At 39.9% G+C, this 284,560-nt stretch overlaps 7 protein-coding genes across 18 annotated transcripts; 6 read left to right on the top strand and 1 right to left on the bottom strand.

Annotated features, from left to right (window-relative positions):
- The first annotated feature begins 14,856 nt into the window (after positions 1–14,856).
- DEPDC5 (DEP domain containing 5, GATOR1 subcomplex subunit) lies at positions 14,857–60,327 on the top strand. 7 transcript variants are annotated; one of them, XM_074159820.1, is made up of 42 exons: positions 14,857–14,914; positions 15,688–15,775; positions 16,476–16,522; positions 17,002–17,087; positions 17,860–17,943; positions 18,609–18,658; positions 19,168–19,237; positions 19,584–19,662; positions 20,570–20,631; positions 21,775–21,844; positions 22,463–22,535; positions 23,254–23,357; positions 23,709–23,783; positions 24,111–24,245; positions 24,730–24,791; positions 24,892–24,965; positions 26,070–26,139; positions 26,671–26,707; positions 27,452–27,572; positions 28,648–28,868; positions 30,424–30,627; positions 31,139–31,274; positions 32,484–32,581; positions 35,944–36,009; positions 37,376–37,532; positions 38,711–38,871; positions 39,947–40,064; positions 40,231–40,398; positions 41,283–41,502; positions 42,318–42,451; positions 43,297–43,405; positions 46,209–46,271; positions 47,865–48,016; positions 48,799–48,876; positions 49,461–49,593; positions 50,435–50,543; positions 50,831–51,055; positions 54,973–55,142; positions 56,106–56,277; positions 57,371–57,431; positions 58,584–58,666; positions 59,530–60,327. In XM_074159820.1, exons 1-42 carry the CDS (start codon positions 14,857–14,859, stop codon positions 59,823–59,825), a joined length of 4,779 nt encoding a protein of 1,592 aa, XP_074015921.1. In that variant the 3' UTR covers positions 59,826–60,327. The 7 variants fall into 7 exon arrangements, with proteins under 7 accessions (XP_074015921.1, XP_074015920.1, XP_074015923.1 ...); XM_074159819.1 differs by having other exon boundaries at positions 37,349–37,532; XM_074159822.1 differs by lacking the exon at positions 17,860–17,943 and having other exon boundaries at positions 37,349–37,532.
- A 1,221-nt stretch (positions 60,328–61,548) lies between these two features.
- On the top strand, positions 61,549–73,939 carry ANHX (anomalous homeobox). Of its 2 annotated transcripts, XM_074159828.1 has the most exons (9): positions 61,549–61,600; positions 62,329–62,602; positions 63,233–63,357; positions 63,560–63,683; positions 64,936–65,122; positions 65,689–65,758; positions 66,032–66,333; positions 70,589–70,676; positions 72,592–73,939. In XM_074159828.1, exons 2-9 carry the CDS (start codon positions 62,354–62,356, stop codon positions 72,620–72,622), a joined length of 1,176 nt encoding a protein of 391 aa, XP_074015929.1. In that variant the 5' UTR covers positions 61,549–61,600; positions 62,329–62,353; the 3' UTR covers positions 72,623–73,939. The 2 variants fall into 2 exon arrangements, with proteins under 2 accessions (XP_074015929.1, XP_074015927.1); XM_074159826.1 differs by lacking the exon at positions 61,549–61,600 and having other exon boundaries at positions 62,354–62,602; positions 65,626–65,758.
- A 7,053-nt stretch (positions 73,940–80,992) lies between these two features.
- YWHAH (tyrosine 3-monooxygenase/tryptophan 5-monooxygenase activation protein eta) lies at positions 80,993–90,944 on the top strand. 2 transcript variants are annotated; one of them, XM_074159303.1, is made up of 2 exons: positions 80,993–81,412; positions 89,501–90,944. In XM_074159303.1, exons 1-2 carry the CDS (start codon positions 81,326–81,328, stop codon positions 90,155–90,157), a joined length of 744 nt encoding a protein of 247 aa, XP_074015404.1. In that variant the 5' UTR covers positions 80,993–81,325; the 3' UTR covers positions 90,158–90,944. The 2 variants fall into 2 exon arrangements, with proteins under 2 accessions (XP_074015404.1, XP_074015405.1); XM_074159304.1 differs by having other exon boundaries at positions 81,326–81,430; positions 89,519–90,938.
- A 35,750-nt stretch (positions 90,945–126,694) lies between these two features.
- Positions 126,695–153,830, top strand: SLC5A1 (solute carrier family 5 member 1). Of its 4 annotated transcripts, none has more exons than XM_074159812.1 (15): positions 126,695–126,784; positions 128,932–129,003; positions 136,565–136,669; positions 139,012–139,071; positions 139,401–139,505; positions 144,396–144,501; positions 144,726–144,806; positions 145,904–146,124; positions 147,107–147,242; positions 148,056–148,163; positions 149,216–149,366; positions 149,991–150,159; positions 152,145–152,360; positions 152,670–152,772; positions 153,607–153,830. In XM_074159812.1, the coding sequence occupies exons 1-15, from the start codon at positions 126,698–126,700 to the stop codon at positions 153,828–153,830; spliced, it is 1,944 nt and encodes a 647-aa protein (XP_074015913.1). In that variant the 5' UTR covers positions 126,695–126,697. The 4 variants fall into 4 exon arrangements, with proteins under 4 accessions (XP_074015913.1, XP_074015911.1, XP_074015912.1 ...); XM_074159810.1 differs by having other exon boundaries at positions 126,698–126,784; positions 152,670–152,778; XM_074159813.1 differs by having other exon boundaries at positions 126,707–126,784; positions 153,628–153,830.
- Positions 153,831–162,538: 8,708 nt separating this feature from the next.
- RSPH14 (radial spoke head 14 homolog) lies at positions 162,539–263,328 on the bottom strand. The gene is made up of 6 exons (XM_074159795.1): positions 263,130–263,328; positions 261,504–261,606; positions 261,188–261,306; positions 165,242–165,467; positions 163,748–163,881; positions 162,539–162,798 (listed from the first exon to the last, which is right to left on the bottom strand). Exons 1-6 carry the CDS (start codon positions 263,326–263,328, stop codon positions 162,539–162,541), a joined length of 1,041 nt encoding a protein of 346 aa, XP_074015896.1.
- On the top strand, positions 204,497–253,132 carry GNAZ (G protein subunit alpha z). Its single transcript, XM_074159878.1, has 2 exons — positions 204,497–205,779; positions 251,073–253,132. Exons 1-2 carry the CDS (start codon positions 205,057–205,059, stop codon positions 251,415–251,417), a joined length of 1,068 nt encoding a protein of 355 aa, XP_074015979.1. The 5' UTR covers positions 204,497–205,056; the 3' UTR covers positions 251,418–253,132.
- A 4,512-nt stretch (positions 263,329–267,840) lies between the features above and the next one.
- RAB36 (RAB36, member RAS oncogene family) lies at positions 267,841–279,166 on the top strand. The gene is made up of 10 exons (XM_074159625.1): positions 267,841–267,909; positions 269,076–269,164; positions 271,424–271,489; positions 272,475–272,576; positions 274,264–274,328; positions 274,961–275,012; positions 276,436–276,517; positions 278,090–278,180; positions 278,738–278,857; positions 279,102–279,166. Exons 1-10 carry the CDS (start codon positions 267,841–267,843, stop codon positions 279,164–279,166), a joined length of 801 nt encoding a protein of 266 aa, XP_074015726.1.
- The last annotated feature ends 5,394 nt before the right edge of the window (positions 279,167–284,560 follow it).

Below are 284,560 nucleotides of genomic sequence, written 5' to 3'. Positions count from 1 at the left end.
GTTAGGGAAATAGTCTTACTTTCACTTAAAAATGGTAGTGATGAGAAAAGCAAATAAAAGTAGAGAGAGGGAGAGAGTATTAGTCTGAAAGTTGTAATTATTCCTATGAAAGTCTATATTCCTCATTCAAAACCCCTACTTTTTAAAATTAAAGTAACCAAAAACCTTGAAGGATTTAGCTACTAAATAAAAAAAGTGCACAGTGACAACAGTAACAAGTGAAATGATGGATTTGCATAAGATTAACGCCCTTCTGTCTCTAACTCCCACAATCTTACTTGAATATTCTTAATTGATTGGAATAACCAAAGGCCTTTCCATAAGGGTTGGTAATTACCAAGTTCTATGGCATAAAAGTCAGCGCAGCAACTCGAAGTCCTTTAATATTAAGCTTTATTTTTGTGCCCACACTATTAATAGCAGGAAAAAAAAAATAATCAATTGGGGCGGCTTTTATTATATTAAATGGCAATTTTTTAATTTGCTATCCTCCCAAGCTAACAGCTAAATGTACTTCACTGTTCTAAAGCAAAGAATTTACAGCCAGACTGAAATACTACAAAATAAATGAAAACCAACCATTCTGGCAGCACAGATAAGTCCAAATATAAGAAGGTCAGAAAGACTCATTTCTTGTGTTTGTCATTTAATATCACAACTATAACATTTTGTTTCTCTCAATATTCCACTCACTATCCCAACTCTACTGCAACACGCATCAATAGTGCGTCAGAGTCCTCTGTGCCAGAGGCAGACCGTACTGCTTTATGCAATAATAATAATAATAAAAAATTACAGGGAAAGAAAAAAAAAAAAACCAAATCACTTTAGAAATTTTGAATCCCAATAAGCATTAATTAGAAAAAAGATTTCACTAAAAGCATGCTTTATTACTGGCAGTGGAAGTGACAGAAGATTTTTAGACAGAACTACTCTAGGTTCCTTGTTTTCCTGGTTACTAAAAACACAAACAATTAATGAAATTATTTAAGAGGAAAAATCTCTTTCAGAAGAAAATGGCCTGCAGAGAACTTGGAGCTGCTTTTTAATTTTTCTGATTTTTAACTGTCTTAATCAAAACAGGCAAAGACTTTTGTCACACTGGGAGGTGAAAATGCTTTCATACTGCACCAAACATACTTCTATTCTTGTATTTATATACCAAACATTTATTTCATAGGGGATTTTATTTTTGAGTACACAGAAATTTAAGAAAGATCTACTAAATTATCCTTTTGTCCCTGTTCCTGTTAATACCTTAAAAAAAGAATGATTAGTTGATGACAACAAGCTATCAATCTTCAGCAAAATAAAACCTAACATGGTGTTAAATATTTAAAATGTTAGGTTTTGTTCTTTACATTGTTTTATAGCCAAACATTTAATATTAATTTTTACTTAACTGTTTTAGGAATAGAATTTATTTGCTGCACTTTAAACTTCTGCAAACATTCTCTTTAACTCACTGCATGCTCCAATAACTTCACTTTAAAGAAAAGCTGAGTGGGGCAGAAGAATTAAGGCTACCCCATACACATATTTGTAAGATATTAAACTGAGTTTTACACTATTTTAACTTTGGGTTATTTTTCACTTGAAGTGATAAGGTTTGATGTGGCTTCTCTCCCCTTGGGAAAAAGATCATTCATAGCAAAACATTTGGTTTTCAAATTACCCTTTACATCAAGGAATTAAATCCTCTTATACTCTAGCTAATGGGATATGCTGTAACAAGCTGCCCAGGACTCTGTAGACTTATGTATGGGAGAAAACTCAAGAGCGCAAGTCAGCTCCGATCTCCCAGTCCCAGGATAACATGCCTCAACAACACAAAATAATAAATTCACCTCGTACACAGAACTAAGCTTCAAAAAGGTGCTTGTTTTGTTTTTAAAGAATGTAGTTTACTGCTATGATTATTTCCAGAGTACTCATTTGTACACTAGAAAATTCAGCCTGATATATTGATTCATACGGAACGAAAAAGAATGAACGTGCTGCAAAGTAGTCTCTATGCCGTTATTCAACTTCATTCTTTTAGTGCAGACAACTCCCAGAATGGAGTAGTACTTAAAAGCTCACTCACGCCTTTTGCAGACATTAGAATTTATAGTAACAAGTGATACGCTTAAACTTTTAGATATGTTATCCAATTATACAAAGCAAAATGCAGCATTAGGTATCTGGCAAGATTTTTGGTTATACATATGTCAAGCTATGGCTTAAGATAAGCCAAATTCAATAGTTCTTTACAGACTGCCACGTTAAACTAAAGAATTAATCAAATCTTTTCTACAGTGCTCATGACCCTATACACTTGTCCAGGAATCTCACAACTATAAAATCAGGGACTGAACTGCCCCATGTCACTGAGGCATAAAGGACAAAATATTTGCTCAAGAGCATGCAAAAATTCCATAACACAGCTAGGAACCTCTTCTCTTATTCTATTTCTTAGGGAAAAGATCTCAAATCCCTGTAGCAAAGTTAAATTAAATATGCAGAGTAGATTCCAGTCCTCTTCCCACTCATAATGAGAATGACACACAAAAAATCATTACCAACCTGAACTGGAGCTATCCTTGCTTGTGCCAACAATATATCGGGCACACACTATCAAAAGGCACAGCATACATAAAAAGGTTTCAATTAGCACAGAACAGTCATGGAATACAGTTAAAAATCTAAGCGAATGCCACCCTCCACCCCTTAGGATTCTATCTAACCTGATATTGAGCATTTTACAGTGGTTCCAAGTGGCACTTGTGGCTCAGACCTCTGAAAAAAACTTTCCTACCTCAGAAATCCAGTTGCTCTGCAGTCACTCTGAATAGACCTAATGAAGTAGCTCACCTTTCTGCATTATATATTCTGATGCATGGTGTGTATATTTTGCAAGGGAGAAGAAAATAGAGTTAGCCATTCTGCCAAAACAGGATAGTATTAAAGAAGTGAAGGCAAATATATATATAAATTCAGCTAACAGACTGTTCCGTAGGAAAGAATCTTCCACGTTGAGCCATTTTTGGAGCAGAATGTGTAGATTTGGAACAGGGGAAACTGACCCTCCAATGCAAGCTGCAATTACCCTCTCCCTCCCAAAAAGGAGCAAGTAAATACCCTATACATATTTAATCTCGGAAATAAGTTGATGGGTTTTACCTGTTCTCGATGCCCACACGTGGCTGCCACTTGCAGTGACTGGAATGGAGAGGAGGGATTTCAGAGGGACGGGCAGAAGGACCGTGCTGACTCCATACGGATAGGACCCTGCCCAGTGAGTATGGCAATGAAGAGATGAGGTCATCTGATACAGAAGTTGGGTACCTCGCCCCTTTCAAACCCTGTGCGAATTGTGATATAAATAGTCTCTGGATGGTAGGAATATGACTGGTTAAGTTTCTTCTTCTCGTCCAAATCCTGTAACATCCAGGGGAGGAAAGTGCTAACACTGTGTGAAGGCCAAGCATAGAGCAACGTCCTCTTCTTTCAACTACGGCACTTCTTCTACGGTCACGATGAAAGGTAACAGTCCTTGGGCTTGTTACAGAGAGAGAGGAACGCAGCTCGTTAGCTAGACTGGAATCTTCCTTGTAAACTGTTGTATCTGACCGGCTCTGAGACAGGAGAAAAGAGAAAGTCCACTCTGAAGGCGGCGCTTGCATTTCTCCCCAAACGAGTCCGTGATGTACAGAGTGCTGCGATGTAATCCCTGTGCTGTCTGTCACAGGACTGGAGTCCAATTTTATGTGAAAAGAAATTGGGAAACCCGGGGTATCCAAGAAAGAGGTCGGAGGCTTGTGGCTCAAGTCCGAAAAGAGTATTTTGGTAGATTCTACAGGATAAAGTGCCAAAGGCTGAAAGCTGAACATCTTGGTGCACCAACTGTCAGCCCAGCGTGAGTGTACGCTCCTGTTAATGCAGGAAAAGGCTTCCAATAGATTTTTAGATCTACGTTGGCTGTACCTCTCGGCCACTGGAAGAATTTCAGAAGAATATGGCTGAGGCCTTAAGTTCTGGATGCTTTTGGCAGGCGCCAGGAGTTTGCTGGCCATTGCAGACAGCTTGCCCAACAATGCTGGCTCTTTGGTACATTTCCTAAATTTCAAGCTGTTCAACAAACTGCACCTCTTGGCCCTCTGCCTTGGCATACGCATAAGTCGCACGGCTGTTTCCATTTCCATTGTTGGTGGTCTACATGGAAAGTACAAAGATTTGAGAAGTGTGTTTTCCTGCTTAGGGAATATTTCTGGGGGAATCTCAGACAAAGGTGAACTTTTAATTTTTTTGCTTTTTCTTATGCTTTTTAGCTGATACGATGTGGGAACTTTTTTGCATGTCCTTCCAGGCTGTCTTTTTAGTGGAAGAGGTCCTCTTAGTTTATTTGTAGTTCCAAAGGCACCAGGGATTCCATCATACCCTAAATTAAGGTTCAGGTTTTCCATTTCTGAATCCTGAGTCTTCAAAAACTGTGAACTAATAACATCTGTGGTAATCTTTGGCCTTTTGACTTCTTCTAAAGTGCTACATAGTTTATTTTCACTGCTTCTGACAGCAAAAATCTCCTCTGAGGGACCGTCAAACTGCGTATTTCTTGATGTCACCGACTCATTTGATGAGCTGCGTAAGAGTTCAGATCTGTGCGACATACTCGGTTGCAGTGTGATTTTTGCTTTCTCTTGATATTCTGACTTCTGTTCTTGTTGTGCCTTGTCTGACAGACGTACTCCCATCTTCTCATGCTTCTTTTGTTTAAGTACCTGACATTTCTCTATTTCATCAAGTCTCTCTGAACCCAAAGCCTCATTCTCCTTGCATGCTGAACGAGTTGGTACAGTGTCCTGGCCTTCTGTAACCTCCTTTACATTATCTTTGCTCTGTGCGTGTAATTTGTAAGGCACACAAGCTTCACTGCAAACCACACGGTTCGGGGACGATTCTTTGCAACTGTTTGAGAATATATTCATACATGGATAAATTGTGGGTGTTGTATTACACTGCAATTTTGGTGAAGTCTCTGCATCAGACACATCTTCAGCTTGACAATCATGCACAGCTTCTGAAAGCAGACTGGTACCTGCTAAGTTTGTGAGCTCTGTAGCATCTCCCCTTTCTTTTGAAAGATTATTTAGGTCAGCTCTTGGGATTTCTTCCAAAACCTCAGTACCGAGAGGGACTATTTTGCTACCAGTCTCTTTTGAATCTTCTAACAAGGCCCGTAGACAATCATCTTCTCCATCAAGAAAAGAATTTACGGGCAACTGTTTTCTAGAGGCTACTTCTCTTCCCATCTTCTCTTCTACAGACGTGTCCTTAAACTTCTCTCCACAGTGAGCGCTTTTTGGTGAGGTGACATCCATGTTTTTTACAGTTAGCATGCTGTGCCCCTCCTCTCTCAGACTTTCTCTGCTGCATGCACAAACTCTTGAGCTTTTTGCATCTTTCAGAAAGCTAGTTTTTGTTTCATTCTCTGAAGATGGAATCTCAATATTGCTGCCTTTTCTTTTAACAGACATTGTTACAGAAAGTTTTGTCAGTGAAGAATCTTTGCTAAAAACTTTGGCTGAAGACGAATCACAATTATCCATTTGTGTATTCTCAGATGACATCCACAGCTCTTCTTTCTCAGGCAGAGCAATTCCCAAGTTCAGAGCTGATGGTCTTTCTGAATCTGCCTGAGTCTCATTAAAAGATTCTTGGATGTCAAACTTACCGAAACAGGATGGACCTATACGCTTTTGAGCACCAGTTTCTTTACCAGGCTCAAATGTTAACTGCAGGCAATAGTTATTTAAGATAGATCTTGCTCTCAGACTTCTTTTGATTTCTGTCTCTGAAAGCACATTCGTATTTTCTGGCTTGTAGGACAGACTCCCATGGACTGATGGGAAAGGCAAAAATGGGGTACTAACTGTATTTTCCTGGTCCTCCACCAACCACTTGATCTTTGGCAAAGATGGCTGCATTCTGTTGCCTGCAAACAATAGCTCTGCATTCCCTTTTGCACATTTGATAAAGCAGGCGTGCTGTGAGCAATGTGATTTGCTATCAGAAAAGCTTTCTTCAAGAGTTCCTTTATCTTCTCTTTCACATCCATTCCTGTGTTCTTTTAGTTCAACTGTTTTCTCCTCGATTAGATCACTGATGAAGCCCATATATCCTGAACAGTCTTCATTTCTCACACCATTTAAAGAGTCCAAGTCCGCTACATTCTCTTTTAGAATTCCTTGAAAACTGTCTTTTGCATATTTATGAACTAACAGAGGCAGGTCATCACCTGTTTTTATCAGTATCTCTTCACTTTGACTAGAGCCAATTGATATTTTTGTTTCTTCCCCAGAAGTAGCCATAGATCGTAAGCCAGTGTCTGCTTGGTTGTTTAAACTTTCTAAATGTTGTTTGTTGCCTGTAACTGGGCCCTCAAACTCACTCTGACATGCAAGATGCTGATTTTCCATCGGATGAAGGGTCTTTTCTGTTTGGCCAGCACGTGTTTGAGTATTTGTGTTGTTGAGTAAGGGACACGTACCGCAGGCTGAAACACTGTACTCAGACGGATTAGCTGCGAGTGATGACACTTGTTTCTTCTTATATGTGCCTAGTTCTCTCTTGTTTGGGTGTAATGAGGAGTTGCAAAATCCAAAGTTATGAACACAGGTTTCTTTCTTCAAATATCTGACTAAGAGCTGTTCACTACTCTTATTCCTGTGATTGCCTTCAGGAGCCTTTGAGGAATCCACAGTTCTTATTCTATCAAATCCATCTGCCTGGAGAGCACACATGCCCGTTTGTTCTTTTGCCTCATCTCTGTCACAAACAATTTCACTGCCATCTGTAACTTTACAAAGATCAAATTGTTTCACAACCTCCATATTCTTATTTGAAATCTCATCTCTTACCAAGGTAGCAGTAGCTTTCTCTGCAGTATAAGCTGAACAAAACATACTTTTTGCTGTGAAAATGTCATTTATCCCATTCAAATCTGCACCTCTGTTGCTCCACTTGCCTTCACAAGGAAGAGATCCACATGCCAAAGGGAAACGTGCTTCTGGAAATATGATCACCTTTTTACTGTTATATCCAACTGAAGCTTCTCCTTCCAAATTATCATTTTCCTCAATGTTCTCATCAACCTCAACATTAAAAGAATGACTGTTCAGGAGAACATCATCTACGCATGTACTCCCCGATAAAATACAGGAAGCACTGGCAGCTGCACGCTCCTCTTTTATACTCTGATTGTTACAATTCCACGTGTCACCATGTTCATTTACTAAAGCAGTGACCACATTCTCTGTATTTCCCACTGAAGACTTCATGTTCTTTTGGGAAATTTTGCTTGTCGTCTTAGGGTTATCAAAAGTCCTTGAACATAGTGAAGACTTGAATCTGTCTTTATGAAGCCCAATTTCAGTGACTTGTTCCTGTGTTGTTCCAGAAGCACCAACTGATTCTTTTCCAGATAGATTATTCTGAGCCTTGTCCCTGCTTGAAAATTCATTAGCAGTACAAGGAGGACACTCACTATGATGAGGTTCTCTTGATTTTTGTGCAACAGGAGGTAGACGTACATTTAGTGTATTAATCAAACTAGTTTCTTTGCCACCGGACAAACTGTCATTACTGTTAAGTTGTGAAGCTTCAGCTAAACTGCCAGCCAACTTTTCTGATGTTGTTTTACTCTCAGATTCCTTTTCAAGCAGTTGTGCCTCAGGTGAATCTTTTTCTAGCTTGGTACTAAAATCCAGACAGCTGTAGCTACTGGGAGGAAAAATTTTGCTGGAGGTATTACAAAAGCATGTGTCTGTCTGTCCAATTTCATGGGAAGAGATGCTGCTCATTTCCATAAACAGACTATTTTCTTTTATATTGTCCTTACATGGATCACTGACAGGGAATTGCCACCGGTCCTTTTCCAATTTATCACCTTCTGACAGGACCATTTTTAATTTTTCTTTTGAGAACTCCTCAGGAGATGAAGCAACAGAACTAAAAACTGAAGAATGACAACGCTCAGAATTAGCACCCTCTTGAGCTTCAGGCCAGCTCCCAACTTCAACGTTATCTCCCACGGCAATTTTTCCCCGGACTTCAGCAGCCTCTTCAAATTCAGAGCTGTATGGTTTACCTATACTAGCACTTACTTCTCTGTGATCAACTTTAGCACTAGATAATCCTTCGCTCCTTACTACTGAGACCTGCTCTACTGCTACGGATGTGGAGGTTGGATTTTCTACAAACCCAGTTCCATGATCATAGTGAGTCTGACTTTCAGTGTTTTTGGGAAGATACTTTTTGGGGGTTTCATTGATAAATCCATGGACTGCAGTACTGTTGTTTTCTAGTGGCATATTTCTGAAGTCCAGGTAACAGATGCTTTTCAGAACCGAACATAAAGCTTCAGAACTTTTTGTGGAGAGTGTTCCACAGCTTTCTACTGATGACAACCTATGAGGTTCATTATGTTTAGGTACAGGACCAGTACAGAAGTCATAAGTATTGTTTTCTTCATCCTGCTGACAAGACTGGCAATCAGCAAGTGATGTTCTGAATTCATTAACAGGATTTCGTCTGGGTAACTTTTCTTCTCTAGTCTCCAAAATAGATACAATATTACCCCCTGTTCTCAATGGCATGGCAGTATGGGCTTTCAACCCATTATATTCATTTGTTTCTTGTGGATGTTCTGTGGCTGATTCAATGTCCATGACTTTCAAAGGCTCTAAAAAATCTAACGTGCTGGTTTCTGAAACGCCAGCTCTGGCCATGACTGTGTCTACATCTGGGCATTCATTGCTCTCAGGTGGAAGACCTTTACTCACTCTGTCACTCCTGTATCCTGCTTTACTAAATATCCTAGTCCCATCAGACTTCATACCTTGTACTTCTTCAGTGAGCTTTGGCAGAGTTTCAGCTGTCACCTGAACATGGTTTTCTTCTGCATAAGAAAAAACAAAGCAAGTCAGAACCATATATTAAATTTAGAAGGCATTCAGCTTACCAAGTTTCTTTTAGTATTGCACACAATATTGTGTACAGTGTTGGTTAACAAAATATTTTTAAGAGTGAGAACTGATGCTAGCAATTCCACTACAAGTCTTTAGAAGAAAAAAAACAAACTACCCCACCACAAACCTAATGAAACAAATGCAATCCTCTTCAATAGAGACATTCCCCACCAGCAGCAGGCACCCAAAGACCTGTATTTTTCAGATTGCTCTAATACTGAGCTAGGTGCGATGCAGGTCCCATAACTCAATACGTACGAAGTCACAGCCAATGTGATAATGCTTATTTGTAACATCAAAGCTTAGCACAGCTAGGTACTCTATCTGGTCCATCCTAGAAGTAAGGCTGTGCATTGAGCACCCGTTTCCATCACTTCTGCCTTGAAGGCATTTTAGTCAGTACATCACTCAGAGGAAGATAATGCGTATTTCATTCTGTCCACGCAATTATGATTATTAATAAACTTTTTTGTAAAATCATGAAGAAAATGTTAATTAAAAAAAAAATTAGTTACTGTTAGAATATCTTCATATTCAAAATGTTACAAGGAACACACTTGCGCAGACTTCTGCAGATCTTTTTGGTATTTTCTACTAAGGACCAAGACTAGACAGTGTTCCTCAACTACGTACAAGTTTTGGTTATGAGAGCATGGAGGGAGAAAGAACACAATTACTAGGCAAAGTGACCAAAATATTTGGAGCTAGAAGCTTACAGATCATAACAAAATTAAGAATTAATTTTGTTGTCCTCTGCCTTTGGATTCTGCACTTTTATTTTTATTTTTTTTAAAACATTAGCAAATGAATGAGTCATACTTTTCCACATCTTTGCTATTACTGCTCTTACGTAATCCAGCTTTGAAACGTAAGGAAATGCAAAATATCTGCTATTAACACCACCACCTGCTTTGAGGTAAATAAGTATTTGAATTAAATAAGTAAAACACGTCTTATACATAAAAGGTCTTCAGGAAAGCACACACACTGACAGAAGAAAGCAGAGGACTAAGTTTTCGTATTGCTCTAGCTATGCAGGGTAATAGTTTCTACCGTAAAGCAAAACAAATGAGCTATCCTACAATCGTTCATCGATTTTACGTCAACAGAAAGTAAGCTGGGAGAGAAGCAGTGGACAGACGGGGATGTACAACTGAAATATGCACCTGTGCTCTTCAGAGGTCCCACTATTTCAGTGCAACAGGTTCTCCGAGACTTCACCTCAGGCGGGTGTAAGTGAGGGTCCTCCTGAAACAAGACCGAAGTATCAATGGAGACTGATGGATTTTCTGACGCGTTTAGCACGTTTCAGGGACTGCACCTGCTCAGCCAGCTTAGTTCTGAGTAAGAAAACCACCAAGAAACCTCAGAACAACTCAGCCCTTGCGCAGAGGCAGCCTTGCATCGCAAGTGGCTCACACGAGCGCTTGTCATCCCTTTCTGATCCTAGCAATCGCTACCATCTCCCCAGGAAATAACGATGCATCCAGCAGATTTGTATTTAGCAGCAATGAAGTCTTGCCACGCAAGCAGCTGAAACTTAAGTGGCTTAAAATCCAAACAGTCACAAATTTGAATGAGAAGAGTAATCCAGTCTCCAAACCTATCTCACATCCCCAGACCATTACTGTACACCTCTGGTAAGATACATGCTTTTTCTCATCTTTATTAGAACCTGCCTTCTACTTCTCCTTCCCTTGACTCAAAAACAAACCCTGGAACCAATGGCCCAGGTCTACTTGCCAAAAAAAAAAACCCCAAACCAAACCCCCACAACTAAACTACCCGAATTTTGAAATGTGTGAAAATTCCTCTCGGACAATGAATGGCTATGGAAAATTTAAGTTTAGTGAATTTTATTTTCACAAACATTCAAATAAATCAAACAGATATCAAAATCCAGAAGGAAAACATCAAAGTATTTTAGTATTATGCAACATCCAGTCATTAATGTAAAACAGGCACCTATGCACCTTATCCAGATATTTCCTGGCTGATGTGTATTCCGTCACAATACTGGTTTTCTCCCCTGTGTTCTTTGGGTGTGTGAAAAGTATTTCCAAACTACAGAAAACTGATCAAGAAAGTCACTAAAAATCTTATTTTTTAAATAGAGAGTTTTGAGACCCTTCAGTTTTTAGTAGAGTATTTTTGGGGACATTTTTCAGCAAGCCTTTGCCTAGAAATAACATTTTTATAATCAATGTTTGCTAGAGGGGAGGAAAAAAACAAAGCCATGACCACGCGAGTCTCCTGTTTTGAAAGAGGAAACTAACAGCGATGTCCTCACTAGTTACAAACAATCATAAAAAGTAAGAATAATCTTTTGGTTTTAGATTAAAAACTGAAATACTAAATTGGAGCCCCCTGTAGCATTATAATACTATTACCAGACCGAAATAACTATTATTTAGTGGTGAGTACCTTGACTGGGGATGACGGTACCGGCAGAATATGCTGCCCCCCCAAAACACAGATACTGGGCAAGGAGCTTTTTAAGTTGTTTCTCTTCTTTTTTAGTCACCTGCCAGTTTTGTTCTTTGTTGTGTATCACGCCTGCCTCACACCATTCCAACAGTATTCAAGAAAGTGAAAAGCTTGATATTTTAAGATACTATTGGTCTACTGCAGTATAGTCCAATTTGTCACTGGACCCACGATAAGCCCAATAATGAGACACATGTCAGAAGACACGCATAAGAAATAGGAAACCACATGGACAAAGCCCTCTGCCTGGTCACTCTAACCCTAAACCCAAAATATCACCCAGGCATGAATTTTTGGATTTCCTTACTTGTTTTGACCAACTTTCCCCCGGAGCTAAAGCGCAGCATTCAGCACGATGCTCCTCAGCATCTTCTGCCTCCTCCTCCTCTTCTTTCTGGTATTCATCACTGCAACAGTCTAGTTTCCTAAAGTGGCTTTTTTTGTTTTGCTCATCCTCTTCAGGGCCTCCAGCCGCTACTAATTCTTCAGGAGGGGGTCCTGCTGGCCCGTGAGAAGCCACCGTGAGCACGTCACCCAAACCCTCTGTCTCCTGGCAGTTTTCCACTCCCGTGGCCCCCCGCAGCTGGGCTGGCAGCCGGTCGCTGTGTGCGAGCGCAGGCCTTGCTCCCTCGGACGCTGCATCCAATCCCCCCCTGGGCTCCGCTACAGCCATGAGTCCGGCGGAGCCGCTCCCCGGCAGGTACAGCCCCTCCAGCGCGGCGGGCACGGAGGAATGGAGGAGAGGTTCCACCCCAGATGACAGCATCGGGGCGGCTGAGCATCCGTCGTCCTGGGCTTTTCGCAGTTCACCTTAAAAATAAAAGCAACGTTAAATCAACGTAGGTAGGAGTGACCTCTAGATTAAAAGAGAAGCTTCGTTCTTCAAGATTCAAGCGTCTATGTTTAAGAAAGATACTTCCAAATAACTTTTTAAGAAAGGAGGTGGGAAAGGTTTGAGCGTCTACGCAAACGCTTCGTTAACAAGAGAAGCGAGTGGGGACAAACAGCCATTCCCCAGCCGCACGGCCGCGTCCACACGCCCTCAGCTTCTCCCAAACCTCCAGAGGCTGTAAAGCAAACCACTGGGCCTTGTACGAGACATCCTCCTCCTCCTTCCCTAAAACTGAGGCATCACTGGTTTTCCTGAGATTTTCTCACATTTCTAATCTTTGGGAAAAAAAAAACAACACCAAACCCCAAAAAATCGACCAACTTTCCTTCCCGTGTTTTCCGCCTGGAAGGAACGCTTTCCAAGACATCGTCCATCACACTCCCTGCCTCGCAGCTTCTCCCACGCAGGCCCTCGACCCGCTGTGCCAGCGCCGCTTCCCCGCTCATCCCAGCCACCGGGACCCTCCTCAGCCCCGGCCCGGAGGTGCCGTGCCCCGGCAGCCGGTTTTGGAGCAGGAGAGGAGCTCCCACCGACCCGGCACCGGCGCCGCCGGCGGAGCCAAACCCCTGACGCGCCCTTCTCCTTCGTCCCAGGCACAGATCCCCGACATGAGGCGAGACCCGCTACGCCCAAGGAGGCCGCCGCTCTCGGTAATTATGCAACTGCGCCGGTGCCTCCCCCGGTGACGGCTCGGCCGCGCCGCCCCCGCGGCCGCGCGGTCCCGTCCCCACGCCCGGCAGCAACTCGCCCCGGGGCGCCGCTGCCCGCTGCCCACTCCCCACCGGCGGCGGAAGAGGCGCACCCACACCGGAGACACCCCCTCCCCCTTCCCGTTACCTCAGCGGCGACGGCCGCCGGCCCCGCTCCTGCCCGCCCCGCCGCGCCGCCCGCCCTCTCCCCGCTCACATCACTTCCGCATCCGGTCCCGCTCGCGCCTGGCCCGGCCGGCTGTTACTGTGGCCCCGCCTCCACCAACGGCCGCCCCGCCCCGCCCCGTCTCAGTAGGGGGCGTCAGGTGACGCGCGCGTGCTGGCCCGGCGGCCCCGGATGCGGAAGTGGCGGGCGCTGCTCCAGCGGCCTCGTCGGGACGGTGTCGCCGCGGCCGGCTGCCGGCGGGGGACACGGGACCGCGAGGTCAGGGCCCCGCGCTCGTCCCTCGCCCCGCGGGATGGGCTGGGGCTGCGTCTGCGCTCAGGCCTGCCGAGGGAAGGCTGGCTGCTCCCGCCGCGGCCGGGGAGCGGCCCGGCTGCCCCCGCCCCCCGGGGCTCTGGTCCCTTGAGGGTAGCGGCCCCCGCCGGGCCCCGCCGCTCCCGGACCGCCCCTCGCAGCTGCTCCGGGGAGAAACTCGGGCGTCGTGTTTCACTTCTCTCACGCAGTCGTATAAGCCTGGGCTGAGGGGACGCCGGTGTCTCCACGGCCGGGGCGGGGGGGGGCTGGCTGTAATCGCGGCGGCCCCCGCGTCACCCGCGCGGGGCAGCGCGCTGCCGGCCCCGCTCCCCTCCCCCGGCACCGCGGGGTGTCCGGCCTCACACGCTGCGGGACTGCCGGACCCTCATCAGTGCCGAGTTCGGGGGTTCTGTAGAGGTTATTTGAAGGCACTCCGGGTGTGCGGGTTTCCCCACCGTGCCATTCCCGCTCCGTAATCGACGCGACTTTCTGAAAAGCACATCTGCAAGCTCCGTGCTTTAGTCTGTTTGAAAGGCGTACTTTCAGGTTCCTCTGCCTTCTGATGTGCTGCAAGAGTGCGGTTATAATAAGTGCGTTATTACTAGAGGAGCTTATATTTTAACTTCATAACGCGGCTATAGTTTTATGAGGAAAACCTTGTTACTACCGATGCTTTCCACTTTAAATGGACTTCTAAAAAGATTAAATTGTAAAAGTAAAGGTTCTCCTTTGAAATATGCTTGATTTTAAATGAAAGTGAGGGGAAGGAAAAATACGCTGGTTGATGCAGTTGAAACAAAGTAAGGCAAACCAGTGCCACAGACTTAAATGTTTGCATCTGTAGCGCTGCCCTCTGCTGGGTACAGCTCTGCAGCTGGTGTGAAATCATGTGGTTGGGGATTCCAGCATCTTTGAAAGATGCGGAAAAACAGAAGTTACAACTGGCAGTGGGCATAAGTCTGGATATTCATTTTCATGTATTTAACATAAGGTTCAGAATTTATCCTTGAAATATAAAAGAGATGGTTTTAGAGAGCGGTACTAGCTCTCTGACAGGAGTGCTGGTAGAAGAGGTCGTTACTAAACTTTTGGTCTGACGTTTATTAAACTTTTGTAATGTGCCAGCCTGTCCTGTGTGGCATTCTTAGCTACGTGGTGGCACAACATCCTTTGTTCACGCACAGAGTATAAATAACTGTTTTGTAATGACGAGATCTGTGTTTGCTTTCATCTCCGTATTAGATATGCACGATGTCTTCAACTGTTTTTACTCAAAGCACCTGAGAAGAACTGGAATTCAAGATGAGAACCAACAAGGTGTACAAGCTCGTCATACATAAGAAGGGCTTTGGAGGCAGTGGTCAGTATCTCCTGGTTCATAACAGTCCTGGTGCCCAAACCACAACAATAACAGTGAGGCCAGCACTTTCTTACTTAATTGGAAACAATTAACTGATTTATTGATCTCTTTAACAAAACAGTGAAAGTGGAAGCTTGATGTGACAAACAGTAATACCAGCCAGAGTTTGGAAAGCTCTTTTTTAATAGCAAGATACAGCAGAATAAAATTGCATTTGTTAGAACAGAATGAGATTGCACAAATAAAATAAAATAAAATTGCTTTATTCTCCCTCTTCCCCTTTTGTCTGTCACTTTTATTTTACCCCTGTATTCCACTCACTCTTAGTAAGTGGCAAACAAGTTAATGATTTATGACTGCGTGTAGATGTGTTTCAGTGTACTAAGAAAAACGTCATTTATTTGATCCCTACTTCTAGACTTAAAATAGTAGCATGTTAATAAAGCTCACTAAGATTGTATAGTTACCTACTTTCCTGCTGATGTTTGTTATAAGGAAAAATACAGAAGATCCCGGTTGCCTAACTAAAGCACACTCTTTCGCTGAACAAATCTTTTGTGAAAGTTCTGTGATTTGAAGGAAAGTTTTTTGCCCACAAGAGTGGCCAGACTGAAGAGGCTGGGTAGGAGCACTGTCACGTAGTGAATGTAACGCCTTGCTGACATGTTAATCCTGGGCGAGTGTACTGAGTAGGCTGTTGTGTACAAACGTGCAAGCATCTGTGTTTGGTATGTATCTGTTCATGGCAGTTCTCATTTATCTGTGTCTTGTAGATGATGAACTTGTGGTCAATCCTAAAGTATTTCTTCAAATCAAGCTGGGAGATGTTGTGGAGATTGCACATCCCAATGATGAATACAGGTGAACTCTCTTTTTGCTGATGCCAGCCAGGTGTGGTTAGAGCACTGAAAGCCTGTGTTTGTGTGCAGTAGCTTCTAGAGTGAGAGGCTCCGAGACCTGATATAACTTCGCTGCAGGATGCTGCTGTGGTGGGGTTTTTTTTCTGCCTGAAGAAACGTAAAGGATATAACTGTGGCAGGAGCTATTCCTTGAATTTTGTGGAATTTGTTGTGTTTGGTGTTAGTTTGCTGACCTTTCATTGGACTAGTAGCACCTGAATATAGAATCTACAATGTCTTTATTCTCTTCATAGAGCTGCTGTTACCAAATGATTATTCTTTCATCCTCTAGTACATCCTAGGCAAAATTAAAACTTCCTGGCCAGCTGTACAACCATAAACCTTCTTAAACGAAGCTGTTCATCCTGCAGCCTGTACCTGAAAAGTAGGAGTACATTTATATGAGGTTCTGAGAAGTTCCTGCATGACTTACTTTCCCATTTAGAATATCATCTTACCTAAAGAGTACTTTATAATTATAATAGGTATAAGGAGCACGACGGTGACAGGCAGAGAGGGTGATGTAGGGAGCTGTCTAGCTTTAATGTTTCTCCTTAGCTTATCCCATGCTCCATGTTACTAAAGAGTTCTGAGAGAGTGATTTGCCAGAGCAGACTGTTGGTATCTCAGCTTGTCTACCTTTCTTCTTTTTTGCATGCTAGTCCCCTGCTTCTACAAGTGAAGTCACTTAAGGAAGATTTGCAGAAAGGTAAAACCCTAGACTCATAGTAAAATCGTAGGCAAGAATTATGTGATTGGGCTGTACCTGTGATTGACTAATGCACATATTTTAACTTTGTAAGAAAATCAATGCTTAGTCTAGTTAGGAATGGAAGGGTTATAATTTTATCAAACAATGTATGGCCCATTTTAAATCTGCTTGTGCTTCAGTAATGTGGGGTATGTTTTAAACAAAATTAGCTTTTTAGCCTTAACTTTTTGTTTCTGCGTTCTCTGACTGGCTTTATATCTTTTCTTCACGCAGGAATTAATTCAGCCTGAACTGAGTTTATCTTGCCTGCTTTGATTTTAATGACTCTTAAATTGGGCCGTAGCTGACAGAAGCTGTTGTCTTTTGCTGACAAGTGTTTCATGGCCATCTCGCTCTACTGCTTTTGTACTTGTAAACTGCTGGAAGCCGTTGGGGGATGTTCACTTCTCTGTCGTCCTTTCTCTTTTTTGTGGCAGAAACTATAAGTGTGGATCAGACAGTTGCCCAGGTGTTTCGACTGCGGCCATACCAGGATGTCCATGTGAATGTTGTTGACCCAAAGGTGTGTGGCTTCACAACTTTTTTCCACCTGTCCCTTCACTTAGCTCGAATCAGAGCCCCATGAATTTCCATCTACAGTAGGATTGGAAAAAAAAGGTGTTTCTTTTTTATTGAGAGGTATTTAGCCTTCTTCCTAAGAAAGTGAGGCTTGGGCAATTGAACTGTTTGTTTGTTATGTGTCTTTTCTCTCCCCACCATCCCTGCGCTCTTTTTGAAATCTGTGGACCAGCTTGATAGAAATTTAGACATTTCAAATATCTTTAAATTCCAGAAATTCAGGATAACCAGACAGGGTAAAGAGAAACAGTAAGTGGCCTAGTCAAAAGAAGAGCCACGGCATGGATTTGTATTATTTGACACCAGAGAGCCTCGTAAGAGAGGCGTCTCCTGTAAACGTCCCAACTATCAAAAGAACTTCAGTCAGAGCTTACATTCAGCACAAGACAAAAATCTGCAGGAAACGACTTCCTTAATGTCATGAACAATGGAAGTAATTTCTTTTACTTGTGGTTCCAATTTGCACCCAGGTTCAGTCCCTGGGGTTTTTCTGGTCACATTGTGCAGTGTCGTGCAGCTCACAGTAGTTCCAGGTACATGCCCAACTTTAGCAGTTATTCTGATGGGACATCTCTTTCGTCTTGCATCTCTTAGGAGTATTGACTTGATTTAGAATGGCCCTCCCTGTGACATTTGGTTCTTAACAGAACAGATTGAAGGGTGCTACTTAGAAAAAACAAGTAAAACATAAGGACTGTTTTTCTTCTGTTTCTCAGGAGGTGACCTTGGACTTGGTGGAACTGACCTTTAAAGATCAGTACATTGGGCGCGGGGATATGTGGCGACTGAAGAAAAGTTTGGTAAGGCCTCTACTGTCCTTATGTGTAGGGTGGAGGGGATCACATACCTTTTTCCTTGCTTGCTGTAAAAGAAGTGAAGCGTTTTACAAAATACAGAAAACCAAGGTCCAGACCAGCATCAGCAGCTCCTGAGGAAGTTATGCTGTAAGTGGTACATCAGAGCTGGAGAAATGGATGTAAATGTGTTGCAGAAAAAAATAATCCCATCATTTCCTACTCCATTGCAGTAATGTTAATTACTGCCTTGGGCACTGAAAATGTTTTTTCTTATGTTCTGAATTTTCGTGATTTGGTATGTTTGGAAGGAATTGAATCCAAATGTTTTTCAACTAGAAGTATGCTAATGTATCCCCTCTCCAATAGTACCACTCAATAAGCAACTATTAGAAGAGTTTGTTTCTGCATCCCTGAAGTGCAGTCTTTGGCTCTTTTAAGCACAGTGAATTGGACAAATGAAGCCAATAAAAGCTCATATGTGTTAAATATTTTCTGTTGTCTGTTGCAGAGGTTCTCTAGGCTGAGATATTAGTAGTAAATATGCTCAGTGCTTTTTGTGATTTTATGGCAGAAGTCAGGTGCTTGAGCATGAATGTTTTTCTTTTTGTAAATTGGTCTGCTCGGTCTAAGCCTGCTGTTCTTTAACACCTGTAACTATTCTTTCGTAGGTCAGCACATGTGCATACGTCACCCAAAAAGTTGAATTTGCGGGTATCAGGTCAGTTCCTCCCCTGAGGGTTTACTGGTACTTATGACTTTAGCGAGTCCAGAGAATCTGATCTTATCTGAAAAATCCTTGACACTTGTAAAGATTCTGTCTGCACCACGGGGTAGAGGAAGGCTTATATCCAATTTGGAGTGGAAGGAACTAATAGTAGGACACCCAGCCACACTTGTTGCCTCAGATGAATGCCAAATAATTTTCTTCTTAGCTCCTATAATATTTTCCCCCCTTCACAAGATGCATTAACAGTTCAGATGAGGGTTACTTCAGTTGCTGCTGAGGTGACAAAGGGGAAAGGAAATGGGCAGATACAGAGGGAAACAGCTGTTTGATATCTTTTGGATTAAAATCAGTCTTCTGGTTTTAACTAAATAAACTTCTACTCTGTCTTCAAGTCATCCTTGAATGCAGATTTTAGGACATCCCTTGTTTGCTGAAATACTGCTTCTCTAATCTTCATATTCCCTCTGGTTAGCAAATATTCTGCACTCCTTTTCTTCCAGGGCGCAGGCAGGTGAACTGTGGGTAAAGAGCGAGAAAGTCACTTGTGGATACATCAGTGAGGACACCCGGGTAAGAATTCAGGGAGCAGGGAAGAGGAAGTTTCTCCCTTCCTGTACTTGCCAGGTTTCTTGCAGTTCTGTCTTGCTTGCAGATTTGTGTGGATCATTTGAATTGGCTGTATTGTAAGGTGAAGAATGGAAATAAATTCAGGAGGATGAATGATTAGTAAACTTCAACTCTTCTGTGCTGGCAGCACTAGGAATTACTCGGGCTGTGGAAAATCCGACTCGTTAGAGGGGAAATTCCCTATGATGCAGTGGGCACAGTCATATAAGTTGTTCTGTAGTCAACTTCTGCATTTGGCCCTTTTAGTGAATATATCTTGTTTTAAATAAGGTATTTCATTCCTTTGCAGGTGGTCTTCCGCTCTACTTCTGCCATGGTTTATATTTTTATCCAGATGAGCTGTGAAATGTGGGATTTTGATATTTACGGTATGTAGGTAACTGACCTGCCTGATTGTGAATGTGGATGGCAGCAGCTATCCTTTCTGCCACTCCTAGAAAAATAAAATATCCTGCCTTTGGCCTAGGCAGCGCTCTGAGGTGCACTGTGGTGCCTCCTTACTTGCCGTGTCATGCTTTTCTGTCTCCTGGGTATTCCATAATTTTACTTTCTCTGCTGTTGGGCCTGGGTGCCATTATCTCAATGATGAAATCAAGCAGCCCAACTGACTGTGAACCTTGGAAGGGTTTTCTGTGGATATAAAGGTGTTTGGTGATGAGGGTGGGCATAACCCTGTGTGAATCCTGAAACCAGAAATGGATGGAAGTCCTGTGCAAAGAGGACCTTGGTGTTTTAGATTTCTCTTGACTTCGGCTTAGCGAGGAAGCAATAACCCCGCCTTCGCCCAGGTAGAGTCAGCTGGAAGTGTTACAACTTTAGGCATTAAGAATGAGTCACTTATCTGTGACTCATTATCTGTGTCATTGTCCTGGTTTTTTGTGGCTTAATTTTTTAGCAAACCTCTTACCACTTCCTTTGACCATGTGTTTAGGCATATGTAACTGGGCAACTATTCAAAACTGAGCAGGGGATCAGTTGTGCATACTATGCCTAAAAGATAGTACAGATGCTTTCCCAGCATGCTGCGAATGTGTTGGAAAAATGAATTTAAAGGTCAGAATCCTTTTGACAGTAAGAGCCTTGTTTACATCCTCTGAAACATAGTCATGCTTTTCAGTCTTTTTATCATCTATGCTTTAGTGATATTAGCATTCATTATGCACACAGCTGCTCTGATTCTAATAAAAACAGTTGTCCTAGAATGTCAGGGTTAAATATACACCATAGTTGAAGTAACTGCTGTTATTTCATGCTTTGGAGATGTTTACTTTGCAGGGGACCTATACTTTGAGAAAGCTGTGAACGGTTTCCTTGCTGACCTCTTCACAAAATGGAAGGTAAGTAGCTCCTTGAGTTCATCTTGCTCTGAAAGAACAAGACAATGCCATCTTAATGATGCACAAGTCTGTTTTACACAATTTTATTTGTTCCAGAACTCAGTTCAGAATATTTCCCTGGCACAGCATGTTATCTGTTTACTGCTGCAGTCTTTTAGCATGAGGGGTTCCCGGTTGTGCTATGTGGGCTGCTGATGATGTGCAAACTTCTTCAAAGTAAGCTGCTTCAGAAACAAAGCCTCACCCTCTCTTAAGGCTGAGCAGCCCAGGGCTGTCTCCTCTCTCAGTGCGTGGTCTGGCTGAGACGCAGGTACAACTGCTGGTAGCAGTCCTGCAGCAGACTCCCACTGCCTTGAGAGAACCGTATCAGTACTCAAAAGAGGGCATATATAAAATCTGCAACTTAAATTGAAAGAATAAGTAGACAAGGCAAAAGAATCTGAATTCCTAAATGTATAATGTCTATGTATGTATGACAGCTCGTGATAATCCTGAATGTCAAGGAGAGCAGGAGCGTGCCCAACAGATTTGTCTCGTTTTCATTGTGCTTTTGTCCATTGGAGAGTTACTAAAAGCCTGTAAGATGCCTGTTTTGTTTAGTACTGTTATACCATCTTGGGCCTGAGCAATGCTGGGGCTCACAGGGCTTTTTTAAGCTTTTCCTTTCGAGGCAATGGCCAGTGTGTCCTTTACAGCTTAATTCCATGGCATGCATTAGCACCACTGTAACTGTTCAGTGAAGTTTTCATTTTTTATTTCTCTGGAATTGTTAGGGGTATCTCTCTAAACAGTAACAAATACGAATATGAAATTGCAGTGAGTATATATAAAGAAATTGAGTCAACCATCTTTGTTTTTTAAACAAAACTCTTGTATCTTGGCAAGTGTAGAGAGCAGTTTCTTTAGAGACGGGTGGAGAGTGCTCTTGTTAAATGTGATACAGCCTAGAGGCACAGAATCTACTGGACAGACCATTGTGTTAATTCATAGGGGCATATGCAGATATATTAATGCAGCAGTCTGCCTTTTTCCAGTTACCTTTGTCAGGGGAAAGAGGGTGTTGTGTTGCTATATGAGTATATACAGTTTTCTACTGAATGTGACCCCGAAGGTTTTCTTTTTTCATCTGTTCCTCCTGGACAGGAGAAGAATTGCAGCCATGAAGTGACAGTGGTTCTATTTTCTAGAACATTTTATGAAGCAAAATCTATAGGTATGTAAATTCTGTATTTTCATGTTTCTATTTTTAAACGTATCTCCTTCTCTCTTGAAAGTTGGTCACAGGCTGCCAATGACTTTTTCCCCTATTTTTTATGCCCGTGTCCAATGTATTCCCTGTCAAGCACAGCCGATACACAGCCATTCTTGTGAAAGTACTGCAGTGAAACCCTTACATAGAAGAATAAGTTTTCACTGAATTTCACTGAATTTTTGGAGTTGCAAGGGACCATAAAGATCATCTAGTCCAACTCCCCTGCTGAAGCAGGATTGCCCAGAGCATGTCAGAGCATGTTACTCAGGACTGCATCCAGGCGGGTCTTGAAAATCTCCAAAGAAGGGGACTCCACAGCCTCCCTGGGCAGCCTGTTCCAGTGCTCTGTCACCCTCACCGTAAAGAAGTTTTTTCTCATATTTGAGTGGAACCTCCTATTTTCCTCATCTTACTCAACCTGTCATATTGTTTTAAAAGCAATTTTAATATTGTGTAGGAGATCTGATATTTCTCAACGTTTAGGTTTTTTTCTAATGGAAGTAACAGCTCCTTACTAGAAAAGATGAGTCATTTCTATACCAAAGCATAGGATAATATCTGCTTTTGCTTCTCTTTCAGATGAGTTTCCTGAAACGCATCGTGCATCAATTCGGCAGGATCATGAGGGAAGATTTTATGAAGATTTTTACAAGTATGTCTTCCTCCCAGTTCTCTTACCTCTTGTCCCACAGTGTATGTGCAATTCGTGTGGAGAATATTGTGTTATTAACTGTAGGACCTTGCAAGGAATTAAGATAGTGAAAGACATCGATGTCTGAAACTGGCAGCAGATTGATGAGTAGTCCCCATTCCATCTGTGAGTGCACACCTGTATAAGGCAGTCTTCCATGTGCATGTAAATAATGTGTTGTCTGTGCTGTATTGGAATTGCCAATAAACTTCAAAGTTCTGTAGTGCTGGGAGTAGTTTTTGGGTAAGGCTTGGCTATTTTTCAGATCTTTACATTCTTGAGTAGTTGAAGAACAGATGGTGCCGTTGCTGAAACCACAGGTGTTCCCAGTTAGGTACTGGAGCTCTTTGGCTGGTGGTCACAACAGATGCGGCTGTCAAAGCTGTCCTTTGATTGTGAACTTGGACTTGTTAATAATCTTACTGCTTTGCAGAACAGTAATGCTATTTGACATGTAGTGTTGATCACCCATTTAGAAGTGAGAGGTTATTCTGGCTGGGGATGTGCCCGCTTTGTGTGTGCATCTACACCTTTGTGATTGCTGCACGTATGCAGTAGTTCTAACGTGCTGCCCAGCAGAAGGAAGAAAGACTCGCCTTTTTCTATAGTTTGTTCATCCCTTCTCACTTCCTCTTCAGAGCTTCCTTTCATGATCTTCATTAAGTTGTGCTCTTTCTAGGGTTGTAGTTCAGAATGAGAGACGAGAAGAGTGGACTTCGTTGCTTGTGACCATTAAAAAGCTTTTCATCCAGTATCCTGTGTTGGTACGACTAGAGCAAGCAGGTACGAGAATCCTCCTTTCCCATGCTTTTACCCTTTTCTTTCTCTCTTTTTTTTTTTTTTTTTTTTAATTTAAATTTTTTAAAGTTGTCTGTAAACTCTCTGCTTTCAGTTGGAGTCTGGCATTGTACTACTTAGTGCTCCCCTGGCTGGGTTATTTTGCTTGCATCTTTTTGTGATATATACCAGTGCCAATTCTGCCTGTAATTTCTTGGAGTGATGGGATTTAGTACAAATGCAGTTTTATGTTGTTGTCTGTTTTGTGGTTGTTTTTTGTTCTCTTTTTTTTGGTAAAAAGCTAGATTATACAGAGATGATATTTTCCTTCATTTTTTCATCTGAACACTTCTCCAGAGGGCTTTCCTCCAGGTTACAATTCTACCTCGGCACAAGGGAACTACCTGGAGGCCATAAATCTTTCATTCAATGGTAAGTTATCAACAATGGATAAAAATATACAGGGGAGGAATCACTAAAGCAAATGCCAATAAATGGGTGTGGGCTTCTGATGCCTGTTCCTTAAGGGTCCCATCTTTTCTTCTCTTCTGCCCTAACTCCTCTCTCTCCTGTAGTTTCATTAACATTTATTGGTTGGACAAGGCTGTATACAGACCTGCTCACGCTTGCATGTGCTTTGTGGAAACTTGTTCGATACCACTGTTAATAGAGAGTCACCTCTCTTGCTCTGAAAAAAACCCCACCCAAGACATCTAGCATCTTTTTTCCTTTAATATGTTCCCTAATTCTTTCTTCTAGTGTTCGACAAGCATTACATAAACCGGAACTTTGATCGGACTGGCCAGATGTCTGTGGTTATCACACCCGGTGTGGGTGTATTTGAAGTTGATCGACTCCTTATGATTCTAACCAAACAGCGGATGATAGACAATGGTAAATAACTAATGATACTGTGCAGTCTTTATGAAGGCAAACAGATATATTTGGGAAAGCTCTGGCCTTTTTTTGCGATGAAAAAGTATCTATAGTAACTTGTGTACTCTGGAAAGAGGAGTCACAGCTGGAAGACTTGTGTCTGCACTTTGTATTTGAAATGGGCAGATATTCGGAGAATTTACAGGCATTTATTTTCTTTTGTTTGTGATAGAGAACTTCATCTGTCCATACAGACCTTTCCTTTAAAGGATAATCTTCGATGACTTGCATTAGTTTAGAAGAAACGTTGCTTATATCCCCAGTGGCACTGTTGGTTTGTAACCATACCACAGGACTGTTAACTACCGTTTTCAGTGTAATTACATCTTAAAAACTGATATGAATAGAAATTGGGCCTTCAGCTCAAACTGATGATTTGTTTTGGCTTAGCGTATCAGTCCTGCTTGGTAGCTAGCTGAACTCTGATGTTCTTTGTTTACAGGGATAGGTGTGGACTTGGTGTGCATGGGAGAGCAGCCACTGCATGCTGTACCACTCTTTAAGGTAACGCATGCTGCTTCTCCGTTCTCTCTGCTCCTGCTAGCAATGTTACTCATTCTGTGAGTAGCTAGACGTGACTAGTTGCTGTGCTTCTGAATTACAGCTCCATAATCGCTGTGGACCTGGCGACTCCAGACTGGGTGATGACTACAATATTCCACACTGGATAAACCATAGGTAGGTGAATTCTGTCAGCCTTTGCTGAACACTTCTGTTTTGTTTTCCTCTTTATAACCCATTGAATTATATTTCTTCTTTCAATGAGATGAAGGAAGATGTCTGTTTATCAGAGATGATGGGCAATATGCAGAGGAAATGGTCTTGATCTTAAGCTCCTTCTAGCTAACTTAGTTGTAGCCTTTAGCTGTGCTTGAAGGAAGTCAGGAAGCTAAACAAAAAATGCAGTTGCTTCAACAAGATTGGTTAGTGAAAACAAATACATCCCAGATGAACAGTTACAAGTAGAGAAAATGTGGATAATATGGATAAATGTTGAAACAGTTGCAGGAACCACTGCTAACGTTGCTTGATTTCAAGACATAGTAGGTTTCCTTTCTGCTTTCTGTTAAACATTCTGTGCCATGATGCTCTCTTCTTTCCTTACACATAGAGATCAGGGCTCAGGATGAAAACTACCTCCTCGGTCCTTGTTCTGCTATAGGATTATTTTTTTCCCTCTCTTTTAATACCTCATTTTATCTGTATGCATTAATTGACCGTACTGAACATTTACCATTCATGAGTTGCTTATACCCAGTGTTTTTGAGTGGTTGGGAGGGATCTGATTTTTGCCATAAAATAAAAAGGTGTTTGAAGGCTTGTTATAAGCCTAAGGCAGGATTTAAAAGATTCAGATGACAATGAACAGATCTTAATGAATAAATAATTTTAAATGGGAGGAGGTCTGTAGTTTTCAAGCAGCTGATGTGAGTCATTACTATCATGTAAATTAGGGAGAGAGTCATGTAAATGGCACAGTACTGTATAGACAGTGAAAGTGGATAGTTTTCTGTAGAGAGAGGAAGTGAACTGGGGAGTGCAGCTGTAAGCATACTAAGAAGAGGTCTAGACTGAAGCGATATGGGAATCAAAGGCTGGTGTTTAAGGAAAGAGTAGCTTCTCTCAAGTTAACCATTTGTCAGTGTTATCCATGTGTTTTCTTATGCAAAGAAAGGTATCCCCTTTTCTCTCTCTAATAGCTCCCTCAAATTCACCGTCTGTTTGCTGTGTAGGTAACTAACCGTCTTCCATGGTAAACAGCCACTCTGTTTTTCCTTTCAGTTTCTACACATCCAAAAGCCAGCTCCTGTGTAACAGCTTCACTCCACGGATCAAGCTGGCAGGAAGGAAGGTAGGTATCTTTGTGATTTATCTTTTTTTCTTCCTGGCTTGTCAGGTACCTTTTCTCAGCCAAGCATGAGAATCTTTCTAGCAGGTATTCCAGCAGCTGTAACTAAGTTTCTGTGTTAAAAGACAGTGAAAGCAAAGCTGTAGTGATTGTTGTAGGGTTTGTGAAAGAGGGACTAGTTTATAGGTCTTTCCTTTCTAGGATGAAACTGAGTGAGAAATGTTTTAGCCACCATAAAAATTACAGTCTTGTTCTGTAATGAAGAACTTGGTGGAGAGGAAGAAAGGTGTTGACAAAGATGTGTTTTTTACACAGGTTTGTGACCAAGTATCAGTATTTAATACTTCTGAAGTGGTCTGGCTGCCTCACTGAGTCAGCAGGATAAACTTCAAGTGTGATGCTTGATCACATCGGGGGGTATTTTCTTAGAACATGCTGACTGTCTCCCTTCTCTCTGTCTTTTCTCTTGCGCTTTTTTTTTTCTTTTTTTTTTTTTTTAACGTCACATCACACTTCCTTTGTTGGACCCTCCAGCCACTGACTGAGAAAGCAAAAAATAACCGAGATGCCTGTGAGTAATTCTGTTCTGGAATGATCTATCCCGCTGACTCCCAAACTGAAAAACAGTGGTAGGAAGACAATGACGCTTCAGCAAAAACACTACTGATGAGATGTGGGAAGGGACAATTGTTGCAGAAAACTATCAAACCCACGTAGTCATTATCCAGGATTTTAATGTGCATATATCAATTGCCTTCTTGGCAAATAACTAATGTGAGGGGCGAGTTTCTGTCCTGGCTGCTTGTCAGCTGGTGAGAGGAATAGATTGTGTCAGGCTGCTGGGGTAGCAGTAACGTTTGTGGGAGAAGGACAAGAGGGCATTCACTGGCTTGGGATGTTGTCAGTGCTGTGGCCACAGAATTACAGCGGGAGAAGCCTGCATTCTTCTGATACCACCTTGTTTCAGGTAGCTGTACATCTTAAAGTGAGCCTGTCCATTCTTTCACACATGCTTTAAAATGTGCAATTCCCTTGCGAGGGAACTTGAGGCCTCTGTTCATACAAGGATTGATTTGTCGATTATTAATTTAATGACTTGGATATATGGGGGAAAGGTATTAGGGCATCAGCTACCTTGAGTCAGAGACACCAACTTTGATAATTGAGCTGCTCCAGCTGTTCTGCTGATGAGACTTCTGTATGTGATTTCTTTTGGAATAGATACTTTTCTTAGTGATGAGAGGTGGATACTTCTAACTTGCAGAGCTTGAACATTCTTGAACGAGATTCCAGTGCTCTCTGATTTTTATTTCAGCATTAGGGGCTCCAAAAGATGCTGAGAATGCCCTCCCTATCCAGGTGGATTATGATGGCTATGATGCCCAGGTGTTCAGACTGCCAGGCCCATCCAGAGCCCAGCGCTGTACCACTTTCAGGTAAGAGACTTGTGAGTGTATTAGTTCTAGAGGAGCCATGTTATGGTGTATTTCCTGATGCATAAAATGCTTTGAGAAATATAAAGAGAATTAAACTCCATGTGTTTACAGTTGAACAAAAAGCCTTATCTGTAGATAGTACTTATGGCGGGTTGTCTGGTATTTTACTTCTAAGATAGCATGTGGGATCTAGAAAAAGGCATAAGTAGGCTTTTTCCCCTACATCTTTAATTTTGTCTGAAGTAGAATGAAGCTAGTCTCCCTTGCTAAGTTCCCAGCAGGTTTTGCAAGCTGGGTGAGAAAGTACTTGCACAATAGACTTGCACAGAGTTGTAGAAATAGCATTAGTTTAATGTGATGCTTGGTAACTGGTACTGAACCAAAGTGGTGGGGAATCTTCCCTGAAAATGATGCCTTTCTGAATGAGAGAAGAAACAGAGAAGCTGAGTGCAGGTTCTCAAATATTCCATGGCCTTTCCTCAGAGAAGAAAGACTAATTATCCTCCAGTCCTGGCCAAATTCATTGAACAACCTATAACTTCTAGTACTTTTTCAGGGACAGGGGTTTGATGAACTTAAAGTATTTTTTTGCTTTCCTTCTTTCAGTAGCATTGCCTAAATCCAAGGAAGCTGTGCATGTGCACTCACTTGTCAATATGAGAAGCTTGGAGAAATCCATGCTGGAAGATGCCAGTCCAGTTTAATGTAGTTAATAATTCCAAGTAGTTTCCCTATACCTATGTGTTGCTGGCACTGTAGGCTCAGGTATCTTCTAGACCACATCTATATTACCAGCTTGGTGTGGTGTCTGTAGAACTGCATAAAGAGTCGAGCATGCTCTTTTCACAGCTATTGTAATAGAAGCATTTTAGTGTTCTGTTCTTCCATTGTATCATGCACAAAAATATATAGTACCCACATAGTCAAAAAAATAGTGATAGCTTCCTTGTAGTCATCTTCTTGAGTTCACCTATTGAGTATTGAGTCTCTTACATGACTTGGGCCTGTTCAAGCCCCTTGATAACTCAGGAATTAATCTCTTTTTCATATCACTGGACATATCTGTTTTCAGCAGGTCTGTGAGGGAGAGAGAAAGTCGTACCAGGAAGAGCTCTAGTTCCTATGACGTCTCGTGCAGCCCTTCTCTGCAGAGCCGCACGCTGCCCCCAGAGGAGGTGAGGAGCCAGGCTTCTGATGACAGCTCACTGGGCAAGATCTCCAACATCCTCATGATCCCACGGCCACACCTGCACCAGTGTGAAGTCAGCAGCTCTTTGGGCTATACCAGCACCAGAGGTCAGCCTGAGGCAGATGGGAAAGTACCTTGGGTGGGGAGAGGGGAGAAAGGAGATGGAAGTTTGTGTTGGCCACTGCCAGCCCAGCAGAGGGGAGATGGTACTTATATTAGCATTCATGGGACACCTTCTCTGCAGCTGCAGCTATGGCTGGCTGTGCGTTCTCCCTTTGTTCTCCGTGTCCAATTCCATTGCTTTTTTTACTGGCCTGTCCTAAATAGAAGTGTCCTGACACTAATTTGCTCTTTTCCCTTGTCTATTGCCTTCTTTAATATTTGACTATCCTCCTGCGCCTGCCTGCAAATGTGGACACATACAAGTAATGTTCTATTATCCAGGTCACCTATAATCTGCCAAATGAGAACTGGCCTTAGTAGTGAGCCCTGGGGGACCCTGCTTATAACTTCTCTCTGTGGGGATTTGTTGTCATTAAGAGTCACTTTCTGGATCTTTCCTTTTGACACCGTACTGCTGAGCTGTCTTGGTGTGTTAGCAGTGCTCATAGTCTCCTTTTTTCCCATCCAGTTTAATTTTGTTCTCAGACAGTATGCAGTATCTTCCCCAACCCCAGCTCATTTCTAGGTAAATTGCATTCCTTCTGCAGTTTATTGATCTTCTGTAAAAATCTATCCCTGAAGACTTTTTATGTGGTTTGGTTTTTTTTCATGTCATGCTGTATGACATCTGATACCATATCTATCCTGTTACAGGAACTGGATTTACTGATGTGAAATTGCTGTCACACATCACACTTACCTTTCACGTTTTCCCCTGTCATCAGTTAATACACACTTTTTTGTATTTCTGTAACTCCTTTAGTTTGAAGGGTAGTCTTGTGACCCAGCTGAAGGTGTGTGACTGGATGGGGATATGTGTGGAATAGGACTGGCGGGAGGGAAGAGTGAGAGTAATTGAGGTTTTTCACATGTTCTAGTTGGCAGTATAGAGTGGTAAAGGAGACCCTTCCTTCTCTTTGGGATTTCCATTTTTTTCAACAGAGTAATTGCTACTTAGTCATCTGATTTATTTCTCTCTTCTATTTCTAAATGACTGCACTTCTCTTCTACACTGAAGACTAATGACTAACTGCCAGCTGAGATCGTGTCCATGTCTTCTTGAAGTAATCCCTTATTTCAGTGGTCAAATCTGTTACAAAAAAAGGCATATGTTGCTCAGTTGTAGCTTCTGCTATGCCTTAGGTACTCATCGTGAAGCTTCTGGTGTGTCAGTCGTGATTTCTCAGGAATTCTCAAAGCTCTGAGTAATTCTTCATAGTTGACTAAGCAGGTGGTTTCTTTATGGCTTCATTAGTATAAAGTGACAGAGCATACAGCAATGCTGGAATGGCAGGTGAAATAATATTCTTTCTTGTCTGGATTCTTGTTTACGTTGTAACTTGCAGACTGTATTGAAATTCCTTTTGGCTTCTCTCCCTGCCTACTCCTCAGGTCTCCTTATTCCCACTTACCCTGGGAATCCTTATATCCCAAAGCAATTAATTCTCTTCTGCTTGGCTTCTGCGTGATCTCACACTGACCTTAAGTTGTGTTTTCTAGATGTCCTTGAGAACATGCTGGAGTCTCAGCAGCGTGACTCCAGTGCCCCTGGGAGGTTCCACGTTGGCAGTGCCGAGTCCATGCTGCACATTCGGCCCGGGGGATACACACCCCAGCGAGCACTGATAAACCCCTTTGCCCCGTCCCGCATGCCCATGAAACTCACATCTAATCGGAGGCGCTGGATGCACACTTTTCCCGTGGGTAAGTCTGTTTCATACCATATTAGATTGCTGTTGCTTTTTCTTTGTCCGAGCACTAACACAAGAGAACCAACCTGAGCTCTGGTGTCTTGAAGTCTCTGCGCTGTAGCAAAGGCTGAACTGTTCAGCCTTGATAAATCAGAGATCCTCTTTTTGACAATGTCACCATCTGTTGGCAAACTTGAAGCGTATCAAGTACTGTGGAACAATCTTACAGTAGGTGGAGGCCATTGAAGTGAATCATAACTAATTTTGGTTGACTTTCAGATGCTGAATTGTTCTCACGTTTGTTCAGCACCTTGTAAGTAGCCCCTCCAAAATGTTTAAAAGAATATTCTGCTTCGCTGACTTCAGAGAAGATGCCAGAGGTTCAAGTATTTGAAGATTTTGTAAACATGCTTTCTTAATTTCCACTAGTTAGCATTGCCTGTGGTGTTGACAAAAAGGAGGGTACAAGCAGCTGAGGAATCAATGCAGATGTGGTGATTAATGATCAAACTGTAACTGTGTAGGTCCATCAGGAGAAGCGATCCAGATCCATCATCAAACCCGTCAGAATATGGCAGAAATGCAGGGCAATGGGCAGCAGGATATGACACATTCCTCTGCTGAGCTGCTGGAGCTGGCTTACCACGAGGCAACTGGCAGGTGAGGTTCTTAGGATGAATCTGTGCAGACTTTGCATGAACATCCCTTTTCCTGAAGATTTGATATATGTTACAGTAAGACAGTTATTAAACTTCAAGATCACAACCTATACTATGTTGTGTCAGTGCCATGTATGCACTATATACTTTTATTAGGAGATATAAAGAACTTTTGGCAAGGCTGGAGATGGTTTACCTCCCCTAATTTGGGGGAGAGTTTGCGGTGCACGAGTGATACACTGCATCATTCACGGAGTTGTTCAAATTTGCCTTCTAAAAGCCCATGTCTTTAATTCTTGACTTCTTATCCCAGTAGCTGTGACCTTCATCCCAGAATAGGACACTTTTTAGCACAGAGTGTGGCTTTTCCTTACGGTAACTGTTGAGGTATTCAGTGCTATCCGTTCAGTACAGCCATCCTAAACATCAGGGACGGATTGCAAGTGAAAGTACCTGTGTTCATAAAGTAGTTTTCTTTTAAAAAAACCAAGCTTTGGTCAGTGTTGGAAGTTTATATAAATTGCTGGCTCTGAGAAGTGAAAAAGATCCCAGTGCTACTTGATGTGGCATAGTTGTGGGGAGGCTGTTTTTGCAGTAAGAGAAATGAGATTGTTCACCTCAACCAATCTCTTTCTGTGTTGCATAGTTTTCATATGACATCAACCTCACCAACTTTGTTCTCTAGTTCTACTTTTAAAAAAAATCACTGCCTTTTTATTACTTCATAAGTACATCCTAGTGTGTTAAAGTATCTTGTCATTAACGTCAATCTCTTGTGTCATATTCTTGATAATTCTCTCTCTTGATGTCTTTGTGGTCTCTGTGGATGACGTACTCATCCAAAGCAATGTATTTGGTCTGGAATATTGGTTTTATAGTCCATGAAATCAGATCTGTAAATAACTAGCTGAGTTTTATTTCTCTGCTGGGAGGTATATGGGTAGCTGGTTGTCTGCTGTCCTGCGAAGATAGCGCATCTGTTATTGCTAGGGGCAAAGAACAAACAGTATGGACAGATATGGAATATTGTTGCAGCCTTCTCTGTGCCGCTTTTGTGCCTGTTCCCATCGCATTAAGAGCACGGTTTCGCCGCTGGCTCAGCTGAGACGGCAGGCTGGTGACTTATTTGTTACATCAACTCTTGTTAAATGCAAGGAATGACATGAGTGAGGAAGACTTGTATAATAGAGGCTATTTTGTTTTTCTCCAGACATGTCAGCTCTCGGCACCCAGGTGACAGTGCCTCTTTCCTGAGCTTCAGCGGGACAGAAGAGTACTCTAATGGTCTGGCCGGCAGCAACGGTGCAGGTAACAAAGCTGTGGTGGAGCACGGAGTTGGGAGAGAAGGCCCTTCCTTATTAGCAGAGACAAAGTAATAGAGCCAGAAGTCCTGGAAGGTGGACGGACCGGGCATTACAAAAGAGAAAGAATCAATAATGGAAAAACAGTTTTCAGCTTTGAGTGATCTGTTAATGCTCTTAGTAGGACTTTTTGGTGTGTGGTAGTTTATTGGGTTGCTTTGTTGGGTTTTCTTTGGGTTTTTTTTTTTGTTTAACTTCTCTAGGTATGTCTTATAAACTTTAGCGTAGAAAGATGCTAGTTGTTTATGTATGATAAGCTCTCAGGCAGTTGCTCAGTGCCATAATAAGAAAGCACTGAAGTTCAGACACAAAAGGTAACTAAAAATGCACTGGTATTATTCAGAGCTCTTTTTTTTTCTGGGGGAGGTTGCCTTAGGGTGTCACCCTTTGGATTAAGAAACTTGTTTGAATGTATGTATTTTACACATACAAGCTGATAGAAAGAATGCAGTTTGGTCGTATCTAGGTTTCAAGAGAAGCTGTAAAAAAGCAGATTTATTCTGCATGCTAGGTTCTGGGATTCAGTGTTTTCTGGCATTTCTTGTCATTATCTACAAATGCACTTTCTCCAGATTTTAAGCACTTTGAACATGACACTGCTTATACTGAATGTTATTTCACACAGCCCAAAATATTTCATCACATTTTTGAGAGAAGACACAGGTCTGTATCTTCAGTTGAACATTAGTGCTGTCTTTCTTACCTTAATTAGTGGAAATTCTCAACATTTCTTTTGAATCCTCTACGTGGAACAACGCAGCACACTGAGCATTCATTTGCATTGTCTGTTTTTCTGCAGCCTGCCTTCTGATTTTATGGATGTGCTTTTAGATAGGCACATGGGAAAAAATGATCTTTTGGACTTATAGCATCCAAATTCTTTTTTCAAAACCAATTTAAAGATTATTTTTTTAACACAAATTCACCCTTCTGAATTACATTTGGATGAAAACAAATCTGTTTTCCCCTGGGCTTATACCTTGAAGAGCCGTAAAGAAGTTAGCAGACTTAATTTTCTTGTGTCTCTCTTGTTTTGTGGTCACGTTACAAGTGATTTTGTTCAGTTGTTTCCTTCTGTGGATTTCATCTGAATACATTTCATTTTCTTGGCTTTAGTTTTTTTTTTTTTTCTGCCTTCCAGATAGACTTTGTTTATTCTCGCAATTGCTAAACGGCATTTCAGCTGCTGGATACAATTTGCACAATATAGATGCAGAGCGTATCCTGGCAATAAACGTGCTTGCATTTTATAGAAGTCTTTTGTGTCTGTAGATTGGAGATAAATCATGGATGTGGTGGAAGTTAATCTATGTCTGTCTTTGTGACAGTGGTTATGAGCACCTTCCCTGACTAAACGCCCTCAGCCATCTGTAGCTGACACACTGTGACTCAGTGATTTGACTTACGTTTCTCCCTTATGGTTTGAGTCACCTGTGAAATGAAACAGTTCTTTTTTCTTTATTTCCAAAAATATGATTTCTCAGTGAGTCTGGTTCTCCCCTGCTGCCCACAGCGTGTTTCACTGCAACATGGGCTTCACAGTGAAAAATTACCCCATCTATTTACATTGACATTCAGTATGTTGTCTCTATTGTCCAGCAGATGGTAGGTGATCGTTCAGAGCAAATAAATCTTGTTGCAATTCCTGAACTAGATGGCAGATGGCATCAGCGGAGCTCCTGAAAGATGAATGTCAATTTGAGCCAGCTCCTCCACTGTTTTACTGGCATCATCGTGGAAGCGGATAACCATCCTTTCTGCTAGTAGATGCTATTTAGAGTAACAACTATGATGTTTACATCAATTTCCTGGATAAATCTACATAAGCTAGTTTTATAAAAATGGCTCCTTTTAAATATATAGAGCTTTCCTGAAATTCATATTTTGATAAATGCTTTTTAAGCCAGCAATTTTTCTTGTCGTCTAAGCTGCTCATTTCCTCTCATGTGCCACATCAGCTGTTTATACAGCTACGTGATGAACCAGCTCAGGGATATGATCCAAATGAAGAGAAACTGCAGTTGCTCTTTGCTATATGGATTGTTTCACTGTAACTACACAAACATTGGTGCAAATACAGCAGACGTGTGAAATGGGTACTAGGAAGAACTGGTCAAGGGATACCATGGCATCATGTTGGCTTAGCGTTCACTGAGCTGTAGTTTTAGTATCTGTTTTCCAGGTTAATAGGCTGATTAGAACGAATCCACTTGACAGTGAGAAAAATCATAGTGTCTTAAGTCCTAATCAAAGCTTAAATATAAATTTTCATTAGTCTTAAGTCCATTATTAGTCTTCATTTAGGTTAAGTGTAAACCAAATAGACTGAATTTTGCTCCAAAACTGAGCATCTCTTCAATAGCTATCATTTTATCTCCTTTGACGACGAGTAAAAGCTTCCTTACTCTTCTTTTTTAGTGAAGTATGGACCAAGGTATATCTTACAAGTTGAAACATAATGGAAGTTGCTGCCTTTTTAGAACGTGCTAGTTTTAATCAGTTGGTAATTAATATATTGGAACTAATTAGGGGCACTGAATTAATAGGGGCTTAATTAATACTTTTCAATTTTTTAGCCTGGCAAGGTATGAAAAGGTAGTTTGTATTTACTCAATCAAGAAGACCAACTGTTTGCTTTGTTTCCTCCCCGCCTGCCCCCTGGCAGGGAGGTGAAATGTGTACTAGTAGTTTAGCCTAAAAATGTTGAAATTGGACTAAATCTGTATCGTGACTTCCATAAATTACTTAGACTCTTCAGAGCCTTAGATAATTAGTATCTTATACATGGGTTCTCTTTGCCCACCAGGTGAAAGGCTGTTACGATTTCCTTTCTTGCTGCTCCTGTGTTTTATGAAATTCTTCCTCTTAACTTGTCCCTTGTTCATAAAATGAGAAAACCTATAAAAAAAGATTCTGCTTTTGGGTACTGAATGTATTTAAAAGTACTTAGGTGCTGAGACCTTGAGATTAGCAAGATAAGGGATTTCAGATGACTTCTTTTTTTTTTAATTGCTTTTTTTTATGGCATCTACTTCTCAAGATGTGTTTCACCATTTTGGGGAGGCTGGTTTTGCTTGTTTTTTAGCTACTGAACACTTCTAATGAGATGTTCAAATTTCATCCAAGATGTCTTTTTTTTTTTCCGTTACCTGGCTTTGTGTAGTTTTCTGCTGTGCAGAGCCCCGAGTTATTTCCAAGAAGAGAAATGCCATATTCTTAAAACATTTGCACGCTTTTGATTTATTTTTATTTGAAATGAAAGTGAAGTGCATAATTGCTTAAAATAAAATACATATTTCTTTCTTGTAGGGATGAACCTCAAAACTCAGAACAGGGATTCCTTGGAAGATGCTGTCTCTAACTCTCCGGATCCAAGTAAGCAGGAGAAAGGTTTGGAAAAGGGTTTGCACAGGTGGGAAGATTGGGAGGGAAAGGGCATGTACATGTATAGAGGCATCAGGAGGTGGTAGGCAAGAAACTGAGGAGCCTGCTTGGCTTTTGGCAGTAGTTTATTTTTCCCTGCAGTAATTTGCAGGATCTCCCTGTACTGTGTGTCCCACTGTGATGGCAGTTCTGTATCTCTTAAGAATATGTGAAACTGGTTGTCATATTACATTTGAAATTCTTCCCTTACCAGACACTATTATGTAAAAAGTTTAAGCTGCTGAACTCCTACCTGCCCCTCAATGTGAAATGTTTGCTTGGCACCAGCTAATTGAAGCAGAAGTAATACAGTCAGTTTCTGAATTTGATAGTGTTTACTGAGAAACACTTTGTCTTCATCTAATTCAGAAACAAATGTGGCACTGCTTAAGAAAACATTTTCTTTACAGTGGTCTGTCCTGTATTACTTTCTTGTGTGGTGTTCCTGCCGTCAGTGTTAACATTTTTATAGTAAAATAACTTTCTGTCTGTAAGATCTCTATGACAAGAAGTTAGGAGTTAGTAGTTGGCCAAATGGCTTGATACAGATCATTTGAAGCAAATTAGAATGTAGTGCAGTAGTGAACTAATGATTTGATATAATTTAGTTAGCTTTTGCTTTTCAACATCTAGTTTTAGATCTCTGTAATCTCAAAACTGCAACATAACTCTAGGAAAGGGTGTGGGGAAGGATTGCTTTCCAAGTTACTGTTTTTCTGGTCTTCCCACCCCTCTGGATCTGTCTTCTGTTTTTATAACTGTAGAAATGCTCTCTTTTCTGCCGTTGTACTATTCCAGAAAGAGGCTGGTCTGTCATTCCTTCTCTCCTCATCCCCAGCTCCTCCTTCAGTTGTCTGGGATGCAAAGCTGGTCTGATTTCCTTGTTCTGACTTGGAATGTTGATCTGATTTATTAATAATGAGTAACTGCACCTGACTTGCTGTAGTTTTGGAAGAGCGGTGGCTATGTCAGTTCTAGCTTTCAATCAACAGAAAATTAAATGTATTAACTTTGAATGCCATTTGCATGATGGGATTGAATTAGCATGTGCACTGCATTGTTTAACAAACTCTGTCTCTTTCTCTCCCTCCCTTCTTCCCACCCTACTTTCCTTTTCTCTTCCCATTCCACCCCCTTTTTGTCCCTGTTGACTTTACGCCAACTCTGTTTTTGTCCCTCGTTCTTACTTTCCTCTTCGCACATTTCTTTCATCTTCCTCTGCACCCTGTTTTTTCATGGGTGACCATATATTGCCCCCATTGTCTGCCCCCCCAATGATACAACGAGGCAGTTCTGACGCTGTCTGCTCCCCCCGTAGTGCCAGGCTTCTGTTGTACAGTTGGAGTGGACTGGAAATCTCTCACTACTCCGGCCTGTCTCCCTCTTACCACGGACTACTTCCCTGACCGACAGAGCCTGCAGAACGATTACACCGAGGGTTGCTATGATCTCCTTCCAGAAGCCGACATCGACAGGTTTGGCCAGCACCTTCTCTGTAAAGTCACTTGCGTTCAGTCAAAGCGCTTAAGGCACTGTTGGTGGAAGAGGAACGCTTTGGAGACTGCGCAAGAGAAAGATGAATTGCTAACACAGCAGCAGAATACTTAAGATTTGATTTTTCCCTTTTCAGTGGTAACTGCACCTTTTCTGATGTTACTATCTGACAGCATTGTGTTTAGAAGTTGTTTGCCTACAAAATTTTACATCTTTTTTCTTGTTCTGTTGTATTTCAGTCAAAAAAATCAGCCTCAAACTATCATCTTTGTTAATCTATTTTCTAGGAAGTATTTTGGAAATACTAAATAAGCAAATGCACGTGTATGCACAGTGCTTAAGCTGCTTATCCTCACTTTCAGGGATATTTAGTTTAAAGAATCTTGGTGGAAAAGTGTGTTGGTGGGATAAATAGAACTTCTCAGCTTGTCTTGGAGGTCTCTGGTAACTATTCTTTAACAGGGTTGGTTTGGGTTTTTCTGAAGCTGTCTCATCTTATTTTCAAACTTCAAATCTCGTTTTTCAAACTTTGCACAACTTGTAAGATGTCAGAAAGACCTGTTCCATGTTGCTGCTTTATGGGAACAAACAAAAAATATTAGTCAGGGTGATTAAAATACATAGGAAATAGCAGGATTAATGGTGAAACACCTAAAAGAAATGTCAAATGTCCCTTTGTAGCAGGAAGGTGACATTCAGAGCAGGAGTAGTTGTAACGAGATGCCATAGTGATGTGTGTTTTAATCTCTCTACTCTAGACTTCCCGCTGTGGGAGAGGGGGGAGCGTTGCCTGCACACTTGCAGTTCTGAGCTCTGCTGGACATTTACAAACTGCACTGAGACTCTCTGCAAAACGCTGTAAAAGTGTTCATCGGTGAATTTATCGGAAGTTTAACAACTGTTGTAAACAAATTTGTTAGTAGTTGCAAAAGTGCTTTCAAAGGCATTAATAAGTATTGCCAGACAGCCAGTCATCACCTATTTAAAACAGAAAGGTACCCATTTTTCTCTGCTGTTCCTGCAGGTTGGTTTTGGCAGGCAGAGGGCTCCACTTGCCCAGAGCCCAGCGCGGGCATAAATCCTCAATTAGGAAAGGCAGAGCTAAGAATAGGTGTGTGGTCAGCTTCCTTATTCTAGTCTCCTTAACCTTTGTGTTCAGGAGAGATGAGGAAGGAGTGCAGATGACAGCCCAACAGGTGTTTGAGGAGTTTATTTGTCAGCGTCTCATGCAAGGCTATCAAATTATTGTGCAATCCAAACCGCAGAAACCAGCCACAACTGTGCCACCCCCACTCAGCAGCAGTCCCCTTTACAGCCGAGGTGAGTGACTCCACATTGACAATTCAGTCTTTTGTCTTTCTCTCCTTCTGCCAACCCCCGTAACCTCTGTGAATTGGGCATAGATGCTCATTGAAGCCCTCTGTTCTTTTTTTTTTGTTGTTGTTGTTTTTGGGGTTTTTTTGTTTGTTATGTGAAAATCTTTGCTGGGGGAGAGCCTGACCTGGGGCAGCACAAACAACTCAGCTGCACCTTGAAGGGACAGGTGCAGGATTTTTGAACTGTAATAAGAAACTGGCCTCATATTCACGATGGTGAACCCAAATGAAATATGGCTTGAGTGCCGTTTGGGTGAATACATCTTAAACACAATTCACACAGTGACTGCAGGGCAGGCACATCTCTAGAAGACAGACCCAAAGCTCCCAAATCTAGAAGCAGTTTCCTAACTCTAAAATAGCTGTGAAGGTCCCAGATGGACAGGTAAAGCTTCATTGTCCTGAAACCATGAGTCAGCTACGCCTAGTTAAACCCCAGAGGACTGGAGAGGTTTATGAGGGTATCATATTCCCTTTAGAGAATCTGACTTACTGTTTGACTTCTGACTTTTTTTTCAGGATATTCTCTAGACAAGTCAGTACAATACAGTGCTCATAGAGCAGGGAATACACAGGAATAGGAGAAGGTGGTTGTTATTTACTGGTTTGGGAATGAGCAGCGAGGCTCCTTTGGTAAAATGCTGAGCTTAAGTGGTTAGTTCCAGGAATGAATCAGAGAGGAAACGAAAGTGGAGCCCAGCTTTGCCGTCATACCCGCCAGTTTCTCGACACTTCATATTGCGTGCTCTCTAGTCGTCCTGACTGGAGGAGGTCTATATTGGGGGTGTATGAATTGTGAGTGCCCTTCTTTGGTTGGGATAACTAGCAAATCTTAACTATAAAAACAAAAGGCTCATTGTTCATATGGTTCTTAAAAGGTGGCCTTGAAGGATGGTTTGTAGTTTGTATTGAGTTCAGATGCATGATTCGGGAGTCTCTTTCTATGGGTACAGTTTGTTGGCAAAATCCTGACTATTTGCATTAAGCTGAAAGGGGTGTGTTTTGCTTTTTACAATTAGGTCTTGTATCAAGAAATCGACCTGAGGAAGAAGATCAGTACTGGCTAAGTATGGGCCGTACTTTCCACAAAGTAACATTAAAAGACAAAATAATTACTGTGACTCGATACCTGCCAAAGTGAGTATCTCTCTGGGTGAGCAGTTTGCTATCAATGTTCAGATGAACATACTTTTCCAGCTGCCTGCACTTGCTGGAAAGAACATAGTGTAGAACCTTTTTTCTCTTTAGGAGAAATCTCTGCTATTGATGATGCTGAGATTAATGTTTGTACTTTCTCTTGTAGGTATCCCTACGAATCTGCTCAGATAAACTACACTTACAGCTTGTGCCCCTCACACTCTGACTCTGAATTTGTCTCTTGCTGGGTAGAATTTTCCCATGAGAGACTAGAAGAGTACAAGTGGAATTACTTGGATCAGTACATCTGCTCTGCTGGCTCTGAGGATTTCAGGTGAGTTCTCCTTTTCCACTTAGACCGTTCTGTGTCCTAATTGCCTCTTTTCCTTTTTGACCTAAAATTACTTCAACAAGTTTAACCTGCAAGTGCTCAGTACTCCTGGGAGAGCGACTGCCCTGCTTTCACTGTATGGTGCCAGCAGCTGTTGCCTGGTAGGGATCTCACTCTGCGTTGCTGTTGCAATACCTGATCTTTGATACGAAGTCTTGATCACAAAATTCAGCATGAACTATTTTTTTGTTTTTTCTCTGCTATAAATGCAAAGAAATATGATGGCATTTTGTACCACACAGATGCTTTTCTTGGCTTCTTACTCATTCTGGATCTGACTCAAAACTTCCATTTAGTTTGAATCTGTTGGAGGCTTGCTTGAGTCCTGGGCTTAGCTGGACTGTAGTCCTACTCCTAAGCTATGGAGAGCAGAGCTTCTTATTAGCAATGTGGAGTATCTCCACTAGTATCAATAGCATTTTTGATATCTTCTCTCAGCAAAACCAGTCTTTCTTTATCTTTGTTTCTTTTCAGGTCACAATCAAAATGCCTCTTAACTCTAATGTGTACCTTTAAAATTCCTTTTTCTTCACTCATTTTTACAGAAAAAGCCTCTGTAGCCCGTCTTTTACAGAAAAGAAAACACGTCTATGATACAATTACTCTGAAGATAGTCTTGTTTTCTCTTCTGTAGATCAGTGTTTTAATACTTCCCAGTGATATTCATATTGCTGACCATTCCCTTGTGTATCTGCTCTTTCTCACTCAGGGGCAGCAGCAGGAGATTGTCACTGAAATTCACAGCAGATAGATATATACTTTCTTTACTGTAAAATCTTTCATGGGAATCTGTGCTGAACTTTGTCCTGTCTTCCATGTTCCTTCAGCCTTATTGAGTCACTGAAGTTTTGGAGGACCCGCTTTCTGCTCCTGCCTGCCTGCATCAGCGCCACAAAGCGCATTATGGAAGGAGAAGTGCACTGTGATGTGTACGGGGACAAGCCCCGCTCTGATGAGGAGGAGTGGCAGCTCCTGGATGGATTCATTCGCTTTGTGGAGGGTTTGAACCGCATTCGTCGACGCCATCGATCCGATCGAATGATTCGAGTGAGTCAGCTTTTTTCCTCAGGGTGAGGAGCTGAGTTTGAGTTTTATCTCAACCATTAATGAAGTGTGAGCGGAGAGACCCTGAGACAACCCCACGCAAGTTGGGGGGGTATATGTTTGTGTATGTGTGGGTAAATACATAAAGTGCTGTGCTGACCGACGTACTACTTCAGATTTCAAACAGCATGGCTTGTTAACACCTTGCTATTCTTGAATGAATTAAATTTACCTGGAATGGGTGTCCCGTGCTGCTGTGGCTGCCACCAGGGTCAGAACAGTTTGCTCGCTCCATGAGAAGCCAAGCTCTTCTGCATCACGTAGCCGTGCCTCAGCCTCTTGGTGCTCTGTTTCTTCCTCAGCTGGTCTTCTCTTACCATAAGCCTGATACCACCTCTTTGCAGATGTGCGTTGCTTTGTGCTGTGGACATGGTTAACCTGGACGTGTTAGTGCACCTTGTGATGCAGATAATTGATAAAAAGAGATCTCTGAGGTAGTTAAACTGGTAACTTCTAGCTGGATTGGCAAACAGTAGTTTCAACAGTGTTATGAGAAACTGGTTATTGTGTATCAAATTGTCTTCCAGTTCCCACACGGAATGGGGTGACCAAACCCATCTGTTCCAAAATAACATCCATTTTATTTTGAGAATAGCATCCACACAGGACACCAGCGTGTTCCCTTTCATGTACAGCTATGGTTTAATTCCCTTTTGAAAGTGTGCCTGATAAAGCCCTGCGGACATGGGGTGGTCTGTTCTTGCTTACCGGTTAAGCTTAGCTTGACTAAGTCTGTGCTTTTGTTTCTCCTTTGTTAGAAAGGGTCTGCCATGAAAGGCTTGCAGATTGCTGGTCCGATTCCCACCCACTCCCTGGAGCAGCCTGGGCCTCCCATTGGGAAGAAAGGAACCTCAGCTCTCTCAGCTCTGCTGCAGATGGAAGCCAGTCAGAAGTGAGTCTCTGCAGCTTGGCTGCGTGAAGAGCACTAGAACGTCCTTCCTGCATATTCCACCTGGGCTGGCTAAAGCAGATTTGGGGAACTTTACTTCAAAAAAAAGGGATGTGGGATCCTGCTTCTTTAGTATCCTTGTGGCAGGGCTGTGGAAATACTAGGCTTTTCCAGTGACTTCCTTGTATTATGTTCTCATTAATAGAACGAATACCAAAGACTAGAAAGGAATATGGAGACTAGAGAAGCGCATGTCCAGTTATTTAGAAAGAGCATCTTTTCAAGTAGTATCTCAGTCCATTACACATCAGATTTGTCATCTACTTGTGATTTTCCAGTACAGTTGTGTCCACATAAGAAGAGCTTAACTGGGACATAAATGTACACAAGTACACCACACCAGTTGTGTGGTCTCAGTATAAACATTGGGTAACAAATACAGCCTAAAGAAAATAGGTTTTTTGCACTGATAACACCTATTAAAATATTTGTGAAACTTCTAGATGACTACTGAAAAAGAACCTCAGAATTGTTCAAAGAAATTCAGAGTATTAATACTTGATACGCTGTAAACAAAATTTAAAACGTTGTCATTAAATACATAGAGGTTTTAATATTTTTTTTTTTACGATAAGGTAGTATTACACACGCATAATGAAACTGAGTTAGTTCAAGGGTCTGTGTTGTTTTTGTGGGGTAAAAAGCACTTACAGAACATTGGATTGACTCTGCTTATGGTGTGAGAAAGCAAATGTCTGAAAATACAGCCCTCTGCAACAGCTGCCTCCAGGTGGAAGCTGACACGGAGTGCGTTTGAACAAACTCTGGATTCCTTCCTTTTGTTTTAGGACGCTGGGGGAGCAGCAAGCAGCCATGCTTTCTGGGAAGAGCTCCGGGCAGCCTTCGGAGAGTGGGAGCATTGCTATCACACCCACCTTTATGGACAGCCCTCGTAAGGTAAAGACTTTCTTGTCTTTTTTTAACTACTATTTTTTTATAAGAATTTATCAAAGATGATTTCTCTCAGCACGTGGCTACATTTTACCACGTCTTAGTCTTTGATCCAGCAAGGACTGGTCCTGTACTGGGGATGCCCTTTAGCCTTTGTGTGCAAAGGGCATGAGAAGAGGTTGGGGCACAACCAACCTTCAGTTCTTTAATACTGTGTCAGTGAGATGGAATCCCTGGGATGTTCTCCCAGTGTGTTTTGCTAATTTAAGTGATATTTTTTAATTAGTCCATTTCCTTTTCCAGTAGCGCATTTTGTTTCAGTCAGGTTTGGATTTTTAGATTTAGTATTACAGTGCTGTCTGCATCTATATGAAGGCTGTCTTTAAGAGCAAAATCAAGCTCTAGACCATGACTTTGTGAAGCTTCAGTGGAATTTTAACAGCAGGAACTCCAGTCACTTGCATCTGCGTAGAGTAGAGGATGTGTTCCCGGGTAGTGATTTAGGTGCCATTCCTTCACTGGCTGGGCTCCAGGCTGGAGAAAACTGTCCTCCTGAAGCTTCTTCAGACACTTAAAGAAAAGACTGTGCTATCCCTTGGCCTTCCTGTCAACTATCCTGGGAGTGCCAGGAGAGCAGAAACTCCACTTCCAAATCCAACCAGAAATATTTCATTATTTTTCTGTATTCTGGCATGAAGGTTTTTCGGGAGGGGTAACAAGGAACTGAGCGGAGATACAGCGCTGATGTGTGACCTGTCTTTGTGTTCAATGGTTGAAGTATTGCAAAAAAAAACTTTTCAGATTCCCCACTATCAACTTAACCATCTCTTCCAGTGTTTCTTTCTTAGCAGCTAGTGTTTTGACATCCACCCTTTTCTGCCACCAGCAGGGACAAGCGTTGTGTTATTCTGGAGACCTGGGTATTGCTGGTTTAAGCGATGGTGTAACTGTAGTCATCTTCATAGTAGACACCTACATGTAGAATGAGCGTGTCTCTAAACCACAGATGAGATTGTGGAGCAGGTCCTGGTAGGCTTGGAAAAAGTAGGTGCAGAAACTGACTTGAGGCACATTTGCAAACTACAGGCTTTGTATTCTCTTCTACCATTTTGGAAAATCAACTTCATCAAATTTTCCTCTTCAAATACAGAAATTGTAGATGTCTCTTTCTACTAGTGAAACTGGTGAAAATTCCACGTAGGATGCAGGAGAGGAGAATGTTGTGTGCAGTTGTTCAGCAGGGCAGAGGGGAAAAGCAGAATTGGCTTCCTGAGCGATAGCAGTGTGTGGGAAACTAAGTAGCAGCCCTTGTGCTACCAGCTAGGGCTCATACGCAAATGAGATCTTGTGTAATTTTAAAAGTAACTATATTCCGAAGCTGCTCTGGAGAGATGACTGGAGAATCTGGAAGAGTGCATTATCAGTTGGAAGCCTTTCACACTAGAGTAGAAAACACTCCAGTTAATATTTACGTCTGGGGTCTGGGAGAGGAGCAGCTGGGATCTCTAGGTGGATGGCTGACACTTGTTGGGAAGGTGCCGGTGGACAGGTAGCCTTCTCGGGCAACTTTGTGCTCACTTGGAATCATCAGGAAGTGTATGCCTTGTGTTTCCAGGACGACACAACCCCTTTAGGGCTCAGAAGCACGGGTATGTCTGTTGGCCGTCTGGAGACTTGCAGCCAGAGTACTGACAAGTCATCACAGCTGTGTGCTCTGTCAGCAGCCAAGGGAGCAAGTGCTTTTCTAGGATCCTATTTGATGCTGGAGTTATTCCAAAACAAAACTGAGCCACTGGCTCCACCTTTACTCTGTTTCAGAGTAGAACTGACAAGTCACTTCAGCCAGTTCCTGGGGAATACGGTATGATTTTAACACAGTGAGTTAGCTCAATTTGTAATCTGGGAAGTCATTGGTCCTCGTGGATACAGGGTGCTTGGCTCTGCTTCTGCACTGTGGAAGCAGCCAGCCATGTAACCCTGGCGTTGATTCTTTCCAGAAAATGCTTTATAAGTACATACCAAGGTAAGCGTCATCCTAACTGCAGGCTAGACAGAATATTTTGCCTAGGGAACAGAATAAAGAATTGCAAATAGGGAATGAAAACCGCTGCATTGTCTTATGTGATAAGAAAATCTTGACACATCTTTGAATGGCAGCTGGGGATAAATTCACCCAGGGTTTGCAAGCAGGTGGAGAACATGGCACAGGCAGTGTCTGTTTAATTTTGCATGAAGTATTAAACACAATGTTGGAAAGATCTTTGTGATGAATTTTTCTTCCCCTTCCTTTGCACCATACCAGACCTGCACTTGAGAGGAAGAGTGTGCTTCCTGAAAAGAGCTTCTGTGCCTCTCCCCCTTTATCGTTTGAAGGACTGACAGACTAGAAAAAAAAGCTGTTCTTTGGATGTTTGTCATTACACATGCGGTTCTACAGGCTTCTGTGTCACTGTTCACCTTTGCATTTGGAATTGAAACCAGCGTGCTCTAGCCTTTCTCCTGTGACGTGTCGGGGGAAGGCTGTGGTTTCAATTGGTTTCTGATCAATGTGGTTTTCAAAACTTTGGAGAAGCACCTGTGCTAAGGAAGAGCAATGTCTTGTTATAGAGAGAAAGTAAGGGTATGTGTGTGAGTAGATCCTGATGCTCTGCATTCTGCTGCACCTGACATTCTGGGTCTGTTTGAGATTTGCATTCTCCTCATACTTTCTCTCTGTGGTCATTTCATACTTGCACAACTTTGTATTTGCTTTTCTTCAACTCCTTGTTCCTGTTGCCATTAATGGGCCTACTTCCTCTGATGCCTTCAGGATGGGGCCTTCTTTATGGATTTTGTTCGCAGCCCACGCACAGCTTCAACCTTCTACTCACAGGTTAGTTTTGAATGGGGTCTTGTCATCTCTGGCTTTTGGACTGAGGTGAGGGAGAGCATTTGTTGTCCTGAGCTTGCCACGTGGGGAGCCTGTGTTAGTTCCCAGATCCCCTCATTGAGAGGGAGATGCCGGCATTGCCAGGAGGAAGTGGCTGGTGGTGGTGGATGCGACTGTTTCCTTCCACCGCCCAATATTTGTGATGTGCTTTGGCTGTTCGTGTGCCCTGCCTTACTGTCCTTTGCAGTATTGTCTTGTCAACTACTGAAGCGTCTCTCTTTGTGTTTCAGTAAGTACTCGTTTTCCATCTTCCCCTGCTAAACAAAATGGCAACAGCTTACTCATCTCGTTCTTGGCTAAATTTCTTCTGTGCTGTTTGACTGACAGGTGGCTCTGGTGAGATCCAAGTCATGTCCTTGGATTCTTAAATAACTGAGGGCTGAAAATATTGGTGTCATCTTGATTTAAAAGAATCATGGTGACAGAAGTTGTTTGTACGCTTAACACCAGTTAGGAGTTAGCAATAACGCAGTGTGTCCATAGGAAGTCCTGCTGGCTGAAGTGAGCTCAGAGGAGGGAGACTGGATTTAGTTGGCTGTGGGGACTGTAGATTCCGCGTTGGAGCATCTGCCATTTTTGGCTGCCCAAAAAAGGGGCATCTGTCATTGCAGAGTGAGAGATCTTTGGGATATAAGAAATGGTGTAAATAAAGGACTCTGGTCTGGCTATCAGACCTAAGTCAAACTCCCAGCTTTGGGATTTTTAGCTGTGCTTATGCTGTGTGTTCATCATGGCAGATCAGCCCTCTATTTACACCAGCCTGAGTCACTGAGTTATCTGCTGTTCGTGTTCTCTCCCCCACCTCTCCAGCTTTATATAATATGCCTTTCCTAAGCCATACGTGTTAATGACAGATGGCAATTACAGCCTGTACTTTGCTGAATCTTTCAGCATTCATGTTCTTTCTGAAATGATTTTATGCTAATTTTTGTGAACTATTCAGTCTACCGTTGGAGTAGTGCAAGTGTTCCTGCGGGAGGAAAGTGTTCTTGTTGTCTTGGCGATATAGGTGTGGGTGGGTGCCAACCAGCCTCCCGACAGTACCCTAAGAAAGGAAGGAAGATGAGCTGATTTTGTGCATTATGAAACTTGAAATCTGTGTGATACGTTTGCATATTTTTTGTCTGAGAGTTACAGTTGAAACTATTTTATCGAACTGCTTACTACTTTCCCATAGTGATTAAGCTTCCCCTTCTGTCCGTTGTGTGTTTATAATCACAGTTATTCACTCAAGTTGAAAATGTCAGGTTGAGACTGGTGTTGCTGGTTTGCCAGTAGTTCTCTCAGCGCAGTTGTTGCTGGGTTGGTGATCCTCATCTTTACTGGGGTCCGAGTTTCGTGTTTGTCAGTAGCTCTGTAATGGTGACAAAACTAAGACACTGTTTATCCTTCCTGCGTATGCTTGTGCTTGACTTATGGTATTGCTTGTTGTTAACTAACTTGAGCTGAGGTACAGATGATGCGGGGAGGGGAGAAAATGGGGAATGTATTACATCATACATCTCATAAAGATATTGCTGTGTTTGCTCCTTGCAGGTCTCTATAGATCAATCAGTTCCTGCAACCTCAGACGGCAACACGTTGATAAACACGGGGCAGGTACCGGACAGGGGCAGCACACAGCCCTTGGGAAGCTCCCAGAATGTTGCGGATCAGGGATATACCACAGCTGGTGCTGCAGAAGGCGGGTAAGAAAAGCAGAGCAGCGCTACACTGCAGTTCTCTTCAGTTACATCCCCCTTTCTGGTGTCAAGAAATGGGCACTTTAACAGGAGCCTGAGAGAACACGATGTGCTGTGTCTGTCAGCACTAGAAGGCACGTGTCACAAGACCTTAATGCAGCATTTCCACATGCAGAAAGAGTGGTAGTAAAATAAGCCTTGCAACCCAGTTTTCCAGAATTAAATGAACGTGAAGCCTGATTTCCCCACCCACAAAAAGAGGTTCATTCTTCAAGAAATGAAGAATGAAGAAATTCCGCTTCTGAAATCTGTTAGCAGAAAACCGGGCTTCGACTTGGCATCTGTCTTCTGTCTGTTTCAGCAAAGGGGGGCCCTGCAGGTCTAATTGGATCAAGTGGGCTGATGAATTCCACGTGGTTCTAACCTGGAGGAGAGGCACCAGGGAGGAAGCAACATTAAAAATAAACTGTATTAGCACCTGTTTCCTGCGGTTGTATATTACAGTTAAAAAAAACAACCCAACCTCAAAATGTTTGCTCTCGATTGCTCCTGAGTGCGGCTGTATGTAATACGGTGTGCACTGGGTCAATATAGCAATGACCTGACCACCTCAGGGGGAAAGTACAGGTCTGATGCTTGTAGTTGTCCTTCTTGAGATGAAAAAGGAAGTAAATGTGGCAAAGTCATTGTTGGGAAGAGAAAAGAGAGGATTTTTCTTAAATGTACGTATTTGAAGAAATCTGGCAGCATCCTTGGTTTTTTTGAACATGCTTCTGTTTACTTCCCAGCTCTCAGCAGAGTTCAGCAAGCACTCTGACTTCCTCCTCCACCTTGATAGAGATTCTTGAAGCCATGAAACACCCCACGTGAGTTTTTAATATAAATTTGCTTAATGTCTGTCTAGGGAAGTGGTTGAGGCACCATCCCTGGAGGTGTTTAAAAGACGGGTTGACATAGTGCTTAGAGACATGGTTTAGTGATGGTTTTTTATCTGTTAGGTTGATGGTTGGACTAGATGATCTTAAAGGTCCCTTCCAACCTAGACAATTCTATGATTCTATGTTTTGTAAGAAGACATGAGGCACGGAGTCACTCAAAGGAGAGCCCCTTGTCAGCTGTGGAGGAGTTTTAACTTTCCTTTCGTTACTCAGTTCCAATCTCCAACAAGGAATTTTATAGGATTTGAGGTACGAGTATTGCTGCAGAGACTTAATTACTAGAATCCCAGAATCTTGTCAAAGCAAGAATTCTCAGTAAGACACTAAAGTGCTGTCAATATCAGCTCTTCATCTTGTTATCAGAACCTAGTGATTTGTCACTCTGGGGGTATGTGTATTTCTTGTATCTTTATCTCCCTTTATTTTTTTTCCCCAGCAGTGATTTTTGTCTTTGTAACTTAAAAGAACTCCCAGTCAGTCCCTGTTAACATGTGTGACTTGCTGTGATTCAGCACAGGGATCCAGCTGCTCTCGGAACAGAAGGGCCTCTCTCCGTACTGTTTCATCAGTGCAGAAGTTGTGCACTGGCTGGTGAATAACGTGGAAGGGGTGCAAACCCAGGCCATGGCCATCGACATAATGCAGGTAAGAGAACTATCGAGGGCCAGAAATACCTCACTCTGTGAAGAAAGTAGAATTGTAGAGGAAAGCATAGCAATGATTTCTGTTTCTTATTAAAATCCGCATATTGATAGGTATTCAAAACAGTGTTCAACCGAATATAAGGTAATGAGGACATTTTTTGGATTTCCTAACACAAAATGGCAACATACTCTTCAGTAGTAATATATATTGTCTTTTCCACTTACGTATGATGACAGTTCCTTGTATAACCTCCAATTAGCTAGTAGTTACCAAGAACTCTCCATTATAAGGCACAACTGTGATTTGGTTTGATCTTAGTTTTGGTTTTTCTTCTGATAATTAGTTAATGAAGTTGTAATAAAACCAGCACATGACCTCTCTTTTATGGATGCTGAAGTATACACGCTTTAGGGAAGATACACTGCTTGTGTTCTTGAATTTTTTCCTTCCCTGGCAAACTGTGTCAGGGGCAGAAGGCTGGAAATGTTTTGGAGTTCATTCCTCTGCTGAGATCCCATATCAATTAACAGAGAAGCTAGACTGTTTTCAAATTCTTACCTTCCTATAAATCCATCTGTAGAATCAGAGCAGGGTAGGGGAGGAAGGGAGCATCTGCGGAAAGGTCAAACGCAATTTCTCAGGGAGATAAGGACTTGCTACATTCACTGAGTATCAAGAGGTAGCATTGCTGATATTCTCATTAGGCACGTATCTGGACAAAAAGATGTCAAGAAAAAGAAAATTATTTCCTAACGTTCTCTAGCAACCTTTTTATGTAACTGGAAGAGTGACTTCTCCTTTTTTATCGTGTTTGCTCTGTTCTCTTTTTTTTTTTGTTCAGAAAATGCTAGAAGAGCAGCTTATTGTCCATGCATCTGGAGAAGCTTTACGAACGTTTATTTATGGCTTTTATTTTTACAAGATTGTTGTGGACAAAGAAGCAGACCGAGGTCAGCATTGTGTTATTACAAGACTTTCCTCATTATCCCTTTGCATAATCACTTGATTCTTATGGGCGCTGCAGCAGCAATGCACTGTGGGAGCAACCAAAACCACTGCTCTAAAGAGAGTCAAAGAAACTCAGCCTTTTTGTTTTTAAAAAAGAAAAAAAGGAATTGCAGACAACATAACCTATTTTTCTTTTCCTTCCCCTTTTTCAGAAAGAACTACATCTCGTTCTTGGTCTTGAACACTTGTTTCTAACTGCGATCTTTCCTTCCCTTTGCTTTTTGCTCAGTGGGCATGCAGCAGCCTGCTATGTGGCACACAGCTGCTATGGATGACTTCTCCGCCTTCCAGAGGAAATGGTTTGAGGTGGCCTTTGTGGCAGAAGAGCTCCTGCACTCGGAAATCCCGGCGTTTTTCCTGCCCTGGCTGCCCAGCCGCCCAGCCTCCTATGCAAGTAGGCACAGTTCCTTTAGCCGCAGTTTCGGAGGACGGAGCCAGGCAGCTGCACTATTAGGTAGATGCACAGCACAGGTGACAGCTGGGGAAGTTCAAGGGGATGGTTTGAAAGGGGAAGAGCAGCCAGCCAAGGGCATGATCTCACGTGGACCAGCAGTAAAGCTGCAAATTTCATGCTGGCCTTACATGTGTCTTGCACGTGGAGTTGTTCACATCTGCCGGGGGTGTGTTTCACTGGCTGAGCAGGCAATTTTTGCTTCTGAGTACTGGCATACGGTAAAAACTATTTTTAAAATATTCCTTGTTCCTGAAAGTCCCACCCATGTCATCCTCTCGAATTTGGAGGGGAAAATATTGACTTTGTCTCTTTGCGCATCCAGAGAGACTCTTCACAACTTGTGATGAGCGTGGGGGGATAAGTTGTGAGAACAGCAGAGCCACCAAACCATACCTGAAGTCACGTGCCTTGTTGCTTCTCCATGGCAAAAGCCACAGTGAGATCCAGGTGTGTCAGAGAAGTGCTGGAGGCTTCCCAGCTAATGTGAATCGCGTATAGCTGGAATCCTTATACTGAAGTCTGGGAAGCCCAGCTACAAATGATCCCTGCGGTGTGGAAGCAGTAGGGCTTGCATACAGAAGATCTTGCTGCTGGGCAAGATACCGTTATGACGCCTAAAGTTCTGTAATGTGTGAAGTATAACACTGCCACTAACAGCCCGTGAAACACACTGGCTGCACGACTGACTGTGGTGCTTCGTCAGCTTTTTGTTGCATTTCCAGGCCAGCCTGAGTCACTTGCTTTTGTTCCTCTTTCCCCGTTTAAAATTACGAGAAAAATCATTGCTGTGGAACTGCAACTTCAGATTTATTTAGATGCATCTTTTAAAAGCCTATCAATTAAGGATAAAAAGAAAAATTCTGCTATTCTCCTGTTTTGTATATTTGACATTCTGAAGAGAAGTGACTTACTGCTGGTGTAGTATCTCTTAAATCTGAAGTTACAGTAGTCCTTGTATATCTCTGAGAACCTTGTTTGAAGAGGAACAGCATCAGAAATGGGAAAGCGTTAGGGATAGGAAGTCTGAACTAACAGTTAATTCCCTGAAGCCAACATATGCAGGATATTTTTCCCTGTCACACAATCAATCTGTTGCCTTGGCTCGTGTACAACCTCGTTAGCTCAACGACTGGCCAGAGCTGAAGCCTTGAACGTAGGCTGGCGTGAAAGTATTTGAAGGCTGGAGGCGCTTGGGCCAGATCCTCTTCCTGCTTTGATCCCTTACTCACTGTCTAGCCCAAGGAAACCACTTTTCTCTGTCTGTCCTCTTTTGTGAGATGAGAAGACTGAGACTCAGTCTTCTTGCACCTGGGGAAACGGGCAAAGAAAGAAGGGTGCTTTAGTGCCCCTCTCACCTTTTCTTTAACGCCGGCCAGGGAAGAGTGTATTCCCTCAGCATGTGATGTAGTTACACACCTGTGTAGCCCTCCCTTTTCATTTCAGTTGGAATTATGTCCGTTCTACTATTTAGCTAATTTGCAGTCCTTGGGTGAATGAAAAATGCCTCCAGATTACTCACATGCAGTCTGGTTATTCCAGGAATAATAGTTTCTTGGAGAAAAATCGAGCGTGGAACTTTTTCTTACAAAGGAACCGGTTTGATTGATGTTTCTGTGCTGTCCCTCTTCTAAACAATCTTCCAAAAAGAACTTTACCAGTTCATCTGAGGCAAGGAGCTTTACTAAACCCAGATGACCTCTGGTCCACGTGACTTCATTTGTTCCTCTCTTGGCTTTGATTTGGTTGTGGTTTTTATTTCTTCCCCTCCCCACCTTCCCTAAATGTCAGGCTGTGGCATAAAATTGCATGCAAGCATTGGGAGCTCTGGAACAAGCTCCATGTCCCTCTAAAATCTTTATCCCTCCCAATTCCCCTGTCACTTGCCCAATGATTGTCCCTCTTCCCTTCCCAGTGGAATTCTGACTGTGATATACCTAATCTTGTCCCTTTTGATTTATAGCAATGCATGCACTAGCAATTGTAGTCGTGTATGTAGTGTAGTCTGTGACTGGAGAATAACCTGCCTGCTCCTCTCCGATTCCCTCAATAAATCATTAGTTAAATACTCAATGGTACAAGACAATTGGGAAGCAGGTGAGTCCTCTGAAAATCAGATCTACAGAAGCCAGAGTTTATTCTATTAAAATTGAGGTGTTTCTAATCTGAAGCTTCAAAATTCAGACACATGGATATTTGTCACCAGTTTTTAAGGTCCTTTTGATTAGCTTCTCTGGCTGGACTGTGTTCCTGCTGCTTTGCCTGTGAGTTACAGCTGCAGGCAAGGTGGAGAGAGACCCTCCAGCCCCAGTGGGGAGTCTGCGTGATCTGGAAAAAGGAACAGTCAAAGGGAGCAGGGAGCTCATTCTTCACAGGGTGCTGGTTTGGGCACACACTGGGCTGGGGTGTTATCACTGACCTCTTGGCTAATGACCAACATCTACCTGACTGAGCTGCTTTCGTTTTACAGCTTTTGGGGTATTGTTTTCCAACATACTTTGTTACAAAACTGGCACCGTAACCTTCTAACCACAGGCGTTGCATTCACAGTGATATTCCACTGAAAAGGAGCAGGAAAAAGAAAATCACAAGATGGTGGTCTGTCTAATACCAGACCAACTCAGAAATTGCAGACGATACATTTTCCCAGAGATAAAAATGGATCTTATTTACAGAACAAAACTGGGTGATGTTCTTCCATTTTTATTGGATTTTTTTTTTTTTTTTTTGGTTCCTAGGCTGCAGTAATAGCAATGTAAAGGATTTTCTTATAACCTTGAAAACTGTCTCCAGCTAACTGGCTGTAGAAGTGAAGGTGGAAACTTTCCATCTACCTTGAGGAAGAACTTCAACCGTTGTTTTTTTTTTTAATGCCATTAAGCCATTAAATTATAAGGTCATTTAAAAGCCGACCATATAAAAGGATGTACATCTTCCTCTACTTAAGCAAGAAATACCAATATCCATCCCTTATGCGTGCAATAAAAATAAGGCAAAGGTTTTTCAATAAGTAGCATTGCAACCCTTTGGTTTGTGTCAATTTTTAACATTATAGAAATGTTAAATTATATATTTGCCTAAAGAAAAGTTGACAGTGACGACGTGGTTCATAGCAGGACTTTGGTCTCAAAGTCAGGAGACCTGGGTTCTGTCCCTGGCTTTGCTGTATGACACCAGCCAGGTCACCTCCCCTTTCTGTGCTTCTCTTCCTCTCTTGCCCCATATCTGAGATTTTCTTTCACGGGTGCCAGGGCACAGAGGGAGCTGGATCTTGGGCACTATCCCAGCACTTATTGCAAAGCGATGGAAGGTATTGCAGTGATCCTGAGGCTGCTGCAGGAGTCTTGGCTGACTTCTCATGCTTTTACAAAAAGTGTTGGATGTGCAGTTTTAGCAATGCGGTAACGTGGGATATTTACATGGGGTTAAAGAAACAAGAAGTTTAACTTCTGATCTCCTTTAGCTGTGGGAAGTCCTGGAATGGTGCTGCGCTGTGTAACAGCCCCCTGTTACGAGTTCTGGTAGGGCATGTAGAAATACTGAAACCAATTTGAAATGTCTTGGGTACGAAGGAGCTGGTGTTGTCTAGCCATATTTAATTATGGCACCAGTTGCTTATTGATTAGCTGCTTTACTCTTGGTTCTGTCTCATTATTGCAGCTGATAGGTCTTTTTGCTGCTCGGGGAGGTAATTCTGTGGCACAGACTCCTGATATGGGTAATACTTAAGTTTTTTGTCTTTTGTGACCTGGATGAGCAGCATTCTGGGACTATTCTGCTAGCCCAAAAATATTTGGGGAGGGGTGGGAGGACAAATTCATTTCAAATAGCTTGTCTTGTTTCTTCTGTTCTCTTCATTCTGTCTCCCACCCTCTCTTTAATGCATCTTTTAAATATACCCCTATTCCTTGGCGGCGTAGCTGCCACCGTGCCTGAGCAACGGACGGTGACGCTGGATGTGGATGTGAATAACCGCACTGACCGTTTGGAGTGGTGCAGTTGTTATTACCATGGCAATTTCTCCCTGAATGCTGCCTTTGAAATCAAGTTACACTGGATGGCAGTGACTGCAGCTGTTCTTTTTGAGATGGTAAGAGTCCTTGTCTTCTGGGTGGCCTCTCTGTCCCTTAGACCGTTGGGGACATTGTCATGTGAAGCTGATGAGGAGCATTAGGGGAGAGAGAGTGGGTTGGATCTGCCCTTATTTCCATAAGTAATTTTTACTGATGGTCGTTAGCATTGCTGCATCTGGCCATCCTTTATCATGCTATCTGTAGTCATTCTGTACGCAGGAGGGTGGTGTACTTCTGCTGGGTTTCGTGCAGAGTATGCAGAGATCAGCACAGGTCAAGGCGACATTAAGCACCCCCCCTTAGGCAAATCTTAAGCCCTGGGCTGGGTCTGTGGAAAGGAATCTATTTCACATTGCATTTCTTCTCTCCCCAAACCTGAAAACTTTAAATCTCAGTGGAATTGCTTTCATGACAAGGCTTTTCCAGGCAATGTGCACTTCCTGTTCAGCAGTGTGTTTGGTTTTTAAAAAAAAAAAACAACCCAAAACACCAAGACCTACTTGCTGAAAACATTTTTAATTGAAAATGCAAGCAGTTTCTGTCATTTTTGTTTCATTTTTAGGTTTTTTTTTTTGTTTTTTTTTCCCTTTTGTAGCTTCTGTAGGTTTTACCGCACCCAGCCAAGTAGCACTAGGTGATTGTTTCTTGCTTTGATATAAAATCTATTGCACTGTTCCAGTAAAGCAGCAGTGCTCAGCCACTGATGGATAAGTAGGCTGAATCAGTTCCTGAAAAATGTCCTATTTTAAAGTGTTTTCTGATTGATGTGGCACTTAAAAAAAGGGAAAGCCTGGTGTCTTGTGCTTGTACTGCTTTTGCTTACAAGGACGCTTATGTGCTTGCCGTGCAAAGCGAGCTGGGCCTGTGGAGAATTGAGCACGTCTGATCTATTCTCGGGGAATGAGTTGCTCCTCTGCACATAAGTGCCCTTCTTCAGTGTGACATATGCCGTATGATTCATTGTTTGAATCTTTTCTCAGGTTCAGGGTTGGCATCGGAAAGCCACGTCTTGCGGTTTCTTGTTAGTTCCAGTCTTGGAAGGCCCATTTGCGTTGCCCAGTTACTTATACGGAGACCCACTTCGAGCTCAGTTGTTCATCCCACTCAACGTTAGCTGCTTGTTGAAGGAGGGTAGCGAACATTTGTTTGACGGTAAGAAACGTTCTTTGTTTCACCCCTTGGTACGCGTTTCTGCAAGCAGGACCCTTCTGGCACGTAGCTGACCCGAAGAACCTCAGTTACCAGACGTGCATGAGCTGGATGAAGGGCCCGTTTTAGGTTTCAGCAGCCTCCCTCAGGGGGGTGGCGCTGGGAGGAAGCCGTGGTGGCAGGTTAATCAGCGGGCAACAGCGTGTGGAGTTGGCAGCAAGAAGTGCCAAGGCACAGGAAAGATTGTCTCCCAAGTGATCTTTTTTGCCATGACGTTGCTTACCATTATAGAGCCTGTATCAAGAGTTATTCTGTTTGACATGATGTTCTACTGGAAGAGTCTGTTTTGCTGGTGGACCCTGCCCACAGCTGCTCTGCATTTTTATCCTGCATTTGTTTATTCTCCTCCTTAGTGAGATTAGGCTTTCACGACTGCCATCCTCTTTTTCGTTGCCATGGTTACATTCACGGTAAGAGTGTTTGCACATGAGATTAAGAGCTAGAAACTGCAATCTCCTTTTCTGCAGCGTGACCTCGCCCTTTTGAGTGCCGCTGTGGTGGTAAGTCTCAGGTGGAAGCTCAAAGATCAGAGAGAACTCTGTCCCCGTGCAGAGAGGGGCAAAATTGCATTGTGAGAAGGGACCATTAGCAAATGCTCTGTTTTAAAACAGTAAAAATGATAGTTTTCTTTATTTTCATTAACCCTTGACCTGGTGTCCAGGTGTAAATGTAAAACAATTAGTGACAAATCCACTGTAGCCCCGCTGACTTTGAACTAAGTATTTTCAGAGCACTCTGGTGATACACAGTAGCCCACTCTCCTTCCTTGCCCCCTCCCACACACCCCATTATGTTCCTCTCCTTCATCTTGAGAGACACAAAAGCTAAATTTGGGGATGAATCTGCTACTGGAGTGTACAAGACACATCTCTAATAAGATGGCATTCAAGGGACAGCTGACAGAAAAAAGTGTGACTAAAAGAAATCACTAGAAAAACCAAAGTGCACAGAGGTCTTCTGAGGAAAACTGAAGTCTTGAAAAAGAAGGAAATAAAGTGGCTTCACTAGGTAATTGTTACCTTTTTGTTTGTTTCAGGCTTTGAACCAGAAACATACTGGGACCGTATGCATCTCCTCCAGGAAGCAATAGCGTACAGGTATGTGCAGAGCAGAATGACTGGAAGGTTCGTGTCTCCCTGGACGATGTAGGATGAAGACCTGTGCTGAGCAGTCGCCCCCGAGTCATGGGGGTTCTGTGCCGTCTGCCGCTCTGAGCTCTGATTGCAGATTATTAGACTAAAATATGACTAGAATGCCTGGGGGTGGTTCTGTGGGTGCGAGGGACAGGTAGATAGCCTCTCACTCCTTAGCAAACCATACTCTCCTCCTGCGGAGGGCATTGCCTTTGGAAGGTGCCCTGTTACTCGTAAGTCAGAAGCAGATAGACTGTAAATGGATTTCTGTCTGGGAAGAAACAGTTGTTTCCTTCACATGTACTTAACAGAGTCTTGAATTGGATGACGACCAATGATTGACAATAGGCAGGGGACTGGGCTGTGAGCTGTACGTAGGAGTTTGGGCCCAGTTTTAAGAAGGAATTGTTGGAAAGTTTGAATACTTCAATCTAGTTTTACCCGTTTATCTGCTTGAGCTGCCAGTTTGTTTCATGGTGGTGCTGCCACCAAAGTCTTTTTTCATGATAGAGAAACTGCTTTTTGTAATGGACTTAAGCTTGGAAATAAGCTTTCGTTAGTTTAGGAAGCAGAAGAGGCACAAGCGTTCTCCAAACAGCACAGAAGTGTCAGGTGAGCTGCTTGGAGTTCAGTGTGGGATATTGGCCAGCATGGGGAAAAAAAAAAAAAAGCAAGCAAGCTGTTATAGCTTGAAACACACCCCAAGGAGTGTCTGTCTTGACTATCACTCTTCCCTCGTGGTGTGCAGCTGCCCTGTTTGGTCAGAGGCTGCTCAGGGCCCTCCCAAACAGAGCTGCTGGTGCTCTTCTTTCCGGCAGGAGTTAGGACAGATCAGCGTGGAGTCACAAGGTTACAGGCTTTCACACTGGGCCCAGTGCGTTGATACCCTGTGCCCCAGCAGGGGCAGAGGATACTTGGACAAGCTCAGCTCTCTTCATCCCCTTTCCTCTTGCCTTCAGGCCATAAGAAAAGGGAGCCTTTGTGATAGTGCAAGGTTTTCCCTGGTGCTCCTGCCTTGGGCTGAAGGAATCCTGGCTGGAGTGGCTCTTACGGTTTTTAGTGTTGTTTTTTGTTTTTTGTTTTTTTTTTTAATTTCCCTGGTGTTTATTTCTTCAGATTTGGATTTGTGCAAGACAAATACTCGGCCTCTGCATTCAACTTCCCAGCTGAGAACAAGCCCCAGTATATCCATGTCACAGGTGAGCAACATTTGGCAGGCACTGGGGCAAGGAGGAGGCTACTATAAAGAAAAGAACCATTTTACATGCAATTTGTGTTTTGTGTCAGTGATGTTGGTCCTCGTTATGTCCTTTAGTCAGATGACAAGTAGCTGTATCAGCCAAGACAAACCAGAAAACTGGAGAGGCAGCAGGAAAAGCAGAAGGTGTTGCTGCTAATCAATGGCGTTGGTTTGAAACCTTGCTTTGTTGCGTCTCTGAAACTTTTCTTTCCAGGGGATGGAGAAATGACAGTAAAATAAGGCAGAGCTTATTCCAAGTGTAGTGTAAATAAATTTGTATCTAGAAACTAGAAGGAAGGAAAAGTGTTGAGACAAGTCAGTGCTCTGTTCTCATGCTTAAGGTCAGTTGTAGATGCATCTCTACCCGCACACACTGTGTGGGAGATAAAGCATTTAGGATCCACTTGCTCTCATTGTTATTTTCCATAAATGTTGGTGATCTCTCAGCACTTCTAACTAAGCTCCGTGCATGGCATATTACAGTTCAGAGGGATTGCTGAGGCATGAAGACAATGACAGGAAGAAAGCTTTTGGAAAATTGCAAAAGAGAATGGAAATTGATGTAAAGTTAGAAAGATGGCTCAGAGCCTACGTCTTTGCTTCATTCCCTTCTACCAAGAGAAAGGCGGGACTAAGTGTGCTCTCTCCCACTGTTGTTATTTGCATGTAGAAGCGAAGGAGGAAAAGCGTATCCCATTTTATCTTGCTAAAAGGCAATGAAATGAAACTCAGTCCAGTTTCCTTTTCAGAATTTAGTGAGTCAGCTACCAATCGTAGGGACTTAGCTCTGCCTAAGGCTAAAGTCCTGTCTGTTTCCTCCAGGGACGGTGTTTTTGCAGCTCCCATATTCCAAGCGGAAATTTTCTTGTGGGCAGCAGCGACGCCGGCGCAACTCCACCAGCTCCACCAACCAGAACATGTTTTGCGAAGAGCGCATTGGCTACAACTGGGCCTACAACACCATGCTGACGAAAACGTGGCGGTCCAGCGCCACTGGGGACGAGAAGTTTGCTGATCGGTTGCTGAAAGACTTTACAGACTTCTGCTGGAACAAAGACAGCCGGCTCGTCTTGTTCTGGAGTGACTGTCTAGATAAGATGCATGCCAGTGCTCCCTGAGGTAGGGTGGTATCTCCAAGGGAGACAGCTAGAAGCTTTACCTTGTGGCAAGGAAGTAGAGGTGAAGGATGAGTGGAAAAGAGCCTCCTTGTTGGATTCATCTCGAGGCTCCGAGAGGACCTGGTCGATATTGCTGTTGATATTCAACAGAATTTGATTAAGCCCTTGGAAGGAGAATCTGAGCTCTTGGCTTGCCAACATCTATCACCCGACCTCAGCGTGGTTTCAAGTAGCTGCAGTCCTTGATTGCCAAAACTTCAGTTAGAGCAGAGGTAGAGGAGGGAGCACGCACTTGGTTTTCAAGGGCGGTTAGATTCAGCACAGGGTGTGATGGTGGCAGCTTACCGTCACTGGAAATGATGGGTGCCGTTTGCATCTGATGTGCCCGAGGGCAGCCTGCCTCTTTCCTTTTGAGGTGTACCTGGTTGTGTGAATATGTAAGATAAAATGCGAGACACTTGTTAAATTTCATACCTGTAAATAAGTAAAAATGCAGCAAATCAAGAGGCCTGGTCTTTTGTTGTAACTCCAGACAGCAGTACAGAATTGGGGACTAAAGGAGAGTAATTGCCAAAAGGAAATAGTGGTTCTTATGTCCAGCATGATAATGAAATGCTTGAAGTTCAATGGTGGGGCTTTGTTCTTTAAGCATCCAGAACTTTGTGTCTCCAGCTCTGGGTCTAGAACAGTGTCATGCAACAGGAGCAAGAAGCCAGTGACTGTCCTGTGAGGCCAGCATCCAAGCGGAGGGAGAAATTGAGGGCAACTGAACACAAGGTGCTGCCGGTTGGAGGAACAAGGTGGGTTATGAGCAGAGTTTTAGGCTGTGTCTGCAGGCAGCAAAGCGGAGACGCCTGCGCTCGAGTATGTAGTCTTTGTCTTTGCAGAGAAAGCTCACGTAGGGTGTGTGGGCTTCGCGTGAGGTGGGTATCTCAGAGCGGGTTCAGGGTGGGTTCAGGTGCACCCGGTGGGGCTGTGTGTGTGCGGGCTGTTGACTCCTGCTGAGAGACCATTACTGTTGTTATCTGTCCTCCATAAATTGAAGTCAGCAGAGGGCCGACACCTTCTGTGTGGTGTTCAGACCCGATTCACGGAAAATCACAGCTGCTTGCTTGAGTTTGACACCCTAAACAGAGTCTGGATGACTCAAGCTGTTGTCAGCCAGGGCCCACCTAGAGAGGGGGGGTTTGAGCTGTGGTGCCTCTTCCCTCAGTTCATCTCAGTGTGTCAGAATTATCCACGTGTGTCTGATCCCCACTGACATCCTAAAAAATACTCTGCTGTGGAACCAACTCGCTGCTGTCTGTTTACAGGACTCAACCCCCGAAGTAGCGGTTGCTTTGTCCCGGCGGGGCGGGGGCGGAGAGCAGGGACAGCCCGGGACCTGCGGCCCCGCATCGCTTCCAGCGCCCCGAACCTCCTGTCCCTTCCCCCGCGGGAGGCTGCGGACGCGGGTGAGGTTTCGGCTGCCGCGGGACCGGGCTGGCGGCCGTGCGGGGCAGAGCCGCCTCCGCGCAGGGGCCCGCCGAGCGCGTAGCCCTACGCGGCCTTTCCCCGCGCTGCCCTGCGGCGGGGGGGAGGCCCTGCCGCCCTCCCCGGGGCGTACCGGGGACCTGCCGCCCTCCCCCGGGCCGGCGGGACAGGCAGCGGGGCCGGGGAGCCGCGGGGGTGGCCGGGGCCGGGGCGGGCTCAGGCGCCCCGGGCTGCGTTTCCCGCTGCCTCGGGAGGGGACGGGGCTGCCGGGGTGTCCCTGTCCCTGCTCCTCAGCCTCGCAGGTATTTAACAGCTTTTCCACCCTTTTGTCCCGGCCGAGGGTGGGGTGTCCCCGAGGGGACCCGACGGGCACGGGGTGGGGAGGGGGGGGGATCGCGGCGGACTCCTTTCCCCGGGAAAACGGGCAGAAAAGAGCCCCGAGGGTCATTTGAGTTACACTTTGCTGTGACCGCCGGCTGCCCCTGGCCTGTCCCACGCCATTTGGGAGAAAAAAAAACCTCATTAATTTCACCTGGATATCTTCATGTTTTGGTAGTTTTAACATATAAGCGGTGGATGTAAAGCTTCCTGTGCTGCGCTGGGTGCGGGGGTACCCGCTCTGAACGGGAGCAGAGGGCCTGGGGACACGTGTGTGTGCGGGGGGTGCTGCCTGGCTGCCAGCCCCCCGCAGCGTCCCCAGCTGTGGGGGCGATGGGGACCAGCCCGGTGTGCGGTTCCCCGGCAGCAGCCCTCCTGCTTTGGCCTCCGCCTTCACCCTCCCGCTTTTAGGGCAAGTTTTAATGAGTCTTTCTGAGCTCTGCTTTCTCAACTGCAAACCTGGTGTGGTTTTAGCCTTTCAGGGCTGCTTTAGGCCTAGTTTTATTTTAAGTGTTTTGAGGTCCTCGGGCTGCTTTTATCAGCACAGTGAATTTCTTTCCTTAAAAAAAAAAAAAAAAGAAAAGCATAACAGAGAAGCTAAAAATAGGAGGGAATAGTTTTTTATCTAACCACAACTTTGTGCATTGCATAGAAAAGGCTTCCAACAGGACGAAAGGATGAAGCGGTTCATGGCCATGTTAAACAGGAATAAAAACAAGGATCCCCCACCCGCCAGGCTGCTGGAGCTCGCAGGACAGCTTTGCCAGGACCTCCAGAGCTCGTCTCCAAGTCTGGAGAAGCTGGTTGGGGCCGTGATGGGATGCAAACACAAGATGTATTTTCTCACTAACATCCACGTTGTCCGAGCTTGCGTGTTCGTTCACATCCGTAACAGGCAGCACGACACAGCCTGCAGGCTCCTGGAGGTAGGGATGTGTCCTTTGTTTCTTCAGTAATAGGAAAAATAGTAGAGCCGTTAGTGCAGAGGTACCCAAACTGCAGCACGTGGAGCGCTTCCAGCTGGTGAGCGGCAGGGGAAGGCGATCCGTGTGCCATGGTTGACCCTGAAACACAGGACAAAGGCTTTGCTACAGGCAGTTACTGTTAATCAGCCAAGGGGAAGAAGGTAATTAGGTGATTATGGGGTTGGTTGTAGTTTGTGAAAGCAGGATTTTTGTTCTCTAGTGTGGTGGTTCTTGGAGTTTTTCACAAACTTAGGGCTCAGGACGTAAAAGACTTGGGAAGGCCGAGTATAGAGGGCTTGCCGGGATGGGAAGATTTGAGGAAGGCTGGATGGCACCACTCAGGGTGAGGGATTTTGGCCCCTAGATCTGATAATGTAGCCCTTTTCTCCAGGGGAAAAGGAGGAATTAGGCAGGTACCTCCCTGTGAGCATTAGGGAAGGTACAGCGGGCCATATGCTTGGATAATGCTACCAGCCGTGTCAAACCAGTAGGAATTTCTGAGTAAGTTTCTAGTCATTGAGGGTTTTTTCCCTTCTAGGAAGCCTGACTGACTACCTGGAAAGGGTTTGCTTACCTACTATTTTGTTTTAGCATTGCAAGGCAGAAGAGAAGGAGGAGCTGGTGCAACTTTGGCATGAGATTCACTACCGGAGGGTTATGGAGAAACACCACACGGATTTTCTGACGCCACTGCAGAAGTTCCGTTCCAGGAAGAGGTACCACGGCATGGGGGAACCAAAATTTTTTTCTTTACTGTAGTTAGCAGGTGCAGGGGTTGGTTTTGCATCTCAAGGTGGCTGCTTCTCGGAGCTAGGTTTTTCTTGGCGTTTTGACTACTTGTGGCAACGTGAGAAAACTCCCATGAACGTGAATGACTCTTTTTGGGTCCTTTTTAATCCTGTTTTCTCCTGTGTACAGGAATCCTCCACCTATTTCCCTTTGTCCCGAAGGTCTGAAGAATCGAAACTATCCAGATGAAGTACGCCGGCAACTGCAAAGGTTTGCTGCAGAGGTGACAACAAATCCAAACAAGGAGCAGCGGGTAGGGATACGCTACTTCCAGTCAGGGCTCCTTGTCACACAAAAGCAGAATTCCGCGAGCAGGGGTCTGTAACTGGCTTTATTCTAAATCCTTGTTTTCAGAAGCCCTGGGGCAGCTGGGATTCCCAATATTTGATCTTTCCCTAAAGGTTTCCTTAAAAAAATATCAAGTTCATGCTAAGTAATTTTACTTGCTTTGATTAAAAAGATCAGGGGAAATAAGTTCCTCACTGGGTTTTTAACAGTTCTAATTTTGTCGTGATTGAGCACAGGCAGCGAAACAACCACCGCTCAGAAGAGCTGTATTACAGTGATAAATAGTTGTGATTGACTGCATTATAGCCTGTATAAAATTGCAGTTTGCTCCCCAGAATATATTTTGTACTGATTTATCACATAAAATTCACAGAATTTAAAAACAGAATAGCCTGTCTTGATGTATGCATGCACCTGCCTTATTTGGACAGGGACAGATTTGTAATGAAAGTGACATGAATTAATTCAGTAATCCCTGTTGATTATCCAGTCTTTAAAGTCCGCCTCTCTGGTGCTCAATTTTTCCAACACCCTTCTCACGTGAGGCAGGATGCCCTGGTGAATAGTTCTGCAACGTAAAGATGGTTTATTTCTTACCCTTTTCACAAAGTGGCAACAAATTCCAAATTTTCATTTAAAAAAACCAATCTGAATTGGGAGCATAATGAAGTCGCACAATTAAGTCCTAAAAGGTCAGGATACAGTGATCACTTAGGCATGAATTTCCCAATACGTTCTCCACTTAGGTGATCTCATTATTTAACAGTTTAATACAGCAGAGTTTTTTCTGTGAACGCGATACAGATGTTTATACTGCTCACAGTTTGTGAAAATTATTTAATACGGTAAATGCATTAGTGTTTATCCTATTAGTGTCATGGTAGTGATGTGAAGCTGTCATTCTGTGGGAAGAGCATGCTTTGATGAGGTTTTATGTTTAAATATAGCAGTCTAAAATAGCAATATGTGGTTTCCTTTAGCAAAAAAATTGAGTAGGGGAGCAGGGTGGAATGTGTGTTTTCCCACAACTCTTCTGAGTTTATAAATCCGTCTCCTCAATGGAATTCACATAGACTTATTGGAGACCTAGCGAACAAATGTCTCTGGGTTTGAGAGCTCTTCTGCTGGGCTGCTTTTGGAACTGAAGGGAAAAGCTTGATTATTTGGATGTGGTTTGTTCTTTTTCCCTTGATCTCTCCCTACACGTGGGTTTGCAGGAGGGATTGGCTCGGGACATGAACCTGCAGCCAACTCAGGTCTATAATTGGTTTGCAAATTATCGACGACGTCAAAAATCCTGCCTCCCTCCGAAGGAAAAGCTCAACAACTCATGTCCTGAGAGGGCTGTGACTTACCACAGGAAGGAGCAGCAGGATAAAGGATCATACGCTCCACAAACTGCAGGTTCGTCTCTTCCTAATGGACTTAGGATGTGGTCCAGAAAGCTGAAAAACAATTTAAAATTCCTTTGGGAAGGGAAAGATATTCCTTCACCACAACACCATCTATTTGCTGATGGATCAAGTGGACATTGGAGGACTCTACTTCAGTGGAGGACCTCATTGTTTGGCTGGAGGCTCTCATTGTTTGGCTGGAGGCTGTCGCTCTGTAGAAAGAGCAAACATTGATAAGGCCTGTGCAAGGACAGGTGAAAAGAGATGCCCATCTGGGAAGGGGCACCAAATGAAAGCAAATACCTGGGAGGCAGCAGGTTTTAGCTCTCAGATTCTGGGATCAGGGCAGTACTCCAGTAAAACCAGTATTTCCATGCCCCTTCACAGAATCTTGACCAAACTTCAGTCACGGGGAATAAGAGGGTCTTGCTGCATTTGGCAAATTAGACTTGTTTCATTGCTTTTTGGAGTACCTGTTAGTGTTCCTTCACCTGCCCGGCCTGCACCTTTCAGATGGATCTTGTGTAGGCACCAGCTCTGAGCAAATGGAGATAACATTCATGCCCTGTGACCTAGGGTGGGAGCAGTCAGCTGCAGATCTGGACAAGCCTCCTGAAGGAACATATTTAAAGATGCTGGAATCCAGGTGATGTATGAAAAAGTCTTTACAGGGAGAGTTCAGAGGTAAAGCAGCCTTGAAACTTGTTCATGGAAGTGACTTTCACGTCAGTTCCCAAGGGACATGACTTAGGAGTCTTGAGTCCATAGATGGGAATGGTCCATGCCTAGCATCAGGCAGGCAGAGCACCCAGCAGTTAATCTCCCAGCTGTCAAGGGCAGGATTCAAAGGTTTAGCTGGGGGGGTGCCCCTCTTTGCAAAGCAATATGTCTGGCTGATGTATTTTCTCCATCGTTACAGCTGTATGCAGAGCAGCGAGCTGTATGAAGCAAGGACAAGCAAGGCTTGGTTGACCACTCACAACGTGGAACAACCTGTCCCTTTCTGCACTGAGGCTGTGCTGGAGCCAGGAACCTGCTTTAGCTCCACTGTCCTGCAGCCCAGAGAAGCTGGGAGCAGTACTGACACCAGCCCCCACCTGGATAACTTTGTCCTGTGCCCTTGCGGGTCCCTCGCCTTCCCAGGTGAACGGCTGCCCATGTGGCAGCCCCCTTGCAGCACTAGAGGAGTTTCTGGCTCCGTGTGGACCCCAAGTCTAGAAGGTTAGTAAAACTGCACCCGGATTGTTGACCTTCAGAGTTTTTAAGCTTTTTTTTTCTCTTTGCTGTGAACACTCCAGCTCACTGAAGTGGCTTTCCGTTGTCATGACAAATGGCAGCAGGGCTTATCTTGAGCTCTGGAATTCTGCTCCCATAGTAGCTCAGTGAGAAAACCCGTTGATTTAAAGGTGTTAAATTTACATTCTTACCTACTCCTTTGCTTAAACTGTAAATGCTTCCATAAGATAGCACATTTCCAGCAAATTGGATTCTTTTTGACATTTCCATTGGAAGAATCCCTTCAGGTTTGTCTGCTCACCTTGTCAGTTGGCAAGCTTCTGGGTTTTTTAATGCCTGTCATTCTTCTGAGCAGAGGCTGGGAACTTTTTAACTCTGACACAGTGCTCGTCTTCAGCAACACATTCTCACTTTCCTTTCTCCTTCCTGCTATTCTTTCTCTCTCCCTCTCTGTTTCCTTCCTGTCCAGTCTTGTTCAGCTTTCCTACCATCTCTTTTCTTCTCCCTGTTCTTCAGAATAGCCTTGATAGGATGTGTAAGTGATGTCCACCTGCTTTTGCTGGAGGTCCACAGAACAGGAAGTGCTGTGACTGCCACTCACCCAGCCTCTGCCGAATGTGGAGCAAGGAGTGGAGGAATAGCTGGGTCAGAGGTTGGGGTCACATTATCTGTAACTGTCTTTAATACAAGCATTTATTTCAGCAGGTGTCAGAGCTCCCTTGAGCAGAGTCCCTCAAGGTGGCTGTGTTGAGGCCAGTTCAGGAAGACTCATTCAGCAGTCAGATTTAGAGGTTGCAAGCTTCATCCTTAGAGAAGGACAGCTAGGGACCCTGGAATCTATTCTTCCCCACAGGTAAAGGGGGTGGAAAGCACAGGGCTTCTTTAAGGCAGGAGTAACAATGATGCTGTGGGTCTAGCCTTGTCCCAATCCCCCTGTTGAAGAGGGTTGCAAAAGAATGTGGTGATGCATCTCGTTCCAGGGGGCTGACTCTCTCCTTGTGTCCATGGTATTTTGCAGATATTTATATCTGTGCACTGGAAGTGGGAAATGCTGTGTAAGTGTCTATGTCTTTACAGTGTAGCACAAAGGAGGTTTGGGACCAGCCTAATCAGGAAAGATATGAACCTCTCTCTTTAAAGCAGGTTTAACTTCTAGGTTATTTGTCTGTTTTTCTTTTTGGCAGAATATTATGACCTACACTGATGCAGTCAGAGCTGATTCTGTGGGCTGGGTTGGTAAGGCCCGTACTTAATCCTAAAATAGTTTTTGTAGCTTCATAACCTCATGACAAGATTCTTCCGTAGTGGAGGCTTTCCAAATTGGAAGACAGAAAGACAGGCACTGTTCTCTCTTTCTGTTTTCCACCTGTAACAAACGTTTCAGACTGCAGGTTTTCTCTGGGACTTGAGATAAATTCACAGAATGCAAAACAACAAAAATCTGTGCCATCTTCCGTATGTTATAAAACTTCCATAATGTTACATAAAAATAAACGCTGCCAAACAGACATGATGAGGTTCCTTTGATTTACTGACCTGCAAGACAGAGCAGGAGCAGTAGCCCCATTTCATAACCCTTCTGCTTGACACTGTCCAGCATTTGTGCTAGCGTGACCCTGTCAGTAATGTGTCAAAGAGGCAGGTAGAAGCAGTTTTATTCCCACTTTAAAGAAGAGGAAGCAGAAGCACGGAGAGGCTTTGTGGCTTGTCAGGCAACAAGGGAAGGCAGTGATTCACTGGAGATAAAGGGTGGTTTTTTTGCCTCCCAGATCCATGCTAAAAACATTTCTGCCTTTTACCCCTGTTTCCCAGCTGGCTTGGTGCCTGCACTTGTTCACATCCATGCACTTGTTCAGACTCCTTGCTCTGAATTGCTGGGGGGAGCCTGGGTCTGGGCATTGTAAACCCACCTCAGTCTGTGTGTTGGGATTCGCAGTTTTAAACAGTGGCTGAAGATCGTGAAGGCTCAGTGAGGCTTGCTGGCAATATTTTGGCTGGATTTAAAATTGCGTGTTCTGACTCTAGAGTGAGCTCATGTTTATTTTTAAAATATGTTCCACCAGTACAAGAAATCTATGGTGAATGTCTCCTTGTTGGGTATGTCTATTGTGCCAGGAATCAACACACCCTTTATCGGATTCCTGGCAGGGACAGGACTTGTGACTGCGTTGACACCTTCTAGTGAGGATATGGTTATTTGAACCCTCTTTAGTGGCCTGGTCCAGCTCTCCCCAAAACCTTGTACTTCCCAAAGTGCCATGAATGCTGTGGAACAGCAATCTCTTTAGAAATGAGTGATGCTTAGGCTGCCATTTCATCTTGGCCTTTTTGCAGTTTCTCTCTAGAGAGCCAGGAGACCTCGCGTGGGTAAGATCACTGCTCAGCGAGTGGCAGTGCATGGGCATCACCTTTGTTATCAGGCAGAGCCCTCTAACAGAGTTAGTGGATTAGAGAGGGGTATTGTGTCACCAGAGTCATCTTTAGCAATAATGTTGCAATGAGCATCACTCATCTGAGGACTCACAAAGGAGTCAACAGCTTAAACTGTGAGGCATTTGAGTGTTGCTGTCCTGGAAAGACAGGGCAGTTATCCCTGCTTTACAGATAAGAGTAGAGCACAGAGAAGGAAATTATTTATCTGGGGTCACCCACCTGGAGTGGACTTAGAGGCTCTCACTGCTCCCTAAGTGCAGGGGTAGAGCTGCACGTCAGCCAAAGGACCCTTAATCTGCTTGTCTCATTTTTAAAGGTGCTCACCAAGAAAGGACTTGGCCTGAAAGCTTATTAGAACAATTCCTGTTGATTTCTTTCATGGGCTTTTTACAGTTGGTCCTACGCACTTGGGCTGTATCCAAACCTCTGATGATCTACAGGGCTGCGAGGTGGGAGTGTGAGGGGGAGCCGGGCTGGAATCTGACTGTCTCCATCTGCTCCTGCTGCCTGACAGGAGAGTTTGATCCAGCTCGCGAACTGGAAGTCCCTGTGGGACACCGAACAGATGCTCGTCTTTACAGATAGTGGTGTCATATCCTCTTCACTCCTCGAGCTGGGGCAGGTGGAAGGTAGCCCAGCTAATGGTTCATGCAGAATATAACTCTCTCGTGCTTCACATTTCAAACATAAAAGCACACTGAACTCTCTGGAGCAAGACAGCCTGCATTTATGAGCCAGCATATTGATTTAGAAAACATCGATGCTGAGATGTCCGCTGCAGCTTACCACTTCTGCCTGCATTTTTGGGATTCCAGCTCGGAGTGCTAGGAATCCTCCTGCTGCCAGGCTCTCCCCTCTGGATAACCCAGCACCCCGACACTGGCAGGCAGCAAGTTTCAAAACGCATAAAAGGAGGCTGCCATTTGGCATGCTGCCTAATTAAATCTCAGAATTTGTTGCTAAGGGCATTGTGCATGTCAGTGTAAGTGGGCTATTAAAAAGGATGAGACACATTCTTGGGGGGGGGAAGGGGGCCGAGTCCATTCGTCATTAGTGAATGTAATTGCCTGAATGCAGCCTCAAGCAGAGGAGCCCCAAGACTGATTGCTGGAACCTGGGGGCATTCCAAGGAAGGGCAACTTGACGCTTGCCCTGTTCTTTCTGCTTTTTTCCTACCCTGTATTAGTTGGCACCTTTGGTTCGGGCCTGTATGGCCACTCATACCCTGGGCTATTCCTGGGGGTGGTGTTGGAGTGCAGATACCTTTGAGTTGGTGATGAAGGGAGAAAACATCTCATCATCATGTAGCCAGTGTCTCCTCCTTGACCCAGTGCCTGCAGACTGTGACCTCTTTGAGAGGTTGGCGGAGCCCCCGAGGGAGGTGTGGACGGGGAAGCCGTGTCCCCAGGCTCTGACTGGCGGCCTTGAAAAGCTGTAGCAGAATCATAGCCAATGTTGTGGCTATGTCTAAAGCCACATGTGCGCGTGTTTTGACTCTTAAGATCCGTGTTTTTAAAATACGTTCCAGGAAAGACATTTTGGTAGACATCTTCTTTCTGGCCAGTGTTCTAGGGGCAAAAGGAAAGCTGCAAATCAAGATGTCATTCCCATATACTGCTTCTGGTCAGGCTAGTCCTCTCAGTGCAGAATCTGTATTTTCAGGCCATGACAATTTGGAGAAATGGGGCAGGTTTGTAGACAACAGAACTCTATTGAATTAATAGTCTTCACCCTCTTGTCCTGCTGTAAAACGTTACAGCAAGCGGTGAGTAGAGCATAAATACAAATGCAGTTGTGTTTTCTGCAGTTCCTGTCAGGCTGTGCTTGGCGAGCCTCAGTGTCCACCTGCTCCTGCACCCTGCATGGAAGAAAGCCAGGCCCTGGGACAAAGCCAGGTAAGAGAACCCACCTGATGTTCAGAGACAGGAGCTTAGCCCTGTGCACACTGTCCAGCTGTGGCTCTCACACAGGAGATGTGCCATTTCACATCACGTTTAGCATGGAACCTGTCTGATCTAAGCATACCTTTTGGAACCCAGTTCAGAGTGAGCTGGGTAGCACCGGGCAGATGCTAGGAGAGGTGGTTTTGTTGTTTTTTCCACTTGGATTGCTCATCAGACCCTGATTTTACTAAACATGTCATTGAAATGATGGCCACAGCAACCTGTGCAGATCCGAAGTGTCGTTTACACTTTGAGCAATGGAGGGTTCTCCTGGCAGTGTGGAAAGCAGCTGGCACAAGGTGGCTGCTCCAGGGTCCTCCCCTCTGAGGGCTTCTGCAGAATTTGACTCTGCTCTTGGACCTCTGAACATCTATCATTTGTTCTGTGTTACTGCTGAGGAAAAGGGATTTTGCACTGTTCGAGATGGCTGATAGCAGTGTATAGAGCAGTGTTATTATAGAAAATGATAAAAGAAGTTACTTCCATGATCTGGATGCAGTCTGTGTGCATTCTTACAGTGATTTTAAGGCAGCAGAGAATAGATGTTAGAAATCTGGTGGTTCAAGGGAGTGGGAACACATCTGTGAATCAAATGTTACTGAAAAAGAGGACCCAAGAAAGCCCTATCTAAACTGTACCTTGAGCTATTTTTTTGGCTTCACACGTATTGGTCTGCCTGACAGTTAGTATCCATTTCTGTTTCTCTTGCAGTGTAAGCTGCTGGAGAAAGCCTTTTTAAAAGGGATTTTGAAAAGCAGGAGACCATATCTGCTGGCCTCGTTATAGGAAGCAGCTGCAGCTCTGAGGGCAGTAACAGAACCTCTTTTGAGCCTTTGAAAGCATCAATATAAAGATCTGTATCTTGGAAAGTGGCCTTTTTACCAGCCATAATGTGAGCCAGACGAGTAGGAAAGCTTTCGGGCATTAATAATGAATGAACCTTTTCTAAGATTTCCAGAGGATGCAGTCTCCGTAGCTGGAGTTTTCATCCTGCTATTTTGCATTCTTGCACTGATTTTGCAATGGTGTAGAAACACGACACTCGGTGCAGTGTGGGCTGGGGAGCGGGGTACTGTGTGGTGCCTGCAGATGTCAAAAGGGGACATCTTCAGATCTGTGTAGCAATTGCTCAGTTCAGGAACTCAGAAAAAGCATATTTTTGCATATTTCAATGTGTTCTGTAGGAAAAGGAAGAGCTTGAATGGGTAAATCATTTTACAGCATTCTACAGACTTCCTGGGCACTCTGTTTCTTGCTGAATCAACTTGCCCTGGGCTTGTTGCAGGGATGTGCAGGTGTTTGGTTCCTGTGTCTGAACCACAGGGGTGCAGAGGTACACTTCCTTTAGTCCATACGTCACTTTCAGTTTGCTTTTCATAGGTTATACATCCTGTCAGAGCCAAAATGAGAGCAAAACAAAACAAGCAAGCAAGCAAACAAAGTTAATTCATTTTGGAGATATTTTTTTTCCCTTCCTGAACAGAGTTTCCTTGTTCAGGTGATCACTCCCTTCTTAATTATTTCCTCCTGGACTTACCCTCTGTCATTTACTTGCTTTTATAGGAGCCAGTGTCTTGGGCAAAGGGAAAGGAATTGCTCTTCCCTGAATTACTAAGCATTGAATTGTGCACTGATTGTGATTGTCACTTTTACACCCATGTGCTGTACAGATGGATTACCCTACCTGAGCTTAGAGAGGAACAAGGACTCTGTCCCTTCCTGCACCCAGCCCTCGCTGCTGGCGTTCCCTCCTGTCCCACGGCCTCGTGCTCCTCAATGTCTGCCCAAAGGAGCTGTTCCACCGCGAGCAGCTGCGTCAGTACGGATGGGATGTGGTGAACCTCTGATTCCTTCCTGTGTCTTTCAGGTCCTGGGGGATCCGGTCGGTGACCCATTAACCAACGACACGTTCTGGGCAGCGTGGCTGCTCTTCGAATTCTCAGCCGGGGGACGGATGTGACCTGCCTGCAGAGATGCTCCATGTGGCCTGCACTTCCCCAGGAAATACCCCATCCTTTCCTGTGTTTTTTTTCTATTTTATTTTTTTTTTTTGAGATGAGGGGTTTGACATGGAGATTAATGGAGAGAGTGAGGTAGAAGAATGAAGGCTTTTTCTAATAGTTACAAAGTTTGTTTTAGTTACAGTTTCATTAAGAATTTTGCAAAGGATAGAGGAAATCAAAGGTGCATTGTGAATTGTAGCTTTTTACTGGAGCTGTCTGAAGCTGCACTGTAGATGCTAAAAATATCAAGTCACTAGTTCTGTGGCAGTTATGTATTTCCACCCATAGCACCAGTCAGATCCGAGTCCTTCATTAGATCATGAAGGTAAATGAAGCTCCTGTACTCGAAAAGAGTAAAATTTAGTTACATTGCTGAGCAGTGGATGTTGGATAACTTTTTCTTGGGCCTGGAAAATAAGGTCTCAGCTAAGTGCTGGTAAAATACTGCTATTTCTCGTCCCTGTGTTTCTGTTGTACTGCTAGGTGTAACTTCCAGAGTGTTCCATGCTCCGTACTGCCACAGATGACACAAACTGGAGCATGGCAGAATTTTCAGTGCTCGAGTCTATGTTCTTGCAGGATTGGAGGAGGGAATACCAGTGTTGTGGGTATTTAACGCTACCCACCACTGAGGGAAAGAAGGATGAATGGAGGAGGTGTGAGCTGCGGAACCCCCTTGATCCATTTTCAGTCCCCAGATCTGGGTGGATGGAAACTGCCAGGGAGTCGTGTCACCCGTCAGGGGTCTGCGTCAGTCTGACAGCAGCCGGCGAGCACAGCCCATTCAGACGAGCGCCCGGCGAAGCAGCCCGAGCCGTGCAGGCTCCGTTTCCTACACAGGGCAGTAAGTGTGGGGCTAATGCTGTGTTTGGCTGGATGGAGGCCGCTCGCTCGGCAGCTCTCCTGGGGACCCTGCACAGCTCCCTTCCTTCTGCTCAGTCTTCTCCTCTCATGGGAGACTGAAGAGCAGAATTGTGTGTGGGAGTGTGTGGGCACAGGCGGCAAAGCAGAGCCTTGATGCAGGTTTAAAACTAACGCTGCAAGTCGTTGGGCAGTCTTTTGGGTATTTTCCCTAAATATTACTGCTATTTTTTAGATCTGTATTGCAAAAGGGGTAATCCTTGCTAAAAGTCCAGCCCCCAGATACACAAAGTAGATGCCTCCAGTATCTTTTGTAATAAAGTTAGCAAATAAAGGTTATGAATTACTTTCTCCAGGGTTCATTTTTCAAGGTAAGGGTGTGATTACTCACACACGGTATTTAATTATATATTAAAACCGTAGCACCAGCTGCCCTGGGTACACCAGTGTGTCAAGACCTGCATGGCCATGGCGGATCTCACTCTGAGGGCTATTTTCTTCTTGTGGGAGGTGGTGTGTTGAGAACAGTGGTGTTTGGGACGGGTTATGCCCCGCTCACGTTTATTGCCTCCGGCAATGGGGTCTTGGGTGAGTCCCAGACCCCCCCTGAGGGACGCGCTAGGCCGCTCCCGACTGCCCCGCTCCTGCCCGAGCGCCACGCTCCGCCGCCGCTTGTGACGGACCCGGCCGCGCGCCGCCTTCCCGCTTCCTCCCCATTGGTCCGCCGCGCCGGTAGCAACAGCGACAAATATATCCTGCCGCCTTCTCATTGGCTGCCGCCTTCCGCCGAGCCATAGCAACAGGGGAACGGGGCGCGCGGCGCCTGAGGGGGCGCGCGGCGGCCGTTGGCGGCTCGTGAGGGGGACAGCGAGCGGGGCCGCCTTGGCTGAGGGAGCCTCGGGGCTCCGCCGGAGAGGGGGGGGAAAATTACGCTTCAGGCGCAGGAGGCAGCTACACCCGGCGCTGCTGCCGTCGCTGCCGGTACGCGAAAGGTACCGCCATCCTCGCCAAGCCGCCTTAAATCCATTTACCTGGCGTTTGTGCTGCGGTGGGCAAGAGCCGCGTCTCCTCTGCGGCCTGTGGTGGAAAGAAAACACGACCCTGTCATGCGCCAGCTCGCCAAACGGCTTTCATACAGAAGCTGCAGCCCGGTAGCAAAATTCACACTGGATCGTGATAGATTTTTGTGTGAGATCCCAAATCAGGTACTTTATTTCTCACCCCTAATGATATGACATGTCACTACGATTACTATGATTTAGCTAGTCAATGGTATGTAATACATGTGGATGAAAGCCAGGGCGGTTACGTTTCCCTGCTGTTGAAGTATTGGAGTAAAGAGGAATGATGCCTCTCTTACAATGAGACATTTTCAGTTCCTTTCAAATATTTAGTGCTGTTCCCTGCACCAGGGAAGATGATAAAGAACACTACTCCACCTGTATAGAAATTTTAGGTACCTGCCATTCAAAATGAAATAGATTATTTTCTAAGAAAACAACCCACGCTAGGGAATGCAGGTATTTTGGTTTTGGAGGTAACTGACCTTTGCTCTACTGTGTTGGCAATACCGGTGTCTTAAGACCTTATAAGTTTTTTTTTAATAGTTCGAGAACACAGTTGTTTTGACTTTTTCATTAAAAAAAAAAAGAGGTTCAATCCACCAGAATTCCTAAGGAGTGCTAGAACAACAAGTCTCTCTTCCAAACTTAAATCTGAAAAAGGATTTGCAGCTAAAGCTTTTTCTCTTACACTTCATTTAATGAATTTCATTTCCAAATTTGGCACAGTTGTTCTCTGGAGGACAATTGAATTTTCTAGGTCATTTCCCAGATGAAATAACTTATTGCTTTTCTAGAAATTTATGTTAGATGATTCAAAGCTTGATCTGTGAAATCCAGCAAATTAAAAGTATTTCTCTTTAAGAGATGTAAAGTCAAGTGGCTGAAGTACAGTATATTCTGGCCCACACTAGCATCTTTGCCCTGTGCCACCTGGGTATCGAATCTGCACAAAACAGTTTTGAGGAGTTATTTGCATTTGGACAAGAATTTGCAAGCTGTGTCTATGGATGATCTCACAGGACTTGGCCACGCTGAGTTACAGGTCGCTGGGCAGTGTTCGGAGGTAGGCTGCTGCTTCCCCATCCGTGAGCTGAGCAGGTGGGATGCACAGCCATGCAGCAGAGCAAGAGATCAAGGGAATCTCTGCTGAGTGCCAGTGATCTTCGCATCTGGCCGCCTCTGCCTGTGCTGCAGGATGGAGTTAGTCTTTGAAATGCAGTGTAGTGGAGTTCTTTATTGTATTCACATTAGGCTAGGGTCTGAATTGTTCGGTTTGTGTCTTACCTCATTCTCATTTCCTAGGTGTGATTTGCATCCCTGTTATGTTCTGGTTTCCATATCCTACCATATGTAGGAAGCTCTGGATGTGTTTTTGTTGTTCTTCCTTGGAGCCGTAATTAGAAGCACTCCGAGCACGTGGCTGACCTGCTCTGGGCTGAATGTGCTGTACCTGCTGTTGTCATTCCTCCTCCTCAACATGGTATGGCCTATCAAAGGAAGGAGCTTGCCCTAGATAGGATAAACAAAGCCATTTTTATCTTAATATATATATAAGGGCCCAAAGAACAGTACTTATATGTGTTAATGGATCACAGAAAGGGAATAGGAATCTAGAAGCACTTTCACAAGTTCTGTTGCTTAGCTGTCCCTGAGGTGAGAAGGACGCTTTCCCAATAGGCAAGAATCCGTATTTTTCAGCACTGCTGCTAGAGTCTCTTGTTCTAGATGCCTGGATGCCTCTGTTCTGAAGCCTCAACTTGCTTGGGCCTCATTTTCAGAGGAAAAGAGCACTTACTTAGTGACACAAGTAGGGCACCCAGAATAGGAGACCACTTTTGAAAATGTTGGCAAAGGCATTTTGTTTTATCTCTGTGCTTCATTAGTCTTATCCCCAAAGTCTTTCATGTTATGTTCTACAGTGAAAGGTCATTGTTTCAGATCAATCATTTTCAGTTGGATTTAATCCATTTCTAAGTCAAACTAATCCACTTTGGTAAAGTTTGAAGAGCAATAAAAATGCATTTGTTAAAACAGATACGGGCTTATTTTTTTAATGTGGCTGCTGATGCTGAGTCCTTAATTGTGTATGCCCAGCATGAAGTGTCTTCGAGGTGGTTCCAGAAATCCCGGACATCTAAATTCTGATATTATCTGTAGGCTGCAAAGATTCAGCACCTCTGAAAAAAACCCTGGGATTTAGTAGGATTGGGGGTTTTATTTTGTTTGTTTTGGTTTGTTTTTTTACTTTCCGTACTTAACATAGGTTGGGATTTTTTGCTCTTGCATGTAGAGCCTCTTTTAAATATGGTGCTCTGGTGACAGCTTCTGATAAGCAGGCTTTTTCATGTTTTCCTGTTTATGCTTGTGAATTCTGGTTAGTTTCCTTTGATTACCTGAATAATCAAACCACATTCTTATATCTGGACAGGACTATTGAACACTGTGGTCTGAAGCAGCTCATGAAAGGGTTAAAGCTGCTTCCAATTAGCTACTGTGTTCTTGCCACTTAAAGGAACCCCCACAACTGAGCATGCTTCACAGCCTCCTGTGCATATCCCTGAATCATTCTGGCAAGTAAAAACACTGCCATAATCTTCTATTCAGACATAGCACTTATTCTTCACTGGACTCTGAAATGAGCAAGTGCTTGAAAATAGAACGTTTTGCCAGAGAGTTCTGAGGATTTATCAGCTCTTGTCTGCACAGGATTTTGAACGTGCAACTGTGTGTGAATGCTGAGTGGTATTAAATACGCAGCAGTGATCCCAAACAGGTTGCAGTGCACAGACCTAACCTTTCCCATGGGGGAGCAAGAGCTTCGCAGGTTTTGTACAAATCACTGCCCTTTGTTTTAAGGATCTTCCCATGTTGGTGAAGAGATCTGCAATGTACTTCAGCACAATTCATGGCATGAACCCTACTGCTGTGAGCAGCACTCGGGCAGTGTAATCTTTCTCCGTTCTAGGTTTTACCTTTGAGTTATGAGAATGTGATAATGATTCAATATTAATATGAAATTGAAATATGACAAATAGTAGAATATTTTCACACACACAGTGACAGCCTAGAGGGTTCTGTTGCTTGTTAAACTATGGTGTATCATTGAAATTATAGTCCCTTGTGGTTTGGGGAAGAATCATCACACTTCAGCTACACCCACTCCTATCTCGTGCTCTGATCTTATCATTGGTTACAACACCTTTCCTCCCTGATGCACACTGATCTCACTTTACTGGGGGGTGTGCTGCCAGGATCCTAGCAATACAATTATAGATAGTCCTAAGCCTGTGAAACAATCTGTCCTTACAGCACTATCTGAACATCATGCCCCATGTAAGTGCCAGTCACAGTGTTTCCAAGATGAGATGCCCACAAATTCTCTCTCTCTCTCTGTGTCTCTGCCATACGCATCTCTACTTCCTTTGCTGTGATGGGAGTTGACCTCCCCCATCAATTGCTAGTTGCTTCTGTTCTCTCTCTGTTTTTCAGTATCTTGTCCCCAAGACTTTTCTCATTTAACAGTTCCCTAAATAAAACATTTCCTTGCTGTAGAAAGGGAAGATCGTTTGCTCCAGGGATGAGGAGGATGTTAGTGGCAGGGACTTGGTAGTGCCACTGCTTTAGTTCCATGAGTCTGAGGAAGAGCGCTGCAAAAGGTGCCTGCTCCCTCACTGCTACCAGGACAACCAAAGGGGGAGGCTTTCCACCATGGGGAAAGGCTGGGAAAGGCATGGGGTAGTTTCGTTGTCATGTTTCCTCTTTACCTTGTAGCTCTCTTCCCTCAGCTAAACATCAGCACTGGGGAGACTCCCTCTGAGACTGCTTTGGTGTCCCCAGTGCCCCTGTGCGGAGCCGGGCAGTGAACTAGAACGGCATTTCAGCAGAGAGCTATTTGTGGAACATCGGTGCTGTCCAATAATCAGATACGCCTGTGGAGCAGAGCCATTGCCTTAGGTCATGGTGCAATTTTCAGTACCATAAGTTTCTCCATCTACAAATTCTTGCTGGGTGTGGTCACCATGCCAACAACTCTCAGTCCTGCCTCATGAGAGCAACATTTCTGAGCTCCTGCCCGGGCTTTGCTGGGAATTGCGGAGCTCCGTAGTGCCATGAGTGATGCCTGGCATCTGAGCTCCTCAGCAGAACCACGGAGTTAGGTCGTGTTTGCACCCCATTCAGCACTCTGGTGAAAGCTCTGCCGACATTTCCATTTCCTTTCCATCTTTATTTTTAAGACGTTGTAACTCAGCTTATAAATATTGTAGCAGATTAAAACTCATTGCCTGAGCTCTAATTTGTTTTTATTTGTACCTCTATAGATCCGTGGCGTCGCTGTTATGGCTGAAGATCCAGACACTGTACACGCAGGAGAATATAGGTACTCTCCCACAGACCTTCTGTGAGTGAAATGCAGCCTCTTCACTTTCTTTAGGTTACAGTCAGACCGTGGAAATGCTGCATACAAGGTTGCCTTATTTTAGTACCTTTCCTTGCAACTGTTGCATTTGTATCTGGTTTTAGAGCAATGAGGTTATCTATCACCCTATGGGTTCAAGGTTAAGAAATTTTGAGCTGCTTTAAGCTGAGAAATAGCCATTATATAGAAGCTTAAATTAAGAAAACCAGAAGCATTTAATGAGATTTGTGTGTGTAGATATATCCACACATATTTGGCAGATTAATGCAGATTGTCTGGTTCAGTGGGTGAATAACTGGTTTTAAAAATACTTCATAATCTGTTTCCCTTGGGAGTCTGAAACTGCCGTATGAGACTAGAGAGCTTTTGGTAGACCCTAGGGATTTTCAGAGCTGTTGGAGCCCTTTGCAGAATGAGTAATCTCGGCTGAGAAGTCACTGTAACTGCGGGGTTTCCAAACCGGTGAAGGGTATTGGGCATTTTGGGTTGGCCCATCTCTCACTGCTCTTGCATAAGTGTTACATACATCAAAATCTATATTTTTACATTGAATCATACCTTTTCAAGAACGTGTTCCTGCTGTCCGTAGACAAAACTTTATCCTTAGGTAAAATGTAACGCACTACTGACGACTGATACTTGGGGTCCATTCTGTTTGGGTTTTATCTGTCACTACCTTCTCTCAGAAGCAGTGAAAATAAAATGCCGTTAGGAGAGAGGCACGGAGCAGCTTGCCGGTCCGTACCTCCGACTGTGCGCTTCACAGTGCTGCAGAGCTGCTTCCTGAATGTTCTGGCAATCACTTTATAACTTGCTACATGTAATTCTTTATCTTTCATGCTGTATTACATATAATTACCGTTTATTCTCATTTGTCATAATATTTATTTATGTCCTGTTTAACAAAATCAGCAATATTCATCTAGTCCCTTTTAAAACTAACTGCACCGTTTATTTTAAATGACATTAGGGTTTAATGCACGGAAGCCAGCGACGGTAAGAGTTAAGGCTAAAATCTTTCGGCTGACACACTGGACTGGGTTTACTGGATTGCAGCAGTGCAGGAGTACTGGGGATGGTGGGAGAGCAGCACCGTGAGCGAGACGGGCCTGGGTGGTGTGTGCTAACCTGCTTTCTGCCCTCTTTTGGGTGGGGACAGAGGGGAGCTGCAGTCGGGACGGGTGCTGCGGTGAGGGGCTCTGAGGCTGAGCTGGAGGGGGGCTGAGGTGCGGCCGGGCCGTTCAGCGGCTCCCGGCGCACAGGGTGGCACAGCGATGTGTCTGAGCGCCGGCTGCGGGCTGGACAACCTAATCTGTGATTGACGGCAAGAGCTGGAGGCTGGCAGTCCTGCGGCCACCGCGGCGGTGTCGTTCCTGCGGTGCTTCTCCCCCGAGATGGTTTTTATGTGAGGCTGGTACTCTGTGCACGTGTGAAAAGAGGAGCTCGACTGTTACAAGTTAAAATATGTAGTAAAATTGGTAGTTGCATCTCCTCGGCAAGGTAGCCGTGCCTGCACCCCCCAACCGGGACAGAAAATGCTGCAGGGCCGGGGAGGCTGCGGTGGCACAAAGCGGCCATGGCGCAGCGGCAGCCTCGGACAGGCGGAGGCGGCGGCCCTGCTCCGCCGGTTTCCCCGGGCGAGGCGTCTCACGGGGACCGGCGGGGGCAGCTCCGCGCCGTGTCACGGAGGGGGGGGCCGGGCGGTGGCCGGGCCCGTCCCGTCGCGGCAGCGCCCACCTCCACCTTTGCAGCAGTAAAATGCAGCACTCGCAGCGCGCATGCGCACCGCCCCCCCAGCCGGCGCCCCGGGGTAGCTATTTATAGCAAGTGACGTCACCTAGAAATAGAACGCGGGGGAGCAGCGCCCCCTCCCCTCCCCTGCAGTCCCCGCGGCTCCGCCCCCTCGTTGCCTTCCCCGCGCGCAGGCGCAGGCGGCGGCAGCAGCGCGAGGCGCCGAGCCGGGCGGAGGGGCGCGAGCTGCAGGCGCGGCGGGGACGCAGCGAGCGCGCGGCTCTCCCGCCTTGCCGCTGTCCGTTGAGCGCGAGGCGCCAACCGTCGCCCGGCACGCGCGGCCGGCGGCTGAGGCGAGCCCGGCGGTCGCCCAGAGCGGGCGAGCGAGCGTGAGGCGGCGGAGGCTCCGTTCAGGTTCCCTACTCGCACCGCCGCGCGTTTCTAGGCGCAGCTCCCCGTCCTCCCCCTTCCTCTCTCTCTGAGGGGCGCAGAGTGCCCAGCCCGGCAGCCACCACGGACGCGGCGATGGGGGACCGAGAGCAGCTCCTGCAGCGAGCCCGCCTGGCCGAGCAGGCGGAGAGATACGACGACATGGCCTCGGCCATGAAGTCGGTGAGTGGGGATGGTAGCGTGGCGGCTGCGGGTCGTACCCGGGGAGGAGTGTACAGGGTGGGTAGTGGCGGGGGAGGGAGAAAAGGAGAGGAAGTCCGGGCTGGTCTGAGGCGGGGTTGGGTCCCGGGGAGGATGCGAGCCGCCAGGTCCCACCCGTCTCGGCGAAGAAAGAAGGGCGGGAGCGAGAGCCAGACCGTCCCGCCGGGACACCTCGCCGCCGTGCGGGGCGGCGCCCGTTACTACCTGCCGCGGGGAGAGACAAGACAAACAGTAGCCGCTCCAAACTGGACCTAGATACTCCTTTTCTTTAAAAATTTATTTTCTTCCTCTCTCGTTCCCTTCATTCCCTCGTAAGGACTGCCCCGCAGCCCTCCCGCTCCCTTGGCTGTGCCTGCCCCGGGGGGTGTGGCTGTCCCCGAGCCCTCCTCTCGCCGCTCTCCCCCACCCCCGCCAATCCGGCGCGCGGTCCAGCAGTTTGAACGCTGCCCGCCTCTCTCCCCGTCGCGGCGGGAGCGCAGTGGATTCTTTCTCTGACCCTTGCTCAAGACGGGGTCCGTTCTCGCACACCGCCCCTCCCCGGGGGGCTAGCGAAGGGGGAGGCGGGTTTGACCTTGGGGTGCGTCTCCCCCTCTATAGGAGGCTGGGAGTGCTGGTCGGGTGGGATGGCAGCTGAAGTGGGGGGTGTCTGGCGCGGCAAGAGCAGCCCCTTCCTTTTCTAGACGTTTCTTTTGCCTCGCGATAAAAGGCACGAACAGGGGCCTCAGCCACAAACACAAGCGCTCTGACTCAAAGATGGTATAGTATTTGCATCCGGGTATAGCAGTTACCCAGTGCACAGTTTCCCGTTTCCCAAGCTTTAACGTTGCCTTTTTGCCTCTTCTTTGTAGGGTAACACATTCTCAGTGCATTCCTTACCTAGTTGAATACTGGCATGTATTTAAACACTTAAGTTACGGTTGCAACTCAATTCATTTCAGAATCAAGCAATGAAAATCACTTGTACTAACCTGTCTGTACTGATACATAATAAAATTGCAGAATGATCAAACTTATTATGTCTAGTCCCTTTTTTAAACACAAAATATTCGTATATTCTGAACGTTAAGGGTAGTGTTAATGCTAGTAAATGATTAGCAGTCTTTGCTGTATCTGATTACAGCTGGTTTGTTCTTGCTGATCTGTCCTTTGTGAACACCAAAAGACCCCAAGAGGAATCGAGTTTCCCTTGAGAGTATCACTGTTAAAAGACATGAGAGTATTTTAGTTTGAAAGAGCATCTTCAAATGGAGTTAATATTTTTGTTGTAGAGTCAATCTGTTTAGTCTCATTCAGGGTCTGTGATGTATGCCCCCCTTAAACAGGGGCAGTAAGAACACATTTAATTTTGCTGTGCTTCTTCACTCTTGCTATTTTGTCATAATAAATACTACAACCAATCCAGTTCTAAAGCAGCAATACTTATGAGTATCTTTATATCAGGCCCTAGACATTAAAATAAACTGTTTTTTTACGATAGCACTAGAGTTCTTGATACATATAATGTAGTAGCAACAGTTCTGTTATCTCTCAAATCTTTCAATTGCTAATTCTAAAAGAGGAAACTGGAAAACCTCTAAAATCCGCTGCTGCTCTAGAAGACTTTTTCTAACTGTAGTTAATAGACAGCTTTTTATTTTTCCAAATATCGCTGAATATAGTGTATGTATGGCTCCCTGAACATATATGAAACAAACAGAATACAGTTGTTATGTTTCAGGAAATATGCAGATAAAGTGTGTATGTCCAGTTGTCTTTTTAAACTGTCCTAATTACTGTGCAATTTTCACTCATCTTGAGTCACGTTATTCTCACCTGTAATGCTACTTTTGCTCTCAAATAAGTTGTATAATGATGAGCTTCTGTAATTGGGAGCTTGAGAACACTTTGTGAGATGTGTCTTGAACATTTATGAAAGATTACATTATAGATGCTTTCAAAATACAAAAAGTTAAGCTGAATTTAAAAGGCAACAGTTTCCTTATTTTAGGCTGTTCCTATGCTGTTGCATGTCTATAATGTAGCATCTATTGGTTACTTCTCTCTCACAGGTGTTCACTCTAACATGGTAATTTCCAGAATGCTCTTCAGTGTTTGAAGTTGATTTTGTAGGTCTGAGCATAAACTGTTATGAAATGTTGTTATGTGGGCTGTTGGTTCTCTCATAGACATTCCTTCCAATATTTCCTTCAATTTCAGTGACTGTAAGTAACAGGTGTTAAGAGAACATTTTATCCATATAGAATAATATTCAAATAATCTTCTTGCACTCCAGAGACGTTAGACTTCCGTCAACAGGAAATCAGTGTTCTAACTCAGATATCTATTCTCAATGCAGGATATATTGATTTGAAAAGTTTATTAAAAAAAAATTTAATTCAGAATCTCTGAATATAGCATCTGATGGTTTTTAAAGGTGCTATATGAAAATAGTGTGCTTCCAGTGTAAATAGAAATCTGAATGATTAATTTCAGTTCTGCATATTTATCACCACACTCTACAATACACAGTGACATTGCCAACAGCCTGATAGTTGCTCCTAAAACTTAAAATAACAAATTAGTATTTTAGTGAAAGCATATTTGCATGATTTTTTGAGACTGAAAGAACACAGTAGGTAAAAAAAAATTACTTCCCAACACACTGGAAAAATTTCCTTTTAGTGTGAGTGTTAAAGGTTCACATTTGATGGAACAAATACTCTAGCATATTGAGAATACAGCATTAAGTACCTTTGATTTTGGATCATTCCAGAAATGATTTAACATTTTGGCTTTATAAATCTGTAGTATTTTGGACAGTGTTAATCCTAATATGTAGTGCTCAGGAACTGTATTATGTTGCTCTTCTAGTATAACTACATTGCAGGTAGAGAGTAATTTGCACTTTAAAATTTGTAAAATGGGTCTGAGTTACATTAAATGCATAATTTTAAAATTAATCATGTGTGAAATACTGCTACTCACCACAAAATAAATCTAAGTCTCGGAATGATCTAGAGTTTTTTAAGCAAAATAGCTTGAGTTTAATTTGTAACATTGTATCACTGAGTTCTCCTTCACATCAGTGTCTGGTTTTGGGGTAATGAAGTAGGTGTGTGTAGGAGGGGGGAATGAGATGCCTTTAACAAAAACAGGATCCTTCTCTGCTGTAAGATTACTTCCTCACTGTGGTTTTATACAGTAAATCCAGCTATAGAACTTCCAATGCTTGATATAAGGCGCTGGAGCCATGTGATGCACGAAACTGCTCTGGTTCCTATTTGTTCAAAAATTATGAACTGTGTAACTTTGTATCAGGAGTTTTAATGATTAAACGTGACTTTATACTGGCTCAGGTACAGTCATTTTTGCAGCATCTTGCTAAGAACTAGCTCTTGCTCTGACTTATGTGCTCTGGCTAACAAAACAGAAGTATAATCACATACATTCAGTTGGCCTGGGTCAAATTCTACTAGGTAATCTGACAGCACATCATAGATCTCCTGTCAGCTGGGGAACCTTCACTTTGGGGTGTTAACCATGTGAAAGTAACTCAGCTTGGTATGACCTGTGTGGGATCACACAGGTGTAAGTAATTTCTGAGCCAATACAGTACTGCCACGGTCATCAGCATGCTTAGTTAGGAATGCCAGGGCTATAGTCAAGATTCCTTTTATATATTCCCATTTTTTTTCCCAGTAACTGTGACAGAACTTTTTAGGCATAAAGCAGAGGAGGAGATACCTGTAACTATTATGGAAATAAAATGATTTAGACTGTATTCTTATGAAAAGCAGACTGGCAGTCTGAGTGAACACTGGTAGCAGATCATAGCCTGTGTTTTCAGTTGCATCATCTGGCTCAAGACTTGAAAATAACCCCAAACTTAGGTGTGAGAGGGAGAGGTGTGTTTGCATAGGGGAAGTATAGAGTAACACCTGAGTAAGGAAATACTACTTTGAAGTCATGCTACAAATGGCTTGTCATCATTTAAGTGATTCTGTTTCTCCTAACAGCTATTATAACAAAGTGTGTCTACATCTGAAATGTAAAACTAAATTGTTGCAGTCCCAAGATCTTTTCTGTTAAGGAAAGGCTATAGGTAGAATGGAAGGTAGGAAGAAGTAAATTTCCTTCAGCATTTCAAGTTTTCTTTTTGTCTACATCATCCCCACGTGTGAAGAGAAATGTCTCTTTTTAGCTACTTTGCTGTATGTGGAATAGATAAAGCAGTAGATAGCTCCATAAAGGTCACATGCTTTCCTTTGAGTCTAGTTTCTTGTAATACAGCTGTTACACCAGGGAGGTAGATGTGATTTTTTGATATATCTACATAGACTATCGGCATTTTTTAGCTAGGATGGGGGATAATTTTGCCATTTCCCTCTCAGAAATCACCAGCTTCAAAATGAGAAGGAGATAGTTCAGGACTAATGAAATAAAAATTAGGGGGAGGGAAATGACAGTGACGTCCTGAAGCATGTTGAAAGGTGACACTAGAAAGGAATGAGCTTCGCTCTGAGCATTGGAAACTTCTGCCACCAAAGAACAACTAGTGTGACACTAGCAGTTTGTTACACCGAGCTCCTGTGCTCCACATGAGATTCTGCTTCCTTTGAAAGTGGTTATGAGTTTCTAGATTGAGCTAACAGAATCTGCCAGGGGATATAAATTATGCCCAAGAATGGCGTGGCATTGATATCCTGACTGTACCTTATCTGAAAATAATTTCCTTTGTGGTTTGAAGCTTGTGGCAGTGCTGTGTGTAGTTTCTGGCTCTGGTATGTTGTATCCATTATGGCAGCTGCTCACAAATGACTTCATGCCTTTTTCAATGGCTTGAAAAAACCAAAAAGCTTTATTTTTGTATTGCAAGGTTTAATTCCTTTGATACAGTGCTAAAATCTCACTTTTGTTATTTTAAAACATGAAATATAAATGTCCCATTTTCTTCTAAATGGAAATCTAGAAAATTTGAAGAAACAAAAGAAAAATAAGCTGCTTTCAAACCTTTCTTGGTTTGACTTTTGGCGGTGGTCTTCAGGTCCTGACTTTTTTTGAAGCTAATGGTACTTTATGCCAGCTTGGTAGAGCTTTATTGTGGAATGGTAGTACTTTGCCATCTGACTGTTAGGGCTTGCGTTTGGAAAGGCAGTATGTTTGACCAAGGGATGTGTAACTAACAAACAGTATTTTTACTGTCTTTTCCAGAACTTTACAGTTCAGTAGTTTTTTTAATTTGTCATTAATTGTTTCTATTTTTATATAGTCTCAGTCTTACTAGATCAGGATAAGTTCTGTTACTTTGGTGGTCTTCAGAAATTTCTGGTTTAAATATGATTTAAATACATAAAAATTATTTAAATAGTAAATAAATAAAACTTAAATTTAATGTTTAAATATTTAAATATTAAACATATGCTGTTTATTGACACTTGCATTGAATTTTCATTGTGATTAGGGAAGGTCGGAAGGCTTTTCAGGTGTAGTTTAGCTGCAATTGCAACAGCTCCTGTGCAAGTGGGCTTTATAAATCAACTTTTTCAGGGTGGGTGTTATGATGCATTTTCTGTGATTAAAAATTAATAGCACCAGAAGACGGACAGTAAACTAGAGAAACACTTGGAATACTCTTTCAAGGTTCATGGTATTCCTGTAGGATTGTATTTTTGTCCCTTGTGACAAACTGGATGGAATTTGAAAACGGATTATCTCCTCTTAAAAATACACCAGCTGTATAGCATAGTAAAAATTTAGGGTTCAGTACTCAAAATTCTTTGATGGTTTCCAGGACATTTATGTACTGTAAAATTCCATTTTGGTCTTTTGAATACACAGAAGACATCTGTCTCTTAAAGTTTATATTAGGAAGTTTAAGAAACTACCTTGAGAAGGTACAAAAAATAATTATAAAGTTTAGGATGACTGCATTTTTTTTTTTTTTAATTTTTTTAGTTATTGAATACTTAACTACCATCATTTGGGAGGATATTTAGTTTGGAGTGGAGGGAAAGGGATGAATGTGAAGGTAGCAGTTAGCTGAGGGTAAAGAACAGAGGTGGTAAGTGGAGGATGATGAGGTGAAAAATAGAGCTGATGATGTACCAGGTGAAGAATTAGGATAGCTGGTTGCAGTCTTAGAGCTTTAATTTATTTCTTATGGAGTCTGGACTGCAAAGCCAAGGGATGGTATTTCTGTTACTATGGTCCTGTCCCACTAAGTGTCATCCTCATTTATATTTGTGTCTTGTATACTTTTCCATGCTTGGTTTTAATTTTTGTGGCTAGTATAGCTCAGTATTATATAAACAGATCAAATATATATTTTCTTTTAAATACTGTAAAGATAAGACAGGTGGTGGTGGGGAAAGATTAATTTGTGTGGTGAAATGATGTTTAAGCTCTAGCAAAACATTACTGACTCCTTTAAATCAACCACTGTGGGAACTTGCACTGAACTTTGAAGCAAAGTCTTCCAGCAGTGCAGGAATGACTATTATTATGATTATTAGTCTTTGGTGGATTATTTTGTTTTTGTAAAATCAAATGCTGTCCTAATAGACTGTATGGAACAAAAAATCTTAGCTGAGCCTTTATGTCTTGAGGGAGTTAATATCTTTACTAGAGAAGATGATACAGGTGGGTTGTAGTAGAGATTGTTGGGAGGATGATGAGTGGAAGCTGTGAAGAAGACTATGAAGATGTCATTAGAGTTGATTCTTGTGCATTTCACCCTCTGTAGGTTGTCTCTACTTGTATTAGGCCAGGCAGAGCAGTGTCTTTTGGGAGTTTGGGTTCCTGAGCTGTGGGGAAAAAGCCTTTTGGAGATAAAACTAATTCACTTAGAATTTTCTAAGAACAAAACCTAATTTTGAAAGTAAGCTCTCTCTTACTGTAATGGTTATAATTCACATAAGTTATTTTTTAGACTTGGAAAGGTGCACATTGGTTCACTGGCTACACCACCAGTCTCAGTGTAAATATTTGTGACTTAATTATTTGTAGTATGTAAAAATTTGTTACAAACATTCTGGTGCCTGTCAAGCAGTGTAAATAAGCACATTTTTAAAGAAATAGTTAATGGTTTTAGTAATGTCTGGGCAAGGACAAGTCTACTTTCACATCAAAGTACATATCCTTAGAATTCCAGTGACTTCTTTTAATGCAGTTAATGTAGTAAATGCTTAAAGTAGTGGAGTTGCACTTTTCACACTAATTCCTATGAGTTTAACTTCATGTTTGCAAATACGCAAAAATAGAACAACTTCAATTGATTTTAAGCCTGATAGATTTTATTCCCTAAATTAACGCACCAAGTGAAATAGGCCTAAATACAGCATTAGAAGCATTATCCTTCCTCTGGCTCAGCTTTTTGCCGAAGGAGCTGATTATGGCTTTTTTTCCTTGATTTCCTGTTCTATTTCTCTGCAGTTTCTTTTGTGTCCTATCCCTGAAATTTGTCTGCAGCCACCATTTAGCAGAAATCAGGGTAACTTTTGTATTAAATTGTATAATTGCTCACTAAGTGACTGAAAGATGCTATGAAACACTAATTCCATTTGTACTATGCAGAGCTTAATCATAATGACTGCAGCGCTTCCATCTCTGCTGTCGAATGAAAGCAAGCAGCAGGGGAAAGAAATGCAAGGACTGCACCAGTTTCCAGTGTCTGTGCTGTGTTCCAGATTCATAAAACTGGTATTTATTCTAGGTACATTTAAATTCATCGCTAAGTGTGTAGTCTGCATAATTATAGGAAAGACTTCCTAAAAAACCTGAACCTTCCTTCTGTGAGTGCTTCCTCATTACGCAAGCCTGACTCACTTTTATTCAGTGAAAGTGCTTTGCAATGGCTTCTAAATACCCATTCCATTACAACAGAACTGTGAGGTTTTCACTGCAGAAATGGTTTTAAACTTTCAACATTACAAATTGACTCCTGTCTAGAAGGAATTGGGGGATCTAGAAGGAATTTTGAATCTTGCACTTCATGATGGAAGTATTGAAGGAAGTTAGGGTGCTCTTCTCTAAGACAAACCCTTTAAATTTGATCTTTGTCTGTATTTTCAGGTAACTGAGCTGAATGAGCCTCTGTCAAATGAGGACAGAAACCTGCTGTCTGTAGCCTACAAGAATGTAGTTGGAGCTAGACGGTCTTCCTGGCGTGTCATCAGCAGCATAGAGCAGAAGACTATGGCAGATGGCAATGAGAAGAAGCTGGAGAAGGTTAAAGCCTATAGGGAGAAGATAGAAAAGGAGCTCGAGACAGTCTGCAATGATGTTTTGGCTCTCCTAGATAAATACTTGATCAAGAACTGCAATGACTTCCAGTATGAGAGCAAGGTATTTTATCTGAAAATGAAAGGGGATTACTACCGCTATTTGGCAGAAGTTGCTGCTGGAGAGAAGAAGAACAGTGTTGTGGAAGCCTCAGAAGCTGCCTATAAAGAGGCTTTTGAAATCAGCAAAGAGCACATGCAGCCCACTCACCCAATTAGGCTGGGGCTGGCACTCAATTTCTCGGTGTTCTACTACGAAATCCAGAATGCTCCTGAGCAGGCCTGCCTTTTAGCCAAACAAGCCTTTGATGATGCCATAGCAGAGCTGGACACACTAAATGAGGATTCCTACAAGGACTCCACTCTCATCATGCAGTTACTTCGAGATAACCTCACTCTGTGGACGAGTGACCAGCAAGATGAAGAAGCAGGAGAGGGCAATAATTAAAAGGCTTTCCTCCGATCCCTCTTTCATCCACTTCACCATCCCCATCGTCACCAATATTTCCTTGCCACAGTCACACTAAATATCTAGTGCTAAGCATATCTGTATTGTACAGCTGTTCAGATCTGCTGTCCACTTTATCAAGAAGCAGTTTCAGATGAGTCTTCATGGGCATTGATGGATTGATTGGTTTATTTGCCCTATTTATCTTAGTTGTACTTGAGCAGTGCAGAAAGATGCGTAGTAAATGAGGCAGTTTTAGTTTGCCTGTTGATTGAAAAATATGGGAAAGAGTAATGGAAAGGGATTGAAGATAATTAGATTCCCGTTAAATTTTTTTCCATTTGAAATGAGCTGACCGTTCTGTTAAGCAGTACATTTTGTGCATGCAAAGTAAATTAGCCACCCCCAATTTTTTTTTCAGTCAATGAAAAAAACACTTAAGCTGATGTGAAATGACAACCCTGTTCATCAGTTTACAATAAACTGTTTGAAATGTGAGGTTTCGGTAGCAATTTGGTTTTTTTGCCTCTAACTTATGTGCACAGTTTCTTTTAATTCAGTGCATCTACCTAAGAGTTTTGATACTTGTAACCTTTTGCAGTTGTTTTGAAGAATCATGAATTTATTTTTTGTAAACTCTTTGGCTGTTTAGTTGTCTGTGTATTCTGACAACACTATGTCAATATTAGCCCATGTTAAGATGGATGACTGAGATGCCAGACTTCTAAATTAAATGTTTTGGAATTAAATGAATAAAATAAAATGCTGCTTCGGGGATGTTATCTCTACATGAGCTGTCCTGTCTTTTGTTCAGAGCAGAGACTGAGTTACCTAACACATTGCTGATGGGTTAAAACATATTTAGTTGAAAGTTTAATGACAAGTTGCGTCATATGCTAAAAAAAAAAATTAAAAATATTGGTATGCTGAAAAGAAGAATAAAAAGCCACCAAACAACAAAAACGCACACCACCACCACCACCCCCTCCTGCCAAAACCCAAAACACACTGCCATCTAGAACATGGTACTGCTCATCTGTGTTAAAGTGGTTTCCAAAGATACATTTAGTTGTTTTCTTGGTAGAGCAGGTAAAGTGAAATTCCACTCAGGTGCTGAAAAGTTGTAAAGAACATTACTCATTACACCAATGTAGAGACTTGTATTTGCTTCTGTCCACTGAAACTTCTACACTTTTTTCCCGAAGCGCCAACCACCAAATCACATTTACACATGAAAACCCCAGTAACATAATGCACATTTACCTGCTTCAAACAGAAACAGTATTTGTTCTTACAGAATACCTCTCTGTTTTAGCTCACTTAAGCCTAGTCCCTAAGCTTATTTTGTTGTTTTTGGTTTTGTTTGGGGTTTTTTTTTTTGCTCCCAACAATTAGTGTATATTTATTGGTTCTGTATGATCTTCTGTAATGGTATGTTACAGAAGCAGGAAGAGTTAGCTGTTAAGCGTTGCTCTATCCAGACTGCTACTGGTGTCTGACGTGCTCAAAGGTCTTGTAAGTTCTCATTTATCTAAATCTATTTTTCTTTGATTTGTACAGTAAGTATTACTGGTCTGAATACCCACAACAACAACTCATACTTCTTAAAAGCAGTGCACTGGTTATTTTTAAGTATCTGGCGGATTAAAATTTTTAATGGTAGATTTGTGTGTATTTATATATTCTGTTGCCTAGGTAATTCTAGCTTTATTACATCGGTAAAATTGGTGACAACTGAAAGAATAATGCAACATCTGAAAAATATGAAAATGCAGATCCTTGATGTTGTGCTATTGTATAATCTTGAGGTGCTTGACCTCCTAAAGTAGTTTGAGGTGAGTACTTAATACAAATTACTACTGTCTGCCAGGGCCTATTCTGGAAGACACTTTTTCTTATTTGTTCTGTTCTGTCAAATAATATACAAGTCCCTTTTTTTCATTTTCTGTTTTTGCAAGTAAACCTGCAGGAGTTGTCTTTCCAGTAATATCCATTTGGGCTTTACCTCTCTTCTAGATTCCTACAGCTTCTATTCCTTCCCCTCAGATCTCCTTAACCTGCCCCTGAGGAACCAAGGTAAAACCTGGCAATAAGACTGCTCTTTTATGTTGAAACATGCTGGCTGGTTAATGATTAGTATTACTGGCAAGCACTAGGTTTATTTTCTTTCTGTTCGTAGAAGTACCACTGTCTTTTTTCTTAATTCAGAAGCTAAAGAGTCCTTTCTCTCTCTAGCTACTGTCTTGTGCAGATCCTTTGTCACAAAACTATGAGCATTATGTAGTCTGTGAGTGCGTCTGCAGGTCTGACATCTCTGGACTGGGCAGTTGCAGATTAGCTGTTGACCTGGTGCATGAGATCCAAAATGGAAACCAAAGGGATTCTGTAGAATGGTGCAGTTCCTGGGCGCTTTAATAATTTCTGGTAGGAAAAGGTATAAAGTATATACTAATTAGGTGGTTGTGGTTATCTCTATTGCCCTTAACCTAGGTAAATCTTTGCTGGGTGTTACAAGGTATGAAATTCTATTTTGAAATAGCTTACTGACTTGACTCTGCTGGAAGGGTGGGTTCCCTTCTCCCAAACAGTATAAATTCCAATGTATAAATCTCTTGTAGCCGTAAGTATCAACAGATTAGAAGAAAGTTGCATATTTGGAAGCTATATGAAAAGTTGCAGTTCTTCATCCTCTCTTGATGAATCACTGTCACATCACACATTCTCTCTAGGTGACTGAAGGCATTCTGGCAATTTGTTAACGTAGAGGCCCTGAGAATGATCCTGGAGGCGATGGAAAGTTAGGAATGCTAACTGTGCAGTTTTGCCTACTGGACTTGGTTCACTGGCTCTGGCTAAAGGTGACTGACTCTTCAAAACTAGGCTTTGTACCAGGTATCGGGGTCGAATAGCATAAGTAGACATGGTTGGAAAGTAGCAACTGTCTTCTAAGAATTCCACACCTCATGCTAGGGTCTTCAGAGGAACTATCCCAAAGAATTAGGAATAGCAAGAGCTTCCCAATTGAAAGTCCTGACATAAAACTCACCAAAATGACATGAATTTTGTCAGTGAACTGTCAAATGCAGGCAGGTTATTGTCAAGTACTCCTAGTGAAGTAGCATGTGGTGAAAGGGAGAAGATTCTCAAATTTACAGACTTGGCTCCCTCTGAAACATGGAGGAGTCAAAATTTGTCATGAGGAACAGCTGACAGGGCATGTTTTCCTGCAGGTGGTGGCATGTGTTTGTGCTGGGCCACCTGTGGATTTGAGATTATTCAAGGTACACTCTCAGTACACCTGAATGATGATAAAGTTCTTTTGAAGGTGATGAGCTTAAAGGCAGGTGAGCGAAATTATTGGGTGTATTCAAGTACCTCCGTGCACAAGGTCACAATCACAGAAGTGGTTCCAACTTCATTAAAACTGTGGAAACGCTGACTGAACTTGGGTGTGCCCTTATTCTGTGTGATCTGCCTTTTAGCTTTGTAGCAGTGGATGCTTCCTTGAGAACAAGGTGAATTACTTAGCTAAATCTTCAAATAACCTGTACTTCTTTTTTCAGGAAGTTCATTAAATATAATGGTCTTATTTCTGTCCTTGTTGGGGGTTCATAAAACAAGTGTTGACAGACACAGTTGTGCTGCGTGATGACCGCTCATCTAATGAGTCTTAGGAAGTCACACTCTTTGACCTGTTTCTGCCACTAGCAGTGCATTTGATTTTCAGTAGGAGAGGAGATACTTCTCCCATGTTCTCCAGTTGTCAGGGAATGATCCTTTGGCATGGAGAACATGTTTTTGTGATTGTTTTTTGATAGGAGTCAGAAGAGAGTAGGGAGCTTTCTACAGAGCAAGGAAAAGAAATGTTCCAATGTAATCCGTGTTCCTGCTGCCACTTCAGAAGCTTTTTCCTTTTCTGGGCCCTGGGATTGCTATATGCTTTTTTGTAATCCTTATGGTGGCAATGATCTGGAGGAAACCAAAGCAGATGAATAATAGCACATGCTGTTATTGCAATATTCTTCAGCAGACCATAGGATTAAAATATTTCGGAGCTGGTGTTTCTCTTAGGTGACCCTCAAGTCATGTCATCTGTCTCTCAGTCTCTATAATAAATAAAATCCTAGGCTACATCCAATTTATTGTTTGAAGATACCGGATGTATTCACCAAAAGTGCTTAGTTGAAGTTCACAACATTCTTTGAAGCAGAAGTAATTCCAGTGTGTGAGAAGCCGATGAAAAAACAGGAATGCTTTCTTTGCATTGCCTTATTTCAGGCATGATGGGGTGCTTGCTAATCTTGACATGGGTGAGGGTTACACTGCTACATAGGTCCACCTCAGCATTCCTCTCATCCAGAACCAATCTTTACCGTGCCTTTCACAGACAAACTTTGTTGAAAGGTTAAGTCACTCAGAGTGTTCATACGGTATTAGGAAGGTATATGGGTATCCTTGAAGTTTTAGCAGCCTGATAGCTGCTAACAGTAAAACAGTGTTTTATGTGATATTGTATGAGCTTGAAAGCTGAGTGATAGTCAGACCTTAAGTTAATATTGTATTCTTTATAGCGACAGAGATACTTTCAGTCTATGTCCTAATCTGCTCAAATATGTTCAGATTTTATATAAACAATTGCATTCCTCTCTTAGACTACACACACACCACCCCCCCTTTTAAACCCCACACTAGAACAAAACGTACCATTGCTATAGGAAGCTGAACTTCTTAGGCTGTATGCAATGAGAGGCTTTTTATACAATGTCAGCGATGGCACTGAGGAGCGGTGACTTTTTAGGCAAGCAGAAACCTTGAGAAGAGTAATGAGATTGAGATTTCTGTGGATAACACATCAAAGAACCACAGTCACTCTGGTAAGTAACCATTTTTTTCTAGTGACTACTTTGGTATAACCATAGTTTTGAAAATATTTTTTCCATATTGCCTTCTGTAACTTCTGTTTATGGTTTTCCATCCTTAATAATTGTGACCTAAATGTGTAAGTTGGATGGACTGACTTCTAGAGCCAAATGTATTTCCAAAGGAGCGTGAGGGTAGTTCCTGACCTGCTCCCTTGGCTTCTTTCAGCAGCTGCAATAGGCTGCTGTATGGTAGTCTAGAAAGGAAATTAAGGTAGTTCACCTAAGGTTGAGGGAAATGAAAATACCGGTTGTACTTTAAGCCTTACATGAAGATGATTTAATAATAATGAAAGTCAGAAGAGTGAAACCCAATGCTGCTGTACATTATCAAATATTCTCTGTCACCCTGGGACCAACCCGAAATACTTCAAGAAACCAGTTTGAGTTTAAGGACAGAGAAAACAGGAAAAATATTTCAGTGCTTTGGATTCTTATTTTTAATTCTACCCACACCATTTATTTGAACTAATTTAACACAGCTGCTCAAGAAAAAAATAACTAAAAAACAGTGTAACAACGTAAAAAAATTTGTTGGATACCTTTTAGGTTCATTGAAGCAGCTCATTGAAATCAGTGGCACTTTTTGAAGAGTGTGAAGTTAATTATACACATAATTGATAGAGGATGTTTAGATCTTGTTCTGAACAAACCCACAGTAATTGGAGTCGCACGTAAATGCAGATAGTTTAGTTTCTGAGTCTTAATGATTTCTGAGATAAATGAAGACAATTCCAAACACAGAAGTCAGGCCAGGTGGATGCTTAATTAGTGTCAGAAATCGAGCCATCTGTTAAAAATAAAGCCACGCTTCCAGCTGCCTTTACCTGCATGCCCCCAAGAAAGCAAGTACTTTATTGATACAAGTAGTTTCCCAAACTAGTCCCAGGTAACTGTTCTTCCATATAGTTGTTAACAGTCACTGTCATGTCTGTAAGAAAATAATCTATAAGTATGATTATTTGGGTTCCTCATTTGATTTTTGTGCTTATGTCTATGTAGTATGAAGATGGTAGATAAGTGTAAAATATTTCCGGAAATATTGCAGGAGGCAAGAGACCTTGGAAGTTAAAGAAGTTTGTCTTCTGTGTGTGAAAGAGCAAGATTAACCACTGGAATACTGTAAAATACCTTCAGAAAAGAGCTATTTCAGATAAGAATATTTTGGAAGCAGGTAAGACAAAAAAGGTTAAGGAGAGTATGATAAATTCGAAAAAAGGTTTCCATGAAAGCATACACTACCATGGAAAAATTTTGAAAGTCCTTTTGTAAGGCTAATTCTATATTTTGTTCTATTAAGTAATAAAATGTCAAATATGAATAACAAGGAATGTATCCTGTTTCAAGACTATAAAGTGATTTAGAATACGCAAGCTTCTGGATTATTATCCCTGTAATAGTCGTCTTCCACTAGTTAAGCATAAATGAAAAAATATTAGACTTTCACTATTATTGTTCCTGATGAAAAAAACCAAAACAAAACACCATCTGAGAAAAAATGTGAGTCAACAATTACATAGCACCAGGAGCAGCAAAAATGAGCTGTTTTCTCTTTTTTTCTCATCTTCGATCATCTTTTGATAATTTTACTTTCTACAGGTAGAGGCTTGAGTCAGCACGCTTAGTAGACTCTGGCCTTAAATCTGTAATGTTATTTGCAGAACTGATCTCTTTTGGACCATATAGCCATTCCTTTAGTCCCCTCAAAAAAATATTTTAAAACATTTTTATTTTTGCTTTCAGCAAAAATTGTTTCAAAGCTGAAATTAACAGCCTTTTGTTTCTTGTTTTAGATTAAATTTTTAGAATCTACATCTGTGTTTCAGGATATTATATTCCATACCACATGCTAATTTAATAGCCCATTGAAATTTATATTTGCAAATACTTGAATGTAGGCATATTTTAAAATACATACTTTATGCAAATTCTGCCCACTATTTACTCTGAGAGATTTAGCAGACGGAAAGCGAATGAGTTCTTGACTGAGAGAAAAGAGGTGGAATTTTCTTAGAAGTTGATCTTTTGCTATGCTTATGAAGACAGATTTAGTTGTGTTTGTTTGGGGTTTTAATATTTAAAAATAAACATATTGCAACATTGTTTCTTAATCGCAGGACTAATGTTCAGTGGTTATTAAGTCCTATCATATAATAAAGCACTCTCATTTTGTATCCCTGAGCCTATATTTGACATTGCTGTTCTTAATTCAAATTACACAGGGCAATTGGAGCACAATTTTATCTGTGTAATTTTTCAATGTCTGCTCAGGTTCAGAATTAGAGTATGGACCACATCAAATTTCTTCATATTCTGATAATACAGAATAGATTTCTATGTATTCTGAAAATAACAGCCTGGTTTTTTTAAATGGTAATACTCATGTGGTAGAAGGCTAATTTAAAAACTGTAGCAGGTTCAATTGTTCTGCAGAATATTGTTAACCCCTGTGCCAATTCTGCTTCCTGTTCTCCAAAGACATTAACTTTTTACTTGTGATCCAAATTATCTTATTGTGCGATTGTTTTCCATAATTTATCTTGAAAGATACATATTTAATGTTGAAACACGTATAAATTTGTATTTTAAAGAGAGGGAATTGCAAGAAAACTAATCTCTCACTCCATATAACAACTGAATTTTGTATTCAAAACAGATAACGTTTTGAAAACATTTTATTGAAAAACAAGCATTGCAACTGGGAAGTCAAAGACTAGAAGGCAAGACGACAAATTACAGGAGTTCTTGTAAAAACCTATTATTCTAACTGTGGTTTATGTTTGTGGAAAGTAATTTCCCTCCATAGTGATTTGATTTAGCTCTCCAGATATAATGAGTGTTAAAAGTGTGAAAACTTGTCTTTGAAAAATTAAAGGATTAACAATGAAGGTTTACAAATATAGTAGTCTATTAATCTGTTACTTATATACAACTATTAAATAATAGTAAGTACAAGTAGTAAATAAAGTGTATATATGCATCATAGTTCCTTGAGACCTTGAATGGTCCTTAAATTGATGGACATTGATGGAATTTGATGGAATTAGTGAACAGTCACTCGTGTAAATGAAGTCAGAATCAATTTATGCAGAACTGCAGTGCAATACAAGCTGTATTGTCTTCTCTTGCCATTCCACCATCATTTGGAGTAAAATTGGAATTGATTTCACCGAATTTCACTGAATTTTTTTAGAGTTGGAAGGGACCATATAGATCATCTAGTCCAACTCCCCTGCTGAAGCAGGATTGCTTAGAGAATGCTACTCAGGACTGCATCCAGGCGGGTCTTGAAAATCTCCAAAGAAGGGGACTCCACAACCTCCCTGGGCAGCCTGTTCCAGGGCTCTGGCACCCTCACCGTGAAGAAATTCTTTCTCATATTCGAGTGGAACCTCCTATGTTCCAACTTGTGCCCGTTGCCCCTTGTCCTGTCACTGGGAACCACTGAAAAGAGTCTGGCTCCCTCCTCCTTCAACCCACCCTTGAGATACTTATAGGCATTAATAAGGTCTCCCCTCAGCCTTCTCTTCTCCAGACTAAAGAGTCCCAGCTCTCTTAGCCTTTCTTCATAAGGGAGATGCTCCAGTCCCTTAATCATCTTTGTTGCCCTTCGCTGGACTCTTTCCAGTAGTTCCCTATCCCTCTTGAACTGGGGAGCCCAGAACTGGACGCAGTATTCCAGTTGTGGCCTCACCAGTGCAGAGTAGAGGGGGAGAATGACTTCCCTCGACCTACTAGCCACACTCTTCCCTATGCAGCCCAGGATTCCATTGGCCTTCCTGGCCACAAGAGCACATTGCTTGCTCATTGTCATTTTGCTGTCTACCAGGACTCCCAGATCTTCGGAGCTTGGCTCCAACAGGTCCACGCCTAATCTGTATTGGTGCATAACATTCTTCTTGCCCAGGTGTAGCACCTTACACTTTTCCCTGTTGAACCTCATGAGGTTCTTCCTTGCCCAGCTCTCCAGCCTGTCCAGGTCTCTCTGGATGGCAGCACAGCCCTCCGGGGTGTCAGCCACCCCACCCAACTTGGTATCATCAGCAAACTTGCTGAGGATACACTCTGTTCCCTCGTCCAGGTGACTGATGATTATGTTGAACAGTTTTCAGTTCTTGCGTTATAAACTCAAAGCACTTAGATGTATTTGTTGTGCCACTGTAGTATAATAAAGGCCACAAAGGAGGCAATTTGTTCTCTCTGGCTATTGAAAGGGATTGCCAATCATTAGTGTCACCCAATCGCTGCCATAGGTCACTGTATACTTGGGCAGAAGATGGCATACTTCTACTTTTCTAATATTTTGAAATAAAGTTCTGTTAGTCTGGATATATTTTGTCACTGTGGAGATCATTAAGAAATTTTTTGAAGGAAGCTGTCCTGTCAGATTCCACTCCTCAGTCCGTATAAACTTTTTTTCTTATAATTGTTGATACCTTAAAAACATCAGAGACTCCTGAGCCCCTAAAAACCTAAAGCTTACACAGTGCTACTGTTACAGTTTAATACTCTTTGTGAATTTACATTGGAAACTACTAGTCTATTTGCACCAAATTTTATAGACAAATATAAGACTGAAAGGGATTAAATTCCATCAAATGTCATGTATAAAGTGGCCGAGTAGAGCAGAGAGGTCCTACTAGTGCTCAATTGTGGGAAAGGCTGAAGTGTGTGCTTTCCTCTGCTGAACAATATGAAATCCACACAGGAGCCTTATTCCCAACATACGGATTCTTTGTTCTCCAGGTTTAAGTTAAATACCATTTGGAAAATCAGTACCATTCAGTAAGTAATACATTCTACATTTTGCTTACATCTATACCTCCTTTTTGATCTCCTTTTCATCTCTTTAAACTGTGTACTTTTCAGTGCAAAGACTGCCTCGTCTCCTTCTTATATATAGCGTGCGGGTCTCTTTGGAGAGTTTGGTGTTATTTGTGTGCTATTTCAATTACATAAATGATGATGGTTTAGGTAGGAGTGCCATCTAGTCATAAATACACTCAAAAATGATGTATATAAACTCAGTGTTTCCTCTTCATTACACAGCTGTCTTATCAGTTGTTTTTCTTACACTTCCTTCTGCTGTTACATTAACTGAAGTTTAGATCATAATCAGAAGTTCCTAATATATATGTAAAAAAAAATTGACTCAGTTACACATGTGAACAGTGGTTTAAAATCACAATACAAGTGTGTGCTTGCTATGTATTCTGAACTTCCACTAGACAGTTCCAATTTGTTTGTTGGTTTTTGGTGTTTGGATTTTTTTTTTGTTTTGTTTTGCTTTTTAATTGATTCAGTGAATTCTGTCAGTGTTAATGACCTGTTTTGTCTTTGTTTGAAACTGGCAGTAGGTAGTTCATCTGCCTTGTGTGAAGAATCTGCAAGTTTTAAGTCTTATGCGTAAGGCCTGATACGCAATGAGCTAATAATGATAATCAGCTAATTGTACTCACTGCGTACTTACAAAATGGAAGTAAAATACTGTTTGGCTACCATGAAAAACTATGAAGAAGATTTTGTACACAGGGATATTTATTGAATGTTTTGTACAAATAGGTTTTGTACAAATTGATTTCAAGGTAGCACAGTATAAATTAATTCCATCAGGCGATTATGCAGAATAAATTGTCATCTTTAGATTTTCATGAATATTTAAGATTTATTTTTAGGGTAGTCTAATTAGATGCTTAAGTATTTCCTAGAAATATGAAAGCTGCATACTGAAAGCAATACAATTAACATATGGCACAGTAATTATAACACATTTTTCAAGTTGGAGGAAACAATGTAGTACAGTATGTCTCTGCCTTGGTAAGTGCAATCAAGTGAGGAAACATTTAATATCAATGCTTTGCTGGGATTAAGGTACAGTTAGGTTGGGTACGTTGTTAAACTATAAATATACTGTAAAGCACTCTGCCCCGAAGAGTGTATAGCCTGGGGAAATGAAGATGGACTGTTAATATCTAAATACGTAATATATATATTGTATATGTAGTTTTTAATGATGTGTTCTGGTTCTTTTCCCCAATTACTTCCCAGTAGGGTTATATGCTATCAGATTTTTTTCTTATATCACAGTTAACTTTGAGCATTGAGGAGAATTTATGGGACAGTAGTTATATAGGTCAGTTGAGAAAAAGAGAGATGTGGAATGAAAGGAACTAAAGATTGTTTGAGAGAGGCAGGTAGAATTTGTGAGCGAGCTGTGTAACTTCCCCTGTATTGCAGTTATAAGTACTTTTTCCATTCTATCATTAAGCACAAGGTTAAATATGTTTATTATAACTCTTTCCTGTATGCCAATTGTGATCTAATTCTTACATAACTATACATATAGTATTATATTTATTATGTATTATATAATATAGATAATTCAAGTATACATTTCTTTTTTCTGAATCTTCAGTGTCACTTGCTGTCTTATATTTTAGTCAAAGTGATTTTAACTAATGATTACAGATCCATTTGGCCTGTTCTCACTCAAATGTTCTAACCAGATGGATTATTTTTATTTGGTTAGGTGTTTGTCTAAACCCCAGAGTGCATTAGGGCAGAGCACTCTGAGTGTTCCAGCAGTGAATACATTTTTATGGAGGTAATCGTTAAGAAATCACTTATGTACAATTATGTACTTAAATTAGTATAAGCTATTTTCACATAATTTGATAATGTGATTGATTCCACTTTAGGTTTTAATCTATTAGAAGCTGAACTCTTCCATCTCTGGAAAGAATTCTCTGGTTTAACAACTTGTTTAAGGGAAGAAACAGATCAAAACACACTGTCCACATGAGCTCCAGTGGCCTTGTGCTGGAAACCCACTTATATTTGCAGTAATTGTATATAAAGTATATGGCATTTAGAGAGCTTCATCCTTGTTTGAACATCTGAGGAATGACCTTTACTGAGAGTTTTCTCAAGCAGAGGCTACTGAATGAGACGGGATGGCAGTGAAGCGTTGGTTTCTTTCCCAAGCACGTAGGGCATACATTGGAAGGAAGCAGGAATCGTAGGGGGTTGGCAGAAAAGCATTTTGCTAACAGACTTTCTGGCTGTTGCTGTGTCCTCAGCATCACAAAAGAACATCTGACTCTTGCAGAGCGCAGAGACTAGTTGATGTGTGTAGTAACACAGTAATTGAGTAACTGGTTTCCCTGCTGTGTAAAATGGAGAATGTTTCTCTGCAATCAGAAACTTGTGCTTGTCCCATGTTTATTTTTTTTAAAATCATAGAAAAAACCCAAATCCAAGGTGGTTATTTTCTACTGAAGTACAATCTTCATTATTTCAATGAGAAACCTGCCCAGGAAAGTCTAGAATCGGGGGTGTTGGGGCTTTAAAACATTACTGAGAATAACTGAGGTTTTGGTGCATGTTGTGGAGGTGTGTGCACCATGTCGGGACAATCCAGCATGGCTGGGGACCATCTGTAGTGGCTTCCTGTCCCCATGGCAACCAGAGCTGTACTGGACTGATCTTCTCTGTGTGGTCTCTGCATCCCAAACCCAGAGAAGGGAGCAGAAGGCCTAAGGCAGTAGATGGCACTGCCCTCTCCAGGCATTTGTTGTTGGGTCAAGGCGTTTCTGTTGGGGTTCCGGCATCTACTTAAATGACTTAATGTTTGATATTGTTAAGAAAAAAGATGTAAGTTCCATGAACTGCTCATCTAAATTTCATCTTCAAGGTTCTGTTTGTTCTCCTTTGACAGGTGACCATCAGTTCAGAGAAAAGTTAAAATCTCAACAGTGGGACACTTCTTTCCATTAAATATTTTCTCATTCTTCCAGTCATCTGCTAGGTATCTTGCTTGTCCTGTCTAGACCTTCATCCATTTCAGTTTTCAATTTTAAACTGAATTTAAAACGTAACTGAAGATGCCACAAAAGTAAATTAAGAAATATTTATTTTAATTTTCTCTTAATTTGTACGAGCTTGCTTGCTTTTTTTTTTTCTCCGAACTAAATACTGCATTATTATGCTCAATCTGACAAGGTAAAGGAAAACTGACTATAAAACTGAGAGAAACTAAGTAGTCAGGAGGCTCTTCTCATACAAAGGGAGATTAAAAAAAAAGAAAGGTACATTATGAAGCTCTGTCATTAAATGATTTGTCTTACTAGCTTATTGCACTGTGTTGTCCTCAGAAGATATGTAGGAATTTAGGAATTTACAGTAAACAATCCATTGATATTTTGCTGGGAATGAAAAACTCAACAGTTGAGGGACCTGACACAATATTAATGCCATGATATGTCACTTTTGACTGGTCTAAGAGTTATTTTTAGCTTAGTAAAGCCCAGCTTTAGCTAAGCTTAGTAGCCCAGTGTTATTGGTATATAAATTAATTGCTTAAAGCTTTTACCAAATACATTATATGTTTATATATGCTGTTAATTCTGCCATAAAAGTTATGCTGAATCCTGGGGTTAGGAACTGATTAAGAACCACTAATATGCCAGATCTCTGGGTATTATGAATTATTCATTCTGTTATCCTAGTGCAATCACAATAATGTCTTGATGCTAATTAGCAGGTGGATGGGCTGCGCAAAGTCAAGAACACCCAGGAGATATTTTGTTCAACAGTTATTCTAATTCTCCTGATAAATATTGTTTCTGCTCTTAGGTTTTATTTCTTATTTAATAGAAACAAGTCTTATTTTGCATTCCTTTCTCTCTGTTATTTCAACATTTTTTTAACAAATCAATGACTTGTTTAGGGCTAAACTGGGCTGAGAGCTGAAGCATTTGACAGATTTTGGGAAAGCTGTCTGCAAGGTTTTGTTGTTATGTCTCGCTATATTACTTTGCCCGTATTGGTGAGCTGCATTTCCCCTGTCTTCTATTACCTCTGAGCTTTATTGTCTTGTCATAATCAGAGCAGGATTTGTCTTATTTTTAATGAATGCAGAACACCTGTATGTGCAATTGTAAAGCAAGCACTTACTTTGGTAATGAAGTAATTAGGCATTTGTACATATTATTCTTTATGACTTAAGGGAACACAGTTTAAAACAGCTAATAGATTTTTTTTTCTTTCTTTCCTTTTTGTACTTGGCCATTAGTCGTTACTCAATTTTTCCCCCTTTTCTCTCTTTAAGTCAAGTCCCAGCATTTCATTTTGTTTCACTCAGTGCTGGCATGCATCATTGCTCATTGAAGGGATTTATCAGAAGTCAAGCTAAAGTGTATTGTCAGTTCACCTAGTATTTTTACAAATGTTTCTTAAAAATTCCTTTTTCTTTTTAAATAAAACTACTGCACCCTGAAACATAGCGTCATTAATGCAGATGTTTCAGTCTCATCGCTTGGCCTGAAAAAAACCCCCAAACTAAAACAATCCTCCCCACCACCTATTTCCTACTTGTTTTCTTTTCTAGCAGCCTTTTTCCTTCGTTTTGTGCTGACCCTGCCAATATTTCCTGCCTCCCCCACTCTCTCCCTGAAGAAATACGTTTTGGTGACCGCCTGAGGGTGTAACTGGTGGGCAGGACCTCGTGACTGTACAAGAATGTCCAACTTTGCCTGATTTTTGTGTGCAATGTGCACAGTTAGCTCTTCTGTCAATGTCTTTTCATTTAGGGAGGGAGAGTGTGAGAACTGAAGAGTAACTTTGGGGACCTGATGCCGGCCTTCCTTATGTCTCTCCCTCTGGTGTTTCTGCTCATCAGCAGCGTGAGATATTTTCTCTCCCTTCCTCTCCTCCTCCCCTTTTCCTGTTGCTCTCCCTCGGCCACCACATCCTTCCTAGTGCTGCTTATCGTGGAGATTCGTCTCCTCTCAGTTCTCACTCTGCTGCCTGTGATTAACCACCTGGAACGTTTCCAGCCCGATGACTGCAGAGTTTTGCAATGAAGCTCCCTGGAGATTCGCTGCAGAAAGGCTGCCTCCTGAAATGCGCTGCTCTGAGGCAGCCAGACTTTACGTACCCAAATGCCTGTCGTTGTATAGATTTTGAAAGTGCCTGGCATATTAAATGCATTCTGGCTGCCTGAATAACAGCATGAGGTCTCCTAGTAGAAAAATATTTCATTGTTATGAACTGTATGAAATCCTTCATCTAAAAACCCTATTAATTTCCTTTCTGCTGAAATGCACAGACAGCTGAAGGGAGGGACGCTCTACTCCCATTGACTTCTGAGATTCTGCTTTTTCTGGGTTAACCTGAAAGAAAAGTTGTATCTACTGCTATGCTGAAGTTAGACGGGTTTCTAAACTTTATGTTATTTGACATTTGGGTCTGAACAGACCCGCTGATATTCATCTCAGCTTCAACTGTGAAAAACCAGTCACTTTTGGTAGATGTCACAGCTACAACATTACCTTGCTTAATTGCCATGTTACAATCACAATTGCTACATCTGATTCTACATTTACTCCTTCTGAAATGAATGGTGGAGGGCAATTACTGTGCTAATTAAACTAAATTAAGGTTTTGCTTAAGAGACAATATGTGAAGATGCCTTGCTGGATAGAAAAATACTGTGCGATAGAGTTGGAAGCTTCCTCAAGACCTAAGCTGTTAGACTGCAAGCTGCCCTCAAAAAGCACTTCTGTTTGTTTATCTTTCACTCAAGGCTGTGTACACTGATAAAACACTATGTATCAATAATGCCAGCCTTTCCTTGCCAAAAAGCTTTTTCCCAGGGGTTTTATAGCCATTTAACATAAAGCTGATAGTAACATTGTCCGCTGGCTGAGACTATCTGGAATTAAAAGACAATTGAATTCAGAAAGGATATTTATCTTCAGCAAATCCAAACATTTGAAAGTATAATAGAATTAGAATAAGATCTAGAAAATTAAAAAGGAGGAGACACTCTTCCATCTCAGCGAGGGTCTGACAATCCTTTCAGAAATCTCCAGAGACACCAAGTGAAATCACACTGTACAGAATATACTAGGTACTTGTTCTCATACGAGGTACATTTTCTAATATATTGTCAAAAGTCTCTCCACTAAATCAGCATTTGAGCCGTGCCTAAGCTTCAAGTGACCATGTGTGCTGTGGTTCAGCAACTCTAACCTAAATAATGTATCATAAAGTAGATAATGGAATTAAGATTTACTTGAAAAAAAAAATAGTAGTATAAATTTCTCAAAATTTCTTTTATCCCAGTCTCCTATCTGTGCCTTTGCCCTGCCCACCCACTCCTTTACCTTGTGTCTATCCTTATCATAAGGCTCATATTTTTACCTCCATTATCTTTTATCCTGCTCTTCCCCATGTCCTCTTTTGTCCTTCCTGACCTATCTTCCCACTTAAAATGCTTTCTTCCTGGCCTCATGGAGCATCGCCATGGTGACAACATGATGTCATTGCACTGGGAATGGTTGCCTAGGAAACTCTATGATGTCATTGCACTGGAGACAGTTGCCATGGTTACTGAGTTGGCTGAGGTAACTGGGAAAAAAGGGCTTGTCATCTGACCAGTGCCAGGAAATGTTCCCATTAATGGGAATAAAGAAGAGACTTTTATTTATATTTTTGTGTTCCAGGGAGGGCTGCCTGTGATTCCAAGACCCCATTTATTTTTCTGATGCAATGTGCACACTTTGGGCTGCTTTCCACTGCTCTGTGTGATCTTGCTCACCTGTTTCTGTTGTGAGTGCTATCGAAAACGTCAAGCCACAATAAAATGGGGAAAAGCTACATTGTCTTGTGGTTCTGGGTAAAATGGATTCCCACCCTCTATTGCTGTTTGATCTCTCCCGTTTGGTTCCTTTTGTTTCCATGATGAATAGCCCAGCCCAGTTATTACCCCAGGAGATGTCCAAGGTACGGTAACAGTGAACGTCACACGCCCCAGCTTGCTTCACCCGCACCAGGCTCCATGTGTGTCTGTAACTTGTTTTCCCCTTCTTCTCTGCCTTTCCCAATTTCTATTTCATCCTTGCTGAAATGTACCTGTCTTTTTTTAATAATTCCAGGAGTTCCAATGTGAAAGATGAAGCAGAGGTTAAATAAAAAGTAGGAGGTAGCTATTAAAGACAGGAAAGGTGTGCAGGAACAAATTTGTTAGTCTTTACTGGGTGCATAGAACAATGTGTGAGCATGTGTGTGAGGCTGATCGTGATCCCTGTAAGGATGGAGGAATGTAAATGGTGGTTAGACCTGTGTGTCTAGTAAATCTGTGTGTGGTGTGCAAATCGGTAGCTCTGGCAGAGTTTGTGTATGTGTATAAACATACGTATCATTGCTCAATGGATAAATAATGTTTTTTCCAGGCTTTCTGCTTTTTGAGGGAATTACATGTCTAAGGTGGGTTAGTCAAATTCTACACGTGTAAGCGTGACTATCCCCACGTATCAAATAAAGAGTCTCTGCTCTCTGTACACGTGCAGGTGCTCTAGAGTCATGAGAAACTGTAGTTACAAACTTCCCATTAGTTAACCATGAAATGAGCCTTGTCTGACCCCGCTGTGTGTGCTCATCCTCAAGTTGAAAATCATAATTTGGGTTAAAAATCTTACAATTACTGTGGAGCTGATTAAAAGAATGCTATCAAAGAAGGTATGGAGAGTGCTGGTGGCAGGCCAGGTCACTGAGTTTTGAAGTGCCTGAAGTATTGATTGAAATCCAGGGCTCCTGAAATGTTGGGAGGAGGCTGGAATTGGGGTAACATCTCAGTTTTGGAAGAACTAGGTGAAGAGTTGGGAAGAGGGAATGTAACTTCATTGGGTGGGGAATAGAATCTCCAGTCTTAGTTATGGGGGAAAACGAAGGGGCAAGGGTTGGATTTTTTTGATGTTTGGGGTGAAGTAGTAAAAATCTTTTATTAGAGGTTCAGACCTGTGTGTAAATTTTGAAATTCTAACTTGATAATAGTGTTTAGTTCATCAACATGTTGATGTGTTTGCAAATCAGGCTGCTTTCTTTGTTTTGAGCTAAGGGACTTGCATCACTGTGAAATATGTGTCAGTAATCCTGCAGCTTTCCTGGGCTCTAATGGACTGGAACAATCTTACAGTTACTAGTATATGGGATACTGTTGAATCTGTAATTGAAGGGATATTTGATCCTTCTTGTGTTACTTTTCCCATTAACTGAACTTCAGAATGACCCCTGAACTTGGGTTTGTTTTATTTCAGCACTATACCTGGCCACTGGAGTTTATTGTATTTAAGTACATTTTCAACATTTACATTTGGATCGCATTTATTGGTAAAATATGGAAAGAAATCAAGAAGCTGGACTGTGTTTGCTTAGCTGTGAGGGAGGTGTGGGAAAAGGTTAGTAGATCTTATGTGGGTTTTTGTAAATTTTACCTGGAATCTCCAGTCAGGTTCACGATCCATATTCCAGCTACCTGCCTCTGATCTTTCACCAACGTCAAGTTTTTGTAAATACTTAAATAATAATTGTATGTTGTGATATAGCAATACTGGAGCAATACACGATGAAGAGTTCTAGATCTGTTTTCCACCAGTGTCAACCACTTGGGGCATCTCCACTGTAAAATTCTGTGTGTAGCAGGGGAGGCAGCGTGCAGTGCTGCAGGAGAAACAACCCTATGAGCTACGTGAGCTCAGCTTTTGCTGACTAATGCTTCCATCTACTGGAGAACTTTGTTCTTACAGTATTCACTCTGTACTGTACTCAGAGATACAAAGTCTCGTTAATTAAACCCCCAAAGATTTATTAATTATGAATTAGTATAATTCTAAGTAGCTAACACCAAATGCTTTTACATGGTCTATAGCTTTACATTTGAAAGATGTGTAATTACCTGCCTGTCTTGAATCAATACCCTATGTTTTATTCTAAAATATAGTATCTAAGACAGTAGTTGTATAAATTAAGGTATAGAATCTACAAACATTTTCCTAGTGGGTGATATTGTGACTTGTGACACAAGACAATGTTTCTAGTAAGGGACTTCAGAGGCTGTAGGACTGTCCCTTTGCACATTATGACCAAAGAGGATGGGAGCAGGTATCCGGGTAGGATGTGTGCTGTTAGCACTGAGATGAGAGAGGTGCACTCAGTGTCACCCAGGCCACTGCCTCTGAGTCTTTGCCAGTGCTCCCTGACCCTCGCTGCTGGGCACAGGTAGTGGGCGCTGCTGTGTCCAGCACTGATTTGCTGGGCGGTGCAATGGAAGACTCCTCTGCTGGTGCCCAAGAAGGAACTGAACAAATAGAGGCTTCTGATTTTCTTGTTAGCCTCACCCTGATCTTTCAGCTCCTTGAAGTGTCTGATTAGAGAATTTTGGAATAAACTTGTTTCTAGTGACACATACCTGTAGCCCAGCTAATAGTACTTCCCAGCCTGCCATTCTTTAATGAGTGATTCTTCTTCTTCTTCCCTGTGAATCCATTGATTTGTTGAAAGGACAGCACAGAATCGCTGCTCTATCCTTTTGTTATTTGTTATTCTTGTTAGGTTTTGTGGGAAGAGTGTGTAAATAAAAAAACCCCACACCAAACCTTAAAATTTACAGAGAATAAATAGGTTTCGTTCTGTATCACTGCTATTTATGACAGTGTTGTTAAAAGTAATGATATCAGAGCACCTTTGGACTTGATGTAGTGGCATTACAAATAAATATAATATGCTTATATTAGATAAAAGTGGTAAATTTATATATAAAGAAAATGATAAATTATATATAAAGTTTATAAGCTTATATGTAAGCCAAATGTACTAGTTAAAGGAATAATTTTAGAGGAATTTATAAAAACTATATAAATTTTTGTATATAGTAGAATCCTATATGAAGATAATATACTTAGCTATATTTATTTTTAAATTTAAATATATTTATTAAATGTGGTTTTTATATTTGTGTAAATAAACAATACTTAATACAGTGCCTTTATAAAAAGGACATAATGTCAGAGCACCTTGCCCCTGCCTGCAATCTATGCAATTCTGTGCCCTTTGGGATCATTATTACACTGAGATAAGTATCATCAGTAGTTCACGTGAAAGCTTGACATGCTCTTCATTTGACCTTCAATAGCTAACTCCGTAGAATACATCAGCTTTTGAATTTTATGCTACTATTAAGCTTCTTGAAATACCTGTGCTTGATAAGGTGCTATGTTGTTTGGGTGTTCAATGTAATTATGCAGTAACCATGCCAAGTGCTCTTTGGTTTAAGGCAGGGAGTTGGAACGCTGTTCAGAAACCACAGGAATGGATTTTAGGAGTTTAACATTTCTAAAATGACGAGAATGGTAGGAAGTATAGGCTTTAGATTTGCATTGGTTGTTCTTCTACTGTTAAGAAAAAATAGTTCAAGATATCGTCCATTGATGATACTATGTGTTTTATAAGTAAATTGATCCTCTGTGTGGGTGTTTCTGTGCTTTTTTGGAAATATACAGCTCAGTGCTTCTGCGCAGCATGTATTCTGCTCCGAGTGTTGAGAACGTGAGGAAATGAATCTGTGAATGGTACAAACACTACAGCCTATGTCCAAAATTCATAAATTGTGTGGACAAGTAACTACTATTTACCTTAGCAACCATCAGAAGCTACCTTTGAGTAGGATTAACGGGACACACAGTTTAAGAAATTATGTGGAGCCCAGAGGCAAAAGCTTTTTCCTTGTGTTATTACTTCATTTGCAGGAGCAGCAATATCTGAAGCTGCCATTGGTGTTATTTAATAAAAAGGATTTACTTGGAGTTTAAAAAATAACAAAAACTCCTGTCAATCCATCATGTTATATATGCAAAGAGAGGTGGAAGAAGTGCTTTTCTCTGACCGACCATGCAGGAGCACATTCCACTGCTGATGTGCGTGCTTTCATCCTCAGAGTGTTTTGGCTGTCAGTATCTTTATGGCTCACATACCATCTAGAGCCTTAGCAGGCTGTAACTCGCACGTGCACGTCTGTCCACTGTGGGCTTTGATTTCTTTTTACTACCTTTAACTGGAGGTACTTATGGCCATTGTTAATGGATACATGTGCTCTTGCTGCTTCAAATAGTTTTCTCAGAAAGTTGTTAATAATTTAGAATTTAGCCAATTGACAACTTTTAATTTTCATTAGGAATCTAGTGAGAGTGGCCTCAATTGCCTCTTATGTGATGTCGCTGTAACTTTGGACAGCGGCGTATCCCAGGGAAATGATGCTTTTGTACGTCCTTCACCTTCTAGGACTGTACACATAGGGGTGTTGTGATGTTGTGTTGCTAGACTGATTCAAATTGTAAGTTGGCCAGTTTCCTAGCAGATGAAGAACGTAAGTGCAAAACTGTTGCACTACAGTTGTCTGTGATCAGATTCACAAAAAACGATGACAAATTTTTCATTGGATCAAATAACAGAGAAAATGGTAGAGGGTAGTTTTCCCCTGAAAAAATATATTTATACAATGTTAAGCACGGTATTATGCTCCTTAAATTTGGAGATAATATTGGTTATTTTAAAGGAAGTGTCTATGTGTGTAGAGGAGGAAGGGAGGGTAGGTATTGATTTGAGAGTTGAGTCATATGGAAATCAATTTACTTTTCAGTTCCTGGAGAATCAGCATTGCAGCTGGTTACTCATGACTGCCTCATACCTTCTACCTTTGTGTCATTGATAGAGCAGAGAGCTATTCTGTTCTGAAGCAGAAAGTTGTTACATGTTGGCTGCTCTGTTAAACTGGGAATAATGATTTTTTTCCAATGGTTGGATAATGCAATGACGTCAACGTTCACTGGTGAAGCAGAGACTGATGTACCAGTTTCCAAGCTTTATAGAAGTTGCCTTCTCCACACTTTTGTGATGCTGTTGTACAGTCTTGAAGTTGGGTTTGAATATCATCCTATTACATCTTGTGAAGCAGCAAGCAGAGGCAATTTCATTTTAATGTTCTTGATGTTCACTTATGCTCAGCTTGGTGCAATAGCAGCCGGGGAGTCCTGAATGCAGAGATCTAGCATGATGTGAAGTGACTGAACAGAGGAGAGAAATTAAACAGGGTTCTGTGTTTACACAAGCTTACCTGATATAACAGTTTTGCTATCTTCTCTTCTTCCCTATGCCACCTGTAGTGGTTCAGTGCACACCTTATTTACTCATTTCAATTCTGGTCAATATGATTTGTAGAGATGTCTCTCACACTAGTTGTTCCATTGTATATTTTGGTGCTACTTCCATCTTCTTTTTTCCTCTCTATCTGTTAGATCTTGTTTCCATGTGTTTAATAATCCTTTCATTGTGTTTCTTCATTCTGATGGAACAATGGAGCACTCTTTTTCTATGTTTGGAATAGTTTCTTTATGAAGTTTCCGATTGCTTTAGATAAACAAGCCAAACAGACAAATGCCAATTGTGACAATGGGAAGAAGTGAGTTTCTCTTTCTGGAACATAAATCAAAAAACAAGAGATAAGATGTGGAGGGGAAAGAAAGGGTCTGTGGTGTCCTCTCTGAGGATCACTCCAAGACTGTCAGTGAGATGTGTTCAGCATCACCCAGAGAACCTGTCTTACTCTCTGCAGTTTTATAGCACCAGACATAGCTTTCAAACCAGGAAAGGAAGTTTCTTTTTACTTTACTGAGTCTCTCTGTATTGTGTGAGTGGATGTCTTTAGAACTGCATCAGTGTTTCCCTCCTCATGTTGTAGATTTTGGAGCACCTCTTAGCACTGAAGATTTCACCTGGTCACTTCCCATAGAAGCTCTAGAGACAACACCTGTAGGATAAGCCCGGCTCACGTCACCATACAGAAGATCATTAGCACCCATCTGTTTCTCTCCTCTGTCCCTGACTCTACAAGTAGACTCAGCAGCACAGGATTCTGTATAAGTTGACTGTTAAATCATAGTTAACTTCACCTGGGTTAATAAGGTCTTGTTATTGTGTGCCTGAAGCTATCAGTGAAGACGTAGGATGTAGAAGCTTGCTCTAACTCTACAGAGCTCTCTCCTCTTATTTCTGGTAATGCTGCCAATGGAGGGTAAAATGGGATATAGTTCTCAGTAGCCTCCCTTAACTCTGAGCACTGGGTGGATTACTTGTCCAGAAATGCTTTAAGGTGCTTATGGATCACGTGATTGTACTCTTTAGTAGTTACGTCAGACACTGTGAATGACAGCCTAAGAATATAAACAAGTTAATTGTCTGGTACTTTGTGTTAGAGGTTCAGTGTTCCACCCCTTTTTGCCTCTTGCTGTTTCTGTAGTGTTATGAAGATTGGAGTCAGACAAGGTTTATATGGTGTTAATTATATTATTTATTCCCAGGGACATGAGGACATGACGAAAAAAAAGAAGTGACATTTTCAGCATCATTTCCCTCATTCAGTCTCTGCTGAATTGTATGTACAATTACAGCCTAAAAATAACATTATGGGATAATTCAAAATTTTACCAATAACCATAGTTTTCTGAAAAACTCCAAGTTATTTTTTTTTCTCTTCAGACTTGTACACAGAGCTTTTATATTTGTTGTGAAACAGAGTGTTAGGGGCATGTAAGAGTGGCACTTTAATGATCTCTGCTGACTTATGAGAGCTAGTTGTGCTTGTGCACATTCCTCAGAAGTCTGTTTTTTCATCAGTATGGTTTATGTAGTTTAACATCTGTTTTCTGTGGATGTGGGATACCCTCTTGCGATCTTTAAAAGATTTCACAAAGCATGTTGAAGTTCTGAAAAAGGCTGTAGCCTATTTCCTGTAACAAGTTGTAGAAAAACATGAAACAAAATAAGCAGCTTGTTTTTTCTCCAAGATTTCTTCAGGATAAACCAACGTGCAGCCTTACTGGCTAAATTTAATTGCTGGAATATCATCCTGTTTTTTTTCATTGTAGAATATTCAGGTGGATAACCAGGAAATTAATGAAACTATACTGATGTAAAATAAGTGAGGGTAGTTCCACAGCATTGGCTTTTGCTTGAGTAAGGGCTGATCACTGGCTTATATGCAGTATAAACCTTACAGATATGAGAAGCAGAAGACTGCAGTTTGAGCAATTTTATAAAGACTAGGCAGGGCTCTCCCTCTTCTGCCAAATCACCTGTGCGGGCCTTCCTTGGTCAAAGAGTGGATCCACTCTTCTGAATTCATAGTGTTTTAGAAACCTTTTCAACTGTGATCTCTGGCATGGTCCTGTACACAGCTCATGTGCAAACCTTATTAAAAAGCACATGATGTGTTTGTTGCCAAGGAAACATAAGCCATTAAGCCCTAGAAGCATAATTCATAAGAAACAAATATTAGCTAGTAACATCTACTTTCTCCATTAGTGCCATGAAACCTACATGAAATAGCCTTGCAGCCTCCTGGCTAATGGAAATGACATAACTGGAGAATGAAAAGATGAAAAAAAGGAATTACAATTCACTGAGCTCTTAGTACGGCCAGAGTAAGGAGATTGCAGGACTGGTTATGTTTTCTTCTCTTGTGTTGATATCCACTATGTTATTGTTGGTATGTTGTGGCCACTCTTGTTCAGCTTTGGGATCAAGAAGTCAAAGGGAAGCCAACGTCATTATGGCCCTTTATTTGTAGCTGTTCCACTGATCATTTTGGATGATCCTTGAGAGGAGAATTAATGTTGCCGTCTGAAAAAAAAAACAGTGCTGATTTTACTATAGTGAGCTGAGACTGATAAAGTACTGGGATCTGTAACCTCAGGCTCCAAGTCATCTTCCAACAGTTGAGTGTAATAACTCAATTGCAGCCAATTGGTGAAGTCCATTGCCAGCTTTGTTCAGAATTTATTCAGGCACCCACTCCAGAGAGAGGTCTATGTAAGAACTGAACAAATAGTGATTAGGAGCTTCCAGACTTTGCCCCCACAGTCCCAATGTAGTTTCAGTGAGCTCACATGCCGTTTCTGTTCAGATAAGTCACAATGAAGTAGTGGCACTGAAGTAGACTCTGCTTTCTCTAGGGTTTTATGGGACTTTTCCTGATAGCAATCTCAAGGATTTGGCAGTAAGTGAGCACTAAGAAATTAGGATATGACACTGCTGACCTTTTCAGTGGCATAACTGTGAGAATGTGCGTCAAAGCTCTGGTTTGTGACAGTATACCTGAATGCAAAGATGAACTTTGCAAACAGCCTTGTGCAGCAAGGTGGACTTCGAAGAACAGGAGACGTGCCAGATCTCCAGATAGCCCTGCCCTACATGGTCTCTGGAGGCCCATTTCAAACTAAATTATGCTAACTTCTAACTTGGATCACATTGCTCAAGGCCTTGTCCAATCAAGGTTTTGAAAACCTCCAAGAACAGAGCCATCTCAGTCTTTCTGGCCTTAACCACTTACAATGAATTTTTCCCCCCTGTATCCAGTCACAATTTCTCCTGCTGCAATTTCTGACCATTGCTTCTTGTCCTTTCACTGCGTGCCCCTGAGAAGAGTGGCTCTGTCTTTCATGTAACTGCTCTTTAGATATTTGACAATGACAACTGAGTTCCTCTCGCAAGCCTTCTCTGCTTGAGACTAAACAAACCCAGTCCCTCAGCCCCTCCTCATATGTTGTGTAAATCCCGGCACTTACTACTTTAGTGGCCTTTCACTGTGCTCTCTCCGGTTTATCAGTATCGCTTTGGTGCTGAAAGGCCCAAACTGGAAGGGGTGTTTGAGATGCTGCCTCACAAGTACAAAGCAGGGTTCCCTTCCATCAGCCTGTTGGCTGTGCTCTTGCTAATGCCACCCTGTACACACGTAGCCCTCACCATCCCAAGGAAACATTGCCATTGCAGATTCGTGTTGCGTTTGTTTTCCACCAGCACTCTCTAGCCTATTTCACAGACTTACTCTGTCCCAGGCACAAAACTTGCATTTGTCCATGCTGAATTTCACCAGGTTCTTGTTGGCCCATTCCTGTAGCTTTTTGAGGTCTCTCTGAAAGGCAGCCCTGACCTCTAGTGCGTGAATTGATCTCTTGTGTTTGATGTCATCTGTGAACTCAGTGAAGGTGCATTCTGTCCTATTGTCAAGGTCCTGGTCATTGATGAAGATATTTAACATTATTGAACCTGATATAACTTGTAACAAGCTTTCAGTCAGACTTTGAACCATTGACCTTTGAGCCTGATGGTGCAGCCACCTTTTAAACTCACTCATCCAGTCCTTGCCAGTTTGGGTGCGATGATACTGTTGGAAACCATGTCAAAAGCCTGCTACTCCATGCCCACAAACCAGTTATTTTATTGTAGAAGGCAGTCAGGTTTAGCAGGCAAAATCTTCCCATGGTAAATCTGCAACAGATCTTCACAGTTGCTTTTTTTGCCCCTTGTATGCCTGGAAATGACTTCTAGAAGGACTTGTTCCATTCAAATAAGGAAAATTCCTGTTTCAGTGTGCCCCTAGCCAATTTCAGTAGCAGAAATTAAAGATACAGCAGTAAGTTGGTCAAAGACTGAGAAAATTCTGCCTTGGTATCCGAAGAATTATGCCTCTTGTGAGTTTGATCCGTGGACAGGCTGGATCACCAGCAGCTCAGGTAGGATGTGGTTCAGGCATGTGGACACAATCTCCCAGCTGTACACATCTGAGAGAGCGCAGGTATAGTGTTTGTGCTGGCTGGTAGCACAGTACACAAAAGGATGTTCTCAAGTGTGCTGTGTCCTGATATCCATGTGTTTTCCTCTATAAAGTGAGAAACCAGGATGCTTTATATAATGTCGAAGTTTGTGGAGAAATTATTCTTTGAGATTAGCTTCTTCTAGGTTCAGTGTCAGGGAAAACACTGGGCAACTGTGAGGTCACTTGTGCTTTGTGAGTGCCTGGATACTGTGCCATTTTTGATCTAACATTTAAACACCATTTGCCAGGCTCTAGCAAAAAGCAGCTGGGAACTGCCTAGCAGCTGTCCTATGAGATGCTCTTTTCCTTTGAAAGCTGGCAACAGAGATGCAAACAGACTTCCTTTGCTGAGAATGCAAGTTCCTGCTCATCGCGGAATACATCTAATGAAAAAAAAAAGGCAGAAGGGGAGGTGCAACAGATGGAAAAGCTGGATCTTTTTTCAGATGCTGACAAGACATGTGACTCAAGCCTGAAGGGCTCCAATTTGTCAATGTAAAGAGTGGTCTGGAGCATCCAGAGTACAGGATTGTTCTGCAAGGGTACAGAAGCTACCAGTGAAAGCAGGATTTTGGAATGGGAGAGACAACATTTATGTTACAGGGTGGGGAGCCCAATGCTTATTTGGCAAAGAAGCAACCAGCGTGGAGCAGCACTGAGCAGTGAGGAGGGAAGATTTGAAACCTGGGGCTGCCATTGCTCTGTCTTCAGGCTATTTGGGGACTTAAATCCTGCCATCACAATTTGGGAGGTGACACCAGCCATGTGGAAATTTCTTGGCTCATTGTTATGGATGCAGAAGTATTAGCAGCAGGCTTCCTTGGTGTAGCTGGAGGGAGTTACTTTACTGTTGTCACCTCTGACAACGAAAATTGTCCCCTTCTATCCACAAAATGTTCAACGAGTATGTCTTAAGGGATTTTATTTAACAGTGATTTGCTCGGAAGGGTCACCTCAGTCCTGACATGGCCCGAGGCACCCTATGTTTAGATTCACTGAAGCATCTGATTATGATGAAGAGAGTCTTCCATGGCAAAATGAGTCTTCTTTCTTTTACTGCCAGTTGTTGGACTCTTAAGGAATCATTAACAAGTAGTAAAATAATAGCCACTCTTAATCAGTTTGGTGTCCTGTGATTGTATGAGAGCGATTAGTATTCTCTACCCGCTGTGATCTCTGAGAAGGGTACGTTTTAAGTACTATTGCAGTTAAATGAGGTAATTTCTAATGAATGAACTGTAAAAATAGCTTTTTATGTGTTTCCTAGTTTGGAGCCTCAGCTTTCTTGTAGAAACTCCTATTACTGATATGTAGAAAATCTCTTAGAATTTTTTTAAGTGGCAATATAGTGTAAAAATGAACATTTCTAGATGTGGAAAGAATTCCAAGAAGTTATAAATTTACTGTTTTCCAGCAACCATACATGTTTATTCACACACATGCTATTTTTCCTGGCACCCAAAACTAATGTGTGTAGTTTTCGAAATCCTTTTTTTTTTTTTTTCCCAATTCATGTGTGGTTTGCTAACTCTCTGAAGTATTCAGATCAAATTTTATCTGTGAGCACGAATGGAAACTCAAACTCTAATTGTCCCTCTGGGCTACACCCAGAGTGCCCTGGAATGTGAATCTCTTATTCTATCTGTGATCTTTGCATGATATTCCCAAAACATTTACACTTCTTTTGCATGCGCTTAAAGGAGTATCACTGACATTTGATGAGTTAGATGAGATTTTTGCTATTCTGGGTCTAATCTGTAAGAGTAGATTGTGAGCTTGTATTCCAGTGTTATGTAGTCCCTCTGGACGTGATCTGTTTGGATGGCAATGGAAGCTACATTCTTACCTGGGGTGACTTCAGTACTCAACCTGATCTACATAGGTAAGTCTTACAGTCCTCAATGGAGTTTCCAGTAAGCAATGTCCTGATGATATGATACTTCTTAACTGACACTGAAAAATATGTTCCAAATTTTACACACCCTTCTTAAACATAGTCTACTACACTTTGCAACTGCACCTGAATCACAAAAGTTCCACACCTGAAGTATTGTGAAAGTAAAGGGTAATTTAAAGCTAATGGCCTTCTCTTGCTGTAAGCATGTATAGAGAACTTGTCATCAATGCATAACTTCCTTGTCCAGTTACCACCCAGTTCACATTAACAATCTCTAGTATGTTCTAAGCTATCAAAAGCTTTATTCAATGGTCCTTATTTCTGATACATTACTACATCTGGATTTTATATACTGCATGAGCGTAGCAAGCCTGTGGAGAAAGAGCATAGAAATTATTAGTGCAAGTATAAGTAATAGAATAAGTAGAGCTGCTGAATAAGTTGGATTTAGCTATGACCTATTCTATGTATCCATCACAGATCATGCTAGGCTTCCCTGCAGTTAAATGGGCTGTCGAAAGCTATCAAAGCCCATAGGAGTTTTTTTCTTTCAGCAGTGTTACTTGGAACACAGGTGAAGTTGATAGGTCTTGCTGCTAAAAGCATTCTTTGTTAGGCTTTTATTGATTTCCCACTCCTAAATGCTAGTACTATCCTTCTCTGGCTTTATAGAAGAAAACTGGAGATGTTGAATTGCCATGGAACCTACATCACAACTTTTATGGGGATTTTTTTTGAGGGAGTGGGGGGAAAGGGAAAAACATTCCAGGAGTTTTTCTCCCCTCCTTTCAGTGTAGATGTCATTATTGTGTATATGGATGTGTTAGTGTTTCCACTTAACACTGTTGAACTGAATAATTTGGTATATGGTACTAAATGTGTATTCTAGATTTCAGCTATAGATTGTGCAGTGGATTGGATGAATGAAAAATATTATTCTAATGACTAGTTTGGGTAGAAACATTAATTTTTTATCAAATAATGGAGCAAGAGCCTGACACCATGGAAGAGAAAGAAAGAAGGGTACAATGCTGATTTTTTTAACTTACATTATGCTAATCCTGGGATGGCTGTTTCAGGAATGCACAGAACAGCTCTGGGAGGTTTTCTCCCTGAAGAACATTTCTTCTGATGGAGAACATCCGTAACTGAGTACCACTTTCATCCTCTGTATTCTCTACATTCTGTAGCGGTTTGGGGAATACCTGCTCATCCAGTCAGTCAGGCTTTCTGATGTTTTGAGTTGTCAGATAAGAGGAAAGATACGGCTTTTGAAGCCAGTGTATTCCTAAATATTTTCCTTCTTGTGCCTGAGTAGTGCATTCTTAGGTGGTAATTGGCTCCTCTGTCCCCTTTGACAAAGAAGATAACATTGGCAATGCTAATGCCTTCTTGCCTGTTGCCTCTGCTTTAAGCACTGTTGCAAATTAAAAGCGCTCTCAGCACAGTTTTAAACGTGATGTCTGAAGCATCGCAACCTGTCGACCTGAGGGATTTAACAGTGTCAAAATTAGAAGAGCTGATCTGTTTTAGAGAGAGCTATAAATGTTTTGAAGACACATTTACTGTAAAGAGACTATTAAGTTTAATTATCAGTTTGTCCTCACAATGTGAGGAAACAAATTTCACAGCACTTGTAAAGATCAAGCGGGGTTTTTTTATGTGCTGGTGTCATCAAACACTCATCTAAAAATGTGTGCGACCAGCTTATGCTTCAGTCAAAGTCCCGGAAATACCCACACCCATCTCTTCATCATGCACTGACATTCCGATATGCACGGGAAAATCCTGACATAAATACACACCTTACATGTACTGGTAAACATATATATCACAGACTGCAATAACATAGATCTAATGCATAAAACTATTCATCTGGGAAGTCCAGGAACTAAAATTCCTTCTACAAAAGAACAACTAAAATCTATTCAAAGACTGTATCACGCTGCTTATGGGGGAGACTTAAATGCTGAATGTCTATTATTAAATTCATTCTATAAATCTTCACATCTGTTTTGGCAGTGCAAATAAAATTATAAAATTCATGTATAATGAGGTTTTAGTTTTATCGGTTACAAAGTTTTGCTGTGGCTGACACAGCACAATCTCAGGCTTTGTGAAGTATTTTAAACAGGATGTATGTAGCTACTTGAATTTGATTGTTCACCAGAGTAGCTATAGAACTGGTGATCAGATGTAGCTTTGATCAGATATGTTCAGTCTTTAAAATTAAGATTGGAAAAAAACCAATCTGCTAGCAAACCCATGTATTGTGAAGCAATAATCTAAATCAAAGCTTTGAATAGGAATGAGTGACAACTTTGTTCAGCTACTGAGATATTTAACTTCTGCTGTGCTTAGCCATGAGCATCTCCTGCCGTTCTGGATTATAGTTTAACTAACGTTTTAAGTTCTGGTTTCCACGGAATTTAGAAATTGCAGGATGGGTCATTTAAAAGGAAGGGTGTAGTTGCTTTGGAATTGTCTTATTGCTTCACTCTAGCAGTCGATGCAACGTTCCTTCCACTCGCCTTGTCCTAAGAGTTCAACTCGAGGTACAAGAATCTTGAGATCTGATATACCGTTACGATGATTCCTGTGATCATCGCATTTTATGAAGTTTTAAATTTCTCTCCCTGTCTTGATTACTAAAGTAAGAAAATATGTCATTAGTTTGTATCCTGTGTTCTTTTAGTTCAGGTTACATAGCTCATGGCTAGACTACTTTGGATATCTGCTAGGAAAGTTTACAGACTTTTTTAGATACCAGACTAGTTGAGTGTTTCTCCTGGAAATAGGTGCAGGCTACTGCCATAATGTCAACAGTAGTAGTTTTGTAACAACTTCAATAGTTAGCGTTTACTTGATTAAAAAGATTGAAACTATAGAACAAGTATTTTTTGGTTTTGAGATTTTATAAGTTGGCAGAGCAGTAAGATTCAAGTTAGAAGGAAACTCCATTTCATGCCAAAATAATGCTTGTGTCCTTTGTTCTGTTCTAGATTCTGTCAGAACTCAAAGTCTGACCAAAAGACACCTCTGCACAAATGTATCTGGTAATTTATCAATATTTTTCATTTTCAGATAATATTAGTATATTTTTTACACTCTTCATGTTCATTATTTCCATTTCTTTTTTTCAACTGTAATCTGTGTATGATCTTTTTTGTTGTTAGTTGGGCTTTTTTTGATTGTTTGTTAGCTTTTCCTTCCGCCTAATAGAGAAGCGTTTCCAGGTAATTCTTTTCACTTTTATCCTGACCAGGGATTCCCATGCCTCACTGTTCCTTATCAATTTGTTGCTCCAATAGCTAAAAAGTGTTTGTACCAAATGCAAATATTATCTCTTTCAGCCTGGATTCCTTAAAGAATATTTCCCCTGGGTTCTCTCCAAAAATGTTTTCTGTTATTACTGGTCTTCCAGGAGCTTCATATTGTATTTTGTACAGTATTATTCAGATTTTTTCCTCATTTAATTTTCCAACAAAACACTGTGCAAACAAGAGCCTTCATTGAAGAGCCCTGAGACCCTGTAGAGGAAACTATACTCATTGGACATGAGTATTAGGCTATTACATTAGTAGATTATGATCATTTCCCTCCTCCACTTAGATATCTTCAATCAAATTAACTGTCAAATACTACCACTATTACTACTCCTACTGCTACAAATTTATTGCTGCTTGTTGCCGTATGGCAATCAAAATATATCCATGAGGGCTGAGGCTGTCCGTTGTTCAAGAGTGATTATATTTCTTCCGAGCAAAATAGGATTTTCATTAGGTCACCTGAAAAACTGGAGTCATTTCAGTGGAAGTGGCATCAGCAGCTTGTCTCCAGTTCATTTGTCTCCTGTATTTTATGCAGTGGAGATATTATTTTCCCCAAAGCATCTCTGAAACGTAAGTGGCAAAAATATGTATGAGAGTTGTGATCATTATTATGCAGCCATTCTGAATAATTCATTCTATTACTTAATTTTAGCTGGACTAGAAGTAGCAAATCAGCATGTATTGACATCTAAAAAATATTTTGCTGGAAACATTGTTTTAGGGGAAAGGTCGGAATCTCCCAAGAAGGATTAGCAAAATGGATTAGATCCTGAGGATAATAAAAGTTTTTTGTGTTATATAGTTTATGAGATAATAATCATACTTCTGTTTCAATGAGAATGCTATCCAATTAAGAAGTTGCTTGTGAGGAACAATCTAGCCCACTGTCAGGTGGCTGAATCTGGTGACAGTCTGCATTGGTTTTGGGGAGTATTGTTTAATCTGCTCTTCAACTTTATTAATTCCAATGGAAATGCCAAACCCATCTCTTGCCATTAATCCTCCCCTATTAATCTCTTGAATTATAAGAAGGAAGAAAACATTAATAAAACAAAAATAAATTCAAGTTATCTTATTTGGTGTCTTAGCCTGTCTTGTAGGAACAGTACTGTCCTTGGACTGTTGTTTTTATAACACTGACAATGCTTAGATACTGCAGGGCTGGGCACACTTAGTGATCACACAAAGATAATTGAATCAGTTGCTGAAGAACTGAACAGATTTACTTGCTTCAGTTCTGTTGGTCTATCTGCATATAAAACTATTTTTATGTCCCCTGATATTTCTCTTCCATAGAGATACTAATTAGAAAATTAGTCTAGAAATAGTGTTTAATTTTCTGATCCTCTAAGTAAATAAGAACAGAATGACCTTGCTTTCTTTCTGATAACCTTTCAGGAAGGCACCTGTTTTCCTACTGATTTTTTCTTCTATCTACATCCTATCTACTGGAGTTTGGATCTTTTTTACTTTTAGTAATTCCTCTTCTATGGATTCTACTTTTTAGTTTCCAATATTTTTGTTATCCCTCTGTGACTAATTCTTCTAATCAGATCCAAGTTTTGCTCACTTAAGCAAGATTCTACAAAGAGAAAAAGGATTCGTGTCATCAGAGGAAAGGTAATAAATAATCCTCCAGTCTCCTACTATAACTGCCATCCTCTATTATTAGGACCATCTTTCAAAAACTTTGCTGAGAGCCTTTGAATTTCTATTTTGTCCACTTGCAAATATGATCTCTTTTTTCACCGAGTTCTTACTATGTGGCTAGGAAACCAGCAAAGGAGGGGAGAGATTTTACTAACGTAGTATATAACCTTCTGCAAATAGAATAACTGCAAATTTTTGCCTGGTTTTGTCCTTTATTAATTGTACAAAGGATCCTGTGTATAAATTGGCATTTCTGAAGAGCATCCCAAAAAGAAATCTGCTGGCTTTATAAAGAAATTTGGAGGAATGTCAGAGAAAAGATTAGAGGAGTTCCTCTGTGGGAGGTGGTTTGCATACTAATGCGTCTTTCTCTTTTTTTGTAGTTTGTTTGTTTTGCTGTTTGTTTTATCATTTGCCATCTTCAGGAGGAAGACTTACACACAAGTTTTTAAGTTAGGCTAAGTGGCAGCAAGAGCTGTGATTCCCAGGTTTTTTATGCTACAGCTCCATTTTCTGATGGCAAGAGAGCACTTGCAGCTTCTACATAATGTACCTGCCCTGTGCCCCATACGACAGTGGTGCCTCTGTCAGCCCCTGCAGTTTTATAGTTGCATATGCAAATCTGTGACATAATTCTGTTTGGTCTCCATCAGTGAATCTGGTCTGTGATTTTGAACAAGTTACTGCACGGCTCTGTGGCTGTTTGTGCTGGCCATTGTCTGGTTTGTCTATTCAGGTGAGAACAGACATGCTCATGATAAGGTAAATGTCATCAGACTTGATCCAGAGGGGAGTCATCGTTATAGACATGGATCACAGTCACCGTGTTATGCTCATCACTTAGACTAATCCTTTTTCTCACTCCCATTAAAATCTCTTAAATGAATTGGCCTGCCTCACAGGAAAGAGCAGAGAAATTCCCTCAATATATCAAATTATTTGTCATTTTGTCTGGTGCTGGAGTCATGTACTTGATTGACCAGACGCTTGAGGATGATGAGAGCACATGCTGAAGTACATTGCTAGCTGGGCGTTATCATTGTCTCCTCATGCGAACTTCACTCTTCACATCAGGAGGTTTATTCATACTTATCTTCAAAAGCTTTAATCCAAAGGTAGGTTCAGCCTTTTTCAAATCTGGAAACTTGGCTGATCTTTCAGAGACAATTTATATGCATTCAATTAATGAAGTGATTCATTTAGTACACCAACAATCTGCTGAATGTAATGCTTCTAGGTTTCTCTTTGGACTACAGATATGAGGATGTGGAGAAGAGTTATTAAGATTAAGAGCCTCAACAAAGCTGCCTCCCCTTTTTCACAGTCTTGTAAAGAATGTTTGCTTTGGGTTTGTGGCTTTCAGAGAGAAAACAGAATTAAATTTGCTTCAACTGGATATAAAAATAGGAATTGCGTGATTATTATTTTTTAGACACTGATTCTCCATTACTGTTTCAAACCTCGGAGTCCTGTTGATGTGGCCACACTAGAAGGCTGTGGTGTTTCTTAGCCTCTGAGCTCTATTTTGCAGCAGTCTGGATGGGAACACAAGATATATTATAAGAGATAGGTTCCTGTCTAATGTTTTTTTTTTTTTCTCCTTTCCCTCTGTAGACAGACACAGAAATGGAGTTCATGAAAACCAAACTTTTTGTTAGTCGCAAGGACCCGTAGGAATCTACGTCAATCTTTGTAAAGAAGTGCCATCTACAGCCTATCTTAGGCAAACTGTTTCCTGATAATTAAGGTTAGTAAATAAGTCTTTTATTTTCCTCTGAAATACACAGCAGGGAAGGTTGCAGCTAATGGGAATTTTGGATGCTCAGCAACTTTCAGGGTTAATTTTTTCTTTGTTGGATTTAAAGCTAACATTTCACAGTCCTGTAGGACAAACTGAAGAATGTGTTTTGGGAGAGATGCCTAAACTATCAGAGGACAGGACTGTTTTATAGGACTATAGGTGCTCAAACAATTGTGAGGTTTTTCTTTTATTCTTGTAGGTAATCAGACTTTATTATAGCTTCTTAGACTTTGATGGTTTTTATTAGCCACAATTACCAAAGGGCAGTTTACCTAAGAAAAATCTGTTGCCAATGAACAGAGCGCCAGACCTCAATTTCAACTCCTGAGGAAATCACCGCAAGACCCGTCAAACTGCTGTGCTTTCTATGTACCGTTCTTGTTCTGCTCAGTGTAACTTCAGGGTGACATTTTGCTCCCAAAAGGCAGCCTAGTCAGCTGTAAATGAATAATGATTCCCTGGTATCAAGCAGAGAACAGGACCTTCAGATATGCTCAGAGCCCAGACATGTGCCTGGCACCTGTGTCTCTCATTCTAAATATCCTGGATTTTTCTGACCTCTTCTAGCTCAGAGGATTGCAAGCATCGTTTGGGAAAGCTTCCTTATTAAGACTTGTGAAGATCTGTCTATAACCAGTGTGTTCTGCATCTTTGTGACCAGTTGTTTTGCTTAGATTTTTCTGAAGTCAGAGGAACAAATAAAGGGAGAGCAGACCCAAGCTCTGATGAACTTTGAACTTATTTGAATGTGAAGCTGATTAGCTACAATAGAGAGAACCAACACTATGGTATAAACACCCTGAAATTCAGCACAGTGAGCTGCTGTGTCTGAGTCTTGCGGTTCACATGCATCTTTACCTGTATCCATGTGAGAGATGTAAGCATCTTCGGGCTGTCTCCTTCCCAAAAACACAGGGCTGTTTCTCCATTGAGTAATGCTGCTGAGTGGAGAGATGACACAGAGGGTGTCCCAGCTCCTGGACCCCTGGGTTTTCCCCAGGTGCCAGGTCACTCCTCACAGGTAATTGCTTACCATCATCGTCTAAAAGGACTACATCTTCCATGACTAGATTTACAGGTACAACCACTTAAAAAAAAAAAAAAGTATTCACACACAGTGAGGTAAATATGCGGGTTTATTGCAGCCAAGCCACTCCTTTCCGTGCTCATTCCTTCTCAGACATCTGCTCGGGGATGTTAAAACCCTGAGCACCTTTGGCAGGAGACTGAACTCTGAAATCTGTGGCACCTGTAGCAGAGGAGCAATATTTGGGAAGGATTTGTTGCCCGAGAAAAAGCAGCGGCTTCAACTTGTGTCCCACAGCAGACAAGTGAATCTGGAGTTATATATTATATAAGACGTAGGGGATGACAGCAGTTTATCATTAACCTGAACTCCGCAAGAAGCATATAAGGAGAGAAAGAAGAAGAAAGCCAGAGAGGCAGCCAGGATGGAATCCACCATAAGGATCAACAATCCTGCGGACATCTCTGTTATTGTCATCTATTTTTTGGTAGTCCTGGCAGTGGGACTATGGGTAGGTTGGGATTTTATTTTATTATTATTATTTTTTTTTTTACTTAATGATTAGCAGGTAGTTCATAGGGTCCTGGGAAGATGGCTCAGTACATGAAAATGTATAATTATATAAAGCTTTTGGTGCCTAATTGAGATTGTTAATAAGTGTATGGTGGGACAAATGTGGGTGTTTACTGGAGAGGGGATGGTGACTGGTGGAGGCATCCGTTTAGGTGGATGAGTGGAACGAAGCAGGGAAGGTGGAGTAATGAGGTCTGAGTGGGGAAGGAGCTGAGCGATCTGATCAGTAAAGATCAGGCCAGTAGAGTCCCCGTTTGAAAGCAGGTGGAGGTGAAGAGACAGGGTTTAGCGCGGCAGAGCCCGGGGACTGCAGTGGGAATGGGTGGTGTCAGGTGATGCCATAGCAGGAGTGAGAAGAAGGAGTTGCAGGGAGAAGAAGGGAGGTGAAGCCGATGTGTGGGGAGGGCAGTGCGGTGGTGTAACAGCAAAGCTGCAGCTGGGACTGTGTGACAGACCAGGGACTGCGGAGCACTCTCAGCAAAGGAGTGGGATGGGTCAAGATTGTAGGTGCCATTTGAGGACGGCATTATCATGGCTTTTTTTGCCTGCAGGACCTTCACTATAGGGTGCAGTGCCATTGAAACTATGAGGAAGGAACAGTTTCAGGGGTGACAAGTTGTGGCAGTGACTTTCTGTTTGTGATCTAAGCCCAGCGATGCCTCCTGCCCTCACCCTGTCAATGCTGAATGTTCTGAGGACTGCAAGGGAAAACTCAGTGCCTAATCCAAAAACAAAGCCCAGTGCTTTCACAGCTGATGGAGAAAGGCAGATACTATTCTATTGGTGGAACCTCCGTGCTAAAGTGTTTGAAGATAATAGGCCACTACTGTGAGCTACAAAGCTGCAGACAGTGGAATGTCACTAAATTTTGGTTTCCTTGGGGCAAGCTCTCTGGTCACCTGAACACTTGACCATTAGCAAGTGGAGAGGAGGCATTGTCCCTCAGCAATGCTGTGCTTGCCAGGAGCATCCCAGGGGCCAGATGCAAAACAAACCTCCCTTTCTAGCAGCCTGGCAATGTTTTGAAGAGCACCAAAAATTTGGGGTGTACACAGAATGGACACAACCTTTTCTTTACCTCTTCGTCATGGTTGTGGATGCCAAAAGCGTGGCAAAAAACCTGAATCTCCCTCCCAGTATTCCTGAACACCTTGCTGTCTCGCAGGCGGGAGCTGGGTCTTTGCCATGGAAGTCTGGCTGTTGCTGTAGTTGAACTTTGTATTAAAGGTCTGTGACAAAAAAGGGCTGATCTGTGGCTTGTCAGGCAATTGTGTACTGATTAATTCCTGGAACAGTTTCTTTCCAGCAACAATGTCCTCTTTATTGAACAAATATTATTCAGTTGCTGTGTGTAGTTAAATGTAAATCTATTGTATTTACTTGCTTTCTTCTGCATCAGAAGAAAAGATCTGGCTAATTTTCCCAAGTTGTCTTTCTTTATTTGCCTGTTCAAAGTCCATCAGAGGAGACAATGGGAATACCATATTTGGATCAGGGTCATTAACAAAAATTGGACGAAGCTTCCCTCTAAAGCCCATCCCTTGACAAACACAAAACAAGTGTGTGAAAAGGAAATTTTAGTTGGCTGCTTTTTTCAAAATTCTGAGAGAAGTGGGTATAGTGCTGATATCACAACAAGAAAATAGATTTTTGTAGATATCTGGTGGGGGTGGATAGTATTGAGTAAAAAGCCTGCAGAGTTTCTGTTAATGAACTTGTAACTCATAGTCTTTTTTGATGCCTGAAATCAAAGGCATTGCAACCCTGGTGAAGTGTTCACATGAGCTTTTATTTGAATGATCATTTTTTTGGTTAAATTTAATATTATTTTAATGTTCACACTGTAATGAAAGGTGATGCAATAAAGCTTGAATGGTTAATGTAGACCTAGATACAAGAATTGTTGCTCAGTTGTATTATTTTCTTCATCATAAGCTTGTTCTTTTTAGCCACGCTGTTTATTTCTTCCACTTTACTCCCCCCATATATTTTATCCCTCCATTCTAGCTATTTGTTCTTAGTCTGTATATAGCTTGGCTATTATACTTAAAATATGATTCAATCTTTCTTTCTGTTTTTCCCCAGGCTATGTACTCAACCAACCGAGGGACAGTAGGTGGATTCTTCCTGGCTGGGCGAAGCATGGTTTGGTGGCCGGTGAGTGCTATATATCGTGTGTTTATACAAAATATACGTGTGTGTATGTGCACCCATTTCCATATGACTGTTTCTAGTCCTTAAATATTAAGTATCTCTAGAATACTGTTGAGACGGTGATGGCTATGTCATGTAGATGTGCTTCAAACTCATTCTCTAGCCATGGTGATACCGGGCAAACTGCACAACAAAAAACACCTGATGGGCTGGGAAAAGTGTTGGGGAAGTTGTCCTTGTTGAGCTGTCTTGATTATGTGACCAACTTGTTTGCACCTAGGTACATTGGTAATGTCACTGTAGACAAATCCAGTGCTTTGCCTTTCAGCCCACTTTAAAACTTTTTATTATTTTTAATTTATTACTTTCACATTTCTCAAAGAAGCTGGCTCATTTTGAGGTTATCACAGAGAAGAATTAACTGAAATTTTACCTTGTATTGCTCTATTGTTTCCACTTTCGGTAACAAGTTCTGGTCTGTACAAGGAGAAAATCCTGGAAATGTTGTGATAAGTTATTGATAAAATACAGTTTAAATTTATTTCAAGATTATCTGTGACATATTGCTTGTCTTCTGTGGTACTGTATTCTCTTCCAAGGTGGAGAAAAGGAGTCACAGACACAAAATATGTTCATAGCCATCTAGCATGCCTCTGGGAGAAATGATAGTAGAAACAATTGTGTATTTCTTCTAGACCATACAGTCTGTTTAATGTGACCTCTTGGAAAAGCAGAAAACTTAGACAAACCTGCATTTTCTGTACGACTTGTGTTGTACATGCTTCCATGTGCTTGAATGGAAATCCTCAACATTCCTGACCTTGCATGCAGTCTCCAAAAATGTTTTTGCACTTCATTAAGACTTTTGATTCAAGACTTTGATTGAAGATTTCACCCACATGGATTCAGTTACAGGATCAGGGAGAGTGAGAGTAAATATTTGTTGTCTAAAAATTTAGGAATTTTCTTAAAGTTGGCTGCAGAAATACCTACACATCTCTCAGTTGTTTTGTGCTTCAGGGAGCTGCTGTCTGCCTTTAGAAGGGATTGGGACTGCCTCCTTAATGATATAAAAAGATTAAAGGCTAGTGACAGCAAAAGGTTTCCTCATTTTATGTAGTAGATCTAAGAAAATTCAAGTTCCACTAGAAGATTGAGGAAAGAGAAATTTTCCAAATTATTTTAAGATAAATCCCATAATTCTAGGCAGAGAGAAAAAACCCAGATTACTCTGCTTAACTGTCACTTTAATCAGTGGGCTGGTTTTAGGCTTGTGCTATTCTCTGTGCCTGTCGAGGGTCAATATGCCCTTTTGTGCGGATGTAAATGAAGCTGGAAGAAGCAAGGCAGGAAAGACTCACTCACCACATAAAACTGCTGTCTTGCTGCAGTGGCACTGGGAACTCCTAATGACTCCCCTAAGGCCCAGGGAAGATTATCTCACACTGAGTTCTCTGCCAACACAAACCCAACAGATTCAGCAGGCTCCCTTCCTCCAGTGGGAAGAGGGATGACCCCACGGTGCAGTGATTGGTGCTAAGATCACCTCTCTCTCCTTCCCAAACTCTGCAAGCTCAGCACTCAGCACGGATGAAGTCATCAGTGGGGTCCCACACAACCCCTTCAGTCCTTCCCTTTGGAATGCCAGGAGTGTCTTTCTGCACCATAAAAGTAAACCCTTCTTGCTATTCTTCCTGGTATCACTCAAAACAAACAAATGGCAAGCACTCAAACCACAAACTAAATACCATGTCAGCAGCACCACCTTGGAAAGTTTGCCTTGGATAAAAAGAGATTCCAAAACACCTATTCCCACTTCTTAGCAGGTAGATAGGATGTCCATCACCGAGTGCAAACTGGGCTGGAATGACTAGGAAACCAATGAAAGTATAGAAAGTTCAGTCAAAGATGTGATCTCAGTTCTGCAACAGCTAATGCCGTGTGTATTTTTTTTACTTCTTCTGTGCATTGACTTTTCTTTTGTGCCACGTCAGGACCATGTCATGGTTCTGGAATGCCCAGATACGTTTCCAAACGCGGTAGATGAGAGGCAGGGTGGGGGAAGTTGTTTTGTAAGTGGACTCTTATTTATCAGATTTCTTCCCTGCAATTTCAGGATAATGAACCTTGCCATGTAATTGCTTTCTGGAACAGAGAAAAATGAAAAAAGAATTAAAATCCTTCCACAAACTTGTTATAAAATTAATTCCCTTAATCTAATTGTGTTTTTCAGTGGATGTGCTATGTTCTATGCTCTACAGGGCAGCCATAAGTGGCTTTCCTGACCCCACAGGGAAAGAGGCTCATTAGCAGTGTATCAGGATCTCTTACTGACAAGCCTGGGAAAGGGATTCTGTTCACTTAAATGATATAATTGCTGTGGTTTCGTAGACTAGAGGAGACTCTGGCAATCAGGCTAGTCCACTTTTGATACGGATTTTGCATGTTCTTCAGTCACTTTGCCTGATTGTGATTCAGTTTCTCAATGGATAAAGTAGGATCAAGACAGTTATCCTGGGCCAAATCTGTCCCACTTTGGCTCTGACTGTTGGCTCCAGCAGAATCCATGAAGGTTGCTTAGTATTTTGCAGAACCAACTCAGTCTTTTCTGCTGTTCTGCAGAGGTAATACATCACTCCTGTGTTTGTTCACTGAAATCCTTGTCCTGGTGCAGTAGATGAGCCAATTCAGTAGTTCCAATAGTTAATTAGGGATCAAGGTATATAATTACATTCTCACTGATTGCCATAAATTGAAATCCATTGTGGGTTAATCATAATGGTATGAAATGCTTTTCCCTTTCCACAGTCTTTTTACAGAAACCAAGAGAAGAACCTTCAAGAAACTGGTTTTGGTCTCTTGGGCTTTGAGGGAAATGTCTTCAGGAAAGACACATACGGCTCTTTAAATACTCATAACCAGCTCTGTAGTTTTGCAGACAGAGCTGTCTGCACAAAATTATGGGTTACCTTACATACCTCAGTTCCTGAGGCACAAATGCTAATGGGACAAAGAGTATCTGCTGGGTATCTGAAGTCCAGCTGTGGTTAGAAAGATTTACTGAGGCAGGAAGTATGCAGAGTCAAGGACATACTATACTTGAAACAGAAATGGAACTCAGCTCGTTTGTTGTCACTTATGTGTTGATCTTTGTGAGACAGGTAAGAATTAAGGAAAAAAAACCACCCAGAATTTTGCTTGAGTTCTGCGTGGCTTATTTCCAAGGCCATCAGAACTGACCACTGGCACGATTTCTCTGATCTCTGCTTCCAGTTAAGTTTTACATATTCTCAGAATTCTCACTGCTTGCTGAATCTGACACTGCTGTAGGAGCCAGGAAAAACAACTCTGGTATGAATAAGATTTGTATTTCCTTTTCTTAAGTAAAGTGGAATAAGAAATTAACTTATTTTGTCAAGTTCCATGCAAAAAATAGTGTGAAATCAATAGTTTTCAGACTAAAAAGAATAATAAAATAATCTGGTAGAAAAGGAAAAGTTCGGTGAAACAGATTTCTACAGAATCTGTCAGAATTTTCCAGGAGGAAAACAACAACATCGGGGAGGTGTTGTTTCTGTCTCAGAGGACAAAGGTGGAAAGGTATCGGATCAGCCTGCTTGCGACTGTGCTGTTCCAACAGCCATCGGGCTTGTTGGAAGACAGAGACACGTTTGATGCATATTATATATCCATCTCTCTCGCTTAGTGAATTGGGAAGTGTATAAATGTGATTTAATTTGGCAGTAATGCAAGACGTAGAATTTTTAGAGTAACTGGGAAAGCAGAATAAAAACCTACACAAGAAGTGTCTCAGAGCCTTGAAAGGGTGGCAGTAATAGTTCATTGTAAGCAGGGTACTGATTTTTCCAAAGTGACTAAGGGTGATCCCAAAAAGCTCAGGTAGGAAAAATGATGTCCTTCCATCAGGGTAAATCACATGTTGCAGGGAAGAGCTGTGAGTTAAAGAAAAGCATGGATGGTGCCAAGGAGTAGTGCTCAAACAAGGGAATGAGAAATCTGTCCAGGGAAGAGGGGTTTGAGAAGCAGCTTCTGCAGGTGACCCACGGGAGGAGCAATGCCTCAGGGCAGGGCTCGTGGCCTCATGCTGGTCTGAGGGAGCCTCTGCTGCTCTCTGTAGAGGGGCTGAAGGCCACAGGCAAGGTGTGTTTGGGATTGGGGAACGGAGTTTGATACCGAGCCAACATTTTCGAACAGGAAAGCGGACATTAGGGGCATAGGATATGTGCTAGCAGGTCTGGGAGGGAGAAAAGGCACAAGCGGTAGAGTCTGCACGCTGCCGCTGCAGTGGTCACTGATTTGCAGAGTACATCGTATACGATTTGGAACCACAAGCGCCAGGATGTCAGTGCATCCTCAAGTTAATGAAAAGAGCAAGGTGAAACGGTTAATGAATAACATGGAAAAAACATAGTGATCATCATGTCTCTGCAATGTGGTGGTACTTTTCCTGAACAGAGTACTCTTGTTAAAACCTGACCTCTTAAAAGACTTTAAAAGAGTTAATGTTCCACGTTTGCCTCAGGTTAGTTTAGTTTTTTGTCCCCTCTTTCCCTCTTAACAGCTTTTGTTCCTTTCAATCAACTTTCTTCTTTACTTTTCCTCCTAGATCTCTTTTTAAAATCAATTCACTAACACGTTCACTGAGAACAGTTCTAGAAAATTGTTTCCCTCTGTCATCACCCAGTTTCAGCCCAGAATTCTTTAGGTAATGCATAGGTGTCCTGCAGCATCTACCAATGGTAAATCAAGCAATCCCAGTAACCAGCCTTTTCTGTGCAAAAATCCCACAGCAATAAGTTCTTCAGCTGGACAGCCTGGGCCCAGAGCCCATCTGCCTTCTTCCTTCATCCCTAAAGGCTGCCAAGCCAGACTGGAGGACTTCTCTTTCCCCTCTGGCATCAGCAGCTGACAGGACACAAGCGTATTTGATTAACACTCCTCTTGCTTTAACCATGCTGCAGTTTTAAGGATAATATGCATTTTCCCACTTCGGAAGCTATGTTCTACCTTTCCATGTATACATAACAATTAAAACCATTTTTTTTAATTGCATCCATTATTAGTATGTGTTGATCTCAGAGTTCTGCTGCACTGGGTGTTCCCTAATTCAGAGAAGAAAATTTAGAAAGTGAAGGTGGTGCCTGCATTCACATTGTTTTGTCCTTGCGCTGGCCCTAAATACGGTGGTAATTTAACATTGGATTTGTTTGTGCTAGTATTTTTCTTTCAATACAACAGTACTGTGAGTAAAGTCGGGAACCCAGCATTGTCAGTGAGTGCTAGGATATCTCCCGGGGCTTGGGGCACTGAGCCAAAGCTCACTACAGCCGTGTCAGTTCTTCAAGTTCTTCATTAGCTGCTCTCGTTACTTGGATCTGCTCGCAGTACATTTCAAGCCTTTGAAACAGGAGAGGGAACACATTAAATAAAATCAGAGATTAATGTGGTTAATCTTTTCTGCTGACTGCATTTCTAGTAACCTAGATTTAAGTTTAATTATTCATCTCCAGGGAAAGCACTGGACAACAGTGCTAATGCTTGGTATAAATGGTATTTGTTTCTTCACAATCATTGCTGGGAAACACTGTTGCTGGCACAAAGAGGTTAGAAGAAAAAGTTTTCTTTATTACCAGTGATCTCTCTGGCTTATTTGCTAATGCTTGTTGCAACACTTCCCATTCCTGTAGAAATATCTGTCGTCTGACAAACTGGTTACATTTCTGTAGGGCATAACTGACTTCTAGAAATAGGTAAAAAAAATAAACTAAAATCCACAAGTGAGTGAACTTAGAGAGATAATTTTCCTGACACAGCAAAAAGAGTAGAAGAAATCAGGGAGGATTCCCTCAGGAGCAATGAGGGAAAGAGAAAAAAGTAAGTTTGGAAAAGAAAGAGTGGAATCCTCTGATAAATTTTATTCGTATGTTGCCTATAAAAAATGGGGGAGGAAAATTATTTTGTGATTAGAGGTCAGGATTCTGAATTGAAGCGCATGTTTGCTATTCCTGGCTATGGCACAGCTCTATAGAATAAATCTGATCTTCAGAGGTGGATTTCTATGAGGAAATCCCTTTTATCCTCCCGAATCTCAGGCAATCATCCCTGTGCTCTCAGAATGATTGACTTAATTTTTAGTGCTACTCAAAGAACTCACTGCAGTGACTGGAGACCTGGAAATTTGTAACTATTCCCTTCATATACATTTTAGGACTCTATAAATCTCCCAGTAAGCTGCAGTGAGGAAATATTTCTCCGTTTTGAAAGGGACATATTCCAAACATCTGTACTTGGGAACTACATAAGGAGAATGTGCCGGATGCAGGTCCTGCGTTCATATGTCTAAAACACCATTTTAAAGCACCATTTTAAATGATCTTTCAGCGTGAGAGGTCTACCTTAAATGGGTGCATTAAAAGCTGGTCAGCAGAGGTTCTTTTGCCTACTTTCTATATACTTATCTTTTATTTTTAACCCCGTTTCCTTTTTTTTTTTCCTTTGTAGCTCTCAGAGAACATAAATTAAAAATAGAAATGTTCACTCGCCTTTTAATCTCGGAGCTACTCCAGCTCACATCTCTTCTGCCTGCAACCCCAATCCAACCTCTTCTTCATGCTCGAGTTCTCACCCTGCATCCTTCAATGTCTGACCTTGTAAATTATCGTTAGGCATTTCTGCTGCCTTTAATGGTTTCATTTTGAGGAAATTAAGTTCATAACTTTTCATCTTTTTCCATTGTCTGAGCTATTTGATAAAGAATTAGGTCTTTTGGCACAGTATCTCTTTTGTGAATGGCTCCTGCCTGTCTGTAATCCAACAAAAACCTTTTGGTATTTCAGTCTCTCCCTGTTCACCAATTCCTATGTTCTACCCACCATTTCGTTTGTACAATCAGTGAAATATTAGGGGTTCTTAGAGATCCAGCACTCCTTAAATATAGCTCCTTGATTTCCTGTTGTTTGCATCTTCCAGAAGCACTTTCTCAGCAGGTATTTCTGCCATGCAATTCAGTAACCGAGTATCTTTTAGTAATCGAGTATCTTTTAACTGAAAGTGAACCAAGTACAAAGTCTGCACAACTCTCACCGATGATAGATTTAGTTCCATAGACTATGGAATATGAAATAGGGAGTGCCAGCTTGACAAGTGGATATGCACTTATCGTTTCCTCCTTGAGCAAGGCAGATTGCAATCTTCTTCCCTTAGTGTTTGGATATCACCCAAATGTCAGTTAGGCAAGTTTTGCAAATATTTTAAAATCTGTATTAGTGTAATAAACTGTTTGACTGAGCTGGAAGAAGATCTTCTATGCAACATCTTGTTCTTTCTTGTTGTTGTAGATATGATGGCTGGAGTCTCCAGTATTCTCCAGGGGAGCAATAAGTGGGAGTCTTAAAAGTTGTTAAGGAAGTTGGCAGTCAATCACTCTCATCATCACCCTCTGATGATAGACAGGCATGAGTTCAAAATAGCAAATGAACATGACGTTTTTTCAAGTTACCGTGAACAGGACCTAAGAGACAAATATTGTTCTTTCTCTTTCCAGATCGGTGCTTCTCTGTTTGCCAGTAACATTGGCAGTGGGCATTTTGTGGGAATAGCAGGAACAGCAGCAGCCGGAGGAATTGCCATCGGAGGATATGAATGGAATGTAAGTGGCACACATTTAAGTGATCATATTTGTGACATCAGGGTTGTCTGCAGAGGTTAATCAAAATAACATTGGCTATTAATTTAGGACTGTCAAAGCTTGGCAACACTTATTTTCTGTACAGACCAGTAAGTGCCAATGTAATCCACTATTTAGCTCATCCTCCTTGGTCCTTGTCCAAGCTGCTGGGAGAAGATGACCCTTTTCTGTTGAATGAGGTTTTTAGAGAGCATTTGAAATTGGTGGATTCTGTTCTCTATACATATCTTTTGATGACTTTAAAAGTGTTTATAAAGAACACTTTCAGACTGCAGGATGTTGGGAAGAATTTATCAATTTTGTAATCCATAGTATTTTTTACAGCATTTTGCTATGCAGGAATTGTTGAAGGGGCTTTGATTTCTTTGCAGCCTATAAGAAATTTTGGACATTCTTCACAACTACCTGCATTCCAAAAATCTTTCCCTCTTCACTTTCTCCTTCTTCTAATTTTGCGTGTGATTTGCTTGTGGTTGCAGTACAGGGTAGAGGTATCCAAGCTGACTTTAAATGGACTCCTTGGGGTACCAGGAGTAGTGTTGACTGCAACAGCACAGAGATTCACATGAACTAATTCAGTCCATTTCCTTGTGTTCACAGTGGGTGTGGATAATAATGCCCTCGCTTGGCTTAATTCACCTTCATGGAAGGGATTATACCATGACACGAAGGACTCAATGAGTGTACATAGGTCGATACTTTCCTTGCATTTAATTCTGTACAGTGAAAGAGGGATACCACCCTGAGGGACTTAGATTTTTTCCTTAGCAAGTAGATGGTTGCTGCAAGTAGTCAAGTACTCATATGATATAAATATTTAAGAAGAAGGATAAAGGCTAAAATGAACTCTATGAGATGCGCACAGTTAATTTGTCATCTTTCTCTATTTGATTACACTAGTCCTGTAACTAACCTGATTCCCCTTCTCTTTGTAACAAAACTAAGCAAAACAAAACAGAACAAGCATTGCTTGAAATTTCATGGTATTCAAATCTCTAGAAACCATACCCTTCTTCAAACAGTTCATCTCCTGGGAGATTCTCTGTGAGCTAATATCAATACACGGTGTGCAACAACTGTTGTTTAGGAAGAAGCAAAGATGCACATGTGTATTTGAGCAGATACACTACATAGTTCATTGCTTAAGACATAGTGGCACTGGTGAACAGGTTAATAGACATGGTGGAAATATTGCTCTTAACTGTAAAATCTGATTCTCCTTTTGAAAGAAATATTAAGTTTGACTGTTATTGTGCTTGTGTATCTCTATTATTCCACTGAAATAGTTTCTAATTTGTATTAGTATGACAGGAGAAGCTGACCCAGGATTTCTTGTCCATTTCTATGGTTTTTATCTAAGCACTTAAAAGATACAAAAAACTGAAAGATACAGTTAAGAAACCCCTCTAAGCCCTGTGGACAGAATAAAAGCAGAGTGTGGCTCTGAGAGCAGGATTTTGTACTATATTTCTTGATTGAAATATGTATAACCCTGTATCAGACAGCATTTACTGGCCATTTAAGTCAGAAAACTGTGACACTGCAAAATAGTGAGATCTATAGTTCACAAAATGCACTTGGTAACACAAAATACATTATGAAATGGTAATGTGGAAATACAAAACATTTTGCTAAATGCATGTGGCACATCCTGTACAGTATGTGGAATTGCTGTAAAACATACGGACATCACACAGAGATCCAGTGCAGAACACAGTTAATGATCACAATAATAATTAAAAGAAGGCTCTATTCTTCCCAGTACCTCAATTTGCAGATGTCACAACATACCTGCTTCTGAGTGGGAAAGTATCCTGCATTAGTGGCTCTGGGATCAGGATGCTGGCAAATAGGTCTCAGGTAGCAGACTTCACCTTCTGTAATATTTCCCAGAAATGGTTGCATTTTAACCATTGTTAAACTGGGCTCCCTGGGCCGGCTCTGAAGAGGGCTAGGGTAGCCTGGTGTTGCTAGTGGATTGGTGCTTTGATATTAGAGGCCAATCCTGTAAGCAGAATTTGGCTGTTTTTCTAGAAAATGTATTATTATCATATGCACTTCTCTAGGACATCTAGCATGAAATCCAGGCTGCTTAATACCTGACAACTTTTTTGGCCAAAATTTCATTCCCAAATTTACAACTGTAAATCAAAGGACTGAGCAGTTCCTCCTCCTGCCCCCTCACAATACCCATGTTTATGTGGTTTCAATAGTCTCTAGCTGCTATTGGGTCTGATAAATGGTCTTTGGGAGTGCTATCTAGAGAGAGGGGGCTAATTCAGCTGATCTTGTCTTGGCTGCAGGCTCTGATATTTGTGGTTGTTCTAGGATGGCTGTTTGTACCCATCTACGTCAAAGCTGGGGTAAGTCAAAACAGTACATTGTGCTTTTCTTTGCTGCTTCTGTTGGTGGATCGTGTCTTGAATATTGCAAAGCCATTATGAATGGCACGAGATTTGAGCATGCTGGAGCTGTACTATATTAGGTTTCTTTTCTGAGACCTGAGCTGAGAAGTACTTGGTACTCTCTCCTTGTTCTCCTTTGATTCCTGGAGCTGCTCTTCCTTGCAACTGCATTTGCAGCTCCCATCCCCTTGCCCTGCACTCTTACAGTATCTGTGTAGCAAAAAGCTTCCTCTAATTTGCTTTGTATCTGTTCCCCATTATCTGAAACCTTATCTACCCCCCTACAGGTGGTGACAATGCCAGAGTATCTGAGGAAACGTTTTGGTGGTAAACGGATTCAGGTCTACCTGTCAGTCCTTTCTCTCATCCTGTATATTTTCACAAAGATCTCAGTAAGTAAAACTTCTGCATCATTTCTTCTATCCTACATTGATCTAAAGAAAAGAAACTCCCATTTACAATATTGCCCACACAATTGGTCAGTTGTTTCTAATTTGGACTCCTTGGTTGAATTAAGGATGGTAAAAATATGATTTTGTATTTTCTTTATTCTGTCTCGTGAGATTGTGTATTCTGATCTGTTCTGCAGTCTGAGTTTTTTTGCCTTCCTGTCAGTGTCTCTTGATACTTGTTGTGCTTTCTCTTTCTTTTTTAGGTTTTTAGGGTTTATTTCTACGTATGCTCTCCTCTAGAACAAGTCAGAGTCGAAGGAAACTTCTATCTATTGAATCTATTATCTTAGGGATGTGAAGGAAAAGGTCGCAACCTACCAGTTTGTACCCTTTTGCCTGCTTCAGTTCTCTGAGAAATAATAGCTGTTGCTTTTTTAACCATGTAGTTTTAGAAACTTTCTAGTATTGCTTTGGGCACACAAAACCCCACTCCAACCCCCTGTCTCTTCTGCTAAGGGGAATGAACGGTTCTTCTTGGTTCCAGAAGAAAAACTGTGCTCTGAAGGAGCAGGAATTTTTGTCCCCAGACTTCATATTTGTCTGTTTTAGCATCCTCTGGTGAACATGCCATCAGTAATATGAATGATGGAAAAGAGCAAGAGGGCTATGGACAAAAAGAGAATAATAGGAATTAGAAAATAAGGGAGTGGGGAAATGCAAAGGAGGGAAATGAAAACATCTGAGGTGAAAGGAGGGAAAAGGAGAGATTCTTTTAATGGGCAAGTGGTTGGTATAAAGTTTAAGGTGCTATGAAGTTAATGTTTATTAACTAAGTGGTTGTCTTGTTGTGAAGTAGCAAGGGAGCTGGTATTTTCCATATATCTTGAAACTATCAAGCCTCTGAAGAAGTCCACAGTTCAGGCATACCTCAATCTGTTGTTTTGCAGAAGTTGCCATGGCAGATTACTCTTTGCCCTCTGAATGGGAGCTGAGTGATAATAGTGCAATTTAAGCTAAAAGATTGGCCTTTTGCTCTCATTCTCACATCTTCATGATAACTAATCCTTAGAAAAGTTATAAATTAAACAGGCTGGTACTGTGGGGCTGCCCTTAGAGTTGAATCTCCATGTATTTCAAAAAGATTAGTTAATTTGCTGCAGTTGTGCCTAACTACCATAATCAGCAATCCCAGTTATGACACAGAGCTCTGGCAGCTGAGAAACTCTTCCAGTCAGATGACTCACAGTCCTATTCTGCAACATATGTTTGTACTGAGCCCATCAAGGTGTTACGCAGGTCCTGAAGTTACTGTCTTTTATTTCCAGCCTCTATAATGCTTGAGGATCTGTTCATGGGATTTCACACTGTTTCAGTTGGGGTGTCTTGCTTCCAGGCAAGACATGTTCTCCATTTAAGCTTCCAGTGTGGTTATGAGGCTGAAGCACCCACTCATGCTCTTGTGGTCCTGTTTTATTAGGCAGCAAAGCAGTAGTCAAGAGATCCTGACAGCAGCAGATTACCTGGACCCCACTCTACCAGTGGCCCATCCCAACTTTCCACCAACCCCATTGTTCCAGATGTGTGTGTGGAATTGCCATTTCTCTGCACCATGCAGGGGAAAAATCTGATGCACAAGTTCCCATAACCATTTCTCGTTGCCTCCATCCACCCTGAACAACTCTGACAGCGTCTGTCCCATGTACAAACGTGGCTCAGATTTCTGTAGTACACAAACACGTCTTCTGCATTGTTGTCTTACGTCACTGTATTTGGTAGGGCAGGATTTGCCCAGGTCTGATTTACTTGCCATATCTGCCTGTTCAGCATAGGCAGAACAGTCAAAGTCCTTGGAGGTTTCAGGTACTGTCAGAGGGTGTCAGAGGAGGTTTTACTATGCCATGCTATGCAACACTGTGCTTAGATTGTCTCCAGATGAACCAGCTCCAGAAGCAGAGAGGGAAGGGCTGTTCCATCCTGGACTGTGGCTAACTTCTTTGGCTGGGTAGAGATACGCATGCTACGTGAACGTAGCACAGATATCTCTTCCCAGAGGCACGTTGTGTATCCAAACATCCCCACGTGTTGACAATCCATGGCCATAGCCAGCTTGGAGATTTGCATTTTACTTCCTTGACTGCTGCCTTTGCGAACACTCCCTTGTGATCTTTGGGGCTTATTGAGATTTGAAACAGAAGGGTCGGTTTCTGCCCTGCCCTTAATGGGCAGTCACACCTATCAGTTTGGCTGGCAGCGATACCTAGTGATGCTTATCCTTGTAGAAGAGTGGCATCTTGTTTCTGGGGTAGTTATTTAGTGTACTTCTTCCTTGATGTGTTAAACTATTATCTAATGTTCTTAATAATATAGTTATTAATGGTGCTTTCCAATGAACAATATAATATGTCAGGTCGTGTAACTCCTGGCATGCTCCTTCTGGCACAGTGCCTGCTGCCATGTGATGATCAGATTCCCTTTGCACACCTCTGTACAAGGTCATTACCATTTCTCTTTTCCTGCACATTTTCCGTGTGTTTTTTGTTGATTTCCTACCTTGTTTTGTGGCTAATCAGCCACTTGCCAGACAAGGCCATGCTGCAAGGTGTTGATCTTTGGGATCAGGACACACGTGATCTGTGAGCCCAAAGGATTTCTTTAGCACGTGTACGTGCTTCCTAAGCATCCGGTACTTTGTGAGTAATGCCCATAGCAGCTTCCAGGGGCTTGCTACCCACTAGTGCTGCTGCTATCAGTCATTATGCCAAAGAAAATGGCCTAGTAAAAATCTTGACAGAGAGTAATTGACTAAATTATGACAAGACAAAAGGGACTTAAGACCTGAATGCTTTTGAAGAGATCAGAAATTGTAAACTGAAATTTCTAAATGTGTTACAGCACATTCTTTACGTTCATTGTGCTTGATTTCAGTAGAAAATGTATGGGTATAGACTTACCAAGGGAAAGAGGAAGTAGAAGGATAACCTCTAGGACTGCATGGTGTCGGGGGTAAAGAGTATGTGCCACCACCCTGACTCCCACATTAACATTGCAGCTGGATTCACTCAGCTGGCATGTGTTCTGCCAGTTGTGCCTGCATGATCTGTGGATGGCTTTGGAGAGATAGCTTATAATAGCTTATAATGTAAAATAAAGATTTAGTCTATTTAGAGATAAGATAAGGATTAAATAGTGTCCATAAAAGGGTATTAATGGAGAAACAGGAAATACTGGAAAGAAATAACCTAATTGGGAGAGAGGAGCAGTGAAGTTGGAAGGTAACGGTAACTCAGCAATTTGAAGAAGGTGATATATTGCTCAGGATGCTAAATAATTAACTATACATTTCTTTCTGGGCGTCATTTTAGGACCAATAATTAATGCTATGTAGGCGAAACTAAAGCCAAGAACAATAAAAGACAGATCAGGGACATAAGCTGGTCAGTGGTGTGAAAAGACAGGAAAAAAAAGTCCCATAGAGAGAAGGGAAAAAGGATATGGTCTAACAGCCACAGGTTAGGAGCTAAATGTCCTGGTTCCCAGTTCCGTACTAAAACCTATAAGAAATCAAATCATCTGGTGTGATTCACAGATGTTTTCTGAATGTCAGGGCAGTGGGGTTGGAGAACCTCTTGCTGCAGAGGTCCGAACATCTTCCTCATTCTCCAGAGTGCACCAAGGGTGAGGTCATACCCTGCAGTCTCAGTTTCAGTGTCTCTGGAATGAAGAGGGTTTCTTCATCCAGCATCTCCCAGCTAGGCAGACACCATAACTGCTTATTAGTGTATCTGCCCTGGCTTACCTCATCCTAGCTGTGGACAAAAGCGATGCAAGTGACTGTCTGTGCCACAGGCTCTGGTTATCCCGCAGCCTGTGGAACCTCTGGCTCTTACAGGCAGCAGCCTTGCAGTAATTGTGTGTGCAGACTTCACCCCCAGGGCACATGTCATGGTGTTTGTCTCTCAGACCCTGCATATGGGCAGTTCCTGCGGCATTTTGCAGCTCCCGAGCTTGCTGAACGCCACCAGGACTTGTACTGTTAAGTGAGGACAGGACACCCTGTATAGAGCTCTTGTAGGTGGTGTGGTCTACAGAAAGGGTGGGATTGGAGATAAGCCCATGAACTGGATGCTCAGGAGCAGGGGTAGGTACAGATACAAGCCTCTAATGAAAGCATAATTTACAGTAATGCATTACAAGTGCACTGGGGTAGATTATTCTGATTGCGAACTTGGATAAATAACATTGATGCAAATTATCTCTGTATCAGGAACTACTTAAAATCCCAGAATGTTACTCTGAAACCTGAACAATTCCTTTCTTACGCAAGAGTTAAAGGTCTCTTCTGTTAGCCAACTGATGTCATTTATTCTGACAGGAACTTAAAAATGGAGATAATATGTTTGCCTTTAATCATCTTTTCTCTTGAACCAGCAAGACTAGCTATACCACACGTATGCAAGCAGTAAAGAAGGAGTAAGACACTTATAAGGTAGCATAAGAGAACCGTGCCATGTCTGGAGGTGCAACAGAATCCATCCCCACACAGAGCAGCAAGTGTAGCTTGAGCTTTAAGTAATTTGCTACTAAGCTGCCTCTCAGTATGTAAGCATAGAGTAGCGAGATGACTGTGTCTCACTAAAAGGAGCCATTGAAAAAAACCTGGAAATTCTTTGAGAAGTACAACTCTTGTCCTGAAAGCAGCATGGCACTGAGGGGAGTCTGGCAGTTGTACTAAAAATGGTCTCTATTTTCATTTTGCACTTTTTTTTTTTTTGTGTGTGTGTGTGTACTGTAAGGGGGAAGTTGTGTATTTCAGTACCCTCATCATGAATGTGTAATGTTCCGTCATCATGATTTTAAACATTGCTTAGTCTATCATTTTTTCTTTCACAGGCAGACATATTCTCTGGAGCTGTATTTATACAGCTGGCCATTGGGCTGAATCTTTATTTGGCCATAATTATCCTGCTTGCTATTACTGCTCTTTACACCATCACAGGTGAGTTTGCAGAGCAGTCTGATAAACCAAAGAAGTTAGGGAAGCCAGGAAAAAGAGAAGAGGGGAGATGGGCGAGAGGGGAGAAATGAAAACCTGAAAGGGGAGTTACCTACAGTGGTCTTTGTTTGAAAGAGAGAGGTGGTGAGAAAAGGAAAAAAAGCAATTTCCACTGAGGCTTTTGCACAGGAGCTAACCTATTTGTCTTGACTTTTCTTTGCCATTAGGTGGCCTTGCAGCTGTGATTTACACAGACACCTTACAAACATTTATCATGGTAGTGGGATCCTTTATCCTCATGGGATTTGGTAAGTAGATCAGATTAATTAAACTGGAATGTTCAACCACAAATGCACACTGGCTATGGAAATGGATCCTGCAGCATGGAACTCTTATCTTAACCAGCAGATTTCGGTTCATATACCTATTTATCAGGGAAGAAAACAAACATGTTGCCAAAAAATAGGCATATTGCCGAGCCCTTTAGTCACTGAGACCACTCCATCTCCAAAGCAGAGGTGAATGTGTAAGGTCATGTATAGCATCCCGTGACAGAACAGGACTAGTGATGGCTAATGAGGTAAAAGCAGAGCTGTTTGCAGGTGATGATGATACTCTTGAGAAATTCAGAGAGTATCTTATTTTAAGAAGATTAGAATTTCATAGATATTTGGAAGCAAATGCATGAAAATTTCTGATTCAAAGTGAAGATCTGTGGGTCACGTTGCGTGTTTTTTCCTTGTTTCTAGCTGGTAGCTTGTGTTAAAACAACCCAAACATATTAACATTTTAAGTGAGCCTTGTAGTTGACCTGTGGATGTCATATTGTCAGCTGGACAAAAGGTACGAAGGGAATGTTTATGAATAGCACAGTGTGTGTGTCCAGAAGACCATATGCATTTTAAAACCGAAATCATGCTGTGAAACAGAATTAATAGGAAGGGATCATATGAAAGAAAGAAGTAGTAATAAGGTTCTGTGAATTTGTAGTGTCCTTCCCTTATCCTTCTCAGTGCTTGGTTTCCCTCAAGTGAGGTCTTCCACTGAAATGAGATCATTCCACCATTGTTACAACAGGAATAACTTTAGACTGAGGTGACCTGGTAAGGTGCATGGAAATAAAGTATCCACTTTTCGCTTCTTGGCAAGGTGTCTAGAAGCCACGTTGAGACAGTGGAGCCCAAGCCAATGTTTGTGAGCTATACAGAAACCTGAAAAGAAAGGTCACTTTGGAACTTAGATTGTGTGAATACTACAAAACACTGTATTCTGTTTTCTGAAAATGTCGATGTATACTGGCTAGGGGTTTTTTACACCTGTATTTAGGAGAGTTTCCTCCTCTCATTCTCTATTTCAGATTTCAGTATTAAATACTTTATTGCACCTTTTACTTTTTATTTTTCAGCATTCTCTGAAGTAGGAGGATATGACGCTTTCATGGAGAAGTACATGAATGCAATTCCATCCAACATCTCCTATGGGAATACTACGATTAGTCCCGAATGCTACACTCCTCGGGAGGATTCCTTTCACATCTTCCGAGATGCCGTCACTGGGGACCTGCCATGGCCAGGGCTCGTCTTTGGTTTGAGCATCATTGCTTTGTGGTACTGGTGCACAGATCAGGTAATGTGGGAGCCGTATGCCTTGGGAATACCAAACACAGAGCACTGCAGTCTGGTGTGACCTGGGGGTGTGACCTGGGGGTGCTCTTCCCCCACTGTAACTCAAAGCTGGCTCACAGAAATGGCAGTCATTTCAAGACTGGTCAGTGACTTTTCAGTTTCTGGTTTCTAAACCACTTGCACATGTGAGAAAATGGAACAGCTGCTCTTTCAGTTATTATTGTACACTGTGCCCAGCAGACACTGTGTATAATTCCTGTCTCATTTTTAATGTGTGACCATATGTAAAAACACAGAGAGGTTGTAATGTGAGTATTTACTTAGGAAACCATGCATCAAATGATCCTTGTGAGACTGGGTCTAGATACGGTTCCCCGTTCAGTAATACTAGTTTGTTTCCTGTTTGTGTGACTTTCACCTTTGCACGCACAGTCCTGGGAGGATGTTTTTTGTATGTCAGGTCGTTCAGTCTGGACACTCTTCCTCAATCCTCTTTCCTTCTCCCTAAGACCTGCTGTCCAGTTTCCCCAAGAGATTGCACTGACACGTGTAGAGCAAAATGTACTCCTGCAACTGCAACGTGTGGGTGTTGCAATCTCCAGCAAGTGATCTATCTGCACTCTGAATTGTGAGAAAGATAATCTTCACAACTTCTAAACAAATCAACAAAAACCCTGATGTAACTATCTGTTGCTCAGGTCAATATTTTATTCCTTTTTTGGCTTTTTAGTTTATCTGCTTTAAGAACATCTTGTGAGAAAGTCTTACCTCTTAAACTTACACTGGATAAATGATATTTTCCTTTTTTTTTTTCCAAATATATCATTTGATTTTTGTGTGTTTTTTATTTTCCCTAGTGACAGAAATGGTAAATAGGTTCTTTCACTATCACAGAGATTAAGTACCTTGTATTTGGAACTTGGCATGTGTGTTCATGGAGTGCTGTTCTTGGTTGAGCCATGTTTGCCATGTCTCATTGGCAGGTTATTGTCCAAAGATGTCTCTCTGGCAAGAACATGTCCCATGTGAAGGCTGGTTGTGTCATGTGTGGATACCTGAAACTCTTGCCCATGTTTATCATAGTGATGCCTGGGATGATCAGCCGAATTTTGTATACAGGTATGCATATGTACACAGAAATGCAAATTTCTTCTTGCTGCCTGTCTTTCACTGCCAGTCTCTCTCCATTTCCTATTCTCTGTCCCTTCCAAAATGCCTAAAAGGTTGTCATCTTGTCACCCAAATTGTCCAGACACACATATGCACAAAAACTAACTACACTGTAAGAAGCCACAGGGTTTCTTTTCCCTGGTCCCAGGTTTCTGCTAATGCTGCTGCTGTCCGTTTGAGGAGAGAGAAATTCCTCAGTGTCCCTCCCCAGCTGTGTGCTTGTTACAGCCCCACTCTGGCTAACGAGAGGAAGATGCTGTCCAGGACTGATACTCTGCTGGCAGAGGAGGAGTCATCAGCCACAGGCGGCAATATTTTGGGCCATGAACAGTCCTGAGTGCAGTGTGGGGGAAATGCCAGTCTCCCCTCTCTCCCCACCACCAGTGTTTAACAGCAGGCGGAGGAGAGATCCTCATGTTGGAGGGAGGAGTCTTTGTGTTCTGCTGCTTGTTTTTCTGCTTGCTCTCCTGGTGTTGTTAGTCCTGAACAACAAATTAAGCAGCAAATTAATGCTGATTTTTTTTAATTTTTTTTTATTTTTTTTTTTTTCCGGCCTGCAGCACCTTTCAGAGTTCTTTTAGAGAGGAAAGGAAGGATAAAGGCCTAGAATCACTTTCCTCTCTGCCAGCAGACCATGGATGATATCAAGCATCTCAATCCAGTGGTTAAACACAGAGATAAATTTTAGAAGCTTTATTAATTTGGGAGCAATTTGTTGTTTGTATGACCTTGTCTAACCCTCTCTCCTTACTCTCTCCTCAGATGTGGTGGCTTGTGTTGTGCCTGAAGTCTGCCAGAAGTACTGTGGCACCGCAGTTGGCTGTACAAATATCGCTTATCCCAAAATGGTAGTTGAGCTTATGCCAAATGGTAAGACACTGTATTTGTTTGTTTGTTTGTTTGTTTTAGGAAAGGTGAGGCTGCCTACCTGTAAAAAGGAAGGAGCCTAAGTCCCATATTTAGTTCAAAAATTCATGCTAGAACTATTAATCAAAGGGGTAGTCTGTATTAGTTGTAGCTGTAGGTGCAGAATTGGTACACACTGACAATGTCAGCTCTCAGCTGGCAAATCCTGAGTGATGAAATGGTAAATGAACTCCCTTTCTATGAAGGTAAAAGAATAACCTACTTCACCAATGATTTATAAAAGAATGATTCTGCCAGGATTTCTGAGTTGGAGACATACACCTGCAAACCCACTGAGGTGGGAGTGGAAAGTATTCTCTGTGCACATTGTCCCCTAGGACACCTGTTCAATGAGAGAATAAGTCCCCTGGAGAGGACAGGTGTACATTGAAGATAAATATCTGCAGAAAACCACAGAGCTGGTTCATAATGCTAGAAAGATGGATTATGATATTACACAGACCATGGTACTTCCCTGATATCTATAGTACTTCCCCATTGCATTATAACTGTTGTACATGGTATTATTAAAATCCTACAGTACATCCCCATACTGTGTTGACTAGATCATACCGTGTGGAAAAGTGGCTTACTCTGATTTTCAAACAGTAAAAGAAACTTTTTTTTGCCAAACAACTGGTTTACAAATAAACTGCAATTAAGTGAGCACTTGCCTGCAAATAAGAGAAATTATTTTTATAACTGTTGGGGAAAGTCTGCTTAGTATTTTTTGATTTTTATTTTATCATTTAATTAGACAGCATTCACAAAAGAAGTACTTATGTTCTAAAAGCTCAAGAGTTGCCCTGTCACTGCTGTAAATAGCTTTTCCAAAGCTCAGCAGACATTACTCTGCTTGCATGGCAGGAGAACCCAGGCCAGCACCAGCACATAAATACGCCAGCCACAGTCGTAGCTGGCTGACCCGAAAGGGTGAGACGAGAACTATGGATGGTGACACATACCAAGACTGGTCACACAATGCTCACCCCAGTTCACGTATCTTTGTATTTCAGGTCTGCGGGGTCTGATGCTATCAGTCATGTTGGCCTCCCTGATGAGCTCCCTGACTTCCATTTTTAACAGTGCCAGCACCTTGTTCACTATGGACATTTACACCAAATTCCGAACGCGGCCGTCTGAGAAAGAGCTGATGTTAGCTGGAAGGTACGTGCAGCTGGGTCTCCCCAAGCCGTACAATCATGGCCAGCACCAGGGGCTTCACGGGCTGCAGCCTCCCAAACATGCACCAAGTGGCTGGGTGAGACCTGCTTTGGCGGTGCGTGGGCAGCGCAGCAGTGGCCTTCTGGGGCCGGACAGGTTGTCCCACCCTCGCTTTCCTTCTGGAAAGAAACACCAATCTTGCTTCCAGTTTCACTGACAGTGGTGCATGAAATGGAAGCTGAATTAATTCCCAACATTTCCTACTGCAATTCAAAGGGAACTATTTTAAAGTCTCTTCACAGGCTTTATGCTACACCACACTACAGCAGCAGTGAACTAGCTCTTCTAGTTGATCTGCTATTGATTTGTCTCTAGACATAACAAACAAAGGAAAAAAGTAATTTCCTATGTTTTGATTGCATGTTCAGCTCTGTGCTGAGGATATTTGACAGACACAATATCCAGCTTGGATTTCTTTTGTTTGTTCAATGGTAATTGGCCATTATCATTGATTTTGCTGGCTGAAAAACAAAATGGACATTTAAATTATTGATTAATTGCTGTTTTTTTCTTTCTGATAGATGCTTCTAAGCAGGCGGCTAATTGAATATCTGGCTATGTTTACAGGGCATTTATGTTACTTTTAATTGGCATCAGCATTGCCTGGGTGCCTGTGGTGCAGTCGGCTCAAAGTGGGCAGCTCTTTGATTATATTCAGTCAGTTACCAGCTACCTGGGACCTCCCATCGCTGCTGTCTTCCTGCTTGGTGTCTTCTGCAAGCGGGTCAATGAACAGGTAAGTACAAATTAGGAAACAGGCATGCTCCATGTTCCTTTAGGCATTGGGAGAACCGCTTTTTTGTTTTAGTGTCTTTTATTAGCAACTTCTTCCTGTTTATTTTAATTCCCACTATTGCCCAGGGATTCTGTGTTTCCATACCCCAGGGCCCGAAGTTTCAGAGATTAGTTTGAAAAAGTTGTTTGGTAATCTGATAACTAGTCACCTAGGAATTCCTAGATAGCTCCGAAATTTAGGTTATCTATCACTTTGCCAAGAAGTGTGTCAAATGGATAATTTATGGAGACATATTTGAAAGTAATCTTATAGGATATCGGTCGCCAAACAGCTTTATCAAACATACCACCTTTCACCTTCCTCTTGACCACTATATACTTTGCTAATGATCTTTTAAACAAACAAGCTATTGTTTCCCGTTGCTTTTAGGACCTAGTCTGAGAACCACTGATTTTGATTCACAGAGCAGTGAACTGAGAAATATTGTACTTAAGCCTTTGTAAGTAACTCGGAAGATGTGAGGTCTGTCACATGCTTTGGTGGGACCATAGGCCAGTCACGGTGACTGGGTCTCAGACATCCTGAAAACTCAATACTCAGGAATTTGGTTTCTTTTCTATAATACTAGGAATAACAATACTTGCCTGTTGCTCAGGTTTGCTCCAAGGAGGATGAGTCCAATGAGAAAGCCTAGAGAGAGAAGGGTTTTTAATATGGCTCGAGCTTTTTTCTCACTGTTTTCTCTTGAGACCAGATCAGTGGTTATTTGCGTGTATATCCAAGAAAAGCCTGTTTTACACACAAGAGATGTTCCATTTCCTATCCCGATATGGCTAAACCCCACAAATGGATTAAATCTTTGTGCTCTTCATGGAAATCTGTCATTGTCTTTAGTTGGAATTTTACCTGAGTAAGAATTCAGTGTAAACCATGGGGGTTTGTGTACACTGCACAATTTAAATTTGGGTAAATAGGGGAGACAAGAATCAAAGTTTCTGAGAATTGGAGCCTTGCACAAGATAAACTCCAATACCGTAATGACTTATAAGATCTATCAACATTTCTTGCTCTGAATCATTTTTCTTTCTGCCAGAAATGGAATTAACTATCTTGTCCTACTCCAAAACCTTTTTGTAACTTTGACCACTGAGTAATTAAAACAGTTTTGTTCTTAAACCGAGCATTAAACCTACAGTGTTTTTTTAATGGAGATTTAGAAGTTTGCGTTACCATCATTTTTTGACTTGACAAAGTCAGAGAATGGCTGAGACTGGAAGGCACCTCTGGACTAGTGTAACCTCCCCTACTCAAGAGGGTCTAATGAGCAGGATGCTCAGGTCCATGAATATCTCCAGGGATGGAGACTCCACCACGTCTCTGGGCAACCTGTTGCAATGTTCAGTCACCCTTAGAGTAAAACAAAGTAAAATTTCCTATATTTCAATTTGCGCCCAGGCATACCTGTGTCTTTTATACTTTGGGCTAGAGTAATATATACCTAGCAGAAAAACATCCCCCCAAAGTATTGAGAATTAACTTTTAACTAATTACTAACAAGGTCATTAGAAAATAAACCACACACACATTTCAGGAGTAATGACACACACTTGCTAGCTAGAACTGTCAGGGATTTAGCACTCAAAGATAAAGAGATGTGAGAACAACCCTTGGGATGTGCAGTCTGTGGCTGGAGCCTGTCCTGTACAAGGAGAGCGTTGTGTGCAGACAGACAAACTTTGAGAAATCAGCCGGATAAAATGTCCTCCATATTCTTTCTCTGAGCTGCTGGGCGTCGTCCCTTTCAGTTGGATTAATACACTGAGCTGTAAATACGGTCACTGAAAGTATCTGGGTTAAAACCCATGTGCCAAAGCCAGCGTAAAACGTAACTACCTCCATGTTTCCTCCAGCACCTATTCAAAGCTTAGAGCTTGTTCCCATGCCTGAAATTACTCATTTTGATACTTCTGCCACTTTGTCTGCAGGGTGCCTTCTGGGGCCTGATGATCGGGCTGCTCGCTGGACTGGGTAGAATGATTGCGGAGTTTGCCTATGGGACTGGCAACTGCGTGACCCCTTCCAACTGCCCGTTCATCATCTGTGGGATTCACTACCTTTACTTTGCAATTATTCTTTTTGGGGTTTCCGCCATCGTCATCCTGGGAGTCTCCTACATGACTAAGCCCATTCCTGATGTACACGTGAGTATTATTGCAGTCCTGCTCCTCAAGAAAGGGAACTTAATGAAACCACCGGTTTTAAACACTGGTACTTGGTATATTGCCTCCTGACATTCCAGCTACTCACATCATAGAGTCTTTTTAAGAAAGCAAAGGAAATAGTCTTCATTTATCTGTCACAAATCTTCAGTGGCTCCTGATAATCTTAGACATTGACTTAACAGACATTTGGGATGCTGTGTTTTTATAGCTTGTTCAGGTGCCGGACAGACTGATTTGTCTCTGTGTAGTCAGGCTGTAGATTCATGAACTCGTTTTGTTTCATGGCAGCTTTACCGCTTGTGCTGGTCTTTGCGGAACAGCAAAGAAGAACGTATTGATCTTGATGCAGAAGACGAGCAGGACAAAGCTGATGAAAAGGATGAGGAATCAGGTAACTGTTGTAATGTCTATAGATTCTATCAATATATTTGAGTATCCCTGTTTCATTCCTGAAGAAACATTAACATGCTTGATATTCAAAGACATCTTCTCCCCCCCCAACACCAAACCTCAAACCCCACATATTTAAATGGCGAGGAAGCTGTCTTTTACCACTCTATCAAGCTCAGTGTAAACCAGAAGTGAAGTGGATTCAAAGGCAGAAAATCCTGTTCTCTAGGTAGCTAGATGGCAGTTCTGGGACTAAAACAATGGAGATGCTTCAGGTCAGAGGTGGTGTATGTTGGCAGAACTGCGTGTGACTCCAGCACTTGGAATGAAACAATGAGAATTCACTTGGAAATAGTGGGCAGTAGCCAGGATTGAAGGAGCAACGATCTGGTGCAAGGGACCATGAAAGCAAATTGCCAGACATCCATCTGGGCAAAACCACCTGCTCTCTTTGCTGGGTTTCTGATTCTGCTGCCAATTTCCCTGTCATAAGTATCCTCAAATTAATTTATTCATCTTTTAATTAAAAGTATAGAAAGTATTGAAAAAATGGAGTTTAATCTTCACAGCATAGTTTGCTTCTCCAATACCAAGTCTCTGGGCTGCAAAAGGGGCAAGCGTCTTCTGCAAAGGCTCTCTTACAACATGTAGAAAATCACTCTTTTTCCAGGCAAGCTGTGAAAAGTACTGCCTTGTACTAAAATGTTTCCGTGTAATTCTCACCGTAAACCAGAGCTGCTATATTAAATATAGCCATGTCCTCAGTCACAGAAATCCTCTGGTGCATGCGGTGGTCCACGCTTACATTTCATGACCAGTGTGTTATTCCTTCCAGTTAACGAGGAAAGTCAAGAAGAACCGGGATGCTTTAAGAAAGCGTACAACTGGTTCTGTGGCTTAGAACAACAAAAAGGACCCAAACTGAGCAAGGAGGAAGAGGAAGCATTGAAGAAGAAACTGACCGACACAAGTGAAGTGCCGCTTTGGAGAAATGTTGTGAATATCAATGGCATCATCCTATTGACTGTGGCTGTATTTTGCCATGCCTTCTTTGCATAAACCTCTGATTACAGGCCTGAAATTGTACTGTATTGTTAAGCAAAAACGATGACTCGTAGATTTAGGGCTAGATACACTTCGTATTTTCATTGTCTATGTTTGTAAAAAATCAGGGTGATTTACTCTGCTGATTGTCTGATCATAATTTCAACAATCTAAAGATGAAGGCTGCTGGGATTTCAAGAGAGAGAATTTCTGAATTAATCCAGGGCTAATAGAGGCTCAGATTTTCCATCCAATATTCTCTACTCATGATACATTTCATATTTTAGGTGCAAATCAAGGCTGCATGAGCCATATTTCATATCAGGGTTTGTAAACTACCTTCTAGGGTTGATTTTCAACCCTCCTCCTTCTGATCATTCAAATTTCTTTTTCCTTTGGCTATGATAATTTGATTATAAAACACCCACAACAACTGAGGGACCGTATTATGAATTCAATTAAAAATAGTTTTTATTCCCTCCAAGCGTGGGATATCTTACATAAAGGATTTATGTATATATTGATGTATCTGACACAATATCTAACTTTCCATTGTAACACTTTTCCTCTTTTTTTCACTTTTCATTGTGTTGTGTTTCTCAGTGATCAGTGGAACACTAACCATCTGAATTGATTGCATTTTGAAATTAGGGGGAACATGTCTCAATGATCGTAATAAGAATTCTGCTTATGATAGATTCTTTGTTTAAGGTTAACTTCAAAAGGTCCTTTCTTTATATTTTAATATGTACCTATACTTGAATGTGAAGCTTTTTGTACAAAATACATATATTATATATACACATACAATACATTATATATATGCACTATATATATTATGTATATTTAAAATATATATGTATGTGTGTGTCTATATATATATTTATTTCTTACTGATCGGTTTCCATCTTGATATGTCAAAGTCAATCTCTACCCACCATTACTAGGACCTCTTTATCGTAGGGTTGGTGTTAATGTATTGCCTCTTTCTATGGACTGTACTACAAAACAATCCTCGCACGTGGTTAAAAGTCCAAAGCATCAGAACGCTGGGTTTGCTTTTTTCTTTCAAGTACATCTGAGGGCTCTGTACTGCTTTTGTGCAAAGCTATAGATCTTTCCTCTGAAGATTTCATTGACAAATAGAATTCATGCTGTACAACAGTTAATAGTTCATGAAGAAGAATAGTCACAGCTGCGGGATATCAGCTAAACCAGTCTGATTGTCTCCTCTTGATAAGCTTGATGCCAGCTGGAGATACAGGAAAAGATAGATTTAACATTTCAAAGCAAAAAGCAATAGATCTTCTTATCGTCTAATTCAGCTTCCCGGGGAATCAAGTGTAAGAAGAAGACATCGGTTGCTGTAGTCAAGCTGCACCACGATTCCTTGTTCCTGTTGCTCGTGTATCATGCGATGCCGCGTTGTCTCAATGTGTTTCAGTGCGATTCCACAGCGGGATGCACCAGCCTTGCCATAAGTGCGTCTAAACGGGAAGGCAGCGCAGCCTCAGCCTGTGCTGCACCACCCTGTGCCGACTCCTGCTGCTTTAATCACTCCCACTTCGTAATCTTCTGTCAGTATCTTTTCTTCATTTGGATCCAAACCAAAATGCTCTGGATTCAAGTAGAATCGCTGCTCCTCAGTATAATCCCTGCAGTACACTGAAAGGTTTTGCATAGGCCAGATCAAATCAATACTATATAAATACCAGTGCAAACCTTTTTCTTACAGTTAATACAGCCATAGAGTATTTTAAAGACCATGCAATTAATTATATTTAATGGACTATGAAGACTTGTATGTATTAAAGTATTTGTATATTTTAAAGTATTTGGTGTCCACAAAATGATGGGATTTTTATACAGTATGTTGGAAGACTGCAAAACTTAATTTGGTGTCTGGGTTTTGGCTCTGGGTAATGGTAATGGATGACAAACAAACAAGAAAGACTTTAGTGAGGATTGCCCAGATCCCTCTTCGTCATGCTTTGTTCCAGGAAGAAAAATACGGTGAAATTATACAGCCATTTGGGTAAAGACAAACAACACAAGTGATTTCCTGGCAGGCTGAGCAGCCTGCAAATGACCTCCTGGTTAATCAGGCACCGTCACTTCATTTTCCTTCCCAGGATTAAAGAATTTTGAAAAACTCTCAGTTTCCCAGGGACATTCACTGTACATCCTCAGCAACCTGTTTCTGTTCCGGTCTGAAAACTGGATGTTGTAGGGGCAGAGTTCAAATGTTTACATAAAGTTTGACTGCTGCTTGGAGTACTCCTCTCGTTTTGTAGAAACTCATAGAAAAATTGTCTGATACTGTGGACAGCTGATAAAACTTTTATGTTTAGATTAATAGTTAAATGCCACCTCAGGTTGGTAGCTGTTGCATTCAAAGGCAGTTTCATGATTTTAAGGAAGAAAGTGACTTTTGTTCCATTCTCAGGGGAACTCTGTCCGTGTTACGGCTGTTGTTGTGGGACACTCAGACAAAACCCAAAAAGTAGCTTGCACTGTCCTGGGCATTCTCATGCTTTAGAAACAGAAACAGGGAGCACATGCTTGTTCCCCATGTCTGACTGTAAATTTGAAATACTGATGGTTGGTGGAGAGACTCCAAACACACCTCTGGCTAACAGCACAATATACATGCACAGCATGTGCAGCATAACACAACTCTATTTCAGGTGATCCTGAGACATCCCAGATTGTCCTGTCAGGTAAGACACAGGGTTACAGCTTAGTTTAGTGGATTTTAGGTAGACATACAGAATTATTTTAAATGAACTGCACAAAATAAAATTAAAAAGTCACCTAGTAGCACTGTAAGCCAATTATGACACTGATATATAAAGAACACACAGTAAACAGAACTTACATTTAAGAATTACTACACAATTTTCAGGCCAAATTCTGAAAAGAGGTAAACAGTCTTAATTTATATTTTCATTTTTCTGTATCTCCCATACAAGTATATCCAAGTATCTTACAAATGTTAATTATTAATGATCATGGGAACACTCTGTTCATAGAACTCAGAATTTGGTTTTATTCCTATTTTGTTATTGAAAAAGTTTATGCACTGAAATGTTGGGGGAGGGAAGCTCTTGGCTTAATTTGAAATGCATCTGTAGTTTTAGCCAAAATGTCCGTCCACAGCAAATTAGGACAGAGACCAGGCTGAGTTCTTCATTTGCAGGTGGTCGTTGTGAGCAGAGCACCACCAGCAGCTGTGATTGCTAATTGGCTCAACTCCTGCCCAGATCACTTTCTTAACTGGCAAAATTAGGAATGTTTATATGAAGTAAAAGCTGACACAAAAATGAGGAGCAGAGAGTAATGATAAAAATATAGATCACCAGTGGTGACTGGCATTTGGGAGAAAAAGCTATAGAGCCTTGGGTACTGTCTTCGGAGAACACTTGTGTCCATTGGTTTGAAGCACTGAGCTGGAGGAGAGTTTTAAGCTGATATTCCTGGGGACAGAGAGTGACACTGCACAGAGAAGGGCTGTTAGCAGGCTCTGGGGTCACAGCAAAGCTCTTCTGAGGAAGGCTGATTTTTATTTTTTTATTTTTTTTAAAATTTATTTAATGCCCTTATGTCCCAGCTGCAGGTCTCTGTCCCACACCTGCAGCGTTACTGCGTGGTGGCAAGAAAAGGGGAGAGAGCAGCGATTAGAACTTCCCTGTTTAACTTAACATACAGTATCACCGATTTAACAGCAGAGGGCGATACAGCACTGAGAAGGATGAGAAATGCACCCCACACACCACCCCCCCAAGTTTTCACTTGGTGATTCAAGGCATTTTTGGATGGAGCGTGTATTGCAGGCCTGTGCGAGAGAACTTACAGGATGGAGTAAAACTGCACTCACTCCAATATCTGCTGGTAGTTCTGATGAGAAACGCGATAACCAGCACTACTGCCTGAGGTTATTACCCTTATTATTAATAAAATAGGTCACCTTTTTTGTTCCTCCTGAAGAACAAAAGAGAATTTGAGAAAGTTTGAAAATAAGAAGAATTTCCGTGGAACTCCTGTGCCCACCCTCTCCCCACCTGGCAGCGCTTAAGGCTGTGCTCTACCAGGACCTCCCCTGCTTTTCTTAAGGTACCTGGAAGAACTTCTAGCTGACGTAAGTGTGAACTTTTATTTACAGTATCAGAGCCTAAAACTTTAAAAACTTAGCTTATGTTCAAAGTATCTTAAAACAAATTATTACAATGGCTTTCATTCATTCAAATTGCAAATTTTGTCTTGCTAAAAATAGGTCCTGTGCTTGAACTTTTCAGCATAGTTTGTGTGTAGTCACAAAAAAGACATTCTGCCTTTCTGGTTTAACGTAATTAGCTAAATCTGACTTTCTCAGACTCTTTATTTTGTCCTTAGACAAATCTCTCCATTCTATGCATTTTTAATATGATTATGCTTATTATTTAAATAGCAAATGCAGTTGTGGGAAGCAAAAATACTCCCTGCTTTGGAACATGAAGAGATAGAACTAAAAGCTGCCTTTTTCCAGAGCAGGACAGAAAGGTTTCCAGCTCCTCGGCTTCTGAAAGCAAATGGGGACAGTGAAATGAGTCTGTAGTTGCAAGAACAAAGAGCCATAATGTTCTTAACATTGTAGAAACCGTTAGAAAAAACTAATACAAACCTCTGCATTCAAAATGAGCTCTGCCTGGGTGGGACACGAGGCTCATGCAAGAAGGTCTTGTTTCCCGTGAACACAGCTGTCTTGTCTTCCCCTGCCGGGGCTGAGAATTGTTCGACAGCTGATTTGAAAACTTGGTCTATGTAGAGTGTAACTGAATTAATTCCAGTATTGACCCAGGGCCACGTTAATTATATCTGGCCCTTAATCATTATTGGCTTCAAGCTAAAAAGACAAATAATTTTTCATTGATGTTAAAAATCTGCCTAGGTGCTAATGCCGTTGTAGTATAGAGCACTGTGCAGTATATAGTGCTAAAGACAAAGACTTGCTGTATACACAGCATTTCCTTTGAAACAATGAGTTTAATTATAGTGTATGAGTGTGCCAGATCCTGACATGTTAATTTAAGTATTTATAATGTGTGTGAAGCAATTCAAAAGGATCTTTGGCATTTTTGTGACCAAGTCTGTGGCAGCTTTATTATGGAGTCTATTTGACTGAAAGCTAAGTCAGTCCAAGGGGGCACATTCATCAGCTGTGTTTCTTTGATCCAGCTAATTGTTTTACCGACACCTAGAGTGCTAATTAATTGCCCAGCCTTGCAAATTAGGCACTGTTGTCTCTCATTCCAAAGCTATAGACAGCCGTGGCACTCCCCATGCGCGTTATGTTTCAGTGCTTCCCTGGTCCTTAGTCCTTATCTAGCTGTGAATGGTCAGCACCCAGACCACTGCACGGCCAGCAAGGACGTCTCTGGGGCAACACCTGTGACGTGGGTCAGCAAACGTGTCCTCATTGAGAAAGGAGAGAATGTCCATAGAAAACTATTGGCACCACAGGTTGCCAATTTAGCATCACGTAACATCAGTGTCATCATCTGCTTGGTGAAGCTCATGGGGAACGTGACCCAATCTATTCCTGCCCTTGGACTTGCCAGGACAGGTGACCTTTTCATTTTGTCAGAATGCCAGTATGAGAAGAATTTGAGGATGCAGTTTTCATTTTGTGCACTGTCTTAAGGGCAGCAGTGTACTCAGCAGTTAAGTAATAACTGAGACAAGTCAAAATACTGCTAGGGCCAACGGATGTCTTGGGTTAACTCCAACCTGATTTATAAATCGGCATTACTGTAACTCCAGTACATCTTGTTCTGCTTTGTTTCAAGACTTAGTGTACCTCAGAAGAAAAGAAAATCTTTAATCATAAGGATTTTTTTTAGATATGAAAATTCATTAAATTATTATTTGCTAAATTATAGAATCAAACTTAGTTTAACAATGGATAAGACTACTGAGAATTCCAAACCTAAAAATCCAGGCTTATGCTGTGTATTTTCTACTCAATTCTCTTTACCCTATAATTCCTGTTCATGCCACTGGGTTGTTTTTTGTCTCTCTTCCAAATATGTTTTGGGTCAACTTGGATTTTTCCTGTTTTCACCATCAGTTTCTCTCTTTGTGAGAACTTATTCTTGATTGCTTTGATTTCCCAACTGCTATTTCAGAGCTGCAATCTCATCTCCCATCTTAGAGTCACTGTTTTAACAGGGAGATTCAGAAACACACTGAAACATATCCCAAAAAATTATTGGACATCTTAGTAACTGTTGACATTGGTGGATGGTCTTGAAATCTGGTTTTATGCCTTGTTACTAAATATATGGGTAGCCTATAGTATAAGCCCTATAAAATTGTATTTCTTCCTTTTTTCAATATATCTTCAAATAAAACAGGGCATGTTATTTCCTGCCAAATAACATAGAAAGAAAGCATGTCTACATTTCCTCAAGGGAAAAAAAATATACATTGGGACATTTAGTTAAGAGTTTTACCTATTTGACTAATATCAATTACATTTGAGATCTCAAAGGTCTTTATGAAGATTGTGAAGGGACGTTTTGGATGTTGAATTGCAGCTGAGAAACTCATTTTAGGATGGAGATTTAGGGCTCAGCATATTACTATGGGAGCAATTGTGTGTCAAATTTTAGCATACCCTGAAAAATGATTTTGTAAAATAAAAACTTACTGCTTAATTCACGTTCCTCATAGTCAGGATTACAAAGGAGGCAGCGTGCTATTTCTCTGCTCTGTCAGGTAGATCTGTGCATGGGCCCCTTGTCCCCCACGCTGTGACAGGGTTTGGCCTCCTGCAATGTAACCCAGTAGGAGACACCAAGATAACACAGCTCTAGAAACACCACAGATGTTATAAAACAGTGTTCTGCAATAAATGGGATTATTTCTGCATTAGTCTGTGTTCTCTGCAGCATCCTTTGCTTCCCATAGGCTGTTTAACTCTGCCACTGTGGTCGTACGTTGGGCTGTGCTCCTGCAAACATTTATCATCTACAGTCCTTCCAATAAATTGCAGCCATCTGCACCACTCCAGAGCATGCGGATTTGAATTGTAGTATCTGCAACCTTTATGTCAGGTAAAGCTAAATTATGTTAAGCTAAATATAGCTTTATAAGTAAAAAAAATAACGTAGTAATGATTCCTGCCTGCTCTGTATGCAGACTTTGAATTCAGTGTTTATACAGGCAGTACATGGTCACTATAGCCCAATGGAGTTACTGTTGGGATGGAAATATCATATTCTATGTTGTCAGATGTAACAGTGCCAAAGAACTGCTGAGACAAAAGCTGACCTGTGGATGGGGTACCACCGGCATCCATATTTCAGACTTCATTTAAGGCTTTGTTCCATTTCCGTATTGTGCGTGTATGTAAGACAAGAACACTGATACCACAGAGAGCCTTATTTAGAAACAGTTGATATTGTCTTTAAAGCAACGATCAGGCAGATGCTCAGAATGCAGTACTTAAGGTCCAAGTCAGCTAAAATCCTTCTAGACAGAGCAGTTCAGTCTGGATGGTCTTATTTCTACATCTGAACAAACTAATTATTTTGCAAACTCGTTGAAGTGTGATACCTGAATTATCGGGGAAGGCTGTGACAGAATTTTGGAACTGAGCTAAAATGATCATTGTTACTGTAAGTGCAGATGAGCCTCCCATTCTCTGTTGTTCCCTAGTCCTTTACTGAACGTTGTTATTAAGCTGCCTGGCTCCCTCTTATTGAATTGGATGCACTCTGGCATCAATATGTATTACGTATGAGTGCCTTATGTATGTAAAGTGTGTTTAAAAGGCAGAGTTCCTCCAAGATCCTGCCCAGAGGGAATGAATCCAACTGACTCAATACTTTTAAATCACATGTTTATAGGAGAGGAAATTCACCCTCTGGTTAGGTTATGGAAGAGAAACATTTTAACTTTAATCATTCCTATAGAGTGAGTTTACACGGCGTATAAGGGTAATGCAGTTTGCAGTGTGACGGTGGGTTTCTGCAGTGGAAAAGCAGCCCTGACAAATAACCCCTTTATACAGATGATGCAGCTTCTTTTTAGCTACAACTTAGTAACTTCTAGATATAAAAATACCCTGTTGAGAGCCAAACCTGAGTGAAAACACCCGGGACTCCCTGTGAAGCTGAGTCAGCTGCACTATCACACCGTTCCTGGTCGCTGAGAACGGCCAGGATTTGTCCCGTGAGTTTGCTTTATTTCTTTGCCCGGGCCTTCTGCTCGTGCCTCTTAAATTACACACTTGCAACCGCAGACAGAGAAATTTGCACCGTATCTGTAGTGACCTGCCTTGAGAGGGCTGTACTGCTAGATCGCTACTGACTGCTAGAGAGCTTAATTATGAACCTTTCTTTCTAATATAATTAGCTATTGATTAATGTTTGATAGGCTGAGATTTCAAAAAATTAAAAAAGGAGAGAACGTTACGAAGAAAACAACAGGATCAGTTTCTTGTGTCACAGGAAAAGCTTGGTAACTCAGGAAATAACTCCTAGGGAAGAATTCTAGGCTTCCTAACTTTTCTTTTTGCCCATTATTCCGCCTGTGACCTGCAATATAGATGTGAAACTGTTGATAAATGACTTTTCAGGAGGAACTGATCCAGAGAAACCAAGGAAAAGAGTTTTGATTTTGAAGGTCTCATATAATCATGCAACTTTTACAGCCAGAGAACAACAGAGGGCAATAGATCTCTATGAAACATCACGTCTTGAGAAAGGTTTCCATTTGATGACACTGATGGCAATTTCAGCAGCTCTTTTCACCGCCTTGGAGGGGTCGTTCAGACACTGCTGAAATGTGTCTGTGTGATCTAGGAGTGTCCTGCGGCCCTGGGGTACCTCAGCCAGCATGGTGAGGGTTTTGATTGCACTCAGACGGGCTTTGCTGGTTTCCTCAGCAACCAACTTCAGCAAAGGTGGAATGGCCTCAGCATCCAGGGCTGAGAATCTCCCTGCAGAGAGATAAACTGGCTTTAAAATGTGTTATTACATATAATCAACATGCTTTTGAATTGCTACTTCCTACTGCCTGCCCAGCTACAGCTCTGAACAGCCCTGAGGGTGCAGTGCGAAGAGGTAGGACATGTTTTTCTTTGGAAGACCAAAGCTAGCTGCCAGCTGTGTATTTTTAAGAAAAAAGATCTTCTTGGTTAACTTTATTTGCCTTGCACATTATTATTTCATTTGCAACAACTTATCTAAGAATATGTGAGGCACTGTATGACCACATAAACAACTTGGCGGGGGGGGAGGTTAGATGCCCTTAACATCCTCCATTCTTTTATTTTTAAAGACACTTCAAACACTGAGATCCGCTCCTGCGCTGTCTTTGGAAGCCAGGGGGACAGTTGCAGAGGAGGACTGGAACACAACTGCTGTTATTAAGTCTTTTATGTCTAATTACTCATTCATCACACTGAAAATTTAGCAGTTAGTATTTTCAGGGTCATGTAAGTTACTTGGGAGGACCAGAGACCTTATTAATATTCATTCCTCTCCCAGCTGTGAGAGAGAAACTGCCTCTAACCACAAAAAGTTTCCAGAAAGTAGTGCCCCTCTGCTGAGGACTGGGCATTCAGAGAAGCTTCAGGTGGATCTGAACTTGGGCAGAAAATGTTCCCCCTCTGGAGGGAAATGATGCAGGTGGGGTAAATAAATAACTCCTTGACCTACTTCAGGTGAATGAAATGTGAAACATACTGTCTCCCCTAGACACTATGGGGGAGCAACAATAGTTGCTTGAGACATCTAAAGAAATGTCCTAATCTCATAGTTTCTTGAAGAGCTTTAACACTATCAGAAACTGAGGACCTGGGGGAGTGGGGCAAAAGTTTTTTTACTAAGTTGCCTTAGAATCAGATTTCTGGAAATTATCGCAACAGAACTGCCTCTGTGTCTCACCCTGAGGTCTTATAGTAGCAAACATCAGTGCTCCTGCTGCACTAGCTTGGACTTCAGGATCTGTGTCTTCCAGCAGGCTCACCAGCACAGGAATAACTTCTTCACATACTGCGATTTTCCCCTCTGGATGGGTGCTGTGCAGAAGAGGTGGTTAAGTTCCTTTCTTGCCCGGTGTTTGCTAACCATGCAGCTACCCACAGCCCCTCCCCGTGCCTGGACCCCTGCAGCCCTCCTTCGTTTCCTGACAGCAGCGCTGACACAGCCCCGCTCTCTGTTCCCTTTGGAGTCACAATGTTCTGACTGTTAGACAGATGGCAAGCACCACTACCCGGCCACAGAGAAAAGAAAGGGCATGTCTGTCTGTGCCTGGTGTCTATTAAATCTACTTGCTGATACAATACTGATGATATCAGATTAACCTATGTGTGTGGGCTTAACAATTCTTTAGGCTGTTTTTAGGTGATATCTGGATTTTTATTTTTTTTTACTTTCTATGATACACTGGAGACCAAGGGGCAACAGAATGTAGCGTTAAGTGTGCTGGTGGTCCTAATGTCAACTTAGTTGAAAAACCTGGTTGTTGAACCCTATACAGATTTTAAAACCTGCTAAATTAGGAGTCTGCAATTAATTCTTCTCCTAGGTGATTTTTTTTTCTTTCTTTCCAGCCTCTTTAATGTGGGGAATATTCAACATGGCCCAGCTACTGCAGGGACCCAGAACGTAGCTGTTGTCCATGCTGTAGGTGCATTTTTGCTTTCTTTCTATGACTCATTTTATCTATACTCTCTTTTCCTATAAGGCCTCACACTGTTATACAACATTAGGAAGTGTTTTGTGCCAATTGGTATGTAAACTATATGATCTGCAGACCTTTTAAAATTAAGACATCTGTCAAGCACTTTTATTACATTTTGTGATTGCAGGAGGGTGGACTTAAGTTGTTCCCTTCATCCCATCATTTGACACACAAATTTAATATAAAGATTGCTTTTTCTGGTCCATCACTGACGTATGTAGCAGCTTGTGTGAGAAAACTATTTCTGTCCTTAATCACATTGAAAGTTTCCCAGGACTTTTTTTTTTTTTTTTTTTTTTTTTGAGAAAGAGCGGTTGTCCAAAATGATAAGGGAGCTGCTCACTATCTCCATAGTGGTCAGAATCTTGTTTTCACATGATTTCTGATGTAGGAATTTTTTCTCAGCAGTGCAGTAGCAGGAAAAAAATCATGATTTCACTGCTAATACTGAAGACAAATAGAAGGAAAAGGAATGACATTTCCTCATCATCATCTGCTTTCTTGAGTGATTTATAGCAGTTATGATTTTTAGAGTCCTCTACTGACTTGTGCACTCAGGCTGATATTGCTTTACATGTGAAATGTGACAGCTTCAGTGTGTAGTAGAACACAACTGTAAACTAATGACATTGAGTCACTCATGAAATGAGTATTTTCTTGCGCTTAAGCATTATAGAAAGATTTTTTTCCTTTACCCGATTTCTAACAGGACACAAGCTGCTTTGCTTCTGATGGCCACTGATGAGTGTGTGAGCTTTTCCTTCAGGATAGTAACGGCATCAGTTGCTAGAGCTTCAGAAGCCTCCACACGCAGGCAGTTGGAGAGCGTATCGAGGATTAGCTTCTGGATTTCCTCTGACTCAGCCTTCAGCTTGAGTACAAGGAAGGGAACCAAACCGGCACGCAGTACACCAACAGCCCCTACAGCAGGAGGCAGAGGAGGAACATGGGTGAGGTGTGAGTGCATTTACTATTTCTACCTGCGCTTTGAATTTAATAGGATCAAAATACATATGGTAACTCGTTTTCTTACACAAATGTGGGATTGAGAGATGGAAACTGCTACAACGCTGCTCCGTTCATAAATGCCACCTTAGTTGCTTCCTCAGGAAACTTCCCTAACAGTTCTGTAAAAACATCAGCCCAGGTAATAACCAACATGGGAATTGCTCTGATGTTCCCCCACCATAATATTTTTCCCAAAATTATTCTTTGTAAGAAAATATAGGGGATATATATAAATATATGTGAAAGTCACCTTATATCCAGCCTTTCTAACTGTTCTCAACATGAACAGATGCTAAGAGAGGCTGAAATGTGAACCTTTAGAGCTAATACTTTGATTCCTCACTATGGTTTCTGTGGGGGAAGTCAAGATTTGGGAAACTGTCAGCTTCCTCACACATTTCTTTGTAGTAATTCTATCATGGGGAAAATTAAAATTTTGAGCTTTCCAGCAGTCAGCACTCTTGTGCTCTCTCCTAAAGGAAATAGCATCAAAGGCAGAAAGACCGTGATTTGCCCTGCAAGTGATGTCTTCGCTATGAGCAAGCGGCTGATCTGTACCATTTCTGACACTTTACGAAGTCAATGCTCAAACAGCAATGCCATGGGAAAGCAGAACGTACTGTCCACAAGTAACTATGTGAAAATGAAATTCTCCAGCTGTCTTGTTGCTAAGACTGATTCTTTGGTTGCTAAGGGAAATGTGGCTCCTTTCAAAGTGATTCATATATGGTTAGATAAGGAAGTTTTGTGGATAAGAGTCATCAAGGTATTTTCAAATGAATCTCCACAGTCAGGGATAAAAGGACAAGTGGGAAAGAGATTTTAATGGCGCTTGATAGCGCGTGGCGGAAATCAACTTTACAATCAGGTGAAAAACACGGTTCTAATCTAGATGTTATCCTGTGGTACATATTTCTGAGGTTTTATTGACATTGAATAACTTCTTGTGTTACTAACGTATTAGGATCCACTTTACCAATGCAAATGCAAAGAAACACTTGGGGTGACATTATTACAGCTTATACTGCCTGTGCTACATTTGGAGGTCAGTTGCTGTGAGAATTCAAATAAATAAGGAAAAACAGATAATCCATTCTTGCAGGCTAACAACATTCTAAAAACAAGAATTTCTCCTTGTGCCAGAAAGGCAAAGCAGGAAAGGAAAGTGGAAAAAAATGTTCTCTTTGAAGCTGTGGCTGTGTGTATCACTAGATGGGGGGGGGGTTGGCATTTTCATAGTAAAAAAAAAAAAACCAACCAAAACCAACCCTGTATTTATGTCCCCTGGGGGTAAGAAAAGAAGAAAATTCTCAAGGATCAGCTCCAGTCCATTCATACTGTCTCCAGAGAAGGATGTGATAAATAAAACCTGCACTATTTGTCTGGAAAAAGCCTCTCTCGGAGAGGTCCCCAGGAAGGAGGCAAAGCTTTCTCAGCTGATTCCACCACCCCAGCGTTACCTCCCCTCATGAGAATTACAGGTGTTTGGATTGTAGGCTATAGGTATGTGAGGTTATGGGTGGGTTAGACAACAGCAAGGCTATGGCTGGGAATACTCCATGCTTACGGAGTCCTAGGCAGTAGGGAACCCACTAGTGAACTGCTCCCATGGAATTAGCTTAAAGCAGTCTCAGGTGACTATAAATCATACCCAGAATTGGCTTAGCCACACTTCCCAAAGGTCTTTTGAAATAGCCTATGAAAGACAAGATTTTTCAAAGTCAGCTTTTAAAACTTCTCCTGAAGTTTTTCATTAAAAGAAACTGTATGGTCTGTGTGCATGACATTGGGATACCCAGACTGCTCACACAGTCACGGTGTATGCTTCTAAATTGTGGGACGCTGTGGAAATCAGTATAAAATCAAAACTTGGGAGATATAGTTTCAAAGGAAGATTAATGAATTGGAGGTGACAGACTTATAAGCTGACATTCCTCTAGGAAACATCTATTTATTGTCCAGTTGCTTTATCAGGTGATCTGTGATACTTTTGTACCAAAACCACACCTGGACTACTTGACCTTAAAGTAATTTCATTCTTTCTAGATAGGATAACACACTGAATGTAAATGTAACTAAGAGTAGCAAACTCTGTGAAGTTTAAACTTCACACTCCTCCAGACCTTTTGTGTAGCTTTAATTCACATTGATACCCATCTTCCTTGGGATAGTGTCACACCATAAGCATTTCATCATATCATTTCATAAGCAAACACTTGCTCTTGCACAGAGTGCTCAGCGTTCTGGCTTGCTCCAAGAGAAGCCACTGCTTGCTTTAATTTAACTTTCCATCCTTCTGTAGCAACCATGGCTATAGCATTCTGTCACCTTCCTCGTGCTGGTAGATACACTTTTTTCTTTCCCAGCCAGGTTTCCATTACTATTTTTTGCACTTGCTTTCAAATACATAACAGCCATTTTTCAACCCATCACCTTCATTCCCTCTTTTTCAGGATCTCCTTGCTATATTTCAATTTATTGATCACTTTATCATCATATTGCCAGTAGCACTGTCAGCATTCAGGTTTCACTTCTTTGTGTCTGTGTCTTTCATTTATCTTTAATATAATCAACCAATACATTCAACTAGACAAGACTGCCTTCATTAGCCCTTCCATTTATTTCTTCCAGTTAATGTTTATTGACTTTCTTTCGCCCAGTCATCCCTCATTCATTGCGTTTGCACTTCTTGTCTTCTTTAGGTGCTACCCTTTACTATTGCGCTGCAGTCCTGAGTGCAAAATACACAACAAAGCCACTTTATGTCTTTCTGTTTCAATAAGCCAGCAAGATAATGTACAGACTGTTGTTTAGGATAGCTTTTATTTTGTAGAGCTGTTAAGTAGTATTTATTCTGTGGTCAGAAATCCCCATGTAGCTACTGGGGGCTGATTTTGAATGAACGCTTGGGCTATTTTAAAATATGTTTTATTTCACCAGGCCAGGTCTCTGTGCCAAAAGCTTTCTTATCTACTATTTTGTCAAGCTGTTCTATCTGAAATGCTGTCGTGCTACTAAAGGGAGCTTCCTAGATATAAATATAGAAACAAAGATGAATTGTTTGACCTTGTCAAAAGTCTCAATGTGGTGAAGAGAAAGAGGGTGGAGAGGAAAGACCATCAACAACAATAAAAAGAGACTACCTAACATCGAGACTGAAATTTCCAGGTGGAAATTCGTCATGGTTCTCCCAAGGGAGCCAAAGGGTGAAAGGTCTAGGGAGGTAAAAGGGAAAAGGGAGGAGACCAAATCAGTAGAAAGCTGTTTGAGAGTTTCTTGTAAATTAGAGCAGTCTCAGATCCTTGCATCTTACTGAGCAAGCAATAGGAGGGGAAGGTAAGCTGCTGTTTCTGGTAGTCCTATACTGAAAAATGTGGTGGCGTCCTCAGGATCTTGACTTTTCATTAAAATGCTGCCCTTTCAAAGGTGCTTTATCTATTGCAGAGTGTTCTAGATACCCTGCTCATAGTGAAGTAGTAGGAAAAAATGTTTTCAAAATGCAAATAGTTGCATTTGCAGCTGCATAGTTAACGTCATTATTGATCTGTTCTTCTGAGAACTTGTAATCTTCCCTTGGGCTGCTTTTTATCTCAGCACTCATCTCTTCCTCCTCATAACCCTCTGGCCACTCTCATCCTGCCTTTCCTGACTCTTTTTTCAAATAGGCCCAAAGAGGAGTTGCCATTTATTCTGTTCTCTCAGTATGGCTGCAGGGCATGTAAACAAATGAAATTTGTAGAAGACAAAGGGAGTCATTTATAGTACGTAACAGTGGTGTTTTGTTTTGGTTTTCAATTACATAAATCAATTAAATCACATTACAAATCCTTTTCCTTACAAATGTCAGTTTTCAACTCAAAGCCATTTAAATGTTTGTTCTAGTACAAAGCGTGTGCCTCATGCATGGCCACAAAGCGATGTATGGTGTAGTGTAACATAGTAAAATAATACGGAAACACGGATTCTATATAATATGAATGTTTTGTTAACACCTCAGATGTCTCTCTGTGCTGTTCACACAACTATTTGAAATGCTTAGTGACAGCATTTCTGCTTAGGAAGGGGCACGCAAGGAAAAGCAAAGCAGAGCCAGAGAGGATGAGAAGGAGAAATGCTGCCTGGCATCACGGTGTGCCACCAACACGCCCAAGTCCACAGCGGCTGCGAAACCCCAGGGTGGGAGCTCACTCGCTGTGAGGAGCCAGATGATCCTGACAAGATAGACCCAGCAGCTCTCTTGCTAGCACTGCAAGAGTTTCCCACCATTTTAGAGGTAGCAAAGTGTTTATTAAACTAGTGAGTCCTGGCATGTATGATATATATTTAAAAATGCAGTGCTTGTATAATGTTTCCTTTAGGAAAGGATGACCACAGAAGGTCCTTCCCCTGCACACCTTCCTTAATAACTCCTTGCTCGCTACTGTTTAAATTGGAAAAAAAATAATTTATTCTTTAGGCTCCCTGAGAAGATTTCTGAGTCACCAGTCACAAGAGCGTACTTTGAGAACCCTGTAGTAGCTAATTTAACACTAAGATTCAGCATTTTGAGTCTTGATGCTTCCAGCATTAAGGCTGTGTCAGGGAGTAGATTAAATACAAGACTGCTATAAAACTGGGCTGAAATGTCTTTCTGGTAAGTTTGGAGTAGGAGGTAGACCTCATTAAATGAAACAGAACTCACCTGCCTATACCTCAACAGTTTTATCAAATCTGCTAACTGAAGAGGAAAATTCTGTTGACATCTTTGAAAGTCAGAATATTTTCCCCTTCTTTGCAACAATAATTCTCTGTCCTTCAATGATAATTTAGCAGGAATAAACAGTGGTGTCCCAAAGGATGTCTATGCCTAGAGACAAAGAGTATCTCTCATCTTAAAGGGCTGAGAGGTGGAAAGTACTTGTTTAAATGAACTGAAGAGCTACTAGGGAATTAAGAGAACTGAGGAAAACACTGCAGATATTGGTATCGGACCAGAAATAGTAAACAACTATATTTCAAACCATTTCAAATCTCTGCATTGGCTAAATGCACTTATCTTCTGACAGCCCTAGGGATTTACCAAGTATGAAATCACAACCTCAATAGTAATCTCTGTCATATCCTCACTAAAAGTACAATATCTGTAAACTTCATTAAAGCATTATGGGATCTGCTTTTGAAGCCACTGAGAATTTCTTCAATACTAGGGATTTGGGGATGTTATCTGAATGAAAGACAAAATAGAAATTAAGGTTATAAAAAAAAAAAAAGTCAGCACTACACTGGAGAAGCACATAATGTGGCTGTCTCTGGGGATCCTTTAAAAATCCAAAAGGTTTCCAGCATTAACAAGGAACAGGAAAGATTGGTCTGATAAACAAGAGGTTCCTAATCCTCAGTCAAGAATGAAAGACACTTCAGCATATTTTGGTTTTGTTTTTAGAAACTTTGTTTTAGCATGTGTGAAATTGCAATATCAAAGTACCGCTGAAAACAATTAACATAGGAATAACAACTAATATATCTGCATTAGCTTCTCTATTATAATTTAGAAATCCAAGAAGCAGATGAACTTTTTTAAAAAGAAAAAGTAATTTTGGTAGTAAATAACACTGCCTGTGAGCTTCTTAAAAGCACTGGGTTTAACCATCTAAATAATTTATGCCCTATGAAAAAAGTAGTATCTAAAGAATTTAAAAATTCTGGTCTACAGAATGTCTTTTATCAGAGCGTCTCTAGAAACTGTGGGGATGAATTAGAGTAGACTTGTAGTTCACATAGAGACAGTTCCCAACCTGAAAAATAAATCTTGGATTCTGATTTTGTACAGGAATTATCTACAGGGTGAGATCAATAATTGACTGAGACAAGTAGCCTACTTCTGACTGATGTCAGTCTCAGGTCCTTTAGTGTAAAATCACCAAAACCACTATGGCGGAAATAATGAAATATGCTCTCTGTTGTAGTAGTGCATAATCCATGAGCTGCGGATTGTGGTCGATCATACGGCATCGAATGTAGCCTCCAAAACAAAAACAACTTTTCCTTCTTTTAATAAAACCGTATTCATACATTATCATATACAAGAAAGCAAACAATCAAAATGAAGGTGAAATAAAAGTAATAAAGTAACAGTGACATATTTTTTCCTAGCTTTAATTGTTAGTCTGGTTGTACATTAAAGTATAAGCATTGACATTTTTTTCAGTGCTTTTATTTTGCCCTTCAGAACTCTACCTGCTTGCACCTCCCGTATAACTAATGTTCTTTATGTTTCCTAGATTTGTAGCTTACTTAACGTATACACTCATGATCATCCTATATACCTAAGTGTATGAATGCACGTGCATATGTATAATATGCATTCAACTGATCTTGCATGTGTATTGGTCATACAAATTAGGAAATTTCTTCATTTTTATTTCTCTAAGAAAGTCTTTCCTTTATTCAATGAAAGTTTTTTAAAGATTGTAAAAATTAAAGACTGAAAATAACCCAGAGGTTTTTTTTTTTTCTTGTTCTTTTGGATGAAGAAGGAAATGTCATCCTGAAATTTATTAATTTCCTCTACAGGGAAGACTTTGCCAAAACGCATGAAGGAAGGAAAACAATCTGACATATGTACTACTTGTGCCAAAGTCCTCAGATCAATTACTGTAGAGAAAATCGAAGCCTTGAGAAAACTACTCCCAAAAAGCTGAGCCTCAGCCACTGTGTTTCGACCCCACTTCAGGTTTTCCAGGTCAGAATTTGTCCTTTTTTTTTTTTCCTGCTGGTCAGTAATGGAGACACGTAGCTATAAGGTGAGACTGAAAGGGATCGGTGCAGCCCTTAACATAAAAGACCGTGCTGCTGTTCTGCTTCCACAAGTACCTATTGTGAGCTGCAGCATTCACGGAAAACAGTGACTTTAGTGTGCACAACACAGAGAATGTGTTCAGAAAAGAACCTGGACTGACACATTTGCAAACACTAACTTAAATATTGGATTTTATACTTTATATCAAGCACATACATCAAGAGTGTAGAAGGTGTTAACAATTAGTATAGCAAGTTTCAGTCACAGAGAAATTGATGCTGTAAGGTGAACATGACATTATCGGTTTGACAAATGTTCGGATGATTATTTCTTACATTGTAGTAAATTTTAAAGATTCCTATTGAGAAAGAAGGTCTGCTCTGTCACAGAGGCTTGTTGTAAAGATGCATGAGACAGCTCATTTCCGTCTCGCTGGACAGGGCAAAAGGAGTGGATGGGAAGGAAAGAGGCAAACGGTAGTTTAAAGCAATTCTTCAGGTGGGCTGAACAGCTGAGAAATCATTAAAAGCCAGTTTAGCACCATGTTCCCTGGGTGCTGGTGCTCAGCTAGTGGCCATAGCTCAGCAGCAAGGGTCCCAGGCTCTGAGGGGAAGACTGGAGGCTGCAGACCCACGGCCTCTCCCTTCGTGTCCCGGCAGAGAGAAGAGGGAAGTGGGAGACTCAGCGGGACGAGGGAGGCTCCCTCCGTGGGAAGCTGTAGGAGAGCAACCAGCTTCCTCAGCGCCGCGGATAAGTCTTGGTATTAATCATATTACTGTGGTGTCTAAAATGCCTGACCATTTAAAGAGACCCTTCAGGGGATGGTGGCAATGGTTTACACTAATAAAAACAGTTTTAAACTTTTAAGTCCAACTGCCTTACAAGGCCTCAATTTGAGAGAAATGCACAATTGCAAGTTTTCAGAACTTCTGCTGTAAGAACAGATTTTAAAAAAAAATCTTTTCCTCTTTTGGGGCAGAAGGACAAAAAATTAAAGCAACGTGAATGAAGTTCAAGAAATACTTTTGTTAAATAGCTTAAATTTCTATATCTCTGTAATTGGAATTCTGCATTACAAAATAGCACTACTTAGTAAAATGACCATTATATTGGTTACCTTTAACATTCACCTTTTTTAACTCGCAAATTAACCTCACACGTGCTCACATGTAAAAGAGCAGTCATTTTTTTTCAGTTTTGTTCCTCAGGAGAAATATATAATCAAGACGGTGAAAATAATCGCTGGACTTGTATAGTATAACTGAATCGCAATCAATCAGAAACAGAGGTACATGGAAGAGAAAGTTTCTTATACAGATTTGATTATGCTACTGTCAAACAATAAATAAAAATGAGAGGCTTAAATGAATGAAATATCTAGAATTAATTATGTCAGATACTGAGAAATTTAATATTGAAAATTAACATAAACTCACTTTGAATATATGAACTGGCCATTGAACAGACGGAAAGACTGCGAATAGTGGTAGAAAACAACAGGAGGAGGTTAAAGGGAACGTTAATTCAGTCTCATTGTATAAGCATTTCTTTTTTACATTTTCTTCACTGTTAGAAGGGTGGGAGATTTATTTTTTTGCTACTTTAAAAAATGACCTGATTGACAGAGTTTTCAAAGAAGAAACGGGAGAAATCGTAGCGTTGACAAATCCACTGCTCGCATTTGCTGCTCTGGCACGCTGGCAAAGCCGCAGTAAGGCAATTTTCCCTTGCGGTTCCCACTGCTTACACTGGTGCCAAGATGAGCACAACTGAATGGTTCGAACTGACAAAACCTCTAGGAAAAGAAGAATACTGTACTAGAGGCGGGTGAAATTCTTTCCTGCTTCAGATGGTCTGGCTCGGCAATTTTATTTGAAATGAGAGTAGAAGAAACACATCTTGATTGGAACCACAGGCCCAGATGGCTGCACGACATGAGTGGAGCTGGGTGGAAAGGCAAACCGACTCTCCTCTTTCCACCCAGACCTGCTAATTTGCAGATTCCACATTTTTCCATGGGAAGCCATGTTCTTAAGGAAAACTACTGATACTGCTCAATGAAAATTGCATTCTGTTCTGAATGAGGTTCTACAATAGTGATTTCCAGTATGTTTTAGTCTATATTTTATTTCCAGCAGTGAAAAATTCCTAAATCTTAATTGAATACAAGACTGCCATGGTGTGGGCTGCTTTGAGAATGATTTGTTTTTTGAAGTTGCCTCCCCAGTAAATGTTGCTCTCGGGCTCAGAGCCTTATTCCTCCAGTGAGCTGTAAATCAGAGATGTTGGCTGAAAGGAGTCGCTCGCAAATAGGCACATGTCTTAGCAATATACGTATTTTCTGATTAGAGACGCATTCCTGAATGAGGCTCTCTAAGTCAACAGTGGAGGTGTTCTTGCAAAAAGACCTTTTTTATCATTTAATTGGAAAACAACTAGTGCAGTAGAACCCAAGCCATAACAACATCAAAATGAACCTGTTACTTAACTTGGACTAAAATATTAGGTCTAGCTTCTGTAAACATGCCAGATTAAGCATAGATGCTTCCATGGCGCTACTAATGTGCTTATCTTTAAGAACATTATGTACAGGGTATTCAAAACACTGTTAAACAGAAACAGAGGATCAGATTTTCAACAATTATAACAGGTGCCAGAAACTATTTAATCAGCTGATAGAATTTACTGCCATTTTAATACGCTTTTAAAAATAACATTGTTATAAGTCTGAAAACTATATTAATTGAAAGGTTTGATAAAGTGTTTATCAATTTAATCAGTTCATGTGTTAGGTAAAGTTCGCATAATGTGCTTTGCCCATTTCATTGACTCCATCACCCAGTAAGAAGGTGATTCAGATGGCTCAATGTAGGTTTCTAATGTCGTTTTAGTATTTGAGGTATCACTTGGGACTGTCAGGTACGACTAAAGACCTACAGGACACTTGGGCATTTCTAGGGTGCAGCTGGGGGCCAGACAGGGTACCCTCCAAAGCTGAAAATGGGCCTGGAGACTTATGTCTGGAGGCTGAATTGCTTCCTCAGTGGCTTCTATTTGTTATTTGAGTTGATCTTGTGCATGTCATTGACAGGGCAAAAACTTTTATAAAAGAGGAGTGGTAAATCACAAACCCCATCACTCACATTTATGCAACTTTCCATCCATTTATCACTGATGTAGTCATAGACCAAACAGTCTTTTGTCTCTGTCTAAAAATGCTTCACAAAAGAGGTAGTGATCAGTTATAACTGGCAAAAGCTTCCACTTCGTGTATCTACTTTGTACTTCATAAATGACCCCCAGTCGGTAGATGTATATATGTAATACGTTTATTGTTTATGTAGATACGAAATTAGCTGCAGGCCTGACATGGAATAGGTGTACAATTATCTAAACTAATTACTTAGACCTGACCGCAGTATTCAGAATTTTGACTGCTCTGGCATCTAAAGTCCCCATGGTAAAGCCACCTGAATGTCCCCTGCTCTTCTTCCATAGCTTCCCAGAATTACCTTTGTGTCCTTAAATTTTTCAGTCTTTTTTTTTTTTAAACTACCGATTTCTTTTTCCTGTTAATCAGACACAACAAGGTAATAAAAGGGACAAATAATAGTGCCTGCTGAAATTGTAGCTGTATCTGATGGCTCCTACATGAAGTAGAATTATCACGTGTAAAGGTTACAAGGAAATGTGAAACCTGATTACAACTTTTTTTTCCCAAGTACCTACTAAAAATATATATAATTCTTTTGAGGCCCCAGTTTGATACTTCTTTAGCTGGCAAGAACATCAGTGACAAAACTAAAAATGTTTGAAATCAATACACTTCTCCCTTTTCTTTGTTTGCTATTGCAAAAATTAAACAAAACCTAAATGCCTACCTGTATCCTCAAGTGGGAGAGACCTACTTTCAACTCACTGTTTCAATGAATATTTAATCATTCTCACAAAGTGGAAAACCTTCAGACAGGAAGACTGCAGGAGGGAAGAGGGTATCCCAAGAGTAACCAACAGCCTGTTGCTCAGACCACATTACTAGGACATCTGAACCTGGTACTTTTTGTTTTAAAAGCTTTGGTTTCAAAAAATTCCTGGCCCTGTTCAATTGCATCTCCTCGGGTGTAATTCCCAAAGAATGTATATATTTTGATCTCAAGTGTCAGTTGTCCATGCTGCACAGATCTTTTGTTGTATACTTTACTAAATAGTGCCCACTTTCTTTTTGGGTTAAAGTTTAAGAGGGTTTTGGTTTTTTTGTTTTCCCCATTCCTTTGCCCTTAGTAGTAAAGACGAGGGAAGAATGCTTTAATTCTCCTTTTTTTTTTTTTTAAATATATATAATAATGCAGCCTTGAAGGATGAGTCCTATACAGAGAACTACATTCTTTTATCTTATTTCTTGGTATCTCTCTGTAGCTTTCTTCCCATGGAGGTTCTGAAGGAGTTTGGGTCCATGTATCCATCACAAAGGTTAGGATAAGCGAGGACTACTATGGGAAGTTAACTGCACAGGGAGGGCAGTGTATCTCCCAGGGCTCCGGGTGAGCCTCTGAGCAGCTCTCCTCCAGCCGCTGCATTTAACACTTGTTTTTCTAAACTTGTTTCCAGTGGCAACTGCTGATTCAGCAGTTGAGCCAACGACGGTGAGCTGCAAATACAGTAGGTATGCAGCAAAACTGCGAAGGAAGGCATATAAGGCACTTGACATTTTTAGGGTTTGTTTCTTTCTTTTTCTTTTTAAAAGTTTTGCCTGTTGAAAAACTAGAGGAGTCCTTCTCTTTAGTGGATTGTGGTATTAGCTGTAACTCAGTACCTGGGTTCACATCCTCAAATGTCTCCCATGATTTGACCTTATGGGAAGAGTAAACAGTTGATATTAAGTGAAACGCTCAGTTACTCAGTTAAGGATGTGAGAAGAAGATAAGAGAGGGAAATCCTGATAGAAAGTGAATTTTCATCCTAAATGACAAAGCCAAATGAGGTCAGGCTGATACCACCTGCTGGAAGGTGCATTCATGATTTTTTTCCCCCACCACCTCACAGTCACTGGTACAAAGCAACAATATGCCAGATAGTTATAAATATCAAATCCCAGTCATCTGTACTTGATGCTATTTTAAACTCTTCCACGTGAGAAAAATGGTTAAAAATAAAAATACAGCCTTTTTATTCTTCTCTAAATGTTCTGTTCAGTTCTTCATGCTCAAAGAGAATCACAGACCCGTCTATAAATATCTAACCCAGATCTACAATTGCTTGTTAAAAAGAGGGTGTTTGGTAGAAAATTGAATGAAACACAAAATGTCTTTTATTATATTTTTATTACAGACCAGATGTGGCCTCTCAATTTACCCTCTATCATTTGGAGATGTACATTCACCAAGAACATTGCATGTGTGCATATAAATATTTTGATGTTGTCACGGTATAATAAAGGGTAATTGATTAGAAAAATCCCTATGGGATTTTCCACTTAAGAGCACGTTTCTGTTTTAGGACTATTGTCTTCAAACTAAACATGTATGAATGCATCTATTTTGATTGATCCCAAACAGAAAGCAATAGTAAAATGGGGAGGATTTGGCTTTTGGTCAATGAATAGCGCTGGCAAGTGGAGTGAAACTTGTGGAGTTAAGGGTTCCAGTAAGCTGCGTATTAGATGTTACACCTCAACAGTCAAATGCTGCTCCCTTTGAACTAAAACGGTGACCTGCCTGACATGGAATAGGGAGCAGGAATCCAGTCAGATCATCACGGTTCTTTCAAATTACTGTTTACTATTTTTGAGGGAAAAAAAAGGTAATGCAAACTATTCACTTTCAATATGTGTGTGGTTTCAATCTATCCGTATACAAAGAACAACATTTAGACCACTGAGCTAAAGAACTGGTTTTATATGCATTTGACTGTAATCACCTGTATATGCTATTTTGAGACATATATTTCTCTTTAAATTCCTGTAGGAGCTTATCTACATGTAGTGCAATCAACGCAGGCTGCAAGGCCCTCGCTGAGAATTTCTAGATGCCGGACAAGGTGAGACTGAAGAAAACTTAGACATATCTGCTGATTTATTTTTCAGATTAGTTGGGTTTTAACTCCACCATTAATCAAGAGCAAGCTCCCATACTGTGGTGTTGAAACAGTAACACTAAACTTCTCAGGGACAGACCTGTGCCATTACTCACATGCTGCATGCGCCTAATTCCTTCACTGACAAAATCTGATCTACAGTTAGTGCCTCCCTCAAAACTGCAAGGAAGAAAGCATTTTGTTATATCAATTGAAAATACCTAAAAGTGATGAAATCTGTAGAGAGCATGTGAACGATGATCTTCCTACCCGGGATGGTGGTAGTTGATGCTGTTATTTCTGCCAAAGTTGGTTAATGTGTGGAAGATGCTTTTTCTCACATATAAAGTACTATGCTGAAGATACATGTAATGTGACAGTTTCTATAGTAACTACTTGTTCTTTATGGAATAGCAGATTAAACCTGTACACCTCGTTATTGTTCTTTTATCCTATTATCTAGACTACTCAGTTACCACAGATACAATTTTTTATTCTATTCCCTTGCCAACATAACCATATCAGGGATTTATGCAATTGCAAGTAAAGACTACATTTGAAAAAACAAACACTATTAGAATTTTAAAATTGGCCAGTATCTGATCATATAAATGCACCAAAAGGTGTATGTGCATATATATTGAAAGCTAAAATTTCAAAATAAAACTGTAGAGATTATCTTTTTTATTAAAGCTGGACAAATTTATGATTTGAATGTTATCATTTTGCTGGGAGAACCATGCAAGTTATGTATATGACATTTCTTTTTTAAATGCTAGGAGTTTACCAGAACAACTTTGGCAGTCTCGATGTACTGGCAAACTCTTCTAGTGTGAACATGACCTAAGATTCGTTACTTACAGGAAAATTTTCCTCTCGTGATATACTGATTCATGGTTCTTATTTCTCTGCAAGAAAAATAATGATGCTACATTGTGTTTTACAGTAAAATATTTCATTATTATAATGCATCGATGCTACAGCTCTGCTAATAATATCATCACGGGAAGTGATGTTATTTACAGAAATCAGATGCTTTCTGCACTGCATTATGTTAGCTTTATTGAGGGAAAAAATGCCTGCATTTCGTCTATGTCTGAAACTCTCTGCTGCTATCTCCAGCAGAAGTGTACCAGTAACAAATTATGTTTATAAAATTAGCGGTGAAGGGAGAAATCACAGCTATTTGACCAGGGCTGCAGATTCAACAATGCAAGTAACACTGTGTTATGGCCAGAAGGAAAAATACACTAGAAAAGAATGTAAAATATAAATAGTGTAAATCCATTAACGAGATAAAAAGAAAATGGTAACTCGTCATTACTTGAAAAAAGCTGTAGTAAATTACCCATTCACAAATGCAACAGCCAGGAAAAGAGAAAGGCAGAAAGCGAAAAGCAGAAGAAAATATATGTGCAGTACCGAGAGCAACTGAGTGACGGGAAAAGTGGAATGCAAAGAGCAGATAAATTCCGTGTAACTAACTGGTTTTTCCTCTCTTTACCCTTGATTGCATCATTCTAACATGTATGTGCCTCCTTCCCTCTACTTCGTCGATCCCCTAAAATACGCCTTGCCAAATTCATCATGGAAATCATAATCCGGACCCAGCCGGGAGCCGCACCGCTGCGGGGGGCGCGGAGCCGCTGGTTACTCCGCCGCCTGCGCCTTCCTGCGGCGGGCACGGCCCGGCACGTATCCACGCGCCCGTTACGCAACACGGGAGCGCAGCCCCGCGCACCGCCCGCGGAGAAAAAACACCCCAAGCCCCCTCGCCAACCCCCGGCTCCTTACGCGGCCGGGAGGCTCCCGGGCGGGATCCGCCGTCGGCCCCGGGAGCCGCCCGCCGGCCGCGCCGCCGCTCCCCCGCCCGCAGAACCCCCCGCCGTTGGCTTGGAAACGGGCTGGCAGCCTCCGACTCCTCCTCCGGAGCCAGCCCCGCTCCCCCTGCCCGGCTCCCCGGCCAGAGCGCCGAGCACCTCCCTGCCTCCCGCGGGGGGCCGCCGGACAAGTGTTCCCATCAGCGCCTTTAGAAAAAACACCCGTTTTTTTTTTTTACAAACGTTTTATTTTCTAGGGAGAAAATGAGAAAGGGCAGGTTTTTTCTGCCGCTCGGGCTGCGGAGCTAGTGTCTGCAGTCGTGGTGTGTCTGCTCGCTGCAAATCGTAGATGCTGATGTGAAAAAGGGCCAAAGCAGAGAGGAGAAGCGTCAGTGGATGCGAGCGTTTGCACTGATGGATTGAGGCGGTGGAGCCTGCCCGGTGCTGAAGAGGTGAGTGAAATATTCTGCGTTTCTTTCTCTCTTAAATCAGTTTAGCGATGAGTATTTCCCTCTCCGTGTATTTGCAAAATAGAAAGGGACTTATAAAGCAAGAGGAAAAAGATATCATTTTGAAACAACAAGCGATGCTTTTGCTGGATGGAAGAAAAGATGAATGTCACTGTGAGGTAGGAATATTTTGCTGTGTGTGGAGAAAAAATAGTAAGGGGAGGCAGGCTGCTGATACAGTGAAAATGACCTTCTCAAGGGATACTGGCCTTCTATCCGCTGCTGCTTCAGCTTGATCCCTTTTTCACAAAATTAAGTCATCTCCCTTTCCTCGCCTGGATTGTAACCCATTAATATCCAGCACCTGAGCCATACTGAGCTCCGTTGCGTTCTCTTAATGATTCGGAAAGATAATCCATTAGATTCCGCCCGTTGGGAGAAGAACCTCCACGCTATGTAGCACCTCCTCCCAGGGAAACGCAGGCTGGCTAACGTTCCATCAGAGAGGCTCCTGGCTGCTGAATTTCTGTCATAAATCCTCACATCTGCTCTTTCTAAGGATGTGTGGCTCTGCGGAGCCCGGCCGCTCTACCCCTTGGTGTGTGCTCATGCATGTGAAGGAATGGGGAGGTTTTGTTAGATTGATCTGCACCTGTGGACGGCTCCCAGCTGCTGTTGTGAACCACAAGTTTTTCGGTATCTTTGCATTTGCATTTTGGGTGAGTGATTCCTACACAAAAACCCCAAGCCTTCGATGTTAGCTGAGAGCTACAGACAAATGCATGTCAATTTAATTTCTGCTCATGGTACCGATGTGATCTGGATTTGGCTGTTTCACTGTAGAAGCTGTTTAACGTGTGTTCTTGCGGTGTTTATTCATAGAGGCTACTGACCTAGCTCGGCAGCATTTTCCTCTGCAAGATTTGAGAAAAATTCACTAGTTTTCCCTTCAGCGTTTCTTTATATCCATTTACTGACACTCTTACACCCACAATTTGCTTTTTATTTTGGCTCTGTATTTCGCGCCGTTGTGGGTCACACCCTTCGGGTGGCCGTCAGAATTTCATCTACAAGGGTTACAACAGGAGGTCAGGTAGAAAAACACGGGACTGTGACCATCTACTTGTGGATCAAGGAGGAGTGAAAATGAGTGTGTGTTTTGTACTTCCTTAGGGGCAATTGTTGCTGACTTTATGGATATAGACATTTGTAGTCTGAGCTATGGCTTCGGTGCAGTTATAGGCAGAAATAGTGGCTTTTCTTCAACAGGGCACGTATCTGCTAGCTGAAGAGATACAGCTCTGCAGAACAGAGAGCTTTTTGCCGTTAACTTGGCCGTCTCCATCAAATCCTTAGGTTGGAAGCTATCATGCAAACACCCCTGCCCTTGGATAGAGGACATTGGATAGGCCTATGGGTATAGAAGGATGAAGTTCCAGTCTTCAAGAAGGTAGTGATGGGTGCAATCAAAAGCAAACATGTTAGTTATATGGCATATTTAGGAGAAAATCTCATGATATCACCCATTACCAAAGCACTGACTTGCGTTTTCAAAGAAGAATCCCACTTGTGCGTGCATATGCATGCTTATAAGGAAAGAAAAGCAGATTAATTCTGTGTAAGGCCATGGAGATTTCATTCTGACCGTGGACCTTACAGAAATGAATAAGCTCTGTGTGCTACATAAAGGATGCTACACCTCCGTCTGAGGATTATGTGCTTGTCACTTCATTGACCACTGGTGAACAGAGTTGAATGACTCTTCTGGAGGTAGTACCTTGAATTTAGTCAGCCTCCAGGATGGCTCCGTGTTTCAGCTACAGGCCTTGGCTTTGAAATTAATAATGATAACCTAAAAATAACCAGCCAGGTAGTTCTGAAGGCCTGAAGTGAAAGTGTTCTGGTTATCTCGGTTCAGATTACACATTGATGGAATAAGGTACATTAAATGTTAAGAAATCTGGACAGAACCAGAAAACAGAAATTTGCCCCTCCTTCTTAAGGGATCTACCTGCTGAGCAGTGGGGAAGGGGATAAGTAGAGGGATAAGGATAACAGAAAATTCAGTAGACAATAAAAGCTTAAATCCTTAAATGGTGAAGTCAGCTCTTCCTTTCCAGCTTAAGCAGATAAGGATTTTGACAGCAGATAGAGTCTTGGTTGATACGCGGTGGTGAGGCAATATATGTCTTTTTCTCTCCCCCTCCCATGAATTAAAGAAAAATACTCTCAATTCCTTTGGGTTAAATCACAGTAATTCCACTTATTTCAGAACTGATTCTCCAGATTTATGTAACTGAAGGGGAGAGTTGAATCTGACTATTTCTGGGTAAAGTTCTGGTCCTGCTTTCACAGGAGCCCTTGGAAGTTTTCTCACTGGTTTCAGTGGGAGAGAGCCCAGGCTCAACGCGAGCACACACAGTTTCACTGATCAGGTTCTCCCATGCCCTCTAGGAAGAACAATGCTGAACAGTTTTATGGCTGATTTCAGAGAGGTCGCAGTCTCGATGACAAACTGAGTAACTTGCATCGCAAACTCTAATTTGTAAATTATCAGTGACTTTAATTGTATTCTTTTTACTGAGAAAATTGTAGTGTCATTCCAATGAATGCTGTTAAGGTTGACGTTACCCACCTTAAGCAGTAACTGCTTACTACACAGGCAATTAACTATTTTATCTAAAATAACTTTAAAAATCAGAATATCGGCATATTAGATACAATTGTATTATATTTGGTGAGAAAAATGGTCGTATTTTTATTAAAAAAGAAGTCTAAGTTTTGTTCCTTGTGATCCCCAAAGTATCCAGAATAAATCCACATCTATTAATAGTTACAACAGATTCCCTTGTCTACTTGAGAGGAGAATTTGACTTTTTTATATGTTATATTCAAAGTTAACGTTTTCATTGAACTTTGCAGAGTCTAAGAGTGGTGATTAAGAAGTCCAAATTTCAACTACCATATTGACAGAAGAATAATCACAAAAGGGAAAAACTAGACTAATCCAAAACAACTAAAATTGATTCTCAAGGTCCCCTGGCAATTTAAGGTACGTGGAATACACAATATGACAGAGAAGGGCTAAGTTCAGCTTTTATTTATTCTGTTATTAAAGCTGGAGTTTATACATATTAGCAATTTAATTTCTTTTACCTTTATGCGAGTGTAATCAAAGACAGAATTTAACCCTTGAAATGAAAGCTCCAGAGAAAATACTCTTCTCTCAGCTGTTGCTTTTCACTAGCACTGAAGGGCATTGGTGAAGTAGGATGGAAGGAACAGATTATTGATGGGGGCCATCATTTCTATGTTACCTAGACTTCAAACATTTGTGACTATTAAATACATTTAAAATCACAGCTAACTAAACACATGGCAAAATTTCAGAAGACAACAGCTTTCCGTGTGTTTTTTTGCTTCTGTAGCTCAGAGTATTATTTGTGGTTCAGCAGAAACTCAGCTTTCCCTAAAATCTCATTTTATTACTTAGTATTGGACATCCAATGTATCATTAAAGAACACAGTTATACCCAACAAATCCCGTTTTCCTCTGCCCTTGTTTTCTCTTTAAGCCCCTTATATCAGAGGGCTGTTTCTCCTCTGGATCGCTAAGTCATCACATCAAAAAGACAAGTGTGATAACATTTCCAGACAATTCTACGTTACAGAAATAGTCTGTGAAATTACCAGTGATCATGTTGGCCAATAGAAAAACATACAGAGGCAAATCTGAAAAACTGAATTAAAATTCCAAGTATTCGTTTTGCCCACATACATGGATGATAAAAGCTAGAAAGCGAATAATAATTTCTTAGGAACTACAACTTGTTAATCTGATACTTTTACAGTAGATTTACTAAACAGTAATTCCATGGACTTGGCAGTTGGGAGGAATTATTTTCATCACTTTTAGATACCTATAACATGGACATGTACGTATGGAATAGCTGTTGAGTCTTCCCTTATAGCTGGTGGAGAGAAAAACAGATTCCTACAATGCAATTGATCAGACTAGTTTTTGACCACTATCTTAGTCTGAGATGAACTGACCTCTGGAAATGACTATTTCTCTCCACTGCCCACAAAGGAAGCACCGAGTGACTGGCTCAGAGGTAGCCACCTACATGCATATGCTAAATCTGGACAGATGAATCCCACTCTTACTGTCTATATTGTAATGTTTAACCAATCTTAACTAGTTAATGATGAAGATATTTTTATGATTCACCATAAATATTTGTAAGTAATAATACACTTGCTACTCCCTACCTACCAAGCCTGTTTTCTTTTACAGTAACCAGCCTACCACGCTGGTTTCTTCCTCTCACTGTATCTTAACAATGCTACTGTATTGTGGAGGAAAGACTTCACTAAAACATTACAAGTACTCCAAATCTCTTACCCAGTTTTTCCTAGCACTCCAGGCAGTATTCTACCATACATTCCCAGTGGGTTTCTACCCTTTGTGTGCCAGCTTTCTGTATCTCCAAACCTTGTTGAGCCAATGCGGAATAACTACCTTTATCTTCACAAACCGCATCAACGCAAATACAATTAGCCAGCATATCAAGTGTTGATGCACAAATACAGTTGACATAGTTGTGTTGTGGAAGGAAAAAACACCATTCAACTGAATTGTAATCAGTTCAGATGGAAGTGTCATGGCATAGTAACATAAACACAGCTGATGTTTAGCTCTGGGGGGGCTTGCTGTTTAGATGGGGTATGCACCTGGTTATTATCCTTCTTCCTTTCCAAGAGAAATATATGTATGATTCAAAAGTGTCATCTAAGGGAACGTCTTTCTGAAAATAATACTATTTGAGTTATCAGGTTGGGTTTTTTTAAATAAAAAGTTTCTTCTCTGGATATTTACCAGCCTAAGTCATATAATCCAAATATTTAGAATGTATTAACAAAATATGATTTCGTTTGGATATATAACATCCATTTATACATATATGTGAATTAAAGTGTTTTTTTTCAGTTTGGATGTCTTAGGAGGAAAGAAACTTCATGATATTAGCTGTTGACCTTCCACAGTGTTCATGCTATGAGAGAGGATTCAAACCAATACTACATAAAAGTCTTTTCTATATCATTTAAAGCACTAAAATCCATCTGTAAGTGAATGCATATGATGCTAACCAAATCCATTCTAAACTTAAATATACCAGAATAAACACTGTTGCAGTGGAGCATCTCTCTACTGCCACTGAGTTGATAGTGTCGCACAAGATACCTTTGTTGCAACTGGGTCTTGGCAGGAAGATTTTCTCTCAAGATGCTTTTCTGTGCTGGGCCTTTTAATTTTGGCAGAGTCAGGGCGCTATAACAGAAGCCATTTTGTAACGGGCAGATATTTATATATTCTTGCAATTGCTAAGAACCTATTGAGCTTTCATTTTGTATTGCTCAGTAATGGTAGAATCTCACCTCAATCAGTAATTTCAGAGGCATGTTTTTAACCTCTTTTTCAATCCATTTATGTCCATGAACAGATAAATGCACCTTAATTTATAATTCAGTGACATTTATGTTGGTATTTAAAATTCTGAGGCTAGCCTACTTCAAATTTGAACAATTGTTCTAATATCATATTGTTTCTATTCCCTGACTAGATGTGCATAAGTCCTCTGATTATGTTTCCTGCTGTGAATGTTCCCAAAAGCAAATCTGAACTTTGCCTCATGACAGTGATTACATAGGTGTGTCAAGTTTGCTTTTTGCAAGCGTGTCCGCAAAAAGAAATAGAATACCGAAGACTTTATATACAGGAACAAGTTCTTGGCTACTAATTTCAATAATGTATTAATTCAAGGGATTAGCAATTGTTCTTTTAAATGGGACAAGAATTTAGGCTGATGTGCACATCAGTGCATCTTATTATATCAGTACAATATTCTTTGATTTCACAGGTCAAGTTAATAGATAGTGGTCTAAACAAATGGAAGTGTCAGGTATCAACATCAACAAGAGGTAGGAATCTGTGACTTTTAACACTGCAAATTACAACTCTCCATTTTCCCAAAGAGAGATCGTACACCGCAGTCCTGAGCAGTGCGATTCTATAGAAGTGTGATAGAAGTTAAAACACTGATAAAGCAATGACCTGCCACATAGACAAAGAACTGGATTATTTGTTCTGTTATAGCCCCATTCTCTGCCAGTGCAAGCGGGTTCTAAACGAAAATGAAATGTTTGCAGAGGATATTACCCTGGTCTGTGATGAGGGAAGCCTCTCTCCTCGTTGTGTCGTTGGCCTGGCAACTCTACCCTTTTCCCCACTTCTGCAGTCAAGCAAACCAAGAACCGCCACCAATATTGTGGCTTCTTGGGATCATACCTGGAAACTGTTCTAACTCATGCTGAGATTTAGGCAGCTCCAACCTGGCTCTACAATGAAGGCTGGATCACGAAAAACCATTTCTCCCTATTCAGATCTTAAACTTCAGATCCCCTATTCAGATCTAGACTAGGAGTGTCTGAGGTTCTCTGTATTTTTAACTAATTCATGTTGCTTTTCTACTTGTGTCTTCTGATACTGGAAAGCAATGAAGCCTAAGCAGAAAATACTGCCATATCCTAATTTGGAAATCATTTAGGCAAGATAATTTTTGTAAGAATTGATCTGAAAGAAAGGGGTTATGCCTATTATAGCAGGAGTATGCTTTAAAGGGAAAGTTGGGCACACAGTCATATGGAACTCTGGGAGCACCTTTAAGTACTGTGGACATAATAAACGGGAGATGGAAGAACTTAGGATAATTACCTTCCTTCTTACCTCTCTCAGTAGTTCTACTATCTTACTTTGAGAGAATTTCAACCAAGTGAAATGCAAGTGAGTACAAAGACAGTAAGGTACTTGCTCATGATGGCTTCTATACTTTTCCACGAGTCTTTCATAAGAAGCAAATGGAAAAGGCTGGCCAAAAAGAAGTTTATAGTACTCCACAAAAAATGACCTATAAAGTAGACAAGCAATTAACAGTGACCCAGTGTCACCTATAGGATTACCTTTGAAATACAAGAATTAAGTAAAATTGGAACTTGCTTTTTTGATGTTTGCATTCGGTTACTACATGTCAGAGTAAATGATATATGGAATGTGCACAGTCCCAAGAAATTAGCTCGGTTTCACCTGCTTTATGGTAAAACATGAAAATATTAGCAGAGAGAATTCTGAATCCATCATCTTGACAAAATACAGTGTTTTGGTATCTTCGTACAGTATCTTATTCCTGGTGTCGCATTTCTCCAATACAGGTAGTCTGTGATTGATCAAAGCTTATCTATACGACTGTAACTTTGGATTTTGGATACTTTATGTTTTCATGATTTATCCATCAGAGTTTTTCATAGAACTCATTGAACACTTACATAAACAAGTCAATTCAAGAAAATAATGAAGTGCTTGTAAACATTTTTTTTTAAAAGGAGGCCAGATGGAATACTGTCTATGCGGTCCTGTTCTTATTCAGCTGTGAGATACGATGTGCAAATGGAATTTTTCTTAGACATGTTGTTTATTATCTGTCTTTACCTACATTATGAAGATTTATATTTAAGGGAGTTACATTAAGAGCATATCAATCTCATTGTTTACTTGGTGTCTGCATCTGTTTTGTCAGAATCCTCATTTCTAGACTCCATATTTCTTAAGATCTAATTTAAAGAATGTATTTTTTCAGAGTTATCTAGTTATAAAATTCATATGAAATACTATTGCTTACTACAAATCATTTCTTCAGCTTGTATGATTGGTGAGAGGCAAGTCAACAGACTATAAACAGTAGAAGTTCAAGATTAAAAGATTTCAGAAAATAAAGCAGGTGTGCAAAATTTCTAGGATTCGTCTCTTCCTTTTAACTTTTATGAAAGCCTTTAGAAATTTTTCCCTTATGGATGAGCTCTCTCCTCCAACCAGCACAAAAGAAGGGAAGGAACAGTTAAAATTATTTTTGTACAGGGCACCCATTTACACTACTTAATGTCAGACATGAGAATCTTAAATACAAACCAAAATTATACCTCATTCTTAAGAGCTGGGAAAAAAAATAATCTCAGAAATTCAAGGTGACAGAATCAGTATTATGATGACAATCTACTATCTTGTTCTGCTATTTCTATGCCATTCCTGCATCTCTCAAAGAGCAAAACTAGTTAAAACTTTTACTGGATGTTTCCCTAATGCATTGAGTCTTCAGTGGGCAAAGAGATGACACAAAATGTTTGTGTTATTCTCCCTGAGGCATTTAGTGCAAAAGAGACTTTGGGAGGAGAAGACTGATAGTAAGTGTGTATGTCAGTGGCATTGCTTCTTAATGGGATTGCTGCCAGCTGGAAGAAATTGAAACAAAATTCAAATTGCTTTAAGGTGGGTTGGGCTGAAAGCTATCAGCTGGGAGCTCTTTAGCTATTGCTTTCAGTTGTGCTTTTGGTAGAGGTGGGAAGATACTTTATCAGGCATTTTCCTAGAGTTGAGAGGTAAGAAATGTTATCTGTCTTGCTTTCTGGAACGTCTGTAGCTTCTTGGGTTGATATTAGATAATGAGTTATTCTCTTACTTCTAAGGTGCATCCTGTGGGGAATTTTTCAGCCTCGTAACAATGAAGATGCAAAAGCTGTTTAAAAGTAACAAATAGCATTAGGAGGCAGTACCCTTGTAATCTTTTCTTAGTTAGAATACTGACTTCAGTACCTCAATTTAAAAGTCTTGAAGTATGCTGTAAATGAACCGAAACATAACAAAACCTATGCTTTTAAGCACAATTATCCTGGGAGGCTACAAGTAGTTATCATGCAAGAAATGGTATGATACTTAGCTAGTGGTACCTGAGAACAGGTCACTGAAAATGCAGAACCCCCCGCCTCACCCCTGCTGGCTGAGTAACCTAAGTGGTCTCAGAGGTGTCCTCATACTCTTAATAAAAAGTTTTCAAGATAAACTTTTGTTCTGCTCTGCCCTGTGGATATTGGCCCCCACTTGGTAAATCTGCTTTGTGCGTTTAGGGTGGGTTTGGAAGCTGGAATCCATCCAGCTGCAATAGCTTTTGCACTGTTTTCACCTAATATGCCTTGCTGAGAAGTTTATGTATGACCTTTCCGCTGAGGTGTGGATGTGTTCTGAGTAACCTCCAGCGTATATATTATTTCTTATCCCAGATCTGTGCCTGTTTCTCTTAATTGTTTTTACAACAGTACCAACAGCAGATTTTTAGTGAGCAAGAAGAAATAAAATGGTAAGTCATGAGCTTTTTTCCCCACGTATCTTGTGTGTGAAACACAGAATACAAACGAGAATAGTTAGGAATCCATGGCTTCTTATCAGTGGTAAAATTTCAGCTTTATGTGCCATCTTAATAGTAGGATACAGTGTTACCATAAGTAATTTTTTCTGGTAATACTAGAAATGAATAACTAAGGATCCGTTGCTGAATAATGAATAAACTAAAAGCTCGATTAGCACCTTTCAGCTTTAAGATAATTTTAGTGCCACAGCTGTTTGAGTCAAGAAGAGATGTCACTGAGTAAAAAGAACAAAAGAGCAAGCATTTGAAATGCTGCTGTTAAACCTCTACTGTGTGGTTATTGTCATACGTTTGTCTGGTTTGTGAAACTCTCACTTGAGCTGTTAGGAGTGCCTCATGCAGAAAAACCTGTAAAATCTGGTTTTATTACTATTAACAGTAGCAGTAGATCACGTATGTAGTGGCATAAACCAACCTATCGGTTCTCAATATTTGATTCAAGAGCCTGCTTCAAGCAAAATGAATGAAACAATAAGGGTGACAAAATGGTGAACTAATTAATTTGGTACCTTAAAGATGAGGAGACAATTCTAGTTGAGGTGTGATTGAGAAAGGGAAGCTCTTCTGACTTCAACTAGGAGAGCTGTACAATAGGAGACACAGATTATTTGCAGAGAGAACTTAAGGTCTAAAGAACTAGTAAAAATGCTGTCACAGATTTTAATAAAACTTGTGGCTGCATGGGTAGGGAGTTTGCAGGAATAAACAATTTTGGAAAAAAAATCTGAATGCTGAAAATGTCCTTATAGGCAACAGAAGCTTGAATAGGAGTAGCAATTACCCTCCTCCCCCTCTTTCTCCTCACACACACAAAAGTACCAACAGTGTTAGCAGAACACCAAAATAATCATCAGTATGTGTTGCAAAACTTGGAGCTACACCTGCTAATACTGCTAGCAGTGGTACGGTAACTAATGCACAGCTGAAAAATAACCAAAGATCAAGAGAAAATGTGACTGGATTTTGGTTTACTTCTAATAACAAAAATAAATCCATCTATCACTTATATGTTTCAGGTTTGGGGAAAAATAACTATTTACAAACTTGCTCGAGGCTAAAAAATAACAACTTTGCTCAGCCAAATCTAAATCACGGCACTCCTATGTTATTGTAAATACCCAGATTAAAAATCCATGCAAGCTTCCTCAAAAGATGGACTTGCATTTAGCAGTTCATTTTGTTATCTGTGCATTTTTAAAATAATGCATATTCTCCAATGTACAATACCTGCTGTTTTATTTTTGTTATAGATAAAAATCTATTTTTAGAATGATATGAAAGCGATCCACGACACTGACAAAATCTGTATAGCCCTATGAGTATGTGAAGCCAGCCTAGGCTTTGTCATAGCATGGCTCAAAATCTGTGTGGTCAAATTTGGCTTCTGTTCTTCCAAGGTTGGCTAGACCTATGAACAAACGCACAGTGAATAACGACAGAAGCCAGGCTCGGAACACAGGCATGTAGGGAAGAAACTAATTTAAAACACAATGATACTGATCATGCTTCCGTATCTACTAGTAATACAGTAATGATGAGATCATAGAAAAACGGGGAGCTGAAAGTTAGACTATTCGATTTCATATCTATTATTCCAGAAGTTTTCAGCTGTAGATATTCATATACAAGAAGAGTATGAATCATGCACCAAATACTAAATTTTCATCAGTAAAACTGTCTGCGTTGCTGGCAGTTAGGTATCCTGCTTGCAGTGTTTTTAAATACGTTATGTTTACTTTCATCCTGTTCAAAACAGGATACAGGCTCGTTTCAAAGCCCGCTGAAGTCAACTTGAAGGCTTCCCTTAAGTGGATCACAACCGTAGCACTTCACAGGGGTTGGGGTTTTTTATTCCTGCTTTTCCCTTAAACAATGATAATAATAATGGTATTTACTCTGCTTAGGAAGATCTATGAATATTCTCACCCCAAAGTGTCACGTATCATAGGCTGCTATTTCACCACAGCTACTGAAGTGCAGTTCCTCTAGCTCATATTGCAATCTCATTTAGTGCCAAGTAGAAATATTCTTGATCTTAGTAGAAAAACGCAAGGTTGAATAAGAGGAAAAACCTAACATTAAGAAAGTTAACCTCTCTGGGGGATACGCAGTGAAAACCACGCTGAGAGTATTGCTAGAGACATTTGCACTGCTGCTCTAACTGTGCTCTCCAGATAAATTAGGGCTTCAGTCTCTTCAGATAATTAAAACTGCACCTTCTCTCACTTCATCCGCAACCAACTTGCTTAGTGAAAGACATGTTTAAAGTCTGATGAAAGGAATTTAACCACTCCGGTGCTCTCGGGTGTTGGATGTGTGTTGAACACCCCAAGCTAGCAGGGCTTCTCATAATCCCTAGTCAGGAGCCTGCATGGAGCAACTTGGAGTCCTCTGGCTCATGGTGGTGGGTGTGTAACTGCAGTGACTGCAGCTGGGGTGTGAGGAAGGTGTGATCATCCTTCCAGAGAGAGGGAATTGGAGAGAAGATATGGAAGAGAAATCCTAGTAGCTGCCAAACCTTGAAAAGGATGTTAGGTTCTGCTAGCAGCAATTTGTGGTGGTTGTGGGTTTATTTTTTGTTTTACTTTCTCAAGAGGGTGTTGGTGGAGGGAAAACTGTAGCTAAAGAAGTTGATGCATCAGGATACTAAGGCCTTTTTGCTTTATTGTGAGTGAAAAACCCCCTTACTTTATATAGGGCTGTACAGAACTGCAATAGAGAGGCTGTTATTGGTAAAGGTGGGGATTTGCAGCAATAATGTTTGAGTTCCTGTGTGTAGAAGGCTTCTCAAGCATGTATTGAACATACAGAAGTTGTCCAGTCATTCAAAAGATAAAAACCTATCAACTTTTGAATGTACTGTGTGACCTGAAATGATATAGCAAACAATTACAAATTTAGTGAAAGGAACTGTAAACATTCAGCTTAAGCTGGCTTACTGAAAAAAATAATAAAGCTATGTAGCATAGGACTGGATTTCTAGAGGACAATTACAGAATGTAATATTAGAGCTTTCAGGCTTGTCATGAAAATTGGAGAACGTCGTAAGCTTGTGTGTGAAGTTTTTGTTTTGTTTTGTTTTTAATTTGAATTCTGGTTATTTATTAAAAATGTGATTAATTAGAAAGACCGATGCACAACTTCTATACTGATAGACCACCGAATAAAGGTATTAGCAAATCATCAGTGTCTCTGATCTTAAGGGCAAACACAAAACCTTGAAAAGTGCAGAGAAGCGATGGAGGATTGTTTCTAGATCACTGAGGATACTCTTACTCTTTGCTTCCTATAGCCCAAATGATGAGTTCTAGTTCCAGTGAAGACGTGTGCTTGAAAAAAACACATGTGGAGCTCAGCAAGGCACACCTAATCTGTACGACAGAGAAAGAGGATCTTTTGGTAGTTGAAAATTTGGAACTGAATTTAAGCTCAATGAGTTCTCATTGTCCTTTATCATCCAAAACTAAACAAATTTATAATACTTCTTCAAAGGTAAAATGAGCTGAAGTTTTGGGGTGTTTGGTTTGGTTTGTTATGCCTGTCTAGCTATTAATGCGTTAAACTGCAGACTCGTGTGCTTTCGTAATTACTTTTTCTGGCCACACATTTCTTTTGTTCCTTGTTGCACCGTGGCCAACTTTCAGCAGAAAGGATGAAGGTTGCTCTTCCCTAGCCTAACCTCGCCGTGTCCTGTCTCACTGGTGTGAAATAAGTGTCCTTTGTGCCAGAACAGAGAACATGGGGGGACGGGGACTAAAGGTGCCACTCTGGGTCCCTGTGCAATTTAGGAAGGAGTTAAGTCTCTAGCAGCTTAATCAATGGTACTTCTGGGGGCAGTAGATCGTGGAGTACCCTTCTGCTTAAGAGTTCTCAGACCAACAGCGTAAATATTGAGGTTTCCCTAGGGTTAGGGGGCACACAGGGAAGATGAGAAGGTAGAATTGCAGTTCTTCACGCAGATAACTAAAGTTTGTTTAAATTCTGTTACAAGTACCAAAAAATGCATCTGCCCTGTGCAGTGTAGTGCTGAATGCAGTTACCTAAGCCAGCTGCAACTGGGCTAATATATTTAGATGGCAAAATGTTGTAAAAAAGTATTAGCTTATATTTTAAAACCAGGAGCTAATTAGCCATTGTACAATGCTGTACGTAAATGCTTCTGGTTGCAGAGTTGTGTTTTGTGAAGTAGAAGTGTATCTGGTTTTTGGATTGGGCCCAAAACAATTTCATATCAAAACTAGAACATGGACAACTTTCTTCATATTCAGCTTATAAAAGAAGCCTTTTGAATTAGAGAAAGAGAGTAACTATGATAATGGCTCCGCTGTCTGAGATGTACCTGCTGAAGCTCTCACATGCAGCAGGACTGTAAGACTGTCAAAGCTTCTGAATTTCAGAAGAGAAGCAGAATGAGACCAGGCGTAGGCTGCAGCTGTAATCTGCGCTTGGTATCATACAAATCCTCTCCCATCTCCCATGAATCACACTTTAGAGAATGCTCTGGATTCTGTTTAGCATCTTGGGATATTATGGGGTTTTTTGTTTGGGGTTTTTTTTGGCCTGGGGTGGTCTAGTACTTCTTCCACTCCTCATCTCCCCTTCTGTGGAAAAATCATGTTTAGTTTGAGTTGTTAAGGTGGAACCTGGGAAATCCACGGTTCAGATGTAGATGTCTTCTGGCACAGTTCATGTGATTAATTTTATATGTGGCCCAAGGCTGGAAATTGCTCTCTACCCTACCTACCAAATTTATCCCTGATAATAGCCCTGCCTCTTATGCTGATATTCACAGTCGTCTTTGCTTTCTCTGGTTGTATTAGGAACAGCATTTTAATCCACATTTATGTCTTGTGGTGAGGCTGACAACTTCAGCAGATTTGTCAGGCTTTCTTTGTCCTTCCCTAAATTAGACCATCACAAGAATTATTGGCTTTATTCTTTTACAGTCCTGCTTTCCTCCCTACTCTTTTCCATTTTGACCAGCTCTTTGATGCTCTTCCTACATCACGTTGCTCTTTCCTGTCATGCTTTGAGCTACTGCACTTAGCTGCCTTATGCTGTTCTCTCTTCACGTAAATCTCCTATATTCCTTTTTTGACTTTATCTCATGTTGATAACTTGCTGCTCCCGCATACTCATTCCACCTATGTCTGTTTTTCTATTCACCAAGGTTCTTTTGATTTGTTCTCAGTGAAACGTTACTCGTTCTCTGTTGCTTAGTTCCCAACTTTAACTATGCCGTCGCCAGTCCGCTCCTCCCATGCTCTCACTCACCTTTCTGTAAATTCAGTGTTCATCACTTCTACTGAAACTGTTTCCCATATTTTGCTTTCCTCCTTCCAAAACCTTTTGCTCTGCCTTCCATTGCAAGACCTGTCTTGCCAATTTTCAGCCCTGATTCACTCTCCACAATGTTGTTTCTCTAGCAAAACCATTCTGGTGGAAATCTGATGATTCAGATGACTTTTTCTACCATGGATTTACTCCCTCCTCTTTTTTTTTTTTTTTTTTCTAGTGTGCTTAAATTCCATATGTGCAGACCCATCTTTATGATGTCTGAGTCAATCCTTTCCCACTGGCCTTTTTCTTCTCTATATAGATTTCTCCTGATTTCTGCCAATGTGATATAGTAAGATGTGCCCATCTGTTTTTCTCAGCTTGTCTTTCCTTCCTGTATTGCTATCCCTTCCCTCTTCTTTTAATGGATACAAAAGGTTCTTGGTTCCTGTGTTTGTATACCCTTTTGCTTAGTCTAGAAATCTCACCTAGCTTCTGTGACTTTACTCTCATTCTTTGCCTTAGTTTTTGCCTCTCCTCTGGTTCTTTCCCATAAAACACACAAGCAGAACTACTGGGATTTATTTGAGTATAGAGTCTCAAAGATACTTTCTTATCCATCATTACAGATAAAACTTGCCTCTTGTTTCCATGGTTCCCATTTACTGGAACACCTTTTCCTTGTCTCTTTCTTGGCCTCAAGCTTCAATCTTCGAGTCTTCAGTGGCTGCTTTTCCCTATCACATTAAACAAACTTCTTGTCTTCAAGACACTGTGATCTGTACCCCAGCTCTCAGGTTCTTACTACAGAGATTCTGATTTTAACCTCTGATAGGCTCGTACCTGTCACTGGAACAGTCTGAAACAAGCATATTTTCGCTCTGTTATATGACCTTTTATGCATAGGAAGAGAAACTTCCTTTTCGAAGGTGACATTGTTATCCCGTTTCAAATACCTCTTTAACTTTCTTTTGCTATGATAACTACCAAAATTTCCTTATGCTTTCATAAGGTATTGTGTGCAATAAGGTTGAACGAACGATAGGAAATTTGCCACGGTATTCATGACCAAAACTAATGTTTACTACCTTTTTTAAAATGTAATAAAGTCATCTCTTCAAGCTTGGTAAGACCTGCGAAACAGCAACCCTGTAGTATGAGAGTCTTAGCTCATGAATCACCCACGTAAGAACCGTGGTAACACCGATGATAAAAGCTGAACAGCAACTCTAATGAAGACACAACCTACACTACTGTCATCACCTGAGATGCCCACTGAGTCGGTACTGCGTTTTGTTTGTTGCTTTATTACAAATTTTTAAATAAGTCTGGTGTTTGTACGTCCCTAAAGCAGATGCTATGTGTGTTGTTTCTCCTCGCCCTTGTCTAGCAGCCAGGATTTTTCTGCACACCCACTGTTAGACCCACTGTAATATTCTTGTAATGTTACATTCTTTATGGAAGTCTAAAGGTCACCTCTAAAAGGACTGCTGTGGGAGACTCTAGTCTTAGTTAAATCACTACAGAGCACAGGCAACTCCACACGTAGTCACTGACACTACTCTGGATTTTCAGCAACACAACTCAGAATAGAACTGTTGTATTTTTGGCTCTACTCGAGAATCAGTCAGTGTTATGTACTGGTTGTGCTGACGCTTCTTCTCACTGTTTCACACTAGTTTGTAGATGTTGCTAAAACAGGTAATGATTTAAATACCTACCAAGTATTTAGGTATTAATGCTTTATAGGATTTATGTTTCCAACTTCCTAAAGTAAGTGGGGTGTGCATAGTTAAAAGAAAAATAACTACTAGGTTCTTGTATTCTGCTGTGGTCTGGATCTTAGCTGAGCTGGCGCAAACTTCAATGCCACTAGCTAAAGATCAAAATCTGTCTTTATAAAAACAGGGGCTGAATGCTCGATTTATACGGAATACTTTTTCACTATAGGTTCTTACATGTTCCTAAAACTTGCATCAAGTCAATATGTTAAATTTTGCCTGGGTGATATACTTAGCTAGTGGACACCATTACCCTGTATGTGGAAAGACAGAGGAAATACCAGGGATTTCCACAAATACTTACAGGCAGAAAGTTCATGATAAGGTTTGTAACTGGTTTATGCTCCTGGCTCTGGAGAGGCAGGTGTTCCAGTGGACACATATTGTTTCTGGTTTTCCTTAACATAAAATCTTTTCATTCTCCCTTCTTTTTCCTTCTCCTAAGCCTCTAGACCAGCAAGTCCAATTACCCTTGCCTAGCAAGTGGTTTCTTGAAATGAAATATTTTTCTACTCTAGCTAGAACTAAAATTTTTCAAAGTCTCTAAGTTAAACCTCCTTTTTTTTGTGAGAACGGCAAATGCACATCCATGCCATAAAGCTCATCTTCTGTTGAATTTCATGTCCTTGGCTCAAAGTTTGAAGGTGTAGCAGGATTTTAAAGAAAAGTTCTCAGTTTCTTTTACTGTGGATGAAGCAATTAATTTTTCCCCAAGTGCTCTGTTCAGAAGTGCCCAAGCCATTTTTATGAAAAATTTCCCCAGACATTTGTTTAGAGAGAGATATCTGATGGAGATATTTTCAACGTAAGTATTTTCCCAAGGCTTTAAGCAATGGAAAACAGCAGCATAAATAATATTGTCTGCAAACTGCAACAAAAAGTTGTACTATCAACTAAGAGGTGGCATTAAGAAAAAAATTCATCCAGTCTTTTTCTTCCTCTTGGCTTTTATCCTTCCTCTTTCAGATTTCAATGATTGTCTAAAGAGAATGTTAGTAATGTCTATGGCCCCAGTTTTAAAACAACTTTATTCTGTAATAAATGCACTTTAATCACCATATATTAAACAGTAAACTAACTTCTGTGAAATTATTTCAGCCTCGCTTTTATACTGCAGGCACGTCTGGGACTCTTTCTGGCTGCTTTCCTGGATTCAAAAACCTGAACCAATTTCCCCATTCCTTATTAGCCTCAGTTCTTAATAGAATGCTTGACTTCTGCCTCAGTAAACCACCTTGGGTATTTCTTTATATATCATACTCCCTCGTGTCTTTTTCTCTTTTTTTAATAGTGTAAGAAGTGATTGAAAGTTAAAAACCTTCAAAATTAGGTTTTGTTAAAGTATTGGAATCCTCTGTGGGTATGTATAATCATTAGAAACTGATGACATCAGGTTGGCTTACACTTGTAACTCTTAGATGTGTGCTGTGCTACTTCGTTGCTTGTGTTTGCTTTTGCATGGGTAAGTGCTGGAACAGACAGGTCCTCTGCCCCTAAACTCTCAGGTAAGGAAAGAGAAAGAAGAAGCTGGGAAAGTATAGCTTGGGTAAGGTTCTGGTTTCTTCCTCTGGCAGTATATGTTCTGTAATGCTGGGCAGAGCATCAGGCCTGAATTGACCAGGATTGCTGGCAGCTATAGCTAAAACTGCTGTGGAAAGTTTGCTGTGACCTTTTGAACTTCATTTTACTTCCTTAAATTATGTACTACTGGGGAAAAATTGTATGTATCATCTGGCTACTAGGATGGAAATACTGTAAAGAGCTGAATAAGATTAGGCTTCTAAAGCTCTGTGTGTGCAGACTGGTGACGGTGAAGCTAAACTATTAGATTACTGGTACCACTTGCATTTGAGGGAGAATATAGCTTTGTGCCTGCAATGCCAGCCGAAATTCCTGCTGTTAGCAGCGTCCTGTATGCACAGTCTCTATATTGCCTGGGTAGTCACAGCAATTGGCTTTATTCTCAACCTAGGAGCCAGCTCCTTTCAATAAAATCTCTGTGTGTCTGTTTGTATGTACATCTTTCAAGGCAGATTCTGTAACTCTGCGTTCCATGATAACGTGCCAGTAGCTAATGCAACAAGAGACAATACTCGGATTTTTCCGTAGGGGAATTTTTACAATTGAATTGGGTTGTTGTAGTGTCATTCTCCTTCCTCCCAACCCCCGTTACTTGGGGACATGCTGAGAAAAGGGACAAATGTTTATGATTGCAAACACAGAGATCAGTTTGAGCGAGACAGAAGTGATGGGTAGGGGCAAAGAGCAAGCCTAGATATGAAATGAAAAATAATGACTGGTTTTATTGACAGCGTATAAAAGTGTAGACAGAAGAACATGCTAGTAATAAACAGTCTGCTCAGTTAAATGGGCTTCAATAGATTTATATAATAAACTAGTGCAGAATTTTGCTCAAGTATGTTTTCCACTCCAAAAATGAACTTTTTGGCATTACTTATTTGATAATCCAAATAGATCACTGTTAGCTCAGGATTTGGGGCATCTTAATTTTATCTTGTGGAAGAGCTACCCGTTTTAGTCATGACAAGATAGCCCATATATATAATCAGATTTGACAAATACATTTTCTTGACATTTTGAGCAGCTTCAGTTGTCAGTAGAAGGCAGATGTATTAATTTAGATGCGCACACGCAGTACAATGCGATCATTCGCTGTGTAAGATTTGTTTTTAAACAGAGTTTAGAGAGAAACATGCACAGTGAAAGGAAGTGACGGGGCTTTCCATTAGAGGAACTGAAAAGACTTCTATCTGATTAGAACCTTACAGCCATGAAACACTTGCCTATTTAATATCCAAATATGATTGCAATATATGCAATAGGAATGACTAGAAGCCAAAAAAATGGAAAATCAATAGTGTAAACTCATTTACACAGTGTTTACGTATTACTGGTCTTCCCTAAAATAAGGAGATACTACTCTATCCTGTTCTGTGTTAAACATATTAACAAATGGCAAGCAGAATAGTTGATATGTAAAACACTGGGGGATATGAATGATGCACCTCAAAGCGTTGTGGAAATGTGCAATAGGAAATACTCTGAGAATGTACGAGCTGTCTGAAAGGAATATTCTTTTTCTTGAAAGTCTCTTTCTACCAAACCGTTTGTCTTAAGTGATTGTTGGGGAAAAAATAAAATATCTGCTTATCTTATATGGCCATAAAATCTCCAGATTTATCATAATTACTGATGCATTTTGGAAGTAATATGCAGCTCTTGCTGCTTCTCTCTTTTTCAGGATGTAACTTGAGGAAAGGGAGTCCCATATTTGCTTCTTGCAAAATTTTTCATCTTTGATCACAGAGACTTGTAGAAAATGTCACAAAGAATTTGACCAGTGATCTTATGAATGCCATGAGAAGGAAGCCTCCGATGCTGAGGACTTAAAGGAAAACCAGTTTTAAATGTTCTGAACGTGTCAGAATAGGCATGATTAATGGAGCCAACTCTGATTTTTATATAATTAAAACAAGAATTTGACCTGATATCTAATACAGTAATTTCATTCTCTGTGTGGCTGGAAAGTTACTCATTAAGAAACAGTTTCCTCAACTCTCATTTTTCATCTTCTGTGACCATTGGAAAAAGCCAATTATTTGAAGAAAGGATAACTTCTCATTTTGGGGGTTTTTCCTTCACACATCTTTGATGTATTAAAGTAAGTAAAGTTGTGCTAATTACTATTCTAATAATGCCTATGCTATTATTTTAGTTTTCTGCTGATTAATATGGTCTTTGTGTGCTAATGTCCTTCTGACGTGCAAAGTGAAGTAAGATAAATACAGCTGATATTAGACCCTTGTAGAATTTTAGACCAGGAAATAGCGATGCACAGTGCACTTGGGGTAACGGGTTCAGCTATCTTTACATTTAAGGGACCCAAAATGCTTAAATTACAAGCCTGCTCATACACTGTGATCCATACAGGCAAATATGACAGATAAGCACTCTGAACTGGCACGTATCATGGAATCACAGAGTGGTTTGGGTTGGAAGGGACCTTAAAGATCATGGAGTCCCAGCCCCCCTGCCCTGGGCAGGGACACCTCCCACCAGACCAGGTTGCTCAAAGCCCCATCCAACCTGGCCTTGAACCCCTCCAGGGATGGGGCAGCCACAGCTTCTCTGGGCAACCTGTTCCAGTGCCTCACCACCCTCACAGGAAAGAATTTCTTCCTAATTTCTAGTCTAAGTCTCGTCTCTTTCAGATTAAAAACATTACACCTCATTCTATGGCAATTTCATGCATGTGGATTTGGGATGGATTTACAGGCAGGTGTTAGAGCACGGAGATTAAAAGAATGCGGGGAGAAGGCAGGTTTAAACAGGGGCAAGGTAAAAGAGGGAAAGTTGAAATACTGTACATGAGATCTTCAGAACTGAATAAAAGCTGCTGTTCTGAAAATGTTTGTGTTAATAGTGTTCTGGGAATCTAAGGAAAGATGGGAAGAAGGGGGAATATCAAAATGCATTTTAATCAGTATACTGTCATATACTGTTTTTTTGAGTGACCACACTTTTTTTGTGGTCAGAGTTCAAGTTGTGGAATTTTGCAACTGTTTGCAACAATCACCTATTCATCCTCTCCTAACTAAAATATAATACACAATACACCAGTACCAATCCCGACCTACACTGACTCATCCTGGTAGTCGTGAATTGTATCCAGGTCTACATTGGTTCAACTGAGTATCTCTCTTAAGCAGGGTTAGAGTTAGGAAGGGATTTAAAGATAAATATAGAATCAGTAAAAGTATTTAAGAGTGAGTGAGTGCAAGCTCAACTGTCCCAGACTAACATCCCAGGAAACTTCAGGAAAGCATATGTAAAACTGTCATCCATTGAGTCTCTCCGGTCTTTATACCTTTTTCTCTGATGTTTAGGGATTAACAATGATTGCCATAACTATTTGTCCTTCCATACACGCAAGTTTCACATTCCCAGAGACCTTCACATTTATGTATTGGAAACTGCTGAAAAGGGATCCAGTGTGTTGCAAGAACCTGTCTAATGCCAAGATGCTGTTGCAGAACAGTAGACCTCAGAGATGCATTCCAGTGGGGACTTGGACCTGAAAGCAGACACACACACTACCTTTCCACTTGTCAGCCCATCATAAATCAGAAGAGATCTGTAAGTGACTTTAAATGTGTTCAGAGAGAAGGCTATACAAAATACAGAAACTAGGATTAGGGTAGCCCGCTGTGACAAGGAACGTACAAATAACAGCAGGCTGGTAATACCTCTTGCTGAAGAGTCTGAGATCACTACACTTGTTTCTACCACCTGAGGAATGAGATCCTAGATATGGAATTTATTCCCCCCTTCTACCCTTCCAAATAAACGTTCTAAGAATGATTTTTTTTTTTCACGTAAATTTGAGATGCTAAGAAACTCAAAAAGCTGAGCTTTATTCTTTATTTTAACCATATAACCCTTCTCCAGTACTGCAGCTGATGTAGTCGTCCTTATCTGTATCTGTGAAGCCCCCACCTCAAAGTTTTTATGCTGTGTTATATCACAATTACCATTATTTAAAGGTTAGCTGAAACTATTATTTGACGTAATTAATTTCTACTATGGTGACAGCTACCATGAGGGTAAAGCAAGATCTCACTGAAATCCCTGGCTGATAATGGCTTTTGGCAAGACAAAAAATAAGAGTTGAAATCATCAACAATAAAACAGTATCTTACAAAGCATGTACTACTATATGTATATGCATTAGTAAATACGTTACACACTAAAATAGAACTAATGTAAGTTTAAGTTTGTATTTTTCAACCAGAGCAGTGAGGCCAAGTAGGAATGAGACCCAGTCCATCCTGCTTTATATCTATAGAAGTAAGTCTTATCCTATGATGTAGGTGATGTGAAAAAAAGGAAAAATACAGGTAAATCTGGTGATGAAATATCTTTTGTTCACTAAAATTTCTGCTGTGATGCTTAAGAAAGAAAGCAAGCAAACTGCATGAGGTTGCAAGTAGTTGTAGTTCAATTTCTGTTCTCACAAAAGCCAGAGGTTCAACATCTGACTTGGATCATTCTGTCCTTCTCGTAGTGTGGAGTCATCCTCTTCAGTATGTATTTTAATGCTTTGTCGCTTCTGCACTGAAATGCTAGTAAGTTCATGCAAGTAAAACTTCCAAAGACCTCTAGGGCAACTTTGAAAATGGAATTTGGGAGACTTAGTCTCATTAAAGTGTAGGTGAAGTTATATTCCTTTAGTAGGCTCTGAAATTTTTCTTAAGCCTACCTCTGAGGGTATCTCAGTGGCATGTAGCTTGGTTTGCAAAAATACTCACTGAGGACCCTCTAGACACAAGTAAACAGACAGCAATATAGGTGCCAAAGTGGGCTGGGGACAGCATACGATGAGGAAGCTGTGACATGTGTGATTCCACTGTGCTCAGAGCTTAGTGAGAGCAGCAAACCCTTCCTAGAAGAGAGGCGAGTTATCGCCAATCAGCTGTTAGTAATGTGTTTTCCCTCTGTGAGAGGTAACTGCTTCCTGCTGTTGCCTTCTGCAGAGTTCCAACTAGTAGGCTTAACCCCTAATTTGGGAAAGAGTAATTGCTCTAACAGCCACTGAGAAGCTGTCAGCCCTTGCTTGGGAGGGCATTTCCTGTGCTTTTTGTATGAAACATTTGCCTTGTAGTCACTGTTCACTTTTACTGCATCTCAGAACTTTCATGTATTAAAAATGGGAGAGAGGAGGCTTAATAACACTTAGCTTGGCCATGGAAAGAAGCTTACAAAGTTTGTTGTACTAGTGCATCGCTTTATTGATTAAACAGGATGCAGGTTGTATGTTTAACAGCCCTGCTCTGCAAGGGGAAAGATCTGCATTCTGCAAAGATCAGTAACTCTCCTTTTCCAAAATCATGAAGCAAAGTTAATCACCTCCTTTTGCTTCCTAATTTAGTTATTTAAATGTTCAGTGCAAACAGAAAAGATGAAAGAAAATCCAGGAGGACATCTGTCTGAGTACAAGATATTGATATAAATAGAGAGACTGGGAAAAGTAGTTGTGAGTCTGTTTCGTTTTCTACTTCAGGAAAACCAGTCAGAACAGGACTGTGCAGGAAAAGCACTGCCATAAGCTCTTGCTGAGGGAGAAATTGGGGCACAGCTCAGCACTGTTTGTTTTCATGTAGGTTTAGATAATAAAACACAGAAGGCTGAAAGGGAGATTTGATTTACTATTGTTCAGAAACCACATTTTCGTAGGTCTGCAAGCTTCAGCTGTCCCTACGTTTTTGCAAGGCTTTTAGATTTTTGCTTTTCTTCACATATTTTTCCATCTGTATCTTCTGTTTGGGATAATAAAAGGTTTAGAAGTCTAGAAGAAGAGGAGAAAGTGAGTGGTTTGCAGCAAGGAAGTGGAGTCTCTCATTTCATTCATTTCTCTTCTCATTGTTTGGCAGGTGGAAAGCACAGATTTACAGAGCTGAACTGGATCAGCTGAAAAAGTCTGAAGGGGGAAGAGAAACAAAACAAGTGCAGCACCATTGAAAAGAGCTTCAGCTTTATCTAGCAGCATCGCCACAGCAACCAGAAAATACAACTAAAAGACAAGGGCTACAGCAGAGAAGGTGAACGTTTGGCTCCTTACCTTTGGACAGAAGGCAGCAAAATAATTATGCAGAACAGAAAAGAGTATTTGACGGATCTAGCCAAACTGTGGCAAAGGGAAGTGTCCCTTCATTAACAGGAATGTGCCACTGTTTATGCACTGGAAAGGGGAGTGCCATGAGATCTACTGAAGAGACTATTTCTGTGGTTGCATACCTACATGTGTTTGCACCCCTGCTGGGACTGAATTAGGTGGTACAGGCATCTTGGATTGCCAGGTATTGGGTAGCGAGGTTTTTTTTTGTTCAAGGTACCTGGCACGAGAACTGAAAGGCACCAGAGATCTTTTTCAGAGACGCAAACAGAGCGAGACAATCTCCAACCTTTCCCTTCTGTAACTGCCTGCTATACCATGGGATGTCGGCAAAGCTCTGAGGAGAAAGAGGCAGCGCGGCGGTCCCGTAGGATTGACCGCCACCTGCGCTCTGAAAGTCAGCGACAACGAAGGGAGATTAAGCTCCTTCTCCTGGGTACCAGCAATTCTGGGAAGAGTACGATTGTAAAGCAGATGAAAATCATTCATAGTGGTGGCTTTAACTTGGAGGCTTGCAAAGAATACAAACCTCTGATTATCTACAATGCAATTGATTCCCTCACACGTATCATTCGGGCTCTGGCCACCCTTAAGATAGAATTTCACAATCCCGACAGAGCATATGATGCTGTGCAGCTCTTTGCCCTGACAGGCCCAGCTGAGAGCAAAGGTGAGATTACCCCCGAGCTTCTGGGAGTCATGAAACGGCTCTGGGCAGACCCTGGTGTGCAGGAGTGTTTTTGCCGCTCCAACGAGTACCACCTAGAGGATAACGCTGCATACTACTTAAATGACCTAGAAAGGATTGCAGCGCTGGACTACATCCCTACAGTGGAAGATATTCTGCGTTCTCGGGACATGACCACAGGGATTGTAGAAAATAAGTTCACCTTCAAAGAGCTGACTTTCAAAATGGTGGATGTGGGTGGACAGAGATCTGAACGCAAAAAATGGATCCACTGTTTCGAGGGGGTTACAGCAATAATTTTCTGTGTGGAGCTGAGTGGATATGACTTGAAGCTGTATGAAGATAACCAAACAGTAAGTGCACCTTCTGCTCCTTATTCTCCTTCCTTCTCTTCCTTTCCCCCTCCCCACTGTTTGGCCTTTTTTTTTCTCCCCCATGTCCCCATCCTCCCAAGGCAGTAATCCCTGAGTTCCCAGCCCCAAATGTGATTTCCTTCCCCTCACCCCTAATCTGTAGTAAGAAGCCAGAAGCAATGATTCCTTTATTTGGATAGTTGTCTGCACTGGACAGATTTATTTATTTATTTAATGTTACTTTTGGGAAATGGAGTTGCTTTTCACATGACAGCTGATTTTTGTGTGTGGGAGGTGCCTTTTTGCCAAATGTTTACCTGGTTAAAAGTTACTCCAAACATCACTTTAAAAGGTAGACAGTAGTGACATCCTGGTGTACAGGGATGGTTAATTTGGAGACCATGTTTTGCAGGTCCTGGGAAATTTTGAAGCTAAAATAGTAATAAGTAACAGGTTTCTCCCCGTTTTTTGCAAGGATTTTCATTCAGAATTTGGGATTAAATTAATTTAAAAAAAAAATCAGATGTAGATTTTAATTAGTATGTAACTTTTAAATTTGCAATTTTCTTTGACTGTTTTTGTTTATATGGCTGATTTGCCTTGTTCAATGACTAACTACTCCTGTTTCATTCCCTTTAATGCTATTACCTTCTGGTTTTCACAGCACACAAATATAGTAACTATGGAAAAATATATGAACACTTGCACATACGCAGCTATGTGTTTGCTATCACATCCAGCTTGCCTGAGCTAACCTTTATAGGGTTTTATTTGAACTTACTTTTTGACAGCCTTGTAAAATGTGATGCTTAAGAGATGAGAGTTTGTGGGTAGGAACACATAATGATTCTATCATCTAGTGGTTCCTAAACATTCTGTATTTATGTTTGAAAACAGCTGCCATTCAGGAAGAATTAAAATAAATACTGTAAATTCAAAAAGTTAACCTTAAAATGCTTCTACTTCTTTTGTACTCCCTTACATATCTTCAGTTGTTTTACATTTTAGAGAGCTTGTTCACCAGTATCAGTTCCTGGAGTACTCCAGAATACCAGAATCCTTGTTCTTTTACAGCAGGTGCATTACATAAGTGTTACTGGGGAGGATATTGTTCCAAGAAGTTTTTATATGATGTTTCAAATAGAACCGGATCTCAATAAGTGTACAGAAAGGGATCTTTCAGCCAGGTTTAATGATCTGGTTTGGGCAGTCCTCTATAGAAAAGGGGCCAACTGTGACCACCTTCACTGTTGTTTATTTTGTATTGGAATTGTGGAATGTCAACATAGTTGAATATCTGATTTTTTCATTAAAAATTGTTTATCGAGAGCTCCTGTGCCCTTTAAAGATGATAACTGCATGGTCATGGTTTTGGTAATGACTGAAATAACTGCAATGGCTTTAATGCCTAAATGTGAATACCTCCCCCAAATTATGCATATTTTATATAATACATGCCATTCACCAGATCCCTGAGGCAAGGTGAACTGTATTGGTACCTGAAACAACTTCAGTGCCTTCTATCTAGTCTGCTGTTTATACACTATCACTTATCATAAATCACAGTATAGATTAAAATATTGTCAAGTGACCTAGCAGATCGCACAGCTAGCTCTGGTGATAGAAATTTATAGCAATTGAGATGGAAAACTCCATGAGATGGAAGTGGTTAAAGAAAGGAATTCCATAGTTGATACTTCTAACATATTTTCCGGAGATTGTATTGGAAGTTGACATCAGTCACTGAGGTAGAACTGGAGGAAGATTCTAATATTTCCTTCCAAATCATATGAAAAATGCACAAACCAGAAAGAAACAAATATCAGACAAAACCTGTAGAGCAATACTTCCCAGAAATCTCACCCTTGGCTTTTTGTTTGCTTGTTTGTGTTTACTGCCATACCTTTCTGTAAAGTCCTGTCTGTTCACATTCTGGGTTCTGCAACCAACTCCTTCCCTCCAAAACAGTATAAGAAAAGATCATCACCAAAGAAAACAGGTGAAACTATTCCCTTCGCATCCCATGCATGTAGGAAAGGGGTTCTTTAGGTATCACTCCATACAATCTTTTATCATTATTGGTAGAGTGATGTGAAATTATTTCAACTCATTTGTACTTTTAATTCCTTTGTCAGTATTTTTGGTTGCTAATACAGTTTCTTTACAAAGATTTTTTCTTATTAGATGGGAGCTAACTGATAAGTTTGAGAGCAATTATACTTAGGTTTGAACCAAGACTACAAAATCGTTTCCAAAAATATTCCCTTTGTTTTACAAGCTTGCCTTATATGGTTGAATCCCTTTTGCCTGCACTTTCTATGATTCTTCAAGGTAAAAAAACCTTATGGTCAAGAACATTCACCTAAACTGAATTTTGATAAAACCTTTCAGAAATATTTGAATTTTACTGCAAATGAAATAAGCATTACGAGTACTAAATCTTTTACAAAGATTTCTCTTATTAGAAGGCATCTGGCAAATTTGAGAAGCAATTATACTAGGTCATGAGAAATATCAGACCAGAGAAACTTATTTTAAGGAAAAAAATTTAAATAATAGTTGCCTAAATTTTAGTGGCTTTGTCGGATTTGTCCAGATCTTTCTGTCATGCTTCCATTATTGTCTCTGTGTGTCTGATGCTATTCGATAAATATGGAACTGTCTCTTAGATTATTTTTTGCAAAGATATGATATTTCCAATAATCCTTGTTGGTGCTGTTTGAATTGGCCCTTTTTTCTTGGTATAGCTTATCATATATAGAATATTTCCCTATTCTTATCTTCTGTAGTGATTTTGCAGCTTATCCACTGCACTTCCATTTTCTTCTCTGGACAACACTAACTGATTCTCCGTTCCCTGTCCTACACATGGACTTATGCTTTGTTATCTGGAGATTCTTGGTTTGGCATTAGTGTTGTCCTATTGTAACAGATTTCTAATCTGATTTGTGTTTAGAAACCACCTCTTGACGTGAGAGAAGCATTGCCCCTAATTCTTCCTCTTCATTTTTGAAGATATTGAGAAAAGTGTGTCTTATTTATATCTAGATCCTGACTGGGAGTTGGTTGGTTTCTTGCAATTCTTTAGACTTTTCCTGCCTTCTTCCTCAGATTTAAAAATAAATTTAAAAAATTAGCCCAAAAGAATATACTCTGAAAAATCCTCATGGAGGTTGATTTTGATTCCTTTATTTAGAATCAAATGAAGTAAGCATGTGGGTTATTTCTCAGTGACATCGAAGCCCACTTTTACATAGTGTTTTAACAGCCTGGAGGGCTAATCTCCTATGATCTCTTTTTATCCCTTTTCTGCAATCTGATGTTCCTTGGTGCTACTGCTTATAGAGTGTACTCAACATTGAAATTCAGACTTTTATCATCCCTCAGCTTCCATGTATATGCAACCACTGTCCAACTATTTGCCCAGCTATAAAATTAAATTCTGCAGACATATTTTTATGACCTGTTGAGAAATTTGAACACAGATGAAATATGTGAGAATAGTCATCTTTCTCAAACTCCCACTTAAATGGCAAAAAGAAGAGGGACACTAATAGTATTTCAGGGGGAACCTGACTCTATAATCATAAAGAACAGGTTACCTTTGTCCCATCTTTCTTTGTGTGTTATACTTTATCCAAACATATATCCATTATTTTACTGTATAGAACATGGCATGTTCCAGGTGGGTTGTATAAACAATACAGTGTTAAACAGCTCTGATAGCTAAACTACGAGAAGTACCTATACTGCTAGATCACTTGAATTGCAACGCTGAGACTGCCACTCATGAAAAAAGCCCAACAAATAATAGTGTTGCTGAGTCTAAAATGCTTCCTGGTGTAGTACCTATGGTGAAGAGAACTATTAAATAAAGCTAGTCCCCTGTCAAACATAACTTACTGCTTGACAGAGCGCGTAAGAATCTGTCTGATTTATAAACTGCAAAAGTTAAGCAAATGATCTATATGAAGATGATAACTTCTGTGCTTGTTGACAGCAGTGGATAAATGCTATGCATAAGCCCTGTCTTTATTAAGACGTGTTAAAATAATGATTGGCAGATATGGTAAAAATTGAGTGGAAAATGAGCTAGCTCTGCATACTGGTAGGTCCTGAATATAGCTAATCTGTGAAGTCTGCTCAGGGCAGGAGTTTTGTAGTGACACTAATGTGCAGAAGGGAGAACAAAAATAATGTCCCAACTATCAGTTGCCTGCACAGTTTTTCCTTTGTGCAGAATTTTAAGAGACAAAATAAGTTACACTTTATACTGCCTGGAAACAAATGAGACAAGGGGAAGACAGATTTTTTTTCTGGGGCCTTTGTCTTTCTCTTGCTACACTTTATTCTGGATGACACCATGTGCAGAGACAAAATCACCTGACTTAACAGTTTGCAGATCTGGCCAGAACAATATTTTGATTTGTCTGTTCGAAATATGTGATGTTTAGCTGCTTACTGAAGAGCAAGACAGTGAAAACTAGAAATCTTCACTTTTTTTTTTTCCGTCTACCTGGTGCATTTTTCTCTGTCACTCTCTGTAACAATATTTTTCCTGCTTATCTAGGGTTATCTGCAGATGTGATCTGTGTCTGTTTTTATTTCCACAATGTCTTTCATGTTTTTTTCTGCCTAACATGTAATAAATATAGCTTTATCTTTCCGTGCACATAGTTAGTATGTCTCAACTAGGTAACAGCTGCCTCTCTTTTGACACAGTTGCAGAACTGGTTTGTACAATACCCTTGGAATGCTATTGATTTATTATAAGATTATTAATCCTGATCAGCACTCTGAGAAGGTTGCCTTGGGTTTTTATATACCCGTGCTGATTTCTTGTCTATTATATCAAATAAATTACTTGTCTTAGTTTTCATGGTCCTTAGCAGCTGATTGACCCATTCTATCTTTTATTACATATTAAGATGTCATCTCTGGCCTTTGATAATGTGAAATTATCAAGTGATTTGTTTTATTATTTTGTTGCTGCCTTTTTACGTGTTGTATCCTGCCCTTAGGAAGAGTTGCCTGTTAATCCTAAATGTCCCATCTTTATTTAAATTTCTTCTTAAATTAATGTGTGCTAAGGAATGTTAAATAATCTCTACTCTCTCATGTTAGTACTCCTGCCGCTCACCCTGAAAAGAAGTCGTGCAGTTTCTTTGTGACTCTCCCCGTCTATCTGTATGCACTCAGTTTTGTTTCATACCTGCTGCACATTCTGAAGGATATTTTTCAGGTTTCTTCTACAGTGTATGGCTGCAACAGGGTTCTAGACCATAGAAACATTCTTCAAAGATAGAATAACAAAGTAAATAATGAAATGAGTTAAACATGAATGTATGATTGAGAATTCCTGAATTGTAACAGATTCACATGGCACAGAAGACACAAGGCAAAGGTTGTACGTGCCTGCTTCTTCTAAAAGTGACACCAGTTCAATAATTTTATAAAAATGAATGATAAAGGAAAGCTACTTGCAGATAAGTTAAGGTTTGGTTTTTTTTTTTCCTCTTTCTTACAGCCATTGCAAGTAAATGGACAAATGAAATTTTAGGCTTTTTTGAGGCTATTTTTTTAGTATAGCGTCTTGTTAAAAGGAAGATGCAGATGAAAAAGACAAAATACTGCAGCAAACAGTTGAGACTGCATTGGGCCTCATACAAAACAAATAGTTCGGGTCATTATGGAACCTCTCAATTATCTGACAATAATTTGCCTGGAAAGCCCTCAGTCATACGCCAATTGTATGAACTTTGAGCAGAAATCCTGTTTCTGCCAGGAAATTTTTTATCAAGCAAACCAATTTTTTTTTTTTTTTTTTTTTTTTCCCCCTGAAACCAAGTACTTAAGGAGCTTATTTGCCTTTCCTGATACTTCAGCTTTTTGAGAGTACAGTGTATTAAGACTTCTTTCTGGCATGCAGCTATTTTCCTGCAATACTAATAATAAGAGTCAGGGCAGAGGGGAAATTGTGATACATGTTATACATAGCCCGTTTAGCACCTGTTAGTGCCACTGGTAAAAAAAGTATCATTAAATGTCTTTCTGACAAACTAAGCCTCTTGGGAATCTGAGCCAAAGATTGACCTAAGCTGTTCAGGTGCTCTCATTTTTCATGAAGTCTTTCCATTTCAAGATATTTCATAGCGAACTTTGTGTGGGAGCAAAGCCTAGATGATGTCAGCATTCATGTGCGTAATCTTCCAGCACTGCAAACGGAATTCTAGCATTGCCTTTTTTCACTTAAGAAAGTAATATATATATTCCCTTATCAAAGTTTAATTTTATATAGTGACATATCAAGATTCCAGTCTGAAGACTTGTATCCAAACATATATCTTCTATGGTACATAAATATCAGTAAAATAATGAATATACATTAAAGAGAATGATCAGTCAACTCCCGATTTGCAATTATATTTACTATATATTATTTCAAGTCAAGGTTTATATTTGGTTACATTGTTCGCTATAATTGTGTGCTTCTGGTATGGATATCCACATGTAGAACACACAGGACAGCAATTTTCTATATTTTGGACTTGTTGCCATACCCTGAACTTCATATTCCTTGTAACTTCAGATACTAACAGGAAGTTTATACATAAACTGTTCTGTCTGTATTGACTAAATTACTTTCTTTAATTGAAAAAAAGAAAGTTCACAAATATGATAATGCTTTATACTGTGCAATGAAAAAAATATTCTCGTTCTAATGATATGGTTTGATTGGATGAAGATGCCGGTATCAGATTGTAAAAGCCTGAGAAGTTTTGCTGTGAGGCTTATCTATTTAATGTTGATAGACTAATTCCGAAGACAACGCTGGATTTAATTGGCATTTTTATCACTGTAGAGCAGTGGGCTTAACTAAAAGAAATTCAGAGGGGCAACAACAGGAAGACTTTTACCTATTTTGGAAAAATATGATATGAAAGTAATGCTGTATTATTGTAGCATTCCTGCAGTGGACCTACTGACTAGTATTCATCTGCTCTGGTATCTAATGTTGGTTGTCAGACTTGCGACTGAATTAGATGACTAAATTTCCCTGCGTATCTAGGTAACTGCAGGGGATGGCTCAAATCCCCCCCATGACAAACGCCTGAGAGATGATATAACTATCTTTTTTTGGTCTCTCTGACTGGCTGTATTCAAAACTTCTAGACTAGGTAAGGTGTTTTACTGTGATTTTTAAATTAATTCAGAGCATGAAAGTACAGAGGTAAATAAAATACTAAGACATCAGGAGTGGCAAAATACTCCTAAATATCCTATAACCTTCAGGCTCAGAATAGTCTTTAGCTGGAGAGATATGGCTACTGACAGATAAATAAACAGAACTTAAGTAAAAATCTTAGTTATTCAGTAACACTACTATCCCCCAAACTATAAAAGAAGAAAAAAACCAAAATAACAAAAGACCAAACCTAATTCTAGTAATGCCTATCAATCTAGTGAGTAGGTAAAACTTGCTTTCTAATTACAGGGTTAAACTAGCCACTAGAGTTGTATATATGGACATGAGACACCTGTCAAGCATATGGATAATTGTAATGAGTCAGTAGCAAAGCCACTGACATTGTCCAGTTAACCTAGTATGTGCAGAAAGCATCTCCTATCTGTATCGGTTTCATGGGCAGAGAAGTTGATCGTATAGACTGGGTAGCATCTATTTGATAAAGAATCAATTTGTGAAGGAAAGGAACTGAATTTCTCAGAGTCTCTCAACTGGGTTGGAAAGTCACGGTCCCCTTCCCAAATATATTGTCATAGAAAAGATAAAAGTGCAATTACAGCACTGCTTATAACAAGGCAAATACAGGAATTAGAAGGGGAGTACACCAGAGCAATACAAGGTTCTCCTACAGCAAATTGCCATCTTTAGGTGAAACTCTCTAGATGACTTTACTGAATATCACTTGCTTAAAAGCAAATTCATTTGTCCTTGTAGAACCTCTTAAACAGTAAGGAATAGCAAAAATTTTTAGGGCTTTGAGGCATAGCATGACCCAGCCTTTTGGAAAATATTATTCTTGTACATTTAGAGGTTTAAACTTCAGAGGAACAACTATCCATCATATATCATTCAACACAAAGCTGAAAATAACTTTTGAAGAACACTGGACCTTAATGAGACTGTTATGGAACAATGTGATTAATTTACTGAGTGCATTAGATTTTTCCAGTTATTAAGATCGTACAAACATGCAAAAAATATTTTCTCTGCTTAGAGAAAACAATAACCAACATATGCATTAAGAGAGCATTTTATTATCAAAGTTACCTTTTTAAAAAAACTATACTGTAATTTTCAATAAATGGTTTGTAATCAGTGCTAGGTATAAATATTTTACCAAGTAGAAAGACGTGTATTTTCTATTTCCTGCTATGCAAATATACATGGACATATATTTCAAGCATGAATGCTTAGAAATCTTTCTGCTGAGAAAAACTTAAGGTTATACTTCCTGAATTAAAGCGAAAATTTGGGGAAATTAGATTCTCTGAAACTTAATGCATATGAAGTAGTGTGGCATATTTCAAGCAATTGCAGTTTCCAATCAGTTTCAACTTCTGTTTGATAAAAATATGTAGGCCTCTTATGCAAACTTCACAATAAACTAAACATAACTCTTAAAAGACATGCTACAAGAAATGTTAATGATATATATGTAGTTTGGACATTCACTTGACTGTATTGTAAGAAGCCAAGATCCATCTGAAGCCCAATGCCAGGAATAGACTAATGAAGGTTATGTTCAGAGCACTTCTAGAATCCATCAAGTGGGTAAAGAAGTGTTGATATCATCTCTCATAATACTGTATGTTGTCTACCTAGTAATCACAGGCAATAGGAACATGTCAATAACAAAAACAGAAAAGGTAGAAAAATTCCATCTTGGTCTGGAAAAGCAGCTACTTTGGGGTATTTCTGTAACTTTTCTGAACAAAAAAGTAGATAAAAGCTGTAAGAACTCTCTGTGGTATGCCACCCCTGGAGGAAGTAGTGGATTCTAATTAGCCTTAAAAGCTAGCAGAGATGCTGGAACAAAGGAGGATCCTTACTGTTAATACAGCTTCAGAGTGAGTTCTGATGGTGGTGGATTTTTCAGAACTTCGTTCCATGTTCCATTATTACAACTCCATATTTTAGGTAAATATATTCTTCTATAACCTCCCCTCCCCCCTTCCCCTCCCTCTCCCAAGTAATACAAGTGTAATTTGGCATACACCTGAGCTTTCTATACTGTTGGGGTGGCTATCTAAAAAACATCCAGGATGTTAGAACACTTTTTCAGTATGTATTCCTAACATATATTTTTCAGTGTATCCAAAATCCTCACTGACTCATAAGACAGCTGGCTTTGTTTGATAACATAAAAAACATACCTAATGGGAATTTATTCACATGCCTGACTCCTAATGTGTGAATTTAAAAGGGTTCCTGGCTTAGAAGAACAGAGACATCAGACACAGCTCTTCCACCTGTGAATGTAGAAAGACACTGTGTCCTGAAATGGAGGCTGAGAGAATTTTTCTGGTTGCTGTATTTGGTTATACCTTACTGTTGAGAGAGCAGGGAAACAAAAAGTTGATCTGAAATTTTACACCTGAAATGCCATAGTACTCATTGTTCTTGATGGCTGGTGAGCAAATCTCTCCTATAATGCTCAGTTACTAAAACTATCTAGTTTAGAAGTTGGTAACAAAAGAACTGGTAAAACGTTTGACAAGCTTTAACGGAGAAAATTGTGTGGCATTAAATGAAAAGATAAGAAGTGGTCTTGACTACCAAAAGCCCTACAAGGTTTGACAGGATTAGTAACAAAGAAAAACCGAAACAGTTAAATAGTACAGCAGTATGTACATGAAATCTAAAAATACTAAGTACCCATTTTTGAAAAGCATTACAAGGTGAATAGCAAATACTTGTCTTGAAGGTATTCCTACTAACATCACATTACTTGTAATCATGTTTAAAATGGTTTTCAAGAGTAGCTTTTGTCTGATGCATGTACAGGTCAAAAAAACTGGGAGAAACTAGTAAGTTAGACTAGAATATACAGACATAAATATAGTTCTTACAAAGGAAAGTCATGCCTTCTAAAGCTTGTGACTTGGGGGAATGGGTTGGGTTGGTTGGCTGTTGGTTTTGGTGTGTTTTTTTTGTTTGGTTTTTGGTGGTGGTTTTGTTTTTTTAAGAAATGAGAAAGTGTGCAAGGAGATGAATTTTGATGCTGAAACCATGTTACTTTGGAAAAAAGATTTTGACAAAGACTCTTTCCAGGAGAAACTGGGCTGCTGTGGCTTCCCCCTGCCACTGTAGGGAAGGCTTGTCCTGAACAAACAACTGATTCGAAGTGGGAGGAGCAGGATCTGATGGACAATTTTTGTAGTGTAAGGAGACAGAAGAGGTGCAGTAGATGTTCAGCAACTTACACTGTTAACATATTCCTAAATGATATTAAAAAGTTGCTGTACAGTCTGACATACTACTGATATTTTCAGTAGTATTTTTACTGATATTTATTGTTCTACACTGTGATTAATGAGAAATTTCCCTTTTTTTCATGCTGAAGAACGAGATCCTTGGATAAGTTTATCTTATATATCACTATTGTCCTTGGAGATGGTGCTTTGCGTAAGGAATGGTTTGTTTTTCTGCATTAATTTCTCCACTACTTGTAGTTCCTTTGGATCTTGTTAATATGGAAGCATGAATGTCTGCTGCCTGCCGTGATTCTGGTGTGTACACTTTTGGAATTTTAGGTAGAATGTTTTAAAATACTTTTAAGAAATAACTAACTTAATTTTATGGGCAGAAGAACAATAGAAATATGAATTATGACAGAAAAATAATTGAAGAGATCTAAATATTGCTAATAAGTAATCTCCTTTTAGGGGGATGTAATTACATGAGGCTTTGTAAGAACACTAACCTTAACACGAGGTCAAAACTTGTCAAAAGTTATGTTCCTGGATACTTGATGAACTCCACTTAAGAAATAGAATTTTTCTAAAAATTTATTCTTGTGGTAGGACAAATAAGAGAATTATGTCTATTCTTACAAAAATACACCTATTTTCTATCTTCTCCTTTTTTATCATTTCTCTTCTATAAAATAGGTATGCATGTTCTTGAAAATCTTTTAGATAAATATTTTGATCATTACTTAAATACTTTTGGCTTTCTCACCATTGCCTAATGTCTTTCAGCGCGGTATTTAAGAATCTTCTCTCTGCTATCATCTTGAACAAAAGGTTAAGGTATTCTGTCTTATCTTAAAGCTGTTTCATTTTTTCAGTAGCACAGAAGCTTCTCACTTGCATAAAGCAAAGAGACTTCCTTGCAGTGGATTCATTCTCCTTTCATGGCTCTCAGTACAGTCTATAGTTATGCCTCAAACAACACTGGCATCTTCTACCACTGTATGATGGATCTATTGCATGTGTAGAGCATTCTGGCCGTGCTAGATTTTTTTTTTTTTTTTTTTTGTTGGATGGTAGCAGGCAGTCAGTGTCCTTCCTTTTGTCTTACAGGTGACAATTCTGGACATGTGCTGAAGGTCTTTACTATGTGTTTGTAGTAAGCCTTCTGTGTTCCCAGGGTTGGCTGGCTTTACTGGACATCTGCAGCATAGGCATTCTCTTTGGGCTCAGCTGCACAGTGCCATGTCTGGACAGATGAGGTGAAACTAGAGGATAAGAGAGTTTGTTGTAGCTGGCTGCTGTCACCTCCAGAAGGACTTGGGGCTGAGGGGCTGCAGGTCAAATGAATTATCTCATCAGGTCAACATTGTCCATGGACTGATCACCGAGCGTTCTTTCCTGTGGAGTGCTACAGGAATGGTTCTGGGCCTTTACTCCTCTTTACCATGATCTCTTTTTAAAATTTTAATTCTAACCCTATCTCCTGTCTTTTATATTAATATACTTATAGCATATTTATACTAATAATCTTTTGTACTAAACAATTCAAAATCAACAACATGAATACAGTTAAGACATTCATTGCTGTCTCTGTATTTGCTTTCAAAACCATTTGGTGGTTATACTATTAGGATGTTCTAGCTGAATTGAGCAGCATTAGCAAAAGGAGGCCATTCTAGTCCCTTGACAGAAAACTTACAACTTAAGAAAATGTAAGTATTTTTTATACATGCTGGAAGGTGGTGTTGTGGGTTCTTTTTTTTAATCTATAAAGTTTTGCAAATACAAATACTTGACCACTGAAACATACCTAGTACTATTCTCATAGGGGTAGTCTGAAGTGGCACTCAGTCCAGACTAAAGCCTCTTCAAGTACAACTTTGTGTTCCTTTTTGCATTGAAAATGTTCTGTGGATGCAAAACTCTTATCCCAACTTGAACCTCATTTTGCTTAGGTTTCTTTTGTGAGGATCATAAGTGGATCCCATCTCTGTCATTTCTCTTTCTGTTATTAACTAAGACATTAAATAAGCTTGGACATTAAACAGATCCCTGTAGAATCTGCCTATATGCTTGCATATATTTAGTAATTTGCATTTATTGCTGCTGTTTTACTGCCCTTTCAGCCATTTTCAGAATAATCTTCATAGCCAGGAGCTTATTCTTTAGGCAGGGTCTCCACATAACGGGGGAGGAAAGCCAGCATAAAACCTGAAGAATTTGGCAGACAGGCAGGTGGGTAAATATGATACCTGTAACACTTTCAAATGACTTACATAAAACCATGTAATGCACTGGACACAGAAAGAGGAGTGCACAGTTCCCTTGTTCAAAGGTGTATAGGAAGAGCCAGGATGTACAGACTTCCTGGAAAGTCCTTCCTGGTAACAATTCAGTATATGATTGATGGCGTTACAAACTCCATCAGAGTTCAGGCTCTATTATTTGGCTGCCAGGGAGTGAGCTTCAGCACAACGGATCATCAGAAAACAATTCTGCCACATTATCTACCCTATTCTACCGGCTCCTGTGGAGCACTGAACAAACCTACTCCTTGGTCAGTCAGGGGAATGTTCTGGGGATCCTGGGCACTGGCAGAGTGTTCTGCTGTCCCTGTCTTAAGTATTATTGTATTTATAGAAATGATGTACTACTGTATTGTTAGGAACTGTAAGACTATGCTTACACAAACCAGAGTCAAGGTAAAAACAAATAGTTATTTGTAAATGTAAAACTGGAAAATAGACAACAATGTTTGGAAGATGTTACTGAATCCTGTTTCAGAGGAGGGCTAACATTAACTAAATTGGCTTCTTTCCTAATTTCAAGTCCTACTATCACCTGATCTTTATTATATACAATATAAGTATATATTTGAAGAGAGATGACAAATGGTTTATTGAAGGTTACAATGTCATCACATTTTTGTATATTCAGATGATGCCACAAAATGAGAAGAACTTGCTCAAGTAAATAAACCATCAAAACACAGTGAGATAATATTATGAGGTCATATCTCAAATTCAAGAAACTGCTTAAGCTTTGGGCTACATGAAATTAAAAAAGGCTTTTCTTTAGCGTTATGAATTCAAAGGCATATATTAGGCTTTGATATAACAATATACTGTAAGAGAGCAACATTTTCACAATTAAATAAAAGTAAGAGCAAGGAGTATCGGAAGCAAAGTAACCCAGAATATCACAGCATAAATTTTCGGAAGCTGTATTTACTAAGACCTGCATCACCTTGGAATTGTTGACATGCATATAAGCCACTTGCATACTCATTCCCATTGCAGGCGGTACTGCAATTAAGCCAGAGTAATATGATGAGCAGTGTTAGTACTTTGGTTTGTGTAAACTCAAAATTCCTTACATTTTTTACAGTATCATCAATTTTTTTGTTTGCTCTATGTGGTATTTCTACATAGGCTTTTCAAGAGTAGGTTCTTTTGAACAGAGGTTGGGTGTTAGGAAGAGAAATCACACGCAAGTAAAAATAATTTTATGCTTGCATTACAATGTTGCCATTCCAGCAGTTTTTTTTTAAATTAAAAATAATGGTGTCTAATACTGAGAACACTTAGGTAACTGCCATTTTTCTGGCAATGTGACAAGGCTTTTATGGGAAGTTTAATTTGTTTAAAGATACTGTTAGACATTTCAGTATCTTGTTGATTCATATAGTGCACATACCAGAAAGAGAGTTTGGAGTTGTAACAGCTTGGTCTATGAAAATATCAACTCAATGTTCAACAGCAGTCAAAAAAGCAAGAAACATTAGGAAAGGACTAAGGAAAAATCAGAAAAAGGTATAAAATGCAAAGCGTGTCTGCTTTCAGAATGCTATCTAAATTCTTGTTCTCCCATTTTGAAGAAAATATATTTGAATTAGAGCAAACATGAGCTAAAGTACAGAATATTTTCAATAAAAATAACAGATGAGGACTTTTTCCCCTAGGGAAAAAAAAAAGGATGTACAGGGCAGGACAATATGATGAGCTTATAAGTGACGACTGGCACACTGAAAATGGATTTCTAATCATTATCTATTGTGTCTTTTAAGGACAAAGGATATTGAATGATTGATATTTAGAACAAGGTACAGATAAAGGCAGCGCAGGTCCACACAATACATAGTGAAATTATGGAGCTTGCTGCCCAAGTATGTCATGGTGAAAAAACTCTGCAGAAGTTTAGAAGGAATAGAAAAATGTATAAAAAAATATATGTCAAGATAGTGCTTTTGACTTGGAAGTTCTGAGTTCAGATCTTGAGAAGGAAGGATAAACTACTAGGGAAGTATTTGCGTTTCTCCAGATCTTCATTTTCTCCCTCTCCCCAAATTATCTATTATTAGCCACTGTAAAACATGAGATTTTAGGTTAGATGGATCTTTGTCTTGGATGCCTGCCCTTTTTTTTTTTTCTTTCTCCTTATGAAAAGTAACGGATGAGACAGTATATGCATGTGCCTTGGTTTTTTTTTTTTGATTGTGTGCTGCCAAGACTGAATACTTAAGCCTGCTTCTTGGGATAGATTTTTGAGTATCAAAATGCATTTTTAAAGCTATTAATAGGCTTAGTTAAATTTTCAACCTGTCAACCAATGACAGTGTCCCCTGATTATACTTCAAAATTAGCAGATGATGAATAACTCCTCTACTCCAATTAATTCAGTTCTCTAACTCCTGTCACTTATTTTTTAGATATTTGATTTTGATACTGTCCTTTCTTTACATTATTAAACTGATTAAAACATCTTGCTTTCAAAATACACAGTCCAGTCATTCTCTGTGTACTTTTCCCCATTATTTACTGATTGGTCATATTTTACTTTACAAATAGGAACCAACCCCCAACCATTTATCATCAGTAGAAATAAATTATTGATAATAGTTTAATACAATTTAGCATAAAATCCATTTAACAGGAGCAGCATCTTTAGAAGCAAGAATCCTTCAGCCCATCAGTTACGGGGAGAAAGCTTATGACTAAACTTATTTTATAGAATAGCATGATGGTATGTCATACATATGCTACATGTACTTAGAGACAGCCTGGCCCTGAGCATTTTTTAATTTTTTTTTTTTTAGAACCCCTCTAGTTTAACAACCTTATGTTCTCTTCTTCTGCTGTTTCCCTGGCAACACGGCATGGTGGAGTGTCGTATCAGTTGACAGTGAGCTTTGCTTCAGCTGTGTCCTGCCAAAGCTAGCAATGTTTCTAGCAATCTGAGCTTTCTCACTGCAACTATGACATAGCAAAGAGAGTTTCTTTACATTAATATTTGCCAAAATCAGTTGGAATTCCATTGGTGTAAATGTTTATGCAGCAGTGCCCTGATAATACAGGCTAGGGATGTCATTGGACTTGTCAGAGTAGACTAATTTTTACAATGCCTTTTAGTATGAGATGTAGTCCAATAGTATGAATTCTCCTGGCAGTGATACAGGAAGGGATGGTTCTAATTGCAGCTTGCATTGTGCCTTTGCTGTTCTTCGTAGATCAAATGAAAGCAGTAATTAGAAATAAATAAATAAAAACCCAACAACCCATACATGGAAAAAGGAAAACAATCAAAATTAATTGGAAAAGGGAGAGGTTAATAAAGGAGGTTACAGATATGTTAAAAAAAAAATAAAATCAAAGGCTGACAAAACTAAACGCAGTGTGGCTGTGCCTAAAATGTCCTGGAGGCAGTGTTCTGCACAGCATCTGGCTGTCATTGCTGTCCAGAAATCCAGACTGAGACTTACAGCATTTAAAAAGGTTTCAAAAGGTTAATTCATTTTGTTTAGCTAAAAAGATTGCAAAGTACCTGCTTAGTACATAAGTACCTGAAGGAGCAAAAAACGCTCAATAATTAAATAATCTAATGGAGAAATGCAAAAGATGAACAAATGGCTAGAAGGTAGATCAGATAAATACCAAGCTGAAATGGCTGCTTTTTTTTTAATTTCATTTTTTTAGGTAGGAGGCTGAACCAGTTGAAACAGCTTTTCTGGAAGACAGAGTTTAGTCAAAGAGCCATTGACAGCTACAAATGACTAGGCTTAGGACAGGGAAAACCCAATAGATGGAAATGATCATAGTTGTGATACATGGAAGTTAGACCAGAAGATCCAGTGATCAAGATATTCTCAGTTTAATCTTTATTTATACAGAGATGAAATAAAAGTCCAAATTATAGCCTTGTTATTTTAAAAATTAAATAATGCATTCTTGCTAAATCCTTCCATTTTAAGATCCCCAACTTGATAAAGTGATTCTGTGAGTGTTTTTTTCTTTCTTTTCATTTTTTCATTTTATTTTAACAGCATAGAATAAGGAAAGCAGAATTAATGCACTTGGTGAAATGCATATTGAATGCATATACTAAATTATACAAGCCTGCTGAGATTGTCTATAAGATCACCACTTAGGAAGAAAGGGAGGTCTCATTCTCTCTGTCCTGCTTGTTCATCTCTTCAGTCAAGTACTGCTACCTCTGCTGAGTGCTTCTACCTCCTTACTTGTGCCAGCTCTATTGTTCTTCAGGCCCTTTGCTAAAGGGATAAAACTCACAAACCTATCAGAAAATTATCAAATATTTCACTGTGGTTGGTTTTCTGCTGGAAACCTGTGTATATCACTTGGAGGAGACCAGTGAGTTCCAGATCTGTGTTAAGGCAAACAGTAGGATCCCACGTCCAGAAGCAAAGGAAAACGAAAAGGTAGATGAGGCAGGCTTCCTGATTTTGTTTTATCAACCGCTAGAGCAGCTAAAGTCATCCTATATAACCAAACCTTACTACAAGATTTGTTATCCGTGTTATTTGGGAAAGAAAAGTAGGAGAGATACACTATTGGAGTTACAGGGAAGACATCGCAAACCTCTGTATCTGCATTTGACTGAGTGTTAAGTTTCATGAGCTACTCGGGGCATTATTACCAGATAGTGAATACTAACGTTACCTGCTCCCTTTTATTTTCTTCTGTAAAAGTCAAAGCAAAAATCTATAGCACATGAATAATTTCTTCTCTAAATGCAATCACTTCAAATACTAGAATCACAGGGGTTTTTTGTAACAGAAATTAGATTCTCAGTCAATTTCTGCTCTACTTTTTCAGAGATGAAACAGATCAGGGATACATGGTAGGATGCACTTAAATTTAATCCTTACTCCTATTCTTACCTTCTCCCTCATTCCAGTATTTATTAGCAGCTGCTTTTTGATGCTCTTTTTTATGTTATAATGTTTACCACAGTGAATTATTCACTATCTTAGAAGATGTGAGAACAATGGTTCAAAGATAAGGAATGAAAAGCTTGTGCTTGATAGAAGGATGTGAGAAATTGCCAGAAATACTGAACTTCATAAACTTTTAATATGAGCAAAGCGTGGCTGCCGATTTTAATTCTTTGTACTTTGTTTTTCTGATTAATACTTCTGTGCTTGTATGCTCTTTTCATTCATTATTTGCTGTGAGGAAATTGCTAATTTTTATTAGGACTCATTTTCCTTATTAATCCTGCACATTCTCAATTGTTTCCTTCATTGGTAAATAGATTCTGGATGATATCTTGCTTTCCAATTCATAAAGTTGACTTTCCTGTTTAGGAACTAATTTTATATGCATTTTGTTGTATTGCTCAATATATAGGCACAATATAGATAGGGAAGCTTTCGTACATTATAAGAGGATGAAGACTTGCGGGGTAGTGGTTTATGCTGAAGCAGGATGTAAGAAAAATTGAAGGAGAAGTTGAAGTGTCATATAATTCCAGAGGAAACACTGCAGTCATCAGCTATAAACATTTACAAAGAGAATGGATAACCTAAATGCAAGATTGCTCCACGTTGAAAGTGGATAAAACGGCTTCACAGAAAAGTACATTGAAACAAGCCTATCAACTCACAATCTTACAATACATTATTTCTATGTAGAGAAGTCTTTACTTCTGGTGATCTGCATATTATTTCCTCAGCCTCATCTTTTTCTCTTCCTATATTCTCAAAATCCTTTTCCATTGAACATTTTCATTATAGCTTACTGGCTTTATGAATAGTTTTCTTGTATGCAACAAACTTCTGCAGCCAGTTTCTGTACAGTCCATTAGGCAAACCTTATATAAATCTATAATTGATACTACACTCTTCCAGTTACAGAACTCATATCAGATACCACAAATATCTTCTAAAACATCCTCTTCTAGTAAGGCATGCCTGACATGAACCACTTAATTTTTTTCTTTAAAGAAATCAGGTGGCCTGGGGGAGTGGTTATTTCATTGTATGCAAACTTAAATGTGCAAAAATCCCCAACCGAAACAAACCACACAAAAACCTGAAAATGTTTGACTTAAAATCAAACTGGACATTCTAAGTATGTGGCCAATTTCAATTGCTATTTTTCCTGTATTTTTTGCTGTTCTTTTGGACAACACTGTTTCATAGTAAATGAGCTCCTTTCAAATGATTTAATGCTTTTAAAGTGCACTTAGAAAAGCATTAGCCTGTGAAGAAATTTAGAACAGGGTTAATATAGCATATCAGTTTGCTTGTTCACTGATCAAGTGAAATAGGATGACGCCTTCAGTTAGAACGGTGTGAACTGTCAATCTGCTCTACTGCCCATCTATTCATAAGAAACAATGTAAAATAATATTAGAAGGTAATGCTTTGGGAAATTTTCCTACTCTAGATCCTATAACAGTCTTGATTGATTTCAAGATAAAATAATGCTTGCAGCAGAAGGAATTCATTATGTTTTCTCAAACAGATTAGGAAAAGACAATAACTCATTGTAAAAACCTCATTAGAGAGTTCTACACAATATTTTTTCCTGGAAAATTCACCCTATCCTTAAGAAAATCCTTTGAGAATGTTTTAATATAGCTAGTGGTAAAAATGCAGTATTATGTGCCACTTTTTCCAACATATATTTACTATTAATTGTGCATTTATCCAGTATAGTGGTTCAAGATATATTTCACATGCATCTTAACAATTCTCAGTTCATTGTCGCTTGTTCAACAAGTGACTAAGTGAAGAGAAGCACTGCCATGTTTATATTATGGTATCAAATCCTTACAATAAAGGAATAAAAATCATCAGTGTGTAAACATATTTAAGAATGTATCAAAGATAAAGACATTTCAGGAGAAATGAGGCATCATACAGCCAGGAAAAAAAAGAAGAAAAAAACTTGATTCATCAAACTGGTAAAAGCCAATCTTCCTCATCAATATGATTATATTCATGACTGCAGTACACTGAATTAATCCCTAATCTGTAATATCACCATTACGTCATTGTTTTCTTAGTTGACATAGATCGACAATAGTTCCTGCTAAAAGTGCATCAGTTACACAGCCGTGCAATGTCGGGTAAGGTGAAGCTCTCCAGTAAAGAGAAGATGGGATATAAATTAAAGTCTTGGCTTACCAAAATGATTATGTATAGAACTTACAGGTCATGCATATGGTAGATTGCTAGTATTTTCTCACTGTTTATTGCCTGGTGTTGGAACTCTGTCCATGCATAAAACCTTTAAAATAATCTTTTTTTCTTCACTTTTCTCCCATTTTTAAGAATTATTATTTCGTAGTTTAAAGTTAGCTCACATAAATTAGTTTTCAACTTTGCACCAGAGGCAGAGAGATTCATAAATAGTCTGAATTTAACATTTAGCAGTTGTAATTTTGCTGAAAGAGTTCTGTCCCGTGTTTTGCGGTTTTTTTGCTCCAAAGCTGATAGCATCTAGCTTCACTGTTAGGTAACTGTGAGTGATCAGTCAGAGATTTAGTTGAGAACTATTCAGAATATGGATTTTACAAACGGTATCATTTCAGTTAGTTGCAGGTCCAACTTAATCTGAAGATTTTGCAGAAACTATAATCCTTTCTGCACTGAGGGCTTTCACAAGGTGCCTTTTCAGTTTACCTTACACAAACAATTCTAGGGCATGCTCATTAAGAAATGATTCATGATTTTGGAATAGCTTGGCAAACGCTTTTTTTATTCTACTCTTTCCTTGTGTGAGAACCCAGGACATAACACCTTGTTATAAAGATGATCATCCTCTGAACAGTAGGGAAATTACATGATTATCCAAAAGTGCAAACTGGGAACAGAAGGGTTTTTCAAGGTAATAAATCCTGGACATAAAATACCTTTGATGTTCTTAAAATAAAGAGGTAAAGTGGTATCTGCGTCATCTTCCGCATACAGATATGATTAGGGCATGTGGTCAGTTTTTGCAAACAGCTGTGTAATACGACTGACACTTACCAATGCACCTTACAGAAAGAACAATCCAGCTGTTGCTGTCTAAATCCTCTAACATGTTTACTCAAAGTATCTTATCTCCAATAGTTGTTTCATGACCTGCTATTCTGTCTCTTTGTTCATCAGACCTATACACATAAAACATAATTCCTCTAAATCCTTGATGTTCCTATTGATGTGGTCCTCTTGATTCAGTGTTGATATTTATGTCATACATTTCCATTACAAAGCCCACTTCCTAGAGCTGAGGCCTGAATTACAACATTATAATACAGAATTGTATATGAAATGATATATGTTGTTTTTTAAATTTTAATTATTAAACTTCACAGAAAGATGCTGTCAAAATAGCTCATCTGTACCGATATACAACAATTCTTAAACTTCTCTGTATTATAATGTTCCTTCTCTGTGTTATAAAACCCTCATCTCAACTGCTCTTTCTTGATTGTTCTATCATCTTGTGTCAGTGGCTTAATCTTCCTTGTTCTGTCTTGCTTTTCTCAGTTCCAGATGTGTATGGCTTAATAAAAAAAAAAAACCTTCTTGAAAAAGGTATTTATTTAAACACTTTTTGTAGTGTAAAAATGTCTCGGGGTGTTTGTGGCATGCAGAGCTTAGATAATAGGTTTAACAGACTGGGATATTACCCTTTTTTTGAATGTCTTTCAAAAAAGGATTTGCTGATAAACATGCCAAAATGCATGCTGATTTTATAGATAAAGACAAACGTTTTGGTATACACCGGTCATCTTAAGATTTGCAAGTTTTTTTGAGAACATCTTCATGCAGACAAGTCAATACAACGTTCTTGAATTCTACTGCTAAAAGTTATTTTGACATATTGAAGTGTTTATTTTTATACACACATATTTTAAAAATACTTTTGTTCATGGAAAATAAAAACCACACTAAGTCTCTACACAGTAAACATTCAGATAATGACGTTTAAAATGTTACATGTATTTACTATTTGTTTTTCTTAGATTTTTAAAAAATCGTCTTTACATAGAATCAGAGAATCATCTAGTTTGGAAGGGACCTTTAAGATCATACTGTGTTCCATTTTCTGCAAGGGTCAAAGTACTATAGTAGAGTCTGCCCATGTGATGGTCTTTCAAGGACTGGAGTTTTTATTTTTAATCAGAAAAACTGGCCTTCTAGGATATAAATGCTTGTTTATATTATTAGAATAATTTCCGTAATGATCAGGATTCAAATATCTGTAATGAATAAAATAACCAAAGTAGTTACTCTGAGTATGTCATGAATAAAAATATAGATAAGTCAGCATATTTCCTGCTTCCAATTAGATCTTATATGGTTAAAAGAATATTAGGGTTTTATGGCTATTTTACAACATTCAATGTGCTCAGTTCAAATGTATGAGTCTTTTTGAAGGGGTGAAATTTTAATTGTGTTTTGTATCAGATGCTTACTTGCAGTAAGTGAAAGGAATTGGAGGCTTTATACAGGTGAGACTTTAAAATTTAATTAAATTGTTTGGAATTGTGAAATATTTTTTCAATTACAAAAGACAATTGTATATGTACTTTTAATGATGTATTTTTTCATCTTGTGTTAATTTTGTTTCTTTTGCCTGTGCATTGAGGTATATAGTTATCCCATAACTGCTGCCAAATATTGTAACAGAATTATCAAAAGTTGCATGGATGCTAAAAGAGGAGACAAAATCTGGCTGATTGTAGTAGGACCCATTATACAGACTTGAGAGATGTTAAAGGCAGGGGGAAGGGGAAGAGCAGCATGTCCCTGCCAGCTAACACACACAACTACTGCTAGGTGATCTTGGGGAACAACCTTTTAGTTTTTAAATAGATACTTTCTATTGGTGAAAGTGAGTGGGAATACAGGCCATTTCTTCCCCAGATATTATTTTCAGAAGCATGAAGAAATCCTGTTGGTTGTGTGGGTGGAAGAGAGGAAAGGTGAGTTTTTGTGGCTTTGGGTTGTTGGTTGGTTTTTTTTGGTGCTCTTTGCTGACTGTTTACATAACACAGTTATCACTGCACTGTAGAAACACAGCAGAGACTTAATTTTAATTTTATGTTAATTTTACTATATATCGATCTGTTTCATGCATTGCTTAGAAGTAGCCTGATGCTACCATAGCCTTGGTAACAAGTCTAATTTAGAGTTCCAAACTTTCTTTCTTTTTCCCTGTGCGGCTCACTCACATTTGCCAAAATGAGCTATTCTTTGTTGATCAGTTTTACTGATCTCATTTACAGTGTGACCTCACAAACAGATGTGATGGCATAAGGGAGGGACATTCCACTGCACTGTAGCAGTAGTGCCAGCTTCACCGGCAAGGTCAGTTTGTCAGGGAGGTATAGCCTAATACTACAGCATTATAATTTGTCATCGGTTAGCAGCCAGCCTCGTATGAAACATACATCCACAGAATTTTTCCGGTATCCTTGCAATTCAAGATTAATTATTATCATATTGTGAAAAAAAGGATGTTGAATCAAAGCTATAGGTCCTTGATATGGAGCCGCTCTGACTGTAGCTAGAAGGCAACTGCACTGAGAAGTTGAATGGCACTTGTGTGTATTTCCACATATTATAGTGATAGTTTTAATCTCCAAAAATTATAAAATGAAGTACGATATCACAGAATAAAAAATTTTAAAAATTGAGGAAAATGCAGAATATATCTAACAAAATTTAATTAAATAGCAAATTTAAATACTAGTTTATGAATGATACATGGAAATACAGGAGGTATGTTTGTTTCTGGAGATGTTTAGATGTAAATTGGGTTAATATATATCTACGCATTTCTAAGAAAATGGTGTAATAAGTTTTAATAGCAAAATGAAATGTAGAATACAAAGAAAAATAATTATTTGGTCTTTTCTCATTCAACTTGAAAAATTCCATTTCATAAAAATATTAGAGGCGTAAATTATATTTTCACCTTCATCCTGTTATCTTGTTTAAAACAGCTCTCGCTGTTTTAATCTGCAGTCAAGACTGGAGCTATTACTACCCTGAGTGTAATTATACCCTCTGTCTACTAGAAGAAGGAGAGAAATTATAGGTTACTGATTGTTCACATTTCCAAACTACATGGTCACAAAATAAGCTGTATACTTCAGTAACTATAATGTACCAGCCCCTCTCCTCATATTAATGATAAAGATAGGGCATCTATTAAAAAAAACAAACCCAAAACCAAACCAAACAAAAAAAAACAAAAACCCAAACACAACAAACCAAATACCAAAAACCCAACCCCAAAACAAAACACCCAACAAGTAGACACAACAATATCAGAAGACTAGAACACAGATATTACTATAATTTTCTCTTGATACTATCTGCTAAATTGGCTAATCCATGGGATTCAGTGTTCAAAGTGGGTCTTTCCCACTCAGACACTAAATTCCACATAATATCTAGTGATCCAGCCTGAGACAAGATTTTAGCTGTACAATGATCTGTGACAGTTGTAAAGAAATCACTTAATAAATTCTCTTTGAGGTGACAGTTAAATAGAAGTTAGGTGGAGGTGTCCTGAGTAAAAAGGAGTGATGCAGCTTTTCTAAAATCTTACCACTGCTATTCTGTTCAAGAAGAAATTTAAAACAAAAAGGCCACAATGAGTCAAAGAAATGTCACCTTGTTCTGAGAATACAAAAGCCACTCTGTACTCAAATCATTCAATTCCTCCTTCAAAACATGAATATTTAAAATAGAAAAATGCATTGACAAAAAACACTGATGTGAATAAGCGAAGAGAGCACTCAAGGAAATTTTTTTTTTTTTTTTTGAGAAGTACCCTTACTACTTAGTTTAAAAACCAACCAAACAAAAAAAAACCACTAAAAAAATCTCAGTCTTCACAGCCTGACTGGTAGCACTGGAGCTTAATTCTAACTAAATAAAGATTGTAAAATTGCTATCCTAAAGTTTTATTTCAAATCTAGTTGCAAATCAGTGCTTAACCCATGAGGTCCACTTCACTGGGGAAATGACTGGTCTTCCCTAAGATATAAGATGAAAAGAATCAGGAACTCTTTCTTTGTTGTTGTTGTTGTAATAAAATATGCAGGGATGTTCTCGTACCACTGCCACTTCTGGAGACAGATTGATTATAAGCTTTCCTGTAACCTTTTCTATGGAATCAGGGATCACAAGGAGTGTCAGTGCTTTTCTGAAAGCTTCTAAAGCTTAGTACCATAAAAAAGACTTATATTATAAAACTTTACTGTGGAGTCTACCATGATACCCAGATAAATTATGGCATGTGCCGAAGGCACTTCCTTTACTTTCTGAAGAAGAATAATTTTTAAATAACATACATGGTAAAAGGTAGTGACATAAATTGTAGTTCCTGATTATTGCTAATTTCAACTGGATTTTCAAAACTGCCTATTTGAGGTCTTAAAAAAAAAAAAAGAAAAAATGAATATTCTTGGAAAACTCTGAGGAATTCCAGACTTTATACTTATAAGGCATACAATAAATGCACCATACCATTTCATCATAACTCTCTCTTGATAGGAATAAAAATAAGTTATGCTGCTGCAGATATATATGTTTATCTACATAGTCACAACAACTGCAAAGTATAAGCAGCAAGAGATCAAGGGTATGTTTGCCAGCTATAGGTGTAATTTGAGGTTGCCTAATATTGTTATATCAAATACAAACATAAAAAACCTGCCACATTTCAAATCGTCATCAGACAACATTAAAAAGGAAGGCATGGTGACAGGCTCAGGATGTGATGTAATTTGCTTGTCAATAGTTTTTGACTGTTGCACAGAGCAGATCATTATTATATCAACACTGCAGTTCTAAGAGGCCGAAATATACATTGCTTCTCTATATATTCTATGTTGAACAGTGTTACATTGATGCTGTAGTATAGATAAAATGTTGGTGCACTGTGATCAGGTTTAGGTTTGCAGGAAATACAATCTAGAAGGGACTGAAGTTGGAAGATCGTACTGCTAATTGTTTCCTCCTTATGATTAACAGAAAGGCTAGCATGCAAATTAAAATTGGTTTGGAAAAGAATATACTAGGTCAGAAACAAGACATAAAACGTGGTCATTTGTACACCGGATCAGGTGACTGTCATATTGATCTTCAAATCAGGATGGACAATTTTGATATTTTCTTTGGGTGGAAAAAGAGGTGTGATTCTTTATATGCTCTGCCCCGTTCTGCTTGCATTATTCTAAAGTGCGCTTGTTTCAATAGTTTTATCCCTTTTTAAAAAAAAATCCAAATTGGTCTGCATAATAATAGATCTGACCCATTCTGTGCTGGTGACAGCACTTGATTGCCAGCTCAGGTGCTTACTTGTTGACGTTACCTCATTTCATAGGAGTTTCAAAAGTTATTTTCATTTGAAGTTTTTAGAGATGTGCAGAGCTGGGCTGGTGAAGTTACAGCGGTGCAGCTTAGAAGACAAAAACGTTGCCAAAATAATAAACGTGCTCATTGTTAGTTTGAATGGAATAGACTTACATTAGTCCAGAATGTGTGCATGATTTGCTGTTTATTATTATTTAAAATAATTTCCTGGATTTCTGACAGTGGCATCTGAAATGAATATGGATATTCATTAAATCCATGGGCAGAAGTTAAGCAGAAAGAATAGTGTTTGAATGTGAAAACAAGTATGGAAACTTGTCATAAAGTGAATAAATAGGTAAATGCATATATGTATATAGGTTTATATAGACATTCCTTCTTCATTGCCTCTTTGGAAGATGGTGAATGAACTCGGATACAGAGTAAGCATTGTGGTTGCTCAGCTGCTTCCTGAATCACATTAGGGTTGCATCTGTGCTAGTACAGAACGTTGTATTAACTACTTCTAATAAATTAAGAAAGTCAGAAATAAGTATACCAGAGAAAGAGGACAAAAAAGGGTGTTTGTTAGAAAACAAGTAGGTTTGACTTCATATTTGCTCTTTCAACATTCTGTACAGCAAACAAATTTGTATGTAAATTTCATCAGATCCCTATAACTACTGGAGAAATAACAAAGAAAAGTTAATTTCTATCTTTATATTACACCTCAATTCAATTGGACAAATAACTATATTATCGAAGAAAATTTCAATCAAAAATAAATAATTGAAACACATATATGAAAATAGTTTTAAAAAAGTAATCTAGACTATCCTTAGCACCACTATAGATTGATAATTTTTATTGTCTTCTAATTAGTTGTAGCATCACCTTCAAAAATGTATGCTGTTTTATGTCTAAATGACATTTCATATACTATTTCCTGAATATTACAGCCAAAGAAAATGGATTCCTTTAATTTTTATCTAAGCTCTTCTCTTCCATTTCTCCTGTCCACTGTCAAACTAGTTACTGCTGAAGTTCCATTTCAATACATAACAAAATAAATTTTTATTCATGTGTATGTGTGTATACAAACATTAGTATAGAAACCTACTAGATATAGAAGCAGTTTGAATTTCAAAATATAGTTCTGAATATGGGGAATTCTAAAGTAGGTGTGCTGACGTGATTGACATTGCATGGTTTTATGCACTAAACTTTCTTTAATATTATATTCATCAAGGATTTTTAACTGCATTCAGTGATATTGGTTATTGTACTTATAAAAAAATCTCAAGATAATTTTAGTAAGTGCCATACAGTTATATTTTCAATACCTGCACATTTCAACAATTATTTACACATGCACAGCCTTGCAGCAAGACTTGAGGCTGAAAATTGTCATATATTTTTTTCCACTTCTAAGAGAATGGAAGATGTCTTGGAATATTTCTTGAGATTCCATTAGGTGCTAGAGAGGCAGGACTGCCAAGAGGTGGTGATAATGACAGTCTACACTGTATTTAAAAGCCCTTGCCGGTAAGCAGATTGAAATCTCTTTAGTCCAGCTGTGTGTGCTCAGACTCCTGCCATAAATCTCATCTGGCCTTGTGGCAGACAATGCTGGAAATCACCCAGGAAAGGCTTAAGGCAGACTTTTCATGTTACCCGTGTAATGCTCCTGCAACGGCATATAGGATGAATGGCAGACTCATCAAACCTACACCCATAATGAAGAAAGGCGGGTGCATGATTCTGCATTCAGAGACAGTTAACGACATAATTCTGGCACGGCCTATAGTTTACTTTTGGTCCTGATGTGTAAATATAGGCTTGCATCTATGCAAGTAGTTAATGTGTTTAGATTTCAGAGAGGAATCAGTCCTATATCCAATATATAGTTCACTGCCCTTCTAGCACATATAGTACAACTACTATGACAGCTAGATGTACATTTTTAATCAAAGTCTATTTCTGCCTATGTTTAAATAAATGCAGTTGTTACTTGACCATTTTAAATTGGAAAATCTGAAATGCTGTTAATGTGATTTTCATGGGTCTGCTCAAACATTAGGTTTATAGAATTATTTTCTCTATGAAGAAGATAGATTTTACTTTGGGTTTAAAGATTTTAATATATTGGCTGTTGACAGCAATCTGAGAATTTCTGTTTCAAGAAACATACCATTTTTTATTAAAGAAGGCATTTTCATTAAAATATGTGATCATTAGTACATCTGCCTCTGTAGCAAGTTTAAATCATCTTCTGTTCCCTTGAGAAAGATTTCAACTACTAATGGTAAAATCTTAGCAGCATTTTATTTTTCATTGTTCTGGAAAGTCTTCCATTTCAGCTAGAAATTCATGGTTTCTCTGCAGGTCAGATTTATACTTCCTACATTCCTCTTCTCTCCCTATCAAGAATACATTCTGGGCCTATTCTCCCCAGAATACATTCACTTAATGCATATGATCATTTACATACAAGGAGCTTACTTTTTGACTGCCTGCTTCAGCAATACAGCATCTGCCATATAAACCATCTCCTTATCTCTTTTAATGAATATTTTAATGCCAAGAGTATAAGCACACTTCTCTGCTATTTCCATGGAAACCTGAAGAGGAACTTAAAATGAATGCAATGGAAAACAGAGGTTGGAATAGAAGGCATCTTGAGTTCTCACTGTGCTTAGGCTAAGTTCAGGACTCACTGGACCAAAATGATTCTTTGTTATAATCATATAAAAATTAATTATAGTATTTCTGACCTAATGTATAATCACCAAGTTGAAAATAGAGAAGCAGTACACAAACCAAAATCAAGATATAACCTACTTCCTTTTAATGGATTGAATAGAAAAATAATTCTACGTTTCTTTAAGAAATGGACAAGTGATAAGCAGCTGTGCAAGATTGCAAGAGCTACTAACTTTGTTGTTTTCCTCTTCTTTCCTCTGGTATAACTCATTCTCAGAATATATCTTTCTTGATTTAATTCAAGATTCATTAATTGAGAGCTCACCAACCAGACAGCAGAGACAACACTAAAAGTTGATTTGTTGGAAAAAGGCATCAGGCCAGCTGCTAGGACTACTGCATTGTTACTAGTATTAAGTAAGCCTTAAAAAAAAAAAAGTTAGTATGACTCGTAATTCTGTAATAACAGAAAAGATCAGACGCTCAAAGAGCTTCCTTTTTTTTCTCCCCTATTCCTCTATTCTGTTTGTTATCCAAATTGTCATTACTCTACCAGCACTTCCTATGATGTGACCATAATTCCTTTTGTGATCCCACAAGCAACAATCCAAGCAACAGGGTAATTTTTTTGAAGTAAGCTAACAGCGCTGTTTTTATTGTCTCCTGAGAGCGGGAGAGACCCATGAGACCCTTCCTTGTGAACAGGCCCTCACTGTGTGTAACTCAATTAGTCTCAGGGCATCTGACAGAATCATTAGATGGCAAAGAAAAATAATGTGGTATACTCAGATGTATATGGAAACCCATAATTTAGGAAAAAATATTCAGAGTATATAAAATTCACATATATAACAAATAATAAAATTTGGGAATGGATGTACAAAAGGAACAGCCTTATATTCTAGCCCTGCAAATTCTAGAATTAGCGTAATGCACCATGAGAACTTCTCCCCAATGCAGGAGAAAAGGAATTTTAGAATAGTACAGTAGGATCAATTTAGAAGTAGCTACAGACAAGATCCTTTATCAGATGCCGATATACATACATACAATTTACACACACCAAAACCACTAAAGAGCCTCGTTGTACCAGTTTAGAGATAAGAAAGCTGGGGGGAGAAGACACTAATGTTGCCCTTCTGCAACCAGTATAATCTATGCTAACTTTAAGTTACCCTTTTGTAAGGGAAAAATATTTCACCTATTATTAAAAAAGAAAATTAATAAAAATCCAGCAATTTTAACAATATCTCCTTAATATTTGGAATGGCCCTTGTCTCACAAATATGTGTGTTTTCTCATTCCTTTGCAAGTTTGAATTAATTTGAACTGTGGAAATTCCTGTGCTAATGTGAATGGTATAGACCATCATTAGGGAGATCTCACCGGCCTCTAACGGTACAAAATTATATAAGCACTGTTTCTCATCTGGAATGAACAAATCTGAGGGGGAAACAGAACTGGAAGAGTGAGAGGGTTGGGAGTAAGTTTAGATTGTGAAGCAGTGTGGGTGGACTGTGAGGTGGAGTGGGTTTAAGCGATCTGGTGAAATCAAATAATCAACAGTTAGTAAATGGAGAATATCGTTGGTGTAACCTTATTTTGGATGGCTTGTTTCTATATATTTTGATTCAGGCTTTATAGCAATGATGGGGTTTTCCATGGTTTTTCTGCCTCATTGAATGAATATAATGGTTTTTCTATGATTAATGAGGGCTTATGTGATAAATAAGACTGTCAACCGTAGGAACACTGCCATCATCTGTTGCAGAGGCAGGAAAATGTGAAACAAATGGAACATATGATTATAGGAAAAAAGAGAAAGTTCATATGTCTAAAGCAGCTCAATGCTAATCTGAATAATTGTGCTAGATCCTGGCATAGGTCCATGTTCCTTTTTGGTTCCAAATCAGTATCTTAAATGAAAATTTTCATAGGTAATCCCACATTCTTCCTAACTCTTCTCAAAGGGATCTAATTTGAGATCCTGTGATTTGATTTGTAGTAGGTCTGATTACTCAGTGCTACACCAGATATAAATGATAGCTTGAAAAGACCTATTAAACTTCATTAAATAAATAAATGCATGTGCTGAAAAATCAGGTTCTAGAAAATTAGTTTGGTTGTCTAGAATTACTGGGTTCCTTCTAACTGTATCTTCTCACGGTATAGATTTTATCATTCCCTATTTATAAGTTGGTTTTAACAGTACCTCTTGATCTGATAACATGCTGTGAAAACAAATGTAGCCAATGAAATATTCACATACAATAATTATAAGCTTAAGAAGAACCAGTAATTTTGTCTTTTGAGCAGCTCATAAATAGTAAGTTTATAGTAAAGGGTCTATAAATTGAGTTGTGACAATAAATAAAAAACCTGACTAGCACATGACACTGTCCATCTTGCAAGATGAATAAGACTGGGTTCAATGAAGAAAAAACTATGTGTTCATGTAACATGAGATTTACACAAGTAACACTGTATAGACAACTATGATCTCAGCATTTGACACTTGAATGTTTAAGTTTGCAATTTTGAAGTTCTTCCAGTTTTTTGTGTTACATTCTAGAGTAAGTTCCTATAAATAGGTTCGTAGTGAAATTGTAATTAGTTTTAGAAACAGCTTAAGAAATATCAGTGATATATGCCACATGTAATTATTTTGTTTCGTTGTCTCTTCATGGCATATTGTGTATTTCTGTATTTATATTTTGTGGTGATCCCTAGTTCCTGGGAGGTTCATTTGATACTCTCTGATGAAAAATCAGGTAACACTGAAGAAGAATCTTAACTTTGATGCAGTGTTTAATATTGCCAGTGTTAAAAGCAGAAATCTACTGCAGATTTTTGTGTTAATTGCGATTGAAAGATGAAAGTTGTTGAACAGCTAGTAGATAGTGGACTTCTAACATGACTGTAAACTTCCATTTCTTGATATGAGGACTTGTTACAAGACATTTTCTAGGCAAAATGGTGTGTGTATAAGGTTTTAAATGGCTATAAAAAGTTAATTTTAAAAGATATTTGCATTTCTTGCAGAAACTGTTATTATGATATAATTCCTTACTATTAATATTCTTTAAGATTTTATTTTTCTTTCCAATATGCTTACAGTATACATTATGGTGACTGTAAATGAAAAAAATATACTTTTCTCGCCTGGAAAAACAGTGTGATTCTTAAGATTCATAATGCAGTTTGGTGCAATACAGAGCCATGCTCTGACTGTTTCAATTTTGCAGTGCTCCAGTAACATCGCTAGAAATACTCCAAATTTACAGCAGTGTAATTGTAAACAAAAATGGACTTATTCAACCTTTCCCTTCAATTGATGGAGTCTTTCCACCTATTTTACAGATTCAAAATCTGTTTGTACAGATGGAAATAGTGAATCTCTCCCTTTTGCCAGGTGAAAAAAAAAAAGAAGATGTGTATATATGATTACTTAGTTGCTCGTTTCAGTTGAATTTGGTAAATCATATAATGAAATAGTGTCAAAAGAAAGGAGAGGGCCTGATAACCCAGCTGGTAGTGTTGCTAACCCTCTGTAGGGGGAGGACCCACCCATATATGGAAATTGCTTAAAGTAAGGGCGCTGAGGCACTGGGAGAGCCCAGTACTGGAGCAGTAGAGATCAGCAAAAAAGACAAAAATGGTCTGATGAAAAAATGTGTGGTTCAGTCTCTGTGTCTATGCGAAGTGAAAGAAATGATCCTGAACAACTTTAGCACTAGTGATTTATGCCAACAAAGAGATTTACATCATGAGACCACAATGCGTTTTGTTGTGGGTTTTTTGTTTGTTTGTTTGTTTTTTTAAAATTCAGTCCCGATCAACCAAAATAATTTTTATTTCTTTGTCTGTAGCCCAACAGACTAGAACTTTCATTACAAATATGGGAGAAGCATTTTTCAGAATACTTCACTATTTCTTTACTTTCATTCTTCTCCAATTACTCTAAAATAACTTCAAGGAAATTATCTTTTGAAACTGATTTGATGTGAATTCCAGTAATGCCGCTTAAAACCAGAAGAATTTATTGAAAGTGAAGACAAGATTCTTTCTTTCTCCATGCTGCTAAACATGCTGCTTTTGTACTCCGCAGTACTCCTCTCAGCTTATGCAAAGGCGGCCAAGACCAGACCCAGATTTAGACCCTCTATTTGATGTTGCTTTGCATTTTTTCATTTAGCTTTCTTTCTCTGTTCCTTTTTAATTCTTGACTCTGAACACTGACCTATGTGCCCCACAGACTTTATGTTTCTTCTAGGTTAGTAGGAGGCAACCTCAAGACCAGCATGATTGCAAGAACTATGTTAAAATGATAGGCAAGGCTGCTAAAAGATCTGAAATAACCACTTGCTCCTGAAATACGCTACGTTAATCTTGCAGCAGAGAGGGGATAAAAAGGGAAGATAGCCATTGTTCCCACAAGAGCTCTAGCTGTGCCAAACTCTGTAAGCATCCTACCTAAAATATCTTCAAAGATGCAATGAAATGTGAAGCTGGTGCTCCTGCAAGAATTTCAGCTTAAGCAGCTGTGAGGGCAAAATGCGTCCTCCAGATGTCATGCAACCTGAGAGATAGTCTCAGGTTTTGTGGGTATTCATTTTTTTCCCCCTGTAGCGAATTTCACAGTATAAAGTGGTATTTACTTGCTTCAAATGATGGTGAAGTTTGTAAAAGAAACTTTTTTTTAAAGCGGACAAGACTAATGGGAAAGGCAAAATTATCTAGGAACTGTGGCAATTTTACATGGGTTATGTAAAGCAGAAGTTTTCACCACTACGGAATGAAACAGCTGATTTCACAAAAAGTGTGAGCTGTTCTGACAGCCATAACATACAAACCAGTTGTACTAAGTCACAGCAAATATCTGCAGTAGTCTGTGTCCAAATGTGGGCAGCAGTGGCTATTTAGGAAAGAATATGGGAACAGATCAAGCATACACTGATACTTCCTGTAATAGACCCTACCGGATAACTGAACCAAGGATTGCATCAACATCTTTCTAAGTGCCCTTTTAATTTAATTGCTTTTTGAACCTAATTACACTTTTATGAGTCTTATTATTATTCTCTAACACCTCATGACAGAGTTTTACATTTAATTATGCATTGCATGGAAGGAATACTTGTCTGCTGTCAGATAACTGAATTTGATGTTTCTTATTTCTTGCATTGTAAGAAATGGTGCAAAAATAATTCACTATTCACCATTTCCATACCATTCATGATTTTATGAGCTCTCCTGTGTTCTCGCTCAGCTGTTTCTTTTTCCAGGCTGAAGAGAACTTGTTTATTTAATTTTTTTCACATTATACTAATTCCGTACTTGTGATAACTCTTGCTGGTTTTCTCTTTGTTTTCTAATTCTAATAACTGTTACAAATGATGCTTCACCTTACTCTTATCTATTAGCTTTCATAAATATGCATAAAGTCCTTTTTTAAAGCTGGACTTGATTGTGTTGAAATGAAAGCCTACTTGCTTGAGAAGTCCTCTTTTTTTTTTTTATATCATAGTTTATCAGGTTGGACTCTTGTCACTGATGTTTCAGATTTCAAATGTTTTTATCCAGAGGAAAGGCATTCACAGGCACTAAATTTTGCAGTCTGTCCCCCTGCCATTATTCTGCTACACAAAATTATTAAGCCTACTAGTGCATTCTTGTCGCATGCCAGTAGCATAAAGTAATGGAGTTCTTTCATTTTAAAAGAAATATTTTTCTCTTATGCTTGCAATATATTGTGTCACTTCAATTATGTCAAACAATTGTCTGGGTGACAGAAACCAATTCACCCTGTTAACACCCTTCCCTGCCCCTTTGGTGTATTAGAAATGTGCACACTTCAAAGAAGGTGCAATGAAAAGCATTGGTTCTTTACAGATAATCTATCAGCCAGAGCTTGGGTTATGAGTAAACTATACAAAAGGTAGGTTAGTCAATAGTGTGCAACAGTGAATAACATTTTTCTTTTTACTTGCATATTCTCATGTAGTTCTCATGCAGAATTCTGCAACAGTTTAATAGCATAGGGGCTACTCTAAGGTCCAGAGAGCTTGAAAGAACAGAGAACAATAAAAAATAGGTATTCCACAAAGGCCACAACTCTATTCTTTGACCCAATTCCATATCATCCTGCCTCACCTACAGGATAGTGCCAGTGTAGTATAACTCTTTCCAACAAAAGGATAGCCCTTATGCTTGAATTAACCTCTTCAGGATGAAAGGTTTGAGATCTGCCCAGAACTGCATGCATAAAACTGACTTCACAGTTACAGAGTCAACTATAAATATGTTTTCATAGTTCATGGAATTATAGAAATGTAGGCTAGATGTGATCATTCTATGATTCTATGATCTCTGAAGGTCACTTATCCTATTGTCCCAGCTGAAGCTGGGCTACTGCCAACAGTAAATCAGGCCAGCTATGGCTTTATCTAGTTGAGTGAGGAAAACCTCTATGGATGGAGATTTCACAAAATTTCTAGGCAAACTGTTCCAGTGCTGTGCTAGTGACATTTTTTTTCCTGACATCTAAGCTGAAACTCCCAAGCTGCAATTAGTGTTCGTTGCCACTTACTCTTTCATGTGATACTGCTGGGAAGAGTTTAGTGTCATCATCTTTGTAACTATGCTTCAAGTAATTGTAGGCTGTTATTAAATCACCCTTTAGCATCCTCTTTGCCAGCCCAAACAAGCCCAGTTCCCTCAGCCTCTCCTTGCAGGTCAATCCGGTGTTAAATTACTTATTGCCTAGACCCAGAATCACAGAATTGTAGGGGTTGGAAGGGACCTTTGGAGAAGGCTGATATCAAGCTTAAACGTCCCAAATGAGGACAGCTAATGTCCTGGACCACATTACGTACAAAAATATGCAACATTTCAGCTATGTTGAATATGTACTTGAAATGCTCTGTTTGGCCTTGAGCTAAGCAAATAATCTAAAGGCCTGAAAGAAAAACAAAACCAAAAAACCCCACCCCACTTGCAAACAATGAGTAAGCACTGAAATCAATTGAAATATGTTACCAGGAATAAAAAAGCCAGCCTCTATTACCAGATATATATAACTCAATCTAAGGATAAAACATCCAGATATTTACAATTAAAGTATGGTTGTTCATGCTACTTTGGATATATTTTGAAGAACTGTGAGTTTTTAAATTAATATGATTTAAACAAGAGAAAATTTTTAAACTAGATTTTTTTTTCTAAACTCCAGAAATATGCAGTTTGCTGCTAATTTGCTTCTGAGAACTAAGTTAAGAAATATCTTAATTTGTACTCAGGAAATCTTAATTTTCTGGCACTGTCAAAGACACTGAAGATTTATTCTTCTATTCCTTTTATGGCATGTTTGCCCTCTTAAAACTGCTTGTCCCCCCAAATAATATACAGAGAAGCACAGTGCAGGCGCTCGTAACTCTGATGTCAAGAGGCTTATGTAGCATAAAGCTTTGTTGACCTTTCAGACAGCAAAAGGAGAGTGTTAACAGTTGTATACTGAGAAACTGAAACATAGCAAGCTTTCCTTTAAAGAGAAACAAGCTACCCACCCACTTTAATGATTAAATGGAGGCCTGTGAAAAGAGGTATATTCCATGATACTATTTATCTTGTGAACTGTTACTACAGCCCTGGCAGCACTGCCCTGGCTCGATACTATGTAATGTGTAGGTTTTAATGTGTTTGTCCATTGTGACTTCATGTTTCTTCTGGCCTGCATCAGCAGCAGTAGCGTTTCTTTTGTCAGTCTATCCTTATTACTCCCTCCCATAAATGCAGACTTGTGTTGCTATTCTATCAGGCACAGGACCAATATTGACTGCCACATATTTCTATTCTCCTGAACATACCTTTTTCTAGAACTTTTCTCTGGAGTTGTAATTCTCTTATGAGAAGTGATAAATATAGCACCTATCACATGCACATTTTATGACTTCTAAATATAATTTTCCTGTACTTCAGCTTGCTTAGAAGATATGTATAGCTAGTCACAAGCAATAACTCAATCTACATATATTTCTCTACTTTTATTCTGCCCCCTTCCGTGTTGTGAAACAGTCTTTAATACCTTGGTCATACGTACTGGACTAGCCTTTATCTGGATCTTCTAGCATTTCTATTAAATGATGAAATGCTCCACTCTTTCTGATCCTCGAACTCAGTAACCTTTCCCTCTGTTCTTCCAAGAGTTTGCTATATATCCTTTCTTTAGATTCCTTTTAGTTTATAAGTCCTAGCAGAAGCACTTCTTGTCCTGTTCCTTTGCTTGGAAATCCCCTGGCTCAAAATCTAATCCTCCTGTCAGGAAATTTAATCAAACTTCTTTCTCAGCCTAGGCATCCTCCTTCGTATAATCATAGCTTGGTATCAGACTGTACTTACTATGATTAAAAAATCTGTTCCTGGTCTAGGAACATAAAACAGTTTTGATAGATGGTATTAAAGAGTGGTTTACCCCAGTCTGTCATTGGCACCCATACTACTTCACAACAATGCTTAACTTATCCTGTATTCCTACAGACATGACTTGCTGTTTCAGTGCACGCCTAAAAGGTTTCAGGGATCAATTTTCAAAGACAAACGCTTAGGACTGTTAAAGTAATACTCCCAATGAAAACTGCTTTGTCCAGTCTAGTCCACAGGGAGGCTTAGAAACACTACAATTCTTTTCCAGTCACAGGGATCATACGTGATAAAATATTCATCATGTTTTCATTGTCATCCTATACAATAGCCAAGACTAAAGGTCTCCATGTAATTTTCATTCATTTCTCATTCATACTGCCAAATTCAGTTATCATCTGCAGAATTTTCTCTAAAGACAGTAGTGGTACTCCACAGGAAACCATCAAGGGAGACAATATGCTGTAGTACTGCTTTGTCAGGTTTATTTTCCCATTCTTCTCTGAAAAAGAAGTGTCAGATATTTACTGCCTCCTCTACCTGTTCTACGTTTTCACATACAAACTGTAAGTGTAAACAATTAAGTGACATTACCTTCAAAATAGTGAGGAATTAATTTGGTAGTTTACAAATTTTGTTTGCCAGTATACTTTTTGCTCCTGATATAAGGATGAATCTGCTAAAAAAAACCTGGAACAAGCTTGTTTCATGCTTAATACATTTTTTTTTGCCCTCACTATGTAAATACATATCTTCCTATCCAAAATCACACAAGATTTCTTCAGGGCTCCACTTTATAACATCCATGTTTCTCAGTCTTCTATGTGCTCTTTTCATTGTAAAGATTCAAGGTTCCTCTAATATAAAACCTTCTCTCATCCCTTTCAATTTCCCTTTATTGTGGTGGCATAAAGTATATGTATATACATAATATGCTATGCTAGTTTTCCACCTTTCTGCACTTCACATTCTTCTTATATATGCAAGACACAAAGGAATTTTGGCAGGAAGGACAGAAATAGATGGCATTTGCATGTATATATCCATATGATAGGTGTTATATTGACATAGCTGCTTATAGTTATCCTGACCTCCTTCCCATTTTATTTACCACGTAACTGGTCAGGAATTCCCGCAGTGATTTTAGGCTAATGTAACATATTTGGTGATGCGATAACAAGTTTGTAGACTTGTTGTAAAGCTTGTAGACAAAGCTAAACTGCTAAGTGACTTCAGAACATTTCTTAATGAATTCAAAATGGGACTTACCCTTCTGTGTCACCTTTTCTAATTTTGACATTTTAGAATTCCCAACATTTTCTAGAAAAGCTTTGGGATCCTAGGGTTGGAAAGAAAGGCTTTGGAAAGGCAAACCAATTCTGTCTAGTCTCAAATCCATATTGTCTATCCTATCCCTTCTGGGAGATGCCAAGGCTAGAAACAGGTATATATAGGACAACACAGGTAAAGTGTGTTATCCCAGTTTAATCCTACCTCAGTGAGGTTAATTTCTTTATTTTAGAGATATATAGTGTGAACTGGATTAAGGCTATTTACTTCTCTCCAACAGATAGTTAGTTTCTTCTTTTTGATTTTTAGATGAAAGCAATTATTTTTTGTAACTCATGAAATTATCATCATCTTTCCCCGTCTAGACCCACAGCCACCTGATCCTATGCATTCTTGTAGGAGTCTTCTTTTTTTGAACACAAGATGAATCATACGATAGTCTTTTTTTTTTTTTAAATCAAGTCTTTCTCATCCAGCACTCAAACAGGAAGGACTAACTGCTAGATGGGATTGACCTTTCAACTAGCACTCAATCTAGGATATTTTACAAGAAAAGATATCTCTTTGTATTTATCCAAGCTATCTCTTGCTTTCTGCATCATCTGTATTTTTTTTTTCTGCAAAATTCTTCTGCTTTCTCTCTGCCTTCCATTTTACCTTTATTCAAACATAGTTTGAATTCCTGAATTGCTTTGACTATGACTGCGTTAGGCAATGGTATTTTCTTTGACTTATTTTGTAGACTGTCATTATTTCAGAACAGATTCAATTTTTTTGTATAGTAGCCTTAAGGAAAAACCGATGTTTACATCTAACAGATTCAATTACCTTTTTACTGCACCACCTCTTCTTCAAATGCTTTAGCTTCACCTGCTTTCCTTAGAAGATCTTAAAGTTGTGGATGTCTAAACAACACATTTGACACGGAAAGATTTGTGCTGTTTTATGAAATAGCTCATAGCTACCAGCGTATTGTAAATGCCAGTCACTAACACAAGGAAAAGCCTCAACAGGAAAATAGCAACAGCTTCCACTGGTTCTTCCAAGATTTACTGACATTTAAAGATCTTCCAGCTTTTCTGGAAAGCAAACTTTATCATTCTTGCACCAATTTTATTCAACATTGTTTATGGTTTACACAAGATAAATTTTATTTAGTTTAGTTGAGGTTTTCACAATCCCCAAATGCCTACCAGTTTTAAAATAGATGAAAGAGAAATAAATATTCAAAGATAAAGTTTTTAGGCATTTAGTACAAATGGCCGTTAATTTCCTTATTTGTGATGGCTTCTCTCATCATAATTTTTCATTTTTAAGTTCAGAGCTCTCCCAACCACAACCAGAAAGCTTTACTGTGAAAGCTGTGAGGAGATACTACATTCCAATTTGGGTCCATTTACCAAGTGTTTTTTCGAATTACTTGCTATCTTGGTAACAGGGTCTTCCCTTTTGGAAACTCTTAGCTGTTCTGGAACTCTGCTGCCAAGCACACCTCTACTGTTCCAGAGGATGACCAGGGATGTTTGCGAATTATTGGAAGAACAGAAGCAGCCATCTGTTCCTTAGCATGTTCTTTCCCTTAAGCAACCAATTCCTTGTTCTCATGCTCAGAGAAGAATTTGCAATTAGCCCCCAACAAGGCCATCTGGATAAGGCACTGGCATTATCTTGTTTATACCCCAGCTTGTGTATAATTATGAAATTACAGCAGCACATTTTTTCTAACCACCTGGCTAGCTACCCCCTTAGGATTCCTGAACTGGAAAAGACACTGCAGAGAAGAATGCCTTTTTCTACCTTTATTTTTCCTCCACGTTAATAGAAAATTTTTATAACTCCTTTGGCATTTGTAAATAATTTATTATTTTTTTTTATTATAATAAGCTATTACCCTCTCAAGTTCACTTCTCTTATAATGTGTACAGTAATTTTACAATATTGACAAAACCAGAAATGAGCCTGTTGTTTTAGGATAGGAGTACATGAGTGGATACATCATGTATCTTTAGGCTGCACTTCAGTGTCAGCCTTCATCTTAGAATTGTGGAAATATCACTTCTTATTTAAGACTTTCAGACATACCAAGATGTCATCCGGGTATAAAAACCTGAGAGCCTTGCTATGTATTGCTGTTTCAAATGTGATTGATGCACTGCACAAATCATAATCCAACACTTAAAATTTATAAAGGCCTTGTCTTGCCATGTATACTGTTTTCTCTTAGGTTTGAATTTACTTCTTTGTCATTTAATTCCACACAGAAAGTGAGATTGAACACTATGTGTTTCATGTCTCCATGTTAACAGGTAAAAAAGAAAATTCAGAATAACTTCACTTAGATTTCTCTTCTTCGTATGGAAGTTTGTGCTTCCTGTTTCTCTCTCCCTAAAGTTTTCACAATTATATGGATGACATCTTACTGTTATTTGAAGACTTGACTTTTCCTTTCTGATAAGTTTCCTCACTGTCCAGTGATACATTTTCCTACTTTTACTATTATAGGTAAATTATGAAATGGATTTTTGGGGTATATCATGCATTTATACCATGCAACCATAGTCTTGCAATGGTGTAATATAGCCTGCATCCTTGTTGGAAATGATTCCTGATTAACTTATTTGCATTTTAACTAAAAGAAATTCTATTTAGTTTAGTTAAGGTTTTTATGGCTTTCAAATACCCACCAATATTATAGTAATGATATTACATTGAAGATGAAATTTTTTAGGTATCAGCTACAACAGTTTACTAATTCTTCCTTTACGTCATGTAAGAGATCACCAAGTTTTCATTAATTTAAAACTGTCAGTCCTCTTGTACATGTTCATTCCATTTCACAATTTATGGAACAGTTTTAACTCTCTGATTTTGTCCTTGGACTACAGACTCCAGCTGAGGATTTGGTAGTAGAGGGACAGTATTATGATTCACTACAAAATACAGTAATAAACACAAACCTCTTAAAATGCAATATCCTGTTGGCATGAATGTTCTGAGAGTTGGCCAAAAACCTATATTAGCTCTAAAACACTTTTTTCCACACAATTAGTAGAAAAATGATTTCAACCGAGCTAAAAATTTCTTGCAAGGTTTTATTATCAGCTACAAATTCAAGGATGGAAAGAAGAGCACGATTATTTGGAAACAGACCTATGATGTTTTTAGGGGATTATCTGTTGTGTCAGGATTTACATTGTGAAAATAAAAAATAAACCCTCAAACAGATTTTTAAAGCCACGTTTTTACACCTATAAATCTGTCCATATATAAAATGTGCTCAAACTTGAACTCACCTTTACAAAGGAAGAAGTAATCAAAACCCACCAAATATAGGGACTATATAATTTTGCTTATATTTCAGTATGCCTTAAGAAGCTTGTAAGTTAGATGTCAACGTGGCTACATACTGCTGCTGTGGCATTGCCAGCTATCATGGTGTGTCCTGGTGCTTTTGAAATGACCAGAAACTACCAAAGGTCTGTGGTTATAATCTGTAAACATAGAATTACTCACTAAAATAACTAAATCAATGCCTTCGTGGAACTCTGAGAACAGAGGATGTGATTCTGGCCAAATCAATCCATAGAAAATGAAAAGGAATAACAACACAAATAAAATGAGAAAAGTAAAAGAGGTAATTTGAAAAGCTTAGGTAAAACAGTTTGCTCATATTTCAACAACTATGCATTTTTAAGGGGTAATTTTTTCAGGATACTGTTTTACTGTAACAATAATGATCAATACTGTTGCAGATTTCCTTTGAAGTAATAACAATAAAATATATTTTCATTCTCTAAAAAAAACAAATAAAAAGTAAATTTTAAATAAATTATATTTTCATATTACTTTTCATGTAATAAATAGTGAATGATTCTTCTCCCTTCATCTCACCAGTTGAAATATGGAGTGAGGTCAAGGGAGATGCAGTAGACACAACTGATGCAAATGTCAGGAGAATTAGGCCCAAAATACTGTTACTCCTATTAAAAGCCAAAATCATCCTCTCACTTCCACTTTCCAAAAAGGGAAAACTGGCTAGAATACTTCACAGTCAAACAACAAAAATACCCAGAGTCTAGATTATTTTCATATCCTCTGAACGCAAGTCAGACAAATGGAACACATACATATTTGCAAATAATCTTGCAAACAAAATATACTGTTCTTTTGATATCCCAAATCCCTTCTGTTCACTTACTCTGGACCACTGAGGTGACTGATGGTGTACGCATAAGGTTTTTAGAAACCAATGATATTGCATATGGAAAGGAGTGCAATACTTGCAGAATGATCTATATGGGAAATGCAGCTAATATTGTTCAAAACAGCAAATTCACCACACAGTAAATTCACTTTTCACCATAGTAAAATTGTTAGGCTTGAGTTGATTCTAGGCTTTCTTCAAGAAACTATGCTGCTTTGAAAAAAATTTAAGTATAAATTGATTCATTATACCTTTTGGAAGCACTGGGAAATCAGGTATCAGTAATCTCCAGGAGTTTTAACAGACGTTTTTGGTATTATTTTTCTCTCATTTAAATAAAAGATTATCAAATCAGCTGCTCTTCCTTTCAGATGGCAAGGCATGCCACTATGTAAAAAGTTAACAAGCAGAAAGTTGCTCTTCCTCTGATGACTCCTCTGAAGTCACTAAATTCACGATCTGTGCATATTATTAAGCTATCCACTATGTGACTCTGATACAAAGTGAGACCAAAGACAACAGACTGGGAGGATTTGGAACTGTATCCTGATATATCATTAATGATGAGAATACACACAATACTCCCGCCTTAACTCGTGCCCTGTGCTGATCAATAATGCCTAATCTTAATTAAATTTGCTATATGGACTAAGCTGAAGAAATTATATTAAATCTTAAGCAATCTCATGATCAGGGACTACTAAAAGTAAGAGGTTCTCTAAACAGAGCAGGATTTATTTGCTCAATTTAGCAGGACAGTATTGCAAATTCACTTTGTCTGAAGGAAAAAATGATGAAAGATACATTGAGTTAAAAAAAAAAACAGACTCCACAAATACATGAAACAGCAATCTGAATGGTTTTTGTACAGCTTTTGTAGAGATCAGTTTAAAGAATAATCATCTGAATATATGCATCTCTATGGAAACTTAACATGAAAAAAATTTCTATAGATATTAAGCTTGTGTATTGTTTTTAAGGAAGTTAAGATGATCATCTATATTGCTGTATATGAAAAGCTTTCTTCATATTTTGTCCATGGTTTATCAGCAAGCAGACTTTACATGGCTTACTGGACAAGGATGCTTTGCATCTTTTGACCAGGGTGCAATAAATCTTGGTGTTATCTCAAAACAGCAGGAAGGACTGTTGAAGATAAAGCAGGAATAAACCATGCTTCCTCACAACAATGTTTTCATCAGTATAAAGCCTAAACAAAACAAGTGAGAAGGAATAATAGCTAATATTTTAGCTGTAGGTTAAATATTAACTGTAGGCGTGTCATTTGGGTAAGAGCTAAAAGCCTTACACAAATGTTTCCCATACAAAATTAATTTATCTGGACATGTGAGTAGGAATACTGAATTTCATGCTGTGATTAACATCACATTGGTTTACCTACTTGAAATGATTTTGAGCGCTATGCATTGGATCAAGTCTACAAGAAGGAGATATGCCTTACAGTGTTCTGAGATTTTAAAGATGCTCAAAAATTGTTTTGGGGTGTCTGAAGAGGATTAGATGGCAATGATGAAAGAGCATAACTCAGACTTTGGAATCTGACGTGAAACTGGTTCACAGAGGTGAAAAAAGCATTATTACCAAGTTGAAAAATTAGTTGATGTTAATTTTGAAGAAGAGAATAACTAGTACACAGCTAAAAGACTCTTCTAGTGAAAAAAAAAAAAAAAATTAAACTGACATCACTTCAAGAATTTTAATTTTCAGCCTATGTTGGCTCTGTCTCAAAGCCTATAAATCTTCAGAATCTCTAATTTGCAGCAATAAAGAGCCTTCCAAGAGCACTGGGTACCATGGACAGCTCCAAGTGCATCATCAGAGCGTGTGTCGCAGCAGCAACAGGAGGGAAACTCAAGACAGTTATTGATTTCTAACGGACCTTTCCACTTTCAGTTTATGGCAGCATTGGATTGCTATTTCCAAATATGTAATTGTGGTGGTTATCCTAAATTGTTCATAAATGGAGTTCGCCTAGTCAGGGTAGCAGACAGAAAGTTGTTAAACATGTCTGGCTGAACTCAGCTTTCACCAATAAATATACAAGTTGTCCCACCGTAGTAGAATGTGGTTCTTGTGTATTCTTCCAAGCTTAACCATTATACAATGGGGAGAAGTAAGGCAAGGAAAAAATTCTGAGTAGGCACAGTGTGCTAAACTAACATCTAATGATGCAACGTTACAATTGTGCTGTATAGTTCCATCTTTTCCAAAAACATTAACAGCAGAATGTTTCTGTAGTGTGAAATCCTTAGAAATTACTCCTCCCTTTTATTTAAAGAATTTGTTTATAGTGCTAACCTAAGTTTGAACACAACTATGTTTTCCCAAGTTACACCTATTGTTTCTAAATCTTCTGTTTTAGACTTTCCTCCATAGTTGCCAAATATTTAAAAAAAAATAAAGGAAGAGGTAGTCCGTGGTGAAATGTATCAAAATAAGTGAATTAAGATCCCTCAGATTTCATGGTCAGCTAAGATGGACAGTCACCAAATAAAACAAAAGTTGTTTCTAAAAGCAGATTTTGCTCAGTGATAGACATAACGCGTTTTGTGTGCTTTTCACAGTTATGCTGAAACAATATTGTTGACACTGTTGTTTCCTCTCCTACAGAGTCGAATGGCAGAAAGTTTGCGTCTCTTTGATTCCATCTGCAACAACAATTGGTTTATCAACACTTCCCTCATCCTTTTTTTGAATAAGAAAGATCTGCTGGCAGAAAAAATCCGACGCATCCCCTTAACAGTCTGCTTTCCTGAATACAAAGGCCAAAACACTTACGAGGAGGCAGCAGTCTACATTCAACGCCAGTTTGAGGACTTGAATCGCAACAAGGAGACCAAGGAGATCTACTCACACTTTACATGCGCCACTGATACCAGTAACATCCAATTTGTCTTTGATGCAGTGACAGATGTCATCATTCAGAACAATCTCAAATATATTGGCCTCTGCTAAGAATCCTTGGGCTTTATCTGTTTTCCTGAAGTGATAAGAAAGGGGCTAACCACTTCCACTTCTAGTGGAAAAAAAATGGGGCAATGCTTAGTAGCCCAAGGAGAGAAAAGGGGAAATCTGATGTATGTACACAGTTCCTCTTATGCCCCCTTAACCTGCTACATCATTTTTCACAAACATATGTTCTGGAGAGTGAAAGCCTCCTCTCCAAAAAAACACACACACCCCCCAGTGAAAAAAGAACCCAACAACTCAAAAACCCCAAACAAAAACAATAAAAGAGATTGAGGCGTAACTCTGTGGAGATGTTTTCACCACAGTCACTGCACTTTTACTCCATTTGTTTCATTCCATTTCCTACAGTGGGAGTGTTATCATGTTCTGTGTAAGAAATAATTCTTCATCCAGTTGTCCTAAAATTTTACTGACACGAAGATATAAAGATAGTGAGTGACAGATGAACTCGTGGGTGTGGAGCAGAATGGTTGTGTTGGGGAGAAAAGCTAGTTCAAACCAGAAGCTACAGAACAGGAGAGTTTAAGTAAAATACTACTTAAATTTGTAGAGAATGGGCATGCACCCACAATATTGGTACACACAGCCAAACAGTATATACACATACATCATGTATGCACATGCACATGACTCACAGCATATACTATGTACACACTTCTGCTTTACTTTACTTTATTTATCATGGACACCTTGCCTGTTAAAGGAATTATTGGTGCGCAACTGTTCTGTGATTTCCAAACTGACTAGCAGCTCTTTCTGGTCTTTAAGGCTTCAAATATGCAGCAAAACTACATGAAATGAATCTATGAATAGGCCAAATTAAGGTCAGTGTTTCTTCTACTGGTAAGGAGTTTTATACATCAAAACAGTCTTCTTTTACATCTTTTTTTTTTGCCAAATCTTGTGGTGTTTCACAAAAAACAAAAATTATATTTAAAAGTAGGTTAGTGTTCCTTTTTTAATACAGATTAAAAAAATAAAACACAAGGCAATTTTTTAAATTAATGTTGTAGTGTCTGGATTGCTGAATGTGAAAGTTGCCAACGGACAATTCTGTTCCACTGCTCCACATAAATTCTGGGAATTGTAATATTGTAAGAGATTTCCCAAGAAGCAGGAGCCATGGAGATTGTGTAGTATATAGCCTCCAAAGTCTTTTTTTTGTTGTTTTTCTAATTATTTTAAAAATGTGATGTATTATTAGAAGGTTAAAGATGAGCGATATGAACAATAACTAAATGTCTTGATATTTCAATTTAATAATTTAAATTATTTACAGTTTAGTGAAGTTAAGGAAACTGAAGAGATGCATTCCTCAGCTCCAGGTTTCATCTCATAAAGAAACACTACTGGATGAAGTAACATTCCGGCAAAAGTTTGAATGCATAAGAAGCTCTGTGGGACTATACTGGAAAATCTCAAATGGATCATATAGACCTAAGTCTTTGGTCAGTTGATTCTTTCCCCTGCCATAGAAAAGACTTCTTAAAGACTTCAGTGTAAAGTTGGTGTGTAAATATATGTTTGATAATTGTAAAGCACATACATACACAGAGACACAGACACACATGCACACTGGAAAATAACCTTCTACTTTTGTTCCCCCATGTACTATGATTAGTGCAAGAAATTTCAGCCAAGGGCTCTAAGAAATTTAAAACAAAATGGTTAATAACATCAACATTTAAATTGTCCACTTCAAAAAATAAATAATTCAAAAGATACTGAACGTGTCTACAGTGTGTTCATTAATTAGTGCTACTAAATTGGATAACGTTTGTGAAGTTTTCTTTCCTTTATGACAGACTGCTGAGTTTTGTATATTTGTTCCAGATCTTTTCCCTCAGTTTATTCACCAACATTCAGCAATTTCCATCTTAAGCAATTACATTTGAGCAACTCAGTAAGATTTAAGGGATGTGTTACCATGTAATATCTCTACAAATTCTGAATGCAAGTCATTGTTATGTTTTTGGGGGAGATGGTTAGTAACAATTTTAGGAAAGACATCATAGATCAAGATCTATAGGAAATACCAGGAGAGAAACTGCCATGGTACCTGCAAGATACATAAGAAGCCTACCTGCATATTGTCTTACACAAGCAGGGACTTTGCACAGTTATCTATGCTTAAAAATACATATCTAGCTATAAGAACCTATATAACTTTTTGAATAGTGCCTGAAGTTGGTCTCCTAAACCTGTATTTAAAGATAAAAAAAAAAAAAACCTTGAAAAATATGTTCACATTTTTGTGCTACTGGGCTCTCATCAAGTCTCCAAGATCAATGCGAAATTCTCTCTGGCTATGCTTGTGAAAAATCAGGCTTTAAGAAAACTCTAAGTATTTTTTTAAAGTGATTATATAAGGTGATCTATCAGCATAAGTCTTATTGATGGTTTTTCATTGAAGTTTTCTTGAAAATTCCATCCATTCAGACTATGACATTCTTCTGGAACATCCTCTAACTGAAATCTTTAAAAGTCTGGGTGTACATTAAGAAAAGGCGCAACTCTTGTACAAACAGCATAAACTCATAAAAATAACTTGTCAGAGGATGCTAGATAAATAATATCCCTGGAGTTTAAACAGAATTTGACTGAGAACCCTTCACCTCATTAATCATTTATGAGACCAGCTGAAAATACTTGATAGCGCTTGGATAGTTTCATTGCTTTATTTGCTTCTCAGCATTTCTACAAAATGCATTAAGAAGTCCTAATCTTTCTTACCTTACGTTTAAGAATCCTTCTTTTGACCTATTTGAGGATATCTAAATTCAAGCTAGAATTTTTCTAAGTGACCTGGAGACTTGAGCTACTAATGAGCTGGGACTGGCAAGAGAACTACAATAAATACTCTTGAAGGTAGTGGTTCAAGCAATAATCATTTTCAACATTGCTAGAGAATGCAACTATAACCAAATATATTCTCTGAGACTCAAGTCATGGGTTAAGACTTTCAAAACTCTTCAGACCAGACATAATCGATAATGGGGAAAAATCTGTCTGATTTTGAACGAGGTATTTTATCCCTCTACTGAAGACACAGGGCCCCTTTAAGCATTCCCTGTCAACTGTTACACCTGAAGAATAGAGGCAAAAGAGCCAATGAGGCTGTGGCTTGAAGGTATAAAAGGTTTATCATGCCACACAGGGAGTCCTTAGGTCTTACTTGTAATGATGAGATACTATTGCCTGCTTGTGAAATTTGCAGTCTGGCTGCTTGGCTTGGTGAGTTTACTAAAAGCTCTATATAGCAATTGCTAGTACAGTCTGTAGAGTTAGTACAGGATCCTCTGAACTTTGTTTACTGTTAAAGTGCTATCATATACTTGAGAAACTGCACAGTATTTCTAGTCTAAATTGCTTTCTATAGTGTAATATCCTATTATTAGCCAGTTGAATTGTGAAAAAGGTATAAAATGAGCCAGGGTTTCCTTTTCCAGTGAGTGGGCTATTAGATGTTATGCCTCCTTCACCTCTAGCTTTCATGGTACTGGGGCCATTTCAGACTAGTGAATGAAGGGAAAAGAAAACACTAGTGTTCATTAGAGCATAGCTTCTAGGTAAGAAAGCTGGATAAATTAAATCTAAAGTGTATTCAGTTATATGGAGGGAAAGAGACATTTTATATTAAAAAATAAATCTTCATTCAACTAGGAAGTATTCTTCCAACACAAGTATTACAGGCAACCTACAATAGAAGTGCAGAACCTAGGATATTTTAACAAAGGCCTAAGAGTATTTCTAAAGAAAAGGAGTCAGTTGCATTTCTCATTGAATGAAGGCTATCTTGGGAAGGAGAAAAGAAATTGAAGCGCTGCCGTGTGTTCCTACTTAGCTTAAGAGCATAGGCATGGGGAGGAATAAAGCAGTAAATAATTAAGTTTAAATAATCAATTCACATAATCAAGTTCTCTGAATAGCAATTCCTTGTTATTAACTCTCTAATCATTTAATTCTAATGATGTTTTTGATCTTAGTATTCTGAGTAAATCATGGTTACTCCATTTTCTATTTGAAGAATTCAAGATGCTAAAATAAATTGCTTTACACAGAAGTAAAGTAATTCTGTTTTCTGACTGTATGGGAAAACTGAGGCACAGGAAAAATAAAACTAAAAAGTCTGGGCCAAACACAGGTGCCACAGGTGCTGAAGTGAAATCCCTTGACTCTTAGTTGTCTACCTGGATAAATCATGCAATTAAATTTGCGTCTATTTTCTCAGTTCTCAGGTTTATCAGTGATGCAGTGCATTGCCACCTGAAAGAACTGCACTAATACAGCTGGGATTTCACTTCACCTGGGCAACAATGACATTCACAGAAGAAATGTTCCATCTGCTGCAATAAGAATGCCATCTGTCCTTTTATCATTTGCACTTCCTACAGCAAAACAAATTTCAAAGGGAAAGAGGTATCCTTAAATGGTCCTTACCCGTAGGTCTCATCAGTTATGATGTTCCAAGGGTGGAATAGTGGGGAGACTGTGGATCAGTAAAGTAGGAGAAATATTCTTTCTTGGACTCTTCCCAAATAGGTGTTCTGACAAGCTTAAAAATCTATTGCCCCATCCAATTGATCTCAGCCTTTCCCTAAAAGGATTAAGTACCCATAAAAGACAGTATAGATAATGGGTAAGAATTATTATACTTTTCCTTTATTAACCATAACCTAGTGAAAGATTTTTTTTCTTGGAACTATTTTTGCAGTTACTGCCCAGGTCATTTATCATTGCTTAACACTCTTTCACTAACATTGTTAAGTATTGCGTGTCAACAAATTGTTTTCACAAAGAGTGAAAGTTCTGCTATTAACTTTTCCGATGTTCTTCATTTTTGCCTGTGGCCGGTTCTTCTCCATCATCTATCCTCTAATGAACACATTTATCTATTTTATTTTTGTCTTCTGTCCATTAATTATTGCCACTAAGTTGTTGTTTCTTCTGGAAATGTTACTCCTCAGTGTTCACCCAATCTTTGTGGATTTTCCCACCTTTTGGTTTTTAATGAGCCCACTGTTCCTGGAGGATCTGGTATATGTCCTTAAATTTAGGAATCAAAAATAGTCTGCAAGTGGATTTGCTTAAAACAGCCACATTTTCCTGAACTACCCTTCTTTGGAGAAAGAGCACGTGGCCTGGTATAGAGCTAACTGGAGTCACTGACCACTTCACAGTGAAGAAAACCTACTACACTTCAGGCCAAATGCATGTTGTACAGCTTATGTTCCTTTTTCTAGCATGGAACATATTACTTTATTGGCCCTGAAAATTACCTCAGCTCTAGAAAACACCAGAAATCTTAGCTGTGGAATGGTATATTAGTGGCTAACTTCCTTCAGCTGATACAAAGTACATCGTATCTCATTATCTGGGTGTAAGGTGTAGAAGTAAATGCAAAGGGGAAGACAGTTTCTTGGCTAGCTGAAGAAGGCTGAATTACCAAGCAGAGACTGTTTCTGTATCTGTAATATGCCAAATGAATTATATTGGGCCTTGTGACTCTTACTACCTATTGGAAAATATTTGCTGCTCTCCCTGATAATTCCCCAAATTGTCTCATAGCAAAGAAAACAGTTTTAGCACCTTTCTGTTTTTCTTGTAAGTAGCCATCTGCATGTGAGTCCATTCTACGGTGACACAATTCTGCTCAAGGAGTTATCTTCCAACCCTTAAATACAGACATGTATATTTTTATCTAAATAAAAAGAATACATGACTCAGAAAAACACCTTTTTCCAAGGATAATTACTCAGAGTTAATCTCACGGGAAACATGCTAGCTCAGCTTCTTATATACTGTACATACCTGACAGGCTGAGGATGGCAGGTTTTATCTGGAAATGTTTAAGGCCAGGCTGGATGGGGCTTTGAGCAACCTGGTCTAGTGGAAGGGGTCCCTGTCCATGGCAGGAGGGTTGGAACTAGATGATCCTTAAGGTCGCTTCCAACCCAAAGTATTCTATGATTCTATCTATTCCCGTGCCCCCAAACTGTCAAAGGACATTGTATGAAAATTTGGTCTGTAGAAAACTATGCAAGACTAACTTAATCTAGTCAAGGACTTCTATCCTCAACAAGCCTTGGAGGCTTTTAATAGCACAAACATTGGCAGATGAAATGGTCAAAATCTATTAAGCTTTTGGTCAAAATTAAGCTAATGGTCAAAATTAAGCTTTTGAAGAGAATTTCACCTAGAAAGGTATGACTTAAGCTATAAAGAGACTGCTAGACATATGATGCTCTCTGAGAGATCTGAATATAGGATCAGAAGATAGAGATTAAATTGTTTGCTTCACAGATGTAAACAGTTCCTCTACATTCATTTTTGAAGGGGGGGGAGGGAAATAGGGAAAAAAATTGGCCTACATGTATACAGAGCATGATCACTACAAATACATTAGGATTACACTACATGCTGAGAATTGATGAACAGGAAAAAATTATTCAAAAGAGACATAAATATCAGGTTTCTAATAAAGTAACGCTCCTCATTTACATTTAAAAGGAAATTGCAATGAAGGCACTGATGCACAGAATTTACCAAGTAACTAATTTTAAAATTATCTAAATGCCCTCTATTCACACTAATTGCCCTTTTCTGCTTTTTGGAGACAAAACTGAGACTTGTTTCAGGGAATGGTTCTGATGTTAATTTGGTTTGGAAAAACCTGATTCTTATCTGCCACCAGTAACTGAAAAGAGAGAGGTAAAATGAAGGAACAGGTATCAGTCTTAGCTTTAGAGACGCCTCACTGAAAAGCAACTACCACACAGAGAATTGTAGCCTTTCTTGTAAATATAGGCAACTTTCACTAGGTTGGGACTGTAACATGATTTGGAAGCTGGTCTTCATGTGGCAGAAGCTCCTGCTCACTTCAGAGCTGCTGTGAATCCTTTGCCTTCAATCAAAGGCAAGGTTTTGAGGAGAGACACTGCTTCAGCTGGTTCTCAGCTTTTGCTGGGTTCTCAGCTCAGCAGGGGTTGGATAATCCTGCCACTCCAGCAGGCAACTTGATTTCTCATTGCATGATCGCATCTTTTCCTATTATCACCAAACTGGTTTTACAGTTGTGACAGTTCCCATCAGTGGTTCCTGACCTAAGATGATATATTCAGATGTCTGCAGGGACAAAGATGGAACAATGGCAGTAGACCTGAGTGGCAGTATGGTGTACCATTATATATCCTCTGGTTTGGGGAACGTATTTTGGTTTATGTGGAATTCTTAATAAGCAATGTTTTATGTTTTAGCACCACCAAGAGCTAACGTTGCTTCCTGCCATACTAAGTGTCTAAATAGTTCTAATAAAATGCTTTCTATATAATCCTTGGTTTTAGTCCCTGCTAGAAAATATGTAACTACAAACGCTGGGGAAAAAAAGGCCTCATTGATCTAGGGTTTTTTTTTTTAAGTTGCTTTTTTCCCCCTAGAACTTTTATTCATCCCCCATTGAAAGTTTTCAGCTTATGTAGCTAAACTTCCAACCTACTCAGTAAATGCTCTGAGTTTTGGGAGATAGAACCTAAAAGCAGGCAGGTGTTTACATGTAACATTAGTTGTAGTTTACATCTGTAAATCAAAGATCCACAGCTAAAATGGTATGTACGACAGCTACCAAGCCCCGAGGCAGTTTCCTGGTTTAAACTAAAACCTTTCTAGTCAACTTAAGCTGTGCATCATGCACACATCTGAAAACTGCATCAGCAAAAGGAGACAAGTGGTAAGCTCCTGTATTAGCCTACTAGAGATCTAGCCACATCTGAAGGTTAGTGTTAATGATACAAGTTCAGTACAGCAGAGACTGAACAGCAAGGCTGAATTATGCAGTTCTAAAAGGGCTAAGAAGGTGGCCTGCTTAGCCAGTAGGGATGAATAGTTAATGACTAATAGCGATCTGCAAAAATTTAGCAACACTTCTTTACTTCTGTCAAGTTTTCTTCTCCCATAAATTTCTATTATGATCCACATCATACTCACAGGATGGTATCTGTCTACACAGGTAAGAGAATTCTTCAAAGGCATTCAGACAGGTCAAAATTACTTAAGCCAAGTCCCTTTCTCATTTGAATTGAAAATATGTAAAACAGCTAGTTTTAGCCCACCATATTAATATCCTTCATACAGATTAAATTATTTAGGCATTTAAAAAGGCTTGCATGCATTTAAATATACAACTTTATATTTTCAGAATTCATGTACACTCATTCAGCAAGTATTTAAGTGTTCACTTAATTCTTTTTTAAGCACCAGTAATATAACAGAATTCCTCAGACAAGACACTTTCCCGTGAATTTGAATAGCACGGCTTTTTAATCGATAATTTCTATCTACTGAAATTTTAATTTTAAAATTATAATTTTCATCCACTGGAAGAGTAAAGTTTAAGACTAAAGTTCAGATTATAAAACTATTGAAACTATAATCATAGAATCTGGAAATAAAAGTAACAAATCAGCATAAATTCCCTTAGTGTATAAGGGACTATAGAAAACTATAACTAGAAACATAGATAATTATAGAAAACTATAAATACAGATAATAAAGAAAGCATGTGAACAGTACAACAACCTATTCTTCTGGCAAATCAAAGACACATTCCCAGCTTGGATTACTCTCTTCGGACTGAAGCATTTAAAAGCTAGGTGCTCGACTCTGATGTAATCAACCCAGTTTCTGTTTATCTTACTAGAGATAAATGGACACCATCAGAGCAGAATTCATCTCATCCTAAACAAAGCACCTAAGACATGTCAGACTTTTTGCCCCTGGAGACACTGATTTCCCTCCTGGTATGCAGGGAGTGTAGGATGAATTGCTCAATTTGACATCTGGAGTTAGGTGTGATTTATCACATTTTTAACTGCATATCTTACCAAGTCCATTTAACAATTTTACCTAAGGCCAAACAATATTTGAATAAAATATCAGAAAAAGCAAACTTCTTCATTGTTCCCTGCATCACCCCCAGGTTTGTGGGTTTTTTTTACATTCACCACCTGAAAGCAATGTCAAAAACTTACCTTTAAGAAACAGTGCTCTGCAACTGAGGCCAAAGACATGTTAATCTGTGAAATACACAGTGCAATGGATGGTGCCCTTACTTGATCATTTGTTTCCTCCTACACCAGGACTTGCAAGGAGCAGGGAAGGCATAAAACAAATTTCACAAGATTTGTACCTCCTAACACCAGAAAAACTTTCTATAAACCCTGTGTACTGTGGAACTAGTTCACCATGATGAACAGCTGATCATCATTTTGAACAGAAGAGGAAAAAATGAATTTTTGATGCAAGATTCTGAAAAAATTTAAGCATGCAGTCCATACAACCTGTACCCTGAGCAGTTAGCCTTAATTTGCATAAGGCTACCCACCTTATGCAGGTAGGAAATAAACAGATCTAGCAAGATCAGCCCCCCTGATACATAGACAGGACTATTCGCTGATGTATTATATTAACACAGGGCATTTCATTTATCTATGTAAAGCATTCTTTATATTTTGCCTAAGTATTCTCACTATTATTACACAATTTGCAAATTTTTAGAAGTGCAAACACAGCTCTAGAAAACATAGTTGTCTCCACCAATAAAAATTAAAATGATTAAAAATAGAAAAGATACTGATTTAAAATATGATTTTCAATGTAAATGGAATAAAATAGATCTGGAAGATATTACATAGGGAATCAGGTAAATTAATCTATCTGCTTTGCCTCTTTGAATACTTAAGTACTGAAAAAATCCTTACCTTCAGGTAATCTTGCCATCATCTCAAAAATCTGATGCATGTTCTTCCGACAGATATCTACTGGATCATCCAAGAGCTCAGTGAGGGCAGAAATTATTCCATTTTGGATCAACCCTTGCCTACAAACAACATTGCAGGACAGATTTAACTAAGCATAATAAAACTCATCTATATTTGCAAGATGCTTAATCTTAACTAAATAATCTTACTTACAGTGCACCTGTCTTGCAAAAACTTAGAAATTCTGTTCTCATTACTCACTGAAACGTCTTTCTTGCTTTCCATACCATTCAGTAAACTCTGGAATTACACCTACCTGCCAACACTATGCATAGCCATTATGTAGAGGATTTGTGTTGTTTTTTGTCGGACAATACTGTCATGATGTAGCAGCAAAGTCTTCAGGTTACCCAAGAATCCTGTAAGACACAATAGTTCATTTTAACACTTCTTAACTTCAGCATTAATTTAAAATAGCAATACTCATTTTTATCTCACAATTTGAAGTGCAAACAATGAGAATTTTCACCTTGTCCTGACGGTGAAACTCTCATTGTTGTATCTCAAGTAGGGAAGAAACTTCCAAGTTTCAAGGCCTACTGCCAAAAATGCCATGCTACAAGCAAGCTGCTGACTTCTGTATCAAGTTAAATCCTAATCTTGCAAACATTTATGAAGTGATGTAACTCTAAAAATAATTTAAGTCAGAGGAGCTATTGATGTTTATAGAAAACCATGGTTTTGCAGAATTTATGCCTATAATTTGAAAAATTTCTTTAGATGTAGTATGGAATATGTAAAAACATACAGTGTTGCTTTTCACACATAGAAATAAAATTGGTGAACCATTAATGATTATGTGGATACACACATAGCACTGACCAAAAAAAACCCCAAACAAACAACAATCTAGCACTGCTTCAGCAGTTACTGTTAATCAAAAGGTAACAATAAATTTTGAACATGATTATTAGTATCTCTTATGAGGAAAAAAATATGAAGGAAGCAAATGGGGGAAAAAAGCAGTGGAAAACTGGAGGACTTCTTCAGTGTTAATATAATGAGTTCTGTAGATACACAACAGACTGCTAAAAATTGCAAAACTAAGCCTGTGTGGTTTTTGCTTTTTTTTCCAAAATCCAAACTTAGATTCTTCCAAGTGCTGGGATAAAAACTTTTGAAATTAGTGGTGGCCAGATGTAATCCTGATAAGTATAATAAATTTGCTTATATTGTCTTATATCTTAATTTCTCATGAAGTTCCAGGGTTGGTTTTTTTTTTTCCAGACTCATTCTATAATTACTAAGTTACTTCTGAGAAGGAGTTCTGCATAAAAAGCTCTGATGTTTTATCTCTCCAGTGAAGTTATAGCTAGATGTGCCATGCTATCCACTGCTGAAGGAATCAATGGCAAAAGATGACTTCATGGATTTTGCAAATAAACTTGTAAACCTTATTTAAATATTATTTTGTTAATCATTACTTAAAAGGTTTATCAGAGTTTACCTGTTTTTATTATGGGATCTGAGATATGAGTATTTCAAGCACCTCAAGCATGAAAAATCCATGAAGGTACCACTGTCACATGTCATACATGGTAGAAAATGTCGACTGAAGGGGGAAAAAAAAGGGGTTTGCCTTTTTTTCGTGCTCTAGGAAAACTAAAAGCTTTTTATTTTCCCCTAAGTAAAATAAATGTAGTAGTTTTATGTTATTAGAAATTCATACATTCACTGCTTTGTTTTTTTTCTGAAAGGTTCATGAATAACAGGATTACAATATTTTTTACCTTTTTAAGGTAAAACAAGTAGAGATTAAACCAAAAAAATCTTCATGGTGATTTTGTGTCATCAAAGATACTGCGAGGAAAAAAGTGCACAAAAGTAAAGTGGGTTTTTCCCCCCCATGCTGTGTCAAACCTTAAGACAACAGATCACTTACCTATTTCTATTGCCTGGTAGACTTTTTCTGGGTCATGGACCAGATCGCAGAGCGCCATCAATGCCTGCTGCTGAGTAAGCAGCTCAGGAGACTGTAACTCCTCATTCAGTTTAGGAAGGGCCCTCCTTCCAAATGCAATAGGAGCTTTTGTGGGATCTATATCAGGAGGCAGGTTGGCTGAGATACGAGCATGTGCCATCCCAAATTTTCCTAGGAAGGATTCTCCCTTATCCCTAAAAATACTCCAAAATGACTATATCTGGTGATTGTACGGATAATGTACTAACCTACTGACTTTAAACTGTGCTCTGTGCCCCAGAAGAGTTATTTTAGAGCACATTTGTTGTTAGGAAGCTATGAAAGAAGAGGCTAGAATGGTTCATGGTCATCAGCTGAGTTGTCTTATCTGGTTTAATTCTCTACTGAACACTGTTAAAAAGAAAAGAGAGAGGGAAAGTTTAAAATTGCAAGGTGAGGTAGGGAATGTTTTTCAAAGTGTTAAAGTGAAGTAGTACAATGTACCCAACCAGAGAAGGGTTGGATATTAAAGCAAAAGCAAAAAAAACCCCCATTTTTCAAAAAAAGTATTCTTTTAAAAGGGATCTAGTTTAAACCCACCCTCGGAATTCGTGAACTTTGGAAGGAGTCGGTGGTGTCTGACCTCCCCCTTCCCTCAGTGAGGAAAACGGCTCAGCTGACAGAAGCATACAACCTCCAATACTGAAAACTACTCAACAAGAAATCCAGCTGCAAAGTTAAAACACCTGCTAGACAACTGCACTTCCCTCTTCAAAACAAAAGAAACAGACTAAATAATCAAAGGCGCCCTGTCCCACCAATATGTCGCCGCCTCAGGCCGTCCCCGGTTCCCGCTCCACAGCTCCTGCCAGCTACGCCACCGCCCGTCGTGCCCGCGTGCTCTGGTTGCCTCAGCAACCCGCTCTTTGCGTACGCCCCTCTCCGTGAATAAAAGCTACGGCGCTAAGCACACTGATTCTGCTCCCGCGTCGGCAGCGTAAGCACCGGGTTTGACGGTGGCTGCTGTGAGAGAGAAACGACAACGGCGTAGTCGGCGAATTGGAGGCCGGGACGCTGCTAGCGCGGGACTCGCCGCGGGGGCGTGAGCTGGGGCGCGGCCCCTCAGGGAGGGGAGCGCGTGAAGGAAGGGGAGAAACGCCGCCATGGGGCTGTCGTGTGGAGGCCGTTTTACCTCGCCTCTGCTAAAGCGTGGAGGGAGGCTCTCTCTTCACCTCACGTTTTTAAAGTAATTTCGTTTGAACAAAATCGAACAAAATTCAGAATGAACAAAATGGTGGTCGGGTTAATGGCAGAGATGCAGCAGGTGAGTGCCTTGAGGTACCAGTGTTGAAGGGAGCTCAGTAGCTCTGGACTAGGTTTTCTTTCCTAGCCTTCCCCAGAATGAAACTATAAACAGCTAGAATGTGTAGCAGAGGTTTCCATTATCATTAGGTAGTTTCACATAACTGTATTCAAGACAGCCATGTTTTTCAGTGTGATCCTGCTAAAGAGTATAGTGTTGCTCAGAGGATGGTACGCAGGGCGAATGTATCATTGCAATGTTGCTAGCACAACTGAAGGGTGCTCTGGATTGCCAGATGTGATCTGGCATCAGGAAGAAAACTCTGAACAGATTGTGCTATAGAAGGTTAGTTCTCTGCAAACAGAGAAGTCGTTGAGATGTTTTTCATTACGTTTGAGCAACAATTATTATAATCAAAGTTCTTAAACTGGATTTTACAAAGCCAAATCATTCAGATCAGCCGGATTAAAACAAAACACAGGAACAAATTCTGGTTTGTTGATCTTCAAAATCCATAAAAGAAAAATTACTAATTCAAAAAGTATTTTCTGGAAAGGATTCATTTTTCTGCAATATTTTAGAGCAGATTATTTAAAGTAGAAGTTACTTTCCTCAATTAGATAGGACTTTGGCTAACTACATATTTGTAAAGTTTTACCCTATTTTGATAGGAAGAATGTGGATTTTTCTTAATGTAGAAGGGGCAGGAGAAGATCAGAGACTTCTCTTGTCCTTCAGTGTTAACTCCGCTCTTGTCCTTTTGGTGTGGGTTGTTCTGTCTTGTCCTTCACCATAGCTTAGAATACTGATTTTGGTTCATGGTCATGATGTTAACTTATGTTATGTACAGCTTCTGAATGCCTTCTTCAAATCTTTTGTCCGTTCACAGAGTCTGCTGGTGGTACTGTTCCTGCAACATTGGTGTAAGGAGGGTTGTGGTGCCATGGAGACGCTATGTTCCCAGTCCTCCCTAGTGACTGAATCCCCTTCAGCTCTGTAAGAAGAGGAAATCTGGATCTCAGTACCAATCCTTCTCAGTATTTTTAGCAGCTTTGGATTTCTTAAATCATTGATCTTTTTCCTCTAATGATTTGACTAGTTTGTTACTTTTGTAGATTGGGATATATTTATGTGTGTGTGAGGTTTAGATTAAATACACTAAATGTAAGTGAAGGTGGCCTCTCAGTTTTAAAATGTTTCTGTTTGGTTGCCTTGGTCCCTCCTGTACTTTGGATTCACTGATAGTGTTGAATTGATTTTTTTTGGTAGCTTAGTTTGTGAAAGAGTTCTAGGAGACGAGCAGTGAGTCACCCTGTGTACACATGACATTTTTTCGTGCTTAGGATGTGTTGAACTAGAACTAGGAGAATACAAAGAAAGCAAGTTATCATTTGAAACTCTTGCCAACTGGCAAGGTTTTTGTTGTTTTCAGAACTATTATTTAAGATATTAGCATTGCCGTAAAATCATTCAAACTTGCCAAAAGAGCAGGAGCACACCATAAAAAGGGTCTAGATCTCTCTGGTTTTATAGGGTCACAAGTAGCATGATAAATAGAACTATGCATATGGTAATAAGTATTGTAATGTCACCTTCTTTGGTGAATAACCTGTCAACTCCAAATCTGGATTCTTCTGGGGGAAGTGGGTGTTTCAGTATGGTTGAGATCACATGAGTGCCTGAAGTGATTTAAAAGCAATTCCTCACAAAAGAGAATAAAACATTAAGTAGTGAACTAGCAATTTTGTTGAGCATTATTCTTAGCATGGGGTTGTAAAACTGTAGTTTTTTTGTTATATACTTACTCGTTTAATATTACTTGTCCACATTGATTTGCCCTTTAACATTTTTAGTCTGCAGCAGGAAATGGAGAGGCCTCTCTCCTGGATGTTAAGAGGTCCAAGCCTGTTCCAGTATTACCAAAATATGACTATTAGAAGGTGAGAGCTTTCTTTTATCCTGAAATTTGGAAATTTAAATCCTAATGAAATAAATAGCAAAATCTTTTAGCATCCTAAATTACAGTCCAACATACTAAATACTGTCTAAATTAATGAATTGATTAACAATACTGAGGCAATACAAAAGAGCTTTGTGATTTTTTTATTCCTTGTCTTTAGTGTTTGGTACGTTAGAAAGCAAGATTACTAATGACTAGAAAGACATTTATATAATTCAGAACGTCTCATTGGTGGCATGCACATCCTGACTCTAAAGCTGAGATGAAATCAAGTTGAAATTCTGAAAAAATCCCTCAGGAGTTTCTTTATAATTGCTACTATGCTTAATATTAGCACTGTAACAGTTCCCCACGCCATTAGTTCCTTGTCTGCTGGGTTAATCCTGCCCTTTGTATCCATATACACAAGTATCTTTGAAGAAAACAGAACTATTTTATTATGCAGTATTAGGGGACCATATGGTTTATTAAGGAGCAGTTTCTGATCAGAGGAATCAGTATGGCCCCTAAAACCAGTTTGGCCTTTTAAAACTAGGGCCCTGTGTACAGTCAAATTACTCCAACTCCGCCTTCCCAATGGGTAAGAGAAGGGGAGGAAGGGAGCTGTTGCAAGCCTGTTGCTATGGCCACGAAGCAGCGGCTGAGCTGTTTGTGTGACTAGGATCCTGCTGCATCAGCTGCTGCACGGTGAGTCCTTCCTTACACTTTGCTACATGATGAATGTTCTTCTTAGAAACATTCTTTTGAATGCCAGTAAGAAATTGGTACCCTATTAAGGGTCCCCTCCCCCAACAACCCACGAGGTTTCATTGCATAACCAAATTGATGTGTCTCAAGTGGGATATCTAAATGCATTTGTGATTTTCATGTGAACATTATTCTTTTTCCAAGTCAGACTCTCTACTGATTTCATTCTTTCTGAGCTGATCTTGGGTGAAAGGTTGATGTTGTGCAGAGAAACGTGGCAGCTTCACCTTGCCTCCTTTCTTCTGACCAAATGAAGTCAGGTATCCCCTAACGCTTATTAATGTGCTTAGTGCAGAGGCGTTTCAAACAATGATGAGCAAGATTTTTAAATTAAACACTGCAAAATCGTTTGAGGGCTAAAGTGCAATCACTTACGTTGAATTAAGTGAATAATTCTCTGTGCTCCCATGGAATTAGAGTTGGGGCCCTGTAATTTCATAAAGCCACTGTTTGCTACTACAGCTGTGTGCACTGAAGTGGTCTCTTGTACGCAAGAACAGATTTTCTTTAACGCAAATAAAGTCAAAGAACTAGCATTGTACTGAAAGGAAAAAAAAGATGATGAGTCTGTAAGAACTGTTAAATTTTTTTTAATCACATTTTCCCTGTATTGAGGCAATTCCTGAGTAATATGTTTCTCTTTACATATTTCCTGCCTGGTAGAATTTAATTGAATTTGGAGGATGAAGTCCAACCTAATGCATTTGGTTCCTCCAGTGAGTAGGGACAGAATAATCTCTCAGTTTCCCAAGGTGAGCATTCTTTATCCCTCTGATCACAGTATGTATCACCTGCCACGATGAGATATCTTTCCCTTGTGCTAATACTGTTTTAATTTAACATATAGTTGTTGTCTTCTGCTAAAATTACAAATTGTTTAAGGATTTCTTTCAAAGGTGAATGTGACCCTGTGTTCCCATTCAATGCTGATGTCTTTAATAATCCTTATTTCTTTTTTTAACCTTTAGAGAAAGTGACTCTTGCCACAAAAGTGTTATCTTGTAATATCTAGTTATTTCAACCAAACGTTAATAATTGCATGCTTAAAGAGTTCCTACACTGAGGGGAAATGAGAACCATAGCTGATATTAGATATGCATAAAGTCTAATTAGATCTATATGGAGGCTTTGGTTGAAGAATTTGAGGCAATTTTCATTTTCTGTTTGTATAGGAATCTTAGTCATAAAGTAGATCTAATGTTGTAGGCACTGTAGAAATACAGACAGAAAAGATCATTCGTATCCCCAAAGAGTTTTGTACTTGAAGTATAATAGAAGGGGTAAGGACAGGGAAGGACAAGGAATTACCATTCTGTCTTTTCAGTTGTTCAAAAGATCCTTTTAAGGGAGTTAGCACCATTTTCCGTGCTTGATCTCAGACACATATTTTTTGCTTTTAATTTTATGAAGGCCGCCACGGTAATTTTAAGCAAATATAAGGTAAAATAAGTTTTCCTCATTTTTAACTAATGTCTAATTGAAAACTAGTAATAAAAACAATGCTTCACAGATATAAGAGATCTAAAAGACTTCATAGTAATAATGACTTGCTGGTAGTATGCTCCCATCTATGTTTGTATTGTGTGTCTTAGATTACTGGCATAATTTAAGGTACTTGCTATTGTACAGAATGATGAGCAGGTGTATTTGACTGTGGAAGTTTTGCTAGTGCTTGGATGCTGACACTCAGAAAGGTGGTCAAATGATGGCACTGTCCAAAGGAGTTTTTACAAACATAACTGTGGGGAAGCCTTACTGCCTTCTAACCCAAGCTATCCCTTTTCTTATGCCAGGGTATCCCTGTGCTTGACAAACTCTTTGAATTAATCATCTTACCTATTTTTTCCTTGCTGATTTGACTTCTTGAAAAGTAGACATTGCACAGTTTATCCCAGTAGCTGTTCTCTCCTGTTTTCAGTGGTACACACCTGAGGCCTGTTTGCAGCTCAAAGAGCACTTCCATGCGCAGGTCAGGACTGCTTGTCAGCAGAGGACTGGAACAGTTGGGTATGTTTGTAATAAGCCATGTATGCAATGAAGAAAGTATTTTAAGCAATTTGTAGCCTGCTTCCTTCATAGGTTTTTCCCTTCCTCATTCCTCATCTTCCTCACTCCAGCATGTTTCAAGGCAGCTAAGCCCATGCACATGGCAGTTCTCTGATCTGTTTGACAGTAAATGAATAAAGTGCCTTTTCTTCCCATAATTGTCAAAGATGCTTTTTCTGCTGGCATAAGTAGCATTGAAAAAATACCAGAGTTGTTCAGCGACAAATAGCTTTTCAGCAACTTTGAACTAAACTCATAGTTCAAAAGTTTAACCGTTTAAAATTAGTGTTGAATTTTGCACACACAAGTCAGTATGGCAATCATATTTTAGAGCAGTTATAAGAAATGGGACAGATCTAACCTTGCTGTATTCGCTGTTGGTGTTCCAAATGAGCAGTTAATAAAGGTTTTGGGGAGATATAAACATACAGCAGTTTTAAGTTGCTTGAAACACATAGGAATGTAGCTTAAGTCTTTTAGAAGTATATGTGCTGAGAAGTTCTCTTAAATGTCTCCATAAAACTGGAGCAAAATTCTGGTAAATATATAGCATTGAAAAATCCAAATAAACTGCTTTGTGCCTTACTAATAATTTTAAGTTGTTTTTTTTTCACATCATCTCTCTCCCAGAAGTGTTACTAGTACTGATTTAATTCCTGAAGCAAGGCACGAAAGCTAAACTGTGTTAGAAATCATCACTATTCAGTTAAAATAAATAGCTGTATGTTTTAGAGATAAGTGCTTTTGTGTTCCAGTATGAAGGATCTTTCATATAGTGGAGCTTCTCTGAATACTGACAATTAGCACACTATTCTTTCAAATCTAGAGTTGTTGATTACAACAAGACTTGTCATGATATTCATCTTTAAGCACAACTCTTGCTAAAAAAATTTAAAGCCAAAATATGTCTCCTTGAGAGAAATCAGTGAGTTTATTGGTTTTTAGAAGCACAATCTCTGACTTAGTTTCATGTAAATTTGTTACAAGTGTCTGGACAAGTTTGCTAGCAATCTATGCTGTCGTGAATTGAGGCATTTTTTCCCTCCATAATCAAAATCAATTTGTTCTTTTTTTTTATTTCCAGAGTAAACCAACTCTCCAGTTTGTTTATTCTGATAACAGAGTTGGTTTTTTTTCCCCAATATGAATTAATGGAACACACACCTCTAAACCATTGCTTACTTTTTTGCACTTCCTTTAAGGTCATTGATTTTATTCAGTATTTTATCAGTAACAGTTAATCAGGCAGAGACATGTCAGCAGCTTAGGAGCCTACGGCCACCCACTTACGTTGACTGACACACAAAATGCATCCTTTTTTCAGAAATATTAGTAATGCAGCTTACCAGTCAAGATTTAGGCTATTTAGAACAGGTAACTTGGAATCGGCATCACATAGAAGCCTGATATAACCAGAAATAATATTCAATAGAAGTATTCATTTGTTTAAAAAGCCATTCTTTAATATAAAAGAACATTAAACCTCTTAAGCCATTTTTATAGCATGTACACAGGAGATGTCAATCCAAGTTTAGGTCAACAAATACACTTACATTCACTTATCCACCTGTATCTCCTAAAAGATACACTGCATTTCAATTTTAAGAATGCAGGCTGAGTCACCTAAAGCCCATCTGCTGTATTCTGTGGGAGGACCCAGAGCAAAGAGGATTATTTGCATGAAGCCAGCTTCAGCTTAATATTATTCCAGATAGTCAGAAAATGTATTGGCTCTAACCAATAGGGTTTGTTGTTTTTTTTTTCCAGAGACAAATTCTGCAAAGGGTTATTTTATTATTAGCCATTTCTTGATTCTGCACTTAGAACTTGGTTTTTATTATTAGAAGTCAATGAGAAACTTGTGATTAATTTTAATGAGAAGGATGCTGATACTCTATGGTCTTATGTGCAAATTGACAAATGTATATACCTATAGTAAAAAGAAATTTAATGGAATTTATGCCCCATTGGAGTATATTTAAGAAAAAAAATATGCAGAGTAAGAAATGGGCTATTTCTGCTCCAGAGGGTTTTTTGGTTCTTTTTTTTTTTTTCTTACAATTTAAGACTGACCCTGCAGCACAGTGGCATTTAGGTAAATTGGAGTCACAGGTGCATGTGCTCATCACTTGCAATTTAAGGATCAGAATCAGAATTTTTCAAGAGAGAATGTTGAAATTGCTACTAAAAACATGTAATATTTTCAAATATTTATTACAGGCTGAAAATATCCAAAGTGGTTGTAGTAGGAGATCTGTATGTTGGGAAAACCAGCCTTATCAACAGGTACAGTAGATCTCAGTAGATGGTTTGATTCTGCTCTTTCTCAAATAAACGTTACAGTGTTTACGTTTCTGTCCATTCAGGGTAGTACTTCATGGTTCTGTTTTAAACCATGCTTTTGTTATTAAGTAAAAGACGAAACAGGCTTAACATACTGACACAGAAGGTCATGATCTGGCACTTTCAAGTAAGTATATGTGGTATTCTGAACTGTTTTTATCCAGTCAAATACGATAAATTTAGAAATCCTGTTTAAAAGCTAAACGATCAGAGGTAAAAAAAAAATAAAAAATCTTTCCAGTGTCTGAGTCTTGGTTTCATGTTTTCTTCTTACTTGTAGGGTCATTCACTGAAACAACTTTAATTCATTCTTGTGTGGGTACCTGAACTTATTTCTACAGCTACAAGATTGTAGAGGGAAGCTTAAGTTTTTCTGTAGCTTATTAAATAAACTTAAAGAATAGTTATTTGATTCTTTACCAGATGTTAAAAACCGCTCTTATGTTTTTTGTATCTAAGTCCAGTGAGAAGATCACTAAATTTCTGTAGTTTATGATCACCATGACAGCTTTCTCTCTATGTTTGTGTTTTATTATTATTATTTCTTTCCCATTCTTAAGCAGATATGGTAAATTTATAATCTCATTGATTAATCATTTGGGTTATTATTTATGACCCAAAATATATTCCCTTGTAACTAAAACTGTAAGATACTGTATCTGCCTTGGCAGTCCAAAGATATTTTTTTCTGATTCTCATCTCATCCTGAGATCTTACTAGATGTATATGCTTTCTAGTTTGTTATCCAGTATGTTTTTTTTTTTTAATTAGTTTTTTGGTGGTTTTATATATGCTTCTGCAATATATAGTGACTCTACAGTTAGTTAATTCTTGTCTTCATAATTTACCCTAGATAGTGTTAGTTTTGTAGTTAGTTGTAGTTGGGTGTTACTAGTATTTCATCTATTTTTTTTTTTTTTAATTGCAGATTTTGTAAAGATAATTTTGACCGAGACTACAAGGCGACCATTGGAGTGGATTTTGAAATTGAACGTTTTGAAATAGTTGGAATACCATACAATCTCCAGATGTAAGTTGAAACAGTATGGTTAAGTGTTGCACAGAGTAAAATCTCAGCAGAGCTTGAATGGCTGCAGGCTCTAGTGGAATAAAGATTTTATTTTTTTTTTTTAATAATAAAATTGCACAAAGAATAATGTGATCTGAAAAACAGATTCTGTACCTGGACTTGCAATTTTATTAAAAATTTTACTGTCCTCTATTTCTGATCCCTAAGAAATGATATAAGTTTATCAGTGAAAATTCATCTTGGATATCTTGTGCCATTTCAGTGGAGTTCTGCCTTTTTTCTCAAGTTTCTTGAAAGAGAAGTGGAAGTTTTTGCCACAGAGTTTGTATAGTTCTACTGTTACACCATTCGATTGTTTGAGTTTAATAGGCACACTGAGCACTGAACTTGGCTTTACTGGGGGTTTTATTCCTGGAGCCATTGAAATTAATGGTAAGATGTCCAGTGATTTCAGCATCTCTTAATTAGGGACTAATTGATTTTCCCCAAATCGTAGAAAGACTTGAGTGTTTTTATTAGAAAGTGAACCTAAAATCTTTGATTTTAAGCTTTGTTTATCACACTAGTGGAAATTCTATGCTTCTCTTGTGTTTTGGTTCTGCTGAAGGATGTCCTTTAGTATTTCCAGTGACTAGGAGTATTGTTCTGTAGAGGGCATTATTGAATTATCTATGCTGTAGTGTGACCCAGAGTAGAAATAAGATGCTTTGCCTGAAGTATTTTAGTGCATGAATCTTGAAAACCTTTTCACTTAGGAACACGTTTTTTCTGAGATATTATTGATGATAAATGGATGGCTAGTGGGATTTATTGAAAAATACTTAGAAATCCATTTCCCACTGATTTCAGTGCCATTCTGTTCTTGCAAATTCTGCCAGGCTCTATCCTTTTGGAACTTGAGTCTCTCTAGAAATGTAGACTGATGCATATTTTGCCAGCTGAAGTAGTAAGGTTCATAAGCTACTAAACATCAGGTTCATTATCTGCAGAATCTTCAGCGTCTGAGTAGAACGTTTCCATATGATAAGCACTAGTGCCCCCTTTTGCTGAGAGATTTCCATGTAAGATAAATTTGCAAGTATGCATGACTGGCAGTACTAGGGTATAACAAAAATCCAAATCTTTGTAGTGCTGGCAGTAGCTGAGAGGACTGCATATCTTGTTCATTAATAAGAAGCACTTTCTTGGTTTTCTTTAATGGTGTCATTACTACCCGGTGGACTGAGCTGTAGGTCTCTAATTTGTAGTGTATGGACAGATACTGTGTCTTCCAGTTGCAAGATTCTGATATGGGCTAACATATAATTTAGCTAGTATTAGTATAGAAAATTTTCAAAATTAGATTGCACTAGAAATACATGCAAATGACATAGATGAGAAAAAAATATTTTAAGAAAAGGGTATTACTGTGCAGAATACAAATATTTGAATTGTGTCTCCAAAATGACAAGTATTAAAAAAAAAAAAGAAAAAGATAAAAACAGAGTTCAAATGTCTTCATTAAATAATAGAGCTTTACTATATTTCTATCAGTAGTTAATGAATAACATGTTCCAGATGGTAACACTTCTCTGGTATCACATTCTTCTCCGACTTGTACCAGTCTGCTGCTTCATTAGCGTGTTTACTCAGGTTACGCTGGGTTTCATTAACCTGAAATTTCTTTTTTTTCCCCCCCATTGCACAGATGGGACACAGCAGGTCAAGAAAAGTTCAAGTGCATTGCATCTGCTTACTACCGAGGAGCAGAGGGTGAGAACAATATTAATTTGATCCTGGCTGTGACAGGAGGTTGTACTTTATTCGGAAACATCTATGCGTATGTGCTCCTTGGAAAGGTACCTGTAGACACAGTGTAGTGGAATGGATTGTCTGTTACTGGAGAGAAGAAGGGACTAAAAAGCTTATGAATTGATATGTTGTCATACCTGCAAGCTCCGAATGTTCTGATGATACAGTGATAAAAATTGGCACTGGTGTCTAGGGGGAAAAGAATTTGGGTTTGGGTAAGATTATTGCTGAAATTAGAAGTGGATGCTTCTGGCATTCCCTTTGGTAAGAGACAATTTCTGCAGGAATTAAAGTGGTCCCAAAAGAAAAAAAATAATAGCACTACAGACTGCAAACTACGGGTAAAGACTAACTAAGGTTGAAGTCTGAGGACCTTAGTCTTACTGCGTCCTAGAGAAGTAAGAGGAATAGAAAGGAAGAGAAATGGAGAATCTCTCATCTTCTCTGTGTTAAATCTGCTCTTGCACTTTATATGTAAACATTCTTTCTGTTTAACAAACAGACGTTTGTGTTCTCCAACTCATCTGTTGGAGAGACTTCTGATATGCTTTCTAACTTAATTACTTTTTTTCTGTTACTGTCTTTTATTGCAGTTATAATAACAGTGTTTGATCTGGCTGATATTCAGACTTTGGATCACACCAAGTAAGTTTCTGTATTCTGGCTTAGCCTTTAAAGCTTTTATAGCAGGTTTAATTGCCTCAAATAGCCTGTAGTTGCTGAGAACTTGCTGGATTGCAAGTGTATTTTCTATTGAGCTAAGAAATGAAGAATGACAGTCGCAATGAAGAGTGACGTTCACTTGTTTGGATTATGTAGGGTGGGATTTTTCTGAAGAAAATGCAGAGCATAAATTTGAAGTACTTACCCTTGACTTTCTTTATACAAGTAGAGAGAAAAAGGCACTTCAGTAAGAGCTTGATCCTTCCAAAACTAGACATGCAGGAAGAGATGAAGTGTACCCCAAAAGCATCTCTTCTCCTCCTCCCCCTTTGCCCCCCCCATTTTCTATAAACAGAATAACAGGCTGGCACTTGATGTAAATGGTGAAATTGATGAGATGCATCTGATGCATAATGTCTCAAGAACCTCTCCTTTTCCAGGTGCACTGCTAGCCTGAAATTATTTTCTTTCTCTAGTTTTTGTAGTGATTCTGTTGGGAGATGGGCTGTCGAAAAGAGGAAAGAAAACTAAGCACTCAAAGTATGTGTAGATATAGCTAAACTTACTTGTAATGGTTTGGTTACAACAGCACACTAATTGTTATGAGTAAACTTGTTCTGCTTTTAACCCTACATGGATCTATGATCCACATTGTTGTTGCCAGCTCAGAGCGTATGTATTTCTAACCTACTGTTCTGACTGTAATGCAGGTACAAGTTTCTTCTCAATCTGTACTCTGTCTTATTTGAATGTGTATTAGACTATTTCCTTACAGTGCTGCTGTGGTACTTAGCTCATTTACATAGGACTTTGTAAAATAATATATATATTAGTGTCTCTGCTTGGCTGAAAATAATTGAAGCCTGTGAACCTGATTTCCCACACACACACACACACTCCCTTCCCTCCTTGACTTATGTTGGATGACTCAAGAGGAATTTGATTGCCAGAGTAACAAAAATACAAAAGCTTATGAGACAGGAGTCATGCAGCCTTCATAGGGACCTAGTTTTATAATGCTGAATAGATTATTTCACTCTTTATTCCCGTTTGTATCTACCCTGCTACGTTGTTCCCGTTTTTTTTCCTCTGCTTCTTGTTTTCTTGTTCCTTATCTCAATCAAAACTTTGCCCCCTCCCTTATACTGATAAATACTCTCTCTGGGTCCTAAAATCATTGTTGAATTTGTATACTATACAGTGGGCATGTTTGAACTTTACCTTAGCAGAAGGTATGTATTCAAAGGAGTTGGAATAGCTCCTGGTCTCTTTCTCTTTAGAAGAAAAGGCTTTTGGTACTCTCACATAAGTTCATCCTCTCACTTTTCTTGTGACCCTATTGTCTGTCAGTTTCTTCTATATTCCTTGGTCCCTTTGATTGTCTTATTTCTCTTTTGTATTTCAGACAGTGGCTAGAAGATGCATTGAGGGAGAATGAGCCAGATTCCAGCTTCATCTTTCTGGTTGGAACAAAAAAAGATTTGGTGGTCAGTAAATGCAGATTAGGAAATCAGATTTCCCCTAGTTCCTTAAGTAATTTCCCTTACAAGTTGTACACGATGTTGTTGAGATAAAAGCCTTGAGGGAAAAACCTAAACAGAAGGAAGGTCACAGGTAAAAAGAACAACACATATGGAACAAATTTAAGAAGACATTTTCTGAAAAAATGGGTAGTTAGTGAAATATCCCTATTTCCATTCCTTGCATGACATCTTCCAAGCACATACAAAAAACTGAAAAGGCAGAGAAAAGTTGGGTGCACAGAATAACTGAGTACATGATGATCTTGAAGGTTGGAGGTTTTGAGGTTTTTTGGGGAACAGTGTATTCATTATTCTGAAACAGGGAAGAATTCTTACTTAATTGTAACACTATTTTCGGAAGAACACGCTATAATGCACTCACCCTATAGCATTCTAAGTCTTGTGTATGTCTTTCTCTAGCTTTCAATACGCAATATGTAATTCTTAAAGATTTCAACACAAACAAGCTGCTTCTGCTGTTTAGTTGATTTATTTTTTAAATTTCCCTTTTCCCCTAGCTGCCACAGTATCACTTAAACAGTTTGTTTCTTACGCTTCACTGAAAGTAAGTCCCAGAAAGCTGCGTGTCTGTCAATTTTTCTGGTACTTTGTGTTGCTTGTGCTGCTTTTTCTGAGGTGCAGTAAAAGCTAAATTTGCCAGACCTCTGAGGATGCAGATGTGCATTCTTGTCTAAGTTAGAATTCTTTACTGTAAGTGAGGTTATGGTTTTAGAATGATAGCACTTTCAACGGAAAAGGAGACGAGCAAAGCAAAGGATTGTGGGTTCTAGGTATTACTTCAGTATTAAGCCAATACCTTCCCAATTGGATTCATTCTGCTCGTCCTGATGTCACATCATCCTTTCCAGATTTTTACAATTCCTCTCAATTTGGAATGGGGAACCCCCATTGTAAGACAGTGCACAGAAAATTGTACAAACAAAAAAGACTGGTATCATCCATCACAAATGGGCTAGAAATTGAAAGGAAATAGCAACATACTGATACGGTTGATTATACAGAACAAATAAGAGGGGGAAAAGACCTAAAAGTTAAGTGCAAGAAGGCAAAATCCATTGAAGGGGCAGGAAATCTTAGTCTGAAGAGATAAGAAAAAGCAAACATAAAAGGGGGGGAAGGCCATTGTGTTACAACACAGTAAAAGTAGATAGAGTAGAAGAAAGGATCTGAGACAGAGAAGAACAATTAAACCCAAAGAACCATTGTGATTAGTAGGTCCTTCAACTCAAAGCTGTTGTCTTTGTAGCTCCCTACCACACTATATGGTTAGATGCAATGGTCACATTTGTTAACTGTTTTTTTATTTCAGTGCTGTGGGAGGTGAATGGAAACTTCAATGTTAAAAGCAGTACTAAGTATTTGAATATTCTTGCAGTCATGTCTGCTTCCAAGTTCTAAGGCAAGGCCAGAAAAGCCACTGTGAAAACTGGACTATGACAGTATAGATGCTAGCAGTACCTCTATGTACCAGCCCATACACTTCTAGCATTAAATTATTGCGTGTTATTTACTCAGTCAGATGCTGTGTGTGAAAGGACAGAGCTAGATGCCATCCGCTTTGCCAATGAGATGCAGGCAGAATACTGGTCGGTTTCAGCCAAAACAGGTATGTTACTACAAAGGATGTAAAAATAGCATAACCACAAAGGCTTATGTTAAAGTGGGAAGAAGTTAAAGTTCCTTATGCCTTCATTCCCATGCAGGTTTTTGGGTTTTTTTCTGTTCTTGGATTTTGTTGCTATTGGAAACTTCAGGTTTATTAAACAGTTGATTTTATTTGAGCATTTTTATGTGTGCTTGCACTGTCATGTTTACAGAAAAGAGTACGTGAGCTGCTGTGCAATGTCTAAGCATGTTTAATTCATAGGTAGTTACATAAATACACGTGCACCACTACTCAACATTAGCAATGAAAAAAGATGATACCACAAACTGAATTCTCTCTGTTGCTGACTAAAAATAAAGGTACGGTACAGGGTACAGTATTCCAGAGTAAGAAACTGAGAAATTCTCTCTGCAAAGGTCAGAATGGGGCTCAGATTGTTGGAGAGGCCTGTTCTGTCCCCGTATTGAGCAGTGATGTGTTCACGGATGTGCTTGCTGTGCTTGATCGTGTGTTGATGTGCAGTTGTAAAAAAACATAATTCCTGTCCTGTTTCCCAGGGGAAAATGTCAAAGAGTTCTTTTCCCGAGTTGCTGCCTTGGCCTTTGAACAGTCCATGATAAAGGAGCTGGAGAAAACCGCTGGGCACATGGCCCGAATTGGGTCGGGAAACCTCATCAGTATGTTAAGTTTTGCTTTTTGTGTGTATTGTCCCTGTTTACAGTCTGAAGGATTGGGGAGGTTTTCAAGCATTAAAGCCTGTTTAAAATGTTTCAAACACCTGCCTTATGACATATTCATGTCAGTGTCTACCTGAGTTCTAGCATATAGGAGTTACTGGGGCTGAATTCAGCTTTTGTTACTCTTAGTATTGGATGGTATAATTTCTTGTGAATTGACTTTATAACTTTTTTGTTTCTGCAGAACTGGAGAAGAACATGATGGATATCCCAGAAGGCAACACTAAAGTCAGCCTGAGTTGCTGCTAACTGTCAGCTGTTTCTGCAAGCACCATGTTTCTCTGTAGCGCAGCATAGAGCACCTGCAACAATGAAAGCTCTCACCAGAAATAGAAAGTTGTATTTTTGTAAATGAGGGAGGAAAAACTTATCCAAACTTTCTTTCTGAGAGTTCCCTTGCTGCTGCAGGCTCACTTGTGCAGGATGGTACAATTGTTTCATAAACCGTTCTCTGTGTAGTGGAAACATGACATCCTTGTCTTAATGCAGGAAGACATTGCCAGTGCCACGTGCTCACCTGTCTGCCAGAAACACTTGTAGTCAAAAGTTACGTAATTTTAGTGTGTTGGTTTTTAATAATTCTCTAGAAGTCTTAGTGAAATTGCATTCTCATGGGAGCAGAAAACAAATGACAGTTCAGAATAAAGGATGCTGTCTATATGTTTTTGCCTTCTAAGATCATAGTATAAAATAACTCTGACTTGCTCTTATGCATTCCAAATATTTTAGAGCTGTTCAAAAGAAATCTTTTTAAATAACAGGTGTGGAAATACACAAATGCAGACTGCATAGTATTCACTGGTTTCTGCATCCAGGAAAAATCTGTATTATTTTTGTTTTTCCACTTGAGAATCGGAGCCTGGTGTTTAAATATTTCCAAGCCTAGGAGAATTCCAGGTAGGAACTTTGTTGTTTTACCCCAGCTGTCTGATACTTTGAAAAATGTTACCAGATAAGAATGCTATTCTTTTTCACCCTCTTGAATAAGAAAGAATGGCTACATAGATGCATCTTATAGAAAAACTAAATTTTTCCAAAGAGGATGCAGATTCCTTCTCTGGATTGATCTCCATGAATATTGGCTACACTGCAGTTCCGCTTTGTTGCTAAGAGTAATGAAATTTTCGTTTTATTCTAACTGCTGGTCTTTTTTTTGTTTATAGTAATGTAACATGATTCTGGAACTGTACACAGTCTCAGTCGTGAACGTGTTCATCCCTGTCTGTGGAACTCTGAGCTGGTTAAGTTAGATTTGATACTGCTGTTAAACTCTTAGTCACTTTGTCTGCTTTTACTGGACAAGATAATTTGATCACGAGGTGCTGGGAGCAATTTGCTCCACTGCTTAATAGAAGGAATAACCATAGAGAAATAGGTTTGCCATTTTGTGAAAAGACTTGCAAGTGTATGTGGGTTTAGAGTGATGGGAAAAGCTGGAGTTCTCCAAAGGAGGCACATGCCTGTTAAGCCATAAGGTACTTGCCATCTGAAGATGTTCTCTGGACTTGTTGTTGTGATTTGGTGTGCTCGCTGAATCAAAAAAATGTTGCCCCAGTTTTGCCTTTTCAAATACCCTTTGACATAACCTTGTGAAATTAGTTCTTTAGAAATTGCAATCATTGTTTAATGGGGAGAGACTTGTCACTGGATACCACTGAATTTCATCAGTGAAGCAGCTTTACAATGCTCTTCTGCTCTTTGGGCAGCAATGACTGAGGCCAAAAGATATTTGTTTGTTTGTAAAGTAATTTCTGCTGACAAATGACATTGCCAGAAATTTGAATGACAAGGAATGTTGCCAGAAATTACTATAACAAATATTTTGTCAGTATTTGTGAAATTGTATTAGAACGATTGATAATTAAGTTTAAACTGCAAAAGTACAAAAGAAGTGAAAGGGAAATACACTCATTTTATTTCCCTCCAGTGTCTCACTGAATTTTAATATTCAGTTCTGAGTATCTAGTTAGTAATATTTCTTTAAAGATAAATGAGGTGCTGTAAATCTTTTGCTTGCACTAAACCATACAAATTTAAGGTCCTTCAAAATTACTATAAACACTCAAATGAAAGAATTCATGAAGGAATCAAAGTGGGACAACAGAAAGACTGCTTCTCTAGAAATCTATCAGCAGCTTGTAACTCCACACTTCTAAGATTCAAATCCAGCATTATATGCTATGCTGGCATAAAAAAAAAAAGGAACATCTATAATGCTCAAAATTTCATACTGCAGCTATTTTAAGTGGAGAGAAAGAAGAAAACTTATAGACAGTGACAAGTTACAGTTTCCTAAGATACTCATTCAATCATTACAGAAACAACAGTATCTGAAAAACTGATTATAACAGGACCTTTCAGATTTGAGCTGCTGAGAAAATAAAGACGCTTGTTAATAAATCTTTGCATCAAACTGAAAATAGTCTAGATTCTCTGCCATTTTCTCCCCAAATTGTTTGATAAGAAAGAGAAAAAAGTGGAGAAAAGATGACTCAACCATCCTTTTTATTACTTTTATTTTCTTATGGCATAAGTTATAGCTTCAGAGAATATGATAAATAGAGATCTAGGAACTCAGTGTCTTTTTTTAACATACAATCTTCACTTTGGCAATTGTGCAGATTCTGTTGGCAAAGATGCAAATGTAGCATTTGGTGGAGAAAATGAGTATGTGTGGGTATGGAAAGAGTTATTTATCTGAATGTGTAATATTTTGACCTTATGGTGTTCTATGTATTTGTTCATCTCCCGAATCTGTTTCATGAGGATGATGAATATATACTCCACTTGTACCACGTGCTGCACTGAGTGGGCAGTATAGCCATGGTCTTCATGTTTACTGGGTTTGAATGAGAGTAGCAAATATGGTTCACTCTACTGCAGCAAATGTTGCCTGGGCTGGGTGCTAGGTTTCAGTGCAGGCAGGTTCGTGTTTACAGCTGCAAAATGACTCAGTAACAAACCTAAGAAAAGATCAGCATTCCAGTCCCTGTCCTGACATATATCTCCTGTTTCTTTTGTTGCTGACCTCAATTATTGTACAAAATCAGAGCTACAGTCTCTTTAGCGGTGCAATCGTGTTGCTTGGAAAATCAGCTGGGAGAGGTGTGTTTTTCTAGTGATTCAGTACATTGCTTGGTGTCGTTGCTGGTTTGTATCTCCTGGAGCTCCAAAAACCTCACGTACAAATGCAATACTCTGTCAGTCATTACCTATCACTTGACAATGGTCTGACTCCATCTATTTTGTGATGAATGCTTTGAGACTGGGGTTTTTTTGGTTGGTGGTGGGGTTTAGGGGTTTTTTTTGGTTGTTTTGTTTTGGAGGGTGTTTTTTAGGCCCACTGAGACTTCCTCTGCAAAGAATTCAGTATTAATAATGGATCGCCTAAAATGAATCTTGGAGCATGTTGCAAATGATGAATTGTTTAGGAAAGCACAAAGGAAACTAACTTTGGTGGAAAAATAAATGTAAACTTGGAAGTTCTTAAACGTTTCTATTTGGTCTGTGTTTTACCTATGCATGTTAATCTATTCTGTCAGCTTTGAAGAAGCCTCAATATTGTGGAAAACAGTGTTGGAACAACTGCATTAACTCTAAACACAGGTAGGTTAAACCACAATTTCTATACCAGTTGAAGTCCTCACAGTGATCATGGCAACAGCTGCAGTGCCAGCTTCCTTGTAGAGTTTGCAGCTAGGAAACTAGAGAAATGAAATTCGGAGGGCGTCTGAAGCAAACCTAAAGAGCAATTGTAAAAATCAATGTCCCAAAAGAAGTACTAATGTTATGCTGTTTCTCATCTTAATAAGTACAAGTTAGTGTGTTAATGAGCTCCTGTAAATAAGTATGCATATCTCTTTGAGCAAAACAACTGGTAATAGGTCAAAAGCTGTTTAAGAAACATTTACTTGACTGGCAAAGTTAATTTCTTACTATAAAAGCCTTTCCTTTTAATTTTTAGTGATGATGTTTCTGCCTTTTGAGTTATTATTTGACACAGGATATTATTATTTATATTCTTGTAGGTCATATGATTCAGATCTTTCCTGATGGTTCTCAGCTCAGGCTCATCTTGCTGTAGTAAGACTGGAGTCTGTTCTTCATGAATAAATCTGTCCCCCTCTGTGTCTTTTCAGGTTTTCATCAATAGTTAGAGGTCATTCTAGGGAGTACAATGTAATGCACTGGTGAGTGGATGCTATAAACTCCAATCTGTATCGCAGCCTCTGAGCATGTGAGTTAAAATGAAGTGTTTGGCAAGTTGAAGTTGTAGCAGAATCTGCATTTGGCAGTGGAGATGGTTGATCAGTTTCTGTAAGTTTGGTCTCACAGCGAGAAATTGCCATTTTCTGAATTCTAAGATGGGGACTGCATGGGACTTCTCAAGACTTAGTGGCCTTGTCAGATTCTACCAGAGTGCTGCTTTGTGCTACAAAAATATGGTTTCTTAGCTTAAGGCGCAGATTAATTAGAAATTATGTTTTATTTCTCTTTAAAAAGGCTCTGCTTATGTGCTACCGTGTTGTGTTTTTTTTTTCTCACAAAACCTCTCATTCTCTCGTGTGGGATCATGCTGACGAAACAGTTCATAATTCAGAGCTCAAAGAGCTTTTCCGACTGAGCCGGCTGTGGCTGCCCTTTCCCACAAGAGGGAGCCCTGTGGTCACTGTAGCACTGGTTCACTCGCGACAGAGAGGGGCTTTGCCATCTCACGCAGGCCAGCAGAGGGAATGTGCTGGGCAGGCTGGCTGTAGTTTAGCCCCCTCATTACAGGATTCTCAGACTCGAATCACAGGTATGTGTCTGCCACCATAGCCTTAGTGAAATTTTGTATCCTATTAAAATAATACTCAGTTGAATGCATAAAAGTATCAGCAAAAATTCAGAGATTCCCACTGGAATTTCTGATGTTGTAGTACCTCAATAGATGAAGAAGGCGCAGTAGTTTAATAGTATTAGTCACCAAAAGTTAAATGTCCATACAGAAATCCCTCTTCTGACTCATCAGAATTCTTCCTCCAGAAATGGCGCAAATGTCAGAAAAATGAACTCAAATGCAAAAAACTCTAGACATAAAAAATCAGGACTTTGGGACTTCAGTAAAAATAATGGAGTATTCTAGAACATATCCCTGTGATGTAACACACCTGTCATTGTTATACCCATGCCAGTACAGTCTTAAACTGCTTACTACTAGAAATACATTGCGTGTCAGAATTTCAGTGTTCAAACTGGCACTAAAGCAAATAGCAAACTATGAATGTTGAAAAGCCAATTTATTTTATTTCTGTCAAAGATAGAGATTCCTTAAAAGATTTATAGAGGTATTTACTAAACATATAGATTTTATTATGATTTAGATTCTAATCTGTTTTCCATATAGGTCAGCCAATGCCCATTATGTGTTAAAAGCTGAGGAAACAAGTGCAGGAAAAGATGTTAAAGCCAGGAAACAAAAACCAAGAGGGATGAACTATGAAAAACTGAATACCTGATTGGCCATTTATGATATGTCTGAAAATATAAAAAAATATTTTGTTTGACATACAAAAATGCATGAAGAGAAAAACTTTTTAATGGATTATGAAACATTACATATTTCAAAGGTAAGAGAGCTACTCCTGTGGACTTGTGCTTTTC

Source organism: Numenius arquata, chromosome 16 (genome assembly GCF_964106895.1).
Source record: "Numenius arquata chromosome 16, bNumArq3.hap1.1, whole genome shotgun sequence".
In the NCBI taxonomy this organism is placed as follows: Eukaryota; Metazoa; Chordata; class Aves; order Charadriiformes; family Scolopacidae; genus Numenius; species Numenius arquata.
This window is presented reverse-complemented; position numbering and strand designations above follow the sequence as displayed.

Bases quoted from the DNA above. Each gene is read 5' to 3' on its own strand.
- RSPH14 (XM_074159795.1), bottom strand. From the start codon at position 263,328: ATGGCACATGCTCGTATCTCAGCCAACCTGCCTCCTGATATAGATCCC. The intron at 261,307-261,503 runs GTAGGTGTAATT...TGTTGTTTGTAG, and splicing joins GCTATGCATAGTGTTGGCAG to GCAAGGGTTGATCCAAAATG. The intron at 165,468-261,187 runs GTAAGGATTTTT...CTCCTGCTGTAG, and splicing joins GATGGCAAGATTACCTGAAG to GGGCTGTTGGTGTACTGCGT.
- YWHAH (XM_074159303.1), top strand. From the start codon at position 81,326: ATGGGGGACCGAGAGCAGCTCCTGCAGCGAGCCCGCCTGGCCGAGCAG. The intron at 81,413-89,500 runs GTGAGTGGGGAT...CTGTATTTTCAG, and splicing joins TGGCCTCGGCCATGAAGTCG to GTAACTGAGCTGAATGAGCC.
- SLC5A1 (XM_074159810.1), top strand. From the start codon at position 126,698: ATGGAATCCACCATAAGGATCAACAATCCTGCGGACATCTCTGTTATT. The intron at 144,502-144,725 runs GTGAGTTTGCAG...CTTTGCCATTAG, and splicing joins TGCTCTTTACACCATCACAG to GTGGCCTTGCAGCTGTGATT. The intron at 152,361-152,669 runs GTGAGTATTATT...GTTTCATGGCAG, and splicing joins AGCCCATTCCTGATGTACAC to CTTTACCGCTTGTGCTGGTC.
- DEPDC5 (XM_074159819.1), top strand. From the start codon at position 14,857: ATGAGAACCAACAAGGTGTACAAGCTCGTCATACATAAGAAGGGCTTT. The intron at 37,533-38,710 runs GTTTGGCCAGCA...CTTTGTGTTCAG, and splicing joins CCAGAAGCCGACATCGACAG to GAGAGATGAGGAAGGAGTGC. The intron at 49,594-50,434 runs GTAAGAGAACTA...TTTTTTGTTCAG, and splicing joins TGGCCATCGACATAATGCAG to AAAATGCTAGAAGAGCAGCT.
- ANHX (XM_074159826.1), top strand. From the start codon at position 62,354: ATGAAGCGGTTCATGGCCATGTTAAACAGGAATAAAAACAAGGATCCC. The intron at 65,123-65,625 runs GTTCGTCTCTTC...TGCACCTTTCAG, and splicing joins ATACGCTCCACAAACTGCAG to ATGGATCTTGTGTAGGCACC. The intron at 66,334-70,588 runs GTTAGTAAAACT...TGTTTTCTGCAG, and splicing joins GTGGACCCCAAGTCTAGAAG to TTCCTGTCAGGCTGTGCTTG.
- RAB36 (XM_074159625.1), top strand. From the start codon at position 267,841: ATGAAGTCCAACCTAATGCATTTGGTTCCTCCAGTGAGTAGGGACAGA. The intron at 272,577-274,263 runs GTAAGTTGAAAC...CCCATTGCACAG, and splicing joins ATACCATACAATCTCCAGAT to ATGGGACACAGCAGGTCAAG. The intron at 274,329-274,960 runs GTGAGAACAATA...CTTTTATTGCAG, and splicing joins TTACTACCGAGGAGCAGAGG to TTATAATAACAGTGTTTGAT.
- GNAZ (XM_074159878.1), top strand. From the start codon at position 205,057: ATGGGATGTCGGCAAAGCTCTGAGGAGAAAGAGGCAGCGCGGCGGTCC. The intron at 205,780-251,072 runs GTAAGTGCACCT...CCTCTCCTACAG, and splicing joins TGTATGAAGATAACCAAACA to AGTCGAATGGCAGAAAGTTT.